This window comes from Equus caballus, chromosome 10 (assembly GCF_041296265.1).
Source record: "Equus caballus isolate H_3958 breed thoroughbred chromosome 10, TB-T2T, whole genome shotgun sequence".
Classification (NCBI taxonomy): domain Eukaryota; kingdom Metazoa; phylum Chordata; class Mammalia; order Perissodactyla; family Equidae; genus Equus; species Equus caballus.
Window position 1 is genome coordinate 44,859,961 of NC_091693.1, and position 218,280 is coordinate 45,078,240.

A 218,280-nucleotide genomic window follows, 5' to 3' on the forward strand; every position below is an offset into this window, starting at 1 on the left:
CCCCTGGCCCTGGTCCTGATATCATCTTCTGGAATTTTCTGTCAGATATTAGTGTTTTCCAGCTGTTAGCAACCGTGTTAAATTGTTCCCAACTGCACTTCAGTGGAAACTTAAAGCATTTAATTAGACCACTAGATACCAGCCCTGCCCTGCTTGCCAGTCACTGGGCAGCAGATGCTTGCTCTGCCATTGTTCTTCCTCCTGCGCCTTCCCCATTGATTGACCTGAATTCACACGCAGCTTTGCTTCCTTTCCAGAAATGAACCAGAGATACTTTGCTCAGACTTTTGAAGTGAAGTGTCTTAGGAGACGGAGGGATGTAGCTTGATCCCAGGGTGGCCATTCTAGGATAAAACCCAATACATGGAGCCCTTCCCAATGCTCTCTCTCTCTCTCTCTGTCTCTGTCTCTCTCTCCTTGTCCCTTGCCATCATCCTGGAGACATGGAAGTCATTATGGCTAAAGATCAAGCTACGCTTGAAAAATACAGTAACCGTTTGTCTAGGGGGAGTGATAACTGCTAACGATTCTGAGGAAGCTATGTTTTTCAGCCCTAAATAGTAATTTTATTTATTGCTTACACACTGGCAAGTGAATCAGATCTAAGAGATCATGCAGGCGAAACAGGACAGAGGGCCCTCCAAAAGAAGCAGTACCAAATTCTATTTGTCCCTACCCTTGCTATTGACCATAGAAAGTAAAATCTACAAACCGATATCAACTCTCCTCTGGTTCAGACAGAGTGAGATCCAGTAAAAGTTTGGGCCCACGCTGAGTTCATTAAAGCCTGACTGACTGGTTCATTTATTGCTAATCCTGGCGCGCTCACATACTCCTGCCCTGCGTGTCTGTCTTGAAGCTATGGTAAGTGGCTGTGGTGTCACAGAGGGATTGCTCTTTGGTCACTCTCTCCTCTCTGACCACAGCAGAAAATTAGTAAATGTGGACCGAATAGATGAGTGAGGAATTTCTGGCCAATTTCAGTCAAGGGAGGGTAGAACAGAGCAGCTGAGGAAGGAAAATAGAGGGTGGAAGAATGGTCTAGGTGGCCGGGAGGACCGATGGGAAAGGGGTTTGAGGGATGAAAGTGGATAAGGTTTTGTAAAGGGGGTTGGGCGTTCTTCAAACACTTCTCCCTGGGCACTAGCAAGGAAGGCTTATCTCCCCCAGTTTCCCATCCGCTGCACACACCAGTGGTAAGACATGGAAGAAACAACTAGGGGTTCCACGAGGACCTATGTGAGGGGGTAGGTTTGGAGAGTAGTCAAGAAGGTAAAGCTACCAGATTCCTGGCTTCTTTGCCTTTTAGATCCTTTGTGTGTATATCTTGATTCTGTTTTTTCAAGGATTCTTAAATCTATCCCTTCTTCTCTACCCCAACGACCTGCCTTAATTCTGGCCCTCACATCATTTCCTGCCTTGAAGCCTAGAGAGACCTTCTCACCTTCTTCCTAGCCTCTAGTAGCACCTGCCAATCCACTGCCAACATTGCTACCAGAGAGATCTTTAAAAAACACAAACTGGATCGTATTACTGCCTTATTAAAAATTCCTCAGTGGCTTCATTGTCTTCCAAATTCCCACAAGACGCTTCATGATCTAGCCCTTGACTACCTTTTCAGTCTGTCTCTTGCCAGGATCCCAGCACTACCAAACCAGTTGCAGCTCCAGGAGTTTACAGTGTGTCAATGACCACTGTGCCTTTGCACAAATGGCTCCCTCTGCCAGGAATCTTCTGTGTTCTTCCCCTTCACCAACCTCCCACTCCTATCACCTGGGTGACTCCTGTTTATTCTTTTAGACTTAGCTCAGGCAGCATCTTACCTGAGGAGCCTCCCTGGCATCACCATCTGTTAGGATGCCCTTTCCGAGTGCTTCTTTAGCGCCCTTTATTGTAGCAGTTATGACAATACCTAATAGTTGTTGCTAGCTTGTTTTTCTGTCCTTATGGACAGTTAGCTTCTTGAAAGCAAAGACTGAGTCTTTAAAACCCTGTTGCCTAGAACAGTAATGGGCGCATAATGGGTATTCAGTAACTATTTGAAAAAAAATAAGGAAACAGAGAGAAAACTAGAAGGAGACTATACTAGAATGCTGATCATTGCCTGCCCTGCTCATTGCCCCTTCTATGATCCTACTCCTCAGCCTTAGCGGATTAGGACCATCAAGCCATATCATTGAGCCAACCACTGAGCCAATCAGATTCATTTCCTGGGGCTTCAGTGTTGGGGAATGAGAAACTAAGTGAATTAGGAAAGGGGACTGGAGCTGAAGGCATGATGTAGAGTCAAGACATAGGAGTGGTGGAAGCAGAAATTATAGAAATTATAGTAATAAGAAGACAGTTATAGAGAGATGCAAATAGAGCGGATGCACAAAGAAACACAGATGGCATGAGTGAGGAGTCATACGACCAGAGAGAGAGAGAGACTTCTGTGGTTCCTGTTACTTTCAGTTTCCCAACTCTGGGGTGTATTCTCTGTATTCCAACATTAAATTTTTATGGAAATGAATCTGAATAAATTTCTGTTCCTTGTAAGTAAAACAGTCTAAGCTGAAACAGAGAGAGGAGAGGGGAGGGGTCAAGGTGTGACATTGTGATTTACAATAAGAAACATGTGTTTGGTCTTTGGCCCTCATTTCTGGAACAGAGTTCCTAAAACTCTTGGAATTTCCTAAGCGATGAGAGTGACGTAGGTGTCTTTTGTTATGTTAATGAGGTGATATTTGGACCTCACAGAAGGATGGGGCTGGTTGTCGGGAGAACCAACCATGTGATTAGAGGGTTGAAACTTTCAGTCCCACCCCCAACCTCTGGGAACGGAGAGGGGCTGCAGGTTGAATCAATCACCATTGGCCAATCAAGCCCTTGTAATGAAACCTCCATAAAAAAACCAAAAGTACGGGGCTCAGAGTGCTTCTGATTTGGTGAACAAGTGGAGATGTGGGAAGAGTGGCTGGAAGCTCTGTGCCCCTTCCCCATACCTTGCCTTATGCATCTCTTCCATCTGGCTGTTCCTGGGTTATATCCTTTTATAATAAACCAGTAATCTAGTGAGTAAAATGTTTCTCTGAGTTCTGTAAACCACTCTAGCAAATTAATCAAACCCGAGGAGAGGGTCTTGGAACTGCCGGTTGACAGCCAGTGGGTCAGAAGCACAGGTGACAATGTGGACTTGCAATTGGCATCAGAAGTGATGGGGGAGGGAGGGGCGCAGTCTTGTAGGACTGAGCCCTTAACCTGTGGGATCTAACACATCTCCAGGTACATAGCGTCAGAATTGAGTTGAATTGTAGGATACCCAACTAGTGTGGGAAAAATACCTGCACACTGAAACTGCTGACCAGAATTATGGGAGGGAAAGAAAGGAAAAGAACAAATAAGACTTATTTTAGACCACCAACTTCCCTCCTGCCTAGGTTTCTCTGCTTGCTTCAGGATTTAGTCCATGCCAGAAAGGAACAAGGAAACCTTTCCCCTTTCACTAGCCCAGACCCTGAAGGCCTGATATCCATCATTTCCTCCCTCCTATGGGCTCAGCCTGGCGTCTGCTCTGTTGCCTTGTCATTGTGAATTACGTACACATGAACAGAGGTCTGAGGGAACACTGTAAATCCTGGTGTTAACATGATAAAATTAATTAAGGAACTTAAAAATGTTAAATACTCGATTAAAATTCAGATGTAATTCATAAAAGCCAAATTTCAATGGCAAACAATAAATGCAGTTAAGAAATATGTTTGGCTTTAGGAAATTAGTTACTAAATGTTATTAAGATATGTAAGGATCAAATATAAATACTTTGAGAGAAAAGTTGTAAAATAAATGAATGACAGATTTTGTTTCTAATTCTGTATCTGAACAATTGCTTTATTCTGGTGAAATTGACATTATGACTTATAATGCTAAGAAATAGAACTCTACTATTTTATGGATTTATCAAAAAGAATCTCTTGAAAGAATGTGTTTCAAGGACTTTCAAAATATTTTCAGATATTAGTTGGTAAATAATACAATTCTGTGAAACTCAAAAAAAAAAAACTGACAGAAGGCAGTAGTGATTTGCTTGTACTTGGAAGCATGGCTAACATTGTAATAAACTTTTAGGAAATAATAAAAAATTTGTGATAAAGTGTTAGATGTTGGCACAAATTCATTAGCTATGTGATAACTGTCACAGAAAGGCCATCTTAGGGGGAAAAAGTCCCCAAAGCATGTTTATATGGAGAGGACCAAAGTTTCCAAGAATGGTTTTGACTTCTTAAATGAGAGGAAAACTCACATTTAATTCTTGAATTCTTTCTTTATAAAAAGCAGAAGCTAGAAAACTGCTAACTAGTATGATGGATGTTCCATGTACAATCTAATGAATTCTTTGGGGAATTCCATATTTTTTTTTCAGCTTTATTGAAGTATAATCAAAAAATAAAAATGTAAGATATCTAAAGTGAACTCATGGTGATTTGAGATTTTATATATATATTCTCTATATAGAAAGGATTCTTACTGACTGGTTAATTAACACATCCATCACCTCATATATTTATCTCTTTGTTTTTGGGGGGTAAGAATATTGAACTTCTACTCTCAGCAAATTTCAGTAATACAGTGTTATCAACTTTAGTCACCATGTTTTATATTAGATCCTCAGACCTTATTTGTCTTAAAAGTAAAAAGAAAATGTTTGTACTCTTTTACTAACCTCTCCTTATTTCCCGCAACCCTGGCCCCTGGCAACTACTTTTCTGCTCTTTGTTTCTATGAGTTTGATTTTCCTTTTTGTTAGATTCCGCATAAAATCTTACAGTATTTGTCTTTCTCTGCTTGGCTCATTTCATTTAGCATAATGCCCTTAAGTTCCATCAATACTGTTGCAAATGACAGGATATCCTTCTTTCTCATGGCTCAATAATATTCCATTGTATATATATACCACATCTTCTTTATCTGTTCACCCGCTTACAGACAGTTGGGTTGTTTCCATATCTTGGCTTTTGTGAATAGTGCTTGCAATGAACATGAGAGTGCAGATACCTCTTTGATATCCTGTTTTCATTTCCTTGGAATATCTACCCAGAAGTGGAATTGCTGGGTCATATGATAGTTCTATTTTTAATTTTTTGAGGAAGCTCCATACTGTTTTCCATAGTGGCTGCACCAATTTACATTCCCATCAACAGTGCACAAGTGTTCCCTTCTCTCCACATCCTTACCAGCACTTTTTATCTCTTGTCTTTTTGATGATAGCCATTCTATCAGGTGTGAGTTGATATCTCATTGTGGTTTTGATTTGTATTTCCCTGATGATTAGTGATGTGGAGTACCTTCTCATGTACCTGTGGTCATTTGTATGTCTTCTTTGGCAAAAATATCTATCCAGTTCCTCTGCCCATTTTTTAATCAGATTTTTGTTTTTTCCTATTGAGTTGTATGAGTTTTTTATATTTTTTGGATATTTACCCCTTATCAGATATATGATTTGCAAATATTTTCTCTCATTCCATAGGTTGCTGAGAATTCAATACATTTTAAAAATAGTTTATTTTATTAACAAAGAAACACATTAAGAGGATAGTTTCTTTTCTATAGAAGCATTTTAGCTATATTATTCTTTATTAAGCAGTCTATGGCTAATGTACAGAAACTAAATTATATATACTATTCTTGCTTATAGAAAGTGTAAGTGGAGAATCTATTTTCCTATTAAGTGCCATTCATTTCTAAATGTTAATCAGCTGTGGGTCATAGAAAAATAAAAAGCAACTACTTGATTTCTTTTAAGAGATATAAGAAATGTTCCACTCATTTAAAAACTGACTAGAAAAAATGGGCATCACCACAAATCCCATGGACTTTAAAAGGATAGCAAAAGAATATTATGAATATGTCTGTGCCCAGAAATTTGATAACCTAGATGAAGTTGACCAATCCCTTGAAAGACACAATCTGTCAAAACTCATATAAGAAGAAATAGATGATCTTAATAAGCCTATTGTAAGGATATTGAATCAATAATTAATAATCTTCCAAGACAGAAAGCACCAGGTCCAGATGGGTTCACTTGTGAATCCTAGCAAACATTTAAGAAAGAAATTATACCAATTCTTTACAATCTCTTCCAGAAGATAAAATCAGAGAGGATACTTTCTAACTCATTCTATGAGGCCAGCATCACCCTAATACTGAAATGAGACAAAGACACTGAAGAAAAGAAAACTGTAGATCCATATCTCTCATGAACGTAAATGCAAAAATCCTCAACAAACTATTAGCAAATCAAATCCAACAATGTATATAAAGAATTATACACCACAACCAAATGGGATTTATCCCAGGTATTCAGGCTTGGCTCAACATTCAAAAAATCAATAAATGTAATCCACTACATTAACAGGCTAAAGAAAAAAATTGCTTGACCATATCAATAGATGCAGAAAAAGCATTTGACAAAATCTAACACCCATTCATGATAAAAATTCTCAGTAAACCAAGAATAGAAGGGAACTTTCTCAAATTCATAAAGAAAATCTGCCAAAAAACGATACAGCTAACATCACACTTAATGATGAGACATGCAAAGCTTCCCTGATAAGAGGAACAAGGCAAAGATGTCACCTCTCACCACTGCTTTTCAACATCTTACTGGAAGTCCTAGTTAACACATTAAGACAAAAAAAGGAAATAAAAAGTATACATATTGGGAAGGAAGAAATAAAACTGACTTTGTTTTCAGATGACATGATCATCTATGTGGAAAATCTGAAAGAACTGACAAAAAAGCTCCTGGGACTGATAAGTGATTATATCAAGATTGTGAGACACAATGTTAATACAGAAAAGTCAGTCACTTTCCTATATACCAGCAGTGAACAAGTGGAATTTGAAATTAAAAACACGTTACCATTTATATTAGCACACCCAAAAATGAAATGCATAGGTATAAATCTAACAAAATATGTTTAAGATCTGTATGAGGAAAACTACAAACCTCTGATGAGAGATAATGAAGAAGAACCAAATAAATGGAAAGGTATTCCATGTTCATGGATAGGAAGACTCGATATTTTCAAGACATCAGTCCTTCCCAACTTGGTCTACAGATTCAATGCAATCTCAATCAAAATCCCAGCAAGTCATTTTGTAATTATCAACAAATTTATTCTGAAGTTTATATGCATTATCAAAAGACCCAGAATAGCCAACTCAATACTGAAGATGAAGAAGAAAGTTGAAGGACTAACACTACTTGACTTCAAGACTTACTATAAAGTTATAGTAATCGAGACAGTATGGTACTGGCAAAAGAACAGAAAAACAGATAAGTAGAACAGAAGAGAGAGCCAAGAAATAGGCTTACATAAATATAGTCAACTGACATTTGAAAAAGGAGCAAAGACAATACAATAGGGCAAAGACAGTCTTTTCAACAAATGGTGCTGGAAGAACTGGACATCACAGGCAAAAAAATGAGGGTAGACGCAGACCTTACATCCTTCACAAAAATTAACTCAAAACAGGTCTAGACCTGAATGTAAAGTGCAAATCTACAAAACTCCTAAAAGACAGTAGGAGAAAATCTAGTTGACTTGAGGTATGGTAATGACTTTTTAGATACAATACCAAAGGCACAATCCATGAAAGAAATGATTGGAATTCATTAAAATTAAAAACTTCTGCTCTGTGAAAAACAATATCAAGAGAATGATAAGACAATCCAGAGACTGGAGAAAATGTTTTCAAAAGACACATGTGGTAAAGAACTGTTATCTAAAATATACAAAGAACTTTTAAAACTCAATAATAAGAAAATGAAAAACCCGATTAAAAAATGGTCCAAAGACTTGAACAAACACTTCATCAAAGAAGATATACAGATGACAAGTAAGCATATGAAAGTATGTTTAACATCATATGTCATTAGGGAATTGTAAATTAAAACAACAATGAGATACAACTACACATATATTTGGCCAAAATCCAAAATGCTGACAACACTAAATTCTGGTGAGGATGTGGAGCAGCAGGAACTCTCATTCACTGCCGATAAGATTGTAAAATGGTGCAGTCACTTTGGAAGACAGTTTGACAGTTTCTTACAAAGCTAAAGTCTTACTATAAGATCTAGCAATTGCATTACTTTGTATTTACCCATATGAATTGTAATCTTATATCCACGCAACAATCTGCAACATGGATGTTCATATCAGCTTTATTCATAATTGCCAAAACTTGGAATCAACCAAGATGTCCTTCAGTAGATGAATGGACAAACTATGGTGCATCCAGACAATGGAATGTTATTCATCTCTTAGAAGAAATGAGCTATCAAGCCATGAGAAGACATGGAGGAAACTTAAATGCATATTGCTAAATGAAAGAAGCCAACCTGAAAATCAGCATGATTCCAATCTTTATGATTCCAACTATATGACACTCTGGAAAAGGAAAAAGTATGGAGACAGTAAAAAGATTAGTGGTTGCCAAGGATTAGTGAGGAGAGAGGGATGAATAGGCAGAATACAGGAGATTTTTAGGGCAGTAAAACTATTCTGTAAGATATTACAATGGTCTATACGTGCCATTATACATTTGTCAAAACCCATAGATTGTACAGTACCAAGAATGAACCCTAGTATGAAGTATGGGCTGTGGGTGTCAGCAATGTGTCAATGTCGGCTCACCAATTCTAAGAGGTGTACTGCTCTGATGTGGGATGTTGGTAGTCATAGAGGCTGCACGTGTATAGGGCAGGGGGTATATGGAAACTCTGTACTTTTTGCTCAGTTTTGCTGTGAACTTAAAACTCCTCTAAAAAAATCACGTTTGCAGCTTCAAAAAACTGAATATTTTATTCAACAAGCACGAGAAATAGTACATTGTTTCTATTACATGTTATAACCAGTTCAAAAAGAATGGGCACTGTCACCATCACCAATTGCTCCCTCTTGCTCCATTTTCAAGGCCCTAATTCCCAAAACTGTCTATTCCTCCCCTAGGTCGAACAGAAGGAATTCAGAAAAAAGTCCTGAGAAGTTTTAGAAAAGTAGTTTTTCAATATGCACAATAGTTCTGCTAATTTTAATGATAAAAAACTTATCCTTTAGACTCTTAACTAGAAAACCTCTACAGGACCAGATGGAATTCACTACTCAACAAACCAAATCATGACTTAACATTTTAGCATCAATGTAGTCTTTGAATCTAGTCAAAATTTATTTTCTCCTGAAACTGGGAGAGCCCTCTAAATAATTTTGATCCGGACCCAATTCTAAATCATGATTTACTTATTGATTTACATGTCCTACACACCTTGCAAATATCTCTAACATTAATATTTGATTATTGCTTATGTGATCACAGAAATACTGAGAGAATGTGTTCTATTATAATTTCCTGAACCCAGTTCTCTTGACTCCATAAATAAAGCGTTCTGACGTCACAGAATACAAAGCGTTGGCCTCAAAAAAGAAATGAGAGAATTTTGCCGACCTATGCTTTACCAATTAAAATTATGAGCAATATGAATTGATAATTTGACCAAAAGAGTTAATGCATCAACTCAAACTTTCTTGGACTTGATCTCCTTTGCTTGCAGTGGCAATGTGCTGTAACACAACTCAAAGAAACAAAGAATTTCTAGCAGGATATGACTTCAGTTTGGTTTCTCCTTAAATAGAAGCCAGCTCTATTTAGAGAACAGGTGTGTTATTAGGGAAAACATACCAACTTTACACTGAGTGCACCGCAATGGAGTACTCAGTTCCTGACAAAGAGAAGCGAGAAGTATGCTGAATATTTAATGACATGCTGTTTTGTGGTGTCTCCCAAACCACACTGTGAAGGTAGTATTTGTTTGCCTTGAGTGATGAGTAGATTTTGTGCATTATGTTCCATTTGGTGTGTAATATATACCATGTCAAAATCGTTAGTGCTGTGAGAGGAGGAACAACACAAAATTCAAGTTGTTTGTGGTCCCAGAGAAGAGAAACAATATTTTTTATCGGTGCATAAATCAGTTGTCACAGATAGACTGCATCTTCACCAGAGAAAGCAAATAATAAATTTTCTCCCTTATTTGAGCTTTCCAATGTGTCCTTTCCCTAAGATGACTCTTCCTCCAAGGTAAAGAAAGAACGTGTCTGATTGTTTCTCACAACACTCAATTCGATTCACTCCCCACCTTGTAATAAAGAGGATTCGAGAACTTTTGTTAAGATGTGTTTAGTTTTCTATTGAAAAGCAAGGCTGAAGGCTCCCGACCTTGAACTTTATTCAAATATTTTGAATCTACCTGCATGAGATTTCTTTCTCTTGTTCAGTCCTCAAACAGCTATTCTAATTTTAGCTTTTCCCCTGACAACTCCTCTATAGAAAGGACTTTTAGAACCAATACTCACTATGGAGTGGCACAAGCAAGCAGTATATTGATTTTTTTCCCTCTAATCATTCCTTGCTTCTATTTAAGTTAGTATTGGCGTTTTTGAAAGTGTGTTATCACGTCTCAAAAATTCAGTGCTAAATGTAAAAATCCCTTTTGTCACTTATGATGAAACATTATAACATTCTTTTCCTGTGTCACAGTCCCTTAAATTGCTAAACTATCGGGCTCCGAGCACTGTTCATCTCCGTCCTTTGTCTTCTTCACGCTTGTGCGTAAAGGCATTTACATCAGTCATGCAAATAACTTTGAAAACTATTAAGTGGCAGAAATTGTATATGGACCAACCATTTCTAAAATTTATAATTTCTCCTTCTAGACACTCCTGATCATCCTACTGCTTTTCCTTATCACTGACAATGAGAGTGCTGATGACTTACATTGAGATTGTGTATAGATACCCAAGACCCCAGAAAACCCAACCAGAAAGGAGGAGCACAGTTGTTTTATGAAAAGTGAGGTGGTTTATGTGAGAGCGATTTGTGTTTGCAGCATAAGATAGTGTACAGGTAAATCCAAGGTATTAAATGATGATTAGGTGTTGTTGAGGAGAGGACAATGGACTGGAAGGCAGCAGCACTTACTTCTCAACTCAACTCGGCCGCCAACCACTTAGATGATTCTAGGAAGTGCATTTAATCCTTTTCTCTTTGTGCTTGTGTCTATTTGAAAATTAATCTAACACCAAACCTATCATGTTTTTACTATAATTTATTATAATTATTTGCCTATGTGTCTTTCTTACCTATTAAAATTTTGTTCTCCTTAAAGGTAAGAACCGTAGCATGTGAATTTCTCCATCCCTCATGCATAGCCCTATTATGGATACAAAGCAAATGCTAAAAGAACTTCAGGTGATGAACATATTTAACCAATCTATGCTTCTAAGATCTTATGGGTAGCGCCTAATTCTCATGAGGCCTGTCTTGACTTGCTTACGGCCCTGGGTACAAAGCCTAGTGCCTGTTTTTTTCACATCTGATTTAAAATAAGCTTTGTATAAGGAAGTAAGATGGAGGATGCGAAGTGCAGAGGATTATTTTGCAGACAAAACCTCTGTGAAATATGAGTTGCTGTCTTATTCTGGGGAGGGGTTTTACATGATCACTGTCAAAGTTTAATTGTACACACGTGGATCTCCCACTGAAACGGGAGTTCCACATGTCAGAGCTTGCCACAGAGAGTCTGCCTTCTCTATTTCTGTCAGGAAATTCACCTCCCATAATGTGAAAACCACCAGAAATGCCTCTACGTGCTATTTTCTTAATGTGTTTTTAGGGTGTGCTCTTGAATGAGCACTATTTCTAGCTGTCCGTTCCTTGTGTTGTAGGTCTCAACTGAGTCAAATGTAGACGCTGGTTGGGTGCTATGTTTAGAAGGATTCTGTTAGAAGGATTCCAGCCTATATCTGAGTTCAATAGAAGGGTGTGCTCTTGTTACGGGATGTGGCAGTACACATGCCAATGGTTTGCCCACTCCCTCTCTGCTGGGTAGTTTGATATTAATAATGTTTAATATTTATTAAATACTTCCTACACCAGATACTCCTGTAAAGCACTTAACAACTGTTAGTTCATTTAATCCTTTCAATAATCTTCTGAGGCATGTACAATTATTATCACCATTTTATTTTATTTTGAGGAAGATTGGCTCTGGGCTAACATCCACCACCAATCCTCCTCTTTTTGCTGAGGAAGACTGGCCCTAAGCTAACATCCATGCCCACCTTTCTCTATTTTATCTGTGGGACACCTGCCACAATGTGGCTTTATAGGTGGTGCAAAGGTCTGTGCCTGGATCCAAACCGGTGAACCCTGGGCAGTGGAAGCGGAACATGTGAAATTAACAGCTGTGCCACCAGGCTGGCCCCTATTATCACCATTCTATAGATGAGGAGACTGATACCCAGAGATTTTAAGTAATTGTTCAGGATTGCAAATCTATTCAGCAACTGGTCTATGATTTAAACACAGACCATCATTTTCCAGGGCTTGTAGGCTTACCACTATGCATACTGTCCAGATACATGCTCTGAGGAGTATCTTATCTAATCTCTCTGATAACAATGACACCGAGATTTGTGACACTACAAAGGCTCTGGAATCCTCTGCCGTCTGCCGTGGCCTTTCCTTAAAGGGACTGACAGCCATGGGAAGGGAGACTCCGACTCCTTCCTGTAAGTGGACTTGAGATGGCGTGTCTCCAACATATGCATCTTTAAAATGCATAAATTTGGAAGTTTTAGGAGGCTGTGGGTTTATCGAGTTCATTGTATTTCTTCACTTCTTCCCCAGCAAGGAAACCAGCTATGATATTATCTGACAAATGATACCTCTTTGAGTGTCTTCTTTAGTAAAAGGCTCAATAAGATGGACTACATCTCTTTAACTTGACGGCAGAACATCAGCACATCCCACGAACTCATGGTGGGCGCGTAGATGGACTTCAGCAATCAGTATTTGGAACACAATAGAATACTGATGCAAGGAAAACAATGGAAGCTTTTTTCAAATGAAGTATACACCTCAGATGCGATTGTATGAGGCTGTGGGCAATGTTTGCTTTGTTTTTTTGTATACGGCATGGATTCTGTTTTCAAACCTTTCCTGAGGGGGGATAGCCTCACACAGTGAAGAAAACATAATGATTTCCCTCTAAATTAGCCCCATATTGCATTGAAATAGCTAACCTTTCTTGTGACAAAGTCCATTAGGACATTAATAAAATTTAATAACCTTCGTGTTTGATAAATAGGTATATTGTTGAAGGAAAGAAGATGCTCATTGGTTGGCAAAGATATTTCTCTATGGTAAAATTTGGGAAAGATATTCATGGGCAGTTTTGCATTAATGTGGGTGTACTCTAACCTCCACAAGGAAAGGACAGACAAACTATCTCTGCATAAGGATAAAGTTGTCTCAGGCCGCACCTCCAAATCCCATGTCTATTTAAAGGCACAAATGGGTACCCACTTTAAGCCTAGGATTCTGATCATAAAATGTAGGAGAAAAGGCTTTGGCTTAGAAGATTTTGAAGACTAAAGTTGTGAAATGCCCTCATTCAGAGGTTTACTCATATCACTTACCATGATTACTGTGATTATATCTTAACAGACCCCTCCTCACATATTTATTTGCAGAATTGTAATCTTACAAGCCCATCATATTCAATAGACTTTTTTTGAGTGACTACTGTGTGCTAGCATCTGTGGCAGATAACATTAGCTACAAAATAGACCCTGAGCAAATGAATGAGTTGATCTGTTAAATACAATTATTTAATAGCACTCATTAGTTTACTGAAGCACGTTTAACAAAAATTACAGTTTGGGTGTTGGTATAATTAATATTTAGATTTTCAAAAATACAATGAGCTTCTTTTAAGGCTATTCCTAATGCTGAGAGAGCCATAAAATCAGTATATAGGGTATTTATCATCTTGTTTGTTGTGGCTAGGGTCACCTGGTTTACCTGGCTCAGTTCATGTTGATACCTGTTGCCCTGGTGTAGTTCTTAAGAGGACTCCATTTTCCTTTCAAAATCGTCATGATGTGGATGGCAAGTTATATGATTATCTCAGTATTGACACATGTTGTAATTCAGACAAGCTCAGGCCTGACACATGCAGTGACTGAGCAATATGGCTGAAATGCGGGTCAAGAAGAAAACCTCAACAGGGTGGGAATGGAAGGGAGAGTAGAGGATCTCAAGAAACTGTAACACACCAAAAGGTCCAAAGTGGTGTAGTTTGGTTTCAGAGGATGGTACATAAAATCTAATCTGGTAGGTGGAACCAGCAATAGGCAATCTCAATACCAGGCATATGAACCAGTTCTGCTCAGGACAAGACTCCATTAAGAGTGACTGTACATGGAACAGTTGGCTGTGGTCATGATGGGTGAGACATACTGGCAGCAGCTGGGTTAGTCAAGGCTCCGAGAAGTAGGCTGGCCTAAAGCAGAGGCCATGTTCCAGGCCTGGGAGGGAGACTAGGTGGCTAGTTGAGAAAAATGAGGCATAGGGTTTATTGCATAGATTGGTCAACACAGCAGGAAGTAAGAGAGAGTTGCAATGTGGTGGGTTCATTCCAGGTACACTGAATCCTGGGTTCACAACAGAAGGACCAATTACAGATTCCATCCACCATTAGTGCTGCGTCTCCTAATGGTCAGTGTTGGCCCAAGAGCTAGGTGTGACTGAATGACAGGTGGAAACCATCGTCGTAACTACAGATGGAAGGGGCTGGGAAAAGTGTTGTCTAAGGCTCTCTTTGGAGGAATAAGGAACAAGCTTGAGAACTGAATCTCAAGGCAGGAAGCCTGACACATAATAGCTGATTTCTACAGATTTATTGAGTGAATGAATTCCCAAACAGTATGGGTTTTACTATTGAGGAAACTCCCATGGAAGAGAGCTCTTAGTACAAACTCCAGCCAGAGTCTTTGGAGGGGAATCAAGGTGTGGACCAGAAACTCACAAGTCTCAAGGTCGGGAGTACAATCACGCACAACTGATTGGGGCAGGGACAGAAAGCAGACTCGGTCAAAGGAGGAACAGAAGGGAACAAGTGAGAAGGGCCCATGATGATGGTCATACCCATCTCTGGATGACAGTGGCTAATCTTTGTGGGCCTGCAGGTGTGTGGAGCAGAGGTATGTCTGTTATAGATACAGAGTCCAGCTGAGTGGGAGGCAAAATTGACCACAGGAAGGAAGCAGCCTTGTTTTCTGAAAACTGACCCAATTATGAAGCACATTTTGAAAAAAATGAGAGAGGCTAGGGAAACATGCTGTTTTATGTCAATTTGAAAAAGGCTTTTTTGCCCACACTGATTAAGGTGGTAGGATTTTAATAAAGATTCTGAGAGAGATTTACAACTTTAAATCAATACTGCAATTGTAACATTTTCTGTTATTATATGATTCTTGTCCATGAAGTAACAAGGACAACACATCATTATACACGTTCCAAAACAAATTCAAACATTTTACACAAAGTTTTCTTAGTTAGAACAATATAACAATAGTCAGTGGTACAATAGTTAAAACCTGGTCACTCCTCCTGTGGGGTATTAGATTGAGAAACCCATATCTCAATATATTAGCGAGAAAACGGGCACGGGCATATCATTTTATGGGAATATCCAATTGAAAGATAGGTTTGTAATTTGGGAAACTAATGAGTTTTCCTTTTTGTAGATGAGATATAGTCTATATTTTGGTCAATCCTGTGCATATAATATTCAAAGTCTTTTTCCAGATTAGATAATACACACACATATATGCATATACACATCTCCAGTTCTCATACCATCTACAAGGTGATAATCACTTCTTTATAGATAAGGGGGTGGGGAGTAACTCAGCTAAGTGTAAGAGGGGGGACTGGTACAGGGTTTTAAATCCAGGCCCACCCGACCTCAAAGCCCATTTTCTTTCGGTAAACCACCCCCTCACTATGCCTCTTCACTTTGATTATTTTATTTCCTGGCCTGGTGCTCTGTGTGTGCTAGAAACTCAATAAACAAAACTTACTTATTAAGTTGCATAAATAAGAACATTAGACACTATCAAAATTTCCATCTTTAATTAAAATTGACAACTCCTAAGATGATAAGTTCCAGTTCACTGGTGTACCCTGTGCACTTGGCATGTAGTAAGCAATCAATACACATTTGACAAAGGCAGGGTAAGAGAGAAAGAGGAGGGAGGAAGGAAGAATAATTACAGCCTGGGACGTCTATATGATCATGGAGAATGGAGGAAAGGAATTTGACATATTAGCATTAGAAGGTAAAGATGATTTTATAATTATCATGCAAGGTGGCAAAGTGGCCTCTGAGGCTACAATCAAGCAATGGAAGGACATGGCTGGCTCAGATGAAGCAGATGGAACATAAAGGGCAGGTAGAAATATGTGGAAATCTATGATTTTGAGGGTTGAAAGTTTGGAGGGCATGGAGGTGAAAAGAGAAAGAGAATATGGAAGAAAACAGAAGTGATGTTGTTAAGTATCTCACACTATGTCCAATTAGATGGAGAAGATGGAAGACTCATGACGTACAGACGGAACAGGTATGACAGTAATGGAGTCCAAAACTCTAGTCATCTACAGAAAGCTTCACTCTAGTAAATGAAGAATATCAGATAATTCTGTTATTGTTGACACTATAAGATCACAAGAGATGGAGAAAGCAACAAGAACAACTTCTAATATACATTTATTTTTAACCTATGACAAAACGTTCAGTTAAATGAAAATGACACAAACCTTGTAGAAAATTATAATACAGTGTATATTATCCAAGAGTCAAACTCTGGGACATGTCAAAGTAGATCCTCTTTCGTGCTTGCTGCCGTTTCCTCTACCCAGTGTGTATTTCAATTAACAGATGTTTTCAAGGGAAACACACAATAGATAGAAGGAGGTTTAAAATTTCGAGGATCAATATGTGAGACTGATATAAAGCTAGGAGAATAACATCAGAAAGCCTCGAGTGCAGGACGTGTCGAATCTTGCAGACAGGCTGATAGTATTTTTAAGGCTTTCAAGTAATCTTTTTCCTAAGCTGGGTTCAGAACAAGAACAATAAAAAAGAGATATGGCCAAGACTTGGGGCAGATGGTATGATATTACCAGATGATAGAGAAAAGACAGAACTCTTGAACTCTCTTTTTATTTCTCTTGAAGAAAATGGTGTTTAAACTGGGGCTTATAGTCACTGTAGTTAGGAGGGCACAAAAGACAGCTTCAGAGAGGCAATCATCAAAAACTACTTGCTTCTTTAAATGTCTTTAAAACTCCAGGTACACACAAATCATACCCAAGATTCTCCCCACCACCACCAGCCTTACTGAGATATAACTGACATATAATACACCCAAGATTCTTAGAGATATGATCACAGGTCCTCTGTGGGTAAGTGTGGAGGTCCATGGTGGAGAGTTCAGGTGCCCAAAGTAGGAAAATGTTGCCACAACTTTTGAAAAGTCAGAGTTTGAAGGGTGGGCTTTGGAAATGCAGATCAATGAACTTGAGGTCAACGCCTGGCAAAATTTTAACATAGATTGTTAAGTAGGTGGACAAGGAGCACTTAGGAAAGCCCCTCGCCAAGCCACTGCTAGCCGGAATATTGACAATAGAAGGAAGAAGGACAAGACAGGCTGTGGAGTCTGAGGAGCTATTCTGGCTAACAAGCCTGAAAAAGAGAAATTAAAACATAGAAGGAATCGTAAAATCATTCTGACAAGGGGCAAGAATGGAAAATAGGATACCAACCAAATGCAGAGTAATAAAAGGGAAATGTTGGGAGGGCTGAAGCCGGAGACAACGGGAGACAAAACCAGGGCTAGAAAGACCTTGGAGCTAGGCAAGGCTGGTGGGGAGGAAACAAGCTAGATCTGGAAAATCGAAGTAGGGTTCCCCAGGGCTGGACTGTCTCCTCACTGGTCCAGTCGGTTCCTTTGGGAGCTTCTGACTCAGTGCTCCTCCCAGGCTGCCCAAGGCCAAATGACCTTTAAAGGGCCAGACACCTGTGAACTAGTACTTCAAACCCCTCCCAGTTCAGAGCACCCTCCCATGCTTTCATTTCTTTGTGCACGAAGAAGAAAGAGTTTAATTTTATTGCACTGTGAATTGTTTAAGATACTGCCTCAGGGAAGCCCCGAGTTTTTCACAGCCACCAAGCACTAAGCACTCACAGAGGAGAAACGCTTTTCTTTTCCCGACGTTACTGTAGGCAGAAAATGAGGGCTGCAGAGGAAGTCCTGCCCGGCTAAATGCTATTTTCTCCTGTAACTTAAATTAAGGACATTAGGAGAGAAAGAGAATAACATACTTCCCTTAATTAATTGCAGAGAATATCACTCATTTTCAGCATCATTTTTTAAAATGATAACTTGCCCCAAAATAGCTACTCTTGGCAAGATTGTATCAAGTGCTGCAGCCCATGTTTCCAGTACTCAGGCCATTCCTCATTAGAAGAACTTCATTCGAAGTTCAGTAATACGTAGTAGAAAAAAATGTATACGTATATAATTCTCTTCCTTCTGAAAGTTGTACGGTCCATTCTTAGGCAACCTTTCCTCAGGTTAAATTTCCGATCTACTGTCCTGTATTTTTCTCATCCTTGAATATGTTCAGAGTTAGGAATAAAATGGACTTCTTTTTCTCCACAGGAAATCTCTTGAATTGTAGAACTCTTTATTTTGTATTTTCTGCCATTTTATTAACTTTCTGACATGTGATCAATAATTTGTAAAGGAAATATATAGTATTGATGATTGGAAGGTGTTTATTCTTAAGAAGTTAAGCAAACAACTGTTTTTCATGAACTTGATGTCTCTCCCTTCTCCTACTTCTCTTTCCTCCTCCTTGATTCTCACTTCTAATTTTGACACATTTTATTAATTAAAAATATTTTCTGTGGCAAATAATAGAAAACACCCCTGTAGCGGCTGAAGCAGACAGGAGTTTATTTTTCTCACAAATCAAGAAGTCTGAGGGTGGGGGCTGGCCCCGTGGCCGAGTGGTTAAGTTCGTGCACTCCGCTGCAGGCGGCCCAGTGTTTCGTTGGTTCGAATCCTGGGCACGGACATGGCACTGCTCATCGGACCACGCTGAGGCAGCGTCCCACATGCCACAACTAGAAGAACCCACAACGAAGAATACACAACTATGTACCGGGGGGCGTTGGGGAGAAAAAGGAAAAAATAAAATCTTTAAAAAAAAAAAAAAGAAGTCTGAGGGTGGCAGTCCAGGGCATTTGGTGCTCGGCGATGTCATCAATGATCCCAGCTCTGTCTTACATGCACTGCCATCTTCAGCACGTTAGCTTCTGTCTTCATGACAATGGCTCATGGCTGCTCCGCCTTTGGACAGCAGAGAGAGAAGAGAATGGCAAAGGCCAAAATGCTGTGTCAGTCAAGTCTGTCCCTTAAAAAAAAGTTTCACTTACTTCATTGGCCCTAACTGGGTTACCCTGCCATTCCCACATGGATCATTGCAAGGTGACTGCAGAGAAGGAGTTTGGACGGGACTGCCTCAACAAAGCAACATCATCTGCCACACTTATCCATTTCCTCCTGCCACATCCTCGATCAGTGAAAGAGTAGTTTTATGATTCCTACCATGTTTTAAATGTTCAGTACATGCCAAGCGTGATATAAAGTACATTACATTCATTATTTCATTTAACTCTAGTAAAAATCTCATGCAATTATTATCATTGTCACTATTGTTATTCTCATTTTAAAGCTGAGAAGAGAAAGAGACTTGGCCAGCACAAGGTCACACTGCCAATGAGGGACGAGGCGCACATCTGGCCCTGTTGAAAATCCATGAACTTAATAACTATCAATTTGGCCTCCCAGTTGTGAGCTACAGTGTGGAAAGTGGGCTTGGAGATTCTTTTTTCTCCTAAAAACAAAAAAGTAAAATTCTTTCGTGTTAACTCATTCAGATTGCTCTGACACCTAAGCATTCTAAATAAAGCGAACCTTTAAGATGTGATGTGGAGAAAGGAAAGAAAGGAGCTAGACATTGTCTACAATCAGCAATTGCAGTCGTGCCCCTCCACTGCCCTGCTCCTTGAAAGGAGGGACCAAGGGGCTTGAGAAGAGGAGAGCTAAGTCTGGGACAGAGGGTCTGAATTCTGCATCTCCACTTTAACGCATTAGCTTGTGAACTCAGGCTGGTAAACGTTTTGCATCTGGTTCTCTGAGTGTAGCTCTGCCTCAAATGTTGGTTGACATTTTCAGTTATGGTACCCAGTAAGACAAAACTCAGACAATGAAGATGCATTTTGGAACTTTACTGGTTCATCAGTGATGTGACTTCTTTACTAAATAAGATAATAGGGTTTAAATACTGGAAGGATATTTCCCCAATTATTTGTGCTATTCACAATGTAACAGCTATAGATATAACACATTTTTCTTTTGTTTGAGGTCTAATTGACACATAACATTATATTTGTTTCAAGTGTTTAACATAATGATTCGATTGTTTGTATATATTATGAAATGATCACCACAATAAGTCTAGTTAACATCTGTCAACATAAATAATTATAAATTTTTTTCTTGTGATGCAATGTATAACATAGTGACTATAGTTAATAATAGTGAATTGCATATTTGAAAGTTGCTAAGAAAGTAGATCTTAAAAGTCTTCATTACAAGAAAAAAAACCCACATTTTGATTTAACCTGCTGTATTAATATTTTCTTCACCACCTTTTAAAGTCTAGACAATGAACAAAATAGGAAATCAAATACTGATTTCCACAGCATAAACACTCTTAACATAGCCGCTTTCAAGCTACCAACATAATATTGTTGAATGAGAGACGGGAAAGACATACGCAGTAAGTAGCACATTATTTTATGGTATTTCCGTTATATAGATACAATAGATATAAAGAACCTTAAGAGAATAGTAAAACAATTAGCAAGTGATGAGTTTTGAGTATCTATTACTTTTGTGGATACCATTTATTTAATTGTAAATTTATAAAATTTAATTTTTAATAATGTCTGGGTTTAAGAACCAGCTCACAAGACTCCTGAAAATTTAACAATTAGCTCTCAGGAGCCTGTTCCACCCAGCTCAGCATCCAACTTGACGTATTTGAGTTGCTATTTCCTTATTATAAAACGGAAATTAAAATGCTTGCTTTGTCTACCTCAGTGATTACTGTGAGGATTACATAAAGAAAAAGAACTTTGTAACACCTAAGCGCTACATAGACACAACCTCAGGAAAATAAAGGAGAAATACAGGAAGAGAAGCAAAAAACATTCCCTGGAGAAAAGTGCAGTTTCAAAGAGACCAAATTGAAAATAAATTTCAAATTAATCCATCAATTTGATAGTGAAGACATCTTGCTATAGTATAGGAAAAGGAAGAGAAATGAATTGAAGGCTGTGGTGAATTGCGAAACTATCCACAATTCTTTGCACCTCTTTCCATCAAGAGGTTAAATGTGGGCTGACCACGTGACTTTCTCTGGCCTATGACCGCCATAGGACCTGGAGGCCAGCTGCAGACCCATGAGGGATGCCCAGCAGAGACTAGTCAAGCCTGCTCGGATCAGTGTAATGACCCCGTTGAGTCCAGTCCAAATTATTGATCTTCAGCATGATGAGCTAAATAAATCGTGGTGGTTTTAAATCACGAAGAGTTGAGGTGGTTTGTTACAGAGCAGAAACCAACAGAGCTGTATAAAGGGTTCAAGAGTTTATTGTAGGGTCTTAGTTCAAGGGTTTACATTGGGTTCTTCTTATTTAATCTCAATCTTTATAAGAGTCCTGTGAGTAGATATTTTTAATCATATTTTAATTCTATGGGACCTAAGGACTTTGGTTAGAGGAATGCAGTAATTCTCAAGCTGAAGAGTGTGTGGAAGGGCATATATGATTTGTGGAAAGAAAATTCATAGGTGTTTGGAGTTTAAAATCAGTATGTGGGAAAGAGATTTGAGAGATGAGGCATAGGGAAGTCTATTGTTGAGCAACCAGTAAACGTGTACTTTTGTGCCTGTAAAATCTGGATGGCTGGAAACTTTGTGGAAAATACACTCATTTCTGATTCCTGTACTTAGGTTTTAAAATAAAGATAAGAATTTGGGTAATCTGTTTTCTTCACAAAAAGTCTCAGATTGTATCTGACAGTCACTACTAACGATTCTACGAGTCTAGCAATGTTTCCCAAATACCCCTGAAGGATTTATATTTGGCCAAAAATAACCTTCAATGCTTTTTAAAGTTGGATGTCCTTTGTGAATTTCACGATGATATTCTACATTCAAAGCTCCCTATTGGCACAATGACTATTAATGTTTATTGCATTTGACTAAGATATGCTGTAATTCCTTCATTTGAAGTAATAAATTCACAGAGAAACTTAAATTTCTCTAAATTATACACAAACATGCAAACTCAGGTAATAAACTGATACCTGTGAAATTAATTTAATCTTGAAATAAAAAAAGAAAAAACCTGCCGTGCCTTTACTCACACAAACCTTGGTTTTTATTAAGGACCAAAATACGGAAATGCTGAATTTCAATAATTTCTCCAATTCTCCATCATTCTCTCCTTAAAATATTCCCATTCTCACTTCTTAGCTTTTATATATATGTAGACATATATATATATAAAACATATATATGTTTCTTCCTGGATGGGTTATGAAATAGGAAATTCTGATAATACTATCTGCATACAGCAAGAAACTGTTCACTGCTTGCTTATTATCATCTGTTTTACTTCTTTGTAAAAGAAAACCATTTTGAGGTCAGCTCTCAAAAGCCATAGGGAAACCACTGGAGTTATTTGCACATTTCTTTGTTAAAGGGATTGCAAAAAAATCTAAAGCTCATTCTGAAGATGCGGTATTGGTCACAGGCAAATCATGAAGATGGTCATGCTTGTCTTTGGGGCTCCCTTGTCTTGACTCTGGGCTCATTCCCTTCTTCTTCTGCTTCTTTCTCAGTATCCTCATGCTCCCTTCCCACCATCCATGGTGGAAAAGGCTTTATTGCAGAATCCACTTTGGCGAGTATTTGCGTTTTTATAAGGACCAAATCTTTAAACTAAATGGATAAAATTTTACAGCAGGAAATTCTCAAGCTGGTTTGGTTGCGTGTGTGCATGCAAGTGCAAAAAGGAGGGTTTGTGGATCACATGACACCACATCATAACATCACTGACCTGTTTCATGAATGCAGATTTGGATCTCCAAGGCTCTGAGCCCTGAGATTATACTGCTTTTCCAAATAAAAATGATATTAAACTCTACAATAAATGCAAAGAGTTCAGCTGAAATTCTGGCTTTTCTAATAATGTCTACTTGAATTGGTTTTAAAAGCAATATCAAATATTTTCCAACACATTGTATTGTCTTCATCTTTGGGCCTCTGCTGACCTCTGAAGCCATGACCTGGATGTTGAGTGCTGCCTTTGGTGACCCAGTGCTGCATGCATGGCTAGGACGACAAGCTGGCTTTCCAGGGAGAGTAGCAGTAAGATGGCCTCTTCAAAGCCCATTCAACATGGGTAAAATGCTTACTCCTTTTGAATTGTAACTAGTTGGAAAGATCCTCTTCGGGGATAATTAGCTTGAAAACTCTGCATATAAATTTATACAAAGTCAGGAATGATGGTAGCAGTGATACCTCTAGGATATCGCTGGGGAGGGGTGGGGAGTGGACAAGGTTGGCGTGGTTTCAAAAGAGGATTTTAACCTTATCTGTAATAACTTAGAATTTTTACAACAAATATATTTATATGTTACTTGGGTACTTAAAACTGAATTTGAAATGAGTTGATATGGTTGAATAATACTTCATATCATCCAGAATTCTCTGATTTTGGTCCACTTTAATTTTTCTTGGCCCATTTTCCCTTTGGAATCTCAATGTGCACACCCTACTCATCCTCCAAGCCTTTTTGTGGTCTTGCTCTTTCACCTCTCCCAGCTCCTGAGCTGATGCTCCCTGCCTCATTCTTCATCTGGTGAGATTTGGTACTAAATTCCTAAGCTGTTGTCCTAGTCTTAGAGTTGCAACTTGCCTCTTGTAGTAGTTGCACTCTGAGAGAGGGGCTCCTGCATTCGAGCTCTTGGGTGGCCCTAGTTCTTAGCATTGAGCACCTACCTGCTTAGGTCCCCATTCTGAAACCCTCTTCCATGAGCCTGCTTAGTTTACCAGTTCTACGAGGTGAGTACCAGGGCTGTGCCTTTCTCTTGTTTGGCTTTTGCCTTGAGATTGGAGACTGTCCTGTAAACCCAACCTAGTACCTGGAGCCTCGATCCTGGAACCACAACCCAGCCTGTCCAGCTTCCTGGTATTACACAACTGGGCTTTCCCCATCACCATGTCAGCTCCATCAACCTGCAGAGAAATCTCATCATAGCTGGGACAGCCTCTACCCAGTGCCGACTCTTTGCTTGAATCCTGAATTGAGCTGTTTAAACAGGTCAACAAGGTCAGGAGCTGTACTCCCTAATCCTTTGCCACATGGAGGACCCCTCAAGAAATCTTCAGAAAGTGAGCTACCAGGTGCAGTGTCCTTTGGACCATGGCCAAGCCAGTCAGAAAGACACTTGCTGAGGCAAAGATGGAGGTGTCAAGGCTAGAGATAAGAATGAAGAAAGAAACCAATGAGGCAAGATGGGGGTCAAGACAAATTAGACAGACATGGACCAAGGCCCAGCCACACAGCAGGGTCTGCACAAAATAAATCACGCTGATGGCAGACTCAGGCCCACAGGCCTCTTTTAAACAGATCTGGCATACTCTCGAGGATCTGGGTAGGGTGAGGAAAGAGCCTAACGCGATGAGCTCTGCCAGCCAAATGCCTGCCTTCTCCTTCTGCCCTATTTCCCTCTGAGTAAACTGCTATGACTCATGTAAAAGAAAAAAATTCCCCCAATACAGCAGTCAGATCCAGCAGAACCCTTCTGAGTCACCAATCCTGACACCCTGAACCATGCCAGGGGCATTTCTATGAAAATGAGTTGTCTCATTTTAAAATATGTTTTTTTATTATTTTCTTATTTCCAAGTAATACACAGTAATCGTAGCAAATTTGGAAAATGCAAAAAAATAAAAAGAAACAAGAATCGATCACAAATATACCACTTATACGTAAGTATTGTTAATATAAAATAATTTGCGTGTGTCTTTTGTACTTTGTGCACGTGTGTGATCTATCTATCTATCTATGTATCTATCTATCTATCTATTTCTTTTTAAATGAGGTCAGACTGTTCCTACTGTTGACAGTCTGCTTTTCTTTCAAGCAACAACATGTTGTAGATATCTTTAACAGAATCATTTTCAACTCATTCTTTTCTTTTCTCCTTTTTCCTTTCGTAGAATGACCTGACAGCTCTTTAATTTCAGGAATTCAGTTATTTTGAATTATCTGACTTTTTTTAAAGTGTGTTTTGAACAGCCTCATACTAAGTTCAATTGGTTTATAAAGAATTTTACATGAGCAATTGTCAAGGCCGGCAAAGAAAGCAAAAGCAAAATGACTAAAACTGGGGAAGTGTTAACTTGAAACAAAATACTTAATATATTTTGAAATGTTTTCCTGATTTTTAAATGAAAATAAACCTCTCCAATTCCCAACTTGTCTCAGAGCTCTTGCAGCTTATATTTTGATTCAACTTAGATTATTCATAAATTGCTGTTGTAGTTGTATTCCTATGGGTGCAACATGCTGTATCTAGAAGGCAATGGTTCTGTGAAAATACAGGCCTAAGTAATGTAACCTAGAGTCATTCCCCAAATCACTTGGTGATTCTGAATTTCGTGGGTTTTCCAGGGCAGTGAAACCCACCGAATGTGGTCAATCCCATTCTGTTGGATGAACTACTGTGAGATTTCTCTGCACATGTTCCCACACAAAAGGTCTTTTGAGCTTTTTTGTTTTTGCCCTTATCTGGAGTTGACTATCCTGACTATGGGAACTCCCACCTTCCACTATGGAATTAGTGATTTTCCCAGTAGACGTAAAGCTCAGGCAGGTGTCTATAGTCTCTCAGTCAATTCTATTACCACTTTCCTAAACATTGCTGGGACATTTAAATTCCTATCTAAATTATCTTTTTCTTCTCACCCAGAGAGATATCCTTCAACTGTCAGGTAATGAATGTTTTCTTTTCATATTATAATCTTGGTTTCAATATTTCCAAACTTGTCTGGCCATTTTATCATGTTCACCAGCTGTGGTTTATCACCTTACTTCCCTTACAAGCATTAGACTGGGCTATTCATTTCTTACACATGTGGCTGACCTGAAGCCCCTCAAAGGGAAATACTGTATCTTGTTTAAAAATAAACACAAAGATTTGAGGATTTGTCACTACTTCTGGGAATGTGAATTCTGTAGCTCAGCCATTCAAAGATAATTTTTAAAAGAAGAATGAATTTAAAACTTGCAGAGGAGTTTATGGCTGCTGCACTCACATGACCTCCTCTTGAACGGCCTGTGCTTCTGAGTTCATCCTTCCAATTTCTTTGATTCTCTTTGTAAATCCTTGTTATTTTTCCTGCACGTAGTATATTAGCTGTTGAATCCATATAACTTGAGAAGTATTTTTTACGGAGTCATTGGCAGTTCTCTCTAATATTTCTCAGCATTCTGTGGCCAGGGAGTATCTTCCCCCAATTCACCTTTATCTCCTCCCAAGCCTTGACCATGCACTTCCTCTTCCTGACGAGTAGCTTCCAGGCACACAATTTGCCTCCTGAGCAGGATTTCAGTGATTTGACAGAGGCGGGAGCAGGGTAAAGACCTCCTGGGATGGGTTTTGTAGCAGCCAGTCCTTTTCTTGCATTAAAAGTTCAAGTGTCAAACTTCTCTCATCCTTTTCCTGCTCTGATGTGTTCCCCAATAGCAACTTGTTGTTGTTGTTGTTGTTGTTAACATTTAGAATGATACCAGGTTTCTAAGAGCCCAGAGGATGACATCATGTCCCGGGGTTGTCACATTGTCTCTGCTCCACCTGAGCACCCCCATCGCTCACAATCCTTGTAGTGTCCACCCAGTTGGGTTTCTCATTTTCCTTACCTTTTTCCTCAAGGGCTCTTGGAGCATTTATTCCTCCCGTTTAAGACTATTTATATCCATAAACCAAGTTTAATGCTGAGTTCCTGCAGATGCCTTAGCCTTCTGTGATTTCTGTTTCAGTGCTCAGGTTTTCTGGCTCTTGGTTTTGTTTTCTCTTTGTCCTGAAACATGTAATTTTCCTCTCCCCACCATTCTCTCAGAACATGAAATGGATGCCCATCAAACTCTTAGTGTCAGATTATGTAGTGTGCCACATTCAAGAAAGTAGTCTGTGCTTGTTTATTACGTCACAGAAATGTTAAAGTGATTTTTACCTTTGAAAAATGAAACATTAGCATTCCCTGGAGCCAACAAACATGGTACAGAATAGTTACAAATTCTGTGGCAAATATAAATATAAATAAACATAAACAGTAAACAGAAATCATCCAAGCTATTTTTCAATGCACATTTGGCTTAAATATCCAGAAATTGTTCCTTGATGATTAAGGTTATGATTCCATTCTGAGTCCTTAAAAGTACGTTAAATGAGCTTTGTGGATCATTTGGTGCACTCTAGTGGGGCCTACATGAATTACAAACAGTCCCGTTTCCAACTCTCTCCCACCATTTTTGGGAGGGTGGGGTATGTCTTGGAGAGGCAGAAATTAGCTAAAAATATACTATGACATGATAGTCATGATAAAAAAGCTGGAGAACTTTTGAGTAAAAGGAGCATAGATCTGGAGAAGACGTGGAGATAGACAGTGCATTCCGTTGTCTCTAATTAGAGCTTCACCCAAGACAATCCAGAAGATAGATTACTACCCTAAGCATATGAATAAAGGAAAGAAGACATGAATCATGCAGTGTAACTGTGTTCACGTTTACTTCAAGAATGTTTTAAATACATGTTAAATGCCATTATCATCAAATATTTACAGAGTATGGCTTGTGTACATAAAATTGTACTAGATGTTGTGATTAGTTTTTCCTGGGCAACTACATACATCATAACTACTAGCAAACTGCTACACACAACTGTTTCTTTACAGGTCAAACTACTTAGTAGAAAAAGTGAGAGAGAACTCTTCTAGGCTGGACAATATCACGACATTGTGGGAAACGGCCAGGTTCTGCCAATCGTGTTAAGGGATGAGTGAGAGTCCAGCATGGGAAATTTCTAGCCCAGTCTCCTTTAACATGGCACATATTTGTTTCCGTGTGTTTTTAAAGAGAGGAAACACCAATAGCCAGTGTAGGCAGAAGGCTGTGCAATGTTGCAAAGCCGAGGGGACTGAGAAGTAAGAGATCTGGATTCCAATTTATGCTCTTTCACCAGCCGGCTGGGAGACTGGGCGAGCCAGTAGACGATCTGGGCCTCCACTTTCTCATCTGTAAAGTTGGAGGCTTGGGCAAATATTTCTCCATGGGTTGGCTCAAGAGCTGATGTTATCCAGGAAATTGCATTGTTCACAAGTAGAAAGACTGTTTTTCAAGGCCCTCAAAAATCTATGAGAAATTTAGGGCCCTTTAACATTTATATTGAAGTCCTGTCTTCAACTCGGGAGAAATCATTTTAACCCGTTAAAACTGAACACTAGATACTTGTTAACATAATTCACGCAAATAAGGGCCATAGCAGAATGTTCTTTGAACATTCCCATTTGTTTATGATGTTTACATTCTCCTGGATCACCAGAACTCAGTAACTGACAGCAGGTTTACGGTGCTCATAACAGGAAGGGTGCCTAAGTGCAAGACAGAAACGTTTTGTTTTTGATAAGCAAATGCAGATACAGACAGACTCTGTCAGAATCCTCACTACATCCTTCAGTTTGGCATGGGAAATCGTTGTTCACGTTTTTCTCCTTAATAATATTAAATATGCATATAATATAGTAAATATTTATATATAGGTTTAAATATCCCATATGCCTAAGGTTTTTTTATTAAACCATACTATAATGTATTTGGATTCTGAATAATAATTTTCAATTCTTACTTAAAATCCACATAAGGGATATATTCTGCTAAATGTAAAGCAAAGTTGAGGTAAGAATGACATGAAAGTTTCCTTGACAAATGATTAAGTCCATCTCTTTGCCCACAGCTAAACCTAGGTGCTACATTATCTGGGCAGAAAGAAAATATTGATCTATTTTAACATTCACCATTCTAGTAGGTTCCCCAGTCCTCCTGATCAGTGCTCATGTTCCTGAGTTTAACTGCCTCTTCAGACCCCACCCTCCACTCCACGATATAATGTTAAGAAACACTATTGAAAGATGAAAAACTAAATAACATGGGGTTCATAATTGGTTCTCTGGTTTGCTTTTACCTCACCATGATTACCAAGTAAATGTAGTTGAATCATAAGTTCACCATTCAGTCATTTGTTTAAATAATAGTTATTAGTACCTAGTATGCTCTGGGTAGTATGTAAATGTCAGGGTTACAGCTTAGTGAATATTTTAAGCTTGTTCTATTTTGGTTTTATTAATGTCCCTAATTTCACAAAATGAGCTCTGTGGTTAACTGCTTGATACCAAGCTAAACAGTTGATTCAGTCAATATAGTACCTGACAACACGTAATCAAAATTTAAATAAAATTCAATGCAAGAACAAAGTCAGTTAAGGAAAAAAAAATGCTAGTGAAACTATATTTGGATTCATACCAAACCAAGTATGTTGTTATTAATGCATAATATAATTTTTACTAGTTTCTTGTGTACACAGAAAGCAAATTTTTAAAAATCATCAAAATATCAAAATATTGTTTACCTAAGATTGGTAAGGTGCCTGTCCCTGGTGCTAATGAAATGTATGGGAGTCAAGCTATGTGATGCTCAGCTTACTACAGAACTTTAATCATCTGCACCGCAGTTCTATATTAAGGTACAAGCCAAGAGCAATCGAAGAATTTGCCATATAGACACTCAGATCAAGTTTCTGCATTTCATTAGCTACAAATAGATGCTATATTTAGATTGTTTCTCAGAGCAGTACTTTGGTTATTATCTCTATCTCATAAAAATATTGGTGGAAATGAATCACTTTAAAAGCTGATCAGCTCTCGAAAATACGATAACGACAAATTCATGCTAAAAATGGATACTATATACAGTAGCACAGGAATCATAAAATACTATAAGATGACTCAATTCCCCACAAATTCACATGTATTCCATCTCAGGAAAGAACTGGTTTTAATCCAATAACAACTATCTCCTATAAAGTTCTTGTCTGTCATGTCCCATAATCCAGGTACGTTCAGACCTTATAAATAAAACCATGGTTAGAAATGTCACATCATGGCATTTTGGTTGAGACCAATAAAATTTAATCACAGATTTTTAACTTGTCCTTTCAATAAATGCTAAAGAACACCCCCCAAAATAATTATTTCCACTCTCATGAAATATTCTAAAATCGAATGCATAAAGTACTAAAGCACCTTTGTAGAGGTGAAAACATTTACTAGTAGAAGACCTTGGAGGGAATATATTTATACACAACAGAAATTCTCATCTGAAAAGGACATGCATTTGCTTGAGCTGTTTTCTTCCTGTTACATAAGGACCTGGGAGTCATCCAATGGACATCTTGCCACAGAGAATTGACAGATGCCTACTGAGCAAAAGTGGAAAGAAGCCAGGAAATCCAAATTGGCACACTTCATATTGACCATGGACAAAACATTTGCTTTAGCGAAAGATATTCCACTAATTTTCCAGTTTTGACATAGGCCTTAGGACTTTATTAACACATGACTTGCCTCCTTCTCTGAGGTTTCTTAATAGCAATTCACGTACTCGCTTTTATCAATGCGATGGTGTTGTATTTTATTATAGACCAGTAAATGAACTACAATATGGCATGTGGCCAGAAACATTGAATATTTCAATATTACAGGCATACACTGTTCCTTTTGAGACAGTGTGAGAAACCTGTGTATTTGCATGGGAATTGTCATTTACTAAATTTAGTAGGAAAAAAGAGAAAGAGACAAAAGAGTTTTTCTGCAAATAATCATTATCCTACAACACTACATTTTATTAGCGTATCATGTGCTCAAAGTCCTCACTCGTGTTCTGGCTATCCACATGTCCGGTTTACCAGGTAGTATAATGAAAAGGTCCTGGGCTCTGAAATCTGACAGATCTGCCTTTAAATCCAGCTCTACGACTTACCAGCAGAATGACCTTGGAAGCTGAGTCTCCGTTCCATCATTTGTACAGGTATAATAATACTTCATTTGAATGGTTGTTATGAGGATGAAATCAGGAAATGCTGCTTGTCCTACTTAGCGAGTAGGTGTTCAATAGCTGTGATTTCACTTCACATCCACCCTCCACCTTCAAAACAACAGAACAATAAAACCTGGGTACATCATGAGCGTATTGTGATTTTGGGTAGCGTGAAGCTTGCAAAATTAGTTTTAAATGTAAATATATATTTAGAAGGGGAAAATAAATCATAACAAATTGCAAGTTTTAAAAAAGCTGATTTAAAAATCCAGATGAAACATCATACTCTTTGGTAGCCTCCTCATATGACAACAATTTTACAATGACATTTTTCTGTGTTGAGAAAAGAAAAATAGTTCAGATTTTCTTCTAGCACAGTTGATGGAACTCTGGTTTTTATTATGTCTAGTCTGGGAAAAATTTTTTCAGGGCCGTAACTCGTTATTGATAGTGGCATGTTCAATTTTAGAATCGTTGTTAATTTAGGAAAATTTTTATCTTCTTTGAATTCCCAGACAATGCTGGTTACATAATGGATACTCAGTAAAGACATGCAGATTAAATAATTTTTTATAATATTGAGAAAAATTCTATACATCTGTTTCTTATAAGGGACTAGATTATGTTCAAACTCGTTTGCCTAAATTGACTTTATAAGCTTAATAGTCATTAAATTTCTAGGAAATTTTGAAACATGGGGAAACAAGGGGAAAACCACTTAGATTTATGAAGATAATGACACAGCACTTCAATTGTTTGCTCCTTCATTAAGATGAGAGAATCTGTCAAACACTACCATCTGCCATCCAAAGAATCAGAAGATTAAAAAACACGCACAAATTAAGTCAATTGATGACTCACAAAAGGGATACAAGTTTGAAAGGTAACACATTATGTAGTGAGTAATAAAGTCTAAAACAATGGCGAGTCAGCGAGGATGGGGGAGGAGGGGAGGAGCGGGGGAGGTCTGCCCATGATTACTCAGTTGCCATGTCACTGCCGAGCTATGAGACAAGAAGATGTAGGGGGAAGAAGACTAAATTAACTATTCTCTTCCCTCATCGTTAGCAAACTACTGTTGCTGAGACCCCTGAAAGTGTTTAATTTCAGGAAGAATTCTTGTTGTGCTTCAATAATAATAATATTATTGTCTTTCATTTCTTGGTTAGATCTGCGATCAATGGTGGGGGACTAATGAAAGGATTGAGAAGCTCTGGTGTACTCACAGAAAGATAGTTACACCCTAACAGAAGCATGCTGATCCATGGTTGTTCCCATTTTCTCAGAGGATAGCCCAACTCTGAACAAGAAAAACGCCTCCTGAAAAGAACGGGAGACTGACATCACATAACCCAAACTGAGTAGTAGTAACAACGAAAGTTAATAGCTACCATTTAGTGAGTTCTTACTATGTGCCAGGTACCTCTAAGTGCTATACAGTTAGGATTTTATCAATCCACACAGAAACCTTATAGATTAGAAGCAATTATCTTGATTTCACAGGTAAGGAAACTAAGGTAAAGAGAGGTTAAGTAATTTTCCCAAGGCCAAACAGTTTGAAAGTATCAGAACCAAGATCTGAACCCAGGCAATCTGATTTTAGATTTCACGTCTTAACAAAGAAACTCTTCATTCTTGTTATATGCTGTTCAACTGCAGTGCATTTTAATGCATCTTAAGTCATTCTGTTATAATAAAAACAAAATAATATGAATTAGTTGTATTACTAAAATATCAAAAAAACTTAAAATGCAGTAAAAGTGGGTGGTAACTATTACAATTAATAAGTTTTAACAAGAAACTGAAGAATAAGTGAGGTATAACCAAGTCAATGTAAAACAATGACATACTTAAGCATACATCACTTTTGTCTCCCAAGTGATCTCAGATTGTATATAGTTTTACAACTAAGTTAAAAACCTCAATATAGTTATGGATTTATCCATTTCTAAATTTAACTTGTTGAAAGTAAAAAGAAGAGAAAACATTGAAAGCATTTATTTTCTACTGTTGCAAAAAAAGTCAAATATACAAATTTTATTTAGTACCTCAACTCGGAAAGTTTTGAAAAGATTTATGAGATTTATATCTGTAAAGTGCATAAGAACACCTGGCACAAGCTATTTTTAAAAGGTTTTCTTTTAAATAAAACTAATACATAATAAGCTAAATTTCTAATAACTTCCTGTCTTTGTTTGGCCTCCCACAACAGCAGAGCCTGACATAAGGATTCAAGGGCCATAGTTTGTTTGAGAGGAGAAGGACATGAGCAGAGGAGAGTGAGGAAGTGAGACAGGGGAGGAAGGCAGCCAATAGGGTGCATTGGGAAGCCAGCTATCACCACGTGTGAGTGGAGATTAATCCCACTGGGGATACCCTGAAAGCCATTGTAGACCATGCACCCCAGAAGGGTGAGGGAGCTGGGACATTTACACACGAACTCACATCAGTCATTGCTTCAGTCATTGAATGAGGGCTGCTCTGGTGAGGGAAACAGTTCTCCCATTTGTCAGGCCTGCCCTATGGGAGGCAGAGTGGGCTCCAACAGCAAGAGAAAGTGTAGGCGCTAACCACTGGAAGTTCAGCCAGTGTGTGGGCGCTAGCCTCTGATCCATCTCTCCTCCATTCCACCTTTCACTCTAAAGAACATTAGTTTGTCTATAAATTTTTATATCCAAACAGCATTATTCTTGGAAATAATAAAATAAAAGATCATCTTATCCTACAAATAGAACCCTTCATCATGTTGGTTGTGTGAAGGCTCCCCAGAAGTAAATGTCAAGTGAGAGAATTCAGGCTCTCTGTTTCAAGCTGCTCTGATGATCAAACACACAATGTCTTGCAAGAAATAGTAGACTATGAGTTAGTGGGAAAGGAAATGTGTACAAGAAGCTAAATCCACTGAGTGTATGTCACTGATCTGGGATATCGAGATGGCTTCCGGGAAGTCTCTCCTGCTTCCAGCCTAGAAGCAAAATGATTGCTATTGTTGGACCTCGTAGTCATCCTTCTTACTTGTCATGAAAGTACTGTGGGCCACAAAATCCTTAATTTATGAGGCAAGGAGATTTCCAGGCCTGAGAGAGATCAAGTAGCTTATCCTTGGTCATAAACTGAGTTAATGGTCCAACAAGGGCCGGAACCAATTCTACATAGTCAAGGAGATTGCAGGATTTGGAGTAAGAAGTGTGCTCCAGCTCACTGACTCTCCTTTAAGGTGTACATGTTTCCATTCTCACCCACCTTCTAGTTTGTCTCAGTCTTTCATTCCTTTCACATAAAAGTTCCCAAATTGGCCAAATGGCCAAATGACCAGATGGATGTCTTTCTTCTCTGGTGTTCTTGCTTCGCTGCAGCTACAGGTTATGACTTGCATCCCCAGTCTCAGGAATGAAAATTATGAGGTAATTAGATAAACCCTCATGGGATTAGAAGATACAAAGAACATTTTGACCATTCCCACCTGCCCTCATACCCTGTTTTTATTCATCTGTCTTTCACCCATACGTCCACATAGATAGAAAAGTGGATTTATTTGTGTGGATTTATACTTTGACATAGCTTTTTCCATATTAAACTTTTCCTTAGAACATACCTTGATGCTTACCTGAAACATACTCACTCATTATTCAAATACTAATAACCAAAATTAGTTAATTTTGAAATATTAATCATAAAGATTCCCCAAGTTGAGAAAAAACATTCAAGAAAGAAATGTCATGCTTTTAACAAGAAAAGGTGATGAAAAGTGGGAACTCACGTGCTCAAGTAAGCAGTGTGATTTTCCTTCTCTTTCGGATGCCTTCCAGGATTGCTTAGAAGAGGAAAAAAAGGATCAACTATGTGATTTATATTTGCACTTTGAAATTTGTCCCCAGTCTGAAATCAGATCTCTGTGTCTACTCAGCCATAAGATGGAATCACATTACTCCTCCAGCTGATGACTCACAGGAAACAATGGATGATTTTTAAGCAGAAAAATAATCATAGCTCTCTTCTTCCGAGCATCCTGAAAGATAGGGAGACAAAAGAAGGATGGAAAATGTCTCCCCACAGTCACACTCAATAATCCTCAAGGTCTAAAGAGTGCAGAAATATTGACATTTTCTTCTTGTCTATGCAATGGGAAGTGCCAAAAGATACTGTTACATTGTAAGTAGATTTGCTGGGAGGTTTTCTTCCCAATTAAAACTCTAGGGTTTGTGTGCACCTGTGAATGTATGTGTGTGTGTTTACGTGTAAAGAGAAAGGCATGAGCATAGACTGGGAAAACAAAACTTGTAAATATTTATCACTAGGCTTCTCATGCATTTCTCTTTTTATATCTTGGAAGAGAAACATCATAAAGGTGTGAAGTATATAACCATATAGATTACAATTACAATGAAAAAGCAAAGTACAGAAAAGTTACACAAAGGTGTGTATTACAACTTTGCATAATCCAAGCATTACATCAAATCATCCTTGGACGAATAGCAAGCATTTCTGTAAAAAAAAATTAACTTAGAGTACAACATATGCACACCACTGTGTTTTAATTGCATCAAGAATACTGATAATCAGCAAACATTGATTGGATTTAGGATTACCGAGAACATCCTGCCAATTTAGGGTTTATTTATTTACTTTGCTTGGTTATGTAGTTGAAGCTACTTCCACGATTTATTTAATGATCTTGTTAACATGTCTTTTCATCTATGGTCTAGTAACCACTGGCTCTTAGGTATGTACTTAAGACAGAGACTGTATTCTATTTATACTTGGGCTCGCTATCCCCATAAATGCTTACATGTTCCAGTCAGACAAAAGGATGAGCACCGAGTCTTGATTTCCTGGTGAACACTCATGTTCTTCCTTTATATCCTAAACTGGATCTTGAGACTCAAGAAATACATGGGGAATCCAGATCCTTAACTATGAATAAGAAATTACGAAATGGTAATAGCAACTTTAAAAACATTCAGAATTGCCAGAAACATCTGGGAGTAGTGGTAAATTACCTTAACTATTTCTCACAGTGATCCATTTAGGTGGAAATTTTAATTAATGACAGGACCAAAGAACGGAAGTATCCGATTATTCCGGCACTATGTAGAGACTTTATGATCTGCAGATAGAAAACGTAGCATGTTATACTGTAAAAATATAATGCCCTGAACCTACAGAACAGGACTGTCCAACTGAACTATCTGTGATGATGGAAATGTTCTATATCTGCTCTGTCCATTAGAGTAGCCACTAGCTAAATGTGGTACTTGAAATGTAGCTAGTGCAATGGAAAAAATGAATTTAAAATCTTATTTAGGTCACTTAAATTAAAATATCCAGAGGTGGCTAGTGTATCATATTGCACAACATAGTTCTAAAACAAAAGCTCATTTTTATCTTCAAAGAAAAATTATAGTAGAGAGTGGCAGTGATAAGACAAAATTGGAGATTATGAAATCAATGGGCATGGAGAAAATATTTTCAAAAGACACATCTGATAAAGAACTGTTATCCACATAGTATTGGAAGTCCTAGCCAGAGCATTCAGGCAAGAAAAAGAAATAAAAGGGATCCAAATTGGAAAGGAAGAAGTGAAACTGTCGCTATTTGCAGATGACATGACTTTATATACAGAAAACCCTAAAGAATCCACCAAAAAACTTTTAGAAATAATAAATGAATACAGCAAAGTTGCAGGATACAAAATCAACATACAAAAATCTGTTGTGTTTTATACACTAACAATGAAGCAGCAGAAAGAGAAATTAAGAATACAATCCCACTTACAATTGCAATAAAAAGAATAAAATACCTAGGGATAAAATTTAACCAAAGAGGTGAAAGACCTATACACTGAAAACTATAAAACATTGTTGAAAGAAAGAAAAAAAGACGCAAAGAAATGGGAAGATATTCTGTGCTTTTGGACTGGAAGAATTAACATAGTTAAAATGTCCGTACTTCCTAAAGCAATCTACAGATTTAATGCAATCCCTATCAAAATTCTAATGAAATTTTTTACAGAAATAGAACAAAGAATCTTAAAATTTATATGGAACAAGAAAAGACCTCAAATAGCCAAAGGAATCCTGAGAAAAAAGAACAAAGCTGGAGGTATCACATTCCCTGATTTCAAACTATACCACAAAGCTATAGTAAACAAAACAGCATGGTACTGGCACAAAAGCAGACACACAGATCAATGGAACAGAATCTGGAGCCCAGAAGTAAACCTACACGTCTATGGACAGCTAATTTTCAACAAGAGAGCCAAGATCATACAATGGAGAAAGGAAAGTCTCTTTAAAAAATGGTGTTGAGAAAACTGGACAGCGACATGCAAAAGAATGAAAGTAGACCATTATCTTACACTTTAAACAAAAACCAACGCAAAAACCACTCAAAATGGATTAAAGATTTGAATGTAAGACCTGAAACCATGAAACTTCTAGAAGAAAACATAGGCAGTATGCTCTTTGACATTGGTCTTAGCAGCATATTTTGAAGTACCATGTCTGACTGGGCAAGGGAAATAATAGAAAAAATAAACAAATGAGACAACATCAAACTGAAAATCTTCTGCACAGGAAAGGAAACCATCAACAAAATGAAAAAACAACCTAACAATTGGAAGATATTTGCAAACTATATAACTGAAAGGGGTTAATATCCAAAATATACAAAGAACTCACACATCGTAACAACAAAAAACTAACAACCCAATTAAAAAATGGGTAAAAGGGGCTGGCCCTGTGGCTGAGTCGTTAAGTTCGCGCGCTCCGCTGCAGGCGGCCCAGTGTTTCGTTGGTTCGAATCCTGGGCGCGGACACGGCACTGCTCATCAAACCACACTGAGGCAGCGTCCCACATGCCACAACTAGAAGGACCCACAACAAAGAATATACAACTATGTACTGGGGGGTCTTTGGGGAGAAAAAGGAAAAAATAAAATCTTTAAAAAAATAAAAAAAGAAATCACACTCCCTACTTTAAAAAAAAAAAACTGGGTAAAAGATCTAAACAGACATTTTCTCAAAGAAGATGTACAGATAGCCAACAGGCATATGAAAAGTTGTTCAACATCAGTAATTATTAGGGAAATGCAAATCAAAACTACAATGAGCTATTGATGCCGGCCCTGATATTAGTTCCCCTACATTAAACCCAGCATATATGAGGTTAAAATCAAAATACGCCTTTCCTGCTTACTCCCTGGCTCCCTGGCTCCAGAATCCACTATCCGCCATAGATGCAAACAGCCAAGGTCGCCCACCTGGGTTCCTTATCATCTCCTCCTCCTCCCTGAAAACAGTGTCCCAAGGCCAAACGCAGGCTGGTGGAAAAACTCCGACTAGCAAGGTCACTGACTCCCACTGCCATCTACAATCAGCCACATTCCTCACAAACCTTTAAAACCCCTCGGCTCCTCTCTTTTGAGTAGACAAGATGAAACAAGACAAATTTGAGGGCTCACTCTTGTCTCTCAGCTGATGTCATCCACAATAAAAACCCTTTCCTTGCCATAAGCCTGGAGTTTCAGTTTTTATTTGGCCCCTCTTTTGTGGCGGGTAGGGAACCTATGTTTGTAGGTGGTAACAATATCACCTCACGCCCATGAGAACGTCTATAATTAACAAGACAAGAAATAACAAGTGTTGGAGAGATTGTGAAGAAAAGGGAACTCTCATACACTGCTGGTGGGAGTGCAAACTGGTGCAGCCACTATGGAAAACAGTATGGAGATTCCTCAAAAAATTAAGAATAGAACAATCATACGATCCAGCTATTCCACTGCTGGCTATTTATCCACAGAACATGAAAATACGAATGCATAAAGATATATGCACCCCTATGTTCATTATAGGATTATTCACAATAGCCAAGACTTGGAAGCAACCTAGGTGCCCATCAAGGGGTGAATGGATAAAGGAGATGTGGTATATGTACACAATGGAATACTACTCAGCCATCAAAAAATGAAATCTTGCCATTTTCGACAACATGGATGGACGTTGAGGGTATTATGCTAAGTCAAATAAGTTAGAGGAAGAAAGTCAAATGCCATACAATCTCACTCATAAATAGAAGATAAAAACAATAACAAGCAAACACATAGAGACAGAGATTGGATTTGTGGTTACTAGAGGGGAAGGGGGAGGGAGGGAGTGACAGGGGTAATTAGGCACATGTGTGTGGTGATGGATTGTAATTAGTCTTTGGGTGGTGAACATTATGTAATCTACACAGAAATCAAAATATATAATGATGTACACCTGAAATTTATAAAACGTTATAAATCAATGTTACTGCAATAAGAAAAAGAAAGAAAAACAAATGAAAAGAACTGTTATCCAAAATATGCAAAGAACTCTTAAAACTTAACAGTGAGAATACAAACAACCCGATTGAAAAAATGGGCCAAAGACCTTAACGGACACCTCACCAAAAAGGATATACAGATGGCAAGTAAACATATTAAAAGATATTCTATATCATATGTCAGCAGGGAAATGCAAATTAAAACAATAAAGAGATACCACTACACATCTATTAGAATGGCCCGAAATCCAGAACATGGATATCAACAAATGCTGGTTAGGATGTGGAGCAACATGAACTCTTACTCATTGCTAGCGGGAATGCAAAATGGTACAGCCACTTTGGAAGACAGTTTGGTGGTTTCTTACAAAACAAAACATACTCTTACCATGTGATCCAGCAATCGTGCTCCTTGGTGTTTACCCAAAAGAGTTGAAAACTTATGTCCACACAAAAACCTGCACACCAATATTTACAGCAGCTTTATTCATATTGGCCCAAACTTGGAAGCTTCCAAGACATCTTTCAGTAAGCAAATGGATAAAATCATTGGGCATTGGAAAATATATTCAATTCTAAAATAGGATCTAACTCTAAAGGTTTGGAGATCCTTTAGGAAAATATTTTTTCAATTCAGCTGTGACTTCTCTGGGACTTTCATCTCAGCTAAAAACTCCTTGAAACTTTTTCCTCTTCTCAAGTCCTTTGCACTGATGTCCGGATTCTGCTCCTCCTCTTCTACTGTTTCTCAGTCTCTACTTCCGTTTCCTCAGTTCTTTCTTATCTGTATTCCTCCCTTTTGGGGCTTTGTCCCCTGAGCCCTTAAGACTCCTCCCTCAATATCTGCTTGCTCCACCCAGTCTCTCCCTTCACTTTTCACACCAATAATGATGGTTTTGACTCCCAAACCAGGAACTTGAGTCCCAGCCTTCATATTGGGCGACTTCCTCTTAACCTACTAACTCCGCAGGACCCTTCTGCCTGAATGTTCAACACAAACCCAACATCAGAGGATTTGGCCCAATGGCCTCTAACACCTTCTGACACTATTAGGCTACAGGTCTATCTTTTTATATCCGAATTGATATTATCATGGACTTTTTTCCATATCCCATCTTCTGTTGGTGGTAACACTATTACTATTCTACTCTTGAGACTAGAAATATTGGTGTTTAGAACATTACCCTTTCATTCATTCCCTGGAAGCAATTTGTCAACAAACCAATCCTTTGAAGAACTGATTCTTCCTCGAAAACTTCTCTCATATTCACTTGGCTTGCTCTTCCTGCAGGGTAGGCTGGAGGCCTGGCGTTCTAAGAGCTTAGGCAGACTGGGTAGGAATGGGAAGGGGGTTGGCTAAGACTGTGTGATCAGAGCACAGGGCATTGAGGTTCATGTTCTATGAACCAATGAGAGGCCAAAGCAGCAAGACCATGGGAGAGGACTGAGAACAACAATGAGAAATATGGGGAAGGTTTTGTAGTGTAGAGCCTGCAAGATGGAGTAAAGAGGTTGAGAGGCAAGGTTCAGAAAGAGTTCTAGAAGCAACCAGATGTAGTGCAAAGGAACTTTTATGAGCTTCTGTTGATGAATGTAGGGGCAGGAAGTGAGCTGCTAAGATAACAGAAACTGCTAGACTGGCTTTTTCTTTTCCCTGATACATCACCCTAGTCTAAGCCCTCATACCCATATTACTACTTAGTTACTTTATTACTGCTTTCTCTTAATTGTGTTACCTTTGCCAAGTTAGGAAAATTCTCAGTGCCTCACATCCTCATCTGTAAAATTCTTCATATCTATCTCAGAGTCATTTGAAGATTAAATGTGTTATTATGTAGAGCACTTAGAACAGAGTCTGGCACATAACAAATGCTATATAATAATTTTGTCGTCAGTGCCCTCGAGTCAATTCCAACTCCTAGTGACTCCATGTACAGCAGAGTGTAACCCTGCCCAGTGTCCTTGTGCCATCCTCTCACTTTCGGTGCTATGTCAGACAATGCTCCGCTGCCATTCACAGGGTTTTCAAGGCCAACTTTTTCAGAAGTGGGTGGTCAGGTCCTTCTTTCTCATCTGTCTAGTCTGGAAGCTCCGCTGAAAGCTGTCCATCATGGGTGGCCCTGCTGGTATTTGAAATACTGGTGACATAGCTTTCAGCATCACAGTAACATGCAGCCCCCATAATACGACAACCAACTTCCTTTGGCCTTCACTGGTTACCAGATTACCTGATAATCAGGTCAAAACTCCTCTGTCTGACTATTGTGACCTTCGATAATCAATCCCTACCCACTCCACTTGACTTCTCTTTGTTCCCCTATGCTTTACTCTTCCTTCTCTCAGCATGATCTACTCCCTGTCTCCTGCAGAAGTCAAGAACTTTCTCACCACCTTACCTTTTTTATGTTGCTCTCCTTCCCTAGAAGAATCCCCTTTCTAACCCTCTACCTTCCTCAATTCTAACCACTTTTTAGGGCCTAGCTCAGGTCCAGCCTCTTCTACTACATTGCAGGTAGTGTCTGTTGTGCTTTCTCAATGTGTATGGGTACTAACATCAGGCAGACTGCCTGGCACGTGGTAAGTATTTGATAAATGTTTCTGTCTTAGTTATTCTTTCTCTGGTATCCAACACCATAGACTTTAGGACTGTCTATTGCCTGATTCATAATTAGTTTATGAATATATGTTGTATCAGTTTAGAGAGCATTCAGTTACACGTCATGGAAGACCACATTAATGGAAAGTTAAACCGTAAGGATATTTATTGTGTCCTCCCAAGCTCTCATCAACAACTCAAAAATGTCTTTCTACCCTTTGTTTTCACCATTCTTAGCCTGTTGGATTTTCATCGATGTGCTTTTTACTTCACCATTCCAAGATGACTGCTGTAGCTCCAGGCATTGCATCCTCACGTAAGTGTTCCAAGGAGGAAGGAAGTATCAATGGCAAGTGTGTCATCTCTACCTAGAGAGGCTAGGAGAAGGAGTGTCTGGGAAAAAACAAAGGGATGCCATGGTTGGCTTAGATGGTTCATCACTCAGGGCAAGGCACATTGCTATCCAAACAAAACTGGACATCTGCTGGGAAAAAGAGAGAAGTGACTCCTGAACAGGCATCTGGGTTAGTATCTGCCCTTCTCTTGAATTTTTACTCTCTACTGTAGTCTCCTTGAAGGGCAAAATAGCTTCTTTATCCCCCAGAGTGCACAGAGTCCTTGAGCACATAGCAGCCATGCAGTAAGTAATTGTTTGTTGAATCCTTACCTGATGGTCAGGGCATTCCCTATGCTCTCACTATATGTCTTTGTTTTAGATCCATTTCAGCGTCACGAACAGCTACCTATTCTGAAAATAAAAAAGGTTTGACAAGCACACTGTGCACTAACAGACACATAAATTTAACACACTTCATATGGATTCCTACAGAAGCTAAGAAGCCAAAATACAAATTTTGAGAAGTTTTTTTGTTACTATCTGCCTGATATAAACATCAAGTGCTTAGCTGAGCTGGGAGTCCTTTAATTATTTTTTCAGGAAGCCTTGCTGAGAGCGTAGATCCTAAAGCTGCAACCGGAGCAGCCTCCTGACAGCCCGTGCTCTAAAACAGGAGTCGACTCCAAATGATAGTTTCTTTCCCCACACATTATAGTATTTATCTGAACACAAAGTAATTAACATCTCCATCAAGTAAAATCTCTGATTACATCATATGGTCTCAGCGACTTTCAGGCCACTCACCCATCTGGTTGCACTGATTTTGCCATTTGCCAGCATGTGGGTTTGTGTGTATAGTGGGGGGGGGGGGTGTGGGGGAGTGGGGCACTCTTGGGTGTTTGGAATAACACGTTACCACATGTGCGCGGTTGGGTTTGTAACGTGTACCCAGTCACTCCATTCCTCTGCTCAAGTAAGACAGGGACAGCTGCTCCTGGTGACACCCCTCTTGGATTTAAACCTGATGCATTCCCTGCTCAGTGCCTCTGGAGAGCATCACAGCGTGGAAGACATAAATGTTTTACAATTAGCTGGATGAAAAGCTATAGCGTAGCAAGTCCTCAGTTATGAAAGTAAAATTCTACAGATCATGAAAGTAACAGAAATTCTAGGTAAAAGCCACACTGAGTTTTTGAGTAATTAGAGAGAAAGATATATAGAAGAAGATTGATAAATAGACCCAGTCTACCTATGTGTTCCCAAATTATGCATACGCAGATTAATTTGTAGACATTGTCCAAACTTGGAGTCACCAGATGATTTGATTATATGGTACTCTGTACCCGGATGTTTTGGATCCAATGTCTTACTTTTCTTTCAGCTGCATTGAAGGCACATACATGTGATAAACAAATCTTCATAGGTGGAAGGAGAATGGGTCCAATTCACACAACAGTTACTGCCAAAGCTAGGAAATATTCAACAGAGGGTTTTGGATTGTCCAAAGTCGCTGTTCACAAGGCTATCCTAGGAAGTCACTGAGTAAATATAGATGGCATAGCAGACATGTTACTGTAACTCCTGAATGGTAATTTCATAGGTATGTTGAAACAAAATAAAAGAAATACAACAGGATGTAGACACTCCACACAGGCTAAACATTGCAACAAATATTACCTAACAACCAATAAGAGTTATGAGTTTTATCCATTATTTCAATATGCCTTTTTGTCTAGTTTTGTTTTCCACAAAGGGAAAACGCCAAGCCAACCTGGAAGGAGCACTTGATATGCTTGATCGTTGCCTTGATCACAATTCCAGCTCCCAGGCTCAGTGGGAGGTGTGGGGCGACTGGGAGGAGCACAGAGGGAAATGATCAAAATGGCCCTACGCCGCAGAGTGTTTGTGATTGCTCTTTGCTTGTGGCGGCTCTGACTCATTTTCTTAGACCCATTCAGCCCACGCTGGTGTTCCACCCAGAGTGACAGAGGGCATTGGAACAGTCAGCCTAGTGGTTAGAGCAGAGGTTCTGGATGGATTGAAACTTGACTCCATTAGGCCGTGTGACTTGAACAAGTTGCCTAAGCTTCCTAAGTTTCAGTTTCCATTTTCTTTGAATTGGGGATAATAATAGTAACTATCTAATAAGATTATGGACAGATTGAATGAAATAATTATATCAATTGTTTAGTCTATGATAAGCCCTATAGATGTTAACTATTATTATTGTTATTTTAGTTATACTGGTCATAAAAGAAAGGAGTATAGGAAAGGAGGGGTTTTTTTTTTTTGAGGAAGATTGGCCCTGAGCTAACCTCTGTGCCCATCTTCCTCTATTTTATATGTGGGACACCTGCCACAGCATGGCTTGATAAGCTGGGCTATGTCCACACCCTGGATCCGAACTGGCGAACCCTAGGCTGCCGAAGCAGAGCGCATGAACTTAACTGCTGTGCCACTGGGCTGGCCCCAGGAAAGAGGTATTTTTAAACCTAATCCAGACATCATCCATTCACTTATTTCTTCCTTCGAAAGAAGCATGGTGCTTGTCATATTGAGTCTCCATTCTGTTGGGGTTGGCATAACAGCTTTGGGCACAAGAAAGATCTTGGTAAAATCTCAAATGGGTGACATTTGCTTCTCAGGTCTCCTCACTTCCCTTTCAGCTGCCCTCCTCCGGAGTGTTGATTTCTCCCACTGCCCTGGTGGTTCAGATCCATGCACCAAAGTTCACCTTAACAGGCAAAACTGTCACCCATCACCCCCCACCTAGTCTCCTGTGCAAGGTCCCATTTCCTCAGATGCTTTTTTTGGTGACTGGCTTGATTCATGCTAAGGTGTTAAGTTTTCTGGTCTGTCGGTACATTGTATTAACTCTTCCAGCTACTAAACTTGCATTACAACAGGGGCCGGTAGAGACACAGAGCCTTACACAAAGGAGTCCTTCTCATGCTGGAATTTCAGAGCTCAAAGTGGCCCATGGGCTAGAGACTTTGGGACAGACAAGACGTTCAGAACAGGAAGCTGTGCCTATATACAGGGATGGCTTGGCAAGAGGTCTTGAGGTCCTGTCGTGATCTGAGGGAGCACGCAGCTTAATTAGAGAGATGAGAAGTATATCATTAAATAATAGTAGAATAAAACTCAGTGCATGATAATATTGTTCTGAGTATACATAAAAATGCCAAAATTAATTAGTTATGCTTACTATGTCATAATATATTTTATAGTGGTAAAATATACAGAACATAAAATTTACTATTAGTGACATTTAGTATATTTACAATGTTGTGCAACCCTCACCACTATCTAGTTCTAGAACATTTTTCTTACCCCTAAAAGGAAACCTCATACTCATTACACCCTCCATTCTCCCCTCCCACCAGTCCCTGGCAACTACAACTCTGCTTTGTGTCTCTATGGATTTGCCTACTCTGGATGTTTCATATAAATGGATTCATATGATATGCAGCCTTTGGGATCTAGCTTCTTTTACTTTGCATAATATTTTCAAGGTTTCATCCATGTTGTTGCATGTATCAGTACTTATTGGTTCCTTTTTACCACTGAATAATATTCCATTTTATGGACATACCACATTTTGTTTATCCATTCATCAGCTGATGGACATTTGGGTTGTTTCTGTTTTGGCTGTTGGGAATAATGCTGCTCTGAACATTAATGTACAAGTTTTTGTTTGGGTGCCTGTTTTCAACTCTTTTGGGTGTATACTCAGGAGTGATGTAACTGGGTCATATGGTAATTCTATGTGTAACTTATTGAGGCATCGTCAAACTACCTTCTAGTTTCCATTTTACGTTACCACCAACAATGCACGGGGGTTCTAATTTCTCTACATCCTCACCAACATTTACTTTACATTTTTTTGATTCTAGTTTTCCAAGGTGGTGTGAAGTAATATCTCACGGTTTTGATTTGCATTTCCATAATGACATTGAGCATCTTTTCATGTGCTTCTTGGCCATTTGTACGTCTTTGTGACAGCATTTTAAATAGCTTAGCTCAGTTAATGCTTACCATACACCTGACAGATATTTGATAGATAAGTAAACTGAGGCTTTGTAGGAACAGTAGGTAAATTATCCAAAGTCATGGAAGAATTGGGTTCAAACTGATTTTCACACTCTGGATCTAGGGGAAATGGGCCTGAAAAGTGATGGACTTGAGTTTCTGAAGAATATTTGGACCTCACAGGTTATGGAAAACTTCGAAGGACAGCACAGTTACATGGAGTCAGGTGGCGGCCACACGCTTGTGAGGCAGGGCAGGTGCAGAGGACGCACCGCACACAGCTGGTTCGCTGAGCCAGTCGTGACCGTGTTGCCTGAGGCATTCAGCCTTCACAAAAGAGGCTTCTGGGAGCCTCTTTAGGCCATTGGAAACTTTTATTTCCATTTTGTTCCTCATTATTAAAAAAAAACCAAGTAACCTGTCATATTTGCACTAAAGTCTAATTTATTTCATAAAATGCCTTTTTATTTGATTAACTAGAACATTGTGGTCAGAGAGTAGAAAATGAAGTTAGACTTACATAACCCAATAGGAACAGGATCCACACTGCCTTTCAAAGAGCTTCTGATGGCTCAGGAGATTCCAAGAGCTTTGGGATAGGATAGGTGAACAAAGAGCACATGCCCTGGAGCCAGGACTCTCCTAACCCATGGACCGATCGACTCCACAGCCCGTGAGAAGAGTGTCTGTGCACTGACACATGTCCCACATACCACTTATATGGATGTGCTGCAGGCTTGCCACGGGAATGCCGTGTGGCATCAGTAACTGGTAAGACATTACACATATCTTGGTTAACTGCCCCGTCTCCTTTTAGATGATTATATAGATTATATAAATTGGGAACTAAGATGAATAATGTGCAAATAGTAATGAGAGTTCCTACACAGTGCCTTTGATATATTTCTATCTAGTTTCTAGGAAGAGCCCTCCACAATAAAAAGATGCCTAAAGTCACATGGAGATTGAGCCAAATGAGGGGGGATTTTAAGTTCCAGGCTATTTTACCCCAAATACTGAATAATCTTTCACTTTCTATGAGATAATATTAAAGTGATGCATGACATGACATTGTAAATCAGAAGCAGAGTCGAATACATACTGTGACTAGTTAGAGAAACCAAAGGTTTAACGTCAGTGACTTCAAAGTAGCTTGTCAAATCACATCAACCGGACAAAGCTGGCTGCCCATGCTACGTGGGACCACCGTACATTCCCAGGTACTTGTGCAAGTAACACTCGCCTGTCACATACCACCCGGACCATGGTGGGTGTTTTCGTTAGCACTCAGAGGCAGATCTCCAGCCAACGCCAGAACTTTCTGTTTACTTTAAAGGAAAGTGCAAAGCATAAATGTTTACCGAATCTGACTATGTAACCTCACCCATATAAGGCATACAGAGTTGTGTTTTTAAGAAACACTTTAAGGCAAGTAATTTTTTAAAATATCTTCCCTGAGAATCTCCTTTCCTCATATTGAAAAAAAAACAACAAACAACACTCAGCAAAAGTAACATTTACGTAAAGATGAGGCATTAGTGGAAACAACTGGGGAGCATTTGCTGGTGCCAGGACTGGTATCTGGAGCATTTGTTTCCTGGAGAGTGTGGTGAGATAAAGTCAGCTCTTTTATCCTCTGGATCCAAAATACAGATGCCTTCAACCCCGTCTCAGTGCGGGGCTTAATCAGAGTTGGAGCTGAACCGTGAACGCACAGCTCCTTTGTAACAAGATCTTTATACATATGTGCTTGGCGGGTACAACCCAGCTGAATCTATTTGAATTCCCCGGATGTGGTAAAAATACTTATGGATCTTTCAAAGCAGTTATGTGTTTATTTGAAGTATGCAATTCCAAATTCAAAAACCCCAGGATATTCTACATAAAAAGCTTATGAAAATTTACAAGTAGATACCACTGGCTTTTTGGATCTCCTCTGCCCTAAAACACGTTTCACTAAGAGAAGCACACCGAACAAACGTGGCCAATGGTTGATCTGCTTGGTGCCAGTCGAAAAGAACTAAAGTATGGTTTTTCCCTTTTACTTTTGATATTATTTTAGTTTAACTTTATTATTTTTCCTGCTTATAAGTCAAAAGTAAGAACATTGCTGAAAAAATGGAAAATGTAGAAAATTATAAAGAAATAAAAATCCCCTGTAATTGCAATGCCAGCTATGACAAATTTTAATGTTTCAGTCAGTTTTTTCTAGTCTCTTATCTGTGTTTGTATGCATGTATATGCATATCAAGATATTTGTTTACTTAGAAAGTTGAATTCATACCTTAAACACTTTTTATCTCCAATTTCACTGAATTATAAAATGAGATTTTAACATGGCATTAAATATTCTTTGAGCACAAGATTTTTAATGACTGCATAATATTATTCTTTAACAATTTTAGTCTTATTGAATGTAAAGGTTGTTTTTACTTTTTTGTTCTTATCAATGATTAGTGATGAGTATTTTGACACATAAAATTGTTTTACCACATCTCTGATTATTTCCTTAGGATAGGTTCTAGAATTGGAGTTGGTGAGTAAAGTATAAAAGTAAAAATTTTTCAAGTTTCAAATATATTTTGCCTCTATTGTTCTGAATGAATGTGCCAATGTAAATTGCATAAACTCCCACCACCAGTGGAAAAGAATGTTCCATCTTTCCCACTGTATTCTTGTCCAGACTACTTACTAAACATTAAAAAAAAATAGTTTCCAGTTTGATGTGACAAAAATAGCACTTCGTTGTTGCTTTAATTTGATTTTCTTTAAAATTCGTTAAAATACGCTTTTAAAAATTTTGGTAAGTGACAATTTGCATGTTTTCTCTTAAAAGTTTTTCATTTCCTGTGCCCATTTTTTCTTTTTTCTGTTAATTTGACTTTTTCTTCATATTTTGGTTTTTAAGTTAAAAAAGATCCTTGTTATAAAAATTTAAACAAAATAGAATTATGAACAATAAAAATATGAAAATTGCCTTCCACCTTCTATCTACCTCTCCCCAACAGAAATCATTTGTTTGCATATTTCTTATAGACATTTGCTTTTAAAAACTACACAGGTGTACAGACACACCTATAAGGTTGTTTTAAAAACATAAATTAGATTATTTTCTTTTTAAATTAAAAGTGTATCATAGATTTATTTACTTGTCAGTACTAGTAGATAGTCCTCACTTGTTTAAAAAACTCTATAGTATTCTAAGGGGCTGGCATGGTGGCGTAGTGGTTAAGTTCGCACGCTCCGATTTGATGGCCTGGAGTTCGCTGGTTCAGATCCCGTGTGTGGGCCTATACGTTGCTCATCAAGCCATGCTGTGGTGGCATCCCACATACAGAATAGAGGAAGACTGGCACAGACATTAGCTCAGCGACAATCTTCCTCAAGCAAAAAGAGGAAGATTGGCAACAGGTGTTAGCTCAGGGCCAATCTTCCTCACCAAAAAAACCAAAACAAAACTCTATAGTATTCTGAAATTTGGGTGTTGTGTTGCATAGTTTATTTCACCACTTCTTTATATATATATGTATCTTTATGCTCATTGTGAATAAGAGGCTCTGGCCTTTTCTATGCGTCTTCCTTCTAACCGAATATAAAATATGGATTTAATTTTCCATTATGTCTTCTGTCTTACAGCTGAGAACAGTGTTCTCACCAACTAGTTAGAAGAGCCAAGGGCAAAATAAGTTGCTCTGATAGCCCGCATTCTCCAAGCTCAGGCATGACACTACAGGATTCCTGGAAAAGCTGCGGAAGATGTCTGACAGCCTTCTCCCATCCCATTCCGAAATCAGAGAACATGAGCATAGCTCTTTGTGGCTCCAGCAGGGAGGAGAGGGGTGAGTCACCAGCCCACAGCCTGTCGTCTGCTGAACTGGTGGCTTAATGCTTGCTGCTATTGAGCAGGTTGCCACTGGCCACACCAGAGGCCAGGCTGGCCCTGTTCCTAGTATAGGAAGCTCCAAAGACAGACCCAGGAGCCTATGCAGCTAGTAGGCTCCTGGTTTCTACCTCCAGGAAATAGCTCAAGAGACCAAATAACTCAAGAGGCCAGAGGAGCGAGAAGCTGCCAGGCTCAGCCCCATTTCCCCGCCTGCCTCTGAGTGTGCTGACTGGACCGCCAGTAGAACTGGCGCAGCCACCTGCCTCACCTGCCTCAGATGAGCATGATGGACGGATGCTTTTATGCAGGCCCATCATTCACAAAATCTTACTCTTGAAGATCCTGGGAGGGGATCATGGAAACACATTTATTCATCAATCGCACATTTATTATTAAGTACTTCCATAATATTGATTTCTAGCATCTTGGTCAGTAGCAGGGACACAATGATGAAGAACACATCATCTTTTCCCTCAAGGAGCTTGCTGTCTATCATAAAGACATAGACGTGAACAAATCATTATAACATACCATTGATGCTAGGCCGGAAGTGTGTCCAAGGTGGGGGAGGTGCGAAGGAGGAGGTGAGTTATACCTACTTGGGGGATGAGGAGACTAGGAAAGGCTTCACGGAACAGGTGCTGTCAGATCCGAATCTGTTGGCGTTTCCAAACACCAACTTCCTGTGCATCCCTGAAGCTATGTCTGACACCAGAGCCAGGTCCTAGCAGTCACTAGCTAGTGTCCAACAGTGGTGGGCCACCCCAGGTCCAAGCCTATGCAGAAGGCTTTTTAAACCAGAGACAATGAGTCCAAGCTTAGGAACATAGAGTGATCTCTCAGGGTTGAAGACCCAGCCATCAGAAAGGACATGGATTTGAACCCACAGTGGAGTTTCATTTGGCCTCTGACTTCGTTTCATTTTCCCATAACCAGACCCTGAGACAAAGCTAAATCTTCAGGAAAGGCAGAGTGAAAAGCACATTTATTGTATATAATTTTGTGACACCATTACCTCCGGCTCCTCCCAGGTCGGGGGTAGAAGCAGTGTCCACACCCAACTGTGGATTTGAAAGAACTTGGTTCCACTGTCAAGGCTAACAGTAAAGAGAGAATCAGAAATATGGTTTAGGACAAGAACCTGTCAAGGGGAGGAATTTCTCAAAGGTAACAATTTTCTGTTTCATTTTATGAGGATACTATGGCTATTAAGAATTTAAATAAGCTGTATCCTCACTAGTAAAATTCATTCTAGGTTTAAAATTAAACTTCAATCTATTAACAAATTAAATTCAAATAATTAAGTCCAATATAACAGAGTGGACATGCCATGGAGAGTGGAGTCTGCAGTTATTTCTCACAGCAAAAGGACTTCTACACACTACTTATTTGTCTGGGAACAGAAACCTCTCACTGTAAAGTCAGGATTGGGGGCAGAGAGACATTCCTGAGAGGCCTGGAGTCCCCAGACCTTTCAGCGAGACCATCACAGCCTGGAACAGCGTCAGCCAAAAATAGAGGCAGGAGTGTTCAGACCTGCTATGTCCTGGTTAGCCCTGTTCAACCCCTACCCACTCCCTGTGACCACTGGGGTGTTCAGAAGCCACCCTACTCTGGAGGTCACCTGGAAAATGGTGACCCTGCTTGGAGGCAGCTCTAGGCCGACTGATGTCCTGCTTAGGAGGCAGTTTGGCCTCGTAGTCGAGACGATAGGTACTGGACTTGATCAAATTCCAGCTCCATCATTTACCAGTGTGGGACCTTCAGTGGGACCTCAGCCTCCCAGAGCCACTTTCCTTATCTGTAAGATGGAGATAAAATTATCATGAAAACATACTGCTAAGCTCTGTCCTCAGGATTAGGAGATTGTGGATGGATTTGTGATTGTGCAATGTTTCTTGCTGTTCCTGTAAATTCTGAAAAGGTCAGATATCTACAGATGCATGTCACGAAGTTTGCTTCTCTTGTTCAATCGAAGAAAGAGATTACACTAGGGAAGCCCTAAATTTTCTTCTGAGTTGTATTTTCATAAATGTTTAGGGTTCTGATTTTTTTAAGTTGGAGATTTGGAAATTTTTGCCCAAGATCAGTTCCTTAGCAGCTGTGTCTAGAGAATGTGACCTAATGTTTCGTATTATGAGCTTATGTCTATTCATAATGTCTATACAAAAACTTATCTTAAACTAGATTTGACTTGTTAAAATCTGAGGTCTTTAATTGCTTAAAATATTCACTCAAAGAATTGAGTTAACTTAATTACATGAAACTTTGCTATGATTATTGTATTGTCCTGAAGCCTTTGTACATTTTCAAGTTTGCAAGTGATGTTGTAAATGTAATAGTAACAATATATAAATATTATTTATTACCTAGTAGTAGAGTTATAAAGTTTAACCCAGATCAATTAAATGAATTTATCCAATGTATTATTATTACTTCTGATCCTACGACAATTTAAAATTGGATGGGGGTAGGAAAGGTGAGAAGACTGCCTAACATTGCATAGAGCTTGAAGTCCACATCACGTGGAAAATTCCTTAACAGATTGATATGGGTTGCGTTTTCCATACCTAAAGCATTTCACACGGATGGGTATATAAAATTAAATTCCCCTTAATAAACATTATTAGCATCTATTGTAGTTTCAGCACTGGTCTAAAAACTAGAAATGCTTAAATGATCTTTTCTAGAGAGGAGTTCCTGCTCTGGTAAGGGAGACGGGCTAAATAAATGATTAGCTATGTTCAAAGTGGTGGCGATGCAGTGAGAAAAGGAAGGACAGGGCAGGGCTGTCTGCACACAGGGAATCTGGGCTCAAGCTGGAGCCTGAGCAGGAGGTTAACAGGTTTTCAGGTGCAGAAGGGCAGGAGCAGGGGGATGGCAGAAGGAGGGTTTCAAAATGTTTGAAAAACAGTGCTTCTTCCACTGTGGCTGGAGGAGAGAGAAGGGAGAGGGGCTGGAGATGAAAGTGGAAAAGCAGCCTGGGACCAGGGTAGAAAGAATCTTGGGAACTGTGTTAGTTTCCTCTTGCTGCTGGAATCAATGACCACAAGCTTCATGGCTCAGAACAACGTAAGTTTATTCTCTTACAATTCCATAGGCCAGAAGTCCAAAATAAGTCTTATGGGGCTAAAATCAAGGCGTCTCAGGGCTGGTTCCTTTGGGGGCTCCGTGGAAGAATCCATTCATCGCCTGTTCCAGCCTCTGGAGGCCGCCTGCATTCCATGACTCATGGCCCCTTCTTCACACCCCTCCAAGCTCTTGCCTCCATCATCACATCTCCTACTATTCATATCCTCTGCCTTTCTCTTATAAGAACTCTTTTGATTACCTTAGGCCCACCGCAATAATCCAGGATAACTGCCCATCTCAAGATCCTTAATCACATCTGCAAAGTCCATTTTACCATAACATGCTTGCAGGCTCTGGGGATTAGGATGTGGACATCTTCGTGGTTGAGGGGGGAAGGGCTGTATTATTTTGCCTACCTTAGGTATCAGGCTGTTGAGTGTAAGCATATCTGTAGGACTATCGAGAACTATTACAGGTTTCCACACAGCAGAATGACTTGGACAGATTTTCATTTTAGGAGACAAGAATGTGTGTAGGGCAGAGGCAAAGACTCTGGACAGGTCCAGGTGGGAGACGGTAAGGACCTGAACTGGGAAGGGGACAAGGCGGATGGAGAAAAGGAACATAAAACAGTTGTAGCAGAATTTAAATACTCAGTCACTCTGAATAGGAAAATTGGACTGTTTTGTTCTTTTTCGATCCTTTCTTTGCTGAATTAGAGGGAAAGCAATTATTTCTTACCCCCTGGGAGGCTTCAAAGACTGAGCCTTCCATGCCCTTGAAGAACGGATTTGATTATTCCAGCTGCTTTTGATTTAGGTTCTAGATTTAGTGAGCCACTGAAGTCTGTTGTGAGAGAACGTGGGGCCTGGAGAGGGATGAAGAGGTTGTGGCGATGGCGGAACTGAAGAGAGCAGCAAGAGATGGGCAAAGACTGGGTGGGCCCTCGGAAGCCTGGGAATTAATCTGGGACAAGTGGCCCATGGGGAAAAAAGCCCAGTGCCAAGAGAGTGGGTCTGAGGAGGGATGTGAGTCCTCTTCCGTGCTGGTCCAGCTTTCACTGAACGAGAACCCCCCTCCGGATGTGGCAGAGACACTCCTTAGGCTCAGCAAGGCATTTCCTTTTCCTCCTGAGCCCACAGGGCACCTATATTCTCCAGGCCCAGCATGTAGGTGCAACCACAGGACTGGTTCTGGCCAATGGCATGTGGACAAAAGTAGCAAGTGTCACTTCCAGGCCTGAAATATAAGAAATCATCCACACTTGATCCTGCTTTCTGTTTCACTGCACCCTGGGGATTATAAGCATGAAGATGGTGAACGGACAGGATGGAAAGAACTTGGAGGATCCCACCCTGGAAAGCTGCGAGGTGAGAAGCATCTGCATTAAACTTCGCATAAGTGAGAAACTTTTATTCAGTTTAAGTCACTGAAATCTGGGACATATTTGTTAATGCAGCATAGGCTTACCTGTCATGGCTAAAACACCAATTGATTTTGCTTTCAGTCCCCAAGGGAACATCACTTTGGGGGCACAAGCCCCAGACCCGATGCATGCACAGTAGGAGGGACATGTTGGAAAGAAAGACTTTTCTGGGGTTCCTTCTATTGTCCCCTGGTTATACCCCACTGCACTTCAGGATGCCATAGGCCCAACAGGTGTCAGATCATGGACACTTAGTAAGAAGTGGGGTTGGGGAAAGGCTGGCCCACCCTTAGGGGGACTGAACTGCGCATGCAAGGTCTGTCCATGCAAGGGACCTCTGCAATGGGACAGCAGGTACTGACACCTTGGATATACTGCATTACTGTTTTCCTAATATTTAAAATTAGAATGAACAGGAGCCACATAAATGCTGTGTACTGCTTTTATGGCCTGAGGCCGACTTTGTTTTGGGTCCTCAGCATTTGCTGTGACTTAGCCTAGGTCCTCACAAAGCAGAGCCTGAAACAAAGACTTGTATGCAGGTAGTTTATTTAGTGTGTGATTTGAGGGAGCAAGAGTAAGGGACCAGACAGTGTAAAACGGGGAAGAAGAAAAACCATAGCAGGGATATTTTATCAAGTTATTCACTACTTGCCTGGGGACGGATGGGGCTTGATCCCCCCAGGGCATGCTGAGGGTGTGTACATGGTTTCACAATTGTCTACCAAAGAATTTGGTGGGGAGAAATATTTATTCATCATCCATTGGTTGAGGGTGGCCCCAGAAGATACTAACTGCCCTGACTTCAGGGCTGTGCCTGGGAGCATGCTGAGCAGTCCCCCACGGCACTGGATCAGCTGTTCTGGCAGCAGCCAAAGATGCTCAGAGCATGCTGGAGGCAAGGTGCTGTCAGCACGAAGCCTTTTGAAGCCCACACGGCACTGTCTGCCGAAGCCAAGGCTGCAAAAGTGCTAAGGCTGAGAGGACGTGAGGCAGGGACCAACAGGTGTCTGACACACAGCCCCCTTCCTGAGAGCGCCCTGGCTCTTCCCTCCCATTTCTCAGAAGATAAAAGCCAGAGGTACAGATCTGTCCTCTGCCTGATCTTAGCTCATCTCACCGGTGGGTGGACGACTCTGAGAGGCAGGCTGTACACAACTCGGAAGGTCCCGGCAGGATCAAGTCCAGGTTCCCACAGTTGTGAGCAACTCGATGACATCTTTAGCATCTTCTTGCAGCGGCAAGCACATCCCCAGACTGTGAATCCTCAGAGAGCACAGTAAGGATGGGGGCTCCTGAAAGACTAGTCTTACCCAGTGGTGGCCTCAGCAGCGACATTCTGACCAGGTTGACAGTTTATAATCTCTGCTTCCTGCATCAGTCCCTGAGTTTCTTTGTTCTTGTCATCCCTTTATTTGAATTTCAGCATCCTTTTGGGTCTATGAACCCCTCTTATCCTTCCAATAAATTCCTTTTTCCTTAAGTTAGCTACAGTGAGACTGACAGAACAATCAGTGAACAAGACAGAGGACCAGGTGGGGAGTGGGGTGGGTGGAGAAGTAACATCATCACCCTCCCCAACAGTCAGGTTTGAACTCATCACGTGACTCTCCATCAATCTGTGTAACAAACTACTGGATTCAACATCCAGTGTGTATTATGTATATCATAGGTACATACAAATATTACATATATTATTGCATCTTTTTAAGTAGAATTAAATTGTCTATAGAAACCAGCTCTGGTATAATTTTGCCAGAATTAACATTCATTAAGAAAAAAAAAATCCCTCTAATTTTGCCTCAGCAGCTTATCAGTACTAGTGTTATCAGAATAAGAGTCTACATTTCTGATTTTATACTGACTTAGAGATTATTCTTGGTTCTGCTTCAATCCAACTTCCCTTTACTGATATAACTAAAGAGATATCTGGAAGTGTGGATTGAATACATCCTAAAATCCTACTCAAATGATGGTAAAGGGACAAAACAAGGCATCATGCTCCAGGGCAAAGAGAAGAGGAGTGAAAGGAGGTCTAGTCCCGGAAGCCTGGGTCTGGAGAAAACTGACACCTCACCCAGCAGTGGGAGAAGGCCACACCCAGGAAGAGCTGACTGTGCTGCAGAACCCTGGGAAGCCTCAAGAATCCAGGTGCCAAGTACCTTGGAAGATGAGAATGTGGGGAGATGCTGAAGACAGAAAATCAGTTGAAAGGCTGTATTTGCAGCAGTTAGACTCCCCCTCCCCGGCACAGGCACCAGCCAACACCCCCCACCCCGAACCTGACAGCTGAAGACAGAAAGGTCAACCCTGACAAGTTCTGGATCTGAGGACAACCCACAGATGAGGCGTGGGTGAGGCACTGTAGTGAAATGATGGGGATTAGATGTCCCTATTACAAGGAAGCTCTTACACTCTAAAAACCTTAGATAGACTGTAAATAATCAATTGCCATATAAGTTCCAAAATTTTTAATATCTAGTTGTCTATTTTAACATAACCTTTCTTAGCTATCACTTACAAATATAACTTCAGGCCCTCCTAGGACCATGGCCTGCCTTGCTCTGGATAATCTTCTGCTCTGGGAACAGAATGAATCCATGACCTCAAACCCCAGTCCAGGAGAGGAACCCTGTTCTCCATAGACCAACCATCCAGATACTGTGCATTCCAGTGAGCACTTCCAGCATTCAGCCCTGGCCATCGATTCTTTCTAACACAGTGGTTATAGAGCACAGTGTCTGGGGTCAAGTTGACTGGGTTCAACCTTTACCTCTGCCAGGTACCTGCTAAGTGATCATAGACCAGTTACATCTCTTCTCAGTGCCTCAGTTTCTTATTCTATCTAAAATAAAATTTTAAAATCCTTCCAAATCTTTGACAGTTATAATATGCCTAGGACTTACTTCAGTTTTCTACAAAAAGTGACCCATCAAAATTACATTGTGCTCAAAGACAGAATTTCAAGAACTTTGTATTATTGACTGTATATTGTGTCCATCAAAGTTCGCATGTTGAAACCCTAACCCTCAGTGTGATGGTGTTGGGAGGTGGGCTTTTTGGGAGGTAATTAGGTCACGAGGGTGGAGCCCTCAGGAAAGGAATTAGTGCCCTTGTCAAAGACCCCAGAGAGCTCTCTGGCCCTTTCTTCCATGTGTGGATACAAGAAGATAGCAGTCTGTAACCTGGAAGAAGGTCCTCACCATGCTGGCACCCTGGTTTTGGACTTCTAGCCTCCAGAACTGTGAGAAATGAATTTCTGTTGTTTATAAGCCAGTCTATGGTAATTTGTTATAGAAGTCTGAACTGACTAAGACACTTCATTTACAAAACCAAAGATTGCCTTATTCTTTTCCATGCCCACAGACTTAAATATCAAACAGATTTTTGAATGATAGAATACCTGGACTTTTTTTTTAATCAAAGTAATATGATCTAGAATTCCAACTAATGCATGTGGAAGAATTGATGAAGCTATAAAGTCATCATTTTGAAACCATCATCATAGTAATTGATTGAGTCAAGAATCATCGATAGAGGCTAAAACTAGTGGTGAAAAACTACTTGGTGAGAAACAGGATGTTTATATAGATTCAAAGTATCTCACCATAACTACTTAGTAATTACAAAGGGAAAATAACTTCACAGTGGAGAAACCTGGCAGACACTATCTTAAAGCAAGTGATTAATGATACTATTACCAATATTGGGACAAAGCCACATTATGTACCACCTATTAAAATACCTTGAAAAAGATAAAATATTACTGCTGAATTATTACCCCCAAATTTGCATAACCTGAATTAATCATAAGGTAACATCAGATACACTCAAACTGTGGAAACATTTTACAAAACAACTGGTCAGTGCTCTTAAGAAATGCTCAGGCCATGAAAGACAGAGAAAGGCTGAGGGGCTGTCATAAATTAAAGGGGATCAAAGAGACGCACAACTAAATTCAGTGCATGATCCTGGATTGGATCCCGGGCCAGCAAAAGAAAAAGGGTATAAAAGGCATTATTGGGACAACTGGTGACATTTGAATGGTGACTGGGGATTAGATCATAGTCATTGTATCAATGTAGAACTTCCTGATTTTGTTAATTGTGCTATGGTTATGAAAGAAATTGCTTTTGATTTTCAGAGATAGATTCAGAAGTATTTAGAGGTAAAGGGATATGAGGTCTTCAACTTACTCTCAAATAACTGAGAAAAAATATATAGAGAGAGAGACAGATAGAACAATAAACCAAGTGGGGCAAAATGTTTAGCAATTGGTGAACATGGGTAAAGGGCATATGGAAACCTTACATCCTTTTCACAAGTTTGAAATGATACAATATTAAAAGTTATAAAAAATAAATATACCATGGCCCAAAGAGTGCCTCCTGGATATAATCTTCTCCAGGCGGTATCTGACGATTAAGGGTGATCCCATTAGACCAATTTATCCTATCATCTCACCTTTCCAAACTTAGACAAAACTTGCTTTCAAACCACCCTCAGTGCTATGATTAAAGGCAGGAGAGCTCCAGACTTCCAGAGCCCACTGAACCTGTAAGCATGGAGGGAATCAACTACTTTATCAATTATTCCTCTGATAAAATTTCTTGCAGGTAGTTTTCAGTGGTGCCTGCTGTAGAACAGCGTGGCTGACTCTGCTAGTTGTCACCTCAATATTCAGTCTTCCTTGGTACCAAACTCCCTGATTTTTGGTAGGGATACAGTTGCTAACAATAAAGGCTATATTTCCCAGCTTTCTTTGCAGCTAGGTGTGGTTATGTGGCTAAATTCTGACAAAAAAGATTAAACAGGAAACTTATATGGCAACTCCTAAGACACTTCTTTAAAAGACATCAGTCACAGGCCCTTTTACCCTTTCTTCTTTATCTTTTCTACCATTATATTACCTCGAGTGTAGATGCGATTCCTGGATCTCCAGCAGCTATCTTGAGCAACAAACACAAGGTCTATACCCTGTGGATGGTGGAAGAGACAGACAGAAGGAAACTGAGTGGGTCCCTGATTAAAAAGAACTGTCATGGAAAGCCTGGAGTGTCTACCTGGTAGACCATTTTATATGAGAGAAAAATAAGCTTTCATTTTAAGTCACTACTAACTTGAGTTTTTAATATGTATCACAAAACAAAGGGTATTTTAAAAAAATAAGGGACTAAGGTCTGACTTAGATTCAGTTTCTATGAAGTTTTCAGGAGATGGTTCACTCCATGAGGTGGGCCTCATCAATGTGTCTCTAGAACCTAGCAGAGCCTTCATGTAGTTTCAGTTGATGAATATTTTCAGAATGAATGAAGATTCTTTTTAAAAAGCAACTCCAGGGGCTGGCCCCGTGGCCGAGTGGTTAAGTTCGTGCGCTCCGTTGCAGGCGGCCCAGTGTTTCGTTGGTTCGAATCCTGGGCGCGGACATGGCACTGCTCATCAAACCACGCTGAGGCAGCGTCCCACATGCCACAACTAGAAGGACCCACAACGAAGAATATACAACTATGTACTGGGGGGCTTTGGGGAGAAAAAGGAAAAAATAAAATCTTTAAAAAAAAAAAAAAAGCAACTCCAAAATGTTGCCTACAACAACATTAGGAATTCATCCTAATCTGGAATTGTTTGAGTCTTACAATTTGCTTCAAAGATCACATTAAATACATTTCTTTCCCTATATAGCTTTTTTTTTGAGGAGGAGGAGGATTAGCCCTGAGCTAACATCTGCCGCCAATCCTCCTCTTTTTTGCTGAGGAAGACTGGCCCTGAGCTAACATCCATGCCCATCTTCCTCCACTTTATATGTGGGATGCCTACCACAGCATGGATTGCCACGCGGTGCCAAGTCCGCACCCGGGATCCAAACCGGCATACCCCGGGCCACCGAAGCAGAACGTGTGCACTTAATCGCTGCGCCACTGGGCCGGCCCCCCTATATACCTTTGATCAAAAGAAACATAATCCTTTTCTGGTCTTCCAGCTTGTTAAAATTATAGAGAGAATTTTATGATTTTACTGTTTGCTTCCATGGTATTCTTCATTAATGGATCATAAAGTAAAGCAAATCAGGCAGTACAGGCTGAGTTATACCACAGGAACAACTCCAAAATCTCACTAGTTTAAAACTACAAAGGTTTACTTCTGATCAAGAGGGGTCCCTGTCCCATATCTTCCTTATTCATGCTGACGGAATCTCCTCCATCCAGACGATGGGGGAAACGAACATGACAAATTGTCCATTGGTTCTTAAGGCTTCCATTCAGAAATGAGACACATCACTTCTACTCATATATCCTTGGCTAAAGAAGTCACATGCCCACACCTGACTTCAAGGGGCAGGCAGGAAGTGCTCCCTGCTACATACCCAGGATGAGCACCCCAGTATTACTGGAGAACATTAATAACTACCAGATATAGCATTTCACAATTAATTCTGAGCTCATCTCTTCTTATTTCAGTCTTCTCTTGAATATGCTTTCAGTAATTTTCAAAGATAAGAGAGATTCGGTTGGTTAATAGAATGAGCCAACTACATATGTTATGATTATGGAGAGTGAAATTTTCCTGAGGAGATAAAGGATTGGATCTAACGCTTCTAATCTGCTAGTGTTTGCTTGTGCCTACCTAATGATGAAAACCAAAACAACATGGCGTCTCAAAGTCTTGTCAGTGTAGTCTAACTATGCTACCTCAAATCAGTGGTCCACTAAGTGTGCAGGACTCCTGGGGAAGCTCTGGAATTCAGTTAAGGGGTCCACAAAATGCTTCCTTTTCCAAACACATCAGTTTGAGACTGGATTTTCTCCACGGACTTTAACCAAAACAACATATTGCAACAGACTGAATACAGAGCAGATGTGAGCATCCAATCCTCTTCTATAAAGCCAGACATTAAAGAGATTTGAGAAGGAAATGAGTCCTGGGAAATACAGTTTCTTTAAATTCAAATACATATTTTATGTTAATATGCAATGGGTAGTTGTTATTTAATGGAATTAATAAGTATATATAATTTAAAATTTTGTTTTAATTTTTAATATGGTGAATATTGATAGATATCATCTACATAAGCCAAAGATCTTTGGGAGCCCTCAATAATTTTTGACATAGCTTTTTGTTTTGAAATAATTATCCCTTAATACTTTTTAAGAGTTTAAAGGGGTCTTGAGACTAAAAGGTTTGAGAACCACTGTTTTAGATAATACTCTGCTTGGTAAATTTCAATTTGAGTTTTCAAAGCATTTTCTCTACAACGAAGATTTTAAAGATTAATGAGATAATGATAATAATTTGTATTTACCTATGCAAGGAACATGGCATTGAGAAAACTCATCCCATTCTTGGGAAAAGTACTTTGACCTACCGATATTGAAATACCCAGTCAACTTCATACTTGGATTTCAAAAGAGTATGTTTAGTTAATCTATTGAATGCTACCTGGAAATAGAACTAGACACCGAGTGAATATATATACAGTTGCAAATAACTAAAACTTACCTAAAAGAGGCTAAAATTAAAATAAGAAAATTCATGTTCTCATATAAGAAGTCCAGATGTTAGATGTTTTTACAGATGGCTATTTGATAGGCTCATCAGCATCACAATGTTCTAGGATCTTTCCATCCTTCCAACCTGCTAGTTTCAGGATCTTGGCTCATATAAGCTTTCATCAGCCCCAGATGCTGATATCAAAAGTAAAGGCAAGACCAAGAGGTAGAACATGGAGGAGTGGTGTGTCTCCTCCCATGTTTTTCTTTTAAGCAGCAAGAAGGACTTTTCCCAGAAGCACCCTGACATCCTTTTCAAATACCATTGGTCAGAATTGGATCCCATGACTGCTCAAACCAACCACTGGCAAGCGGAACGAGCTTATCAGGATTGGCTTAGACCAATCACAATTCTCTCTTTGTGGGTCAGGAAGGAACTAGCTTTTCCAAAAGCACTTGACTTCTTCACATCTGCACAAAATTGGAGTTCACTTAGTAAGAATGAGAGGAGGTGGGGAATAGATAGGTGATAGGTAACCAGTAGGTTCCTGCACAATTATGACAACTGAAATGTCTCATTGTAGTAACTAAGACTATTATGAGATAATGGATAAAATTCAGAGAAGTTTTATAAAGATCACACTTGCCTGTTTTCTTTCTTTCAATTAATTAGTAGTCATCGAGAGCCTAATGAATGCCTGGCAGCATTAAAGATGTATAAAGTCTCGTTTTCTTAAATCTTCATTGATAGTTCTTTCTTAACCTGTAGTCTTCTATAAACCCCCATATACACGTCATTAAATAATAACGAAAAGTCAATCCCACTCAACCTCATACTACTGCATTTTTGTTTTATTACTTAAATTATCATGAACATGTTGTTGACATATCACAGTATCACACCTTTTAAAATTAATACTTTTAGTTAAAATTTGGCTCCCCATTAAATGGGGAGTCATTTACAAATTTAAAGAATATAAATTTCATTCTATAGTCCAAGAAATTCTCTAATCTAAGTAATTAATAAAAGTCAGAAGCAAATACAGAAAAATACTATTCAGTGTGTCTCTCTTTCTCTGGAACAACCCACATACCAGCTGTCTGGTTTCCCGATAATCGTAGGAGACAACCAGGGCAGGTAGATATTTTCTGCTGTGATTTTGTATGGTCTGGCCACAGCACGAATGATTTACAGATCACTTAGGAAACAGTCCTCTGTCATTTTTCCTTTAAGTCTCAGCTTAAATGTCATCTCTTCAGAGGCCTTCTCTGACCACCCTGTTTACGAGTCCTCCTCCAATTATGAAATCACTCTTCTAATTCTGTCCACCGTACTCTTGCAAATCTGTAATGGCCTCCTTCATGTATTTGTTTATCTTCTTGTTCCCATCTAGAATATAAGCACTATGAGAACTGGCAAACATGTTGGTCTTATCCTATACCGTATCCTCAAAGCTTAATACAGTGCCTGGCACAGAGTGTCTAATCAATAAATATTTAATTGAATCTAGTTTTCTTTTCTGAATTATCTCTCTATTTTATGTTGTATTATGAAAGCAAAATTTAAAACTAAATCTTGGTATTTATCATATTTTGGCTGTTGATATTTAATAATTATAAGATATTAAAATTGTATAGTTAATGGACATTTAATAGAAGGTGTTAGAAGCATAAAATATAGTTTTATAATGGGAGAGATCAATCTCTTTTTATGTCAGATACATTTTTTATACATTGTATTTTTATTTATATAATTTATTAGGTATGACAAGTTACCCTATTTGGGGCTAACTCAGAGGTTTAGAAATGTCTAGAAGGGAAGCTATCAAGAACTCACAATAGTTTATTTGTCCAAATCTAAACTTTTGCAAATATTTTTTATCTTCAATATACTTTGAAGTGGAACTATGTCTCATGAACTCTCATTGTGGTTTTAATAATATACATCCAATTGTAACTATAACATAAAGCATAGACTATTTTAGGACATTAAATATTATACTTCAAATTTGTTATTAACCCAAGTAAGAAAGTCACGTGAGGGGTACAATGAAATCTGGCTGTTTTCAATGGAGATATTCCCATGTATGAGTGTGATTAGCACAGACTTGCTAAATCTCTCTCTGAGCCATCTGTGAGCACCTTCTTGGTTTAAAACAACACATGCCAGCTCTGCTCAGTTCTAAGTCTGTTTTTACCACAGCTGTTATCTTTATCTTCAACCTGGGAAGATTCTCAAATGCCTGAAGCTTGGAATTGCCACCTTTCACTAATAATCTGACCCTCAAACTGAAAAAAGACTTCAATTAAATCAACTATCTCAAATGAGATTTTATTGGCATAAAGTGTTGACCACAGAAGTTCCAATCTAATTGTAAGGATGAAAAGAGTAGTTCAGCTTACTGGTAGATTTAGAACACATTCATGTGTTTAGCTTTCTAATAACACAAAATAAAATTCTTAGTCACTTGAATCCTCCTGCTTGCTCTTTGGTTCGACCTCAAGCTTGAGTGATGCAAATGCTCATTTTATAATGGCCTCAGTGTGAGGTCCTGGGTTCTGGCAAATCAACAATAGCACAGACTTTACTGACAACGACCTGACAGTTTGTTACTGTACTCGATGGTTTGGAGGCCTAGGTCCTTACTGCAGACTCAAAGCAACCTTTTCTAAAGAACTTGCTCTCATTACCAGGAATCAGAACATCCACATGGAGCCTTAGGGAGACTACACTGCAGTAAAACTACCTAGAACTGCCCAGAGCCCAGTGTGAATTCAATGTATTCCTTAAAACAAATTCTAAAGTTACAGTAGACATTATAAAAATCCCTTTTTCTACCAAAGATGCATGTTTTAAAAAACCTGCAAATCAAAAACTTCTAAAATCAGCTTGATTCTGACTGTAGTGTTTAGTTTTTCAAGCCTAGACTGAGTATGGTTAGGAACCAATCCTTTAATGTCATAGTTAAAGTTTTTATATTGAGCTATACTTTGCTCACCATAAAACTCACCCATTTTAACTGCACAAGTTAATGACGTTTAGTAAATTACAGAGTTGTGCAACCATCACCACAACCCAATTTTAGAACATTTCCATCACTCCAAAAAGATCCTTCATACATATTATGTTTAGGGATTTCTACTGGATTTTTCGCAACTTTTCTGCATGAAAGCATAATTATATAATTGGAATAAAATACTAAAAATGCTAATAAATTTGACCCTGTTGGCAGACTCAAATGAATAATTTTTCTAGAATGGAGCACATTTTGTATGTACAATCCTTTAAAAACGAGTCTAGCTAATTAGGCATATAGTACAGTTTTCCTTAAATAATATTCACAAAATTGTAGATAAAAGGGGATGTGTACGAGCTAAGACTGGCCCTGCTTTTGTACAAGAAAACTGGCATTATTCAGAAGGCACATGGTGGGAATAGCAGCTGTGAGTCATTATATTCCCCTCATCCCTTCACACTTCTGTTTCTCACCTCCAGTCTCTAAGTGGAGAATAAGTCATACCCTGGTTGAGATCATCCTGTCCATCGAAAAGAGTGGGGTAGCATCAGGTCACAATCAGAACAGGAATCTAGTTCAAGCTCTAATTTTTATTTTCATTGGTTATCACTTTCCAAACAATAGAAAAGCACACATTCCTTGTTTTTATGTGGTCTTGATCTTTTCCATCCTTCCTCCTCAGGGACTATTGCCTAGCATCCGTTCTCCAGGGTACACTTCCTTTCTATTATCTTATAGTAATGCAGAAATCCAAAGATTTTTTTTAAAAAACATGCTAGGTACACACATATCATGCATAAGGCAAATTTATAATATTTTCTTTTAGTAAAATATAAAAGTTAGTAGATTAGATGTCTATTAGAATGTAAGCTCCATGAAGGTAGGGAGTTTGGTCTGCTTTGTTCACTGGCATCTCCCAAGCTCCTAGAACAGTCCCTGGCACATAGTAGTTATTCAAGAAATACTTGTTGAATGAATAAAATTTTTAATATTCTTAATCTTAACAGATTTATGCAGATTATGCAAATCTATGCAGATTTGTCGACCTCATTGATGTGTTCTGAGAAGTGTGTTGATATGTTATATACAGCACAAATTATAGGGGCCGGCCCTGTGGCCGAGTGGTTAAGTTCACACACTCCGCTCCAGCAGCCCAGGGTTTTGCCAGTTTGGATTCTTGGCACGGACATGGCACCGCTCATCAGGTCATGTTGAGGTGGCGTCCCAGATAGCACAACTAGAATATGCAACTATGTACTGAGGGAGCTTTGGGGAGAAGAAGAAGAAGAAGAAGGAAAAAAAAGCACATATTATAGAAATAGACGGATTCCTAGAAACATGAAACTTACCAAGACTGAATCCTGAAGAAACAGAAAATCTGAACAGACTGATTTCTAGTAAGGAGATTGAATCAGTAATCAAAAGCCTCCCAAAAAACAAAAATCCAGGACCAGATGGCTTCACTGGTGAATTCTACCAGACATTTAAAGAAAAATTAATACCAATTCTTCTCAAATTCTTCCAAAAAAATAGAAGAGGAGAAAATGCTTCCAAACTCATTTAATGAGGCCAGCATTATCCTGATACCAAAAACAAACAAGGACACTACAAGAAAAAGAAAATTATAGGTCAATATTCCTGATGAACATAGATGCAAAAATCCTCAACAAAACACTAGCAAACTGAATTCAACAATACATTAAAAGGATCATACACCACAATCAAGTGGGATTTATTTCAGACATGCAAGTTTGGTTCAAGATCCACAAATTAATCAATGTGATACACCACATTAACAGAATGAAGAATAAAAATCATATGATCATCTCAACAGATGCAGGAAAAGCATTTGACAAAATTAAACATTAATTTATAATAAAAACTCTCAACAAAGTGAGTATAAAGGAATATACCTCAACATAATAAAGGCCACGTATGACAAGCCCACAGCTAACATCATACTCAACAGTGAAAAGCTTAAAATTTTTCCTCTAAGATCAGGAACAAGACAAGAGTGCCCACTACTCTCACCACTTTTATTCAACACAGTATTGGAAGTCCTAGCCAGAGCAATTACGCAAGAAGAAGAAATAAAATGCATCCAAGTCAGAAAGGAAGAAGTAAAACTGTATCTATTTGTAGATGACATAATATTATATATAGAAGACTCTAAAAGACTCCACAAAAAATCTGTTAGAAATAATAAATGAATTCAGTAAAGTTGCAGGATACATAATTAATACACAAAATCATTTGCATTTGTATACACTAATAACGAACTACCAGAAAGAGAAATTAAGAAAACAATCCCATTTACAATTGCATCAAAAAGCATAAAATACCTAGGAATAAATGTAATCAAGGAAGTGAAGGACACTGAAAACCATAAGACATAACTAAAAGGTATTCTGTGCTCATGCATTGGAAGAATTACTTGCTAAAATGTCCATGCTATCCAAAGTAATCTAAAAATCCAGTGCAATCTTTATCAAAATCCCAACGGCATTTCTCAGAGAAATACAACAAACAATCCTAAAATTTGTATGGAACCACAAAAGACTCCAAGGAGCCAAAGCAACCTTGAGAAAGAAGAACAAAGCTGGAGGCATCACATTCCCTGATTCAAAACGATATTACAAAGCTATGGTAATCAAAATAGTACGGTATAATCATTAAAACAGATACATAGACCAATAGAATAGAAGAGAGAGCCCAGAAACAAACACACGCATATACAGTCAATTAATTTAAAACAAAGGAGCCAAGAGTATACAAAGGGGAAAGGACAGTCCCTTCAATAAATGGTGCTGGGAAAACTGGAAAGCCACGTGCAAAAAAACGAAACTGGACCAGTATCTTACACCATACACAAAAATCAACTCAAAATTGGTTAAAGACTTGAATATAAAACCTGAAACCATAAAACTCCTAGAAGAATACAATGGCAGTCAACTCCTGACATCGGTCTTCAAAATGATTTTTGGGCTTGACACCAAAATCACAGGCAACAAAAGCAAAAATAAACAAGTGGGACTACATCCAACTAAAAAGCTTCTGCACAGCAAAGGAAACCATCAACATAACAAAAAGGCAACCTACTGAATGGGAGAAATTATTTTCGAATCATATTTCTCATAAGGAGTTAATATTCAAAATATAGAACGAAATCATATAACTCAATAGCGAAAACCAAACAATCCAATTAAAAAATGGGCAGAGGTTCTGAATGGACGTTTTTCCAAAGAAGACATACAGATGGCCAACAGGCACAGGAAAAGGTGCTCAACACCACCAATCATCAGGGAAATGCAAATGAAAACCACACTGAGATATCATCTCACACCTGTTAGAATGGCTTTTATCAAAAAGACAGGAAATAAATATTGACGAGGACGTAGAGAAAAGGGACCCTCATGCATTGTTGATGTGAATGTAAATTGGTACAGGCACTACTGAAAACAGTATGGAGGTTCCTCAAAAATTAGAACTACCATATGATTCAGCAATTTCACTTCTGGGTATTTGTCCAAAAGAAATGAAAACAGGATATCGAAGAGACGTCTGCATTCCCATGTCCATTGCAGCATTATTTATAATGGCCAAGACATTGAAGCAACCTAAGTGTCCATCAATGGATGAATGAATAAAGAAGATGTGGTATATATATATACAATGGAATATTACTCAGCCATAAAAAGAAGGAAATCCTGCCATTTGTGACAACATGGATGGACCTTGAGGGCATTAGGCTAAATGAAGTAAGTCAGAGAAAGACAAATACTGTATGATCTCACTTACATGCGGAATCTAAAACAAACCCCACCAAACTCATAGATACAGAGAACAGAATGGTGGTTGCTAGAGAGAGGCAGGGGTAGGGGGTGGACAAAAATGGGTGAAGGTGGTCAAAGGATGCAAACTTTCACTTACAAAACTAAGTCCTGTGGATGAAATGACCACAGTTAATAATACTGTATTGTATATCTGAAAGTTGCTAAGAGAGATCATAAAAGTTCTCATCACAAGAAAAAAATTTGTAACTATATGTGGTGATAGATATTAACTAGACTGATTGTGGTAATCATTTCACAATATATACATGTATCAAATCATTATATTGTACACCTGAAACTAATATAATGTTATATGTCAATTATGTCTCAATTTTAAAAAGCACATATTTTAAATGCACTAGTGGGACTCATAGAAGTCCAAAAAAAATTTAAAATGTAACAAGAATCAGTTATATTGGCATTGGCCACACTGGAAATCAGCTTCAACACCATAAACAGGTGGTATAAAAGGAATAAATGTATAAACAGAAGATTTAGAATCTTCTAACTCTAATAATCCATATTTCTATTTCTCAGTTTACTTAAATTTGGTCACTTATAAATCCCTCCATATTTTTATTAATTGGTTCTCCTTTTTTTCTTTCTAGTAATGCATTCTTTTTTCACAATATTACGACAATTGCCATTCTCTCAGATTTGTCTTATCATCACATTACACCTCTCCTTCCCCACACCAGATCTACTCACCTAGATTAAATTTGTCTCTTGGGTGTTCCCAGACCTAGATTACAGCCCGTACTGATACATACTTGCTAGCTACAAGAAAATCCTCCTCGGTACTATTGATCTCATTTCTTCTTTCCTCCTAGGGGACCATGAGCCATCATCCAGTCCCTTCTCTCTAGAGGCTTCTATTCTCCTGCCTCCTCCCTTCACCCTACAAACATTCTCTTGTCTCTTGCACCCTAAAAACAAAACTCCTCTACTGATCCAGCACTCCCTCTCTCTCTCTCTCTTTTCTCCTCTCAAAAGAGAAGCCTCATCTCACTGTTTTTATGTCTTCACCTCTACACCTCAACTTACTGTAAAAAAGTTTCCATCTCCATACATTCAAGATGTTGTTTTAAAGTCACTTATAACCCCTTAATTCCCAAATTCAATTAACACATGTCCTTACCTTGTTTGACTCCTTGGTGGCACTTAAAGCCTTGAACCTTTCTTTCCTTGTTGACATTCTTTTGTCCCATGATTCCACCACACCTGCTCCACAAATGCACCTTCTACTACCTTTCCCGTTCCTTTTCAGTGACATCTTTTTTTTGCATACCCTCTCACTTTCCTATCAAATGTTGCTCTCCAGGGCTCTGTCCTTGGTCCTGTACTGAAGCCACAAATTTCTCTGGGAAAACCAATCAATTCCTATTGTTTTAGTTACCACTTCTTTTCTATGACTCCTATGCTTAAATATTTAGCCCTAAACTCTCTACTGCAGTCCAGATCTCACATCTCTGGCTGTCCCCTGGATATCTTCTCTACCTACTCGTTACTAAGCCCTATAAAATCTATTAGATCTCTTCTGCATTCCTTTCTTTGGAGTGACTGTATTTTACACGCAAAAAGGAAATTTAACTGAATATTCGGTAGCCAGAAGGGCAGACCGTGGTACTCTTATATGCTGTTTATTTCTGTTTCTTCTCTTTCTAGACACATGGTGGAATTGTACTTCACCACTCCTTTGAATTTAGGTGCGCTATATGACTTGTTTTGCCCAATGAAATGTATTGAAGGTGATGTGTGTTACTTCTAGGCAGAAACCTTTGAAAACTGGCATACACATAATTTTCTTCCCTTCTTCCTGCTATGACAAATGGCAGCATTGCAGAGGAAAGAGGCTCCATCACTTGTATCCTTATGTGAGGATGATGTGGAACAGATCTCCCACCAACCAAAAATGGACTTACAGCTTGAGTGAAAAATAAATCTCTATGATTTTAAACCAGTGAGATTTTGAAGTTATCTGTTATTGCCATATAGCACAGCCCAACCTTACCAATTCAAGATCCAAAATCAAAGTCATTATTTTTTCCCTGCACACTATTAACAGAATCAAACAACATAAAAACATCTCATCTGCTCTCCCTCCTATATTCCCTATTTTCTTTGTTTTTGTTTGAGCCATCACCATCCACCCACTTAACCAGTCTAGAAACCTGGGAGCACATCTAGACTCCACTCTCATGTCTCATTTATGATTCAGGCACTTCTGTAGATTCTATTTCCTAAGTATCCCTAAAATATATTCTTTCATTTCCATCCTTAGTGTACAGCTTCTCACTGTCTGTTGCCGGAACTATTGCAGTGACTTTGTAAATGATCTCCTTGTTTCCACTGTCAGCCTTCCCTAAATCTGTCTTCCAGATGGCTGTGACAGTGATTTTTATAAGACGCAGACTTGGACCATTCTACTCTCCTGCTTAGAATCTTTCACCAGTGCTTACAGAAAAAGCCAAAATGCTTCGTCATGGCGTATCAGGCTCTTAACAGTCCAAGCACTTTCTATCTCCTCAGCCACATCTCCAATCCAGCAACCCCTAACACCTAGAAGGATTCCTTCTTCTCCTTCCACTCCCGCACCACAGCCACACAGACTATGCTTTTTCTTGACTGATCCTTCTAGAGATTCCAATTTAGGTTTCATTTACTCTAAGAAGGCTTTCCTGGTTGTCCCAAACAGAGTTATCAATTCCCTCCCTTGCGCCACTTCTCTGCTTAAAATGTTCTTTTGTTACTGAATATGGCACTTTTTAAAAACCCTTCCTTTGTGACAGCCATAGATAGCAATGACTGTAATCCTCCTGAGGGCAGGGGAATATCTTATTCACCACTACATCTGGCAAGCACAGCACAGGGCCTGTTACAGACACTTCAAAACACTTCAGTTTATGGAACTGAAATGATAACCTATTTCATCAGGTAGCTTAACATCTGTTAAGGCTTATATTTTTTAAATAGTTTAAAATGTGTTGAGAGCTTACTACATGTTAGGCACTGTAGCAAGCATTCTCTAAGTTTTATTTTATTTAGTCTAACAATAATCCTAGGCATTGAGACATGCATTAGGTACCTATTGTTACCGATTTCATTACCTGAAGCAAACCATATCTCACCTTCCTGTCAGGTAGACCATTATAGGCCCTCAGGTATCAATTAGATGGATTATTTTCCTCTGCAGGACTTGGATGAATAGCAGAGACACTATAGTTTACAGGCAAGGTTTGCAACTTTTCAGAGGAAGTTCAGCTCTATTATTTAAAACATTTTGAAAAAAATTATGACTGTATACATCATCTTTCCTTTGAAACACAACACTTTTTGTCAAGTTTAATGGACCTCTGTAGTAAGTGAGGGGTAACTTAAATAAGAGAAACGGGCACAGAGGTTGACTAACTTGTCACATATAACTTTTCAAGATGTCATTATCATTCTACACATACTCTGCCCTCACAAGAAAATTTTCTAATTATCAGTGAGTGACAAAATGCCACGTAGTGACAGAACTGTATGATGAAACTCAAGACTCACCTTCTGGGAGCACTGAGTAGGTGTTGCGGAAATTTACAAAGATATGAGAAGATAATATAGAACTATATTCCCAAATCACATGACTTCAGTCTCTGGCATCTTGGCCGGAGCGTTGTCTTTTACAATTCACCTCTTATGAAATTTTTTTATTTTCAAATAATAATCGGCAGATGTATGAACCTAGACTGCCAATACATCAAAAAACAAAACAAAACAAAACCCGATATTCCTTTCATAAGGAGTCCATTCATTCACCCATCTTGTGACAGAAAGAGGAATTAAGGCCATTTCTTTTAATTTACTCTGCATCCCAGCTTTTAGAATATGGGATGCAGAATCAGTTGTATTTGCCAAAGGCCAAAATACCGTGAGACTTGGGCGAGTCAAGCAATTACTGCCACTTGGCCTTTTTGCAGAAATACACAAAACGTGTAGAATCGCTTGATTTTATCCCCTCCTAGCTCTTCACTTGGAAATTGGCTGCTCGGGCGAATGTTGTTTTTCCCCGCAGCCATGTGTCGAAGAGCGATTAACACTCGCTCGACAAAACTGGTCCGCGAGCCATTTGGGAGTTACACGCGTTCACACCCGGGATTCAGCCCGGTGCGCCTTCACGCGCAGCCTTTTTGTTTACGCGGCTCGCAGGGCCGAGAGGGGCGGAGAGGGAGCGACCCTCTAAATCCGCAGCAGGCCGCGGGGGCTATATAAGCTCGGGTCTCCGGCCGGTGGGTGGAACGGGCCAGGCCTGCGGTGAGCGGGCAGCGCCTTCGCCGGGCCCGCCGCGCCATGGAGACCGCCGAGCGCTGGGGGCTCGGAGCCAGCGAGGGCGCGCGCCGCCGCCGCCTGCTGCCCGCGGACCCGGCGGCCTCCGGGTACAGCGCCCCGGCCCCGCCCCGCGCGCCCCCCGCAGCCCTCCCGCCCGCACCTCCCCGGCTCCTCCCCGCCGCTCTTCGCCCCCACAGCTCCCGGGCCCCGCTCGGCTGCCGGCGTGCTCGCGGGTCCGCGCTCACGTCTCCCCTGCGCGCCTTGTGTTCCCCACCCCGCAGATCCGCAGGCTTCTGGAGACCGTGGGTTGACGCCCGAGCCGAGGAGGAGGAGGAGGAGGCGCCGCACCACGCCGCCGAGGCGGTGAGTGAGCCGCGCGGGGCTGGCCGAGCGCCGAGGGCGCAGATGCCCGACGGGGCTGGGGACGTCGGGCCCGAGGGAGACGCGCGCCCGGCCTGCCCCTCGCTTAAGATCGCGCCTGCCGGTGGCCCTGTCGGTGCTCATGCGGCAAGTGTGTCCTCCAGAGCAGCTGGGACATACGGATCGGACCGAGAGCGAGGCTGCTGAGAGCCCAGGGGTCGTATTCCCTGCGGGCTCGAGGGACGCTGGGTCGCGCGCGTTTCCAGTTTCTGGAAGGTGAGTGATAACTGCGATTCATCTCCTTACGCCCCCAGATGCCAGGTAGCCCCGGAATGCCAGAAGCCTCAGGAAAGCTTTTCCGATACAGGCACCCAGTCAGGTGAGTGACAGGCCTCACCGAAGGTCTCCTGCTCCTCCAGCCCTGGGAAGAGCCGGGGGTATCACACAGCCCAGCTCAGCGGCTAGTCCTGCGGTTTTTCTCTCTTGGAAAAATCTATCTTCAAGGTGACTTTATCCTTCCTGTCCCGGAGGTCCTTTAGTCATCGAATTGAAAACTATAGGAGCTCAGGCTGTCACCTAAAGGAACTGTTAATTGGTGCATACTCCGTAAACACTTAAAGAATATGTTATAAAGAGGGAAGGTGGAGGGCTTAGTAAAAGTGAAACCGTTACGTCTTGTACCTGCGAAACAGGTTTTTAAATTTTTATTTAATGCCAAATGGTCCGAAGGAAATTGACTTCACGCCAGGCAGAGCGTGTATATTCTTATCCTCTTGCAAACCAGAAGGAAGATGGTGTTCACAGTTGTAGTTTTACAACAAATCAAACAAATCCACCTTGACATGTAAGAGAAAATGGAAATGTGATGAAAATCCCAAAGATTGCTAAGGATCGTAAAAAGGGATCGAAAGTTATTTGACCTAACAACGAGGAGCTAGTTTACTCTTCCTAGCCACAGGAAATCTGCTTTTCTGTAGGATTCTTTGTAGCTAATATTCAGGTGAAAGGTTAATTTTGCAGTGTGCCTCCTTCTGAGAGCTGTTAAAGAGCTATATGATATTTGTAAAATGCATATGTGTTTATAAATAGCACATAGTAGTCAATACATGTTGATTCATTTCCTGCAGTGTGCTAGCACTGAGGAAGGACACAGGAAAAAAATAATCACAGCCCATGACAGGTGTTGAAATAGAATTTTGCTTGGTCAGTTTTACAAGTACCTACAGGGCATGAAGTACCTAACTCTGCCAGAGGGAATGGGGAAGAGTCAGGGAGGTGTGTATCATAGGTTGTGGTTACCTGGCTGAGTCTTGAAGTTAGCCAGATGGATGGTAGGTGGGAGAGGTGGGGGCAGAAGAAATAGCATAGGGAAAAGAGATAGCCTGTCATGGAGCAGCATGGCTCCTTCTGGGAGCATTAAGGAACTGGAATTTGGGTGTGCGAAGTTGTGGTCATTCCAGCAGGGAAGCCAGAGGCCAGGTCTTGTACACCCTGGTACAGAGTTTTGTCCTGATCCTGTATGTGAAGCTGGGAACCCATGGACTTTATTCTGTAGGTGGTATTGGCGGTTACTTAAAGGATTTTAACCAGAAGAGTGGTGTGATCAGATTTATGTTTGAGAAAAATCACTAAGGAAATAGTATATAGGCTCAGTTGGAACACTGAAAGTGAAATTGGAAGTTGTTACCATTGTTCAGGCAAGAATGATAAAGAGCCATTCTAAGATACTGGTAGTGGGGGTGAGACCGGTGAATTTGAGGAATACTTAGATGGCAAAATGGATTAGGCTTATGATGTATTGGATATGGTAGATGAAGAAGAGGTAAAAAAAAAAACCCAGAATGGCTCCGAAGTTTGTGGCTGATGACCAGGTGAATGTTGTACTAACAGAATGGAAATTAGTGCTAAAACAACAAGATAATGAGTGCAATTTTCCATTTATGGTGTTTAATGTGCCTGTCAGGCATCCAAGTAGAGATGTCCATTAGAGAGCTGCATATATAGATCAGAGGCCCAGCGTCAAGATATTAAGTAGAAATACAGACTTGGCAGCTTTTGGTAAATGAACAGTGGGGCAATTCATGGAAGTGGGTCGGGTCTTCCTGGGGTATCAGAGGGGAGAGATGATCACTGTTGATAAAACCATGGGGGAAGGCCAACATCTCACTTGTATAAGAGATAGGGAAGTCCACAAAGGAGACCGAGAAGAATCACTCAGAACAGGGGGCATTTCAGGAAAGTGTGGAGTCCATGGAAGGAAATGGTCAGGGAGAAATTCTGGGCTGGGTGTGATAGAACTGAACAACGTTCTTTGGGTTTGGCAGTTCCAGTTACACATTAAAAAATAATTAATTTCCTATATAAACAATTCCTTTCTTTTCTGAGTTACTGTAGCGCTATATTTGTACTTCTCTTGTTTTATTTTTATTCATTTCTATTTTGAGTAGTACTGTGTGTTTCTGGTTCTTTTTATTCAATTGTCAACTTCTTGAGGGTAGGGAACATGATTTCTTTACCTTTGAATTATTAATTATGTTTGGCACAAGAGATCACTAAAATATTGAATGAATTACTGATGGTTACTTATTTAGGCACCAAAATTATAATTTTTTTACCATTTTCTAAAAACATAAAATACATTGCTTTTTTTTTGCCTTTTAAAATGGAATATACTGAACATAATGTAGCTTGTCTTTGTTAGAATCACTCTATTACATGGGTACATGGGGCTATTTACACTAAAATGACCACACTGTAGTTGGTGATTCAGCCTTATCCCTGCTCTTTTCTTTTCTTTGGATGAAAAATAATAGGAGACCAGATGGCCAGATTAATATTTGTCAGAAATTTGAAAGTCTGAGGTAATCATGTTTACATGCAAATTGTTTGTGTAAAACCGGTATCATTTTCGATATGTCCATATGGTGTTCCCAAATTTAGTTGGACAGGGAAAGAGGAGGCGGATGGGATCAAAGTTGGGATCAGAGGTAGCCTTTCTCTACCTCAAGCTGTGAGTGCATAGACAAACTTTTAAAAATACTGCTTTTTGTACTTTTCTAAACTTACCTTGGTTACATCATAATTAAGAGCTAAATCTGTGAATTCTAATCAAGGTGATTGCTGCCTTTGTGTAAGGTGCATAAAATATTGTCATCTTTATAAAGTTGGTATTGTTAAAATTTTTAATGTTGTGGTGGGACTCATTTTTTCCCCAAAAGGATTAGGAAATTGGAAGACAAACTTTCTTCTGCATTTTCTAAGAATAAATATATCCATAATGCCCGAAGTAAGCCAAATGTGATCTTATGTCCACACAAGACATAAGTTTAGTGTGAATTTGATCTACTTTACAGCTTGGGTAAAGATTTAAAATAGTCTACCAGTTATTGATACTTTGGCAAGTAGACTCCATGAAAACTGTGGTAGTAGCATTTTTAAACTCTCTCTCTTAAGGCTGTATCTAAATGCGTAAATCAATTGTTAAATATATGGAGCTCTTGAAATTTGAACATTTCATGAGTATAAGGATTCTGAATGTGAAAAAAATAAAGCATATTATGTTGTCTGCCTCTTTCAGACTATTTTGGCCAAAGTCAAAGTGTTATGATTACTTATATCAAGAAGCAGAAGCTCTTCTGAAAAATTTTCCAATTCAAGCCACAATTTCATTTTATGAAGATTCTGATAGTGAAGATGAAATTGAGGAGCTGATCTGTGAAAATTAATGTGACTAGTTACCTTTGATGATATTAAAAACTTATAGGATTTAAATTTGTGTACAAATGTATCATAATCCTTTTAAACTAATTTATTTGTATATAAATTATTAATAAAATGAAATCTTTTGTAATTATTATGATAGTTTGGCCTTTATTTGTCCCTACACTATAGTTCAATGTTGGAATTTAAAAATAGGTGCCATTTACAAATGCCTTGATTGTATTGAATTTTGATCTCCTCATCAAATTACAAACTTATCATTAGTTATAATTTTGCAAATATTTAGTCATAACTTTGCAAAGAATGACAGTACTTAATTTTCAAGACTGAATCTTGTAACATTTATTTCCTATTGATCCTCATTAGATGTTGTAGTTACACATGAGTATTGCCTTATTAGATAATGAAGAAAATTGCCTTATGTTACCAATCACACATTATTATTATGTATTTGCTAGCAGATCATGAAAAACACTTTAGATCATTGTCTATAATTGAGAGTGGGAATCAATGTTAGGGCCATTAAATTTTAGGGATTTTTAGTGAATGATGAGTCTGTAATTCTCACTTTAATCCTCCTTCGCTGTCCTTAAATCCAGTAGTAAAACAGTGTGGGGGTTCAATACTTACAACACTACATCGAGGGGTCCCCAGAATTAAAATAAAATGTTTAAATGGACACGACTTACATGGAGTCTAAAGAAAGGGGAGCCAAAAGGCCAGAATTTGGTAGTGTTTTTCCATTTCTGTCTAAGGGGAGCCCAGAAATTTAGCAGATATGAAACGTTCTCCAGCAACATCGCCTTCCTTTGCTCTGGTTCGCTGCTCCTGATATGCTCATGTAAAAATTTTCTCAGGGGGAGCGAAGTAAGAAATTTTCAGTGATTAGCATATTTAAGGTAGACATAGAAAAATTTTTTTAATGAGAGGGAAAACAGGAGCACTTTGCAAGGTAGAGGTAACATAGTAAACTATGGTAATGAAATTCTTTTAGCAGATACAGTCTTTTCACAATACACATTTCAATTGCAAATAAAAATGTTCCTATAATATTCCAGAATGATGATGGGCAGAGGTGAAGGCAAGAGATGGTTATCTAGGTAAGAAATGCCTTTTACTTGAATGTCTACATATATTCACACATATTTGCCTTCTACATATATTTGCCTTCTAATTGGAAAAATATTACAAATGTTGATTTACAGGCACTTTAAGGACAAGGCAATTGAAATAGAGCAAGTTCAAACCGTGTTTCAGAGTCAGGAAAAGTTAGTAATGGAAGGGATGGGGAGAGTTATTTAAAAGTATATTTCTTCCCCTGAAAACTTTCTCCCTTCACTGGATTCTACTCTCAGGATGTGTGTGTTCCCCGAGGGATGTGTGAAAACCCCACCAGGTCACCAATCTGGACCTTGAGCATTAGGGACTGATGTTCATCTGCACAGTGTTTGTGCTTCTCTCAATATGTTGGAATAGTTTGAAGAGCCATTTAATGAGTGCTTACTATTAACCAGGCACTGTACTATGTAATTTACGTATGACAACTCATTTAATTCTTACTAAAACCTAAACCCATTATGCAGATGGGGAAAATGAGGCTTTGAGACACTAAAGAAACTTGCATAAGGCTGCTCATTTATTAATTTCAGGGATGGCATCCAAACTAAACTTATCTGACTCTTAAACGTTCAACATTACGATTGGGGGCGGGATACGTCAGTACACAATTCCCTGTATCTTTCAGGGAAGTCAGGGAGTTAGATGAGGAGAAAGAATTTGTGAGTGGGCGAATGGAACTGAAGGAGAATTTACCAACATCTTTGACTCATTCGTCAGTCATTAGCGACGGTTTTTAAAGATAAAGTTTTCTCTTCACCCCACAGGAGTGTCTGTTTGCATTTGGCACCTTGGCTCTTAAAGGTTCATTTTCCTATACAGCTTGGTGTCTTAGTGGAGAGAGTTTCAGAGAAATCAAAATGCTTTGATAGTTTATTTTATTCCATACTTTAAGTAGTGTTATGTTAGCGCTTAACAATGGACAGACGCTTGTGTTCCAGGTTAAAAGGACTCTACAAGAATTTGTTCTCAGATTCGGTCAGCACCAAAGCTAAGGAACAGCTTCACTCTGTTTATTCTTCCCACGGAATAGCTGTCACCTCCTGGCGGTGCTGAAGTTCATGGTGCGGGACTAACGGAGCATGCGTACTTCCCCCTGGTTCCACCCGAGCCCGCGCTTCGCCAGGCCCGTTGGCTCCGCCCCCCGCGGCCTGGACGTGCTGCGTCATGGCGTGCCTCACCCCGGGCGACCCCGGAAGTGGGTCGGGGGCTTGGCCTCTGCCCGGCCTCGGAGCCGGAGCGGGAGGTGTTACTCGAAAGGGGTCGAGCCGAGCGATCCCGTCCAGCGGTGGAGCCCGGGCAGGGCCCGGGCCAGGGGTCCAGGATGCTAAACGTCCCTTCCCAGTCTTTCCCCGCCCCCAGCTCACAGCAGCGCGTCGTCGCCGGGGGGCGTAGCAAGGTAAGAGGGTGATACCGTCGGTGTCGCCCAGCGCTCGCCTCCTGCCGGCGTCTGGTGTTCTCGCTACCGCCCCCTCTTCCACCCTCTGCCCCCTCTCTAACCCTCGTTCCCTCCTGCCCTTGCTGTGCTCTCTGCCGTCTCCAGTCCTCTAACTCTCCTAATCTCCCTCTCACCTGCTAGCCCCTTTTCTCTCCCATCCCTTCATCCCTGTCAGTTTCCTTCTGCCAAGTCTTTTCCCGCTCATTAGATTCAGCTGTCTGTGGTAGGGCCAGGCACTGTGCTTGCTGTGTTGTAGGTACTCAGTATTAGCTTCCTTCCCTCAACCTGTCCCCCTCTCCGCTCTTTTGTTCTTCACTTGCTGAAGGAGTTGTGAGTGATGTGGGTTCCCTAGCAGAAGGGAAAGGTTGGGCATTGGCGACAGTGAACCGCGACCATCCCACCAAGGGTGGGGACTCTGGGAGAAGCGAGAATAAATGTCTGCAAACCTCCGGTTAGGTTTACGGACACTTCTCCAGGTCATACCGCCTTTCTTTCTTCCTCTGGTGCGTCATTGTTTCATCACTGCCTCTTCTACTGATAGCACTTGCTGACTTTGAAGCTAATATAATACTATAAGTTTTTGTTAGCATAGTTACTGTTAGCAACAGGTGGAATACAAATGTATTTTACATTTGCAAAATTTAATAAAATTGTCTCCTGTGTTCATTGCAACATGTATATGCTTGCTCCTGTTGTTAGTTCCTCATTCTATAACCACATCTTTATGTTTTGTTTTTGAGACTTCTGCCTACTTGGGCCATTCCTTTTTCGTTTCTGGACTCTTGGGTCTTAGCATCATTTGGGACCTTCACTGACTCTTTTTTTTCTGCACTTAGACCTGGAATTTGACTCTAGATCAGCAATATGGGTTCAGGCATCTGTAGTTTTCTTTAGCTTTTTAGAAATCTGTGACCGCAACTATAATAATCATTTACCTGAGATTTATTCAGTGCTTACTGATGGCCATGTATGTTCTGATTGCTTTGTATGTGTTAACTTGTTTGGTCTTTACAGTGATCCTATGAAGTGGGTGCGTTTGTTATCTCCATTTCACAGCAAAGGAAACTGGTTAAGAAATGTTGCCCTGGAGCCTGTAGGCTTGATGTGATGTGAGTCTGGCTGTGACATTTCATTTCTTGCTCCATATATCATCCAGCCATCTAATCGTGTGTTTCCTCCTCCTTGATATTTGACCTGTTTCTCTTCTTAAGCTAAATACTTGGCTGAATAGTATAGCCTTTCCAGAGAAAGAATTTATGAATTAGAATATAAGTTGCTGCCCTTCTCCATTAAAACTCCCACTCATGTTCTCAGCATCTATTTAGAGTCAAAGACAAAAGGTTCATAGGTGGTGATGGCAAAGGTGAATCTTTGGGTCCAAAAAGAGAACAAAGTAAGATTATTGTGCAATTCAAAGGGAAGCTAAGATGATTTAATTTTTTTTTTCCCTTTGTGAAACAAGCTAATTTTGAACAGGTTGAAGCTGAGCCAGGATTGTATGAAATGGGTAGAGATTGAGAAAATAGAATGTAATTGAGGAGGTGGTTTATCATGATTGTTAAAATCACAGACTTTGGAGTGAAAAAGACCCAGATTCCTTTCCCAACCACACCGCTTAACCTCTTTGAGTCTGAGTTTCCTCAGTGTCCATGGGAATAACAGTATGCATTTTATGGGGTTGTTCATAGGATTAAATGAGATAGTGTTTTTCTTAGCACAGTCTTGGTATATGGTAAGCATTCACTAAATGTTACTTGTGCTTAGGCTTTTGTTCAGATCTCATGGATTGTTGTGGGGTTGTTATATAAAGCCCTTAGCACAGTGCCTGGCAGAGTATGCACTCAATATGTGGCAGCTGTTATTATTTCTACTAACACTAGTAAATGAATATTTATTGAGAACCTACCATATGCTGGAGACGTGGTCTCTGTTTTTGAGGAGTTGAGTCTAATAGGCCGCACAGACTTTCTGTGGAAAGTGATAACTGCCTAAGTGCCATACCAGTGGGTTACGACTGTGAAGGAGTTGGGCTCAGAGAAGGCTTCTAATCACCTAGGACTTCTCACACCATCACACGGGGGCTTAGGATTCCAACACAGGAATTTGGGGGGGGACATACACATTCAGTCTGTGGAATGTGCCTGCTTTTACACTAAACATTCCCCTGGTACTGTGTTACAAACTGCTTACACAAGTTTAGACAGAAGCCCTTTCCCATAGGGTATCTTAAAAAGTTTCCACTAAGTTGTCTTAACTGGTTAGAATACTAACAATACCTCTCATCTAAAATCCTTGAAAAATGTATTTTTTTTAAAAAAAAGACATAAAAAAACCAAACCTCCTGTTATTAAATCCTCTGGGCAAGGGTAGGCAAACATTTCTGCAAAGGGCCGGATAATACATATGTGAGACTTTGAGGACTGTGTAAGGATCCCGTCTCGTCACCACCGCCGCCACCGCCGCCACCACCACCACGTGTGAAAGCAGTTCTTAACTCGAGGCCTCTACAGAAACAGGCACAGGCCACTTTGCCAACCTCTTCCTTAGAGAGTTACAGTTTTCTTATTTTCTATTATTTGATGACCATTGTGTCTCAGTGGATACTTAGAAAACCAATTGCTGCCTAATAACTTCTAATGTTCTGTGTAATATTGACCATCCAGAAAATCAACTTTACCCAATTGTTTATGTTTTCTTCTGTCAAATCTCTTTTGATTTTTAAGGCAGAGAAATTTTGGTCTAAATTGATCAGCAACCAGAACCTATTAGTGACAGAGCTGGGACCAAAACTTGTTTCTGACACTAGGTTCACTACTATTCTTGTTATACTGTGATACCATGATGATGAAGATTTGTGTGACAGAATTTCTAAGCTCTACCTCATAGCTCAGCTATTTTATATAATGTTTTATTTATCATTCTCATACAGCAAAAATGATTTTGACAACCTCCGAAAGGTGTAGGAAGATCTGTAGAATTGTTAGATTTGAGTTTTCTTGTCTTTCTGAGTGGGAGTAAGAGTACTGAAGTAGCCCGAAGACGAGCAGCAGGAGAGGACGGGAGAGCAGCTAACTCGAAGAAGCCACAGTGGATTTTTCCTTTTTCAGGTACCTCTCAAACAGGGCAGGAGTCTTATGGATTGGATTCGACTGACCAAAAGTGGAAAGGACCTAACGGGATTAAAAGGCAGGTTAATTGAAGTAACTGAAGAAGAACTGAAAAAACACGACAAAAAAGATGACTGTTGGATCTGCATAAGAGGTAGGTGATATTATATACTGCACAAAGTTCAGCTGGGCTTTGAAATGCTGTCTGACTCCGTGGTCCTATTATTTGGTGATATGATTCACAACTAGATGATGAAATATGCCTTATTCTGGCCAAGAGGTTAGATAATTCCAAATTTGGATAGTATTTCTTTCTGACGTAACTGTTTACATGGCATCCCTAAACTGTATTCCCTTTGAAAGAAAACAAATATTTGCTGGGAAATTTAATACCAAAGTAGTAAAATTATTCTGTAACACCTAGTTTGTATAGATTAATGTTTCACCTTTGTGCCTTGTAACAGAATTCTGTCAGAAAAAAATGTCTCTGAGAATCTATAGTAAATCAGAAAGCCCACATTAAACCCAAATCTTCAGTTCTCACTTGCAGCAATTTTTATTCGTTAATGTATGATTTCTTAGCAATATTAGTTAGGGCGGATTAGAGAGAGGGATCAGAGATGGAGGATAGGAGGGTAGCTGAGAAAAGCAGACCTCATGGTATCCAACAGCCTGGCATCTAGGAAGGGAGCAAAGCAATAAGGGGGTGTGGAATTGTGCAGTGGGCCTCCATGGCAATGTCCTTGAGTCGTCCATACCTGGGGAAATGTGTCCACCATCCTCTGGTGGGAGTGTGTCATTTATTGCTATTATCACAATTGTAATTTTTTCATTGTATAATTTTGGTTTGTTGTTAGTTATCCTGGTTACACTGAAACCTGTATGAGGGCAGCAGCCATGTCAGTCACACTGCTCTGTCCTTGGTGCCTGGCACTCAGAGGTCATCAATATGTGTTTGTTGAATGAATGCAACACTTATCCATTTTAAGAAGTTTGGTTACGTAAAGAGGTGTGTGGTTGTCACAGTGGTTGGTGGTATGATAAATGGAAAGACACCAATAGACGCCAGTTAGTTTGCTAGGGATGCCCAAACAAAACCCACAAACAGGGTGGCTTAAATGACAGACATTTATTGTCTCACAGTTCTGGAGGCTAAAGTCTGAGATTGACGTGCTGGCAGGGTTGGTGCCTTCTGAGGGCTGTGAAGAAGAGTCTGCTCCATGCCGCTTGCCTTGCTTCTGGGGGTTTGTTGCCAGTATTTGAGCTACTTGGCTTGTGGAAGCATCACCCGATCTCTGTCTTTATCTTCACATAGCGTTCTTCCTGTGTGCTTGTCTGTCCAAATTTCCTGTTTTTATGAGAACACCAGTCATGTTGGGTTAGGGGTTTACCCTACTCCAGTATGACCTCATCTAGTCACATTTGCAATGACCCTATATCCAAATAAGGGCCCGTTCTGAAGTACTGGTGGTTAGGACTTCAGCATATGACTTGTGGGGGTGCACAGTTCAATCCATAACAGACGTAATTAGAGTGTGAAATTTTTGTCAGTGGCAGAGGGGATGGGATCTTCCAGCAGGTGATGATATAGCTCGTCCCAAGACGCAAGAGTAGCTGCTCAACTCCCCACAGTTTCTCGGGGAAATGCAGCCGTGGATAGTACCAACAACCGGGAATGAGGATTCTGCCAGGTGCAAAAAACTCCTTGGTTACTTTATAGGGTTTTTGATTCCCTCCTCACCCTCCCTCCATGTTGCCTGACTGTTTACCAGGTACACGTAACTGGTATAAGGGGACCTCCCCACTCTGCCTGTGTGTTTTCTGCTAGGCTGGGTGAAGTGGAGGTCAGTTCCCAGGAGCATCCCTGAGCTGGCCTAGGCTACAGGCATGTCTGAGCTCTGTTTCTACAGTAGGAAGCTACGTCTCCAGAAAATTCGCTTATGTGAACCCTTCATATCGAAGTGATATTGGGTAAAGGAGGCATTATTGTAACACAGTCATACTTTGTTATTCCTTTGATGTATTGATGGAGGTAAGGGACTGGTTTGCTATGGTTGAAAAGTACACTGCTCCCAGTTACATATCTCCTCTAATGATTGGAATGCATGGCACCTGTTCTGGTAAGGCTGTTGATTTAAGGGTGCATTTTTTTAAAGTTTCTGTTGGAGAATGAGTTTTATTAATAATAAGGATTTTTTTCCCCTTTCCAAAAGTAAGGTGTATCTTTTTTTTTTTTTTTTTCCTGTTTGACTAGGTCAGTTTTTTATTTTATCAAGAAACCCCTTATTCAATTTAGGCCCTGCCCTTGGCATTTCTACTCTAGAGGAATGAACAAATGGCTGAGTGACTTGTGGCGAGAGGGCTCTAAAGAAAGTAATAGCAGATTGAAGGGAGGGAGACACGTGGCCTGGGAAAATCAGAGATGCTTTTGTGGTAGAGATGAACTTTGAAGCCGTGGACAGGATTTCAACAGGAAATGAAGAGGAAGTGCGTCAAGTGGAGGGAAAGGCCTAAGCAAGGGTACAGACACAAGAAGAGCTGGAGTTGAGTTCTGGAGCTTAGGTTTATGTTGGAGAATTATAAGAAAGAAGCTTGGAAAGGTGTGTTAGATCAGCTTGTGGAGGACCTTGAAAGCCAGGCTGGGACAAGTGTGCTTAATTTAGATGAAAGTGTGAGCTCGCAGAGGTGTTTGAGTGTGGGGGCAGTGTGATCAGTGTGCCTTGGGAAGATCAGTCTTGGGGTAGGCATAGGGAATGGAAATGGGACTGGGAAAGCATGTACTTCGTTACAGAAGTTCAGGTGGTAATAGGTGAACCAGGATGTTGACAAAGACAGTGGAAAGCAGGATGAATGTGAGACAAACAGATTACTGGTATTTTCTAACATGATCCTAAATGAAAGTAAAAGAAAGCATGTGACTAAATATAATTGACTTTGTCTTCTTAGCTGTTCTCCTTTAAAATACTAATGATACCTTCAAGGGGGAAATGTGTGCCAGATTTAGCATGGAAGGTCAGAGATAATGTTTGGACGCAAGTTTTAATCAAAGCTGTACCAGGGAAACATGATACCATGATATCAGGTTATTTTCATTTTTTAGGTATTAAATTCTTCATTTTTTAACAATTGCCCCATTTTTAGATCAGGTCAAAATTCAGCTGATCAGGCTGAGGGAGACAGTCTCCTCAAAAAATCTTAGAAGGGCCAGCCCCGTGGCCTAGTGGTTAAGTTTACCATGCTGTGGTTTGGTGACCTGGGTTCAGTTCCTGAACGGCAGACCTACACCACTTGTTGGTGACAATGCTGTGGCAGCGACCCACATAGAAAACAGAGGAAGACTAGCGTGGGTGTTAGCTCAGGGTGAATCTTCCTCAGCCACAAAAAAGAAATCTTAGAAAATATACACTTTGGTGTGGGTTTTTATAGCTAATATTTTGTGGACTATTTTCTTTTTTGAATATATAGCAGTATATTTCTGCTTTATGTTCAGGTGTGCTGGCTCAGGTCATGTTCCTAAAAATGATGGTGTAAAAAGAGCATTTGGCTGGCTGCAGACTGTGAAATGTATAAACTGTAAAACGTAGGCATTGGTATGGCAGGATCTCCAAGGCAGGAAACACGGACTTCCTAATTTGCTCACTTAATTCTCACCATTTTCTATAAAATGTGTAATTCATTTAATGCAATGATGGTTAATTGGAACAGTTAGGGGATGGGTAGGGGAGATACTGCTTTTTCAGAAACTTTGTTGGATTTACCATTAATTCATGCTTTTGTGGTTTTCTCCCTTATTTCTGTTTTTCCCTCTTTCAGGAAGTAAAGGTGGTTTACAAACCTGTGAAGCTTTGAGCAAACATCTAAATTGCTCGTCTGTGAGAGCGCTGTAGAGCCTGGATCAGACTGTTTCTGCTGGGATATATTCCTGTAGTGTGTAGTCAGCGTGCGTAGTGATGTGTTCAGTCATCAAGTCATTGTTTGGCAGCAGGACCGAGCCTTTGATCTGAATGAGGGCGAGGGCAAGTGTGGCCTGATACTTTCTAATAGTCGTTTGAATAAATTGTATTTAGAAAAAGTTGATTGCAGTCAATAGACTGGTGGCTCTCTTGTTAAAAATTTAGTGGATTAAGTTTTCCAGATGGGATTTAATAGATTTCATTTGTAACTTAGAAATGAACATTCTTTGATGTCTCCTAATGCTGATTGTCATAGACCATAAATTAAAGAGGCCTGCTTGAGACCCCAGAAAAAGTGACTTTTAATGGGTCTGTATTTTTCGTGTTTCGTAATTATTCACAAAACTGTGGCAAATAGGTTCTAAGAAGTAGTATGTAGCCCTATGATATTTTTATTCACCTTCCTAGATTTCTAGGTTCATTTATAATAAAGCTTTTTAAAATTTACTCAATGGTAGTGTAAATTTTTGTGAATACAGTTGATCCTCATTATTCGTGGATTCCTGCTTTGCAGATTTGCCTGCTCACTAAAGTTTATTTGTAACCCCAAAATCAGTACTCTCAGTACTTTCGCAGTCATTCGCGTGCACACACAGTGCAGTGAAAAATGCGTGTCATCCGCTCCTAGCTGAGGTCAGACAAGGTGATGCTCTGCCTTTGTGTTTCAGTTCTCATACTGTAAAGAAAGGTCTTTTTTGCAGTCTGTTTTGTGCCACGTTTTTCACATTTTGTGCTTGCTTTTGTGATTTTGCTGTTTACAATGGCCCCCAAGGATAGTGCTGAAGTGCTCTCTCAAGAAGGCTGTGATGTGCCTTATGGAGAAAATACCCAGGTTAGATAAGCTTTGCTCAGGCTTGAGGTGTAGTGCTGCTTGCTGTGAGTTCAGTGTTCATGAATCAACAATATGTATTGAATAAGGTGTCCTTAAACAGAAACACACAATAAACAAGGTTATGTATTGATTGGTGGACAAAATGTTGTGACCAAAGTCTCGCAGGAACCTAATCCTATATTTTCCCCTAAAAGCAATGGTTCAGTATTCACTGATTCAGTGTTTGCGGTGAGTTTATAGAAGGTAACTGCTGTGAGAACGAGAATTGACACTATTTCTTTAGACTATCTTTTACTGATACTGCAGTAATAATAAAGTAAATTAAGTGTTATACTTTTTAGCTTAGATTCAAGCCCACCATGAATAGAGTGGATTTTCCCAACAGTAAGTTCTTTTCTCTAGTTTTCTTTAGCTCCCTACTTAATTTTGAGAAACTGCAGTGTTATTTGTCTCTAGCAGAGAACCTTTTTCTCTCTGAAAATTGTCTTCTAAGAGCAATTTTTCAAATTTGGAACTAATGTTTTAATTTATAATGGAATGTTTTATCACAGTATGACAGAGTGTATCTAAACAGTATTGTGTTGTTACAGTTAGCTCAACGATTCTGTAGATTGTCTGCTTTGTGTACTGTCCTCATTAGTTTCTTCTTGACCGCAGATGTTTGAACAACTCTCTTCTGCTGTCACTTGCTTGTTTAGGAAGTAGAAACAATATTTTTTACAGGCGCATATCCCTTTACTCATCCATTTCTAATCTAATCCATAGAATTTCAGGTTGCCTGTTCTGCACCATCAATGCAGATAATCTAGTCTTTGTTGGTTTTGTTAATTCTGTCCTCCTGGCATCCAAGACTGTTTGCTTTCTTTTACTTTTACTTTGTCTTTATCTCCTTAACTGTCATTCATTCTCTTCCTTCTTCATTTTTTTTTTAACTCTTCCTTGCTCTCTACCCCCCTTCCATTCATTAAAAATCCAGTAGAGGAAAAAAACTAATGACCTCCGGGCTTCATCTAACCCTCAGGGGTTTTGTTTGGTTAACACAGTAGTTCACAAACTTCAGCCAACATTTTGAAATTTTCTTTGTAGGAAAGTTTTTGATTACAGATTCTTTTTAAGAAAAATATCAAATTTTCTGTTGTTCTTGTGTTAGTTTATAAGTTGTTTTTCAGTGAATTAACTTCCTCTCGGTTATTGACCACATTGTCATAAAGTCGTTTGCAACACCCTCTTCTTATCTGTTTAATGTCTTTAGGGTCTATAGTGATAGAACCTCTCTTATTTCTGATATTGCTAATGTTTGGTTTCTCTCTTTTGTCTCCTTGATCAGACTTACTAGAAGTTTATCAATTTTATTAACTTTTGGTTTTGATTTTCTCTGTTGCTTGTCCATTTTCTATTTCATTGATTTCTAGTCTTATCATTATTAGGGAGGTGGCTCTTTTAAGATAGTTTTTCCTCCAGCATTGGCGTCAACATGTTTATGGGGATAATTTGCAATAACTCTCATTATATTCTTGGTGAATGTCTGAATTACTTGGTAGTGGCAAATTCATTGTTGTGCTTTTTATCCCCATTTATGTTTTAGCTGCTGCTTTTATCTTTTTGCCAGAGGTTTTTGCTCACTTGAACTTATTACCCAGTCATTCAATTCTCAGTTTTTTAATTAAAATCGTATATATAGCTCAATAGTCTGTATAAGGAGTGTTTTCTGTTTTTAAATATCTTAGCAGGTTGACAATGTGTCAGATCTGTGCTATGTGCTAAGTGTTTAATTTTCACAGTAATCCTATGAGGTGGGAATTCTACTTGACAGGATGAGAGCACTAAAGCTTAGAGAATCCTCATTTTCCAGATGAGGAAACTGAGGCCGAGAAAGTATATCAGTGGGGACTCATGGATGTAAGCAACAGAAACTTCAGTCTAACCTGGTTTAAGTAGAAAGCAGAAGTTAACTAAAAATTTCACAGGTAGAGCTGACTTGAGGTGAGGATTGGTGCAGGGGACTCAGATAGTGTCCCCAGAACCTGCTTGCACACTTAGTTTCCCTTCTGGGATTGCTCCATTTTAGGACTCTTCATAGCGGTAAGATGACTACAGCAGTTCTCTCTCTCTAGTTACTTTCAAGTTCTATTCCATTTATCTAATAACTGAAACAATAATTCTATTTGGGGGAAAATGATGTACTTAATCTCTTAAACCTAGGTCACAAGCTTCACCCTGTAGCCTAGTTGGGGCCTTGACTAAGAGCTGGGGAGATCTTGGCTCCTTGAAGAAAAAGTGATGCTGTTGCTGGAAGGGGAGTGGATGCTGGGCAGGGAAAACATTAATCCCTACTACAGCGAGAAGAGTAACTTGCCGAAGACATAGCTAATGAGAATGGAACCACTGTTTTAACCGAGGCAGCCTGATTCTAAGCTTTTATGCAGAAACTATTAAACTCCACTGCCTCCTGTTTGACCATATTCAATTCTAGACTTAATCCTGGTTAGCATTTGTGTGTTACTCACTTTGAATGCCATATGTAAATTCATTCATTAAGAAATTACCATGGGGTGCCTATTACTTGTGGTTCTTCTCTTGTGCTAGTTAACATTGCTAATTAAAAATCACAGAGAATATCCTCTGAGACAGTTTTAATTTTTAGTAATTTAATGAAACATAGTTTTTGCTTTTTTTGTGATTTTGTGTGTAGGTGTCATTCACAAAAAAGAGAGAAGATAGATTTTTAAGTTTTTCTCTATCTTGGTTTATTTATTTAATATTTCTTGAGGGTTTATTATGTGTCATGTACTATACTAGGTTCTTAGGGGTAACATGGAAATTTAAAACAGAGATGGCCCCTGTTCTTATGGAATTTCCAATATGGTGGGGAATACAAGGTGTTAATCAAGTCTGATGGGTATTGTGAAGGAGAGGTATGCTGCGTTGAGTGAAGATTGCAGACGATTGAGCTGAGATCTGAAAGATAAATAAGAATTAACTAGGCAAAGAGGAATGGGAACAATATTCCAGGCTTCAGAAAAAAGCATGTGCAAAGGCTAGGTGGTGCGATTGTACAAGAGAGAGAAAGATCATACACACAAATACATATGCACACAAACACGTACAGGTGTTCACTGTGAATATAAGGAGCATAAAGTTAGTGATATCTGTCTGTATTCTTTCTTCTCCTTCTCCTGCAGCAGAAAGACATATTCCTTTCCCAGACATCGTTCTTTCTAAGACACTCTCTTTTCTAAGCCTTGTCCCTTTGTGTACTCTTATCCTCTCCAGCCTCCTCGATGATCTTGGACGCTTACTCATCCTACATTGTGTAACATCTCAGTTCTTTCCTTTCTTTGTTTCAACACCTTCTTCCTTTCAGTCTCCTCGTCTTTGAAGACTTGACTGGCCCTCTCCGACTTTGCTTCTTCCCCTGGAGTTTCTTCCTCAGCGCTTGGTGTAGGACTTCTGTTAGAACATCTGTGACATGTTTTGGCCACTTTTTATATTTTTGTCTTTCTATTTAAATTGAGTTTCAGGATATTAATATACTGCTTCTCTCCCCACCCCTAGCATCTAGCACAGGGCATGACTCATGGTTAGTGTTCAGGAAATGTTCTTTGAATCGTGTGTGGTAGGAATATTTCAATAATTTCACAAAACAGTAACCGATTGAGGGACTTTCATTTTTGCTGTTTCCAGATTATTGGCCCCTGAAGTTAGGGGCTATACCAGGTCCTTAATCAGAGACTTTATTATTTCTGGACAGTTTTCTAATCTATATTCATGGTCAATTATTCTCTTTTGAGCCCTCCATTAGAATATCAGCTGGAGCCTGATAGAGATCGTATGTTTTCTGTTCTTTGTGCAGGTTCCTATTTCCTTTTGTGGGCTGTGTGAGCTGCAGGGATTAGGTAAATGTGGAAGATTTCTTCAGGGCCATTTTTGTCATTAAATATTCTTAATTAAACTTTTTATTTTGAAAAAAGCTTCAGACTTACAAAAATGTTGTGAGAGTGACGCAGTGAACTCCATAAACCGCTCATCTGCCTGGATTCACCCATTGTTGACACCGTCATTCTATCTTAATGAATCCAGTTTATCTCCCTATTAACTTATTCTTTATACCTCCTTGTCTTCATTTTAGTAGCTGTTCTAAGTTTACTGTGTACGGTTTTAACTTATCACAGTCTATCTCCAGTAATATACCATTTCACAGCGGGTGTAAGAACCTTCTAATAGATTTCCATTTCCCTCTCCGGTGCCTCGTGCTAGTCCTGTTATTCGCTTTACTTCTGCGGGTGCCGTCAACCCCGCAGTATGTTACTGTTTTGCTTTGGACAGTCACTTATCTTTTAAAGAGATTAAGATAATGAAAAAAATTTATCCTTTTTATTTACCCACGTTTTTTACCATGTTCGGTATTTGTTTTTCCTTTGTGTTGATCCAGATTTCCCCTGAAGAACTTACTTTAGCATTTCTTTTAGTGCAGGTCTGCTGGCAGTGAACTCCCAAGCTTTTGTTCATCTGAAAACGTTTTTCATCCCATTCTCCTAATAGCCCTCACAGCTCTTATCTGCCGACGACTGGGGGATTCCAGCCCAAGAGAAAAGACTTGCACGTAGTAGGCTGGGGACTCCTATCAGTGCAGCCGACTAATTCATTCAAAAGTTCTGCCCACATACGTGGAGCTTCCATTCAGCTTTCTGATCCATCGCTCTCAAAATAAATGGACAAGCATTTGAGGAAAGCCTCTAAAATTAAAATTAGTGTCTAAGCAACTTATTAAATTGTCAAGCTTTGATGCACAGTTTTAAAAAGAAAAAAAAGACTAAAAATGAGACGAGCACTATTTCACAGAAACTAGAAAAGAGCCAGGTAGCAACTTTCCTGAATGCAACTTAGAGCTCCTAACTGCACCAAACAGCCTCGGTGGCGACCAGTCCAGTTTACACGTGAGCTGAAAGAATCTGGTCTGAATGCCTCTGTTTGCACAGGGAAATTTAAAAACAATGTGAGAAAGGCCTCTAAGCACTTCAGAAGGTTAACTGGGCAAAATTATCAAAGATCATCTTACATGAAATTATTAGTATTAGGAAAAACAGCCGTGACATTTAACTTATAGGAAATTGACCAATAAAAGCATTAAAAATTAACCAACAGTCTGAGCAATCATTTACACCGAATATTTTGAAAAAATTCAGTAACTTTTCCTGGGGAGAACACTGACCAAACGTCATTAGTAAGAGCCACGTTCACTGTTCTTAAACTGGATTAACAACTTAGATCAACATTAAACAAGGTACCCTCTCTCTAAAAGATCCATTTTCCTGCCTTTCTCCACCTCTCCTACTCCATGAGATCATTTTCCTCTGTCTGCCTGTGCCTTAGGTCTACCAGTGACAGCTACCAGCGCTTAACTGCCTCTCTATTAGTTACCTGAGGAAAAAGAAGCTAAATATGTCCTTATCCTTTGGGTTATTTCCTATTTTCCAAAACAAGTCAGCTGCAAAGATTAAGAAATCATGATGAACTTAAGAAGTAGAAAACACTGCTCTTACCCTTAATAAAAAGAGAAAGCCAGGGGCCAGCCCCATGGCTGAATAGTTAAGTTCACACACTCCACTTCCGTGGCCCAGGGTTCACATAGAGACACATCATAGAGACACACATAGACTGCTAAAAGCCAAAGATAAAATCTTGAAAAGAGCTAGAAAAAACACATCTGGAAACAATAAAAATGGCTGCTGAGGAGAAAAAAGTAACACCATCAACCCTGAATTCTATATCCATAAAGATACAGAATTCTTTAAGGATGAAGATGAAATAAAGACTTTTTCAGATAAACAAAAACTGAGAATTTGGTACCAGCAGACCAATACTATAAGGAGTTCTAAAGGAAGTTCATCAGGTTGAAGGGTAATGATACCAGATGGAAGCTCAGATCTTCAGGAAATGCTAAATATGGGAGTAAAGAGATAAGATTACTTTTTTTCCCTCTTACCTTTTAAAAAATACATAACCGTTTAAAGCAAAAAGTATAATATTGTATTGTAGGGTTACATAAAATATAGAGGACAGAGAGTGATAAGTGGTTCCTATATTACATGTGAAGGGGTACAATATTAACTCAAGTAAACTGGTTAAAGTTAAGGGTATATATTGTAATCCCTAAAACAATCACTTAGCCACATAGTGCAAAGAGGTAGTATAGTTAAAAAGCCAATAGATAAAGTTTCTGAAAAAAACATTTGGTTAACCCAAAAGAAGTCAGGGAAAGAGGAAGAGAGACACACAGAAAACTTAGGGGGAAGGGAAGAAAACTTGCGGCTGGGGAGGGAGACCAATAAAATGGTAGCTTTAAATCAGGCACGTCAGTAATTAATTTAAGTGCAAATGAACTATTCATTCTAATTGAAAGATAGAGATTGTGTGTGTGTGTGTATCAAGACCCAACTACATGATATCTATAAGAGATATACTTTAAATGTGAAGACACAGGTTGACAGTAAATATGTAGAAAAAAGGATACTATCTAAATAGTAAGTGTAATGAGGTTGGACTGTATTAATATTAGATCAAAATATTACCAGAAAAAGACAAAGAATCTTACTAGAGATATACAAAGGCATTTTATAATGTTAAAAGGGTCACTTCGTTAGGAAGACTTTATGCCTGATAACAACGTTTCAAAATACGTGAAGCAAACATTAATAGAACTGAAAGATAGACTTAAAATCCACGATCGTTGCATATTTGAACACCCTCTTTCAGCTGTTGCTAGAACTGGATGAACATCAGTAGACATAAAATAATGAAAATAATGTGCAATTTCTTTACTGAACACAAGGTGGCAAAGTAGTGAGAGTACTTGCAAAAATGGATCTACGGATTCGAATACAGTGAAATATGCCCTTATGACATGCCCTGTTCATATGTGAACACACCTTTTTTCCTTCAGTAATTTTAGAGCCAGCAAAATAAACAGTGGTCATTAGTGAAGTAAATAGGAATTCTGCAGTGTAGTGGCGTAGTACTTGGCACGTGCGTGATAGGCATTCAATACATTTTTGCTGAATGGATATAATATGGAGCTTTGGAATTAAATCTGGGAATTATTTTTAAATCCAATTATAAACATGCCACTTTTATTTATAGCAGTAGTTCCCAAACTTTTTGGTTTTAAGATCTCTTTACTCTGTGAGGACCCCAAAGAGCTTTTGTTTATCATGGTTGTCTCTATTGATGTTTACCTTTCAGAAATTAAAGTTAAGAAATTTACAGAATATTTTAAAATTAATTTAAAAATAAAAATAAACTATGTGTTATAAATAGTACGTATTTTTATGAAAAATAACTTTTCAAAACAAAAAATAGAAAAGTGGCATTGTATTACATTTTGGCAAATATCTTTAATGTGTGGCTTAATAGATGACAATTGTATTTTCATGTCGCCTTCTGCATTTAATCTTATACACTCATGAAAGAATGAGATTTTTAAAAAGGCATATAACATCTTAGTATTGCGATGAAAATGTTTCAGGCCTGGACCACCAAAAGAGTCTTTAGCTCCCTCAGGAGCCCCCAGACCGTGCTTTGAGGCTCTCTGATTTACAAAATAGAACAAAGGAAAAATGAAAAATTATTATTAGTAGATGTGTGGCATGAAACATGGGGATGCAGTTCACTGCTTATTAGTGGGCTGTTAGGGTTCGTGTGTATGGTTACCTAACCTGCAACATTGTGGAATCCTCATGTGGGAGACAGATTAATAGGTATAAAATGTCTCTTGGGTCTTACATTGTGCTGTCTCATGTAGAGCTAGGGGTTGAGAATAAGTTGGAGCATGCTGCAGTGCAGTTCTGAGTTCAGTTATGTGAGCCATGTGGTGTAATTCAGGTTCTCTAGGTGGGAAAAGGCTTTTGCTCTCCATGGGGAGTTGGAGTAGTGACTGAAAAAGAGCTCTGTGAAGTTGGAAGCTTCACACATTGCTGCTGAGAATGGAAAACAGTCTGGCAGTTCCTCAAAAGGTTAAACATAGATTGCTGTATGACCCGGCAAATTCACTCCTGGGTATACACTCAAAAGAAATTGAAATATATGTCCACATGAAAACATGCATATGAATGTTCTTAGCAGCTTTATTCATAGTAGCCAAAAAATGGAAACAACCTAAATGTCTGTGGACTGACACATGGATAAACAAAATATGGTATATCCATAAATGGAATATTATTCAGCTGTAAAAAGGAATGAGGTACTGATATATGCTACAACATGGATGAACCTTGAAAATATTATTCTAAGTGAAAGAAGGCAAACTCATACCACATATTGTATGATTCTATTTACATGGAATGCCCAATACATGCAAATCTAAAGAGACAGAAAGTACTTTATTGGTTACCTAGGGCTGGGGAGAGTGGGAGGAATGCTACCTAAAGAATGTTTCTGCATATTGTGAATTTGTAATATCTGTTGTATGGTCAGTGGCTCCAAATAGGGACTCATAATTCTTAACGATATCAATATCAAAAACTCAGAAGGAGTTTCTCCCTTTTAAAGAACTAATGAGTTTCCTTTTTTGTTGTTGTTGTTTCTTTCCTTTGGTTACTTGTTAAGATCAGATAATGATACCACTGTTGCTAGTGTATCTTTTGGCCTTGGCTGCCAGGAAGTTCAGGGCTACATTTAATGCTCAATCATAGTAATTTTGTCAGCTAGGTTAGGCAACTAGTGTATTTTCGTTTCTTTTACACGTTTTGTTGTGGGTTTTTAAATTGTTTACACAGAAACATGCACAAAGTTAAAGTTAAGTATTTTATTGTAAAATGTGTATAGTCTTTATCAGTATCAATTGGGCTTTAAATTACAACACATGTAAAAAGTATAAGTGAAAAACTAGAGGCAGCTTTTGCCAAGATGGAAAAGAGTTCTTTCTGTGCAAAATGGCAACATTAGTTTTCAGGTATAAAAATGATACTTGAACGATCCTTGAACTAAGCTTTTAAACAAGAACTCCTAGACGCTGGCTCTGTTCAAGCAGATGCTGAATGATGGTCTGTCTGTAGATCCTACAGAGGTGAATCCTGTACTGGATGAGAGATCAGACTAAACATTGCCTTTAGAGTTCTCCCAGACTTAGTACTATCATTCTGTGGTTGAATTGGCAGTACAAGTTTCTGAGAATACAAAGCGCTAAGTAGTAATTTTAAAGTGGGTAATTGTTTTCTAAGAACTTGAGAGCTCAGAGTTCCAGACATAACACAAAAGAGATAATTTAGTGTGAAGATATTAGAACAGGGACTACCAGTACATTGCCTAAAGAACTCAGTGTATCTGTTGCTCTAAATGTGTACTTTCAATTGCACTGCAGCTCTGCTACAATGAATTAACTATAAAATGTACTGCTAAATATTGCTAGGGCGTTTAGAAAATGATGTATTTAAACATTACAGTATATGTTCCTGATAGAACTGTTGCATTTTAGTTTTAATAAGTTTCATTTTTTTTTTTACCATTTTTTCTAGTTTCATTGAGATGTAATTGGCACTTACATTGCATAAGTTTCGAGTGTATAACGTTATGGTTTGGTGTGTGTATGTATTGTGAAATTAAATTGCTCTTCTGAACAGTATTAGTCAATCCTTTCCTTATATCTGCTCCTGGTTAGAGTTTAAATAACAAAATACAAAACAAAACAAAAAAGTATCAGCATAAAGGAGGGGATAGCTGGCTAGCTAGACATCCTCCCTGAATCCCCCTCTGAAGGTCACCCATGTAAAGAATCTAAAAGCACCAGTTTTGCACCAATCAGGATTGGTGTTGTGAATCTATTCCTGCCCATTTTTATTCTTAATGTTATTATTAGCATTTAGGTTTTGCAGAGTTTCTTAATAGCCTAGCATCAAATAGAGATTATGTGTGTGGATCCATAAATACTATTTATTTATATTTAATGGACAATGAGTTGTGCACATCTGCCACACCTGAGCAATTAGAGCTATAGGAAGAAGTTAATTGTGTCTTTGTGAAATTCAGAAAGTTGCAAAATTCGTTTCTAGAAACCGGGTGATAATTCCTAGGAGGCTAGAGGCTTGCACGTGAGAGATTGCTGTCTAAAGGCCACGTATAGTACACATCGAATACGATAAAGCATGAAGAAAAAGCGTAAGGTCAGCTTCTTTGCATTTGTTTTATTCTGCCACATTCAGGGGTCCGAGTTTTAGTTGTGGGAAAATGCTTTTGAAAAGGAAAAGAGGAAGGAGAGAAGAGTGCAGAAGAAAAAAAGGAAGAAAGAGCCTCTGGATCAGAGGAAATTCACCAGTTGCATTTTGGGGCTGAATTTAAGACTGATAATTGGCCAATTAGTGTGGTTGGATGTAACATTTCATGTGCTGAGACACCAGCAGTGTTAATTTCTTAACATGAAGGTTTTTATAGGCATTCTTAGTTTTGTTCATTTGAAGAGGATGCGAAGTTCTTCAAGTCTGGAGTGATCCTGGTCGTCGAAAAGGAAGGTGAGATTCTGAGAGGATAAGGGCCAGTCCAAAGGGTGGGGAGGCAGCAGAGAACACGTGTGGGACGTTTCAGGTGTTCTCTGCTGGTCACAGACAGCTGTGAAAACCACCTAGTTATCTTTCTGCTGGTTGCCGAAACACATGAAATTCTGTCACAGAAGGTTAGACAGTCGTATGTTGTCGATTTCATGTTCTTGAGAAGCTCTAGAACTCTTGTCAAGGTTTGGTTGCAGAGAGTTTGGAAGGCATTCTTTGTCTTAAAAAGCCTATTGGGAGTAATTCTGATCCTGAGCATACCTCTGCCATTTGTGGTCTTTGGATTTTGGAGCATTAAACAACAGGAAGCATACTTTCTAATTTGATGGGGGAAGGTGTGTGGGGAAGGAGAAAGGGGGGAACTCACCAGTTTTTTCTCAGACTTATTTGGAGGACTGCTGAAAGAGAGATTTTGTGAATTGACTTCTTTTTGTTTCCTAAGTTGCCTTTAAGCAATTTTATAAAGAAATCTGGACTGGTTGGCTATTTTCTGGAATTAAAATAGTGGGAAAACTGCAATACCTTTCTTGGGTCTGAAATACAACCTCTTCCTTCCTTCCGAGATTACTATATGGGGTGAACCTTTCAAGTTATCTGAGGTTATTTAAATTCATGAAGGCATCACATAGAGAAGGAATAGTCTTGGATATAAGAAAGACAGTTGTTCCCATTGCACTCTTGAGGCACCTATGGGTAGCTTGGTCTACCATATAGTTCTCAAGTAAAGGATTAAAAAGCAACTCACTTCCTTGGGAAGGCTATTCATTGAACTATTATTCTCCTCTATTCGTTGTTGCCTATTCCTCTTTCTCAAAAGACAAAAATGTTGTTAAATATATGAACAAATGAAATAAATGTTTTGGGAAGGTAAAAGGATTCTTAAGATCTAAACAATAATCTTTGTCCCTTGGGCAACTGCAGAAAAGAATTGTGCTTGCTTCCACAGAGCGTGCCTCAGTGGCCCAGTCACCTTGCTCAGCGTTTGCTGAGATGATCAGACACGTGGATGAGAGCTCTGTTCTTTTTCATCAGATTCTCCTACCCGGAAGGTAGAGGATGATGGAATGGAAGTATTAGGGAGGGAGAGAGGGGAGGAGATGAGAGAGAGAACTTTGAAAAATTATATGCAGTGTTTCATTATTTCTTTGCATTGGGAGGCAGTTCTCTACAGGTCTTTTACATATCTGCACATCTTGTGAGAAGAGGCACTTTGCTCTGGATGTCTTTTCAGGGATGTTTGTGTAGAGAACAACCTTGGATGGTAGAGCTAGTGTCTCCCTCTAGAGCGAAGGACGGGTTTCCTTAGTGTTCAGTATAATAAAGGTAATGTCTCCCTCCAGAACAAAGGGCAGGCGTACTTACTGCCCATTATAAAAAATTCGAGTTTCCTAAGCTCAGGGTTCCTGTCCTGTCATGCAGCACATTGAGTGTATAGGCATTATCTTCACATAGCTCTGTGGGAATTGAGGTTCAGGAAACTGATGCAAGTGCTAAGATTCTAGCTACTGCTATTGATGTGTGTACTAAATTGTCCTTTGTCTCTGACCTAGGAGTGTCCTATTTTCTGCAAGGACCCATGAAACTGGCAGGCTGACTTGTTAGCTTGCAAGTATGGTGAAATCTCAGACCCTTTATATTCTTAATACTTTGGAATAATAATGATTTGTTAAGTAGGGTGTATTGGAAAGATTTATTGGAATTTATATTTCTAGTTTGTACAGCTTTTAAGAAGCTCATTTAGGATATTTTTTCTTCTTGCTTTGATATAGGGTTTGTTTATAATGTCAGCCCATATATGGAGTATCATCCTGGTGGAGAAGATGAACTCATGAGAGCAGCCGGATCAGATGGTACTGACCTTTTTGATCAGGTAAGATGCTGAAAGTAATCCGGCATTATAATGGAAGAGTGCTCTTAGATTTAGCACTGTGACAGTTGTAGAAAAAAAGAAAATAGTTGCATAAATTTCAGATGTGTTGGCTTGAATTTTGAAGTGTGGGAAGGTGCTCGTGAGTAACAACTGTTCCTTTAATTTGCCTTTGAATGATTTACTAAAATTTTAAATATGGCTTCAAATCTGTGTCTAGGAGTCTGCTCTTAAGTGCTTGCTGCCGCCTCCTCTGCTGGCAGCTGTTTACTCAGTTTTGATCAATTTTGATAATGATGATGATTGACTTATGAGAGGCAGTGACGATTAGAGGAAAGAACAAGTCACTTAACTTCTTTGCTCTTAGTCTTTTCTCGTTTGGAGACTGTTACATGGTCGGCATGTCTTGCTATGCTGAATCTGCTAGAGTAGTAGCCGAGATTCTGTGTGTATATGTCAATAGATATTTAAATTAGTCACTTTCCCCCTTATATTTACTAAAACAAACATTAGCTCTTGTACTATTTAAAAGTCATGTCGAATATGTTAATTACTGTCAATTGGCTGAACTGTTCTTTTGAACAACAATCTTGGGAAGAATAGAAGTTTGCCTTTGTCTCACATATGCTTTATTTTGTATTTTAATGGTAATTGACTGTGTTAAGGTACTGGGGTTTTACCATTCGAGATACCTGAATCAGATTGGGTTATTTTTGGAGTTGTCTTCTAAACAAATATGATTTGATTTCTGTTTTTCCTAGCTTCTCATCTATTTTAGGATTTATTTTTTGTCCAAGTTACTAAAAATGTAGTTTGTTTGCTGTTTAAATGTGCTTAGATGCATCTGCTTAAATAGTAGAATGCCATTTGCTGTTAATGTTCTTCATGGGTTGGAGAAAAGTCAGGTTGGCCCACTGGTCATAATAGCATTCTCCTTGGGAGGTTCTTCTTGCTGACTAAAGGCAAATTCCCATTGTCATTTGGCATTTGTTTTTGTCTAGCAATACAAGCCAAATACAAAAGTTTGGGAACATGTGTCTGAAAACTTGTCTGCCATACTTCCTCTTCCATGTGTCCTGTAACCTCTCCATGCTGAATGTATTCTTCCACAAGAAGAATTGCCAGTAAATTCTCGTCCTATTTGTATTCCTCAGTGTAGTGAGGTTACAGAGACCTTATTTAAGTAACCTTGTGTTTGGGGGAGTCAGAAGAACTGCTGTGTTAAGCTCTTTAGCAGTTTAAACAATACTTCAGTTACCAGATTGCTGCATTCCCCTTGGCTTTCGTAAGACCAGTAATGTTTATTTATGACTTTTACTCACCACAGAAGTAAACAACTTTATATTCTAGAAACTGTAGTGAAGCTTCTTATATCTTTAAATATTGAAGAATTTATTTGTGCCTAGTACAGTCACGAGCTGCTTAATGATGGGGATATGTTCTGAGAAATGCATTGTTAGGCGATTTCATCTTTGTGCGAACATCATAGAGTGAACTCACACAAACCTAGATGGCCCAGCCTACTACACACCGAGGCTGTATGGCACTAACCTGATGGGACGACCGTTGTATATGTGGTGTGTCATTGACTGAAACGTCATTATGTGCGCATGCCTGTATTTGAGTCGTATAGAGAATATTAAGTAATTTCTTTATTGTCACATTTCTGTCTCTAGTTTTGATCCCACTCCTGATCTCTTGTTTCGTATCTCCAAATGCTTGATGGGCGATTTGATAACCTGTTGGCACTTCAACACAGCGTGCCCTCAAATAATATCAACTTGTCTTCTTCCCTTTTTTTCCCCCGTTTCCTATTTCTGGTAGTGGGACTTGAAGCCACTTGAGTAATCTTTGCCTTCTCTCGTTGTGGCCCAGCATCCAGTCACTGCTGAATCCTGTGATACTGTCTTTAAACATTGCACCCTTCGCTCTTCCCACTGCCTTAGATCAAGTCATCATCACCCTCTCCAGCCCTATTTTTATACCGTCCTGAGATCTTTCCCTTCAGTACCAATTTAGATAAGGTCAGAGCTAGGTTAGTACTCTTAAAGAGTCATCTTAGCACCTTGCTCTGCAGCTTTCAGAGGCTCTCCAGTGACGGTGCAATAAATGTAAAGTCATTAGCTTGGCATTGGAGGCCCTAAAAAGACTGTATCAAGGTGAATATTCTCAACATGCATCTTACTTTGAGGAAACTGAAGTTCTTTGAGCAAATCGCCAGGGCTCTGATGGATAAACCCCATACCTTTACCTCCTTGAATATCTTTCTCCTTTGGCTCTCTGTTAACACTCTGCCCAACCCTGTATCCCCAGAGATGCTGCTGTACACATTATTGAGTGCTCCATAAATACTTGCTAAAAGAAATTTCAATTTATAATATTAAATGAGTGCCCATGTAGAATTATATATATATTTTTTACATATTTTCTATTTTAGTGTATATTTATTTACTTAGGAACATACGTCAAGATTCTGATATCAGAATTATTTGACCTGATTATTTTAGTGATTATATAGTATTTTATTGAATAACATATGATTTTCCTCTATGGGTCTTTTACAATTGGACATTAAGGTTGGTTGCAGTATTTTGCTAGTATAAAGAGTACTGTGATGAGCGTCCTGGTACCTCCATCTTTATGTATATGCAGGTATTTTCTCAGGTAAATTCCTGAAGTACTGAGTGAAAGAGCTGCATGTTTTAAGGCTTTTAATGTAGGTTGAGAAGGTGCCCTCCAGAAAGTTTGTTTAAATTTAATTTTCACCAGTAAGTCTTACAACAAATACTCTTGGTTGTTTTCCTTGAAGTGACAGTCTCATTTCGTTCATTTTCAAGAAAATGTCTATCAGCTACCCAAGTCTGAATAACCAGTTCGTTTATCAGTCATTGTTTTCTTTTACAGATATAAACGCACCTTTCAGGAAAAAAGCTCAGTTCAGTTTGCAAGTCAGACAGTTGTCTAAGTGTTTTCCTCAGGGAGACCGTCTTACTGTGCAGCAGCAGTGTTTTTGAGAGTTTCTTGTTTTGTCACACAGAATATAAAAAAGACCTATAGTCAAGGGTTGAGATTTAAGAAAATTAACGGTTTTTGCTACTTCATGAAGGATGTTCTTAAATGAAACCAACTCCCCCACCCCCTTAGGGCCGTGGTGGTGAAGGATATACAGATTGAAAGCACGGCCTGGATTAGTTCTAGGAACCAAGCGCTCTTACCCACCATTGCTTTTTTGATATCTGTGAGAATGTCAACACAATTTCAAGGCAAATGACATCTCAGTATTATTATGAAATTAAATGAGACCTCTTGGATATCTGAAAGGGTGTCAGGACCCTCCAGAGGTCTGTAGACAACACTTTGAGAACTTTGTCCTAAGCAGTCGCTGTGTACGCTGCTTTCTGTCACTCCCTTGTTGGCTAATTGAGTCTGCTTCTTAGCTTTCCAGAGCAGTGTAGCAATGTTTAGTTTTGCTCAGGATAAAATTAGAGCATCTCATGGAGTTAGAGTCATGTTGCTTTTCTGTCATTTGTCCCCCATTTCAGGTTCATCGGTGGGTCAATTATGAGTCCATGCTAAAGGAGTGCCTGGTTGGCAGAATGGCGGTTAAACCTGCTGCTCCTAAAGGTAAGTGGGGCCAGCGCTAAGCTGGCATCGATGTGCGACACGCTTGTACTTTTTTTAACTTGTATTTCAACAGATAGATTTAAATAAATGATTATATCGTTCCCCTTTTCACTGGCCTCCTGTCTAGCCACTGTAAAGGTTTGCTTTAGTTCTGCTTTAGGATGAAACAATGACTTCATCTGAAAATCTTGATGTGTTTTGAGGGAAAATTCATAGTGTGAAGAATAGTGGGAGTGGAATAACTTTATTTACTCCTTATTTAGTTTTCATTCATCTTTTATTCCGTTGTTACACAGGTTAGCTAGAACACTTGGTTAGAGTTGACTTTTATACTAGTTTTCTAGAATTTAATTTTCTGAATATGTAACATATTCACGTGACTCAAAAATCAGAAAATATAAAAAGTTAGTGACATTTTCCCTCTCATCTTTGTCTCCCATTTGCCTTGAACCTTCCTGCTGCTTGCCTCTTTGCCATAGAAACCCATGTTCTAGTTTTAAACTACTTTAAAAATACAACCGTTTCTTTCGCTTACCTTCTGACCTGGGGCTCTGCAGTCTGCGTGGTGCTGATCTTCTCTTTACCACCTCAGCTCCTTGCAGAAGAGCACCCTTTGAAAATTTTAGACATGCAATAGGAGGAACGGGGCTACTTTGCTTAATCCTTTCCAGTAGAAGGAATGGTAGTTGTTTCTTTTGAGTAACTCTTGACTTTGACTGCCCACGTTGGGAATAAATTGGCTTGTTCAACCCGAGTCTTCTACTATTTATTTAGTTCAGTGAGTTTTGTAGTTCAAGGCCTTATTGCCAGAGGCCTCTATCAGCAGTGTGGAAGTAGCCCAGGCATACCTAGCTTTGAACCCTCGCTCCATGGCCTATTGGCTGTGCACTCTTTGGGCCAGTTTCTATCTCTGAGCCTCAGTTTTTTAATCTGTACAATGCTTCATAGGGCTAAGAATTAACGTAAGTAAAGTTCCTTGCACAGGGAGTATAGTAAATGCTCAGAAAGGATTATTTCTTTTTCTTTCTTTTACTATAAAACAAATAATCAATATGTATGTATACCAAAAGCAAAGTACTTTGAACTTTAGTGTCTGAAGATTCTTCCAAATCAGTTTTCTTTTGTCAGCCAGTCCCTTTCTCCTCTTAATTGGCTCCTAAGTTCACTGATTGATTGCCAGCAGAAATAATATGATCTTAACTAAAATTTCTAAATGGCTAATTTAACCTCATCATGAACATTATGTTTCTTATTTGTACAATCTGGTACAAAGGTCACATGTTCTTCTGTGATACCGTTCAGGGTAATCAGAATGTATGCCAGGCTCCTTAGGCTTGTGTTCCATAGGAGACATGAAATTAGTAGAAGGACTTTTCTGGTTTCCTTCCTTTCTCCCTGGAAATGAAAGACAGATAATCCTCAAAATGCTTCAACAAATACAACAAACATTATTTAAAATGAGCAGATTAGTTCACAAGGAAATCCCCAGATATCCAAATGAAAAGGGAGTTGAGCAGATAGAAGCAGCAGCCTGGAGTGATAAGCAAGCTCTGAAGTCTTTGTTTCCCCCAAGCACTTATCTAGATACTGGGAACTTAAGAGCCACATAAGAATTGTAATAGTCACACAGGGGCCGGAAAACCAGATCTTGGGTCTGTAAAGACAGGAGTTGGAACTGAGGTCCCTGCCTATGGCTTGGACTCTTGAAGGTCTATGTGATCAGTGAAATGGGAAAGCTTGAAAAAATCTGTTGAACAACAAAGGAAGATGTCAGGGTATCTTGTATGCCTTTACCTCGTTTATGGGTGATGTTGAGGAGGAAAGAGAAATTTCCTCTGAGAATTTGTAACCATAGTCCTGCCCACAGAAGAGTTGGGAATTCAAATGTATACCACCTATGTGGTCTCAGAAACCTCAAACCAAGAAATAAAATGGTCTCTCATTACCGGTTTCCCGGGCTGCTTGGTAGATGTGTATAGATTTTAATGGTGGAACACACTTTCCAACTAAACCCCTCAAAATTCCCATAGGTACAAATAAGACAATTATTAGTGTACAATAAAAAATTAGACAACACATGCGGAAACAAGTCAGCAGAAACAGTAGCAGAATTTCACCCCAGGACTTCATTATTCATATACAGAATAAAAATAATTATGTTTGAAATGTTTAGGAAAATAAGATTGAATGGGTAACATGAGTAAAAAACAAGAGATTGCTAAAAATAATAATGTAAAATTGAAAAAAAATAAATAGAACTTCTAGAAATGAAAAATAGAGCTGATGAAATTTAAAAGTACATGGCATGAATAGCCAAAGAGTTTAGACAGTAAAAAAGTTCAGTGAACTGCAAAATTGAGCAGTAGAAGTTATACAGAATGTGGCACAGAGGAACAAAAGGATAGAAAAATATGCACGAGACATGAAGGATAGAGTAAAAAGATCTAACACTTATAATCTGATTTCCAGAAGGAAGTAGTAGTGGGAATGAGGAAGAGGCTGCATCTGAAGGGGTAATGGCTGAGAATTTTCCAGAATTAATGTCACAAATCCTCAAATTCATCAAGTTCAGTAAATCCCAAATGAGATAAATAAAAAGAAAGCCACATGTAGACTCTTTGTAGTAAAACTGCAGAGCACCAAAGACAATGAAAAGATATGAAAAACAGCCAGAGAGAGACAGATTTTCTAAGAAACCAGTGATTAGTAAAATGACAGCTAATTTACTAGTGTAATTTACTAGTTGTTACAGCTAATTTACTAGAACAATGGAATCTAGAAAGCAATACAATAGTGTCTTGAACATGCTGAGAGAAAATAAATGACAACCTAAAATTCAGTAACAGGGATGAAATATAGTTAAGACTGTTCAAAAAAACAAAAAACAAAACCGTGATACCAAATTCAGAAGGGATGAGGAAACAGAGTTTCTGACTCAGTCCTAATTTTAAAGAACTAAACTGTTATGAGAATTCCTTCTCCTCTTCACACCCTGGTTCTGGGGAGCGTAAACACATTTCTTACCCAGAATGAGAGATGGGCTCTGAGATACTGTGTGCTATTCATGAATTAATAGTTTCCTTTTTTTTTTCCTCTGTTCCCGCCGCTGCTGTCCTATTTCCTCTCACCTTTCCTCGTAGGCACGGGTATGCCTGGCCCCATAGTTCTCCTCATCAGAAGAGCATCATTTAAGCTGCTGAACAGATGGCACTTTGTCTGAAATCACACAGAAAGTTTCCTTTTTTAACACTGTCTAGCCGTGATACTGATTACTGAGGCAGCGTGATCTGTACAAAGAATGCAAGTTTCATAGAGACTGACATGGGTTCAAATCTCATCTCTGCCACTCAGAAACTGTTGGGTTTTTTGGCATTGGTTAACAGATTTGAGTGTTTTTTGAGGCACATTTCGAGACAATGTCATTGTGAGCATTAAATGAAGTAATGTTTGCTCACCACCTGGTGCATGAGAAGCAGCAGGTGGTGGGGACAGTCAAGTGGTTGTTGCTGTTGTGGCTGCCTTTGCCCCTCCACTGCTGCGATACTCAGGCTACTTTTCCCATTCCTTTTTGTATCCCTACAGTTATCAGGTGTAAACCAACATGTGCTCATGTATTTTACCACGAAAGATGGTTCTGTTTCTGTGAAAAATAAAGTAGTAGTATTATTGACACGGCATGTGAGAGTAAGGTTGTGAATCTGTTTCATTCTAAGGCCTTTTTGGATTGTAAGTGTTTTGCTGGGGTGAGGCCAGTAGGAGCTAGTGACGTGAGACAACTTGCAAGGCATTAGGAAGCAAAGACAAGAATTTTACAGATCAGGAAAGCGTGGATTGCAAGTAAATGGATCGGGTTTTCATAACGGAGACTTAGGATCTAGCAAGATATAGTCTTTAACTCTTGACCAGAGCAAGTAGACCGTGTAAAAGGGACAGAGTAATGCGTCACAGCTAAGGAGTGTTGGTGATAATTAAGATGAAGCTTTGTTTTAACAGTACCACTTAGGTCTTTCATCTGTAGGCTGGGACGATCATTGAACTCTGCCTGCCTGAGTCTTATTGACAGAGACTATTAGCTGGGGTAACCATGTAATAGTCCAAACTGGGGCAGTCTTGAGAATGAAAGGGGGCTCTATTAGTAAATATGCTGGCATATCAGAGGGTAAACTGTCACTCCCTGACAAGCTAGGGCATGTGTTCCCTCTACAAGTAGAACTTCTAGATGAAATGGGAAAGGATGAAAACAGAGATGAAGTGGGAACAGTAGGTGGAAAGAGACTGTTGCTGACATGAGGCTTTGAGGGGTGGGGGGCCAGTGGCTATACTGAAGAGGAATTTTATACATGGGCATGTTTCAATACGAGACCCCTGACACCATCCTTTGTGGGGTAACCTGCCAGACGCCAATGCAGGGGGGACCCAGAATTGGCATTTTGTGGGCATCTTCACAACTGTGGGGTTCTAAGAGGATAGTTTTCAACTTATCTGGTGGTTTCTAGTGTGGCAGTGGTGAAATGCGTGAGTGTCTAGGAAGAATAGAAAAGCTAACAGCCTCAGAATATAAAACATAATATTAGTGGATCCTTATCAAGCAAAGAGTCAGTATTTTTTTTCTAATCCTTTGTTTAAAAAGTATTATAGTTTGTATTGTGCTTTAGAAAGAGATCGATAATGAATAAAAGGAGAAACTTTACTTAAAAAGGTAAGCTTCAGTTACTGATTATTTATTTATGTAGAACACTTCGTTCTCTGGCAAAGATGAAAAAATGTTCTTACTTTTTGCCCTTACTCGTCCTTTGCCGTCATTGTTGTAGCCACTAGCCACATGTGACTATTGAACACTGGAAATGTGTCTAGTCCAAATTGAGACATGCTACAAGTGTAAAATACTCACTGTGTTTCAAGACTCAGTTTAAAAAAAAAAGAATGTAAAATAACTCATAATTTTTACAGTGATTATATGTTGAAATGATGATATTCTCTATATATTGTGTTAAGTAAAAACTTATTAAAATTCTCTTCCTACTGGTACTTCTTGTACTAAAAAAAGCACTCAGGGAAAAAAATTACTAACTTAGTAGGATCCAGAAAGTTGTGACAGATTCAAATCAATTCACATCAGGCAGGAAGTAAATCATATGAGATAATATATATATTTCTCTAGAAATAAATTACTTGGGACAATTTTTCAAAATCTCTGAGCCTCTTAGATAAAAACAAATTGTTTTGCATGACAAATGAGATTCATCAAACTGCCAGCTGTGTGGTACACTGAGATAGATTTAATTTACTTGTGTTACCATGAGTTTGCTATTTGTTCTAAGATAAAAAAAATAATCACGACTGCAGTAGCAAAGACAGATGAAACTGACGGGATGAAAGTAAATGACCAAGTGGGGACATCAGTGACCCCTTGCAAACTGTCATGACTGGATTTCTGTCTGGCATTTGATAAACAAAGGTCACTTTGAGGTATAACTTAAATGGTTTTTGGGTCCTTTGTCTTTTCAGGAAGTATTAACTCTAGCACTGGCATAGTGAGAAACAGGATGCTAAGTTTCAGAGGAGATAAAGTCTCATCTTGGCTTTGCTGCTGAAGGGCTGTAAATTTCATTCAGGTCTTTACCTTCTGACTTTCAGTCTTAAATAGGGGACAGATGATAATTTGCTATATCTTAAGATCCTTTTCAGCTATGAAACTATTTTGGTAAACTGGGGAAAATAAACAAAAAGGATGGTCATCGGGCCTCGTGGATCAAGATTATTTTATGATAGGTGAGTGAAGTGGAGGTAATAATGGAATCTCTGGTTGATTGAAAATCAGAACATAAAAATTTGAAAGCTTTGATTTAAGTACTTTGGTTTCTTTTTCTATAAAACAAGGTGATGTCACCTTAACAAAAGTGATGTCTATCACTTTACTACTTGGATATTTTGCGTTAGCTTGTCATTTTATTTATTAGTTTTTTTTAGCTGTGACAACTTGCTGAGGGTTTTATTTTGACCAAATGGTGTACTGCTTGTGGTGATCAAGAGATAATGTGGATTTGTGAGTTGGCTGCCATCCTGAAAGAAATGCCTGTTAAATTTTTTCTGGATTGAAACACTCATAATTGCTTTGTATATACAAGTGAAAGTTGTAACATATTTTCGGCACTTAGGCCATTTAAATTTGGAGTAACAATAATCCTTTTAAGTACTGACCTAGAGAAAAGAGAAAGATAATAAGGTGTCTTTCTTTGGGGTTTTAACATGTATGTCTCATTTATAAAGTATAATCTAATAAATTCTGGATAATTGTGACTAGTTTGGAATTTGATAATTTAGAATATGATAACCTGGACAAAACTTGGTCTTTCCTATTCTTTCTAAAGAAATTAACCAAGATGTTAGAAAAAAATGTTCAAAGAAGTAGGAAAAAGCCCAGTGAAGTGGGAGACAAACACCTGGAGAAATAGCCTGACAGTCTTCAAAGATGAAAGTTACTTATTTGAAGCATAAGCTATCTACTTATTAGCCTTGTTTCTCTCCTCAGGCCTTAGAAGAAAGCCCTTCAAGAACAGGGCTGTAATCTTTCAATCAGTAATATTAACTGATATTCTCTTTGATGTTATGGTATTCCTATCTAACTTTTTTTTTTTAAATCACTGTACAGACTATCATGAAGAAAAGAAAGTCTTAAATGGTAAGTCTTATAAATTTATAGTAAAAAATGAATCATATTCACATGATTATGTGTAATATTTCTTCACAGAATTAGGGTATTAGATTTTTTTAGTACAAGAGATGTCTTTACTTGTCTAAACTTAGAGGATTTGAGAGCGCTTTACAGATCCCTTATTCCAGCCATTACTCTTGCAGTGGTCCCTTCTGTAGCATCCCTGAACGTGTGTTCATCTGCCCTCAGCTTGAACAGCTGTAGTGAGTAGGAGTTCCACCCTCAGAAGCGAGACTGAACCAGTCACCTCCTGTTTGCATACAGGTGCTCTTCTCTGGGCTCAGCGCCTCTGGCTTCTTCAGCCATTCAGTGTGACTTGAAATTGTGACTAACACTTCCTCTACCTCCCAAGAAAGTTTGATGTGGTGGTTAGTACTGACTTTTATGAAATACATGGGGCTACTCTGACTGAACTGTGTTATTAAGGTATGTTTAGAAATAGGTTTTTTTCCTCCCTGTTTCCAAAAGAAAGTTAGAGAAATTCAGCTAACAAGCTAGACTGCCAGATGAATTTTTTTTTACACTTTTTTTTTTTTGATGAGGAAGATTGGTCCTGAACTAACATCTGTTGCCAATCTTCCCCTCTTTTTTCTTCGCCCAAAGTCCCAGTACATAGTTGTATAATCTCCTAGCTGTAGGTCATTCTAGTTCTTCTATGTGGGATGCTGTCACAGCATGGCTTGATGAGCTGTGTGTAGATCCATGTCCAGGATCTGAACCAGCAAACCCCAGGCCACCGAAGCGGAGCATGCAAACTTAACCACTCGGCCACGGGGCTGGCTCCGTATTTTCTTTTTTAACTAGAGAAAATAGTCTGTATGTATACTAATTTATGCAGAGTGGGGTTAACGCCTGGAGTTGTTTGTCTGATAGTATAACATTGCTTTACGTGAAGGACTGATCTTAGGCTTCATCTGATGATTGACTCTGATCTGATGATGCTAGACAAACAACCTTTGCTTAAAGGCTAATTACTGATGGACTGGGCATTTACTTTCCCGCCACATATGGCTTCCAGAACCTTTACTTTCCTGTTGCCTTCCTTTGGATTGCACTGCATGTAACTATATCTCAGTTAAAGGTGACCTTAAGAATGGTATATAACATTCCACAAGTGGCCTGGCCAGTACAGTTACCTTATGACCTTGGATCCTATAAGATTATAACATTTGTGTTTATATTTATTAGCTGCTTTTCATATTTGGCTCACTTCAGTCTATGTTGTAAGGCTATATATTTGCACATGTGATCTGCTTGCCTTCTATGTCATTATTCAAACAGCTATTTAAAATACTGAATGAGATAGACTACAGCTACGCATTGCTAAACATCAGGGATATGTTCTGAGAAATGCATCGTTAGGCGTTTTCATCCTTGTGTGAACTTCATAGAATGTACTGAAGGGGAACAGAATTTGCCACCCCAAAATGTGTCTCGTTTAACATGAGGATCATTTTAGGCTGATTATTTCTAAGAAGCAAAAGACTCAGAAAGTTTTTCTTGTTGCCTATCCCTTAACTGCCTAAAAGAATTCGGATAAAATAACCTGTCTGAGGAAGTGAGCGGTCACCTAGACTAACATGACCTAGGTGGTAGATAGGAACCTAGAAAAGCCTGTGTGTTGGGCTCCTTTCTGTGTTCTTCTGTTTCTCTGTGGCCAAACACTTGTTTTCCAAACATTTCCTCCTTTTCACCTGCCTGTGAATTGCCTGCCTTCCCTTGGAAGTCCCTGACTCTTGCCACCCCCAACATCTTCTTTTATCTTTAGCCCACGAAAGTCTTTAAGAGAGCTTTGACCAATTACTTGATTTTCCTGGGTTTCTCCCGTGTATAGATTTATTAAACTTTTGTTCATTTTTCTCCTGTTAATCTGTCTCATGTCAATTTAATTCTTAGACCATCCAGAAGGACCTAACAGGGCAGAGGAAGATTTCTCCCTTTCTTACAGTACTGATATAAACCTAGATGGTATAGCCTCCTACACACCTAGGCTGTATGGTACTGATCTTATGGGACCTCCATTGTATATGTGGTCTGTCATTGACCGAAATGTCTTTCTGTGACACATGACTGACTGTACTATAGTGTTCCACTAGAGACTCAATCCCTTCGAATTGACCTCAGTCCATCAATCAGCACTTTTGGGGAGGAGAATGTTCATTCAGTCCACCTAACTTTAATTAATTATTTTATTCCTTCAACTTTTCCAGAAGGATATTATATGTAAGGGGTTTTGTTTTGTTTTGTTTGGCAAGTGTTGAAATCAAGACATGTTCCACAGCCTATGACATCATTCTGTTCTAGTAAGTTATGCTTGCGTGATACTGTGTAGTTCTTTAGAATATTTGCAAATTGTCTCATTTGGTCTCTCGTGAGATTGCAGGGCGATTTCATTACCAGTTTGAATTTGAGGAAGAGGAAACAGTGTTTTTCATAAGATCACAGTGCTGACCCTGAGCTCAAATCCAGATTTCCTCGTCCTAATCAGGTCTTATAAGATCAAAATTAACTAATGATTTATGAATTTTGTTGATAGCATTTTCTTATAGAAAGTCAGATTATGATGCATTTATTTTTTATTTATATATCTAAGGGACCTCCAAAAGGTAAATGACATTAATCTCTTAATAAAATATTATTGAGTGCTTCTCAATTTAGTAAGGTTACCTTTTATTTTTTATGAAATTAGAGAAAAATTACATTTTAATTATTGTAGTCTTGTTGTCATACCCGTAGTTGTGTAGTAGAGCGTTCTTCCTAGTGTTCACTGCTAGTTAGTTCATAACTGTGGCTTTGTTCTGTCACCTCTCTGAGACTCCCTTTGTTTATGTGAAAATGACTGTGTTCTGCAGAGTTACATGGAAAAGAGAATCTGAGTAAGGCCTGAGCTCAGGGCTCACAATCAGCCTTATCCAAAAAGATGCGGCTATTTGACATCTTGTGTTTGTACTTAAGCTTGGGTTTAAACAGAAGATTCTGTGGCTAGAAAGAATCCTGAAACCCTCTGAACTAGCTTCTCTCAAAGGTGCCTCCCAGCTCTAACTTTATATAATTACTGTGACTATATATAATTTGAGAATTCCAAGACTTAGCAGAAACTAAACATTAATTTTTTTCTTGCACAGTTTGAGAAATCCAAATATAATTAATGGAGGAACTTTCAAAAGTCTTTTAGCAGCTATACTCTTTTTTTCCAAACGAAAGCTTACAGATGCAAACAATACACTCCTGTTGTGGGAGGAAAATACTTAATGTTGACAGAATCTCCAGAGTTCTTCCATGTCTCAGAGTTTTCTAAAACAATTTGAAAACCACAGCTTTAGAGGGCTTTTAAAATGCTATGTTGATGCATCCCCACAAGAATGACAAAGATGGGAAAAGAACACCATGTGTGAATGAGGTGGTGGCGCAACTGGAACTCGCAGACCCTTCTGGTAAAAAGTGTAAATTGGCACAACCACTTTAGAAATCTGTTTAGCAGTATGTACTAAAGCTAAACATAGACACACCCTACATACCTACCAGAAATTTGGATATGTCTGCTTTAAGAATGTATATATACATATACAAGAATTTTTTTTTTTGAGGAAGGTTAGTCCTGAGCTAACATCTGCCGCCAATCCTCCTCTTTCTTCTGAGGAAGACTGGCCCTCTACTTTATATGTGGGATGCCTGCCACAGCATGGCTTGACAGGCAGTACGTAGGTCTGCACCCAGGATCTGAACCGGTGAACCCTGGGCTGCCGAAGCAGAATGTGCAGACTCAACTGCTGTGCCACCAGGCTGGCCCTACAGGAATATTTTTTTTTGAGGAGGAGGATTATCCCTTAACTAACATCTGCTACCAATCCTCCTCTTGTTGCTGAGGAAGACTGGACCTGAGCTAACATCCGTGCCCATCTTCCTCTCCTTTATATGTGAGACGCCTGACACAGCATGGCTTGACAAGCGGTGCAGAGGTCTGCACCTGGGATCCGAACCAGCAAAATCCAGGCCACCGAAGTGGAACATGCGAACTTAACCACTGTGCCAGTGGGCTGGCCCCGCTACGAGAATATTTTTTAGTTTATTTTTTTATTATTTATTGATTGATTGATTTGAGAAAGATTAGCCCTGAACCAATCCTCCCCTTTTTGCTGAGGAAGACTGGCCCTGAGCTAACATCCATGCCCATCTTCCTCTACTTTATATGTGGGACGCCTGCCATAGCATGGCTTGACAAGCGGTGTGCAGGTCTGCATCCAGGATCCAAACCGGGGAACCCCAGGCCGCCAAAGCAGAATGTGTGAACTTAACTGACATGCCGCTGGGCCGGCCCCCCTACAAGAATATTTTTAACAGCACTATTTATAATAGCCAAAAACTGGAAACAACCCAAATGTCCATGAACAGGTGAATGAATAAATTTCAGTACAATTATACACTGTAATAATATTCAGTAGTAAAAAGGAACAAACTACGGATGCATTCAACAGCATGGATACAATCTCAGAAACCTCTAGGTTTGATTTATTGCTTACTATCAATCATGCTTATTTGACATAAGAACTATAATGTTCATCATGCAGACAAAAAAGCCAGACTGAAAGAGAGCATATCTTATGATTCCATTTTTATAAAGGTCAAATACAGGCAAAAACTAATGATGTTGAAAGTTAGAGTACTGGTTACCCTTGGGGGAAGGGCGGTGATTGGGAGGGGGCACAAGGTGGTGCTGGCTACAAGGGTGTGTTTTACTCTATGATAACTCATTGAGTAGTCATCTGTGGTTTGTGTCCTCTTATAATATTTTAATAAGTTTACTGAAAAGAAACATGCTCCATGGATGGACTGTAGCTGTTTTGTTTTTCTTTGTGAAGGCATGCTTCCCAAGAGCCAAGCGACAGATACACTTGCCAGAGAAGGTCCTAGTTCTCCAAGGTACGCGTTCTTGTTTTACTTTTTTAAAGCTAAATCAGATCTACGTCAAAACATACACATTTAAAACAATAAAACAGTTCCGGGTTTGATTTATTGCTTACTGTATTAATCATACTTTTTGACACGCAAGAACTGTAGTCTCTCATTTATCAGGCATTGTCGGAGAAGGAGCTGTTCTGTAAACATGAATTTTTAATGTAACTGAAGTTTGATCCATTTTAAACACCACAACTTTTAAAAACTAATCAAAAATTTTTTTGGATTATAAAATATGCATTCATGGTAGAAAACTTGGAAGATGTAGAGAAATACAAAAGAAAGTGATAAAATCAGTTGTAATCCATCAATCCTAGATATATACTCTTAATATTTTGTCTGTTCCACCCAGTTTGATTCATATAATACCAATACCTATTCCCATATTACTCTATTTTGATAATATTGGTGTTACAATATATTCTATGAGCAATTTCTTATGTCATAAATATTCTGCAGTGGCACTTTTTGTCTACATTCCATCGTATGACCATACCATAATTTATTCAACAGCTTTTACATAACATAAGGCTTAGTTTTACCCTGAGCTACTGTTGATCCATCAAACAACCTTGATGAATTAATTTCTTGAGTAATGGTATATTGTGACAGGGAGGAGCAAAAGGTCATAAGCATGTGATTTCATAATGCTCCTTAAGAAAATATGTTGTATTGTATTACTGCTCTGATAAAAGAGAATTTTGGTAAGATGTGTAACTTTTATAAAAAGTATCTTGTCAAGGATATTGTTTGTATCCAAGTTGAAACACATGGAAATATTTTAAATTTGGAAATAATTGCCAGTTATATGATGGTAAGACCACTGATTATTTAGAAAAATGTTTACCTAGAGAAGTATATTTCTCACTGTATATTTTAAGCCATGTATTTAAAATCAGGTGTTTATTTTGTCATATTTGTATTTTAAACCACATATAAAGTCATACACTTACTGATTTAACGTATATTAATATATGTGGTTGTCGATATAATTATTATTCTCTTTTTATTATTTTACAGCTATGACTGGTTCCAAACAGACTCCTTGGTCACCATTGTCATATATACTAAACAGAAGGTAAACATGTTTAAAATCAGAATAAAAAGAGTAAATAATAAATGTTAGCCATGTGCAGATACTTTTCTAAGCACTCTTCTTGTGTTAACTGGTTTACTCACAGCAACTCTGTAAGGTAGATCCTTTCGTTATCTGTATTTTACAGATAAGGCGACAAAGATTAAGTAGTTTACCCAAAGTCACACAGGAAGTGGCAGATCTAGTATTTTGAACCCAGGCAAGCTGGCTCCAGAGTGTGTGTCTTGACAACCATGCTATAGCGTCTTAGAAAAAAACTGGACCAGGAAGTACTTTATGTGCTTTTCTGTGATTTTTTTAAAAAGCGTGGATAACAGAAGAGAGAATCCCAGTTAACGTCACCATAAGAACTAATTTCCTGCACGTAAATTGGAATTCGAGAGACAGGAGAGACTGTACTGCTGTGGCTTAGTATGTTTAAACCACTGTTGGGGTTAAGATGCCCTCTTGAAACTAAAATTAAGGAGTTAATTCATTTACCAAGTATGTATTGAACACCTACTTTATTTGCAGCACTATCTTAGATTTCAGGGATCTCATGATGGGCCAGATACATAGATACTTGGCCTTCATGGGGCTTACAGTCCAGCTGGGAAATCAGATAAATAAGCAGACAACTTAGAACATCTCCAACTGGCAAGGTCCCCACACTTGAGGAAGCATATGGATTCAAAGACAAGTTCTGCAGCTAGGAATTTCTGAGAATGCATGCCACTCCTGTAGTAGCAGAACCACATCTGAGCTGCAGAGCCTCTTTGTTACAGCGTGGTTTGATCATTCTGCAGGAGTGAGCAGCCTCTGCCTGATACAGCCCCGAGGGCCAGAGGCACGGCTTGTCCCGCCTTCCACTCTCTCTTGCTATTGGCTCCTCATCATGCAGTCCAAAACCAAGAGGGCAGGGCCTAGGGAGGTTGGGTCTACTCCCGTTGGTAATATCAGTGAAGCACAGAGGATGGATGACTAAGGGAAGGGGGAAGGTTTCTATGTAGAATAATGTGTTCGGTATATGTTGTAAGTGACAGGTACCAAAATAGCTTGTACCAAGGCTATGTAGAAATGAGAAACAGATGTTTTGGGATAAAATTTTAGATAAAAATTTGTTAGTGAATTTATTTTTTTATAAGCTGAGGTTGAGAGGTTGTGTAATTTGCCCAGCATCACACAGTTGTGGAAAGATTAAAATGAACACAAATATCTTGCCTTCTGGTCCAGTTCTAATGTTTTTTCCCAGATTATTTATTCAGCAAATGTTTATGAGCACTGCTAGGGCCAAGCAATATTCTAAAGACAGTCCCTTACTTAGAGCTTAGAGATAAAGTGAGTAAGGTAGATATTAAGCAGAAACAAATATATAATTAAAATGACAGTATGTGCTTTGAAAGAGAACTGGGTCGTATGAGAGAGAGAAAACAGTAATGTTTATGTAGCTCTTAGATTCTGTAAAGAACTGCCACGTGAACTTCCACTGATCACCTTAAAAGTAGAGTTTTAGAAGTTTGGGGAAAAATTTACTTTTTAATCTTTCTTTTTGCTTTCTGTTTAAGGATATCACTTTAGACTCAGTAATAGTCGATCATCAGGATGATTCCTTTAGAGCAGAAACAATTATCAAGGATTATTCATATCTTATAAATATTGGTAAGTATTCTTTATTAACGGAAACAACTCCAGTTTCCTTTAAGTATGGCAATAACTTGGTCTACAGTCGAGGTAAAATTTTATCTGCTATTGTCATTTTTTTTTTTTGAGGAAGATTAGTCCTGACCTAACTACCACCAATCCTCTTTTTGCTGAGGAAGACTGGCCATGAGCTAACATTCATGCCCATCTTCCTCTGCTTTATGCATGGGACGGCTACTACAGCATAGCATTTGCCAAGCAGTGCCATGTCCGCACCCGGGATCTGAACTGGCGAACCCCGGGCGGCAGAGAAGCTGAACGTGCAAACTTAACCACTGCGCCACCGGGCCGGCCCATGCTTTTGTCATTTTTGATGAGTTTTTTCCTGTTATTTCTTTATACTAATGAAAGTGCCAGCAGTGGCAGTACCACCTCACCTTTCCCAAGCTCAAACAGTTAGATGCAGTCAGAGTCAGTAATACGAAATATTTGTTGGCCTAGCTTTGTAAGCCCCTTTTCCTGGATACCTGCAGACAAATCTCCGGAGGCCTGTCTGTCCCATGCTCCCACTGAGCACCCGTCACAAGGTGCTAGTGGCCTGTTTCTTGCCAGCTCTGTCATGAGAAGGCAGAGGCAGCAACAAAGCAGCGTGGACTGCAAGGGTCTGTTGTGTCCCCAGCTGCCTGTCCTTTCACGGACAAAGACCAACCTTACACTTCATTTCTGTCTGTTTCGAGAGATTACAGATCTCTTGGAAGAAAGAAATCATGACTAAAATCTGGAATCAAAGATACCAGGTTCTTAATTGATTTCTCACCCATAGTGACTCTAGGATTTCACCCTTTTCTCCTTTTACAAAGATAAAGTTTTTCTAGTTAGAAGGTAGAAATGAAACAAACAGCAACACCATGAAAACCACATTTTAAGCATGCATTCTTATGTAAAGAACATTTCATTTACTTCTGCAAAACAGAGACTGAAATTCTCCAGACCTCAGTGAACTCAGGGCTCAGCTCACTGTTTTACTATGTTAATGAAGGGCCTTTAGTCCTGAATCTGATCAGAGCTGATAAATGTTTCTTCTTTCTTGTTTTTCCCCATTCATTAGATTAACCAACCTCAAAACTTAAACCTGTCTTCTAGAAATATGTCCTATTTTTTGTTAGCATAAGAGCTAAGGTATATTGCCTCTTGTGGGAGAGTTTTAACCAAACACTCAAATATCTAGAAAAGTATATATCATTCACTAGCACTGTCATGATTTTTCTTAAGTAAGGTCTCTATGCCAGCATCTATTATGTTTCAAATACCTTGTGTCTAATTTTGCTCACACTGCAGCTAACTATATCTAGCACATGTATAAAAAAGAAACCAAAATTCTAGTCAAAAATATGAAACACTTGGTTGCTAATGTTGGATTGTAAGGACTAAAATAATGCAAACTTGCAAGTTCCAGATAACCATTAACACAGTGAATTTAGAGCAGATGTTGGTAAAAATATTTCTTGCATCTCCCCCTTTTGGAATGTAAGTTCCATAAGGATAGGGTTTTTCCTTTTTCACTAACTATTGTATCCATAACCCCTAGAAAGTGCATGGCACACGTGGATACTCAGTAATTTTTTTCTCAATAACTGGATTAATATTCAACTTTAGAAAACAATAAGAAGGGAAAAGCTGAGCCCCACGCCAGCCTGCCTCCCCTCCCGTACCTGTGTGTATACACACTGGGGCGTGCGGGCTTCAGGTGCTGCCGCTCTCCCTGCTCTGCTCCCTTCTTGGTTTGTAGGATAGTCAGACTAGACCCATACTCAGGACTAGTGTGCTGACCCCCTCGTGGGCAATTGTTTATTCTTTAATTAATAGAGAAATGGAAAAATTGAAGAAATGAGTATATATTTAAATAATTTGACTCTACATTTTGGTTGTGTACAGTTTCTTTTTTTTGGTCTCTCAGAATGTGTTTTACTTGTCTTGAGAGATTTGAAATGGTGCATAAAAGAATCACTTAAATGATCTTATATGGTGTTCACAGACTGTATGAATTGAAGTTGGATTTTAACTAAATATACTTTTTGTTCCCAGAGCTAAGCCACGCGGTTCAAGAAGATTTTTCTGGTAAGCTACCAAAAAATAATTATGTGTGTACATACATACACACACACACACACACACACATATACATACAGATGGGGAGAGAGAGAGAGAGAAAGTCAGCATTTGTCTTATTTTTCATATCTATATTTTCATTTTGCGAAACAAAGATGTGATGTTTTCTTTATAAACAAATACATTGGTTTTTTTTTTAAAGATTGGCACCTGAGTTAACATCTGTTGCCAGCCTTCTTCCTTTTCTTTTTTTTCTTTCTGCTTCTCCCTAGAGATCCCCAGTACATAGCTGTATATTCTAGTTGTAGGTTCTTCTGGCTCCGCTATGTTGGACGCCGCCTCAGCATGGCCTGATGAGCGGTGCCATGTCCGCGCCCAGGATCCGAACCGGCAAAACCCTGGGCTGCCAAAGCAGAGCACACGAACTTAACCACTCGTCCACGGGGCTGGCCCCTAAGTTTTAAACATATTCTTCTCTCTCTGGTTTCTGGATTTTTTCACCATTTTTTCTTTCCCCTCATTCCTTTCATCTCTTTGTTCTTTCCTTTTCCTTAGGAAAAACTTCCTGTCTCCTTTCTATTCCTCCTCCTTCATCTCTGCTCTACTCCTGACATGCAGCTTGTGGAAATATAGTGGACCAGACAGATTTTTCTTAGTTGTATATATTCAAATGTTTAATGTTGACAGAACATATTAAATTATGAATATTGCTGCATATAAATACACAATGTGGATTTTACACAGCTATTTAACAACAGAAGACTCATCATAGAATGGTGGTTTCTTATTTTTCTTGTTTTTTATTTTTAGCTTTATGGAGATATAATTGACAAAATTATAATGTATTTAAAGTGTACAGTGTGATGATTTGATATATGTATACATTGTGAAGGGATTCCCACAATCGAGTTAACACATTCATCACCTCACAGTTAGCTTGGTTTTTTTGGTGAGAACATCTAAGCTCCACTGTCACAGCAGATTTCAGTTATACAATAAAGTATTATCAACTGTACTCACCATATTATACATTAGATCCTCAGACCCTATTCATCTTACAACTGAAAGTTTGTACTCTTTTACCAACCTCTTGCAATTTCTCCCACTGCGCCCCCAGCCCTTGGCAACCACCATTCTACTCTGTTTCCATAAGCTCAACATTTTTTTTTTTTAAGATTCTACATATAAGTGATACCACGCAGGATGTGTCTTCTGTCTTGCTTATTTCTCTTAGTGTAATGCCCTCCAGGTTTATCCATGTTGTTGCAAATGGCAAGATTTCCTTTTTTTTAAGACTGAATAATATTCCATTACATATGTATGTGTATATTTTTAGTATGTGTGGTTTCTTGTTTTAAAGTACTGTCGGAATACCTTACACTGGTTCTGTGCCTGCCTTTTTCTATATCCCATAGTAAGCTCTGTAAATTGTGTAAATTAAGCTGTTTACAACTAAGGACCATGTTTTTATGTTTTTTAAACTTCAAATTAGTGCTCATTTAATTGAATTCATTTGGCTAATCTATCTTAAAAAGTTGTTAAATTGTTACTGAATTATGTGTTTACAGTGAGGAAGAACAGATAGATTGTTTCTAAAGATGAAATGTACTTCAGTCTTTAAAAGCACATTCAATCCATAAAATTTAATCAGTATATAAAAGTCTGTATTTTATTATTATACCTATAAGGTTCTACACTCTTTTAATTGTTGAAAAATAAAAAGATAATCTAAAAGGGTTTTAATTATTAAAGGTTCATGTGCACTTTATAGGAACTCATTTTCCAGAGGCTTTTTCTGTGTTTATTAGGCTCAGTAGTGATCTACTGAATTCACTCCTAAGACCCACTCAGATCCCAACTAAGAAATGTTAGAAAAGTATAAATTAAATTTGCTTTTGTGGGTCCCTTCTGTGGCTAATTTTTATATGTCACCCTCCTTTTTCTTTTTTTAAAGCTGTGTGGTAATTAGTTGCCATGGCTATATTTGAGCTTGTTTGAAAACTAGGAATACGTATTAGTTTGCTCCTTGATAAATTCGTTTGAAAGAAGTTAATCTGAATTTAAAATAAAGCTAGATTTAACAGCATATATAAGGTATAAACAATTTTGATGAATACATACGCAAAATGTTATTTAACTTACTAATGATTAGTGTCATTCATATCAGATCGGGACATTTGGATTCTTTGAGAAAAGTAGGTTTTAAAATAAAATCTTAATTTAGTATCAATGAATACACATGGAATTTCTCTTCTTTTCAGTGCGTATTGTTGAGAATGTAGGGAAAATAGAGATTGTTCTAAAGAAAAAAGAGAATACTTCTTGGAAATGTCTTGGTCATCCCCTGGAGAATCATAATTCACTTGTTCCAAAGAAGGATGCAGGTATGCTGTGCTGTTATTGAGTTCTGTGCTCATGAAATTGTTGTGTTAGTGGCACAACTGTGCCAGAGTTTGGAAGGCCACTTTGGAGTGAGTCAAAGGGTCCTTGTTATCTCCCTCTAAAAAGTTGAAAAGTGACATTGTATCTGTTGTCCACTTTTTTAATTGAGAGATAATTGACATATAACATTATATTATTTTCAGGTGTGTAACTTGATGATTTGGTATTTGTATGTGTTGTGAAATGATCACCACAATAAGTCTAGTTAATATCTGTCACCGTACAGTTACCAAAAAAATTTTTTCTTGTGATGAGGACTTTTAAGATCTACTCTCTTAGCAACTTTCACATATGCATTACAGTATTATTAACTGTGGTCACCATAGAGTACATTACATCCCTGTGACTTACTTATTTTACAGCTGGAAGTATATAGCTTTTGACCCCCTTAACCCATTTCACCCACCTCCTACTTCTGGCAACCACCAATCTGTTCTCTGTATCTATGAGCTCAGTATATTTGTTTCTTTGTTTTTTAGATTCCACATATAAGTGAGATCATACAGTATTTGTCTTTCTCTAACTTATTTCACTTAGCCTAATGCCCCCAAGGTCCACCTGTGTTGTTGCAAATGGCAAGATTCCATTCTTTTTAATGGCTGAATAGTATTCCACACATCTTCTTTATCCATTCATCCATCAGTGGACACTTAGGTTGTTTCTGTATCTTGGCTTTTGTCAATAATGCTGCAGCGAACATTGAGGTGCATATGTATTTTCAAATTAGTGTTTCATTTTCTTCAAATAAATACCCAGAAGTGGAATTGCTGGGTCTTATGGTAGTTCTATTTTTAATTTTTTGAGGAACTTCCATACTGTTTTCCATAGTGGGTGCACCAATTTACATTCCCACCAACAGTGCACATGGATTCCCTTTCCTCCAATACATGTTATTTCTTGTCTTTTTGATAATAGTCATTCTAACAGGTGTGAGGTGTATCTCATTGTGGTTTTGATTTGCATTTCCCTGATGCTTAGTGATGTTGAGCATCTTTTCAAATACCTGTTGGCCATCTGTATGTCTTCGGAAAAATGTCTACAGTCATGTGCCACATGATGACATGTTGGTCAATGATGGATGGCATATTTGACGGTGGTCCCATAAGATTGGTACAATATAGCCTAAGTGTGTAATAGGCTATACCATACAGGTTTGTGTAAGTCTACTCTGTGATGTTCACACAATGACAAAATTGCCTAATGACACATTTCTCAGAATATATCCCCATTGTTAAGAGACGAATGACTGTATTCAGATCTCTGCCCATTTTTGATCAGACTGGTTTTTTGCTATTAAGTTGTATGCTTTTAGAATCAGGTTCAAAAAATCGTTACCAAGACCAATGTCAAGGAGCTTATTACTGCCTGTGTTTTCTTCTAGGTGTTTTTATGGTTTCAGGTCTTAGATTTAAGGCTTTAATCCATTTTGAGTTAATATTTGTGTATGGTGTTAGATAGCAGTCTAGTTTGATTCTTTTGTGTATGGCTGTTCAATTTTCCCAGCACCATTTATTGAATGGACTGTCTTTTCCTGATTGTATATTCTTGCCTTCTTTGTAATAAATTAATTCACCATATATACCTGGGTTTATTTCTGAGCTCTCTATTCTGTTCTATTGGTCTATGTGTCTGTTTTTGTGCTGATAGCATGCTATTTTGATTACTGTAGCTTTGTAATATAGTTTGAAATCAGGGAGCATGATGCCTCCAGCTTTGTTCTTCTTTTTCAAGATTCCTTTGGCTATTTGGGGTCTTTCATGTTTCAATAGAAATTTTAGGGTTTTTGTTCTATTTCTGTGAAAAATATCACTGGAATTTTGATAGGGATTGCATTGAATCTGTAGATTGCTTTGGATAGTATAGACATTTTAACAATATTAATTCTTCCAATCCATGAGCATGGAACATCTTTCTATTTTTTTGTGTCTTTTTCAGTTTCTTTCATCAGTGTCTTCTAGTTTTCGGCATACAGGTCTTTCATCTCATTGGTTAAATTTACTCCTAGGTATTTTATTCTTTTCGATGCAATTGTAAATGCAATTTTTTCTTAATTTCTCTTTCTGATAGTTTGTTATTGGTGTATAGAAATCCAACAGAATTTTTGTATGTTGATTTTGTATCATGCAGCTTTATTGAATTCATTTATTAGTTCTAACAGTTTTTTGGTAGCATCTTTATAGAGTTTTCTTATGTAATATCGTATTGTCTGCAAATAGTGACAGTTTCACTTCTTCCTTTCCAATTTGGATGCCTTTTATTTCTTTTTCTTGCTCTAATTGCTCTGCCTAGGATTTCCAATACTTTGCTGACTAAAAGTGGTGAGGGTGGACATTCTTGTGTTGTTCCTCATCTTAGAGGAAAAGCTTTCAGCTTTTCACTGTTGAGTATGATGTTAATTATGGGCTTGTCACAGATGGCCTTTATTATATTGAGATATGTTCCCTCTGTACTGAGTTTGTTGAGAGTTTTTATCATAAATGAGGTTGAATTTTGTCACATGCTTTTTTTGCATCTATCGAGATGATCGTATGATTTTTATCCTTTATTTTGTTAATGTGGTGTATCACATTGATTGATTTGCAGACTTTGAATCATTCTTGTATCCCCAGAATAAATCGCACGTGATCATTGTGTATGATCCTTTTAATGCACTGTTGAATTCAGTTTGCTAATATTTTGTTGAGGATTTTTGCATCTATGTTTGTAAGGGATATTAGCCTGTAATTTTCTTTTCTTGTGGTGTCCTTGTCTGGTTTTGGTATCGTGGTAATGTTATCCTTGTAAAATGAGTTTGGAAGCATTCCCTCCTCTTCTATTTTTTGGACTTTTGTTTTTTAGGAGGTTTTTGATTACTGATTCAATCTCCTTACTAGTAACTTGTCTATTCAGATTTTCTATTTCTCCATGATTCAGTATTAGAAGGTTGTATGTTTCTAGGAATTTATCCATTTCTTCTACATTATCCAGTTTATTGGTATATAGGTTTTCATAGTATTCTTTTATGATGCTTTGTATTTCTGTGGTATCAGTTATAACATCTCCTCTTTCATTGCTGATTTTATTTGAGCCCTCTCTTTTTTTCTGGTAAGTCTAGTAAAGATTTGTCAGTTTTATTTATCTTTTCAAAGAACCAGCTCTTAGTTTCATTGATCTTTTCAATGATCTCTTTTATTGTCTTTTTAGTCTTTATTTAATTTATTTCCCCTATCTTTATTATTTCCTTCCTTCTACAAACTTTGGGCTTCATTTGTTCTTCTTTTTCTAGTTCCTTGCAGTGTAAACTTAGGTTGTTTATTTAAAATTTTTTTTTGAGGTAGGCATTTAGCACTGTGAACTTCCCTCTTAGAATGGCTTTTGCTGCATCCCATAAATTTTAATATATTGTATTTCCATTTTCATTTGTCTCAAGGTATTTTTTGATTTCTTCATTGATCCATTGGTTGTCAGTAGCATGTTGTTTAATCTCTATGTATTTGTGAATTTTCCACTTTTCTTCTTGTAATTGATTTCTTTTCACACCTTGTGGTCAGAAAAGATGCTTGATATGATTCAGTCTTTTAAAATGTATTAAGACTTGTTTTGTGGCCTAACATGTGATCTATACTCAAGAATGTTTCATGTGCACTTGAGAAACATGTGTATTCTGCTGCTTTTGGGTAGAATGTTCTATATAGGTATGTCTGTTAAGTCCTTCTGCTCTAATATGTTGTCTAAGGCCAATGTTTCTTTATTGATTCTCTGTCTGGATGATCTATTCATTGATGTAAGTGATATATTAAAAGTCCCCTACTATTATCGTATTACTATCAATTTCTCCCTTTAGGTCTGTTAATATTTGCTTTATATATTTAGGTGCTCCCCTGTTGAGTGCATAAATATTCAGAAATGTTAAATGCTCTTGTTGGGTTCACCTCTTTGTCATTATGTAATGCCCTTCTTTGTCTCTGATTACAGTCTTTGTTTTAAAGTCTATTTTGTGTGATATAAGTATAGCTACCCCAGCTTTCTTTTGGTTTCCATTTGCATAGAAAAATCTTTTTCTATCCCTTCACTTTCAGTCTGTGTGTGTCCTTACATCTGAAGTGAGTCTCTTGGGTAGCATGTAGATGGTTCTTGGTTTTTTATCCATTCACTTGTCCTATGTCTTTAGATTAGTCCATTTACATTTAAAGTGATTATTGATAGATATGTACTTATTTTGTTATGTTTTTCTGGCTGTTTTGTAGTTCCTCTAGTTCCTTTCTTTTTCTTTTGCTGTCTTCCTTTGTAGTTTGATGATTTTCTTTAGTGATATGCTTAGATCCTTTTCTCATTATCTTTTGTGTATCTACTATAGATTTTTGCTTTGTGGTTACCATGAGGCTTATATATAACAGCCTATATTTGTAACTTAAATTGTAGCAATTTAAGGTGATGGCAACTTAAGTTTGGTCTCATTCTAACATTCTACATTTTTACCTCTCCTTTTTATGGGTTTTTTTTCACATTTTACATCTTTTTATCTTGTGTATGCCTTAACTAATTATTGAGGTTATAGTTATTTTTACCACTTTTGCCTTTAACCTTCCTACTAGCTTTATAAGTGATTAATCCACTACCTTTACTATATGTTTACCTTTACCAATGAAATTTGTGCTTTCATATGTTTTCTTGTTACTAATTAGCATACTTTCTTTTCAGCTTAAAAAAGTCCCTTTAACATTTCTCGTAAGGCAGGTTTACTGGTGATGAACTCCTTTAGCTTTTGCTTGTCTGGAAAACTGTTTTATTAATAGAGATTAAATTTCTGACTCTACTATCTAATGTTTAAGCAGAACAAACTCATTAGGTAATGATACCTGAATGAGGAAGCCCACTTGTGCTTAGACTGTTGTCCGACCATTCACTCCTATAGGTTCCTTTTTATAAAAGGTTCAAAAAACGAGTTTAAGTTTATGCCTTGTATGCCCATCTCAGACTTTTATATTAAAGAAGACATGTTTATTGTTTTTCTGCTTCCCTGAACCAGTTTCTCAGTTTACTCCCAAAGGATGTAATTCATTTCCTTTCTTTGTTTTATTTCTTCTTTCATTTCCTTTCTTCCTTTATTTTTTTAAGCCTTTTATCTAAGTATAGCATATTTACAGAAAAGAGTGCATATTATAAGTGTTCTATTGATAAATTTTCACCTAGTGAACACATTCTATATTTTCTCTCTGGATTTTGGTAGGATTTGCTCCTTGTTCCAAGTGTTTTTAAATTTCACAATTTGGTATGCCTTAGTATGGGTCTATTTTCATCCTTTGTGCTGGTTGTCCTTCTCGTGTGCTGTCTTTTCATTATGGAAACTTAGCACCTTCAAGTGTGGGAAATATTGATTTTCCTTCCCTTTATGGTCTGGTTTTGCTTTCTAGAAGTATTCTTATTTTAAACCTCCTTAACAGGTCCTCTAGTTAGCTTATCTTTTCTCTTATTTTCAGTTTTATCCTTTTGTTCTATTTTTGGGGGAGATTTCTTCAGCTGTGTCTTCCTGCTCTTCTGTTGAGTTACTGATTTCTGCTATCATATTTTTAACCTCTAAGAACTATTTTGACTTCTGTTTCTTTGTTTTAGCATCTCATTCTCCCTAGCTTCTCTTCTCTTTTTAAGTATTACTGATAACGTTTTAGAGTTGTCTTCTCCCTGTGTAACCTCTGTGTCCCCAAAGTTTGTTTTTTTGTTTTGGTCTGCCTTTCATATTAGATGCTTCCTTTGTATGTATGCTGATCCTTGACTGTCTGCTCATATTTCAGGGTGGAACTCAAAAAGCTGATTGGAAACTCTATGCATGTGGGTGTTACTTGTTGACAGTAATATTCACTATATGGCTGGATCATTTCCTTGGGAAAAGTTTAATGCCAGTATTTTGTTAGATCTCCAGAGTAAACAATCTCCTACCTTACACTCAACATTTTAGAAATCATGTAGGGAAAGAAGGATGGGTGTCTGTAAAATTAATATCCTTTGCTTTTTTCCTAGTATACTATACTAGTTTGCTAGGGCTGCCATAAAAAATGCCACAGGCTAGGTGGTCTCACAGCAGAAATTTATTTTCTCACAGCTCTGGAAGCTAGAATTCTGAGATCATGGTGTTGGCAAGGTTGATTTCTTCTGAGGCCTCTCACCTTGGCTTGTAGATGGCCGTCCTCACATGGTCTTCCCTTTGTGTGTGTCTGTGTCTCTATTGCGTCTTCTTACAAGGACATCAGTCATAGTGGATTAGGGACCACACTGATGATCTCATTTCAACTTAATTACCTTTTAAAGACCCTATCTCACATTCTGAGGTACTGGGGGTTACGACTTCAATGTAAAAATAGACGGGGATACACTTCAGCCTATAACATATACCCAATCTAGAGACCCTTTGTTTTCCCTCTAAAGAGTAAACTTAGAATATTTGGCCAGAATAGGAGAAGGTCAGTCATGGGGCCTTCTAAATACTAAGTACTAAGTGCTAAGTAGAGGAGGACTTCCGAAGGGGTGAAGGGCTGGGGAAACTAGGCTTCTCAAATGAACTTTCATCCAGAAAGGAGTTTTAGCTGCACCTTCACTCTGATTGCAGAGCCTTAAAGGGGTGTTTTGTCGTGAGTGAGTCGTGTCTTGGCTTTCCGTCCCTCTAGCGTGGGATTCCGCTTTACTGAGTCTGCTGAGGCAGTCACCAGTCATTACTTGGCCTTGTCAGTTCCCAAAGTTTTCTTGCTTTTTCTTATTTGCCTTCTTCCTGTCCTTGCAGGCTTATGCCTTAAAAAACAAGCAAATACACACCAAAAACATCTTTGCTGTTATTTTAGGGGGTTAGAAGGAACTAACTGCGTTTATTCACTTTAGCATCTTTAAATATTTAAAATTACTATAAATATTTGAAATTATAAAGATATATTTGAGGATAATATTTTAATTTTCAGAAAAGTATCAGTTAGCCTTACTTTGAGTACATACTTTGTGTAGAAGGCTGTTTTCGGTACTGTGAGATAAAACAACAAAAACGCATCCGAAATCATTTTTCCCTGGTGGAAGAAAGAACATACACTGACATGAGATTAAAGCATACTTTTATTAAAAAAACAGGCCAACAAGGGCAAGTTATGTAGTACAAACTGAATATATCCTGAGGCAACCCAAAGTGAACAGATGTGGATGAGTTTGATCTTGAATGACTCCCTGAAGGAGATGAATTTCAAGCAGTGTTTTGAAAGTGACTTTAAAAAAAGAACCGACAGCAAAAAACCGCAGGGCTTTCCACGGAGAGCTTCAGATTCTTACTGAGTACTTATGGTGCCGGGCATTTTGCAGGTTGCAGAGAAAGAAAAACATAAGCCATGTGTGGGAACGGTCAGATAGATTAATGGTACCGGAGCATGAGGTCTGAATTTCCTGGTATTAGACAGAGAGAGAGCATAAAGGAATAGCAGCGTGATCTGGCGGATCAGAAGAGAATAGGTAAAAGACAATGAAAATGAAAAGAAATGTTACTAAAATAAAATCTCTTCCCCTGAAATTATCTGTCTAGTGATTGAGAAAGCTTAGGCAGACCAGCTAAAACCTAATAAATGATCCCCAGAAGCAAGGCTGACCTTCATTTGGAAATGGTTAGAATGAGCATCGTCTAGGTATTCTTCCCTGTAATTTCCGGAGGCTTTCCATGAACTCTTTTATCCCTGCCATAAATTTCACTTGAGTCATGAAACACCGTGGTTAGCTTTAGCTTTCTTGTCTGAAATTGAAGCCACGCATGTATTTCAGAGGTTAGAGGATATTTTTATTTATTTGACTGAATTAGCAAAGATAATTTCTTCTTTGTCCTTTCCCCTCCTTAAATCATGACAAAAACCGTAGATTTTATTCACTAGTAAAGCTGAATACTTACATCGTCAAAGTATTATTATTAACTTGCTGTCAGTAACTTCAAATGTTTACAACCCATCATGTGGTTCCTAGGTTTTCAATATATATTACTAAAATTATTGACTTTTGTGATATTAGCATCCTGGCTTCCTCTTATTGAAGTTTCTTAGCTAAAACAGTTTTAGTTTGAAAATAAATATGTAAGTTGAAGACTTTTAATATGATACCGTCTCATGTCAAATACAAAAAATTAAAATACAACAGAGAACATAATCAGAGAAGAGAAACTACTTCATTTTTACCTTTAATACAAATATAATAGGTGATATTTTAAATTGTATTAGTGGAATTAGACTACCATTTATAAATTGGATGCTTCCAATCATTTTTTTCTCCCCAAAGATGATGATTATGAGTGAGGTGTTGTGTGTGTGTCTGTGCGTGATGGTTGAGGAACTCGTTTGTCTATTAAGGATCAGAAACTAATAGATAATTGCGTTACTATTTCTGTACCCAAGCTAAAATTTTATTTTAGTTGTGATTGCCTGTAATATGAGAACTTTGATCACCAAAGGTAATTTTAAAGATTTGGCAATAAACAACTCAGTAAATGAATCTTGGGATACAAAATTGTAAACAAGATTTTTAAAACCTGTCGCAATTTTGATGTTGGCAGCCATTTATAAACCTTTAGGTTAGATATATATATTGAATCTGTAACTCTCTTAATTTAAGTCGAGCTATATGAAATTGCTGATATTTAACTATTTTTAACTTAGAAAACTGGCAGTTTTGCATGGTTTGACTTATACTTTCATCAGAACTTCCTAACTGCTGAAATCACACGCACACACCCACACCCACACCCACACGCACACACACACTGTGAAGTACTGTCTGTACTTGTAAATGTGCCTGTCACTCCACCGTAAGCAGTCATTTAACTGAGACTTTCTGTAGGGCCCATGACTCTGCAGGTGAGCTGCTTGCTCTCACAGTGAGCAGATCTTTCTGGCAGTGTAGAAAGAGCCACCCTCGGCTCTCCCCAACACTTGCCTGTTCATCCCTGTTTCCTTGCTGCCTAAAACAAGCATTCAGAATGGCTAGAAATGAAGAAATATTGTGGATAGCAAATAAAACTTCACTGTGCTTTGTTCTCTTAAGTTATCTCCTCTGCCTAGCAGAGTTCTTGCTCACACCGTATCTATACAGTCCTTTGGCATCTTGCTGTCGTATTTTAACTTCTATCAGAATGGGCCAAAAATGAAATCTGAAAAACCACAGAATAGATGGGGCAGACTTTAAGTGAGTAAGAAATTATTTACTATATTAAAAGACAAAACAGAAGGAGTTTAAAAACTTGGAATTCAGGTGATTCAGGCACTTCAGTGTGTAATGTGGGCTGAATCATTCGTTATGGAACATGAGCAGAAAGATGATAGGTTTAAAAATGCTCAAATTTAGTGACAATCTTGCTAAATGGTGTGTTTCTAAGGCCCCATTTAATCTAGTCTTGGAGAAAGAGATGCCTTTCTCCTAGTTTAACACTAATGTTTAGCTCTACAAAACCCTCACCTTGAAAGATTCAGTTTACAGCAGTCTAGTTGAGGTAGCAAAACATCTTAATACACTTTAAGAATATTTTGACAATAATAGCTAGAACAAAAAGGAATCTCTGCTTTACTGTCAATTTCATAATACTAATTTAAAAATCATGTATGGGGCCTGGCCTGGTGGTGTAGTGGTTAAGTTCGCATGCTCCACTTTGGCAGCCCGGGCTTTTCAGGTTAGGATCCCTGGAGTGGACCTAGCACCGCTCGTCAAGCCATGCTGTGGCAGCGTCCCACATAAAATAGAGGAAGACTGGCACAGATGGTAGCTCAGCGACAATCTTCCTCAAGCAAAAAGAGGAATGTTGGCAACAGATGTTAGCTCAGGGCCAATCTTCCTCACCAAAAAAACCCCCACAAAAATCATATGTGGAAATTTGCCATCTTTGAGCATTCTGCTTCATCATGTTTTACCCCCATATATGAATAGATATGTGCCCATAGATCTTTATCAATCCTAGTGTTTGAAGATGTGTTGTGAATGTATTTTTATTCATATATATAAGAGTGGTTTGGGTGAGGATGATAAAACTATACTACTAGAGACTAAATGAAAGTCTTATCAAAGTTAGTGAAAAGATTGAATAATTTTTTTAAAAACAACAAAATTAATGCAGTTATGTAATACTTGTAAGAGCATGTAATAACTCAAACTTTGTTGTTTCGTCGGTGTAGCAACGTATTCTAAGGACTTTATGAATTTGAGCATCAGTAGTCAAAATGTTAAACATTTGTACAGTGCTTAAAAATAATTTGTACTCAAGTGTTCTGAACATCATCCCTGCCGTCAAGTCCATTGCCCATCAAGGTCCCTGTCTTGGCAGAAACAGATAGCTAACAAGGCTGAATCAGCCTGGCCCCTACTATAGGAACTGTGACAGATTCTAAAAAGAATGTCTGTTGAATTGATGGCTGTAGGTTGTGGTGTTTTCTGTGAGGACATATCTAGATATGTATATTAATATATTTTTAAGTATTGTAGATGTTAGTATGTTTAGGGCTGTTTCCTTTCCAACGACTGCATCTTTAAGTGTGTAGTCCCAGTAATTGGTTGCTCTACGTTGCTTCAGGGAGATGGTGGAGGAATAAATGAGTAAAGGTAGATTGCAAATTGGGAGGTAAGTAAATGGCATTTAGATAGCTGAAAGTAGTAAAGAGTGCTAAGAAGAAGTACGATTGAGCAGAACAATAGGGAAGGAGGATATTCAAGAAGATGTACCTGGGATGAATCTTGACTTGCTAAGCTGGTTCCTTAATTTGGACATTAAATCGTTAGTAGGGAGTTATAAAGGCTGGAGGAAATCTGTAATTATTTGTGCTTGAACTGACATGGTTAAAAAAAAGAGGAAGACACTAAAGACTCCCTTGCTAGTCTGGAAGAGTGGCTCTCATACATTTTGAACAAGGCCTGTGAATTTGGGCAAGAAACTCTGATAACTTCTTGCCCCATTCCACATCTTCTCCAGCCGCTCTGTGACCTTGGGCAAGCTGTTTAACTTCTGTAGCCTGTTTCCAGTAGGGAAAATCAGAGTGGATAGGTGCGTACCAGCGTACTGAGTTCACCCAGGGGTTGAAGGCCAGATGGAGGGCAGTGTGGACTCCTAGTCCAGTGTTTTCTGTTCTATCTCCCACTGAAGACTTTGTCTATATTTTAAGCTTGTGAAATCCTGTTACTTAGAAGGAAAAATATAGTTTCTTTTCAACAAGAAGAAAAAGGTATGCCCAAATTGTCACATTATCCTCAGTGTTTCAGTATCACCCCAAGTAACATTATATGTATGTTATTAAAAGAAGTGAGGTATTTTGGGCAGAAATTTTTCTGTCTTATGTTTTTGTTTCACCATCTTATGTTTATTTTCAATTTCTCATTTTCTTGTATAATTATCTGTACTTACAAAGCTGAAAACCTGACACTTAAATAATGGCATTATCCAGACTGAAGTAGCAAGCTCATCTACTTTATCCTTTTTATTCCTTCTTTTTCAGTTCCATCTGTTTATGCTGTCTCTGTCCTCAGTGCAATTGAAAGATGAAACCTTTCTTAAATTTGTCTTAAAACTTTTAGGACCTCTAGTTAGAATGTATTTCTTTTTTTTTTCAAATTCTTAACTTTTTTTCCAATTATTTTATAAGTGAAAATTATTAAACTGTCATAATGGTTTATAAGATTGATTAATTTCAGGTATACATTATTTATCAGTTTCTATATAGACTGCATTGTCCTCACAACAAGTAATCCAGTTTTAATCGGTCACCATACATATGTGCCTCTTTACCCCTTTCACCCGTCCCCCAGCTCCCTTCCCCTCTGGTAACCAATAATCTATTCTCTTTATCCATGTGTTTGTTTATCTTCCAAACATGAGTAAAATCATGCAGTATTTGCCTTTCTCAGTCTGGCTTATTTCACTTAACATCATGCCTTCAAGGTCCATCCATGTTGTTGCAAATAGGACGATTTTGTCTTTTTTATGGCTGAGTAGTATTCCATTGTATATACGTACCACATCTTCTTTATCCATTGATCCATAGAAGAGCACGTGTATTGCTTCCAGGACCTGGCTATTGTGAATTATGCTGCAGTGAACACAGAGGTGCATAAATCTCTTTGAATTGTTGATTTCAGGTTCTTTAGATAAATACCCAGTAGTGGGATAGCTGGGTCATATAGTATTTCTCTTTTTGATTTTTTGGGAAATCTCCATGCTATTTTTCATAATGGCTACACCAATTTGCATTCCTACCAACAATGTATGAGGGTTCCATTTTCTCCACATCCTCTCCAACATCTGTTGTTTTTTATCTTGGTAATTATAGCCATCTGACAGGTGTAAGGGGATATCTCATTGTAGTTTTGATTTGCATATCCATAATAATTAGTGATACTGAACATCTTTTCATGTGTTTATTGGCCATCTGTATATCTTCTTTGGAAAAAATGTCTGTTCATATCCTCTGCCCATTCTTTGATTGGGTGGTTTGTTTTTAGGTTGTTGACTTGTATGAGTTCTTTATATATTTTGGAAATTAACCCTTTGTTAGATATATGATTTGCAAATATTTTCTCCCAGTTGGTGGGTCATCTTTTTGGTTTGTTTATGGTTTCCTTTGCCTTGCAGAAGCTTTTTATTCTGATGTAGTCCCATTTGTTTATTTTTTCTTTTATTCCCCTTGCCTGAGTAGACATGGTTTTTGAAAAGATGCTGCTAAGACCAATGTCAGAGAGTGTGCTGCCTATATTTTCTTCTAGGAATTTTATGGTTTCAGGTCTTACATTCAAGTCTTTAATCCATTTTGAGTTGGTTTTTCTGTATGGTGCAAGATAATGGTCCATTTTCATTCTTGTGTGTGTGGCTGTCCAGTTTTCCCAACATCATTTATTAAAGAGACTTTCCTTTCTTCATTGTATTCTTCTTGGCTCCTTTGTCGAAGATTAACTATCCATAGATGTGTGATTTTATTTCTGGGCTTTCAGTTCTGTTCTGTTGATCTGTGTGTCTGTCTTTGTGCCAGTACCATGCTGTTTTGATTACTGTAGCTTTATAGTATATTTTGAAGTCAGGGATTGTGATGCCTGAAGGCTGTTCTTTTTTCTCAGGCTTGCTTTGGCTATTCAAGGTCTTTTGTTGCCCCATATAACTTTTAGGATTCTTTGTTCTATTCCCATGAAGGATGTCATTGGGATTCTTATTGGGATTGCATGGAATCTATAGATTGCTTTAGGTAATATGTTCATTTTTAATTATGTTTATTCTTCAAATTCCTGAACATGGAATATCTTTGTCTTTTGTGATTTCTTTCAACAATGTTTTATGGTTTTCACCTCCTTGATTAATTTATTCCTAGATATTTTATTCTTTTTGTTGAGATTCTGAATGGGATTGTATTCTTGACTTCTCTTTCTGCTAGTTCGTTATTAGTGTATAGAAAAGTAACTGATTTTTCTAAGTTGATTTTCTACCCTGCAACTTTGCTGTGGTTGTTCATTATTTCTAATAGTTTTCTGGTGGATTGTTTAGGCTTTTATATATATAGAATCATGTCATCAGCAAACAGTGAGAGTTTCATTTCTTCCTTTCCAATTTGGATTCCTTTTACTTCTTTCTCTTGCTTAATTGCTCTGGCCAAAACCTCCAGTACTATGTTGAATAGGAGTGGTGAGAGTGGGCACCCTTGTCTTGTTCCTGTTCTCCCAGGGGTGGCTTTCAGTTCTTCACCATTAAGTATGATGTTGGCTGTGGGTTTGTCATATATGGCCTGTATTATATTGAGGCACTTTACTTTTATACCCATTTTATTGAGAGTTTTTATTGTAAATGGATGTTGGATCTTGTCAAATGCTTTCTCTGCATCTATTGAGATAATAATGTCATTTTTATTTCTCATTTTGTTAATGTGGCATATCACCTTGATTGATTTGCAGATGTTGAACCATCCCTGTGTCCTGGGTATACATCACACTTGATCATAGGTTATGATCCTTTTAATGTATTACGGTGTTCGGTTTGCCAATATTTTGTTGAGTATTTTTGCATCTTTGTTCATCAGTGATATTGGCCTGTTATTTTCCTTCTTTGTGCTGTCCTTGCCTCCTTTTGGTATCAGGGTAATATTGGCCTCATAGAATGTGTTACAAAGCATTCTATCTTCTTCAATTTTTTGGAATAGTTTAGGAAGGATAGGTATTAACTCTTCTTTGTATGATTGGTAGACTTCTCTGGAGAAGCCATCTGGTCCTGGACTTTTGTTTTCTGAAAAGTTTTTAATTACTGTTCAATCTTTTTACTTGTGTTTGATCTATTCAGATTCTTTATTTCTTCTTGATTCAGTTTTAGGAGGTTGTATGAGTATAAGAATTTATCCATTTCTTCTAGGTTATTCAGGTTGTGGGCATATAGTTTTTCATAGTATTCTTTTGTAACCCCCCCTTTTTTTTTTGAGGAAGATTAGCCCTGAGCTAACTGCTGCCTGTCCTCCTCTTTTTTTTTTGCTGAGGAAGTCTGGCCCTGAGCTAACATCCATGCCCATCTTTCTCTACTTTATATGTGGGACGCCTACCACGGCATGGCGTGCCAAGCGGTGCCATGTCCACACCTGGGATCCGAACCAGTGAACCCCGGGCCACTGAGAAGCGGAACATGCACACTTAACCGCTGCACCACCGGGCCAACCCCTCTTTTATAACCCTTTATATTTCCATGGTGTGCGTTGTAATTTCTCCTCTGTGATTTCTAATTTTATTTATTTCAGCCTTCTCACTCTTTTTCTTAGTTTGGTTAAAGGTTTCTCAATTTTGTTTATCTTCTCAAAGAAGCAGCTCTTAGTTTCATTCACCCTTTCTACTATTTTTTTTTAGTCTCTATTTCATATATTTCTGCTCTTATTTTTGTTATTTCTCTCCTTCTGACTTTGGGCTTTGTTTGTTCTTATTTTTCTAGTCCTTTTAGGCGTTGTTTAAGGTTACTTATTTGAAATTTTTCTTGTTTGTTGAGATGGGCCTGTATTGCTATGAATTTCCCTCTTATAACTACTTTTGCTGCAACCCATAAGAGCTGATATGTTGTGCTTTCATTTTCATTTGTCTCCAGGTATTTTTAAATTTCTCTTTTGATTTCTTCATTGATCCAATGGTTGTTCACTAGCATGTTGTTTAGACTCCACATATTTGTGCCTTTCCCAGCTTTTTTCTTGTAGCTAATTTCTAGTTTCATAGCATTGTGGTTGGAAAAGATGCTTGATTTCAATCTTCTTAAATTTATTGAGACTTGCCTTGTTTCCCAAGATATAGTCTATCTTTGAGAATGTTCCATGTGCACTTGAGAAGAATGTGTATTCTGCTTTTTTTGGATGGAGTGCTCTCTATCTGTTAAGTCCATCTGATCAAGTGTTTCATTTAAATCCACTATTTCCTTGTTCACTTTCTGTCTGATCGACCTATCTGTTGATGTAAGTGGGGTGTTGAGGTCCTGTAATATTATTGTGTTGCTGTTAATTTCTCCCTGTAGGTCTGTTAATAGTTGCTTTATGTACTTTGGTGGTCCTGTGTTAGGTGCATATATAATTCTAAGTGTTATGTCCTTTAGGTGGAAAGTCCCTTTTATCATTATATAATACCCCTCTGTGTCTCTCATTGTCTTTTTTATCTTGAAGTTCTGCTTTGTCTGATATAAATACTGAAACAACTGCTTTCTTTTGTTTGTCATTTTCTTGAAATATTGTCATCCATCCCTTTACTCTGAGCCTGTGTTTGTCTGTAGAGCTGAGATGTGCTTCCTGAAGGCAGCGTATTGTTGCTTGTTTTTTAATCCATCCAGCTACTCTTTGTCTTTTGATTGGAGAATTCAACCCATTTACGTTTAGAGTATTTATTGATATATGAAGGCTTAATACTACCACCTTTTCTCTTGTTTTCTGGGTGCTCTGTATTTCCATTTATTCTCTTCCTTAATGTATTTCTGACTGCCATTTCAGTTTGTTGGTTTTGTGATGGTTTTCTCAGTTTTCTATTTATTTATGAATTGTGTCTCTGCTCTGATTTTTTTGTTTTTGGTTACCATGAGGTTTGTATAAAAGCTCTCATAGCTGAGATAGTCTATTTTTTGATAGCCTCTTAGCTCCATTAGCTGAAGCAGGTTCCACCCCTGTCCTCTTCCCCTTCTGAATTATTGTTGTCAGAAATTATTCTGTTTTGTGGTGTTAGTTTGTGACTGAGTTGAAGTGTTTATAGTTACTTTTAATGCTTTCCTTCCATTTATCATTTTTTTTGGATGAGGAAGATTGGCCCTGAGCTAACATCTGTTGGCAGCCTTCCTCTTTTTCCCTGAGGAAGATTGTCACTGAGCTAACATCTATTCCAATCTTCCTCTATTTTGTATGTGGGACACTATCACAGCATGGCTTTGATGAATCGTGTGTAGATCTGTGCCCAGGATCCAAACCTGCAAAACCTAGGCTGCCAAAGCAGGGTGTGCAAAGTTAACCACTATGCCACCAGGCTCGCCCCTCCTTCCATTTATCTTTTAAGTTATAATTACTTATTTGCTACCCTGTTCTGAAACAGAACTGCAGTTTTCTGATTTTGTCTGTTTATTTCCTTGCTGAAAGCTTTGTAGACCTTTCCCTTTTTGTTTCTGGTATGAGGGCATCCTTGATCATTTCTTGTAGGGGAGGTCTACTGGCAGTTAACTCCTTCAACTTTTGTTTATCTGGGAAAGCTTTTAGTTCACCATCATATGTGAAGGGTAGTTTTGCTAGATAGAGTATTCTTGGCTGAAAGCATTTGTCTTTCAGTATTTTGCATATATCATTCCAATCTCTCCTATCCTGTAAGCTTTCTGCCGAGAAATCTGCTGAAAGCCTGATATAGGTTCCTTTGTAGGTTATTTTCTTCTGCCTTGCTGCTTGTAATATTTTTTCTTTGTCATTGACTTTTGACAGTTTTAATATTATATGCCTTGGAGAAGGTCTTTCTGCATTGACGTAATTAGGAGCTCTGTTGGCTTAATGTAGTTGTAAGTCCAGATCCTTTCCCAGGTTTGGGATATTCTCAGCTATCATTTCTTTGAACAAGCTCTCTGCTCCTTTCTCCCTCATTTCTCCTTCTGGAATACCAATAATCCATATGTTATTTTCCTAATTGAGTTGGATATTTCTTGAAGAATTCCTTCATTTTTTTTAAAACCATAATTTTCTCTCCTCCTCCTCTGCATGAAGCATTTCTATCCTCTGAATCACTAATCCTTTCCCCCATAATGTAACCTCTGTTTTATAAGGATTCTAGATTATTTTTTATTTCATTAATTGTGTTCTTCATATCCAGAATTCCTGCTTGGTGTTTTTTTAATACTTTCAATCTCTTTGGTGAAGTATTCCTTCTTCAGAATAATTTCATTCCTGAGCTCATTGAACTGTCTGAGTTTTCTTTTAGCTCATTGAGTTTGTTTATGACAGCTGTTTTGAATTATCTCTCATTTAGATTGTAAATTTCTGTGACTTCAGGATTGGTTTCTGAAGACTTGTCATTTTCCTTCTGCTCTGAATTGTTGCTGTAGTTTCTCATGTTATTTGATGAACTAATCAATTTCCTGGCACATGAGTAGTAGTATCAGGTTGCAGATTCCACCTGCTACTGCTGGAGGGAAGCAGGAGCTGTGTCTCTGAATGCACCCTATATGCTGGAAATTGTGCAGGTATGGTGGGTGCTTCTGCCAGCTGGGAGAGCATTTCTGCATATTTGCATATCTGCCACTTCCTCTTCTTACAGTCATGCCGTCTGCTATGCTTGGTGTGCAGGGCTTCATGGATTCCAAGCCATGGCCATTTGTTGGACCACAGTGGCACAGTGGGCACTCCCGCTGGCCAGGAAAGCATTCACAGTTGGGCTCAGGGCTGCCGCCACCTCTTTACAGTTGTACTGAGGCATGTTCCCACTTGTGGGCTTTCAGGGGCCCTATGGGCACCCCTGCTGGCTGGGAAAGTATTCACATGTGCACAGTTCTGCCGCTGCCTCTTCTGATGGTTGTGCCAGCTGCTGTGCTTGGTGGACAGAGCTTCTTCATGGGATCCGAGCTGGGGCCACTTGGTGAGACTGCAGCAGCATGGTGGGCACTCCCACTGGCTGGGAAAGTGTTTGCAGATGTGCACAGGACTGCCAGGGAAGGGTAAGGGAGTGGTCACCTATCTCCACCACTTCCTGGGGGCCCCGTTTATCCACCTTCAGATGTAAAACTGTGTGGGTCTCTCAGGCATCCTATTGTACTGTGTGGTGTCCTCCATTGGTCAATGAATGTCCAGTTAACTGAGCTCAAAGTGAGAGAGATAAAGGGAACAGCTCACTCCGCCATGTTGGTGATGTCACTCTCCAGAATGTTTTTTGGAATTATGGCAACTTTTATACGTAAGATGTTGAAATTATGTCTCTGGTGTTAAATAGCAAAAATATTGTGTTAACTCTCTAAAAGGAAAGTCAATAAGTCACTGTAACACGGGTTTCCTTGTTTTAAGTATAATTGAAAAGATACATATTACTCTAGCAAATCCTTTCTGGCAAATGCTAGAGTTGAAATTGTCAAATCTGAAGATGAACCTTTTGATCCAGCAGTAAAGTTATCAGAAGGGCATACACTGCCTTTGATGGCAAGAAAGCACTATGGGTAACATGGGCGCCTGCCCTAGACTCACACTTGGAGAACTCCACAACAATTCTCCTCCAGCCACACCCCTGCCACAGGATGAGGAGCGTACAGGGCCAGCAAATGTCCACCTGGAGTTCACCCTCTTGCCTTCAATATTGCACTGCAGGAATCTGAAACTCCAGGATTCTCTGCCCAGATGGCCCCAAATTCACTTGTATACAGAGAGTGGCCAAGGCTGTCGATGGGGAGAGCAAGTGGATGATCTTGAACATGTGGGCTGGTGTGCCCACATCCACATAAGGCTCTACTCAGTTTCAGGCAGAGCTGGGATGAGAAGAGTAGGGGGCAGGCCATAGTCAGTCACTGGGGGTGCAGCTCTCATTTCTCTGCCATTTTCCTATGTGAAACTTGAAGGAATTCAAAAATCCTAAATTTGTACCTAACCTTCTAGGACATTATGAAGGTATATTTCAAGGTACAGCATAGAACATCTTTTATTTAACAGACATTCATCTATTTTATAACTTTTAAATGTTTAGACATATAGTATGTGAGTCTCTGGTTGTATTCTTACTCTGGGTCCCAGAAAGGAAGGAATAAGGAGATCATTTGAATCTTCATTTCTCCTTGTGGGTGAGTGTATATCCTTTGATCTTTGTCAGTCTAGTACTGGATTAGGTCTTCCAGGATAACTTTAGGGTGGTACCCTTAGCTGTAATCTGGTCCAAGCTATGTCCTGGCTCTAGAATGAGGTGATTTGAATGATGCCCCTTGGTTTTGGTGTGCCATGATGCACTCTAAACTTATGTGCGTACTGAGCTACCATGGAAGCAAGTGGAAGGATTTAGTGACCAGGGTCTTTGGGGGCCAAAAGAGACTTGGAAAGAAGAGAAATTGGATCAAACTGTGGCCAAAATGATTTCTTAGGATTATATGTGAATTTCAGTTTTCCACTAACCATTGATTATTGGATGTTGGGCCTTCAGGTCCTAAGATCTGGAATAAATCTTTCTGTACCTACTTAAATATTTCTAGGCAAAAGAAAAAAAAAGAGAGAATAATTAGGATAAGAAATGCTTTATTATTGTTGATTCCTTTACACCTCTGTAAATGCTGTTTTATAAAAGAAAAGAAATAATGAAACTAGTATCATCAGTCTACTCAGGTATGCTGTTAGTACCACAGCTGGTATGCTGGTATATAGTACCACAAACGTGGCATTTTTAGTTTTTCACTTAATTTATTGTTTTCCAGATAATCAAACTTGCACCCTTAAACATAAAAGTTGATTGTTCGTTTTAATCATTTTTTGACAGTTGTATTCTATAATACATATACACAAACGTAGGCATATGAATGTAGACTTTTCCTGTGTTTATCAAATAAGTATTTTAAAAATTATTTAATAGTGCTAATATTGTTAAACTTTAAGTACTTGAGTTTCAGTACTTCTCTATTCTGTAAGAAAAGACTTTAGAATGTAGATTTTTTGGTTATCAAATATTTTTCACATCTATAATTTAATTATATAGCTGTTAATATAAGGCTCCAAAGAGGGAATTATCAAAACAGTGAATTTAAGAAGAAAGAAATTGGTTTAATTTCTTAGAATGTAATGGTTTCAAAATGCTAGAATAACAGACATGAGGAAATAACACTCATTTTATGAAGTTCATTTTTCAAATTATAGAGGTATTTACAGGTTTTAGAACATAGATAATATCAGTAAATAAAATGAAAAAAATTAAGATTTTCAAAATACTGATGAATTTTGAAAATGTATGGATATTTTAGTGAAATTCGAGCTCACTAGAGCAAAAGCTGAGTCTGCTTTCACTTAGTGGGTCCAGTATTACTTCTTATTTAACTTATTCATCAATAAGAGAAAATGAATCACTCCCTAGGTTTGTTCTACAGACAGTGCCAGTTAATTTCCAAGGAGGATGTTACTCATGATACGAGGCTTTTCTGCTTCATGCTGCCACCAAGCACTCATCTGCAGGTGCCAATTGGGCAACACGTTTACCTCAAGCTAACTATTACAGGTAAGGTAAATAGAGGCTTCAGGGAAACATTTTGATTGTTTATAAGCAGTTTACAGTGAGTACTAATCTCTTTAGGAAGCAACCATTGAGGTTATTAATAAATGTTTCTGGGCAGCTAGATTTAGTGATAGCCAGATTCTAGGTTTGTGGATGCAGCGTGCCTGCATGTTGGAGCTATAGCCGTGCCATATTATTGTATGGAACAGAGAAATTGCCACAAGTTGGAGAGATGGTTCCACAAGCATTTTAGTTTATTACTAACAAAGCCTTATAGGAAAGATGTGAAGGAGTGTACAAACAGTCCTTCGTAAGGACAACTACTAGAAACACATACTAGCATTTCTTAGGACCCAATTATGATTGTCTAATTTATGAAGTTGAATTTATAAAATTCAAAATGGGTGGATGAGTGTAAATGATTTCTTTATATGTGTCACCAATATAAGAAGCTCTATAAAGATATTCCTTACTCTGTGAATTCTTTTTTCCTCATTTTCATCCTAAAAGGACCTCTTTTACCTGTTTTAAATACCCTTATTTATGTCCAGCATTTTCTTGGCCTTTTGAAGCTGCAAAAGGTAACATTCTCACGTCAGTCATAGTATTCCCAGCAATCAGTGTAACAGACTACCAGCCAGGATTTGATGGATATAGTATATTGTGTTGGCACTATTAAAGTTTTTCTCTTCATCATCACTCATGCCAGGTTATCATTCAATAGCTGATATCTTCCCCAGTGCAGTTATTGTCAATATATTATAATTTAGAGATAGATTAATTTTGTGTATGTCAAGGAGCCATGTATAAAATTTTGGTCTTTCAAATGTGTGGTGGCTCTTCTTTCTTTAGAATATGGCTACCTGAACTATAATATGAATTTTTATTAATTATTAATTAATGTTTTGTTGTTTTATATTTAATAGTATTATGTTATATAGTATATAATTAATATATGAATATATTTAAATATTTATTATTAATATATTTGTTAATATTTACTTAATTAATTAATATTATATTCTTAGAAGTAATTGGATCAACATTCTTTTCCTTCAATTACCAAAGTAATATATAATATATGAAAACAATTCAAAATATATAAAGTAAAAAGTGAAATTCTTCCCTTTCTCACACCCAAATGATCCCATTGGCTATCAGTAACCATTGTTAAAAATCTGGTGTATAATTAAAGTTATTATGTAAGTACCTTCTTACATCTCTATGCAAACTTTTGATGCCATTTTTGTTGTAGTCCATTACAAAGTTTATATGTTGATGAAATAGATGGTTGTGTGAGTTTATTGACATAAATCCCTATCACCTTATGCCATACTTAATAAAAAAAGATTGTATTATGGGCAAAGTATTGATTGGTTAAAATTGTTTCAGCACACATAGGATTTGGGTGTATATACTTGTACTATATGCATATAGAACATATAGTTAGAATTATATACATGTTAGATGTACAGTTTTAAATATATCCTGATAGCATCATAAAATTTGTATGTTTCATCTGCATTCAGAGCTTTTTAGATTTTTAGAATTGAATTTCTTTATCGTGACTTTTTCTAGATACTGAAATTGTGAAGCCATATACACCTGTATCTGATTCCTTACTCTCAGAGTTCAAGGAACCAGCTCTTCCCAACAATAAATACATCTACTTTTTGATCAAAATCTATCCTGCTGGACTCTTCACACCAGAACTTGATCATCTTCAGATTGGTTAGTATTTTTTTTAACGTCATTATGTTCTAGATGGGATCACCTGTTAGTCTGTGCTCTGGTTATCTCCTTGTCGGAATCTATCAAATATCTTAAATTAAACATGTAAGCACCCAAAGTCATATTCTCTTTGTCCCACCAAACCTATCCTTACTCCCATATTCCTCATCTTTATTATTTGCCCCACCACTGTTCATTCTTGACCCAGTCCGGAGGCATGTCATCCCTGAGTCTTCCCATTTTCTCCCTCCTAATCCAGTCGGCACTAAGTTCTATTGAGTCCACCTCCTAGGGAAGGTTTAATTTTTCTTTTCTATCCCTTAACCACTGTCTTAGGTCAAGCCTTCATCATTTCTCTCTTGGCCTCTAACTGGTATCTTCCTCCTTCTTATCTGCATTTTCTAGTTCTCTTTCCAAACTGCCCTGAGGGTGGATTTAATTGTGTTGCTCTACAGCTTTGAAAGCTCTGATGGGTCTCCGTTACCCAACTGATTAAGTCCTCTGCATGCCTACAAAGACTTTCACAATCGTTCCAGCATCATCTCTTGCTGTACAAAATACTTGTGCTACTCAAAGGTCCACAAGTTTTCATCCTCATTCATAGTTACATGCAGTTGCCTCCCATAGGATGCCCATCAACTCTTTCTCTACCTGTCAAGTACCTTTTTTTAAAGACCCAAACAAAACGTCACTTTCATTATGAAGCTCCCTCCTCCTCTGAACCCCCAAAAACTAACACTTTGCTCATAGCTCTAGGATAAGAATAAGTAATATTCCTTCTTTATAAGTCTTGAATTTGTTCTTGGATTTCCTGCACCTAGCATGGCAGCTGGCACATAATAGGCTCTCAGTAAATGTACTTTGAAAGAATTAATAAAAGGACTATAATGAGATCCATTAAGATTTAGAGACCCTTTTCCTGTTTCTACTCCTTTTTGTGTGTCTTCAACTTTCCACTGCCTTTTGCCTAACAGTAAAAGTGCTCTTCTCCTTTCTAAGTCAGTATTAGCAGTGACATCAAGGTAACATCGAAGAAGATCGCTAAAATTTGGAAATAAAGAAAATTTTTTGCTTTCTGAAAGGTTGGCTTAGCAATCTATACAGAATGGATATGGTTAGTCATCTTTGGTTACATAAACCAAAATATTGAATATAAATATGAACCTTAAGAATTTTGAAATACCCGCAAATCTAGTGAAGGTGACTCTCATCTTTGATGGACTGACACGTGATTGTAGTATAGTGAGTGGAAATGTAACCAATACTGTTATAACCTGGTTATAGAGATTGTGTGGACGGAGCAGGGTGGAGAGTCAGCCTAGAGCATGGAAAAGGAAAACCTAAAGAAGATAGTGTTTTTTCAGCTTCATCCAGGGGAGCTAGCCATGGCACAAATACTTGTGTAACTTAGGGGGTTGTACCTGGCATGGTAGTGATAACTCATGAAGCCTCATCATGGCCCAAATGATCTACTCTAGAACAGTATCGGCTTCTTTGTTTCAATTCCTTGTTCACCACGTAACTTTTATATGATTTTTTTGGCCTTCCAAATGTTCTCTAACTGAGAATGAGATGCCCTGCATGGGGCGTGTAATGTTCAGGTCACTGGATGCAGATGGCCCAGCTGTAAATCAGTTGCTGTTCTGGCATGCGTTATTTTCTTCTTGTGTGAATTTGATTAGCATCAGGTACCTTGCCTGAGTCTAGTCACTTTTATGACATTGGAAGGACTGGGCTGTGGACAAAAGTTACCAAATTAATATCATTCTTTGAAGCTTCTTTAGTAAACAACCAGCTGACTTTTTCCTGAGGATATTCTGATCTTATGGTCCCTTTCAAACTCTAACAAGAAGCTTCTGTTGCTTTCTAATACTTAATTCATCAATTACTGCAAGATTCTTACTATCCTGCTATGGACAAGAAAGGAAAAATTCAGAGCATGCAAGCATTTAAAAATAAACCAGAGTATTTGAAGTTGTTTTTAAAATATGGACAGCTTTATTTTTATTTTTTGAATTACACTGAAAATTTTTGAAATGTCCTAAAGGCCATTCTCTCATATATGAGTGGTACATAGTGGTTCCGTCAACTGCATTGCAGAAAATGACTTTCTCAACTGTTTTGATTCTAGATTGGGAAGTAGCATGCTCCAAGTACAGTTTCTGATCTTGCTTTGTTTTTATAGGAATTAAATTCAGAATAGCTCTTGTTCTAATTGATAGATGTTCTAAAAGATTTGATGGAGGCGAAGGTAGCACATTTACTAACCTGAGATTTTAGAATACATTTCCATTTCACTTTTGTTCTACTAGTTGTATTACTATGGTTAAGAATCAATATGTAAGTAGTGACTATATGTTCTCCACCCTGAACCTTACGAGACACATATAAATGGACTTTACTTTTGAAGTGCTTATAATTTAGTTTAGCAATCAATACATTATTGATAATTTATGTTTAAATACTTGGCAGTAGTTTATAAATTAGAGACTCCAGATGGTTTGGGAAAATAATGTTGGGAAATGAGTCTAATAAAACTGCATTATTAATTTGATTGTAATGATATGATCCAGACATACTTGGGGGCCTAAGGAGTATTCCTAAAACCCCCTTCATACCTTAAAGACTGAGATGTAGTCTGAAAGTTATGCTTTCATCCTGTTACTCACCAGTGTTCTAAATTTAGCTAGGTTAACCTTCTCAGTTTTCTTGATTTTTTTTTCTGATTTAGTTTATATTTCATTGTTTAGGAGATTTTGTTTTCGTAAGCAATCCTGAGGGCAATTTTAAAACATCCCAGTTCCAAGAATTAGAAGATCTCTTTTTATTGGCTGCTGGAACAGGCTTCACACCGATGGTTAAACTACTGAATTACGCTTTAGCTAATATACCCAGTCTCAGGTAAGTAATTTTATCTTTAATTACTACTCTTTGTGAAGTGGTTAGATTAGTATAAGGTATTCTAAATTAATTAAATACTGAGTAGATCTTAATAGACGTGTTTTCATCCCCTCATTCATCATTTCTTATTCTGCCTCCTCCAGTCCTAGCTGTTTTATTAACTTGATTCTTTTGTTTTTGATGCTTTTGGTTACCTAATTGGCACTAAAAAACATTCATGCTGGTGCACTTTTTGACTTTTCCTTTCGTGCATATTTTAAACGTAATTGAAATTGTTCTTTTTAAGTTGTTGTTTTTTCTTTTAAGGAAAGTGAAGCTGATGTTCTTCAATAAAACAGAGGATGATATAATTTGGAGAAGCCAATTGGAGGAATTAACTTTTAAAGATAAAAGGTATTGAATTGTATTAGCCCTATGTTTATATTCTTACATGTGTAGTTAATCTAGACCTTATCTCCTTTGATAGGAGTTTTTAATTGACCAGGAAGCTCCTTCAAAGAAAAATATGAACTAATCAATAATTCTCTAATTGTAAATAATATTAATAACCCTCCCCCAAAGAAATGCAGTTTGACAAGATCAATGTGACATCATATGTGTATCCATAAAATATATACTGGGCTTTATGTTTATGTTATTTATACTAAGTTGAGTTTCATGGAAAATGATCCACTGTGGCTTGGTAATTCAAGATTTCTTGTTATAATGGAGACAGATCAAATAAATTTGGTGAGATGGATTAAGCAAAATTCAACATTTCCTTTACTACAGGATTTCTTAGAGCCTTTAATATGCTAATGTCCATTGCGACTTTTCAGGAGGGGGTTCCTTATGCATTGTTTGCCAAATTCTCTTCATTTTTGTTTGCTTACATTAACACTTATTGACAGCAGCATCAGCAGTGATTCCAGAACACACACTGGGAAATGCTGGTGTAAAAGTTCAAGTCAGGCTGAACTCAGTGGTGGAATGAGGCAGCAAGGAGAGCAAAATGGAAATTTGTCTCATTGGAAAAAGAGCCCCTGCACAGTCAACTGAAATAAGAAGATATTTTAAACAGGCGAATGCCCCATCTCCCCTAGAGACATCTGAAAGCAGTAGGAAAATCTAACTGAATTTTTTAGAATAGTGAATTAGACAAGCTGTCATACTTTCTAAAGCATTTATATAATCATCAAAAACAATTTCTAAGAAATTTAGAACTTCATAAGTCACACAAAATATCTGAAGTAAATATTTATGTTTATGATAGTATGGTATGGATAAAGTTCTACGCCTTTTAAAAGTTAAAGACCTCAGAAACTCAGTTGTCCCAAGGACTCGGAGTTCTTCTGAATATTTTCTGAATACCCTTAATACGGTAGTGGTGTGGTCTCTTCTAGTTTTTTTCTCCCTTTTGTCTCCCATCCTCCTCCTCTTTCTGTTTTTGTAAATGACTTTCACAAATTAAGGATGAGCTGAACTTATTTATCCTTGAAGTATTTAGTCTTCTTACATACTTGAAACATAAACCTAAGAATACTTTATTTAGCTAGTTGTATGGCAGTTTAGAGCATGATTTAAAGAAATACAAATTCCTAAGTTTTCAAGCGTGTTTTTCACTATTTTCAAAGTGGAGAATTGGAAACAGCATTTATCAAAAAGCCTAAAGACCTAAATTCTGGTTTTCATCCTACTCTCCACTAGCTTGAAACTTTATTCAAAAATTACTTAGCTTTGTGGGCCTGTCTCTTTATCTTCAAAATAAAATAATAATGTCTTTCCTCCTCACTCGTGAGGCTGTTGTGAGGATTGGAGACAGTGTAACTGCTTTGGGAACTGTGAAGCCCTACCTCAGATACTTGAATTGTGGTTCTAGAGGACTTCTGTGTACATGCATTTCATTTATGTATTGACTGTGTGAGCCCCTGGTTTCCTAAACAAACATTTAAAAGAATTTAAACAGCATAGCTAGGCTTTTTTAGCTAGGTTTTTTAAAAAAGTATTTCTGGCAGTTTTTTGTTTTTTGTTTTGAGGAAGATTATCCCTGAGCTAACTGCTGCCAATCCTCCTCTTTTTGCTGAGGAAGACCAGCCCTGAGCTAACATCCATGCCCGTCTTCCTCCACTTTATATGTGGGACACCTACCACAGCATGGCTTGCCAAGCAGTGTCATGTCTGCACCCGGGATCCGAACTGGTGAACCCCGGGCTACTGCGTGCACACTTAACCGCTGTGCCACCGGGCTGGCCCCTCTGCCAGTTTTTTGCCCAATGTATTCTTTAAGATAGTTCCCTTGTACAAGAAAAATCCATTTACTATTATTTTAATGAACAGACATTGTACTTTTAGGCTATTAATAGGAGTTAAACTTGATTTAAAAACTAATTGGTAAAAAGGAATGTGTTGACTGCCTCTGAACATAAAGTGTCTGTTAACAAAGTCAATTGTGTGTTTTGTTTTGTTTTGTTTTGTTCTGTTTTGGTCTACGTAATTTGGGTTGGTGGAATTGCGTAGGCTGGAGGATTGAGGAGGAGGAAGGGCCCCTTTTTTTTCCCTTCTGGATGACAGGCTCTAACAGCACTCACGAGGTGAGTGGTACACTCCCGCTGGCTGAGAGAAGTGAGAGCGTTCTGACCTCTGGCCTGTGGGTAGCCGCCCTCTTCCGCTTCTTCTCTTTTTCTTCTTGTTCTCACCTTCTTGCCCCTGTGCTCCTTCTTTCTCGACGCCCGACCCCTGTCTCCTTTCTCTTTCCGCAGACAGGCCTCCTTCCTCTTTCCGCAGACGGGCCTCCTTCCTCTTTCCGCAGACAGGCTCTCCTTTTTGAGGCTCTGTTGGCCCTGACTTCAAGCATTGTATAATTTATGCTCCCTCGAGACTCCTGGTCAGGCCCTCACTTGAAAACAAAAACGCCATGCTTATGTAGACGACTTTGGAATATTTATGAGAAGTTTACCCTATTCTGAGGCTTTTTGCAGATATAGGAGAAACCCAGCCTCAGAGGCTGGTTGATGGGTTTTGTGGTACTGTTGGTTGTTGAGTCCCATACGTAAAAGGAAAGTAAAAGTTCAGATTTAATATAAGGTAATTTTAGTCAGTCACATCTGTATTTTAGTTAGCACTTAAGGGCACTTTCTTATATATTAAATCACCCTTTCCTACATCTTGACTCTCCTATATCACTTTCAGTTTTAGTAATAAACTTTCTGATGACAAAATGTGACAGCTGAGCACATCTCCCTGGCCAAATTATTATTGTGAGTATATAAAAAAAATTCTCTTAAATTTTGTAGTTAAAACAAATGAAATACCCTACTCTCTGTAGAGTTAGCTCTCAGCTTTCCACTCAATCCTTCGTGGAACATGGAGGGATAGAAAGGCCCGGTACTGAGGCTGGTATGTGATCTAATGTTTTCATTTTCAGCAAGCATGCTATGCTTGTCCTCAGAATTTATCTAGATAATATCATTAGCAAATGAAATTCTTAGACATGTCATTGTATAACAGAACCTTGTTAACCTTGTGACCTTGGGCAAGTTACTTGATCTGACTGAGTCTCAGTTTTTCTACCTGTAGAACAGGGACATCAATACGCATGTCATAGAATTGTTTGGGTACAAGGGTCAATGAGATAGTATATATAGATGCCTAGCCCCCAATTAGCATATTTGTAACACTCATTCATTCGTGAAATACACGTGAGTTTCTACCGTGTGCCTGTATACAGGGGTACAACAGTGAACAGGGTGTTGTGTTGGCTTATTTTCTCAGGCAATCCAGGGAATGTATCTCTTACCCACGTTGCTAAACTTAATAGAATTGCAAAAAATAGGTATACCATGAGTACTTTTTTTGAGATATTTCTATTTCAATTTAGTTTTCATGTCACTAAGTATGAAATTTGAACAGAAAAAAGTTAGCTTACTTTAATTTTATCCAAATATGTTATAACTTGACTGTTAACGCCAATAGTTAGGACTCAATTCACAACATTCCAAATCTAGCAAAATCTCTCACATTTATTTTTCTTAAGAAAAATGAGAGAAAACACAAGGCAAATATGTACAGTAGCAGATGTAGCTAATTACTATGTAAACTGGAATCCAAATTAAATTTCACTTCTCTCTCTCTTAATTACTGAGCAGTGTTATGAAGCTTAGTTGACTCAGTCTTCACATGGGTCCATCTCCTTCCGTCAGTAGAATGCCCTGGCTCTGTGAATTCTCTGCCTTTGCAGAACTAGTTTTGAGGAGGCTGACTTCAGGACAACATTTTATAATATGTAAATATAACAAGTATTTTCCTTCCCTTTCAAAGCAGTTATTTTTGGAGAAAATAACCTTATTTTAGTAAAGCTAGTAGCACATCTCTTTGTATAAATAGTGGAACTTGTTGATTTTCTGATTTTTCCCCCGTTTATAAAATTAATACATATTTACATAGAAAAACTATAAGGGAAGAAACCCTCCAATAATCCCACCATGCTATCTTTCCATTCTCTCTCTCTCTCTCACACACACACATATTTATATGCACGTTTTTGTTTTGTATTTTTTAGATAATGTAGGTAGTCATACTGACTATACTTTTTATAACTGCATTTTCTGCGTAGTGTATTGTATGTATTCTACATATAGAATACTTTAAACCAGTGGTTCTCAACCTGGAGTGATTTTGTCCCTACACCCCGTCCTCCCACCCCACTGCAGGGGATATTTACATCTGGAGACATTTTTTATCATCATAACTGAGGGCGCCTAGTTGATAGAGGCCAGGAATGCTGCTAACATCCTGAAGTACACAGGACAGCCCCACAAAAAAGAATTATCCAGCCCAAAATGTTAGTGCCAGCTGGGAAAACCTGCACAGTACTGTGATTTTTAATAGCTGTGTTGTATTCAGTCGTGTAAGCATGCCATAATTTACTTAACCAATCCCCTGCTGTTTGACATAGTGATTACAAGTGGTTCTGTACCTCTCTAACTGTGCAGGATAAAAATTCATCAGAAGAATCGCTAAGTCACAGTGTACCAAGGCTGTTGGTGCATTTTGACAAACAGCCTCTAGAAAGGCAAAATATCAGCGCAGAACATTGTTCCAGCACACTTAAAATTGTTAGTGTCGTTATTTTTCTCCTAGAAAGGATGAGGTTAATGGTTGGGGCACAAGGGGAAGAGAAAAAGAAAAGGATTCCAAGCAGCAAGGGAGTGGGCGCAAAGAATGGGGAAGGAATTAGACACCAGTTATGGGCACCAGCAGACGTATGCAGCACTTCAGGCATCTGTGAGCTCACAGTTTGCAGAACGTGCTTAACGCTGAGAAGAGATAAAGAATGAGTACGACTACCCCCTGGGGAGAAGTTCTGAAGTAGAGCAGGGACCTGAAGTCTGTGCCTTGAGAGGAACGAATCACGCGCTGTTGAAGTCTAGGGAGAGGAAAGAGGATTCTATTTGTGTAAGGGTGGGGATATCAGAACTTCATGGAAGAAGGGGCTTTTGAGCTGGGCTTTGGGAAACAGCATTTCTGTGAACAGGAAAAGAAATTTGGGTAGTAGGATTTTATGAGTAAAAAGATCTGAGGGCCAGTTTGTTGACTGCTTTAGCAAAAGAGCAGAGTCCAGTTTTGTTTTTGTTGAAATAAATATAGTGCATGAAGGAGAACAATGTGAAATAACTTTGTGAAAATAAAACCATTAAATCTTATATCCATATTAGAAGGAATCTTAGTGGTCATCACTTCTCATCCTCTTTTTTACAGTTGGAGAAATAGGGTAGGCTAAAATCAGGTGATGAAACACCTTGAGTGTAATGCATATATTAAATAAATATGTCCTAGATGGAGATGGGAAGTCCCAGCAATATTCGGCAGCTCATTTCCCTTTGTTACTGATGGGCTCTGTAGATAATGACCATGTTTTTGTACTCTGGTGTCAGTATTGGGACTAGCACTGTATTAGTCCCATTTAAGGTAGCAAAAGCCAGTATTCTAGAAGCATAAGTACATTGAAGAATATGCCCAACCCCGTTCTTTTGCCCCAGCCTGTGATACACTCAGATATATGGGCCCCTAACCTGGACCCTTATACCACTCCCTGTTCCTCCAAGATGTTCCTCAAACGGCGTGTTTCTTGAAATATGTTCCTTGAAATGTTCATGTGTTTCCCCCCCAAGGGTTCTATGATTAAAGAAGTTTGAGAAACAGTGTGCACCATATTACCTTCTTGAAATTTTACTCTGAACTTAGCATATTCAAGCCTTTGAGAAATTCTAAAGAAATCTGCTTAACTTTTTTAACCCAGTAGTCCTAAATTTACTTGATAGGTTAGCTTTTTCATGGAATGCCACTAACATCTGGAAGAACACGAGCGTTGCATCAGATTTCATTTTGAGAAATGTTCCCGTAATATGTATATTTTATCAAATTTTAACCCCTAGCTGTTTATCTTGTGCGCTATTTTTCCCACGAGCAAACAACAAGTTTTCCTGCTGTTTTCTAGTATTTTCTTTAGCTAGAGAAACCAGGAAAAACTGGGGCCCCAAATGCTCTGAAATACTGTTCGGTGAGCAGTGAGGAACACGGAAGCTTTTTAAGCAGAGTTGCCAGACTGGATTGGGACTTTTAAGGAGAACGAATATAGCAATGATGTCAGATAGCTTAGGGCTAAGGTTTTAGAGCAGTATTTTAGACAAGAGGTATAGGGACCTGACCTGGAGGTGTGGCAGTGAAAATAGGAAGGGAGGGGACAGGGGCAGGAACTACGGAGGAGGTGGGTGTTAGAGGCTCATGGGCTGGAGGAGGAGGGAATAAGTTGGGTGAGTGCAGGCTCTGATTTAGACTGAATGAATACATCTGTATTTCCAGATTTTTAAATCTCAGATCGTTATCAGTCTGCTTTACATAATTTTTTTGGACAAACTTATTTACTTCCACACAGGCATTCATCAGAAGCAGGCCTATTCTCTCTGTCTCTTTCTCCTTCTTGTTTTTATGTTGATTTGCACTTTATGGATTATCTAAATTTATTTTCAGGTAACCTTTTCAAGAGTTCTAGTTCTTTCTGGCACTTTTGAAATCATAGAGCAGAAAGGAATTTCAGGACGTTTACCAGCATGCGCCATAATGCCTCAAAGCTGTAACTGTTTCAGACAGTAAGTTGGGCTTCATTCAGAAAAATCTAGAAGTTTCCACAGCAACCATCTATATCTTGATATGGTATAAGAAATCCTTCATTAAAGTATTCTTGAGTCTTCGCTGGATTGCCCCTCCTCCAGTTTAAGCTCTTTTCTAGTCCTGTGAAGAAGGAGATAAGCAGGATAGCAGCCTTTACAATATCCTTAAAAATTGCATCCATGCCTCCTGCCTGCTTTTTCCATTGAGTGCCCAGAAGGCAGACCCCAGGGACCACCTTGTGAATAAATACAATCATGAGAAGTTTATACCGTGTGTGTAAGGATCTCAAGTTATGTTTCACCCTTTGCTAGATTCCTGCAGAAAGCATGCCACTGATTAGGCTTTTTTTAAAGCATCTCATTAGGAAAACTGTGAATTTTTACAGATGACAGGGATGCCAGTATTGCCTCTTATATCTTAGTGGTTTTATTCCAGTGGTAGACTTGTGGACATAGAGGCAGAGGAGACGTTTATTTTCAATTTAACAAGACAGTTTCTATCTTTTATCCAACTGTCTACATAAAATTGGAAATTTCTTCAAGTAGTGGTTCTGCAGCTGCTTTTAGATCCCCTTTGGTAATCTGATGAAAGGTTATGGACCTTCTTTCCAGAAAAATGCGCTTATGGATTCACGTACATTTTATGTGTGATTTCATAGGTGCCAGCATATAGCTTTGTTCTTCTAAGTGAAATTTTTATTTTTAGCTAGTATGGCTTCTTTGTAAATAAATTCCTTTATTCACTTAACAGGTATTTTTATAACACTTATCTCGAGCCAGGCCTGATACGGTATTGAACAAGAGAGACAAGGACCCCACCCTCACAGTAAACAAATATCACATTCCAGAATTATCTAAAACTATCTTAAGTGCTAGGAAGGAAAAATAAATTAGTGAAAGAAAGTATGTGGGGAGGCAGTTTTGTATAGGGTGGGTTAGTATTGCTGCCAAAACTAAATGGGAACCTTGAAGGTAAGAAATAAAACATTCTACAGGGTTTTTTTTTTTTTTTTTTTTTTTTTGTAATTTCATCCAATTCTTTTTTTTTTTTTTTTTTTTTTTTATTTATTTATTTATTAATGTTATGATAGATTACAACCTTGTGAGATTTCAGTTGTACATTTTTGTTAGTCATGTTGTGGGTACACCTCTTCCCCCTCCGTACCCTCCCCCCACCCCCCCTTTTCCCTGGTAACCACCGATCAGATCTCCTTATCAATATGCTAATTTCCACCTATGAGTGGAGTCATATAGAGTTCGTCTTTCTCTGACTGACTTATTTCGCTTAACATAATGCCCTCGAGGTCCATCCACATTGTTGTGAATGGGCCAATTTCGTCTTTTTTTATGGCTGAGTAGTATTCCATTGTGTATATATACCACATCTTCTTTATCCAATCATCAGTTTCTGGGCATGTAGGCTGGTTCCACGTCTTGGCTATTGTAAATAATGCTGCGATGAACATAGGGGTGCAACGGACTCTTGAGATATCTGATATCAGGTTCTTAGGATAGATACCCAGTAATGGGATGGCTGGGTCATAGGGTATTTCTATTTTTAACTTTTTGAGAAATCTCCATACTGTTTTCCATAGTGGCTGTACCAGTTTGCATTCCCACCAACAGTGTATGAGGGTTCCTCTTTCTCCACAACCTCTCCAACATTTGTCGTTCTTGGTTTTGGATGTTTTTGCCAATCTAACGGGGGTAAGGTGATATCTTAGTGTAGTTTTGATTTGCATTTCCCTGATGATTAGCGATGATGAACATCTTTTCATGTGTCTATTGGCCATATTCATATCTTCTTTTGAGAAATGTCTGTTCATGTCCTCTGCCCATTTTTTGATCGGGTTGTTTGTTTTTTTGTTGTTAAGCAGTGTGAGTTCTTTGTATATTATGGAGATTAACCCTTTGTCGGATAAGTGGCTTGTAAATATTTTTTCCCAATTAGTGAGCTGTTTTTTTGTTTCAATCCTGTTTTCCCTTGCCTTGAAGAAGCTCTTTAGTCTGATGAAGTCCCATTTGTTTATTCTTTCTATTGTTTCCCTCAACTGAGGAGTTACAGTGTCCGAAAAGATTCTTTTGAAACTGATGTCAAAGAGTGTACTGCCTATATTCTCTTCCAAAAGACTTATTGTCTCAGGCCTAATCTTTAGGTCTTTGATCCATTTTGAGTTTATTTTGGTGTGTGGTGAAAAAGAATGGTCAATTTTCAATCTTTTGCATGTGGCTGTCCAGTTTTCCCAGCACCATTTGTTGAAGAGACTTTCTTTTCTCCATTGTAGGCCCTCTGCTCCTTTGTCGAAGATTAGCTGTCCATAGATGTGTGGTTTTATCTCTGGGCTTTCAATTCTGTTCCATTGATCTGTGGACCTGTTTTTGTACCAGTACCATGCTGTTTTGATCACTGTAGCTTTGTAGTATGTTTTGAAATCGGGGATTGTGATTCCGCCGGCTTTGTTTTTCTTGCTCAGGATTGCTTTAGCAATTCGCGGTCTTTTGTTGCCCCATATGAATTTTAGGATTGTTTGTTCAATTTCTGTGAAGAATGTTCTTGGGATTCTGATTGGGATAGCATTGAACCTGTATATTGCTTTAGGTAGTATGGACATTTTAACTATGTTTATTCTTCCAATCCATGTGCAAGGAATGTTTTTCCATCTCTTTATGTCATCGCCTATTTCTTTCAAGAAAGTCTTGTAGTTTTCATTGTATAGATCCTTCACTTCCTTGGTTAAGTTTATCCCAAGGTATTTTATTCTTTTCGTTGCGATTGTGAATGGGATAGAGTTCTTGAGTTCTTTTTCTGTTAGTTTATTGTTAGTGTATAGAAATGCTACTGATTTATGCACGTTAATTTTATACCCTGCTACTTTGCTGTAGTTGTTGATTATTTCTAATAGTTTTTCTGTGGATTCTTTGGGGTTTTCTATGTATAAGATCATGTCGTCTGCAAACAACGAGAGTTTTACTTCTTCGTTACCTATTTGGATTCCTTTTATTTCTTTTTCCTGCCGAATTGCTCTGGCCAGCACCTCCAGAACTATGTTGAATAGGAGTGGTGAAAGTGGGCACCCTTGTCTTGTTCCTGTCCTCAGAGGGATGGCTTTCAGCTTTTGTCCATTGAGTATGATGTTGGCTGTGGGTCTATCATATATGGCCTTTATTATGTTGAGGTACTTTCCTTCTATACCCATTTTACTGAGGGTTTTTATCATAAATGGGTGTTGGATCTTGTCGAATGCTTTCTCTGCATCTATTGAGATGATCATGTGGTTTTTGGTTTTCATTTTGTTGATGTAGTGTATCACGTTGATTGACTTGCGGATGTTGAACCATCCCTGTGTCCCTGGTATAAATCCCACTTGATCATGGTGTATAATCTTTTTGATGTATTGCTGTAATCGGTTAGCCAAAATTTTGTTGAGGATTTTTGCATCTATGTTCATCAGTGATATCGGCCTGTAGTTCTCCTTCTTTGTGTTGTCCTTGTCAGGTTTGGGGATCAGAGTGATGTTGGCTTCATAGAATGTGTTAGGGAGTTCTCCATCTTTCTCAATTTTCTGGAACAGTTTGAGGAGAATAGGTATTAAGTCTTCTTTGAATGTTTGGTAGAATTCTCCAGAGAAGCCGTCTGGTCCTGGACTCTTATTTTTGGGGAGGTTTTTGATTACCGTTTCTATTTCCTTACTTGTGATTGGTCTATTCAGATTCTCCATTTCTTCCTGATTCAGTTTGGGGAGATTGTAGGAGTCTAGGAATTTGTCCATTTCTTCCAGGTTGTTCAATTTGTTGGCATATAGTTTTTCATAGTATTCTCTTATGATCTCTTGTATTTCATTGGTATCTGTTGTGATTTCTCCTCTGTCATTCCTGATTTTATTAATTTGCGATTTCTCTCTTCTTTTCTTGGTGAGTCTGGCTAGGGGTTTGTCAATTTTGTTAATTCTTTCGAAGAACCAACTCTTTGTTTCATTGATCCTTTCTATTGTCTTTTTTGTTTCCATATCGTTTATTTCTGCTCTTATTTTTATTATTTCCCTCCTTCTACTGACTCTGGGCCTTGTTTGTTCTTCTTTTTCTAGTTCTGTTAGGTGTCGTTTGAGGTTGCTTACGTGAGCTTTTTCTTGTTTAGTGAGGTGAGCCTGTATTGCGATGAATTTCCCTCTTAGGACTGCTTTTGCTGCATCCCAAATGATTTGGTATGTCGTGTTCTCATTTTCATTTGTCTCCAGATAATATTTGATTTCTTCTTTAATTTCTTCAATGATCCATTGTTTGTTGAGAAGCGTGTTGTTTAGTCTCCACATTTTTGCACCTTTCTCTGCTTTTTTCTTGTAGTTGATTTCTAGTTTAATAGCGTTATGATCAGAAAAGATGCTTGATATTATTTCAACTCTCTTGTATTTATTGATGTTTGCTTTGGTTCCCAAAATATGGTCAATCCTTGAGAATGTTCCATGTGCACTTGAGAAGAATGTGTAACCTGCTGTTTTTGGATGAAGTGTTCTATATATATCTATTAAGTCCATCTGGTCTAATTTTTCATTTAATTCTATTATTTCCTTGTTGATTTTCTGTCTGGATGTTCTGTCCATTGGTGTTAATGGTGTGTTGAGGTCCCCTACTATTATTGTATTGTTGTTGATGTCTTCTTTTAGTTCTATTAAGAGTTGCTTTACAAATTTTGGTGCTCCTGTGTTGGGTGCGTATATATTTATAAGTGTTATGTCTTCTTGGTGGAGAGTCCCTTTTATCATTATATACTGTCCCTCTTTGTCTTTCTTTATCTGTTTTGCTTTGAAATCTACCTTGTCTGATATTAGTATAGCGACACCTGCTTTCTTTTGTTCATTATTAGCTTGGAGTATTGTTCTCCATCCCTTCACTCTGAGTCTGTGTTTGTCTTTGGGGCTGAGGTGTGTTTCCTGGAGGCAGCATATTGTTGGATCTTGTTCTTTGATCCATCCTGCCACTCTGTGTCTTTTGATTGGGGAGTTCAATCCATTTACATTTAGAGTGATTATTGAGACGTGGGGACCTACCACTACCATTTTGTGTCTTGTTTTCCGGTTTTCTTCAGTTTCCTTTGTTTCTCGTCCCATGGTTTAATCTGTTCTGATGTAGAGCTGCTACTCTCTGTTGTTGTCCTTCTACTTATCTCCTCTGCTCTTGGTTTTGTAGCCCCTTTCCTTTTTTGGATTTTTCAGGAATGAGGGTTTTCCTGAGGATTTCCTGAAGAGGAGGTTTTGTGGCAATGAACTCCCTTAATTTTTGTTTATCTGGGAAAGTTTTTATTTCTCCATCGTATTTGAAGGATATTTTCGCTGGGTAGAGAATTCTCGGCTGTAGGTTTTTGTCCTTCAGATTTTTGAATATATCATTCCACTCTCTTCTAGCCTGTAAAGTTTCTGCTGAGAAATCTGCTGATAGCCTGATGGGGGTTCCTTTGTAGGTTAGTTTCTTTTGCCTGGCTGTCCTTAATATTTTCTCCTTGTCGTTGACTTTTGCTAGCTTCACTACTATATGCCGTGGAGTTGGTCTTCTTGCATTGATAAAGTTTGGAGATCTATTGGCTTCTGTCACCTGAAGATCCATCTCCCTCACCAGATTTGGGAAGTTCTCAGCCATTATTTCTTTGAATAGGTTTTCTGCCCCTTTCTCCTTCTCTTCTCCCTCTGGTATACCTATAATCCTTACGTTGCATCTCCTAATTGTGTCTGATAATTCTCGGAGAGTTTCTTCATTTCTTTTAAGTCTTGCTTCTCTCTCCTCCTGTGCCTGCAACAATTCTATATTGCCATCTTCCAAATTGCTAATTCTTTCCTCCATATTATCGGCCCTACTGTTCAGAGCATCTAGATTTTTCTTAATCTCCTCTATTGTGTTCTTCATTTCCAATATTTCTGTTTGGTTCTTCTTTATCGTATCAAACTCTTTTGTGACATAGCTCCTGAACTCGTTGAGTTGTCGGTCAGAATTCTCTCTTAACTCAGTGAGTATTTTAATGATGGCTGTTTTGAAGTCATCATCATTTAGGTTATATATCTCATTTTCTTTGGGATTGTTTTCTGTGTATTTGTTACTTTCTTTCTGTTCTGGAGATTTAATGTATTTTTTCATATTGCTTGATGATGTTGATTTGTGCCTCCGCATGGAGATAGAGTTTAGTTGCTCCTTTCACTTGTTTCAGCTGCTGCGGTGGGGGGAGCAGCTGTTTATACTTCACCAACCAGGAACCCTGTCCGTAGTTGCTAACTGGGCCTGGGCCCCTCTTCGTAGCCACAGTGGCCCTTTGGATTCCCTCCTCTGCCGTGGGGGCCGTCACGGGGGGCTTCAGGCTGCAGGGGCCTACTGTTGTTGCCCACCTAGATGCGCTCTCTCCTTGGGGTCTGCAACGGTGTTATGGGCTTTTCCAGCGGCCAGGGGTGGGATCACTTATATTTGTCGCTCCGTTGCTGTCGGCACCCACCAAATCTCACTTGTCCTCTATGGGTCGCAGGAGAGCTATTGGCATCTTCTACAGTCTGTGGTTAGTACACCTAGCTATGCTGCTTTTGCCCTGGGGTCTTCCAGCCTTGTGGCTGGCGGCTGGGTGCCTTCTACTGGTGCTGTGCAGAGGCTTTCCCTAAGGCTTCTGTGAGCCTGTAGGGTTTCCCCCTAGGCTACTAAGCTGGGTCTCTGGAACTCTCTCCAGCCCCAGTCCTCTCCAAGATCTCCGGCAATCCCTAGCCTCACCGGGTGGGCAACGGCAGCTGGGGGTCGCCCCATCCTCTGGGCTTCTCTCCGGGCCTCTGCCGGGAGCTCTGAATGCTCAGCGTGGCCCCTCTGCTACCGGCAGACAGAGAGTTTTGTCTGCTGCCTGGCGGAGCTCCGGCGCTTCCCCACCGGGTCGCCGGATGCGCCTTTGAAAGTTCCCCCGCCCCGGTCCTCTCCGAGATCTCCGGCAATCCCTAGTCCCCCGGGGCGGGCAATGGCAGCTGGGGGTCGCCCCGCCCTCTGGGCTTCTCTCCGGGCCTCTGCCGGGAGCCCTGAGTGCTCAGCGTGGCCCCTCTGCTACTGGCAGACAGAGAGTTTTGTCTGCTGCCTGGCGGAGCTCCGGCGCTTCCCCACCGGGTCGCCGGATGCGCCTTTGAAAGTTCCCCCGCCCCGGTCCTCTCCGAGATCTCCAGCAATCCCTAGTCCCCCGGGGCGGGCAACGGCAGCTGGGGGTCGCCCCGCCCTCTGGGCTTCTCTCCGGGCCTCTGCCGGGAGCCCTGAGTGCTCAGCGTGGCCCCTCTGCTACTGGCAGACAGAGAGTTTTGTCTGCTGCCTGGCGGAGCTCCGGCGCTTCCCCACCGGGTCGCCGGATGCGCCTTTGAAAGTTCCCCCGCCCCGGTCCTCTCCGAGATCTCCGGCAATCCCTAGTCCCCCGGGGCGGGCAACGGCAGCTGGGGGTCGCCCCGCCCTCTGGGCTTCTTTCCGGGCCTCTGCCGGGAGCCCTGAGTGCTCAGCGTGGCCCCTCTGCTACTGGCAGACAGAGAGTTTTGTCTGCTGCCTGGCGGAGCTCCGGCGCTTCCCCACCGGGTCGCCGGATGCGCCTTTGAAAGTTCCCCCGCCCCGGTCCTCTCCGAGATCTCCGGCAATCCCTAGTCCCCCGGGGCGGGCGTCTCTCTGGGACCCTCCGGGCGCCCCGAGCACCAGGCTGGGTCTCCCCGCCAATGGCGGAGAGAGACTCTCCCCGCGGGCTCAGGTGTGCAACTCCAAAGTTTCCCTCTGCGTTTAGGAGTAATTGCAGGGGGTTTAAGTAGGGTTCTGGTCACCTGTTTCCACCGTCGCTCCTCTGTTGTGTTCTCGCTCCTGCCCTAGATGTGTGTGGATCCTCTGGGGGCGTCCGTTGGAAGAAAGCCGCTTGCGGGTACTAGGCTGCCCGTCGGGGTCGGAGAGTTTTCACCTATTTCCACATCCTCCCGGAGGAAAGTCCGTCCGCCTTCCGATGTATAGTCGCGTGGGTGTCTCAGACGTCCTGAGATGCTGTCTGGATATCCTTTGTCAAGCGATAAGTGTCCAAATAATTGTAGACTCGAAGGGCGAGAGACAAAGAGGACTACTCACGGCGCCATCTTGGAATGAGAGCTCCGTGTTTAACTTTTTGAAGAGCTGCCAAATTGTTTTTCCGTAGCGGCTGCACCATTTTAGAAATATCGTAAGATTAGCTGATTCGTGTTTGAGATTGCTGGGTTTGAGGGGAGGGAAATCCTTCTACAGGGTTTTTTAATATAAAATCAGAATATTAGAATTGTAAGAGGTTATGTAGTTTTCCCACCTTGTTCCACAAATGGACAATAAGAGCTAGAGAGCGGGGTCTGGGTGAGAGCTGGGCTGGTTCTCTGGCCCCCGACTGGTACTCTGAGTTGGCCCACATGCCTGCGCTGGCTTCTCAGCTCTTGGGAACGTTAACCCAGCTGCACACAGTGACGTGAGGGCAGCTGTGCTAGCTACGTCTTGTTCCTGTTCTGGTGTTTGGCTCCCCGGGCCACCTCACAAGAGAAACACTTTAACTTTTTCTTAAGATTGAGAGTAATGTATAATTAATTCCTGCTACTCTTGAGAAAATCTCAGTTACTCATGGGAAAATGTAGAAATGCATTTGATCTGATGCTACTGAAAATGGTAAAAATTAATTGTGTTTGCTAAAATGGAGCAAAGGGAGCAGGTACAGTATAGAACTCTGAAATGACTGTGATTCTTCACTGGCAGTTCACTTAACAGATTACAAAGCTGCGGGAAGAAATGGTGTGTGGTGACATGAGACTTGGTTGGATGCTCTTCTTTCTCATATTAATTCTGGATCCTTTCTTTTTCTTTCATGTGTTTCACTCCATCGTATTTGAGAGCTTCCTGTGTGTTGGCCACTAGGCATGAGTGATAGCCAAAGCAAACATGGTCCCAAACGTGGTCTCGTGGAGTTTATGGTCTGATGGGGGAAGGCAGAGATTAATAAAATAATCATCTTGGTGCCACACATTACAACCTAAAGTAAGGGCTGTGGTGGGGCCGCAAGGCTTCCCTGTAAAATCATATTAGACTTAAGAACTAAATAGTGAGACACGGGAGAAGCATTACCAAAAAGGAGGAGAATGGGCAGCACTGCGACCTTGAAGACTGAGAGAAGGAGACACGTGGTTAGGAGCCAGGACTTGGTGACAATTTGGATACAGAGGTTGAGGCAGATAAATCACAGCTTTCTGGCTTGTGCAACCAAGTGGGCTGTGGTGCCATTCACAGAAATAACGTCGGGGTGGGTTAGGGAGATGGTAAGCTGAGGTTGAGGCTGTTGAGACCGTATCAGTGAGAAACCAAATAGGCCACTGGTTATAAAGGCCTAGAATTCACTGGAGATGAGTCAGAGATTAAAATGCGCGTGTCACTGGTAATTGGTCTTCACTCTGATTTATACGAGCAGATTATTAATGGAAATGTGGAGTTCCCTGTGATACCTTGGAGCTCTTTCTAATGAGTTCAGTAAAAAGTGTCAAATTACTCTTCTCCTCTGTAGCAGAAGCTAATCTTCAGTAAATATGGATTTACCGGTATCTTTTTGTTAAATCTCTGCTTATAACCGATTCCAGTGCTTTCCCAGCAAGTGTACCAATCTTTATATATTAAATTGTTTTTGATGGGGAAAAAAGATGTTTTAGTGAATTTGAAACTGTTGATAATATGTTTAACTTAATAGACTTTTAAAAAATGTTTCTTTTCTCCAGATTTGATGTTGAATTTGTTCTCTCAGCGCCTATTTCTGAATGGAATGGCAAACAGGGACACGTTTCACCAGCGCTTCTTTCTGAATTTTTGAAAAGAAGTTCAGACAAATCCAAAGTCCTCATCTGCATTTGTGGACCAACGCCATTTACAGAACAAGGAATAAAGTGAGTAGCAATGTGGTAGGGAAAAAAATACCCAACACCGCGGAGGGAAGATCTCTATAAAAAGCAGTTGATTCAGCTCCCAGTTCTTCCAGTTCATATGAACCAGCACGTAATAGGCTGTTGCAGCCTAAGAATCTTCATGCAGGTGAAGGGTTGGAGGCCAAGAGTTAGAGTTAGAGAAGAACACAGCAGTATAGGACAGGGGCTGGCCCCATGGCCAAGTGGTTAAGTTCGCGCGCTCTGCTTCGGCGGCCCAGGGTTCAGATCCTGGGTGCAGACATGACACCGCTCATTAGGCCATGTTATGGTGGCGTCCCACATGCCACAACTAGAAGGACCTACAACTAAAATATACAACTATGTACTGGGGGGATTTGGGGAGAAAAAGCAGGAAAAAAAAAAAGATTGGCAACAGTTGTTAGCTCAGGTGCCAATCTTTAAAAAAAAAAAAAAGTACAGGACAGCCAGCTCTTGATGATCTCTGCTAATGGACACAGGCACAAGCTTGGTGCCAAATCTTATTTGGGACATTAGATTCAACCTCTTCTTCCACCAAAGCTTCATAATATATAGTAATTAATACCAATGGTCATCTCATTGTCACTTTTGATTCTTCATTCTCTGCAACCGAGTGAGAGTGAGGAAATGATACAGTGATTGAGAGCCAGACAGCAAGACAAAAAGGAGAGACAGGAACATAAGTAAGCCAAGACTAAGAGTTGAACTCTGGATAATGAAAAGTCAATAGTAGTGGCCATCTTACTCGAAATTCACCGTGATCTGATTTAGTACTAAAATGACCCTTTATAATATTTGGTTAAATATAGCCACTCTTGGGTTTCTAGATCACTTTAAAATATAACTGCCTTAAATGCCCTGTTTTTCCTTGTTTGGTGTATGACTGAACGTAACATATTCTAGACAATTTTCTCTTGCTGTTTTATTTTAAATTTTAATTGTGAGAAAGATTGACCTCAGTAAATAAACAAAGACGTTAAAAAGTGTTTCTCTCCATGTTGTATTTAAAATGTATTTTAATTGCATTTGTGTTTTTCTGGGTTTTAAAACTTTCAGAAAAATGTTTTTCTGTTTAACCTCTCTCAACTTATAAAAAAATTTTAAATTACTATTTAAATTTTTACTCTTTAAAGCTCAAACAAAACTATTAAAATTATAGTGAAGACTAACAATATGGTTTAATATAAAATAATTTTTCATGACAAAAAGCTGAGAGCGACACTGTCTTCTACTTTATTGATCCTGCTATTTTAGAAGTGTCTTAAGGCTTACTTTATAGATTGCAGTATAAAAATAGTTTTAAATGATTGGAACCATAAAGTCTTCAGCATTGAAAGAGACTGTCTTTAAGGCTAGCTAATCCACTATCTACTGACTGATGAGGGAACCCTTCTACAGCCTCCTGACGGAAGTGGGTCATTTCCTCCTATCAATAATGGCCATCTTGAGGGCTCTTCGTTCTGGTTCCATCTGAGGCCCAGCCCACTTCCTTGCAAACTGGCGCCTCAGTATATGTCTAATTGAGTAGAAGGTAACCAAGATCCTAGTATTTTTGCATTTTTAAAAATTGAGTGTAATCTCTACAGCTTTGTTTTCTCAGCTTCACCTCAGAGCTGATCCCTCTGTGCTTTGCTAGCTGGCTTGCCCAGAATGACCCAGGAGTAGTCATCATGTATGGATCCCCGTGTTGCTCGCCCTTAAACGTGCTGCATAGAGTTGCCCTGTGAGATGAAGCTTGATTCAAATCAGTACTTGTAATTCATAGTGTCTGTGCTTGTGGGTTTCAATTCAGGACTCACTTCTCTGATTTCCTTGTCTTCACCATCTTAACGGATGTGGTATATCTCCTACTTGGCAGGTGCGGGAGTCTCTAATAGTTTTTGCTGTCCTGAAAAATGACTCTTTCTTTGGAGTGGCTACTCCTAGCACCCTCCAAAGTTAATCTCATGACTGCTACATAAGCATGACCGTTCCAAACATACTTGTCATATTTAGTGAAAATTTGTCAAATTTGTATGATGTAATAACAGAGAAAGACTAAGAAGCCTATTTTTTTTTTAATATAGATAAAGAGCTTATAATTACTTGGCCAGTAAAGGTCCTTTCATCCATTAAATACCCACTTTGTTTATTACATATGAATAAAACGGTCCTTGCTTTCAAGGCCCACACTGTCTAGTGGTGGAAACAAATGCACATACTGGTAACTCTAATATAACTCAGAATATCATAAATAGATTTACTAGAGATAAAAACAAGGTGTTTAGAAGAAAATGTAGGCAATATACTCTTTGACATCAGTATTAAAAGGATCTTTTCGGGCACCATGTCTTCTCAGACAAGGGAAACAATAGAAAGAATAAACAAATGGGACTTCATCAGACTAAAGAGCTTCTTCAAGGCAAAGGAAAACAGGATTGAAACAAACAACCCACTAACTGGGAAAAAATATTTGCAAGTCATACATCTGACAAAGGGTTAATATCTATACTACATAAAGAACTCACACAACTCAACAACAAAAAATCAAACAACCTGATCAAAAAATGGACAGGAAACATGAACAGATATTTCTCCAAAGAAGATATCTGGATGGCCAATAGGCACATGAAAAGATGCTCATCATCGCTGATCATCAGGGAAACGCAAATCAAAACTACACTAAGATATCACCTTACAGCCATTAGAATGACAAAAATAACCAAAACAAGTAGTAACAAATGTTGGCGAGATTGTGGAGAAAAAGGAACCCTCATACGCTGTTGGTGGGAATGCAAACTGGTGCAGCCACTATGGAAAACAGTATGGAGATTCCTCAAAAAATTAAAAATAGAACTACCATACGATCCAGCTATCCCACTACTGGGTATCTATCCAGAGAGCTTGAAATCAGCAATTCCAAAAGTCCCATGCACCCCAATGTTCATTGCAGCATTATTTACAAAAGCCAAGACGTGGAAGCAACCTAAGTGCCCATCAACAGATGATTGGATAGAGAAGATGTGGTATATATATATATATATATATATATATATATATATATATATATACACAATGGAATACTACTCAGCCATAAAAAAGGATAAAATCATCCCATTCACAACAACGTGGATGGACCTTGAGGGAATTATGTTAAGTGAAATAAGCCAGATAGAGAAGGACAATCTCTGTATGACTCCACTCATGTGAGGAATTAAAAAATACAGACAAAGAGAACAGATTAGTGGCTACCGGGGGAAAGGTGGGGTGGGGGCGTGGGCGCAAAGGGTGAAGGGGTGCACCTACAACACGACTAACAAACAGTAATGTACAACTGAAATTTCATAAGATTGTAACCTATCTTTAACTCAATAAAAAAATTTAAAAAAAAACAAGGTGTTATGGAAATTCAGGGAGAGACAAGTTCCTTTTACTGGGGGGTGTGTACTGGGGAGAGGGGAGCTACATGGTCAGAAGGACTGTGTGCTTTGAATGATGACTAAGACATGCCAGTCAGAGGAGGTAGTACAGGCAGGGAGAGAAGGAGCAGGCACAGTAAGGGTGCAGGATTCAGAAGACTAGACTCGTGTGGCTAGAGTGAAACCACTTGCCAGGGAGAGGCAGGCGGTATGGCTGGAGAGGTGGGATGGGTTCAGAGAGTGAGGGGCTTGACTGCTGCACCAAGTTGGCCTTCCTAACTCCTGTGCCATACCGTCCCTTTGTCTGAATATGTGTGTGCGCTCTAGAAGCTGCCAATTTGGGTTTGAGTCCCAGCTCTACCACTTATAGTCATTATACAATCATTAGCTGGGTGTCTGGGGTCAGTTACTTAACCTCTCTCAGCTTTAGTGCAGTCCCCTGTAAAAGGGAATAAATACTAATGCCTGTGCAGGTGAGGTGCTCAGCACAGTGACTACATACAGTAAGTACTAAATAAGTGTTTATTATTTTCAGCAGCATTTTAAACAGAGCTACTTCTAAGATTTTAGCCTCCATTTATACTGTTTTCCAAGTTGAATTATACTTAAGCAATATTCGTGCTTTTCCTGTTCAGTGGGGGAGAATGAAGACAGGATTCCAGGGGATCAACTGCTTACCTTGAAAACTGGTGAGGAAAGGGGAAAAAATCAAGCGTTTACTCTGACTTTTTTGTCCAAGACATGCTAGTAGGTAACCGCATAATAAATGAGCAGAGTTTTTCTTCATAGAATGCCTCCACTGATAAACGAAGAAAGAATAATAGAAGTGAATATCACCAGCTTCAGTCCCTCATCGGCTAGAGCATGTGGACGGAGACCGTGAACGGTTATTAGCATCCAGAAAGGGCGGCACCCAGGTGTTGTGTGCCCCCTGATGGAGGAACACTGCCTGTGAAGTAGTCTCGTCACAGAGTTGAACCTGTATCTGATGAGCCTCTAGATCCAATTATTAAATTGTGGGAAATAAGAGGATATTGGAGCAGATTATTAAAGTATACCACAGGGATGCAGCAAAATGATTATGGAGACTCGACACATAAAATTCTGATTTTGTCCGCAAATAAAATGCAGGACAAAGAGAGAAAGAGGGAGGGGATCTCGTAGATCTAAAGATCCCTAAAGGACGTATCAGCCAATCACAATGAGTAGACTTTGATTAAATCCTGATTCAAACAGACGTTTAAAAATTATGGCATTTATGAGACAACTGAAAATTTGAACACTGACTAGGTATTTGATGATATTAAGGAATTATTGTTAATTTTTTAGAATTGTGGTTTTTTTTTTTAGAAAGTACATTCTAAATGGGGAAATGAAAAAGGACTGTGGTTATGATGGTAAACTTTGATCTTGCTTCTTTCGTTTTAAACATTTTCCCTAAGAAACATGTTTTGTACGTGTTTTTCAGATTTCTGCATGAGCTGAACTTTTCCAAAGATGAGATCCATAGCTTTACAGCGTAACGAAGAGCTGTCATTGTCCTTTACTCAACTGTTTTATCTAAATTTGTGAATACTTAGAGTTTTTTAAGAGAACATTTTTGTATATACCGAAAGGTTAACTAGAAGCCAGGCTTCAGTTTCTTAAATGAAATCAAGCGTCCCTGCGGTATAGGTAACTGTTGACTTTATTTTATACCATAACTTATTTTACTACTGATATTTGACCTAGAAAGTCAATCATGGCAGCAAGTACATGCAGGATTCTGTGTTATGAGTCACAAAGTTCCTTACCATTTAAAGTGTATCACTGTTCTACAGTAAGCTCCTGTGTTTTATGATGTGAGAAAGGATCATTTTGATCACATTTCTATGCTATAAAATGTCTTATTAGCAATACAGATTAAATTTTACATTGTACTGTTAACTCAGGAAATGGTCATTTATGTACTTGTTATTACTATTAAAACATGGAATGTTATAACTTATTAAGTGATCCAGACATTTTGTGTGTATGTATCTGGCATTGATACAGAGAAGAATAAAAGTATACTTAAGAACTTTTTAATCCTTGTGTTGAAATGTGTTTGAATGCAACAATATTGGGTCGGTGTCCTGGGGAATTTAAAAAGGCAACAATGAAAGATTCTAGAAACACTTTACACAAGCAGCTTTGGATTAAACGTGTTAGTTTCAGAGAACCTTGACGGCTGTTTGGATTCTTAGCCCAAACCAGAGGCATCAGGAAAGATAATGAAGTGTAGCATCTGGTCTCATGGCCTAAAATAATCACTTGGTGCTTTGGAATGGGTTAGATTTTACTTCTTTTTGAGCCCATACTAGATGAGCTGGGACGATGAGGATCGCTCTGTCCTAAAGGGTACCTTCCACGCTGGCTGCTTTCCCCACAGTGGGCAGTTCAGCAGGGAGCCCTCCTGAGCTCTAGACTCTGGGCAGCTTTCTGCTCTCTCTCCCTGCTGCTGGGTGCAACCGTCACATACTTTCACAGATTGGGGTTCAGCCAAAGGTAGCAAGAAGTCATTGTAAGGAAACTGTTGATTGCATAGGTGGCGACTGCATAAGCTAACAGCTTTTTCGGTTTTATTCAAGATAGCAGCAGTGTTTTCACAGAAATGGGGGGGTGGGAGGAGTCTCTAATTTCCCTGTAAATGATTTCATAAATAGCTAATCTTCACTGAATGAATGATATACTAAAGAGGAACACAGTATTAACCTTCCTCAAACAACAAACACGAGCTTATGAAGCTCCCTATGTGCAAGTGGCCGGTTGAACACTGCCGTCTCCCCCTGTGCTCCTCCTCAGTAGCCAACTCCACCCACATCCTCCTTCACCCTGGCAGGAACTAGCTGTCCTGGGCTGGCAGCGCTCCCTGGTGGCTAACAGGAACTTTCTCTAGCTTCTGCCTCCATGTGGACCACCTCCCTTTTCTCCTCTAAGATCAATCATGAACTTTCTGGGCACACCTTTTTTTGTAGTTTATTAGTAATATATCAATTAGTTCTGCCTTAGCCAACAGCTTTCTCGTCTTTTGTATCCTTCTCTCTCCACCAATCCTTTCAAATTACCTCGAGCAAACAAAATCTCTTCTCTGTTTCTCTCTATATGTATCTTTCCCTCATTTCTCTTCTTACTGTGTTTTATTAAAGCAAAAGAAAACCCATAAACATCTTCTGAACCAATACGTTAATAATTCCAAATTCGAGTCTCTAATTGAGAATCAGCTGAGCTTCAGTTTTCAATATCCAGTTACCGCCTGGATCCCACCTGGATGTTCCACAAGCCCCTCAAACTCACCGTGTCCCAAACTCTGCTTTCACCATGATCATCTCTCCCCAGGTCTATTCCTCCTCTTGAATTCTCTGATTCACCGGTACTACCTTCCACCTAGCCAGCCCTTCTAGGACCGTTCGGTATCGATGTCTCCCTCTCTAATCTGACTTCTCCATACTAGCCAGCCCTGCATCTGCGGTCCCTCAACTGGATTAGTACATTAGCCTGATAATTGTTCTTCCTGTTGCCTCCTTGATCTCACTGAAATCCATTCTGCATTCCACTGTGTTCCAGAAGGGCTTGGAGAGGAAATCCCCTAAACAGAGCTTCAGTCTCCCATTGAATACAGCTGCATACTGAGAAGCAGAGATGGGAGTATAGATTGTAACTATACTTAACTATAGATTGTAACTTATTCTTGAGCAAAGAACTCAACTACAGCACGCAATGAGGAAAGAGAATTATACTCAAAGTCACTTTTGCTTGAGAATTCTGCTTGCTTGCTTCTTTTTTAAAAATGTGTTTATGTGTTAGTTTTCTATTGCTGCCAGAACAAATTACCACAAACGTAGTGACTTAAAATAACACCTGTTCGTTATTTCACAGTTCCATGGCTCAGAAGTCTGGACACAACAGGGCTCAGCTGGGTCCTCTGCTGAACTCTTGCAAAAGCGGAACTCAGGTTGTCTGCTGGGCTGGGCTCTTCTCTGGAGGCTCTGGGGAAGACTCTGCTTCCCAGCTCATTCAGGTTGTTAGCAGAATTCAGTTCCTTGTGGATGGAGGACTGAGGTCCCCATTTCCTTGCTAGCTGTCAGTTGGGGGCCAGTCTTTGCTTGTAAAAAACCACCCATGTTCCTTCTCATGCTATGTAGGTGGCCCCTGCAGCCTTGGTAGATCCAGTCCCTCTCATGCTTCAAATTTCTCTGAATTTACTTCTGCTACATCCTTCTTGCTCTAGCTAGAGAAAGTTCCCTGCTTTTAAGGGCTCACATGATTAGTTCGGGCCCACCCAGATAATCAAAGATAATCTCCTCATCTTAATCTGTACCTTTATAGCTGCAAAGTCTCTTTTGCTATTTAATATAACCTAGTCAAAGTTTGCAGGCATTAGGGGGTTGAGATCTTTGGGGGGGCCATTCTGCCTACCACAGTCTATAAGGAGAACAGAGAGAAACTTGTCCAAGGTAGGATAATTGTCTTTTGTCTAGGTAGTGTTATATGCCCTCAATTTTTACCTTAACATGCTAGAACAGGAGCGCAGCGAGAGGAGCTTTCTCTCTCCAGCTTACTCGACTTCATTATGCTGGCAGGGCTCAGTTACAGCGTCCTCTCTGGTCCACCTTCTCTACCACATACACTTGTCCTAAAATAGGTTGGGGCTGCATCTGTTGAGAGCTACAGACCCCCTCCCCCTTGGACAGATGAACCAGACTCTGTTTGGTCTACAATATTTAGAATTGTAGCTAATAAATTAAAAAGGAAAAGTGAAACCTCAACCAGTCCCAGTCTCTTGTTATCCGTCCGCTTTGGTTTTGTTGTGAATTATCTTCACCCAGGGTTGCCTCGGCACAGAATGCCAGAGTGATCTATCTAAAATGCAAAAAGGTGTTTTCCTTCCTGGTTAAAGTTCCCTTCTGCCGCCCAGTCCCCATCCTGGAGTGGAAGCTTTACCTTGGGTGCAACACAGTAAGATGACGAGGCAATGTTTCCATCCCAGGAGAAGCAGGCTGAGAGGACCTTACGCTAATGCCCCCATCCGTCCACGAAGCACGCAGCTCTTAGAACTGGGGACCACTCAGAAAGAAGCTTGTTATTGTCCCCATGCCCAGGACATTCATGTCCAAGTCTTTTTGTGGACGTATTTTTTTTCATTTCTCTTGGATGAATAACTAAAAGTGCTGGGTCATATGGTAACTATATTTAAATTTTTTTAATCCTATTTTATTCTGTACATATTTCTAGGCCTAATGTAGAGACATGTACTAATTAGATAATCATGCTTTTGAATGTAGTGTTTCAAACTTTCAAGAAAATGCCAGTTTTTTCCCTCCAACTTGGACCATTTTACATTCCTATCAGTGTTGTATGAGAACCTCAGTTATGCCACATACTCACCAACTTTGAATTATTCGTCTTTTCAATTTGAATGTGTAGTGGTATCTTCTTGTGGTTTTAATCTGCACTTGTCCCACGTCTATTGGTGTTGAACACATTATCACGTGCTTCTTGGTCATTGGCGTATTGTCTTCTGTAGGGTGTCTCTTTAAATCTTTTGCCCATGTTTAAATTATACTGTTTTTCTTCTTGTTACTGAGTTGTATATTCTTTATATATTCTATATATAAGTCCTTTATCAGATAAGTTTTGTGTGTATTTTTCTTTTATTGTAGAAGAGCTAATCATATGTTTGCTTTCACAGGTATTAGTGCTTAGGACAAGAATAAGCTTAGAGATGTAAATCAATTTAGATTTTACCAAAATAAATAGCACAGGAGGCACCTGTGAAGCTGATATGTGGTTGACTGAAATCCCAGGCAGAGTCGTCTAGTGTCAGAGTGCGGAGAACATTCTGGAGGGGACAGGCCTGAGAGGCTAATGACAAGCTGGGCCGTGATGAGACACCTTCAATTCTGGTTCAATGGAAAACGTTAAATAATGAAAGTCAGGCAAGTAAAAACCACACACGGTCTGCAGAAGCTCAGCTGTGGGTGGAGGAAGAAACCATTTACATGTTGTAATACATTTTGTCCATTGCTTTGTAGCAACTGGGCCCTTGGAGATAAATCTGAAAATGAGCTGGCGGCTTTCTCAAATTCAAAGAGCTTCTGTTCTGACTTCGGATTTTCTAATTAGCCGTCTCAGCGGCCGGTGACGAGCGCGGGGAGGGGTGTCGTGGCGGTAGCGTCTGCTGAGTGTCTGCGCGACATTACAGTTCTATTTCCTCTCAGAACATGCTGAGGACAGCGGTTATTTCTGCACTTGCTCTTTAAACATGTCAAAGGGAAAAGGCTGCCAAAATTTTTAGTAAAATACGTTCAGCTGTTTGTCGTGCTAAGAATTTCCCACTTTTTGAGCAAGTTAATATTTATACGAGAATCATCACCAGGCAATTCTCAGAATAGCCGCATTCTTGTGCCGTTTAGAAAAAAAATCACAGAAATCATTGCACAGCATCTAGAGTCTCATCATCACCTCTCTCTATGAAGTGTGGGGTTTTTCAACACGTATATTCATCATATTTTAACATGTTGAATTTGCTATTCTAAACCTTCAGCGAGGCGGGAATTCTGCAGAATAAACCAGGAGAAGCGGCGCTCTCCCTCCCCAGGCAGGAAGGGGCACGGGAAGCCTCACTCCCGGGGCTCGGGAAGAACACAACACCGCGTGAGAAGGGACATCAGGACGGCATCTGCTGGGCCGGCGACCGGGCCGGGCTCGCCCCAGGGCGCGGGGTCCGGGGAGGAGCCCGAGCTTGCGGCCCGCGGCGCGTGTCCCCGAGGCGCAGGACGCGTGCTCGGCGAGCTGCTTCCACCCCCAGCGGCTCTCCTCGTTCTCTTGGTCCTTAAATCTTAAATAATAATTGCTCATATTTATACAGGGCTTTTCAATTGCCAAAGCACCTTCCAGCAGCCCTGCAGGGGTTGCCGGTAAGCGTTTAACCACCGGCTCTCACACAAAAAGAGCCCTGATTTGTGGAATTGGCCAGTTTCTGTGGCGCAGACGCGCCCACTGCGGCCGGGCTCAGTGTGAGGTGACCGGACGTGGACTTGGGAAGAGGGGCGCCCTGGGCCCCGCCCGGGATCACGGTCTCAGAGAGGGTGTGGACAGCACGGTGCTGAGCTTTCTCCCTCTCTCCTTTAACTCAGACAAACCGAGGGAGGTGGGCACTGCTGTCTCTGTTGGTGATGAAGCTTCGAGAAACGGAGTCAGGCGTCGGAAGGCGGCCGAGCTGGACGAATCCAGCGGGTCTGACGGCTCGGCCGGGTCTCAGAGGACCGCGGGCGCCGGGCAGGGCCGGGCCGCTCCTGACAGGGGGCCTCCCCTGTCCTGAGGGAGCCCTCTGGATCTCGTTGTCCAGTCTGTGAAATGAGAAAGCTCCACAGTCTAGAAACTGTCAGAAGGACCCTTATTCTATCTATCCTTGTTAAAAAATGACTCAGAAGTGAGACAGAAAAATAATGACTGCCCCGGGAGGGGCCGCAGAGAGAGCGTGGAGAAGGCTCTGGAGCCCGCTGCATCCCGGGGGAGCCGAGCCGGGCGGCCTGGGACATTGACTTCCTCTCCGAAGCTGTTTTTCTCACGTGGACAATGGGGATGGTGGTGCCTGGGGCAGAGTAGGTGCTTCATAAATGTCAGCCACTATCACAAAAATGCCCTGGCTTTGTTTGATGAAACGAAGAAGCTGAGCTTTTCGAAGGAAAGCTCACAAGTTCCTTGTAAGTTCAGAAACATCTGGAGTAATAAACAAATGGGCACGTTATGAACCATTGCTCTCTCTTACACCAGCTGTGTGTTACAGGTTCTTGCAAACACATTTCAGAGTTTTGACAAACATTAGGATTAATATTTTTAATTAATAATTTGATGCCAGCACTTCTTTATCTTTTTAATAAAAATCAAATACTTCAGACATACAAAAAGGTAGAGAGAAAATGTAATAAACAGGCAAGTACTGCCAACCTCGCTTGAGGAACAAAGCATTTCAATATCGCTGAAGACTCCTGGGGACCCTTCCACCATGCCTGTCTCTACACCTCCCAGGGTTACCACGACCCTGAATTGGGTGTGTATCATTCCCATGCACGTCTTTATACCTCCACTAATTATGCACATCGTCCTAAACCACATCCCCATGGAAAACACAAAATGGTCTTCTATGTTTTTAAACTTTATGTGGATGATATTGTGCCTCGTCCTCTGCCCCTTGCTTTGTTTTAACAGCATGTCTGAGGGGTAAATCCGTGTTGATACATGAAGCACTGGTTCATTCACTGTAACCGTGATATAGTGTTCCATTATTGTATGAATATATAACATATTTTACAAAATCGATTCTCCTATTGCTGGACATTGAAATTGTTTCCAATTTTTTTTAAAAAAAACTAACTTTTTTTTTAAAGATTTTATTTTTCCTTTTTCTCCCAAAGCCGCCCCCCCCCCACCCCGTACATAGTTGTGTGTTTTTGGTTGTGGGTCCTTCTAGTTGTGGCATGTGGGACGCCGCCTCAGCATGGCTTGATGAGTGGTGCCATGTCCTTGCCCAAAATTCGAACTGGTGAAACCCTGGGCCGCCACAGCGGAGCGCGGAAACTTAATCGCTGAGCCACGGGGCCAGCCCCTGTTTCCAATTTTTTAATGATCCCAAAATGGTTACTATTCTTGTACATGTTTCCTAGTGCATATATGTGAGAATTTTCTCTGGAATTTATAACTAGGAGTAGAATTTCTAGGTCACAGTTGTGTGCAACTTCAATTTTACTAGAGGGAAAACAAACCCCATTTTTAAAATTGACTGTGCCAATTTGCCTGCTCACTAGCAGCATATTGGAGTTCTCATCAATCCATATTTTTAAAACGCTTTTATGGCTTGACTTTAGAAATAGTCCAGAGCTAACGGATACGAAATGGTCTCATTGTAGCTGTCCTCTGCAGGCCCCTGATGCGTTGGGCCTTTACCTGTTTGCCCATCTCTGCGAGGATGGTTCCCAAGGACCCTGCTCGCTGGCTTCCACGTACCTTCAGCTAATGGGAAGCATCTGTGGGAGACTTAAGGGAGATGCTGGAGCCTTTCTCCCAGTTCACACTGCCTCTGGTGGGCTCCCCTCCATGGAGTGCGTTCTCTCCTCCATGGTCCCAGATCCCCCTGTCCAGCCCCCGCCATGGCTCCGCTCTGCCAGATACCCTCTTCTCCGGCCAGTGCCCGCTGAGCAGCTCGGGCCCTAGATTCTGAAAACACCCTTTCTTCTCTTTTCTTTCCAGCCTAGGGGTTCCTGCAGTTACATCTCTTGGTTGACTTACTTTTGGGGTTTCCAAAGCCTCTGTATTAAATTTCCTGTTTTGACTGACTGAGTGCAAACGTTGCTTTCCAGACTGAACCCTATCCAGGACACCTCACATGAGTGAGACTGAGCTGCTTTTCTTTTTTTTTTCTCCCTCCCTCCCTTCCTTAGATTTGCCACTTAGATTGTCTCCGCTGTAAATTAACTGCACATGTCTTTGTCTATTTTTCTATTGGGTTATCTTTTCCTTATTGATATGTAGGAATTCTTTTAAAATTCTGAATTTATATGAGTTGCAAATATTTCCTCTTGGGCTGTGGCTTGTTTTGTCACTTTTTAAATGATACATTTTAAAGTTCAGAAATGTTTGTCTTAAACGAAATTAGATGGCTCGAGCCTTCCCTTTGTGGCTTGTGGATTTCATATCATTTAAGAATCGTTTCTTACCCAGGAGTCAAGAGGATGTACTATTGTTTTGTTGCTGCTTTTAGTTTTCTAACTTTTGCTTTTCACATTTCACATCTAACTTCGTTTTTGACATTTCAGATATTTAATTCAACTTAAATTAATATTCATAGGTGGTGTGATATAAAGGTCCAATTACTGTTTTTTCATATTATGGATAACCAGTTATCCTAGAATCAATGGTGAGCTGGAGCTGCCTCATACTAGCGCAGGAAAGTCCATGGCTAAATTCTCAGGAATTTTATTAGCTGGTTGTTAACCATGTTGCTAGCTTGTATTGGCTATGGAAGGAACATTTTTGGGCCAGCCCGGTGGAGCACTGGTTAAGTTCGTGTGCTCCACTTTGGTGGCCTGGGATACTCAGGTTCAGAACCCCGCGTGCAGAGCTACACACAGCTCATCAAGCCATGCTGTGGCAGCATCCCACATGCAAAACAGAGGAAGATTGCCGTGGATGTTTAGCTCACTGACAATCTTCCTCAAGCAAAAAAAGAATCAAATGGGAATACTTATAGCACAGAAATGGGCAAACACTACAGATCAACCTGCCCTTCAGCCCTGGGGAAACCAGCTGGTTAACGTACTAGCACTCCACTGCACAGAACTCTTTATCAGGAACAGTTGCATCTCTTGGTTGCCTTATCTTTCAGGTTTCTAAAAGGTACAGTGCATTTTCAAATTGTAGGTCACAACTCCTGTACTGGTTGTGGAATCAATTTCATGGATTGCAGCAAGAATTATTTTTGGTAAAATGGGGCTGAATAGAAAATATGAGAATGCATGGCACATAGTAACCATTTTCCTTGAATCTTCTGTTTTAATTGTATGTATATATTTGCCTATGTACACATGACTGTTCGTTTTGGGTTGCAATACAAAATGCATTTCTTTCTGTGGGTTGTTGGTAAAACAGAATATGAAAAACATCTGACTGCTGTGTCCTTTCCTGTCTGGTTTGCAAAGCCACTTCTGACAAATGTCAGGTTTTCATATATGAATGCATTGATAATGGAGTTCTCCGTTCTGTTCACAGGTCTCTTTGTCTGGCCCCGTCCCATCCCACAGGGCCTCTTCCAGCTGTAGGAAAGTCGGCATCACTGCCAGGATGAGGATCCTCACCATGACGCTCTTCAAAATTGTCTTATCTGTTCCTGGCTCTTTGTTCTTATACATGAATTTTAAGACAAAGTTGTCAAATTCCATGAACAATACTTAACTTTGGGGATTGTGGCTGAATTACATTGGCTTCATCGCATATTTGGGGGGAATTAACATCTTTACAATATTTAGCCTTCTTATCCTTGAACATGGTATATACTCCACGTATTTAAAACTTCTTTAATTTCTTTCAATATAGTTTCATAATTTCTTTCATAAAGATATGCACATTTTCATTAGATTTATTTCTAGTACCTTATATTTTGTTGCTATTGTATATGAGATGCTCTAAAAATTTTATGTATGTGTATATTTTGGTATGCAAGAATGTAACTGATTTTTGTATATTTATCTTATGTCCAGTATACATTCTGACCTTAATTACTAATTCTAATAACTGGTTTATCTTTCTCTTGAGTTTTCTATTTAGACAATGAATACTATCTGTGAATTATGATGGTTTTGTTTCTTCTTTTAAAATTCTTATAATTTCCTTTTTCTTTCTTCCTGTACTGGAAGTTGACCCCCACCTGCACCCCCTAAAAAAGAGTAATAGTGGAAAGTCCTTTTCCTCTTCTTAATTTTAAAGGAATACTGCTAATGTTTCTCCACTAAATAGGATATTTGCTGTAGTTTTCCAAATTTTATCAGGCTAGGAAAGTTCTTTTTTATTCTTAATTTGCAAAGTGTTTTGTTTTTAATTTTTGATGGTGTTGATTTTATCAAACGTTCTTCTTATTCTATTTTCTATGTTTAGTATGATTTCACTGTTGTGTTAAAACTTTTATTAGGTTGAGGAAATTTCCTCCTATTCTAAGTTTTCAAAGAAATGTGTTGTTTTATAAATCATCAAATTTTTAAAAAATTTTTTTTCCATCTACTGAGATGTTCTTCTTTTTTGTCTCTTTTAACTGATGAGTTAATGTGGTAGTAGATAAAATACAGACATGGATACAATCAATAGATTTTTTCTAAACCTAATTCATAGTGTTGGGGTAAACCCAGTTGATTCATAATGATTGTATTTCTAATCCTTGAATTTTGTTTGCTAATATTTAATTTAGGAGCTTTTGGCCAATGATCCTAAGTGAGATTGGCGTATTTTCATTTTTTAATCATTCTGACCTAGTTTTAATGTCAAAGTAAGACCAGTCATATAACATGTGTATTAGAGTGAGCAATTCTTCATCTTTTTCTATTATAAGGTAAAATTCTTACATGGTAGGAATCTATTCCTTCAAGAGTTGGGAGCTCTCATTTGTAAAACTGTTCCATCTTCCTCCCCAGATGCCATGGGCAGATTTTCACATTCCTGGTTGATTGTCTTTAATATTTTTAAGTCTGTTTGGGGTTTCCTTAGTCCATTTGGGCTGTTGTAACAAATACCACAGACTGTGTAGCTAATAAACAACAGAAATTTATTGCTCACAGTTCTGGAGGCTGGAAGCCCAAGCTCAGGGAACCAGCAACGTGGTGTTCTGGTGAAGGCCTCTTCCTGGTCCTTCTCACTGTGTCCTCATGGGGTGGAAGGGTCAAGGGAGCTCTGCGGGGTCTCTTGCATAAGAGTGCTGACCCCATTCATGAGGGCTCTGCGTTCACGACCTGATCTCCTCCCAAAAGCCCAGTCTACTAGTCCCATCACTTTTGGGGGTTAGGATTTCCATATATGAATTTTGGGGAGCAACACAAACATTTAGATCATAGCAGAGAGTCTGTGATTTTTTTTCCTTTGAGTCAGTTTTGCTAACATCTTTATCTAGAAAATGGCTTGTTTCATCTAACTTTCCTAATTTACTGGGAAAAAATCATTCAAAGTATTTTCTTGTTTTTGTTGTTGCTTCTATCTCTGTAGGTAAGGCCATGTTTTTCATTCCTACTATTTACTGGTTCTCTCTCATCGATCTTATCAAAGCTTTAGCTATTTTATTCATGTGTTCAAAGAGTGAATTTCTGGTTTTATCCATCCTCCCTAATGCATTTTTGTTTTCAGCTTCATTAGTTTTGCTCTTACTTTTATTATCCACTCTGTGGCTGCTTTTCTTCCTCGGACTAGGAAGCAGAGCTCAAGAGGAAGAAGAAAATGTACTATTCTGGAAATGAAATGGAGCCAAGAAAAATTGGGGCTGACATTTCATCTAAGAAGTGCTAGACTCAAGTTGTTCTTTAAAGGAAACATTTTGAAACCCTTCTGAGCTATTTGGAAAGCCCTGGAAGGTATGTTCTAGAGAAACATTTTCAAAGAATGTTAATGCTGTTTTTATTGCATAAAAAATTCCTGTGCAATCTTTGAGGCAAAAGGAAAAGGATCTATTTTCTTTATATCCTGTGACTCCCTGCAGAGCTCATAGATGCTGTATTACAGCATGGCGGGCAAGGCAGGAGACGAGAAAGCAATGGATAGCTATGTAGTTTATTTCTAAGTCAAGGTCTACCGGCCGAGATCGTTTAATATCTGGCAGTTTGCCCAGCTGATGAGCCTCTGCCCACATGGAGCCAAGACCCACACCAAGGGAAGGACCTTCCCTACCTGCAGCATCTGCGGGCACCCAAGTGCTGTGGAGTATTAGGAAGAGTTTGAGCACACATGCCTTTATTACCACCCGCCAATTTGGTCCCTTTGGTAACTCAGAATTTCTGATGTCCTCTGAGCCCACTTTGGGCTGATGCTTCCATCCGTCAAAATTATGGAATTTTTGTTTCTTAATCAAGAAGCTCAGTTTAATGTGTACAAATAAGTAGACCAACAATTATGGTGCATTACAAAAAATGCTACATTAGAAATATGCAAAGAGTGCTTTGAGAGGTAGAGAGAGAATCCCTCACTGGACCTTCAGGAATTAAAACAGGATTCCTGGAGGAAGCTTATCAAGCTGACAGACTCTCTTTCAGAATGGGCATGGATGGATAACAGGAGTTAGGGCCAGAGGGGTGAAGGGATTGGTGGGGCTGTCTCAGGCAGTGGGTCCAGGCCCATGGTGGAGTGAGTGTTGCCATCTGCTAAAACACTCTCGTAATGAGAAAGGAGGCAGGAAAGGAGAGGAGGGGTGAGGAGTGAAGTGTACCTTTCTTAATTGGAACGGCTAGTGGTGCCTTCCAGCACAGAAGATGCGTACCAACTCTCAGATCTCACCCAAAGGGAGAACAGTGTCACTTCATTCAACTAGAGCCACTCCAAGAGCGAGCCTTCTGCTCCCCGCTCACCTGACTGGTTTGCCACCTGCATGTGCTCTCAAATGACTGATGTGGAGAGACACTCTCTTTCCTATCTAGACCACGCCATTTGGTGACCTGTTCTCCTATTTGTCATTTCTGGAAGAAGGCATCGACTGAGCTAGACCATGGTTGAGGATTGGGGCCTATGCTGATCTGGTCAGTAAAAGCCAGGCCTTAGGATGAAGGCCATGCATGCTGACCCCACCAAGTGCTTAGGGGCAGCAAAGCGGAGACCTAAACATTCTCAGAGAATGTTCTATTTCAAAAATAACTTCAAAGCTGTTGCCAGAAGAAATATAAGAACCTTGTGTTAGAATTTCTTACACTTATATCAGTTTATATAAAGATCTTAATCTAGCCCTAGATGAAAGATTGGTAAATTGAGACCAAATCCATGATCCAAAGTGTTTTGGGGGCAGAGGGGCTGGGCACACCCGATCACAGGAATAGCTGCATTCAGGACCAAATGTCGCAGAGCCCTTTACAAGCGGCATCTCATTTATTCCTCACTAAACCCTATGAGCTGCGTTGTATTAATAATTCTCACGTTGCAGATGGGGAATAGATGGTTGGGGAAGTTATCTAACTAACCAAGCTGCTCACCTGGTTAGTGTGATGTTCAGAACTCATTCCCCGATCTTTGGACTCCTGGGCCCTCGCTCCTTTCCCTACCCCAAACCGTGGCCTTCGGTCACTCTCATAAACCTTGCTTCACCTCGGCTAGGAGAGGGTGGAAGTGGGACAGGAAGTCTAGTCCTTTAAAGTCTGGCCTCAGTCAGGGGAAGCGCAACGCACGTCTGCAGCGAGAGCAGGGCCAGCAGTTAGAGGAGCTCCGGCCGAGTCCGTACATTGATCTTGCACCCCCATATTCCTCCCCAGGCCAGAGTCGCCTCCGCTGGATTGTACAGGTGGGGACGAAGGGGCTTCAGACGGCAGAGTGCAGGAGCTGGGGTGGGGGAGAGATACAGCAGGACTGTGCCTTCTTCATCTTGAAGTAAAGTTTATTCTCATGCTGCTCAGTGACCTGGAGAAAGCTGTTCTGCTTCCCTATTTCTCTAGCTCTGAAATTTATTAGATATGTGAACGCCTGTTCTGTGAGGATGCAGAGATGGTCCTTGTCCTCAGGGTGCTTACATCGAGAAGGGAGATAATGAATATAAAAGGTCTCTGTAAAGAAAAAAGTTTTAAGAAACCTATTTTGGGGGCTGGCTCCATGGCCGAGTGGTTAAGTTCATGTGCTCCGCCTCAGCAGCCCAGGGTTTCGCCGGTTCAGATCCTGGGTGCAGACCTAGCAAGGCTCATCAGGCTGAGCTGAGGCGGCGTTCCACACAGCACAACCAGAGGCACTCACAACTAGAAGATACAACTATGTACTGGGGGGCTTTGGGGAGAAGAATAAGAAGGAGAAGGAGGAGGAAAAGGAAGAAAAGAAGACTGGCAACAGATGTTAGCTCAGCTACCAATCTTTAAAAAAAGTAAAACTATTTTTGGAAAACATGGAAGAGGGAGATACTTTAGATTATGAGCATTGAAGGTCTTTGAGTGAGTTTGGTATTTGAGCTGATCTTTGTCAGACAGTAGGATTTTGCTGGGCAAGGCTGGGGGTGGGCTGTGGAGCAAACAGAAGAGCCTGGAAGGGCCAGGAGTCCAGTTTGGTGCCTATGTGAAGGGGAGGAACAGCGGGTGAGGTCTGTGGCCAGGTCACAGAGGGTCTTATGTGTCAGGATAAGGAGTTTGATATAACTGTAACGGCAGTGGAAACCCTCTGAATGTTTTCCAGCAGAGAAATGGCATGATGAGAAGATAATTAGTGATCAGTGATTATCTTCCAAAGAAGAGCCAGTGATTTAGGACATAAAGCAGGTAATCAATGCATTAAAAAAAAAAATCATTTAGTGGGACTACATCAAACTAAAAAGCTTCTGCATAGCAAAGGAAACCATCAACAAAATGAAGACGTACTTCCTCCTCCTGGGGCCCAGATTTCTCATCTGTAACATAACCAGGTTGGGCTAGATGATGTCTTAATTCCTTCCAGTTCTTGCCTGCTATGACTCTATAGTTTCTTTTCTCAAAGTGACTCTGTGATTTGGAAGAGAATGAGTTGCTAGTCCAGTGGACTTCGACAGTTATAATTCTCTTAGTAAATGAAATTAAAATATTCATGTTTGGTGTTCAACTCCACTTTTGTGGGCTCTGATTGGCATGGATAAGTTCTCCCTCCCAAATTACTTCCGGGCAGACTTGGCAAGTCAACTGACTAGTACCACCCATCCTTTCCACAGCCCATCGCAAAGCAGCATCCGAGGAGTTTGTGCAGTGACATGCTGACCATTGTGAACAGGGTTCACTCTCTGCAACAAACAAGAAAAATAGCTTTTTAAATGCTATAAATAATACTGGTAAAAATTTAGCCAATACACAAAAGTATGAAGAAAAAAGCAAAAATGGCTAAAATCCCACCATTCAGAGATGATCACCATTAATATGTTGATGACCATTCTAATATATATTTTCTATGTTTAGATACATACCTACATATGGTTTTGTATAAATGAGATCATATTATATATGCAATTTTGCAAACATTTGTAAATTTCATCGAAAACTTCTATTTTTAAAATTTGTATCTAGAACTTATTATTTTACAATAAAATAATTTTATTGTATTTAAAGAAGGATTATTGGCATAAAAAGGAAAGATTAGAAGACTTGCTTTCTCAGCCCACAGTTGGACCTTCCATGTCTAAAGATGCTGAAAAACATGGAAACTGACATAACAGCCAATTCTCTGACTCGCCAAAGAGACTGTGCAAAACTGTAAAAAAACAAATGACAAAAGCTATGTTTTCTTTACTTTATAGATGTTCATAATTTGCCATATTGGGTCTTATGCAACAGAAAAATTTCAGATTATATAATATAGAGTATGAATTGAGTTCCACTCTATTGATAGAGTTGCCAATGTAGAGACCATAACTCAGAGTTTAAAGAAGAAATAATGGAATATTTTAAATGTGGACTTGGGGCTGGGCCAGTGGTGCAGCGGTTAAGTTCACACAGTCCGCTTTGGTGGGCGGTGGCCCAGGGTTCACCAGTTTGGATCCCGGGTGCCGACTTATGCACTGCTTGTCAAGCCATGTTGTGGCAGGTGTCCCACATATAAAGTAGAGGGAGATGGCCATGGGATGTTAGCTTAGGGCCAGTCTTCCTCGGCAAAAAGAGGAGGATTGGTGGCAGATGTTAGCTAAGCCCTAATCTTCCTCAAAAACAAACAAACAAAAACAAAACAAAACAATAAATAAATGTAGACTTGATGAGCTCTTTAAATGCCAAAAATCATCTGTTACAACTTATTGAACTAGAAATGAAAACTCCCTGAAGCGTCTTCTAGATAAGTTATGGGCTGGAGGAGCACAAACAGTAACTCAGGGACAAATAAAGCCTTGAACAATTTTACAGTCAGACATTGCTGAAGGCCTGCTGGATGAAAGGTAAGCAGAAGAGAGCACAGCAGTACCACTTCAATGTTACAGCAACTCAGCTAATTAAAGACTTAGCTACAAGCGTGAAGACTGAGTCAACATCTCCTCTGCAAAGCTGTGCTTTTCGCCCTAAAAATAGATTCATCTGCAGACATGGCTGGACTTGCTCCTTTTGTTGGCATACGTTTTGTATCAGCACTAAGCACAAAGAGTCTTTTTCATGAATGCTTCACAAGATGTCACAGTGGCACTGAAATAGTCAAAGTGTTAGATAACGTTTTTGAATCTTATGGTTTATCTTGGGACAAACGTGTTGACATTTTCCTGAAGACACAAAAGAGTGGTGGGTAAAATCCCGGGTGCCTTAATACAAATTAAGGCAACTGCCCTGCACTAGTGGTTGTAATCTTCAACATCACGCACGCGCAGAAAAAAGCCAGTTTCACCTAAGGATGTTCTTGCTGAAGCAGTGAAATGTTGTGTGAGACAAAACGGTAAGAACACATGGAACATTGTTGCTGGATGCCGAAGGAAGACACTCATTTCCAGGAAAATCACTTTGAGTCCCAAGCTGAACTAGCTGCTTTATTCATAGAAGACCATTTTCACTTGAAAGAACAAGTGACTTACAAACCATGGTTATTCAGACAGGTTTATTTGGCAGACATTTTCTGGAAATTAACAAAGTAGCCTGTCACTGCCAGGACTGACATTTTTTGCTAATTTAGCTAATTTTGTATTTTTTGCTCATGATTAAGTTTCAACTTTCAAGAGATTAGAATTTTGGAAAACTGTGAGTTTGACAGCTTCCCAATACATAGAGACATTTTTGCTGAGATCAATGGAAACGTTAATTAACATGATTCTTTGATTGTACAATTAGTTTCTATCAGCATTTGGAGGATCTGTACAACTTAGTGAAGTGATACTTACCAACAAGCGATCTTGTGAACACATGCATCAGGAAAAGACCCATTCAGAGTGCAGGACAGACCAGTGGATTTTAATGTTACAGAGTACAAAAAGTTCATTGGTATTATTTCAGATTCCACAATGCAGCTTACCTTTAAGAAACTACTACGGTTGTGTTTTGGTACTGTATCAAAGAAGACTATCCACAGTTATAAATAAGCTGTTTAAATGTTCTTCCCCTTTCCAACTATACATCTCTGTGCAATTTTATTTTTTCAAACAAAACAGCATACTGAAATAGATTGAATGCAGGAGAAAACATGAGAATCTCTCAAACTAGACAGCAAAGAGCTGTGCAAAAATGTAAAACAATGCCACTCTTGTCACTAAATATCTTTGTTTCAGAAAATATCTTTTTCATAAATATGTTATTTATGTTAACACAAAAGGGTTTGTTTTTATTTTAAAGTCAACTAATAAATACTTATTAAAACTCTAAGCTTAATTTCTAAAATGATAAATATTCATAAATATAATCTATGTAAACAAAAGCTCTTTGGGGTCTTCAATAATTTTCAATAGTGTAAAGGAATCCAGAAACCAAAATATTTGAGAACCACTGATCTAAAGTGAACCCTAGTTTACCCAGTTTATTTAATTGATACCTTAACTGAAATTACCTATCATACATACTTTGTTTATTGAAAAGCTACACTCTGCTAATGAAATAAAATTTAATGTATCCCTTTTCATAAATGAACAATTATTTAAACAATATGTTGATTTGGTGTTGAAATGTATGGTTTAATAGTATCTATAGTCTTTTCTTTTCTTTTTAATAAAGTTGAAGTAAAAACTTATGTTTTCATCTCCTATTACACTTTCTTTATTTTTAATGTTGGCTTAGCAATGGAGAAAAATGGACTCATTTGATCAAAATGGTTCAGTGACCAGGTTCCACGTTAAATGTGTATTACTGTTGGATCATGGACACACTTGTTCCTTTCTATCTCACAATTTTAATTATCCTTCATTTTTAAACAACTCTGAACGTAAATTATTCATTAGGCTTCTCAGGAAGGGACTACTTTCATTTAGGGATAGTATTAAATCTTAAATTTGTTAGTATATAGTCTGTGGCTTATTGATATGTTTTCTCCCCTGGCATTTAGTTCCTGGCACAAATGACACACTCAGTAAGTGTTTGTTGAATGAATGACAAATAAATGAGCAAATGGATGAATGAAATAATTCCCTAGTCAGAAGATCAGGTTTAGCCATGTGTATAAGACAAATTAGAAACAAGGATGAGACTTTAAACGCTGTGACCTGTCAGGCATCCCTGGTTCAGAGCCTCCTTCCCTGCCCCTACGTGGGCTCGCCTGACAGCCTGAGCCCTGCCCCCATCTCCTCTCAGATTTCCTTTCCCTCGTCACTGAGCGTGGACTTGCGGGCGCCGCCTGCTGCTGGCTGGCTCTGCCCCACTGCTGGCGCAGCCCATTGTCCAGTTGGGCTTTTCTTGGAAGCAGCACCGGGAGGGATAAAGGGAGTTGACTAGGAGCCGATCGCCTGCTCTACCGGCTCCTTCCTGGGTGACTTGGGGCGTGTTTCTTAACCCGTCAGCGCCTTTGTTCCTTCTCACAGCGCAATTGTGAGAACTGTGTGAACGGCTCTTTGTAAAGTGATTAGAATGCTGACTGGCCACAGTAAGCTCTTTATAAGTGTTTATTAAATACATTAAAAACTAATACAGCACAGCTTGTTTTTCCTTTAGAGGCTTGACAGACTCCCAGTGAGGTGGGATTGGGGTCTCCAGGTACCAGGGCCTCTTGCCCCGGCACCTGGCGGCCGCAGTGAGCAGCTCTCTGACCCAGGTCCCGGCTCATCACAGACGCCTCAGCCTCCCCGGGTCATGCCTGGCTGCATCTTGAGATGGACCATCCTCCCCAGGGAACAAAAATTCCCGGGTCTAGGACAAGTGAAACGACTGCCTTTCAAACAGAAAGCATGCCTCCGCCTGCGCATAGACAGTATCAAAGGCGGTTGGAAGCCGGCTGAGAAGAGCCTTCTCTCAGAACAGGAAAGAGAAACAAAGAAGGGAAAAAAGAAATTCAGACTGGGAATAAACATTCTAGATTGTTACAAATTGCGTGCAGTTGGAAAAGTCACCCTGCTTAAAAGGAATAATTAATCCTCTTTTCTGTCTGATGTACACTTTGCAGACACGGTAACGGCGACTACGGAAGGTTTGTTTCCTGAGAGCGGAGTGATCTTTGGTTGCAGTTCATTTCATTCAGTAGAAGAAGGTGATTATTATACATTTGAATTAGTCACATCTTGTTGCCTGAGGCTGCAAATCACTTCAAATTGGATCAGTTGTAAACCTTTATTTTTCCTGTCTAAACCAGAAAACCTGGAGTTTACATGTGTTGAATTTCCTATGAGCTGTTAATGAGGAGAATGTTCTTCTGAGTTGGAACAAAGGAAAATTTGTCTTAAATAAGCACCCGAAGGCCTAAGAAATCTCATGGAACTGTCATGCCCTAGAGATGGGACCCAGTCTTTGCAGAACAAATATTTTAAAATAGATAGCTTTCACATGCTTTATCCAGCATTTTTTATTCATAGGAAAATGCCACTAAGTAAATTGGCCTTAAAATATTCATGGTCTTCAACAAGCGTTTGAGAGGACCCTAGAACTGTCAGATTTGCCAGTGGGTAACATAAGTACCAGTCCATCAACCTGCAGAAACTGGGGACTCTAACTCATTTCCTGGAGCGTAGTAACAGGGGCACCGTGAGCAATCCAGTGTGCAGCAGGGCATCCTGCCCAAAGGTGAGCAGGAGGAGGTTGTAATGTTGCCTCTGGGGCAGCTGTGAAGAGTGACTTAGCACCTGCAACTTAGTAAGTTGGGTGCTTAATAAATGTTAGGGCCCTTCTTGCCTTCCCTTGACTCCAGTGATGCCAGAGGTGCTGACAGTGTGTGTGATCTGTGCCCACCTGCGTTAGGCATTAGGGTCCCCTCTAAGTTCAGTCCCTTGGGGTTAAGGGCATAAACAAAATAAGAAAATGTTGAGTCTCACCAGTAGGCTCTCTTGCCTGGCATTTGATGTACTTTTGAGTGAGGAGAACTTGGCAGTCGCCTTCTCTGACAGCCTCCCCAGAAGGCTGAGGCCATCCTCCCCAATTCCCTCTAATCAGTCATTATGGCTCTACCTCATGGTCACTTTGTCTAAATCCTTCTTGCAGTCTCCCACGCATTTCCTACCCACTGAGCAGCACTGTTTCCTTTCATTTGTGCAGTAACTCCTGTGCATAGACTAGGAGCATGGCTGTTTTGCCCTGTTCTGGCTTCTGGAGCTCAGTGAGCAGATATACTCACCCTACATTTGTGTCCATGGGGTCAAAAAACATCCACTGGATCCCCTCAGCTCTTGTCTGGCCAAATCAGTGAGCACTAATCACTGTTCACTCCTCTTGGGGGTGCTTACATATATTGTTGTTGTCATTGTTCAGAAAATCTTAGTTGTAAGCACACGGATGGGGTTCAGTGAACACACTGGACTGCACTATGTTAGATTAACTTGGCCATCTTACCCACTCACCCCATCCCACATCATGCAAGACTGCGGTGGAGTCAGGGTGGTGTTGTGAAAACACAAACAAACGTGGGTTTTGTACTCAGACATACAGAGTTTGATTGTAAGCTTTGCTGCTTGCAGGCTCTGCAAGTTTAGGCCAGTTGCTGTAGAATCAAGGTGACAGTGGCTGTCTCTTAGGACTGAGGGTGAGAATGAAATAAGATAATATGAGAGCCTCTGCAGATGCCCATCCTGTCTCCCCTGCCCACAGCCTGCCCCTGTCCCACCCCGCTCCTTGACCCTGACACCACACTGGGGCATTGACCCACACCTGCAGGGAGATCCTGTGGCTTCCTCTGGCTTTTCTCACATAGGGGTTGGCATCTGTAGCCATGGGCTTGTGACACCCAGGCTCCTGGCAGATTTGATTCCTCTGATTAATAGACTTCACAAACGACCATGAGGATAAAAAGAAAAGCCATAGGCTGGGGGAAACTACTTCCGAGTCAGAAAATAAATGAAGAACTTGTATCTAGAATGTAAAAAGAACTCTCAAAACTCAAAAATAAGAAAACATGGGGGGTAACGTCAGCATCATGGCAGAGTAAATTGTTCCCTTTGTCTCTTCCTTCTAAATTGTAACTAAATGGACATTCATTAACCAGCAAAGAATTCCCTGCATAGCACAACAGGACATCTGTGAGGTCCACACAGCTGTGCATCTGAAGGTGCGTGGACTAAATCCCCAGGAGGCAGTGGAAATAGGTGAACAATCCATGACAATAGTAAGCCAAGCCATAGATCTTCACAAACTGGCCAACCAGCCTGACTATAAGAGCAGGTGGGGCAGGCAGTTCACAGAAATGCTGTTGGAGTTATAGCCCAGTCCATGGGAGTGCCCACCATCCCATGGAAGCCCTGCTAGTGGGAACATTCTACATGGGGTGGTGGCACCTCAGCTACCATGAAGGCTCCACCTGCTGAGCACAGCATAGGTAAGAAGGCACTCTGCCCCCCTCAGAAGCTGCCCCACCCACAAAGCACAGCAGCCCACGGGACCCACTGAGTGGTGGCTCAGCCCCAATGAAGGCACTCCTCCAGCCTAGTGTAGGAGCTCAGCTGGTCCCCTGCCAAACATAACAACCCTGTCCAAGTGATAGCGGCCTGCCCACTGAGCACAGAGTCCCCACCTATGGTGCACAACCCACCCACTCAGCACAGAGGCCCTGCCCTGATGAGTGCAACCTGCAGAGCAGCTGTGGCCAGCCCAACCAAATGCAGAGCAGCCCCAACCACACAACTTCCAGAAGATGGGGCAGGATCAGAAAATACAGCTCCTGCTCCCCCCCAAGCAGTGGCAGGTGGAATCTGTTATCTGAGATTGCCATAAATATGCTGGCAAAGGATCAATTCATCAAACACCATGAGAAACTACACTAACACTTCAAAGAAGACGGAAAACGACAAGTCTCCAGAAACCAATCTTGAAGTCACAGAAATTTACAATCTAAATGACAGAGAATTTGAAATAGTCATCATAAAGAAACTCAATGAGTTACAAGAAAACTCAGAAAGACAGTTTGATGAGCTCAGGAATGAAATTAATGAGCAGAAGTAGTATTTCACCAAAGAGATTAAAACTCTAAAAAAAAACCAAACAGAAATTCTGGATATGAAGAACACAATTAACAAGATAAAAAATAATCTAGAGACCATAGAAAATGGAGGCTGATGTTATGGAGGACAGAATTATGGAATTAGAGGACAGAAATACAGAAATATTTCAGGTAGAGGAGGAGAGAGAACTCAGATTTTTAAAAAATTATGAAATTCTTCAAGAAATATCTGACTCAATTAGGGAAAGGAATATAAGGTTATAGGTATCCCAGAGGGAGATGTGAGGGAGAAAGGAGCAGAGAGATTGTTCAAAGAAATAATAGCTGAGAACTGCCCAAACCTGGGGAAAGAACTGGATTTAAAAGTGCATGAAGCCAACGGAACTTCTAATTACATCAATGCAAAAAGACCCTCTCCAAGGCAGGTAATGTTAAAACTGGCAAGTCAATGACGAAGAAAAAAATATTAAGGGCAGCAAGGCAGAAGAAAATAAGCTACAAAGAAACCCTTGTCAGGCTTTCAGTGGATTTCTCAGCAGAAATCTTACAGGCTAGGAGAGAGTGGAATGATATATTCAAAATACTGAAAGACAAAAACTTTCAGCCAAGAATACTCTATCCAGTGAAACTATCCTTCAAATATGATGGAGAAATAACAGCTTTCCCAGATAAACAAAAGCTGAGGGAGTTCATCACCACTAGACCTCCCTTATAAGAAATGATGAAGGAAGCCCTCCTACCTGTAACAAAAAGGCAAAGGTTTACAAAGCTTTGGGAGGCAAGGAGTTAAAAGACAAAGAAAATCAGAAAATTGCAGCTCTCTATCAGAATAGGCTAGCAAACAATTAATTATAACATAAAAGATAAAGGGAAAGAAAGCATCAACAATAATTATAAATACTTTAATTTAGTCACAAATTGACAGTACAAAAAATGATAATTTGTGACAACAATAACTCAGAAGGGGAAAAGGAGAGGGCTAGAACTGCTTAGGCTAATGGAGATAAGAGGCATTCAGAAAAAGGACTCTCTCATTTATGAGACCTTTTATACAAACCTCATGGTAACCACTAAACAAAAAGTCAGAACAGGGCCACAAATCATTAGTAAAGAGAAAACTCAGAAAACCATCACAGAAAACCATGAAACTTAAATGGCAGTCAGAAATACAAAGGAAGAGAGACAATGGAAATATAGAACACTTGGAAAACAGGAGATAAAATGACAGTATTAAGCCCTCATATATCAATAATGACTCTAAATGTAAATGGATTGAATTCTCCAATCAAAAGACACAGAGTGGCTGGATGGATTCAAAAACAAGACCCAACAATATGTTGCCTCCAGGAAATACATCTCAGCTCTAAAGACAAACATAGGCTCAGAGTGAAGGGATGGAAGACAATACTCCAAGCACATGGCAAGCAAAAGAAAGCAGGTGTTGCCATACAAGTATCAGACAATGCAGACTTTGAGATAAAAAAGACAACAAGAGACAAAGAGGCACACTATATAATGATAAAAGGGACATTCCACCAAGAAGACACAACACTTATGAATATATATGCACATAATATAGGAACACCAAAGTATATGAAACAATCACTAACAGACCTAAAGGGAGAAATTGACAGCAACAATAAAAGTAGGGGACCTCAACACTCCACTTACATCAATGGATAGATCACCCAGATAGACAGTTAACAAGGAAACAGTGGCCTTAAATGAAACACTAGACGAAATGGACTTAATAGAGATATAGAGAGCATTCCATCCAAAAACAGCAGAATACACATTCTTCTCAAGTGCACATCGAACATTCTCAGAGATAGACCGTATGTTGGGAAACAAGGCAAGTCTCAATAAATTTAAGAAGATTGAAACCATATTGAACATCTTTTCTGACCACAATGCTATGAAACGAGAAATCAACTACAAGAAAAAAGCTGGGAAAGGCACAAATATGTGTAGATTAAACATCATGCTACTGAACAACCATTGGCTCAATGAAGAAATCAAAAAATGCATAGAGACAGATGAAAATGAAAATACAACATACCAACTCTTATGGGATGCAGCAAAAGTGGTTATAAAAGGGAAATTTATAGCAATACAGGCCCACCTCAGCAAACAAGAAAAGTCTCTAATAAATAATCTTAAACTACACCTAACAGAACTAGAAAAAGAACAAACAAAGCCCAAAATTGGAAGAGGAAGAGAAATAATAAAAATTAAAGTGGAAATAAATGAAATAGAGACTTAAAAAAAAACAGTAGAAAGGATCAGTGAAACTAAGAGCTGGTTCTTTGAGAAGATAAACAAAATTGACAAACCCTTAGCCAAACTCACTAAGGAAAGAAGAGAGAAGGCACAAATCAATAAATTAAAATGAAAGAGGAGAAATTACAACAGATACCACAGAAATACAAAAGCTTATAGGGGAATTCTAGGAAAAACTATATGCCAACATAATGCCAACCTAGAAGAAATGGGTAAATTCTGAGATTCATACAACCTCCCAAAACTGAATAAAAAAGAAATAAAGAATCTGAATAGACCAATCACAGGTAAAGAGATTGAAAAACACAATCAAAAACCTCCCAAAAAACAAAAGTCCAAGACCCAATGGCTTCTCTGGAGAACTCTACCAAACATTCAAAGATGAGTTAATACCTATCCTTCTCAAACTATTCCAAAAAACTGAAGAAGATGGAACACTTCATAACTCATTCTATGAGTCCAACATTACCCTGATACCAAAACCAGACAACAACAACACAAAGAAGGAAAATTACAGACCAATATCGCTGATGAACATAGATGCAAAAATCCTCAACAAAATATTAGCAAATCAAATACAGCAATGGATTAAAAGGATCATACAGCATGACCCAGTAGGATTTATATGCTGAACACAGGCCTGTCTCAACATCTGCAAATCAATTAGTGTGATACACCACATTAACAAAACAAGGAATAAAAATCACATGATCATCTCAATAGATGCAGAGAAAACATTGACAAGATCCAATATCCATTTACGATAAAAATTCTCAATAAAATGGGTATAGAAGGAATGTACCTCAACATAATATAGGCCATATATGACAAACCCACAGCCAACATCATACTTAATAGTGAAAAATGGAAAATCATACCTCTAGAACAGGAACAAGACAAGGGTGCCTCCTCTCACCACTCCTATTCAACATAATACTGGAGGTTGTGGACAAGGCAATTAGGCAAGAAAAAGAAATAAAAAGAATCCAAATTGAAAAGGAAGAAGTAAAACTCTTACTGTTTTCAGACAAGATGGTTCTATATAGAAAAGTCTAAAGAATCCATCTGAAAACTCTTGTAAATAATCAACAAGTATAGCAAAGTTGCAGGGTACAAAATCAGTCTACAAAATCAATTGCATCCTATACACTATTAAGGAACTAGCAGAAAGAGAAGTAAGAATACAATCTCATTTACAATCACAACAAAAAGAATAAAATAACTAGGAATAAATTTAACCAAAGAGGTGAAAGATCTATAAATTGAAAACTATAAGACATTGTTGAAAGAAATCAAAGAAGACATAAAGAATTGAAAAGATATTCCATGCAAAGGGGCTACAAAACCAAGAGCAGAGGAGATAAGTAGAAGGACAACAACAGAGAGTAGCAGCTCTACATCAGAACAGATTAAACCATGGGACGAGAAACAAAGGAAACTGAAGAAAACCGGAAAACAAGACACAAAATGGTAGTGGTAGGCCCCCACGTCTCAATAATCACTCTAAATGTAAATGGATTGAACTCCCCAATCAAAAGACACAGAGTGGCAGGATGGATCAAAGAACAAGATCCAACAATATGCTGCCTCCAGGAAACACACCTCAGCCCCAAAGACAAACACAGACTCAGAGTGAAGGGATGGAGAACAATACTCCAAGCTAATAATGAACAAAAGAAAGCAGGTGTCGCTATACTAATATCAGACAAGGTAGATTTCAAAGCAAAACAGACAAAGAAAGATAAAGAGGGACAGTATATAATGATAAAAGGGACTCTCCACCAAGAAGACATAACACTTATAAATATATACGCACCCAACACAGGAGCACCAAAATTTGTAAAGCAACTCTTAAGAGAACTAAAAGAAGACATCAACAACAATACAATAATAGTAGGGGACCTCAACACACCATTAACACCAATGGACAGAACATCCAGACAGAAAATCAACAAGGAAATAATAGAATTAAATGAAAAATTAGACCAGATGGACTTAATAGATATATATAGAACACTTCATCCAAAAACAGCAGGTTACACATTCTTCTCAAGTGCACATGGAACATTCTCAAGGATTGACCATATTTTGGGAACCAAAGCAAACATCAATAAATACAAGAGAGTTGAAATAATATCAAGCATCTTTTCTGATCATAACGCTATTAAACTAGAAATCAACTACAAGAAAAAAGCAGAGAAAGGTGAAAAGATATTCCATGCTCATGGATTAGAAGAATAAACATAGTTAAAATGTCCATATTACCTAAAGCAATCTACAGATTCAATGTAATCCCAATCAGAATCACAATGACGTTCTTCACGGAAATAGAACAAAGAATCCTAAAATTTATATGGAATGACAAAAGACCCTGAATAGTCAAAGCAAACGAGAAAAAAGAACAACCTTCAGGCACCACAATCTCTGACTTCAAAATATTCTACAAAGCTATAGTAATCAAAACAGAATGGTACTGGCACAAAGACAGACACACAGATCAATGGAACAGAATTGAAAGACCAGAAATAAAACAATACATCTCTGGACAGCTAATCTTCGACAAAGGAGCGAAGAACATACAATGGAGAAAGGAAAGTCTCTTCAATAAATGGTGTTGGGAAAACTGGACAGCCACATGCAAAAGAATGAAAGTAGGCCATTATCTTACACCATACACAAAAATCAACTCAAAATGCATTAAAGATTTGAATGTAAGACCTGAAACCATAAAACTCCTAGAAGAAAAGATAGGCAGCACACTCTTTGACATCGGTCTTAGCAGCATCTTTTCAAATACCATGTCTACTCAGGCAAGGAGAACAAAAGAAAAAATAAACAAATGGGAGTATGTCAGACTAAAAAGCTTCTGCAAGGCAAAGGAAACAATGAACAAAACAAAAAGACAACCCACCAACTGGGAGAAAATATTTGCAAATTATATATCCAATAAGAGGTTAATTTCTAAAATATATAAAGAATTCATACAACTCAACAACAACAACAAAATAGCCAAATCAAAAAATGGGCAGAAGATATGACTAAACATTTTTCCAAAGATATACAGATGGCCAACAGGCACATGAAAAGATGTTCAACATCACTTATTATTAGATAAATAAAAATCAAAATTACAATGAGTTATCCCCTTACATCTGTCAGAACAGCTATAATTAACAAGACAAAAAGTAACAAATGTTAGAGAGAATGTGGAGCAAAGGGAACCCTCATACACTGCGGATGGGAATGTAAACTGGTGCAGCCACAGTGGAAAACAGTATGGAGATTTCTCAAAAAACTAAAATAGAACTACCATAAGATCCAGCTATCTCACTGCTGGGTATTTATCCAAAGAACATGAAATCAACAATACAAAGAGATTTATGCACCCCTATTTCATTGCAGCATTATTCTCAATAGCCAGGATGTAGAAGCAAGTGCTGATCAACTGATGAATGGATAAAGAAGATGTGGTGTGTATATATATATAATGGAATACTACGCAGCCATAAAAAAGACAATATCATCTCATTTACAATGACATGGATGGACCTTGAGAGTATTTTGTTAAGTGAAATAAGCCAGATAGAGAAAGACAAATACTGTATGATTTCACTTGTATGTGGAAGATAAACCAACACATGGATAAAGAGAGCAGATTAGTGGTTACCAGAGGGGAAGGGGGTGGAGGGGCAAAAGGGGTAAACGGGCACATATATATAGTGATGGATAAAAAGTAGATTATTGATGGTGAGTACCACATAGTCTGTACAGAAACTGATCAATAATAATGTACACCTGAAATTATACAATGTTATAAACCACTATGACCTCAGTAAAATAATTAAATAAAAAAAGAAAACATGCTATTAAAAAAATGGGCAAATGATTTGAACAAAAGTATCACCAAAGAAGATGATATATGAATGAGAAGAACATGAAAAGATGCTTAGCATCATTAGTCATTAGGGAAGGGCAAATTAAAATCACAATGAGATACCCCGAAGCATCTATGAGAATGGCTAAAATTAAAAAGGCTGACCATACCAGGTGTTGGTGAGATGTGGAGGAACAGAATTCTCATATACTGCTGGTGGGGATGTAAACGGTACCACCACTTTGGAAAAGAGTTTGGCAGTTTCTTGAGAATAAAAATGTCCGTCTACTACATGACCCCACCGCTCCTCTCCTAGCTATTTACCCAGGAGAAATGAAAGCATATCCACACAAAGATTTGTGAATAAATGTTCATAGCAGCTTTATTTATAACAGCTCAAACTGGAAACAACATAAATGCCCATCAACAGAAAAATGGGTCAACAATTTTGGTATATCCGTAATGGAATAGTACTCAGCAATAAGGGGAACTAACTGTTAATACACACAACAACCTGGATTGAATCTCAAAATAATTTTATTGAATGAAAGAAGCCTGACAAAAAGTGTACTTACTGTATGATTCCATTTATATAAAATGTTAGAAAATGCAAACTAATCAATAGTGACAGACAGCAGATAGGTCAGTGGTTGCCAAGTCATCTCCAGAGAGGGAGGCACGGGTTACGAAAAACCACATAGAGGAGACTGTCTCCGGTGTTTTATGGGAGAAAATCCACTCGGCTCTGGCAGCTGTCGGGCATGTAAAGGAGACGGCAGGCCCGGGGGAAAGGGCAAGGATCTTCGGCTCCTTTGACTGGACTTCAAATTCTGTCTCCACCACTCACCAGCTGTGTGACCTCAAGTTTCTTTTTCTCTCTCATTTTCCTCCTCCATAAAACAGGGATCGTGACACTACCGACCTCATAAGACTACTTCGAGGCGAGCTAACTTAGGAAGATGCTTGGCAGAGCAGTTCATGGTAAGGACTCAATGAACGCCAGCTTGATTTTTACAGAGCCTAACTGAGATGGGCTTTAAGCAATTATCTCCTATCGGAATTCCCCAAACTTGCCCCATCACAACAGTCCCTTGGGACACTTGTTAAACACACAGATTCGGGGGCCGGGCCTCAGACCAACTGAACCTGGGAGGGAGGGGCCTGGGAGTCTGTTTAGCAAGATCCTCAGGGCTCCAGGCACATTTGGGAAACACAGATGACATTAGTACAATTCCATGTTCCCTACATCTTTGGGTCTCAAATTTGGGGATCTGGTTAAAATAGTACACACTCCCAGCATCCCTGCTCCCCCAGAGATTCTGATGTAGTCTGGGATGGAGTCCCCAAAATTATGTTTTAACTAAGCCCTGCTGGTGATTCTGGGAGAAAAGGCTCTGAGCCCACACTTTGGGAAACACTGCCCAATGTTGTCCCTCCCCGCTTTAGACCATGAAGCGAATGCTAAGAATAGTCTGTAATCTGGGCTGAAGCGTCCTGCAGCTTTGTTTCTGCTACCAATTCACAGAATATATAAGTTAGAGGGAATCCCTTTGTCTCTCTGCCAACTATTATCCTTTATTAGACCAGATTAAAATTGGTCCCTTCTATGCCAAGTTCTTTGGCTTGGGGTTAAAAAGTAACTCATAGTCTATTATGCATTCGATGCGTCTGTCCGGGGTTTGCGAGGTTGTGCTGGTGCAGGCCTTTCATCTGCTCTGATCACCTAATCTGATGTCCTGCCTTGCAGGCACCCTGAAGGGAAGGACTGCACCTGATTAACTTGTGGGTGATGCTGGGCGCTCCTGAGGCATTTCTGCTGAGCAGAGGGCTCGAGGGAACAAAAGAGGGCAAAGCTGGCCTGCACATGGGAGCATTCTATTCACAGTGAGCCTTTGTGGTGCTGCTCTTGCCAGCTGTCCCAGGCCCCTCCTCATGGTTCTGGACTCACTTAATGTGCTGAGATAAAGCAGCAGACAGATCCTTCTAGTAGAGTCAGGCAACATGGACATTATATGTGTGGGCTTCGTTGCATGACACTTGATGAGTCTAAGATAAACGCACAATCGTGTAAGCAGCCAAAAGACAGGTCTGGAAAGACGTGCCAGGATGTCGGAGCTGGAAAGTGTTGAGACCCGGAAGAGAAGCATAACTCCAGCAGAGAAAAGCAAGGACCTCAGCTATGAACTGAGAAATCATTTCACCAGGACAAGTGTGCAGTCATTGTCGCTGAGCTAACGTCTGTGCCAGTCTTCCTTTATTTCATTTTATGTGGGATGCCACCACAGCACGGCTTGACAAGTGGTGCTAGGGCCAAGCCTGGGATCCGAACCTGCAAACCCCAGGCTGCCGAAGTGGAGCAAGAGAACTTAACCACTATGCCACTGAATTTCTTCCCCCATGTTCCACAGCCAGTCACTGGGTGAGTCATATTGACAAGCTCTCCTAAGAATGGAGATTAAAGCATCTTCCCACTGCTCCACAGGGATCATTCCTGCTGAATGATAAAGAGGATAAATAGCTTACATTTAGAATTATAGGTAATATTGGAAGTATCAGGATGCAGGTCTTCTTATAAAAGGTCTAGAAGTCTCACTGTGCTGAACGAAGGGTTTTTTGGTTGTTTTTTGACGGCCACACTGGTATACACCAACAAACAGAAAATCTCATTAGTATCCGTTCTTCCCCGACACACCTGCTCCGCATAGCTTAGAGGCAAAGGAGGGATTAATTTGTTTTGTATCATGAGCAGGGAGGTATGCAGAAAATTAAACCATGGGTAAGTTTGAAACAGACACAGTCAGAAGTGATCTCATCATTGCTATATTTATTGTTTCCATATTCTCGTAACTCTCCCAACTTACAGAACTCAAGCCAGCTTACAAACTTTATGTATTTCTTTCCTCCCAACCTTCCATCTCTCCCTACTTGCCTAAATACTAGTTAGAAATGTTTTTAGCTGCAAGTAACAAAGCCCAACTAAGAGTCGCTTAAATCATGAAGATATTTGTTGTTTACTTCATAAGAATCCAAGAAGTAGGTGGTCTCAGGGTTGTTTGGCATCTCAAAAATGCCATTAAAGACCCAGACTATTTGTTCTTTGGCTTCACCATCCTTAGAATGTTGGCCTGTTGTCCTCTTGCTTCTCATTGAATGCTCACAAGATGACTGGCGTGACTCCAGCATCACAACATTTTCAATGCCAGAGAGCAGAATGATAAGGGGCAGGTGCGAAAAAAGGTGGTTTGGCACTATTACACTGGAATGAAAAGAAGAGCATCAGCTCCTCAGCGTGGTGTAAGTCAGGAAAAGTTAAGAACAAAGAACAATAATGATATTGAGCACTTAATGCCAGGAATTGTGCTTTGCAATTGTTACCTTATTTAATTCTTGCAACCATGCTATGAAATGGGTACTATTAAAATCCCCATTTTATAGAAATAAAAATTTGATGCAGCAAAATTAAGTGATTTTTACAAAAAAATGTTTCTGAATGACATTTTATCCTACCATTCTATCCAAAATGTTTTCATTTTTATCCCAGACAGGGACATGTGTGACTCGGATCTCCCTTGGAGGAAGGAATTGTTGGCTCAGTACTAGGAGTGTTGTCAGCAGATATCCTTCAGATGGAGGTCCCTGCAGGCAGAGAACTGCCTCTCCCAAGGCCACCTCTCCTGAAATGGCCCATCCAAGGACTGAGTGGGATGGGAGTATGCAGGATAGGGATTCTGGTCCAATGGGGGACAACTCTGTGGACCAGTCAGCTAGACGTCTCCCTCTGCCCACCCTGCTTCTACTTTGTTCCTTCCACAGGTGTTGATCCTAAGGGCTCCCTGATAAACATCTTGACCCCAACTCAGTCTCAGAATCTGCTTCGCAGAAAAATCACTGTGATAATTTTTTTTTTTTTTTGACAAAGATTATCTCTGAGCTAACATCTGCTGCTAATCCTTCTCTTTTTGCTGAGGAAGACTGGCCCTGAGCTAACATCCATACCCATCTTCCCCTACTTTATATGTGGGATGCCTACCACAGCATGGTGTGCCAAGTGGTGCCATGTCCGCAGCCGGGATCTGAACCAGCGAACCCTGGGCTGCCGAAGCGGAACATGCAAACTTAACTGCTATGCCACCGGGCCAGCCCCAACTTTTCACTGTGATAATTTTTAATATTCCTTCTACCTCTTGTCTACATGTATTGTATTTTTATTTTACATTGTTGCAGACGTACCAAAGTATTACAGTTCTTATTTTTAAACTTACTGTTCTATCATGAACAGTTCCTCATATTACTATATAGCTTCATAATTACCTACTTAAAATGTAAAACTAAAGTAATATAACCATATTACAGAATGTTTGAAAAAGGGAAAAGAGAAAGTTACCCATAATTCAACTACAAAACATAGTTGATTGATATTTTAGTATATTTCCTTAATTTTTTCCTATGAATAGTTTTATAAGGTTATAATCACAATACATAAATCGTGTCCTTATTTCACATTCTTTAAATTTTATTTATTTGGTTTTATGCTCTCCCTTGGGCCAGAAGGGATTAAAGGCAAGTTATAAAATTACATAAGTTTAGTAAAATTTAAATGTAAGCTTTATATCTGCCAGGACCTCCTATTCTTCAGATATTTATGTATAAACACACATCCAACACTCAGACCGTGACAAATGGAAATCCAGAACCCTTCTAAGGTTTTGAGAATTTTTGACTATTCATTTATTCATGATTTTTTTCCCAGCTCCCTGTCTGCCTGAAGGAGATAACTGGCTGCCTAAGTCCTTCCACATCAGTCTGGATGACAAGCAAAACACTTTGACCAGTTGCCACACACAGAAAACCCTCACAAAATAACCGAAACCGAAACCAAAATCTGCTTTCACCAGGCATTTTGTGATTTTGCTCACTTCACTAAAGTTTTGGGAACCCCAGGTGCAAAGCCTTCTGCCATCTTGCTGGCTCCTGCCTCCTGCCTCTTCTGCTGAGCAACAGACAAATTCTTCCCCTCGCAGCATGCACAAGAGTTCCGCCCACTTTCAGGCCCTTCAGGCTGAGCTTCTACTCAAAAGCAGCTGATTCTGATTCAGATCATTTCCTCAACAAGGGCAGGTCTTGCCCTACAAGGAGTTCTCTGTTTTTCAAGGCTGAGAGAAGAAAAATGTTTTCGGACTTCTGCATTAAGATAAGAGGGTGAGAAAATAGGTCAGAGGCAAAATGAAAGTAGAAAGCATATGATGCCAGGAGAGCGATTAGTACATGAAGTGTATGTCATAAAGTTTCTGCATTTGAAACGTTGCTAGAGAGGGCGGAGGAAGACTTGAAATCAAGCAACATGACAAAGTATCTGAATAACTGAGCAGCTGGTGGGACCTGGAAAACAGAAGACATGGAGAATAAAAAGTAACTCCAGAGTTATGAATACTGGGCTAGGGAAAGTGGCCCCACCTTGAGATGAAAGGAGGAAGTTGGGAAGGAAGGTTGGTTTGGAGGGGAAGGTGACACATTTACCTTCACAGGTAAGGATCCAGCTGGATTTGTTTGTAAATGGACTCCGAGTGTAGACGAATGGGGCATTGCGGATGTTACTGTCCTGGCTCCTTGCTGCCTGTGAACATTTGTGAAGAACTATGGAATGACGCTGCCACTAGCCAATCAGTCCAAAGAGAAGGGAGATCTGTAACAAGGGGCAGGATGAATCAAAAAAACATTTTTGATAGGGATCAGGTGATGGGGTAGTGTGGGAAGATGGATGAGTGGAGCAAGTGAGAGGTTGTATCTGTGAGTTCTAGAGTGTCCACTATTAGGGATTTTCTTTTTTGTGAGTGTTGGTATTATTTTGTGAAAGAGGAAGGCATTGTGCTGGGGATGAAAAATGATTTCCCTCCACTTGCTGCTGTAACTCTGTTACCATGGCAACCAATTTCCTCAGCCAGGAGAGAGGATTTTACTACAGAGACGCTCTTTATTGGACTGTTGTGATTTCAAAGGGAGATATTTACAGTTCTGTCAGTATAGATGTTCCAGCTGAGATTGTGACAGCATGGCCCAATAAACTCGATTTCAATGATTTCTAAAAAGTTTATGATTATTGACTTCAAGTGACATGACTGTTTTTTTTCTTTTTTTAGGAATATTAGCCCTGAGCTAACATCCGTGCCCATCTTCCTTTGCTTTACACGTGGGACTCCTGCCACAGCATGGCTTGACAAGCGGTGCGTAGGTCCTCACCAGGGATGGGCCAGCACACCGCAGCTGCTGAAGCAGAGTGCGATCTTAACTGCTGTACCACCGGCCGGCCCATAAGATGACTGTTTTTGACCAGTTAGCAAGAGCACACCCCTGCAGGATGTATAGCCCATGTTGGTGGGGGTTAGTTTGTCTTTTCCTTTCAGCTCTATCAATGATGAAATTAGTTGATGCCCTTTGGAGTTTAAATCAAACTCAAAGACTGAAATAATTGTGTGAGACAGATGTGACTGGGCCCTGGGGACAGCTTTCGTCCTCACCCCATGACTGTCGTGGAGCAGAACTCAGAGGACCTCCTCATTCCCTAAATAAAAAGCTTCTCCCTTAAGCGTTGGTGAGAAAAGGACATTCCACCGAAGGCTTGGTGGGGAGGCCGGTTCACATCTCAGAGCTCAGAGCCTTTCACCTCCTCCCCAGTGAACAAAATCCTTCATTTACCAAAATCCTTCCTCCTTAGATATTGCGAGGTACTTATAAATAAAAAATCTTTTTTTCTCTGTTTACTTGTTTGTGTTAAAAACTATATGAGTTATTTTAGGTATCTTCATGCGTTTGGTTTGAAAACCAGCTTTCCTGGCTTTAAAGTAGAGTGCCTCTCCAGATTCCTTCACTAACAAAGTCTGGATACACTGTTCTGCGCCAAAAGCACAAAGAGTGAGGGTACGAGTCCGACCCTCTCAGACCCAGGCGTTTTCCTTCCCTTCTAGTGTGAGTGCCGCCGCCCTTAATCAGCAAGGTGTGCTTCTAATTCTGATGGAGCGCTTGATTCTAGTATTGAAATGGTTCCTTCACTTGTTCCTCTCCCCATCTCACAGTGGTATTTTCCGTTTTGAAAGATGTTCTCGTTAATTAAATTGATCTTAACTAATGAAACGTTTGGGTGGGAAGAGAGATTTGAAGGGGGAGATATTGAGGATTCTCGCATATTTCCAGCTTCTTTCTGGAACCAGCGTTACTTTGTTCTCTAACGTAGTTCACCAGAGAACTAAATACATAGAATCAGCTTGCAAATGCTCATTACTGAACCTTTTTAAACTTTCTCCCAAACTTTCCTTAACTTCACCTAAAACAGAGGTTGTCTTCTTCACTCTTTATTCGTCTATAGATTTGTTGAGACACTGTTATGAACTTTCGATGTTACAGAGGTATTTTATGGACATTGTTCATGATGTGCTTGAATTTGCTTCCGGCAGAGGTGACATTTTGTTTTACTTATATGGTAGTCAAACAAAAAAACCTCCACTAGCCCCAGAATCTGAGGTTCTTTAGATTGATAGAAAAGTACTTTTATTTTTTGAGAAAAGTGATGACTAACTCAGAACATTGAAAATTTTAAATATTTGGCATAATAGGACACTTCCCTCTGAATTCTTAATCAAAATACCATTAACACCTATAATTTCATCTAATTTTAGCTGTCTGAATTAAAGTATTTTAAGATCCCTTATTTTTTTCCCCCTTCTAAATGCAGACTAATGCTAGAAGCAAAGATACTAAGACAATGCAGATGAAGACATGGTCTGTCTTCTCAAGGCACTTACACTGAAGTAAGGGAGATGGACAAGTCATAAATACTATCTTGCAGTTTAATAAGGGCAGTGACAGAGGGAGGCCCAAAATGTTAGGGTAGAACGTTCCAGGGTGCCTGACTGGCCTGGAGAAGTGGGAGGGGATCAGGAAGTTTTCTGAGAGGAGCTGACACTGGTATTTAAGGAGCTGATTAGGGTAAGGTAGGGATGAGCAATGGTGCTCCAGGCTAAGGAAACCACAATAAGAAGAAGAAAATAGTGATTGGCAGATGGAACCATGAGTAAAAAAAAACCCTCACAACTTATTGAAAACCTGTTATGTGCTAGGCACGACGTGCTGCCAATTTCTATGTCCTTCATAATTCAAAGCTCTCTAGAGCATGCTGTAGTTATTATTACTCCTCTTTTATAGGCGGGGGAACAAAGGTTTAGTGAAGATGAATACTTGCCGAGGTGCAACGGTGCGACTGAACTGGAAGTTCAGCCCCGTTAGGCCTGACTCCAGAGAGTTTCAGTCCACTTCTCTTGTGTCGATTCACTATGAAATTGGACTGGAAGAAGGCAGAAGTGTTTCTGGTTGATTCATTTTTCAAATAAATGGTGTGATCATTTATGATAATTATGGATAATTTTGGATATGTATATAATTATGGCTAATAAATATAGATAAAATGATTGCATAGGGACTTGGATGTTTGAACAAACCTTTGGATGTAAAATATGAACTTGAGATTGAATTTGATGAACCTTTTGACAAAGCATAAGTTAAAGAATATTTTTCTTACATGTAAGAGACCCATTTCCAATAGCAAGGCTTCATAAAGAGGTCCTATTTCTGTTCATTTTATGTTTGGAGATGTGGTGTTGGTGAAGTCAAGGTAGAAGCATTTGTGAGTTTTTTCTTCTTTTTATCCTTAAGGAAATAAGCCAAAATAAATTAGTAGTACATTACGTTTGGAAGTTTTAAATACACGTTATCAGAAAACACACACCCAAATTATCATCTCCTTCAAGTACGACAGAGTTGACGGAGTTCCACTTTCCAAGCACATTTATACTCCCCATTGTACCATTGCATAGATGGCGAGCCCACTGTGAGTCCTTTGAAATGGAATACATTCCGATGCCTTCAGCATCTAGTCAGTATACCCCAAGGATTGTCTTGGATTTTGTCCCTGACGTTGTAAATATAGTAGAGCCGACTAGTAATCATTCCATTTCCTCAAAGTGTTTGAAATATAGAAGCACAGAATGAGTGCCTGGATTTTCTCATTCCCAATCATGTTTTTATACTTCACTCTCCATGCAGTCAGCATAATTTGTGCCAGGTACTGTGCTAGCTACAAGCCACCATATTGGTTTCTGAGGATAAAAAGATAGCATCTGACATCTGCCAATTTTAATGGGGCACCAAACCTCTATTCCACTAATCGTCATGTGGCCTAATGAACAATGAGGTACAGAGATGTGGGCATTTGGCCTGGGAAAGCAAAGGAGGGTGCAGCAAATTATGCCATAACTAGGGAGGGTTCCAAAACCATTTCACAAAGGTGTTCCCTGCTGGGTCTCAGGAGTGAGTAGGAACTCTCTAGGAAGATAAGCAGAAGGAATTTCCAGGAAGTGAGACCAGCATCAGCAAAGAAAAATGCACAGGTTTTAAAAACGGGTAGTTATAAGCAGGCTGGAGGTGAGAATATATTGTGTGGAAGAAGGGAAGCAGATAGAACCTAGTGACGGCCCTAGGTTAAAAGGTAGGCTGGTGCCGACTATCAGGGGCTTTGCCACTGTTCTAAAGCAATTGGACCAAAAGTCAGTGAAGGATATTTAAGCAAGTGAGAAAACTGAGAGTTTTGTATTTCAAGGGGTGGTTGGCTTCAGAAAAGGCAAGTCTATATATTCTTTTTTAAAATTATTATTTTTTTTGTTGAGGAAGATTAGCCCTGAGCTAACATCTGTTGCCAATCTTCCTCTTTTTTTGCTTGAGGAAGATTAGCCCTGAGCTAACATCTGTGCCACTCTTCCTCACTTTAAATGTGGGTTGCCACCACAACATGGCTGACAAGTGGTGTAGGTCCGGGCCTGGGATCTGAACCTGTGAACTTGGGCCACCGAAGCAGAGCACGTGGAACTTAACCACTACGCCATGGGGCCAGCCCCAAGTCTACACATTCTTTTGATAACCTAGTCCTATATTCATAGTCTTATTTGAATATTCAAGCTAAACAATTCGTATTTGAACTCTATTGCCTCCTGTTTTCAGGGAAGATGGCCAATGGCTAGTAGCCATCGTACACGTAGGAGTTCTGTTCTATCACCTCCGGTTTTCTCTTGTCTGAGATGAATGACACAGATTCACTCCGCATTCCTCCTGGAGCTTCTTCTCAAGTCTTTGATATTGCCTTTGTAACATTCCTCTGAATTTCTGCCAAGTTCTTTTCCTCCTCCAATCTTCTTCAATAAAAACATCATCTATTTATTTTTGACTCGGCAACACGTTTATATAATTCAACCATAAAACCCAACAGTATTTTTCTCACCCTGTCCTCCATCTGCCCATTTCTTACTGTCTCCTCTCGAAGATAAACACTGTTAGTTCTCTATTTGCCTTTCCAGAAATTTTAGCATATAAAAACTGATGCAATATTTATGACTTTTCCTCTTTTTTAAAACAAATTTTAGGTTTCTCTTCATGAAGTTCTGCGCCTTGTATTTTTCACTTAATGTCTTGAAAATATTTCCAAAGCAGGTCACAAAGCTTTTCTTTATTCTCTTTTAAGGTGCATAATAATCCATTGAATTACGGTACCATAATTTGTTTAACCAACCCCCCATTGATGGACACTTAGGTTGTGTGTAGAGGTTTGCTATTACAATTTCACATGTGTAAATATATCTGGAGGATAAATTCTTGGAAGTGGAATTTCTGTGTTACATGCAATATATAAATATGCAATTGTAATTTTGATAGATATGACAAATTGCCCCCTCCCACTACAGTATATCAAGAGTTGCTCTTTCCCCACACACTGGCCAATACAGTGTGTTGTCAACTTCGTGAGGTTTCCAGTCAAACAGTGAAAACTGAAATCTAGGGGTACTTTCAATTTGCATTTATTTGTCTTATTGTAAGTGAGTGTGAACATCCTTCATACATTTAAGAAGCATTAAATAGGCACCCTTTGCTATGAACTCTTTATTCATACCTTTGCTTATTTTTCTGTGAACTGTTTATATCCTTTGGCCATTTTTCTGTATTTTATTGACATCTTTATGAACTTGTTATATATTTTATATTCGTGCTGGATACTCTTTTTAAAAAATATTTTTTGGCAACCCACATCCCTTCCCACCCCGCTATGCCCTCTCCTGTATAAATGGGGTTGGGAGCTGGAAAGTACATTTACTAGACTCCTTATCCCCCTCTGGAAGCAATTAACAGTGTGAATAAAATCCGTGCCTGTGAGGTTTTGGAAGGTGGAAAGAAGGCAGAAATGATGTTTTCTTCCAGCAGCGAAGGCTGAGAAGTGGGCTTCAGCTGCTATGGGTCTTTGCAGGGACCTCCAGTTCCCCCTGCCAGCCACCTTGCTAGGACTACAGGGCGCTGTGACGTTACTGCAGTTTCCTGGCATACAGCAACAAAAATCAGCTGAAACACGTTCCATCATTCAGTAAAGGAGCATAGTACAAAACTGATATTCAGAAATACATATATATATATATACACACACATATATATTTTTTATATATATGCATATATATAGTCAGTATAACAACATAATGGAATGAAAGAGCCTATTAATAAGATAAAATATCAAGGGAAAAAATAAGGCAAAAACCTATGTGAAGCAAATGATAAAATTCCCCTGAAGGAAAAACAAGACTTGAACAAATGGGAAGGCATTCATTTTCTTGGCTCATTACCATAGAGAATTTAATTGGGATTTTCTCTGTAGCCTGGTCTGGTCAATTTCAGCGGCTGTACCAAGGATGCTTGACAAGAAGCTGTAGTCTCTATTTTCTATCTTTTGAATATTTATTAATTTATCTCTCTCCTTAATTTAGTTATTTAGGTCTTCTATATCCTTACTTGTCTTTTTTGCCTGTTTATCTCTCATCGACTGAGAGATCAATTAAAGTCTCCTACTAGAAACATGGTTTTGTTAACCTTTCTGATATTTCCTGTATTTTCAGATTTAGGAAAATTTATGCAATGTTATTTTGTACTTAAGTGAATGTTTATAGCTGTCATATATTCATCATTAACTGCAAGTTTTAAGATTACAAAATGCCTTTTTATTGTCTCATTTAATGTTCTTTTTCTGTACTCCATCTATTCTGATATTACGATTGGGACTCCTGCTTTCTTTTGCTTTATATTTACCTGGTATAACTTCTCCCATGCTTTTATTTTCAATCTTTCCGAATCACTTTGTTTTAGGTGAGTTTTACACACAGCTTGCAATTGTGTTTTACTTTTTGATCTAGTCTACAGTTCTTTTTCTTTTAATAGATAAGTCCAGTTATATTTATTATCACATCTTAATTCTATTATTTATATTTGCTGGTTTTATAGTTTTCAGAAAGTATTTCACTCTGTTTTCTTCACATTACTTTATGTTTTGAATGATTCATCTGTTATTTAGGAAACAATGTTTTTATTTTGTGATTACTTGTGTAATTGTAGATATATAATACCCTTAGAGACAGTATCATTTTTCCTTAGTATATGCAAATAATAAAAAAAAACTTATTTTCACATCTGCCACTCCCTCCCTGCATCCCCCAATTTTGGTCAACAATATATTTGTTTAATTTATCTTTGTACCATTTATATATGCTTGTATTTATGTTACTTCATTTTACAGCTTTAAATGATATCCTTTGATTCGGATATATTATAGATCATTGTACTTACTCTTCCTCCCCCCATTTTTCCACCTTCCCATTTTCATTTGTGATAGTTAATCCACATTTATACTGCCGGGCATGTAACGTTTGCAATTTCTCTGTTGCTGGAGTGTCTAATGTTTACCATTTTGTTTCTGTTCCTCTGATCCGATATGTTTAAGTCTTTTTTCTTTCCTTATTTGGTAATTCTAACCATGAGTTGGATTTCCTTTGCCTGTTTCTTTCTAATTTTCTTTCTAATTCTTTTCAACTTGTAAAGAAATCAATTTCTCTTTTATTTTGATTACTTTACGTTGTCTATTTTATTTGATTTGTGCTTCTGCCAACCTTGCTATATTTCTATGACTTTTCCCTTCCAATTCTCTGCTAGTTTCCACCAGCTCATGTTTCGTCTCCTCCTATTGCTTTGCCATCTCTTCGCCAAGTTCTCGCATTTCTGTCTTCTGGTCTTCCTATAGTGAGATGATTGCTTCATTAATTTTTTAAGTTCACTAATGGCTTCCTGTCCTTGTTATCTCCCTCCACTTAATCAATGAAAGTCTGTGTTTTACTTGAACCTTTTTCTGTCAGAACAGGGCTATATTAGGGAGGCAATCCCTGCAATGCACAGTGGCCCCTGAAAATAGATGGGGCAAGGGTGCTTTCTTTTCAATAGAAAGATAGTGTTTGACAAATATTAATAAAACATGAGGTTATGCTGTATGGAATTTTATTGGTGACACCTAGAGTCTAAACTTGTGTTTGAAAGAGGACTGTAGTAGAGGAAGCAGTGTGAGAGATGCCCTGGCAGAGACACAATGACTGTAGTCTTTGGAGAGAACTGAAGTCAGCACGTTCAGCGTAGTTATCAGACAGCTGGAAGCCCACGAGACCTGAATTCTGAAGCAATACCAACCCAAGTTCTTGTTTATATGCCCAGGGAGGGATGTTGTGCCAATACTTGTGAACAAGATGGCTTGATGGATTTTTTATGTTTTGTTAATAAAGTATCTTAATATAAACTTTAGAATCATGCTTGTCTTGCATTTGAGATAGTCACTGAAAGGCTCAGGAAAAATATGCTAGGTGGACACTTACCATGAAATGAAATATCCTCACAGAGGTGCTATGCAGTTCTCCATAAATGTCGCAGAGTTTATGTGGCCTGTTCCACAGCTCGAAAAGTTGTGGAAATCTCTAGTTAACGATATGCATGCTGAAGTATTTAGGAGGATATGTACCGACATCTGTAATTTACTTTAAAATGCATAAAAACAAGATAGATAGGTGGATAGAGGGTTGGGCCAATGGATAGATATATGAGAAGCAAGTGTAGGGAAATGCTAGTGATAGAATCTAGGTGATGTTCACTATAAAATTTTTTTAATTCTACTTGAAAATTTTCATTGTAGAATGTTGGGGAAAATTGTGGAAGTGAAAGCAATTACTATGTAGGTGCTGATTTCATGGCATTTACAATTTTTCTGTGTTAAAAGCTTCATACATTTAATTCCAATAGGTGAAAACGAAGGAGTCAGTCACATCAGCTTGAAAATTTCTTTCTATTGTGCCTTCTTCTCAAAGCTGGCTAATTGGCTTGCTTCATTAAAAGGTTCGGCTGTCTTAACTTTAATGTCAAAGATAAGGTGCTCCTGGCCAGGACCCCTCCAAAGATGATGGGAACAACACACAATGCAGCCCATTTCAGTGGAACTGCTGCTAAAGCAATTCTCCTGTTACTATTTTGGAATCAGAAAAACAACTTTCCAAGCAGTCTTGTCATGGAATTCTATTGGAAATGGTCCAAGTTTGGTGGGTCATGTAGGAAACTCCCACAGTAGGACTTCAGCTTTGGATCCCCTGTGTAAGCATTCAATACTTGAGTTGCATAAACTTCAACACCCTAAATTTTGGTGTCTTATCATACATGATAAGTCTGGATGCTAGAAGTCAACTTCAAATAGGATACTTCTAGAGACTACTCAAGTGTAGCAACTCAGATGGATTATTTTAATGAGCCCAAAGGGTCTCTTTTAAAAGCATCTTGCTCAATTTTGGCCTTCTGTATACACACAACTTGCTGACATCCAATCTCACAAGTTAAGCCAAAGATTTACATTTTTAGGGTAGAATAGGTCTACAAAATGGTTTCTTGCCCTTTAGTCATTTTTGTTGAAATCAGAAAAAAAAAAATTCCTGTCTGTTGTGAGTTGAATTATATCCCACAAAAAATATGTTGAAGTCCTAACCCCTGGTATCTGTGAATGTGACCTTATTTGGAAATAGAGTCTTTGCAGATGTAATTAAGATGTAAGTTAAGATGAAGTCATACCAGAGTAGAGTGGGCCTCTTATCCAATAGGACTAGCATCCTTATAAGAAGAGAAAACAGAGACACAAACAGGCAGGGAGGAGCACCATGTGACGATGGAGGCAGATTCGAGCAACGTGTCTATAAGCCAAGAAATGCAAGATTACCAGCAACCGCTAGAGGTAGGAGAAAGGCAGGAACCGATACTCCCTCAGAGCTCTCCAGAAAGAACCAAACTTGCCCTCACTTTGATTTTGGACTTCTAGTTTGCAGAACTGTGAGGAAATAAATTTCTGTTGTTTTAAGACACCAAGTTTGTGAGACTTTGTTACAACGGCCCTAGGAAAAGTAATCCACTGAGCAAAATTATGGCGTCCTACAGATGGACCTTCAAAGCCTATGTGATCACAAACAATCGCTTCCTGTTTTCTGCAACCTCACCACTCATTTCTTCACTTGTTAGAGCCACACCATGCCATCAATGATGCTTTCAACTTCGGTTAGAAAAGACTATAAAACAAAAATACAGGTGAAGCTTCACCAGTAGAAGCAGGAACTAATGTGTGGGTGCCATTTAGGGGGTGACTCCGGCAAGATATTCTGGGTCAGATCTTGGTTTTGCTCAGACAAGTAGTCTTATAACTTCCTTGGTGAAATTCCTACTCTCCCCGCGATCAGGCTTGCTTTCTCCAAACCAAAGAGGTGCTGGCGAAAATAGTTTTCTAAAAAGCTAAACAAAATTTAAGTCAGCTTCAAGCTTCTTTTAAATAAGATTTTTTTTTCCTACTTTTGTTCTGAGTTTCCTTCCTAAACTCCTATTTCCTCAGTCTTGGGCTTAGAAAGGGAACACAAATACACATAAAGCCTTGAAATCACTTTTCTCTTTAGAAATAAAAACTGAGACTGGTTTTGGTAGTCATTTAGAACTGTAGGCAGAATTTCCTTCATTTGTTGTGATTTTTATGATAAAGCCCTTAAAATTTGGCAAAAGCATGAAAGTAAAAGAGTAAAACTTCTTTCGCAGTTTTCCTTTTCCTTTATTCATTCAGAGAGCCCGGTTGCTGGGAGCCTGTATTTCTGGGCATCAGAAAATGAGGCAGTGGACTCAGCTCTCCTGGACATTAGGGTCACTTGCTGTTAGTTGAGTTAAACACAGTTATTAATTGGCTAGAAGGAAACAATTGGTATTACTTGGGCATTGCAAGGTGTGTGGCTTAGGACAAGCAAGGTCAACTTGAGCAATGACAGAAGCCAGAAGTTACCCAACGGAGAGGTTTAAAATAATGTTTTTTCAAGCTTTTGTAATTGATATAAAATGGCTTTCCTCTATTGCCACCCGATGTACTTTTGTGAACCTGTGCTTCCTGCTATCTTTGTGGTTCTCTCAAAGGATACACTAGTGCTTTGAATCACAGCATTAAAAATCATGATTGAAGTTTTCCCCTTTCTTTTTGTTCTAGGGGCCTCAGATTCAGTTCTAAAGAGACACATGGAATCCCAGGGTAACGCTTAGGATAAACAGGTGTGAGCTCAGAAATGTACTTTTCTGCTAGGATATAAAAGTGCCAGTGTTATAGCTGTAGGGGAATTTGGTGGAACCATTGTGTTGGGTGATATTGGGTGAGCTGTGGACACTCTTCAGTTTGGGAGGCAGTCTGTAAACCGAGTGACCTTCTGGAATCCTCAACCCCAAATTAATCAAAGGCTATGTAATCAGTTGCATGGTTTTAGGTTTTGCCTTCCCAATCCTTATCTGTACGTCCACCAGCATTGGAAAGGAGGCATTTGTTGACCATCTTTTCCTTACCCATATTTCTTTCTTACCCACCGTGAATTAAAGCCTTCATGTGTCCACTGGAATGGAGGGGCTTTTTTTGTTTTGTTTTGTTTTGTTTTAATATGTCTTCTTGAGATCTCACTTCTGAAATGGAAATGACATAAAAACAACTTCTGAGCCCACAATTGCTTTTTCTTTCAAGGTCCTGTGGTCTCTTAACACATCTCATTTATCAATACTTTGCCTGTACGTAATTCTGAATCCCAGGACTGGTCATACGGTGACAATAATTTAACCAAATTGTCGTTAGGACAACTGATTTTTGCAGAGGGTGGGAGAGAGTTGGCCTGTTTAGAGAGCAACCCTGCCAGCTCCGGAGCGTGAGGGCGCGGTTGCTGGTTTTGTGCGCTGCATTGCCCTGTGGTGTTGGCTTTGACCGGCCTTACTTCACTCGCCTAAGGGAGCATCTCAGAACTTTGCTCTTGGCACACGTCTCTGACAGTTGCTCTGTGGTTACCACAGGGCACTGCTCAGATCTCCCTACCTACCCCCTTTCAAACTCCTGCTGTTGTCCCAGAGGAGCAGATGTAATGGTTCATACTGCCCTGGGACTTGTTTAACCACATGCGGAAGGCCTGCCAGGGCCACTGAGCACAGAGGCCCCTAAAGCTTTTCCTTAGACAGACGCTTGCAGTCATCAGCCCACAGCCGTGCCAAGGGCTTCTTTGCACACTATTTAGGGCATTGAGATCCTCCACCGGGAGAGATCCTTTCGTTAGAAATGCCCTATCACACTGGTTGGCACATTTGTCATTTCCTGTGCAGACTTAGACACATTTCAGTAAGTATCTATTAAATGAATGAAGTCTTCCAAAAGGTCCTGGGGCTTTGCCTGGAGAGCATGAAAATGAAATGCTAACCATACGCAATGCTTAAGCCTATGGGATTGACCATTTTGCTTCTGAGAGGAAATACAGGAGCTGAAAGTAAAGAGAAAGATGTTTGCGGGATGAGATGCTCCGTCTCCAAAACACGTGCCCCTTGCAGCTGGGTGAAGCTGGAACGGGAACATGACCCTGGTAAAGAAGGCTTAAACAGCAATTAGGGGCTCTGCTTCCCTAGTGTGTTTCATTCTGCTTAGGAAGGGCCCAGCTTCTCCAGGAGCACATACAGACGTTTATGAAGATTACAGAGAGAAATGCGAGTCCATTCTCTCTAAAAAGAATATGTAGGTTCATTATACTTAAGTAACACGATCTTCAAAGTCTGCAGGGTGGGTCCTGGTACCAACTGCCACTTCTCATTCTTAAGAGAACGATAATAACTTAACAAAGGAAGTTGTCTGGGTTGCAGAACAGTCTGGCCTCATGCGTGTGTCCCTGTGGTCTTGTCTTCACCATCTGTACTGAATTAATTTCTGCCTTTTGCTCATGGCTCTTATTACTAAGTCTCTGTCTTAAAAAAAAAAAAAATTAAATCTGCTCCAGTTACTGAGTTTATGTACTGAATCTTTGGGGCTTGACATCTAAAGAAGGGTTCGCTCCCCTCAAGTGTGCTCTGGCCATGGCTGACTTTTTATCTCTCTAGGACCTTTGGTGGAAAGAATCCTTCCCCACTGAGAATGTCCTAATGTACTGCGCCCCGACACTGCCGTCTAACTACTGAGTCTCTCTCCACCTAGCAATACCCACTCCAGAAATTACCACTCAATTACCTAGTGCTCAATATCATGTAAGTTCCAAAAGTTCTAAACTGAGGAATTGTGGGGCTGGAGAAGTTGCTCCTGAGAATGTAACTCCAGATCAGGGAGTCTCAGCATTGACAAAGTCAAACTCAGAAACATAACTTAGAATTTTTTATAATTTATACTTGCAGAGGTAACTACTTTTTTATGGGCAGCCTTCTCCAAAGCCTGTATGTTTTGTGAAGCAGGGGCTGAGTTTATCTTGTTCACTAATAACCCCCAGAACCTAGTACATGGCCAGGAACAGAGAGCAGTTAATCCTGCTTGTTTTGATTTGTACTATCATAGTGTCTAGCACTGGTGCTCAGTAAAAGTGGGATGAATCATGTCCTTAGCGGGATAAATAAAATAAAAGTGGTACTAGAGAAACAGAATAAATGTGTGATGAATCTGATATGTGCTGGATCAACTTGCATTAATATCAGGGCTTTCCAGGGCCATTTTTATTATACTTCCAGTAGCATTCTTACGTTTTCACTCACCTAGGAGATGCTCTCAATTATTCTTCATGCCAAGTACAGGTTTGGCACATGGGAGGAGTTTCTGGAATGAATGTCTAAGGGATCTTGGGAGGGTTATTTGGCATCCAGTGAGCAACAATAATTGGGGAGTCTGGATACAGAACAGGGAACAGGGAACAGGTGGGACCCTCCACTCAGACCCTATCGATGGAGGCCGAACTGGGATGAGAGGGAATTTTCTGGGTCTTGGCAAGATGATTGAATCAAAGCATCAGTTGTCCACCTTGTCCACCATCCTGTGAGTCTTCTCTGCCCACTTTCTGCTGGAGGCTCCCAACCCATATGCCGAAGTTTCTATGCATGTATCTGTGGGGGCCTGGAATTGGCCACCCCAAGATATGTCTCTTTGGCATGAGGATTATTTGGGGCTGGTTACTTTTAATAAACTTCAGACAGGAAAGCAACTGAAAAGTAGAATTTACTTACCCTTCGTAAGAGACATTTACATTGTAAAGGAATTCTCCATCTGTAAAAGTGTCTCCCTCTCTGTACCAGGAAGAAGGGGGGATGACTTTATCTCTAGAAACTCTTATCAATACAGAAGGCAAGGACTTAAATCTGCATAATAATCTTACTCCTGTTT

General features: G+C 39.3%; 2 protein-coding genes and 2 long non-coding RNA genes across 7 annotated transcripts; 3 read left to right on the forward strand and 1 right to left on the reverse strand.

Moving 5' to 3' along the window:
- Positions 1–15,214: 15,214 nt before the first annotated feature.
- Positions 15,215–73,654, reverse strand: LOC138915789 (uncharacterized). The gene is made up of 9 exons (XR_011422069.1): positions 72,783–73,654; positions 36,250–36,356; positions 36,039–36,163; positions 35,199–35,258; positions 35,010–35,063; positions 34,493–34,632; positions 32,476–32,569; positions 31,193–31,357; positions 15,215–19,307 (listed from the first exon to the last, which is right to left on the reverse strand). It is a non-coding gene; the product is annotated as an uncharacterized lncRNA (long non-coding RNA).
- LOC111775303 (uncharacterized) lies at positions 24,878–52,813 on the forward strand. The gene is made up of 4 exons (XR_011422070.1): positions 24,878–25,086; positions 42,390–42,468; positions 44,852–44,969; positions 50,158–52,813. It is a non-coding gene; the product is annotated as an uncharacterized lncRNA (long non-coding RNA).
- On the forward strand, positions 73,366–77,761 carry RIPPLY2 (ripply transcriptional repressor 2). The gene is made up of 4 exons (XM_023650753.2): positions 73,366–73,654; positions 73,829–73,910; positions 74,222–74,286; positions 77,485–77,761. Exons 1-4 carry the CDS (start codon positions 73,569–73,571, stop codon positions 77,630–77,632), a joined length of 381 nt encoding a protein of 126 aa, XP_023506521.1. The 5' UTR covers positions 73,366–73,568; the 3' UTR covers positions 77,633–77,761.
- Positions 73,735–170,866, forward strand: CYB5R4 (cytochrome b5 reductase 4). Of its 4 annotated transcripts, none has more exons than XM_070223519.1 (16): positions 73,735–74,183; positions 83,289–83,442; positions 100,381–100,481; positions 104,021–104,102; positions 110,755–110,784; positions 115,677–115,737; positions 116,794–116,851; positions 118,414–118,507; positions 120,575–120,607; positions 122,860–122,982; positions 143,555–143,695; positions 145,271–145,423; positions 148,174–148,324; positions 148,631–148,717; positions 165,219–165,383; positions 170,268–170,866. In XM_070223519.1, the coding sequence occupies exons 2-16, from the start codon at positions 83,316–83,318 to the stop codon at positions 170,320–170,322; spliced, it is 1,461 nt and encodes a 486-aa protein (XP_070079620.1). In that variant the 5' UTR covers positions 73,735–74,183; positions 83,289–83,315; the 3' UTR covers positions 170,323–170,866. The 4 variants fall into 4 exon arrangements, with proteins under 4 accessions (XP_070079620.1, XP_023506520.2, XP_001499963.4 ...); XM_001499913.7 differs by lacking the exon at positions 73,735–74,183 and adding an exon at positions 79,916–80,142; XM_005596812.4 differs by lacking the exon at positions 73,735–74,183 and adding an exon at positions 80,140–81,290.
- The last annotated feature ends 47,414 nt before the right edge of the window (positions 170,867–218,280 follow it).

Excerpts from the sequence above, each read along its gene's own strand:
- RIPPLY2 (XM_023650753.2), top strand. The coding sequence starts at position 73,569 with ATGGAGACCGCCGAGCGCTGGGGGCTCGGAGCCAGCGAGGGCGCGCGC. Across the intron at positions 73,655-73,828 it reads GCGGACCCGGCGGCCTCCGG|ATCCGCAGGCTTCTGGAGAC; the intron begins GTACAGCGCCCC and ends CCCACCCCGCAG. Across the intron at positions 73,911-74,221 it reads CGCACCACGCCGCCGAGGCG|ATGCCAGGTAGCCCCGGAAT; the intron begins GTGAGTGAGCCG and ends TTACGCCCCCAG.
- CYB5R4 (XM_001499913.7), top strand. The coding sequence starts at position 80,068 with ATGCTAAACGTCCCTTCCCAGTCTTTCCCCGCCCCCAGCTCACAGCAG. Across the intron at positions 143,696-145,270 it reads CCTCAAGCTAACTATTACAG|ATACTGAAATTGTGAAGCCA; the intron begins GTAAGGTAAATA and ends GACTTTTTCTAG. Across the intron at positions 148,325-148,630 it reads GCTAATATACCCAGTCTCAG|GAAAGTGAAGCTGATGTTCT; the intron begins GTAAGTAATTTT and ends TTTTCTTTTAAG.